General features: G+C 42.0%; 2 protein-coding genes across 4 annotated transcripts; one reads left to right on the top strand and one right to left on the bottom strand.

Moving 5' to 3' along the window:
- The first annotated feature begins 4572 nt into the window (after positions 1 to 4572).
- gtf2b (general transcription factor IIB) lies at positions 4573 to 35635 on the top strand. The gene is made up of 7 exons (XM_063064692.1): positions 4573 to 4654; positions 15444 to 15550; positions 25803 to 25936; positions 30469 to 30615; positions 30748 to 30877; positions 33621 to 33902; positions 34561 to 35635. The coding sequence occupies exons 1-7, from the start codon at positions 4638 to 4640 to the stop codon at positions 34692 to 34694; spliced, it is 951 nt and encodes a 316-aa protein (XP_062920762.1). The 5' UTR covers positions 4573 to 4637; the 3' UTR covers positions 34695 to 35635.
- A 36546-nt stretch (positions 35636 to 72181) lies between these two features.
- LOC134355032 (serine/threonine-protein kinase N2-like) lies at positions 72182 to 232367 on the bottom strand. 3 transcript variants are annotated; one of them, XM_063064695.1, is made up of 23 exons: positions 231897 to 232168; positions 173908 to 173980; positions 161652 to 161949; positions 130762 to 130907; positions 126383 to 126512; positions 121722 to 121870; positions 121416 to 121629; positions 113226 to 113411; positions 112645 to 112754; positions 111571 to 111714; positions 111415 to 111490; positions 111061 to 111229; positions 105698 to 105818; positions 103008 to 103144; positions 100263 to 100338; positions 100078 to 100169; positions 98070 to 98246; positions 96165 to 96227; positions 88564 to 88640; positions 87844 to 87986; positions 87648 to 87755; positions 81657 to 81737; positions 72183 to 77442 (listed from the first exon to the last, which is right to left on the bottom strand). In XM_063064695.1, exons 3-23 carry the CDS (start codon positions 161878 to 161880, stop codon positions 77239 to 77241), a joined length of 2832 nt encoding a protein of 943 aa, XP_062920765.1. In that variant the 5' UTR covers positions 161881 to 161949; positions 173908 to 173980; positions 231897 to 232168; the 3' UTR covers positions 72183 to 77238. The 3 variants fall into 3 exon arrangements, with proteins under 3 accessions (XP_062920764.1, XP_062920765.1, XP_062920763.1); XM_063064694.1 differs by lacking the exon at positions 173908 to 173980 and having other exon boundaries at positions 72182 to 77442; positions 105722 to 105818; positions 231897 to 232367; XM_063064693.1 differs by lacking the exon at positions 173908 to 173980 and having other exon boundaries at positions 231897 to 232367.
- Positions 232368 to 288358: the final 55991 nt, after the last annotated feature.

The raw sequence follows: 288358 nt of genomic DNA on the forward strand, positions 1-288358 counted from the left end.
CAGTTACAACAACATACATCAAAGTTGCTGGTGAACGCAGCAGGCCAAGCAGCATCTATAGGAAGAGGCGCAGTCGACGTTTCAGGCCGAGACCCTTCGTCAGGACTAACTGAAGGAAGAGTGAGTAAGGGATTTGAAAGCCGGAGGGGGAGGAGGAGATGCAAAATGATAGGAGAAGACAGGAGGGGGAGGGATAGAGCCGAGAGCTGGACAAGTGATAGGCAAAAGGGGATACGAGAGGATCATGGGACAGGAGGTCCGGGAAGAAAGACAAGGGGGGGGGGGGTGACCCAGAGGATGGGCAAGAGGTATATTCAGAGGGACAGAGGGAGAAAAAGGAGAGTGAGAGAAAGAATGTGTGTATAAAAATAAGTAACAGATGGGGTACGAGGGGGAGGTGGGGCCTTAGCGGAAGTTAGAGAAGTCGATGTTCATGCCATCAGGTTGGAGGCTACCCAGACGGAATACAAGGTGTTGTTCCTCCAACCTGAGTGTGGCTTCATCTTTACAGTAGAGGAGGCCGTGGATAGACATGTCAGAATGGGAATGGGATGTGGAATTAAAATGTGTGGCCACTGGGAGATCCTGCTTTCTCTGGCGGACAGAGCGTAGATGTTCAGCAAAGCGGTCTCCCAGTCTGCGTCGGGTCTCACCAATATATAAAAGGCCACATCGGGAGCACCGGACGCAGTATATCACCCCAGTCGACTCACAGGTGAAGTGATGCCTCACCTGGAAGGACTGTTTGGGGCCCTGAATGGTGGTAAGGGAGGAAGTGTAAGGGCATGTGTAGCACTTGTTCCGCTTACACGGATAAGTGCCAGGAGGGAGAGCAGTGGGGAGGGATGGGGGGGACGAATGGACAAGGGAGTTGTGTAGGGAGCGATCCCTGCGGAATGCAGAGAGAGGGGTGGAGGGAAAGATGTGCTTAGTGGTGGGATCCCGTTGGAGGTGGCAGAAGTTACGGAGAATAATATGTTGGACCCGGAGGCTGGTGGGGTGGTGGGTGAGGACCAGGGGAACCCTATTCCTTTTATATATTGGTGAGACCCGACGCAGACTGGGAGACCGCTTTGCTGAACGTCTACGCTCTGTCCGCCAGAGAAAGCAGGATCTCCCAGTGGCCACACATTTTAATTCCACATCCCATTCCCATTCTGACATGTCTATCCACGGCCTCCTCTACTGTAAAGATGAAGCCACACTCAGGTTGGAGGAACAACACCTTATATTCCGTCTGGGTAGCCTCCAACCTGATGGCATGAACATCGACTTCTCTAACTTCCGCTAAGGCCCCACCTCCCCCTCGTACCCCATCTGTTACTTATTTTTATGCACACATTCTTTCTCTCACTCTCCTTTTTCTCCCTCTGTCCCTCTGAATATACCTCTTGCCCATCCTCTGGGTCACCCCCCCCCCTTGTCTTTCTTCCCGGACCTCCTGTCCCATGATCCTCTCGTATCCCCTTTTGCCTATCACTTGTCCAGCTCTCGGCTCTATCCCTCCCCCTCCTGTCTTCTCCTATCATTTTGCATCTCCCCCTCCCCCTCCAGCTTTCAAATCCCTTACTCACTCTTCCTTCAGTTAGTCCTGACGAAGGGTCTCGGCCTGAAACGTCGACTGCGCCTCTTCCTATAGATGCTGCTTGGCCTGCTGCGTTCACCAGCAACTTTGATGTATGTTGTTGTAACTGTTTTTGAGTCAGGATTGACGTAAGATGGGAAGGTGTAGAGTCTCTATGGGTTGAGTTGAGAAATGGCAAGGGTAAAAGGACCCTAATGGCAGTTGTATACAGGCCTCCAAACAGCAGCCGGGATGTGGATTACAAATTACAGCAGGAGATAGAAAAGGCATCTCAGAAAGGCAATGTCATGCTAATCGTTGATTTTAACATGAAAGTGGATTGGGAAAACCAGGTCAGTACTGGACCTCGAGAGAGAATTTGTAGAATATCTAAGGGATGGCTTTTTAGAACAGCTTGTTGTGGAGCCCACTAGGGGATCGGTTGTGCTGGATTGGATGTTGTGCAATGATCTGGAGGTAATAAGAGAGCTTAAGGTTAAGAAACCCAAAGGGAACAGTGATCACAATATGATCGAGTTCACATTGAAATTTGAGAGGGAAAAAATAAAATCCAATGTGTAGGTATTTCAGTGGAATAAAAGAAATTACAATGGCACAAGAGGGGAACTGGCTGAAGTTGACTGGAAAGGGACATTTGCAGGAAGGACAGCAGAGCAGCAATGGTTGGAGTTTATGCAAAAATTGAGGGAAGTGCAAGACAGATGTATTCCAAACAAGAAGAAATTTTCAAAGGGAAGAAGGACGCTACCGTGGCTGAGAAGTGAAGTCAGAGCCAAAGTAAAAGCAAAACAGAGGGCATACAAGGAAACCAAAGCTAGTGGGAGAATAGAGGATTGGGGAGCTTTTAAAAACTTGCAGAAGGAAACTAAGAAGGTCATTAGGAAGGAAAAGATGAACTATGTAAGGAACACACATCAAAGTTGCTGGTGAACGCAGCAGGCCAAGCAGCATCTATAGGAAGAGGCGCAGTCGACGTTTCAGGCCGAGAAAGGAAGTTGGCGACTAATGTCAATGAAGATACTAAAAGTTTTTTTAAGTATATAAAGGGTAAAAGAGAGTAGAGGGTAGATATAGGACCAATAGAAAATGACACTGGAGATATTGTAATGGGAGACGCAGAAGAACTGAATGCATATTTTGCATCAGTCTTCACAGTGGAAGACATCTGCAGTACACTGGACATTCAAGAGTGTCAGGGAAGTGGTTTGTGCAGTGAAAATTACAACTGAGAAGGTGCTCAGGAAGCTTAATGATCTGAGGATGGATAAATCTCCTGAACATGATGGAATGCACCCTCGGGTTCTGAAGGAAGTAGACCCTTCTGACGAAGGGTCTCGGCCTGAAACGTCAACTGTGCCTCTTCCTATAGATGCTGCTTGGCCTGCTGCGTTCACCAGCAACTTTGATGTATGTTGCTTGAATTTCCAGCATCTGCAGAATTCCTGTTGTTTGCGTTCAAAAACAGTTACTGTCCCCAAGCAGTAAGGCTGATCAACACCTCAAACCACTAACCCACCTCTCCATACCAAAAATCACTTTATCATTTCCTGTCAGGGTCACCTTCTGTAGGGACACTCGTAGCGTCACTTCTTGGACATGCAATCAATCTATGTGTACAAGTTACCTTACGTATTTATGTTTATTCTGTTATTTGTTATTACCATGTTCTTTATCTTATTGCGCATTCCTAGGTACTGCATTGAATTCGGAGTAACAAGTTTTTCATTCTCTTTCATTCCACTTGTGTAGTGGAAATGTGAAACTCATTGTTGTTGTGGCAGCAGTATCATGCAATACATAAAAATACACACAGTATTTTGCACAGTAATGTATATATAATTAAGTAATTAGTGCATAAAGAAGTCAACAAGGGTGAGGTAGTGTTAAGGGGTTGGCTCATTGTCTGTTTAAAAATCCGTTGGTGAACCTGCTCCTAAAACAATGAATGTGCATCTTCAGGCTCCTGAACAGCACTTCCTCGTTAATAAGAAGTGAGCATGACCTGGGTGATGGGAATCCTTAATTTACTTATCGAGACACAGTGCAGAATCGGCCCATCCGGCCCTTCGAGCCGCACTGCCCAGCAATATCCCGATTTAACACTTCCCTAATCACAGGACAACTAACAACTACCAGTGGGAGAAAACCAGAGCACCCGGAGGAAACCTCCGCAGTCACAGGCAGAGCGTACGAACTCCTTACAGGCAGCACAGGGCATTGAACCTTCGTCAACTGTATGGTAAAGTGTTGTGCTAACCATGTTGTTCTACCTTTCTGAGACATCCTCCTTTTAAGTTTCTCCAGCAGTTTGCCACTCAGACCCCAGCAGCTTCCAAAATGAAGCTAAAAATATGGGAATTATAATGCGTCAACAAGGAAGGCGGAATTCTTTCCCTTAAAGACATCAGAAAACTAAATGGGTAGTTTTAAGTTATTATTGCTACTTTTTGTTTTCCAAAATGTAATTTATTAAATTTCTAGCCACTATGATGGGACTAGATTTTAAGTTTCTGGATCAATGGTCACGCTGTGAACCGTTAGTACAGGAATTAGAACACTCCACTACCATACTACTTAATACCATGCTTGAATAATCAAACTACTAAATTCACTTCCTGTTAAGCCTTCTGTGGTCGTCCACATATATAAAGCTGACAAAATAAAGCTTCAGTTTATATAATCTTCTAAAATAGCAAACGATGCGGCCAATAACAAATAAAAACAGCAATTTAGTCATAATAGCAGAAAACGCCGGGGATACTCAACAACGAATGCTTCTTGATGAAGATATTACTGCATTTCAAGGAATGAGCTGCATGAAATACACCTGACATGCAAAAATAAAGGGAAGGTGAACACTTGAGCTCAAAACGCCCAGTCACACAGACCTGTCAAGTGTATTATGAAACAACAGTGCTCCCAGCCCAGGCGCCCTCACGCACCCGCGAGGTTTGATCCGTCCGCCCTGCCGTACGCCATGGCGTAGCACGTGACCGCAGTTTTATAAGGGGAGGCCGCGGCCGATGCGTGTCACTCCCTTCGCCTGGACAGGATGGCGTCTTGTAGTCGGTGAGTCCCGGTGACGGCGGGTTTCTCGTGTCCTAACGCCACCGCCACCCTGCCCACCCGCCCCTCCGCCCCTCGTCTAGAGTTGCCTGATGTCGAGAGATCTACACGCCCGGAGGTGATGTCGGGGGTTGGGGGGGGGTGACTCGGAACCCGGGAGCGGGGTACCAGGGCTCGTTCGCGGGAAGCGGTGCCGCTGGGCCAGGGGGAGGGGGAGGGATGGCGGGCGCCAGGGGCCCGTGACCCGTTTCTCGGGGGGTTCACGCACCGAGAACGTTTGGAGACCCCGGCGGCCCCTGGCACGGGAGGTGGGGAGGTTGGAGTAAGGGAACGATTGTGTGTGTGTGTTGGGGGAGAGTGTGAGAAGCGGGTATGGAAGGGTAGGGGAGAGGGTTGATACCTGTTACAGTCTGCACCGATTTTTGTCTCCCGCTGTCATCCGCTCCTGTTTAATTGTGGGGAGGAGAAGGGTTTACGATATGGAGGGAGAAAGGGAGGTAGGATATGGAGGGAGAGGGATGGGGTGGGTGGTCTGCCAAATTTCAACGTCTACAGTTAATATAATCGTCGCCTTTATGAGTGGCTCCTTGGCACAATTTGCCCAATCGATTCCTCTACCTTTGCACCACTCTTATTTGCTTAGTGAGCTTTTCATCTGTAGTCATACAGCACAAACAGACCCTTCCTCTCACAGTGTCCATACTTAACACTTGTAGCCCCGCTACACTGATTCTATTTGTACCAATCACCCCTCCCCCCCCCGAATAGTATCACAAACACGAGAAAATCTGCAGATGCTGGAAATCCAAAACAAGACATACAGCATCTATGCAAAAGAGTTAAACAGTGGCCGTTTCAGGCCGAGACCCTTCACTAGGACTGGAAAGGAAGGGGGAAGTAGTCAGACTAAGAAGGTGGGGGGGGGGGAGAAGAAGGACAAGGTGGCAGGTGATAGGTGAAACCAAGAGAGGGGGGAGGGGTAAAATAAATAGATGGAAAGTCAATTGGTGAAAGAGGGAAAGGACTGGAGAAGGGGGCATCTAATAGTCATAGTCATACCTTATTGATCCCGGGGGAAATTGGTTTTCGTTACAGTTGCACCATAAATAATTAACTAGTAATAAAACCATAAATAGTTAAATAGTAATATGTGAATTATGCCAGGAAATAAGTCCAGGACCAGCCTATCGGCTCAGGGTGTCTGACCCTCCAAGGGAGGAGTTGTAAAGTTTTATGGCCACAGGCAGGAATGACTTCCTATGACGCTCTGTGTTGCATCTCGGTGGAATGAGTCTCTGGCTGAATGTACTCCTGTGCCCAACCAGTACATTATGTAGTGGATGGGAGACATTGTCCAAGATGGCATGCAACTTGGACAGCATCCTCTTTTCAGACACCACCGTCAGAGAGTCCAGTTCCATCCCCACAACATCACTGGCTTTACGAATGAGTTTGTTGATTCTGTTGGTGTCTGCTACCCTCAGCCTGCTGCCCCAGCACACAACAGCAAATATGATCGCACTGGCCACCACAGACTCATAGAGCATCGTCCGGCAGATGTTAAAGGACGCCAGTCTCCTCAGGAAATAGAGATGGCTCTGACCCTTCTTGTAGACAGCCTCAGTGTTCTTTGACCAGTCCAGTTTATTGTCAATTCGTATCCCCAGGTATTTGTAATCCTCCACCATGTCAACACTGACCCCCTGGATGGAAACAGGGGTCACCAGTACCTTAGCTCTCCTCAGGTCTACCACCAGCTCCTTAGTCTTTTTCACATTAAGCTGCAGATAATTCTGCTCACACCATAGGAGATGTCTGAAGACCATGGAAGAAAGGGAAGAGGGAGGTGATAGGAAAGGAGAGGTGCGAAAGGGAAACTGGAATGATGGAGGGGGGAGGGGCAGTTGCTGGAAGTTAAGAAATCGATGTTCCAATTGATGTTGAAAGCCACCCAGATGAAATATAAGGTGTTGCTTCTCCAACCTAAATGTGGCCTTATCATGGGAGTAGAGGCAATGGACTGACATGTCGGAATGGGAAATAGAATTGAAATGGGTGACTACCATTAAACCCGCCTCCCCTCCACTGTGCCTTGCTTATTAACTGTTATAAATATTTTAACACAAGTATATTTGTATCTTGAGTCGTTGGAAGGGCTGCAGTCACAACAAACAGGGCAGGTGGGGTGAGTGTGAATTGGACCTGTGTGTGTGTGTGGTAGTGCCTGATCATTATATTGTGAAGTCATAAGCTGATGTCACTTTTAAAGTGTCTTTCACGGATAGCTTGACACAAATGGGAGACCAAATTCAAATGGGTCAAATTAATGTCTGCTACCTTTGACATTGGATTTGTTCTACTGTCATGTGGTTTGATTAGTCTAGATGTAATCAATATTAGTTCACCGGGGAAGTTGAAGGCCCAATATCTAAGTCCGAGGCTGAAGACATCCTTTCCTGGGGTTGGAGGATTGTAAATGAGCTTGGATGGGTGGAAGGAAAGAACAGGGCTTGTTCTGCTGTTGCTGATTCTGTTCTGTTCTGTGTTTTTCTGCTGAACATTGTGGGCATACTATGTTGGCGCCAATTGTACGCAACCCCCTGCATACCTTCAGGTATGTTGGTTGTTAACACAAAGAATGCATTTCACTCTGTGCCCATGTACATGTGATCATTAAATTTGAATCTTGAATTGCAAACTGCATAACATCTACTGTAATCCAGAAGGAATGACAAGGCTGAAATAACTAAAAAAAAAGGCAATTATAAACTTAAATACTATGGATCCTAGGAAGCTGAAATAAAAACCATATTTTGATAATCGGCATATTGCAAGAGGCTGTTCAGTAATGTACTTCTCTGGTACTGAAGTAGCAGCACATCGTGTACTTACTACCAGTGATGACAACGGATGTGTCTGAGATGTATTGGGCAGAGTCCACTATTCTGGAGCTTTTTGTGTTCCTGTGTATTTAAATTGCTGTACCAGACCATGATTCAGTCAGTTGTGGGTTGGGCTTGGAAAGATACTTCAAACATGAAGACAGAACCATCCACTGTCTCTGGCCTGTTGCAGAATTACCTCATTATCATTTTATGAAGTTATCTGTGATGGATGTAACCATCACAGGGAGATCAACTTGGAACAATGATGTAAGTGCCCTGTTACAAATGCTGAGCTGTTCAGTAATAGGTGGATTATCTCCTGTCCCCTGAAAAACAATTTCTGGTGATCGAATACTTCATTCCTGGCTTATTGTATGGAGTCACCTGCATAGTATGTCTACGTACAGGAGATATCACAACCTATACATCTGTTGATTTGATAGAGGCAAAATAGGGCAAGAAAGTTTCCACGTACAGTGTATTCTGGTTAATTGGGACCAGGACATTTTGCCCAATTAAGCGGTTGCCCCCATTAGCCAAAGTCTCACAGTGATAAGAGTGGGCTCCCTCACCTCTGACCCTCAACACAGGTGCCTCTCAGATCATTATTCTCTCTATACCCATGACTGTGTCGCCACCCACAGCTCCAATCTGCTAATTAAATTTGCTGATGACACCACTCTGTCCTAATCGCAAATAATAAGGAGGCAGCCTACAGAGAAGTCACCACCCTGACACAATGGTGTCAAGAAAACATCCTCTCCCTCAATGTCACAAAAACAAAGGAGCTGGTTGTGGACTACAGGAGGAATGGAGACCGTCTAACCCCACTGACATCAATGGATCTGGGGTGGAGAGGGTGAACGGCTTTAAATTCCTCAGCATACACATCACCAAGGATCTCAGGTGTCTGTACATACAGGCTCAGACAGTTGAAGAAGTTTGGTATGGGCCCCTGAATCCCAAGAACTTTCTACAGGGGCACTATTGAGACCATCCTGACTGGCTACAACACTGCCTGGTATGGGAACTTTACTTCCCTCAATGGCAGGATTCTGCAGAGATTAATATGGATAGCCCAGCGCATCTGTAGATGCTATTCAGGACTTTTACAAAGACGGGTGTGTAAAAAGGGCCCAAAGGATCATTGGGGACCTGAGTCACCCCAACCACAAACTGTTCCAGCTGTTACCATCAGGGAAACAGTACCACAGCATAAAAGCCAGGACCAACAGGCTCTGGGACAGCTTCTTCCACCAGGTCATCAGACTGATTAATTCATGCTGATGCAATTGTATGTTTATATTATATTGACTGTCCTGTAATACATATTATTTATTACAGATTACTATAAATTGCACATTTAGACGGAGACATAATGTGAAGTTATTTACTCCATGTATATGAAGAATGTAAGAAAGTCAATTCAAATAGTTAAGGTATGAAAAGGACTAGCTGTCCTTTAACTGTGTAATAAGTTATGAAGTACAGAACAAATTAGAATATTATCAATACCAATACAATACACTATCAGTACTATTAGTTCCTAATAGTTATTAATAGAAGACTTTATCCAATGTGTGCTGGTGTGTTCTTTTGATTGACTACAAATGGACAAAATCAACGCAGACACCTAGTGCAGATGATGGACTGCCTTTACCACTGCATTCTCCAAATCTACATTTTCATTGCAACGTTTAAGATGATGGTCGAGACCTTCAAATTTTTTGTAGTTCCTAACTTGGTAAAGTAATGAAATTATTTCATTTTTACTCCCGGCCATTTCTGGCATCTCCAAGCCTGAGTGCTTGAAACTGCAGTGAGCAAAACATTTCAGAATTGTCTCACTGCTTGTTTGTTACCAACTATCAGCGACTAAAATCACTGCTTTTAGAACACAAACACGTGCACTGACGCTGTTTAAAAACTGTTTGCTCTAAGTGTAGTGTAAATGGCCATACAAGTGTGTGCAACTGAATCTAGTTAGAAACTGTTCAGCAACAGACTCCTGTCCGATTAAATGGCATAGAGTCCCGAATAAGTCACTGCCCTGATAAACCGATGGCCCAGTTAACCAGAGTTCGCTACATTATGGGCTATGAATAAAAGGCACAGGATGTTTACAAATCAATAGTGTTTGCACAATAAAGTCATAGCCAAGGTCAGTACCTGAGCGCCCAAACCAAAACTTAATGCCATTTTTGGGATATCATTACAACGAAGAAAAGTTCACTACTGTTTTCTCATCAATGCATGACGGACAATGATTGTGTCCCTGACAACACTGGGATAAGTCATGGGAGCATGAAACATTGGAATTGCTTGTACACTGATGTATTATTGTTATTCTCCTTGTTGGCTCATTGAGCCCAACAAATCAAGAATACCTCAGTGATTTCTAATGTATGCTGAGTTGATCTCACATGCCAATTCTCCCCAACTTTTCTCTGAAGGATATTAATATGATTCTCAGTTGTAGAAAAAAAATCATTGTACATAATGTTCGTAAGCTTGAATTGAATTGAAAACTTCTATATTTATTCTTCATTGCACAGTAAGTTACATTAACACCTGGTTGTCAGTGCCCTGGGATCCATTTGAACAGAGCTGATCTATTTTGGTTTTGACCTTTGCTCAAAAGCTTCAAAAACCTTCTTTTTGCTTTGATGAGGACAGCATTTGCACATTTTGTAAATATACAGTTTTTTTTTAATGTAAACGATTAATGGTTTGGATTTTGTCAATCGCTGTGAAGCATTTAAGTGCATATTTCAGGAGTTCTGTCAGGGTCTATTTGTTAAATTCACATTGAAGTCTAGCAAAGTAGAACTTAAGTCACTGAAAGAGTTGGAGATGATGTACCAGGAGGAAGAACCATGTGTAGCAGAAAGTGTAAAACCAATTCCATACACGTCATTATGATGTGCAAGAGAGTGATTTAAGAGCTTTGACAGAGTTCGTGCTGAACCCATCGTAGGACAGCAAACACAGGCTCTTGACCCACAATGTAGCTCGTACTGGCCTTGACCTTATCGTCGGCCTGCAGTGCCACTAACTCTAAAACCTTATGCTGCGTTCTGTTATTGCTTTCCCTAATACTACAATGCACTTTTGTAATGAATGATCTGTCTGGACGGCAGACTAAGCAGGTTTTACACTGCACTTCAATACATGTGTCAATAATAAACCAAATTACTAATTTTAGAAGGAAATCGTTGGTAGAATGCAAATCAGAAGTTATTGGGACCTAATTGCTTCATTCTCTAGTTTGATTGCACTTAATATGTATCCAATTGTGGTTGTTGAAATATTAAAAATAGTTAAGATCTATTAGTAGTTAATGAGATTATTAACACGCAGCAGAATATTAAATCATAACAGAAAGGAACAGGGGAAATCTATTCAGGCCTTGTGTCTGGTGCAGCATTCGGGAAAATCATGGTCGTGCTTTTGCTCTCCTGCACTAACATATTCCTTGATTCTTTCTGAAACTATATCAGTCCCTGTTTTGAATACTCTAAACCTCTGAGTGGTGAACTACTCTTATAGTGAATTCCAAACATTGGCTGCCCTCTTGGTGAAGAGGTTATTGTCCTAAATGGCTGACTCTTCAATAATGTCAAACCCCTAAAGAGTTCTGTATGTTTCAATGAGATCACCACATTTTAGTGTTATTCCAGTGACGAAAGTGCTATTCAGGAAAGTATTGGGTTTTTCTGTTGAGGCTTGTGGTGTCTAAGAAATGCAAGATAGTTGTAGAATACTGAACTCTGCAGTGAGAGTCTAAAAAGAGAAATGGGCAAGTAAAACACAAGCAACACACATAAAAGTTGCATAAAAGAAGGGTCTTGGCCCGAAACGTCGACTGTACCTCTTTCCAGAGATGCTGCCTGGCCTGCTGCGTTCACCAGCAACTTTTATGTGTGTTGCTTGAAAGTCCAGCTTATACAGATTTCCTCGTATTTGCGGAAATAAAACACAAGCTATGTCTTGGATTGTTATCTGTAATTTAGTCAACCAGTGATTAGTAGTGGTTAACGTAGAGACTGGAGTGAATACCCTAGGATCTATTGAAAGATGACATTTCGATCTGTCAATGATCTGCATAAAAATGATTTTTAAAGAAAATGGATAGGTAACAAGTCGTTATCTGTCTGTTCATTGATGTGTCTTATAATTTGAGCTTGTACTTCAAGATAGTGTGGGTGCCATAAGTGTATGAGTACTTCGGCCCAGGTAAACAAAACGTCTGATATACTTCATCATTATTGATCACAACTGATTATCGCCACAGTCAGACAGTGACTTCAAACAAGGGGGTTTTTAATTTTGTTTTGTAAGTCTATTCAATGTGTGATATGAGTTGTGGGACCGTGGGAGGAAACAGGAGCACCCAGAGAAAACCCACATGGTCACGGGAGCTACAAAGCATTGTGCTAGCCGCTAAGCTACTGTGATGCCCTGTTCTTGTTATCTGGCTTGTGCGGACTATTATTTCTGTGAAATGTTTGTGTCTGTTGTGTGATTTTATGCTGAAAAGCTTTTCAGGAAATATTTCATTGTTACTTTCACCAGAGGGTGATCTATCTGGTTGAAAGTGGCATTTTGAGGAGGATTTGATACAGGGAGCTAGGATAGTTTTGGGGGTTGGTTTATATCTTTTACAAATGTAATGTATAATGCTTATCAGGCTACAAATATCATTAGCTGTATTTCTGGGAATTGTCTGAATAGATAAATAGACTGACCTTTTCAACTCCGTTCCAAAGTCACAGCTGTGCTTGGACAGCTTTAGTCAGTTATGCAACAGAAAACAGTCTTCACCTAGAAAGTCTCAAAGTGGTTAACTAAATGAATTCTTGATATTAATCCCACCATAGATATGCTACATGTTTCAGATTTAGATTCCTTTATTTATCACGTACGTCAAAAGATACAGTGAAATGTGTTTGCATTAACAGCCAGCACAATGTAAGGATGTGCCAGGGGCTGCTGCAGATGTCACCATGTCTTCTATCGACAACTTGTATTACGGTTTACCATTTTGCTCTTCAGTTGATAAGGGCACAAGCTGCTGTAGTGAAGGAACGTGAATTTAGAAAGGACTTAGGAGTTATCAATGTTCACGATTTTCTCACAAAATATGTCTGATTTAAACAATCTGTTCCTACATTCATTGGCCTAATCTCAAATAATAACGAGGCAGCCTACAGAGAAGAAGTCATCACCCTGCCACAGTGGTGTCAAGAAAACAACCTCTCCCTCAATGTCACAAAAACAAAGGAGCTGGTTGTGGACTACAGGAGGAAAGAAGACAGGCTAGCCCCTATTGACATCAATGCATCTGGGGTTGAGAGGGGGAACAGCTTTAAGTTCCTCAGAATGAACTTCACCGAAGATCTCACATGGTCTGCACATACCAGCTGTGTGATGAAAAAGGCACAATAGCGCCTCTTTCACCTCAAGCGGTTGAAGAAGTTTGGCATGAGACCACAAATCCTAAGGGTTTTCTACAGGGGCACAATTAAGAGCATCCTGACTGGCTGCATTACTGCCTACTGTGGGAACTGTATTTCCCTCAATCGCAGGACTCTGCAGAGTGTGCAGGTAGCCCAGCGTATCTGTAAATGTGAACTTCCCACTATTCAGGGCATTTATAGAGACGAGTGCGTAAAAAGGGCCCAAAGGATTATTGGAGACGTGAGTCACCCCAACCACAAACTTTTCCAGCTGCTACCATCTGGGAAATGATGGTAAAAGCCAGGACCAGCAGCTTCTTCCACCAGGACATCAGACTGATTAATTCATGCTGATACAATTATATTTCTATGTTATATTTTTTAGATTATGAGAACACTCAGTCCTCTTTTATTGTCATTTAGAAATGCATACATGCATTAAGAAATGATACAATGTTTCTCCAGAGTGGTATCACAGAAAACAGGACAAATCAAAGACTAACACTGACAGAACCACATAATTGTAACATATAGTTACAGCAGTGCAAAGCAATACTATAATTTGATGAAGAACAAACCGTGGGCATGGTAAAAAAGAGACTCAAAGTCCCCGAGTCGATCGACTCCCAAGTCCCTGATAGTAGGCGGCAAAAGGGAGAAACTCCCTGCCATAAACCTCCAGGCACCGTCAACTTGCCGATGCCTTGGAAGTAGCCGACCACAGCCGACACTGAGTCCGTCCGTCCGAAAATTTCGTGCTTCCGACCAGCCCCTCCGATACAGCCTCCCGAGCACCTTCGACCTAGCCTCGGCTGCTGAAACAAGCAAAGCCAAGGATTTGGGGCCTTCTGCTCCGGAGATTCCAGTTACCACACAATAGCAGTGGCAGCAAAGCAGGCATTTCAGAAGTTTTCCAGATGTTCCTCCGTACTCTCACGACCGTCTCCATCAAATCAGAATTGTGCACGGTCCCCTACTTGACAGATTACAGATATCATTCACCGGAGAGGCCGCATGCGCTGCATCGCACCGCCATCTTCTCCTCCTTGACTATCCTGTTGTACATGCTATTTATTACAAATTACTATAAATTGCATATTTAGCCAGAGACATAACATAGAGATTTTTACTCTTCATGTATGTGAAGGATGTAATTTTCATGTATGTGAAGGATGTCATTAATCTTCATGTATGTGAAGGATGTCATTAATAGTCGGTTCAGTTCAGTTCAATGCATATATAATATAGTTTGAAATGTGGGATACCATTTGCTAGAAGATCAGCGTGGTCAACCATACATGAAGCCAAAAGAGATGGAGTATCTTAAATGGATTTTTTTGTATCTGTGTTTACTAGGGAGAGGGACACAGTCTATAGAAGTGATAGCTTCTGTCTAACCGATCTTACAGCTTTTCAAGGAGGTTACCAGGAAAGTTGATGAAAGAATGACAGTGGATGTTGTCTACATGGACTTTGAATAGGTTAGGACTTTGTTCTCTGGAGCATAGGAGACTGGGGGTGGGTGTGCGGTTTGATGGAGATATACAAAATTGAGTGGTATAGATCAGGTAAATGCAAGCAAGCTTTTTTTTACTGAAGTTGGATGAGACCAGGATGTGAAGTAATGGTTTAAGGGGAACATTAAGGGAAACTTCTCCACTTAGAGGGTGGTGCGAGTGTGAAACAAGCTGTCAGTGGAATTGGATGCGGGCTTGATTTCAACATTTAAGAGAAGTTTGAATAAGTACATGGATGGTAGGTGAATGGAGAGCTGTGGTACATTTGCAGGTCAATGGGCCCGAGAGCCTGTTTCTCGTCTGTAGTACTGAATGAATAAGTAATTTGTAACATGGGGTTATATGAACCTTTTTGCTTTTCACTGAGTTACACTTTTAAGATAAATGTTAGTTGTGAAAGTTTGTAGTTGGACCTGAGGGTCTCACTTCATGCTAAGGGATGAAATTTTCAGTGAGAAATATTTTTGGAATTTACCAGGGAAGTTCAGATTTTTTAAAATGTATTTGCTATTCTTGAATCTAAGTGATAGCTGAGTGACCTCTTGGATCTTGATTGCTTTGTAATTCTAGCATTGCTTGCTTTTAGAGTTGCGAAAGTCAAATATTCCAAGGGACAAGGCAAGCATTTCCCCAGATTGCTGTAATCTTTTATCATAGTACTTGAATTTACTCCCATGTCCTTTTCAACTGCTGACATGTCACATGTTGGCTCATCAATGACAAAGCAAATCGCATCCTTTTGTCAAAGGCACAGTCTCTGGCAGTTATTCTCAGTGTTTGGATTGGCTTTAATGAAATTCTGCAGACTGAGAGTTCGGACTGTGTAACTGAGATAAATGATTCTAAATCTATGGGTTTGTACTCATTTTGTTTTTTTACTAACATTTACAACAATATTGTAGTTACAGTATTTTTGTTTGTTGCCTTTTAGTGGAGATCCATTACCCAGAGTGCAGTGTCCAAACCATCCAGATGCCATACTGGTGGAAGATTACCGGGCCGGTGATATGATCTGTCCAGAATGTGGACTGGTTGTAGGTAAAAGAAGTATTTATGTTACATACTGTCATCTGTAAAATATGAAGTCAGTGTATAAATTTGCTATTATAGTTTTCCTTCTCTTATTAATTACATATATATGAGATGGTGTAAAGGAAAAGAAAACTTAAATGACTTCCTTTAGTTTTGGAATTGAAAACTGAAAGTAACTTTGTTCCGTGGCATGCAGAGCTTGGTTGCTCATTATTGGTCAGTTATGCACAATCGAAGACCAGTGTTTATGTCCAACAAAACACCACCAGCATCTTATGTCCAACATCTTATCTGTTAACCTGTGTTTGCCAGTTCCTGGCCTGAACTTTTTGTGGCTTTGGAATTATCTAGACTGCCTTTTGTGTCCAAAAATGTACTTTTGCTTAACAAATGTTACGTGTCTGTGGCATCACTTAAAGCCAATAATGATAAAATAATGTAATTTGCATTTCAATTCAATTCAAAAAACTTTATTGTCATTCTAACCGTACATCAGCTCTGCAGGGCAGAATGAGACAGCGTTTCCCAGGAGCAGTGCAATCATAACATAACAAACACAACACTAAATAATAAGCATAACAATAAATAGTAAAACACAACAGCCACATGTCAGTTAAAATCAAGTTATAAGTGTCCAGTGCAAGTTAAAAGTGTCCAAAGCAGAGTCAGCTAGAGCAGCTATTTAGCAGTCTGACTGCCTGTGGGAGGAAGCTGTTCAGTAGCCTTGTGGTTTTAGTTTTGATGCTCCTGTAACGTTTGCCTGATAGCAGAAGAACAAACAGTTCATGGAGAGGGTGTGAGGGGTCTTTAATGATGTACCGTGTCTTCTGGAGGCATCGACTCTGAAAGAGGTCTTGGACAGAAGGTAGGGAGACCCCAATAACCTTCTCTGCTCCCCTAACCACCCTCTGCAAGGCTTGTTTGTCGACAGCACTGCAGCTGGAGTACCAGGTTGTGATGCAAAAGGTCAGCACACTCTCAACCACGCCTCTGTAGAATGTAGTTAAGATGTTAGTGGGGAGTGATGCTTGTTTAAGCTTCCTCAGAAAGTGCAATCTCTGCTGGGCCCGTTTCACAATCCCAGTGGTGTTCCTGGACCAGGTGAGATTGTCCGAGATCTGCACCCCAAGAAACCTGATGTTTTCCACTCTCTTCACTGTGGAGCCGCTGTTGCTGAGGGGTGTGTGCTCAGGCTAAGACCGTCTGAAATCGACAATCATCTCCTTGGTTTTGGTGACATTAAGCACCAAGTTGTTATCACTGCACCAGCTCTCTACGTGTTTGACCTCCTCCCTGTACATAGTTTCATCATTTTTGCTGATGAGCCCCACCACTGTGGTATCATCTGCAAATTTAATGATCAGGTTCTCCTTGAATCTGGCTGCACAGTCATGTGTTAGCAGTGTAAACAGCAATGGGCTAAGCACACAGCCTTGTGGGGATCCAGTGCTCAGCGTTTCTTCAGAGAAAAGGGCAGGCTGATTTTAAATTGGTGGTGATTTTTTTTGTTGGTCTCGGTTTTATACTATTTAATAGGGGAGTAGATCCAAGTACAGCAGTTCATATGAAATTAAACCAATGTTATCTATTTGCTCCATTCTTTCAAATGGTTCTGTTGATTATCAGAGCATGTATACAGTATACAACCTGAAATTCTTGTCTTTTATGCACTTTGATTGTTCGTTGTGTGCTTGTTAGTTTGTTATCCAACTAAGGACATGTCTGCTTTGGTGTTGGCTCTCAAATCCTGTATAACTGCCTCTAGGCTCCTAAGGATCTTTCCTTCTTTGCTTCTTAGTACATTTCTCATGCCTGGCACGTTTTTCCAAAATCTCCCAGCCAGGTGTCATAAGACTTTTAGCGCATATTCTCATGCACACCACCACCTAGCTGTATTGATACTGTCACACCACAGATAACAGAACTGACCTCCATCACGACAGGAAGGTTTAAAGATATTGTATATCTCCTTTGAGAAATTCTAACGTCCTCATAAATACTTGGGAATCCCTGGCCTGTTGCCTTTCATCTTGAAAGAAGAACCGTTTTGGAAGACAAGGAAAAATAAGTCTCTATGATAGGAGCAAGTGAAGGCTATTCACACAGAACACATCAAACTAATGTTCAGAAAGTTAAACATTTAAAGTAAATTTATTATCAAAGTATGAATGTATCTAACACTATATACTACCTTGAGAACGCAAACAACAGGAATTCTGCAGATGCTGGAAATTCAAGCAACACACATAAAAGTTGCTGGTGAACGCAGCAGGCCAGGCAGCATCTCTAGGAAGAGGTGCAGTCGACGTTTCAGGCCGAGACCCTTCGTCAGGACCTCTTCCTAGAGATGCTGCCTGGCCTGCTGCGTTCACCAGCAACTTTTATGTGTGATACTACCTTGAGGTTCGTTTTCTTACGGGCATTCACAGGAAAATAAACACAATAGGATTAATGAAAGACTAAAATAATAAAGACATAAACAACCAATATGCAAAAGAAGACAAGTCATGGAAATAATAAAAAGGTAATAAATAATACTGACTTAAGTCTTTGAAAGTGAGTTCATAACAGGGGTTCCCAACCTGGGGTCCAGGGCATAACAAAGGTTGGGAACCCCTGGTCTATAGGTTGTGGAGTCAGTTCGGCATTGGAGTGAGTGAAGTTATCCACCCTCAACGCTGAGCAGTTTTCCTACCCTGTCAATCATCCACCACACCACCAGGGTGGTGCTTGCAGAAAGTGCATAATAGAACACTTCAGGCACCTGAAAACCCTGGCACTCGTAGTGGAAACAGATCATCTTTGACTCCAAAGGACTACCTTATAGCAACCTGTCTAATGTCCAGTATTGAGAAGAACAGGAAATTTTCTCCCAACTAATTGTTAGGAAGGTTGACTCCATTTCTTTGATTCCTGTCATAAACTCTGCTCGCTAGCCTCTGACCCCTTTCAGTCTGAAGATTGCCAAAAAAAGGAATGGGGTTAGTAGCTGATGAATTTGAAGATGATGATGTAAGTCCTTCCAATGTTTAATTATGGTACTGCTTGTTGGATGAACAACAGCTTATTTCGTTAAAGATGCTACAGAAGTTGTCCATCATTACGTCTTATTCTGCAGGTTCACATGCCACCATGTACATTGGCAATGCTTAGCAAAATCTGTCATTCAAAATCTACTGATGATGTTTAGTGCAAGCAACTTTTATATAGCTTATCAAGAATTAAACTCTGCTTATGTGAAAGACTGGTTTTTAAATACTAGTTATGAAAGTGGTATACAGTGGCATGCAAAAGTTTGGGGACCCCGGTCAAAATTTCTGTTACTGTGAATAGTTAAATGAGTAGAAGATGAACTGATCTCCAAAAGTCATAAAGTTAAAGATGAAACATTCTTTTCAACATTTTAAGCAAGATTAGTGTATTATTTTTGTTTTGTACAATTTTAGAGTGGGGGAGAAAAGGAAAGGAGCACCATGCAAAAGCTTGGGCACCCCAAGAGATTTGAGCTCTCAGATAACTTTTACCAAGGTGTCAGACCTTAATTAGCTTGTTAGGGCTATGGCTTGTTCACAATCATCGTTAGGAAAGGCCAGGTGATGCAAATTTCAAAGCTTTACAAATACCCTGACTCCTCAAACCTTGTCCCAATGATCAGTGGCCATGGGCTCCTCTAAGCAGCTGCCTAGCACTCTGAAAATTAAAATGAATGATGCCCACAAAGCAGGATGAGACTATAAGAAGATAGCAAAGCGTTTTCAGGTAGCCATTTCCTCAGTTCGTAATGTAATTAAGAAATGGCAGTTAACAGGAACGGTGGAGGAAAAGTTGAGGTCTGGAAGACTAAGAAAACTTTCCGAGAGAACTGCTCATAGGATTGCTAAAAAGGCAAATCAAAACCACCCTGTTTGACTGCAAAAGACTTTCAGGAAAATTTAGCACACTCTGGAGTGGTGGTGCACTGCTCTACTGTGCAGCGACACCAGCACAAATATGACCTTCATGGAAGAGTCATCAGAAGAAAACCTTTCCTGCATCCTCACCACAAAATTCAGCGTCAGAAGTTTACAAAGGAACATCTAAACAAGCCCGATGTATTTTGGAAACAAGTCCTGTGGACTGATGAAGTTAAAATAGAACTTTTTGGCCTCAATGAGCAAAGACATGTTTGGAGGAAAAAAAAGGTGCAGAATTTCTTGAAAATAACACCTCTCCAACTGTTAAGCACGGGGGTGGATCGATGATGCTTTGGGCTTGTGTTGCAGCCAGTGGCACGGGGAACATTTCACTGATAGAGGGAAGAATGAATTCAATTAAATACCAGCAAATTCTGGAAGCAAACATCACACCGTCTGTAAAAAAGCTGAAAATGAAAAGCGGAGGGCTTCTACAACAGGATAATGATCCTAAACACACCTCAAAATCCACAGTGGACTACCTCGAGGCGCAAGCTGAAGGTTTTGCCATGGCCTTCACAGTCCCCCGACCTAAACATCATCGAAAATCTGTGGATAGTCATACTTTACTGATCCCGGGGGAAATTGGTTTTCGTTACAGTTGCACCATAGATAATTAAGTAGTAATAAAACCATAAATAGTTAAATAGTAATATGTAAATTATGTCAGGAAATAAGTCCAGGACCAGCCTATTGGCTCAGGGTGTCTGACCCTCCAAGGGAGGAGTTGTAAAGTTTGATGGCCACTGGCAGGAATGACTTCCTATGACGCTCTGTGTTGCATAGACCTCAAAAGAGCAATGCATGCAAGACGGCCCAAGAATCTGTCAGAACTAGAAGCCTTTGCAAGGAAGAATGGACGAAAATCCCCCAAGCAAGAATTGAAAGACTCAGCTGGCTACAGAAAGCGTTTACAAGCTGTGATACTTGCCAAAGGGGGTGTTACTAAGTGCTGACCATGCCGGGTGCTCAAACTTTTGCTTCGGGCCCTTTTCCTTTTTTGTTATTTTGAAACTGTAAAAGTCGGAAATAAAAAAAAGTAATCTTGCTTAAAATATTAAAGAACTGTGTCATCTTTAACTTCATGCCTTTTGGAAATCAGGTAATCTTTTACTCATTTAGCTATTCACAGTAACAGAAATTTTGACCGGGGTGCCCAAACTTTTGCATGCCACTGTATAGTTGTTTTTCTGCACATCTTGCATGCTATTTTATCTGTGATCTGAAGCAAAGAAAACATCAGTTCTGTCAAAGGAAATGTTAGCTTGAAATAATTACTGCAGAAAACATGAGCATTACATATATTACTGTATTTACTTCTAAATAGAGCTTAGCAGGGGATAATCAAAGCACTTGATTAATTGTTTAGTGTAGCGTTGCACGCTCTCTCATTTCCTGAAGGGTCTTATTAGGATGCTACACAAGCACTTGATTAAAGAGGATTTACTGACTTAAATTTGTGGTTTATACTGGGTCATTAGAAGTCATATGCTTATTAGTCTCCCTTTCAAATTGTAATCAGTCTCTTTACAAAATGTATTGCATATTTGTGGTAAATGTAGGGAAAAACATAGTTGATAAAACCTCATAGATCTGCATTAATTTGTCTTGTCCATGTTTTATCACAGCTAACAATGAGGAGAGAATGAAGTTGCCATTGTTGGAAATTCTGAAGAATTGTTTGTGTTGTGTTTAGTTTATAGAAATTAATTTCTATTTTGGATTCATCAGTGGTTGCAGGCGTAATTTGCTGTTTGAGTCTTTGTGCCAACTGAGGTTTAAGCACATTTGTTTTTCTCAATTGTTGTCGCTTTTACAATGCTGAGCCATAGCCATCATTTTGAATTTATACAACTAATTAATGAAAAGATTTTTAATCAATGTAATAAAAATATTAAAATATTGTTCTTAAGTTGCATTCTCCGAACCCCTTTTTGAAGGTTCTAAAAAGAGAGGAATTCCCAAGATGGTTACACAAATTCTGTTCTCTATGTAATTTAGTATCTAAGGGCTTAATAGTTTCATACATTTACATTCTGCATGTGGTGAATGTGTTCATGCAAAAGCAATTTGCATGCTAGTTTAATTATCTCTAAATGTCTAGAATCATGGAAGCTTACAGCACAGAAAGTTCCCTCAGCCCGCCAAGTCTACATCGGCCATCAATTTACCATTTACACAATTCCTCTACTGTTCTCATTATATTCTCCCCACGTTTCCATAAATCCACCTAAGATTCTACCTTTTACCTACATAATAGGAGAAATTTTACAGTGGCCATTTAATTTATCAACCAACATGTCTTTGGGATGTGGAAGGAAGCCAGAATACCTCGAGAGAGGGTTCAATTCAATACAATCAGAATGTGCCTATTCCACACATCAGGATCGAAACCTCATTGACTGATCACTGTTTATCCAGCAAATGTCTGGTCTGTATTGTTGTGGCAAGTTGTTGGATCAGTTTTGATCTAATTCATTTCTCCCCATTGTCATAAGGTTGTGGTAAAGAAAGGGACTTTGTTTGTCCTTTGCCATAAATCTTAACAAAAATCTGTTTGGTTTGTCGGATTTACAGAAGCATTAATAATTTAGCCAATTGATATTTTGGAACAGGTCTGGTATTGTACATAACATTGCTAATGTATATCAGGCGCATTGGTCTAATGAGCCTGCAATGATATTCAAGGGTAATGTAGACCAGTTCAGGTACTTTGCCCTCACAGTGTCCTTTACTTGGTTTCCCATTAATGGATGTGGCGAAATAGCAGTTTCTGATTGAATCATACTGAGCGTCTCTTTAAACGAGATGGTTCCGAGCAATGTGACTGTGTTACTAATGTTAGCCAGCTATTTTTTTTATTGAAAATTAATGGGTGAAAGATGCAGGCTGCAGAATAGATGTGAGAAAACTGCTTTTAGCTCGGGATTTAGACCTGGAATTTACTGTCAGAAAACCTGTTGGAGACAATCAAGAACGCAAACAACAGGAATTCTGCAGATGCTGGAAATTCAAGCACCACACATCAAAGTTGCTGGTGAACGCAGCAGGCCAGGCAGCATCTCTAGGAAGAGGTACAGTCGATGTTTCAGGCCGAGACCCTTCGTCAGGACTCACGAAGGGTCTCGGCCTGAAACGTCAACTGTACCTCTTCCTAGAGATGCTGCCTGGCCTGCTGTGTTCACCAGCAACTTTGATGTGTGGAGACAATCAAGAAGTGGCTTTAAAAGCAAAGGGGATAGGCACATGAAAAAATAATTTGCAAGGCCATGAAGGAATGGAATTCGTGAGATTGCTCTTCTAAGAGCTAGCATCAGGTTAATGTGCCAAATGTCATGTGCCATTATTGATTCTGTGAAATTAAGCACTCTCATTTAGTAAGGTAAATGGGAGATGGCCAAAGTCAACTGCTGGTGTCAGCGTGCGGTCAAATTTTAAAGTGCCTTTGGTTATTGATGCACTTGGTGAGTTGACTTAACCATTCACTTTGAATTAACTCTAACATGGAATGTTGAATAAAATCAAAAGCGGTAAGTGTTATACAGTGCACCTCTTTTAAATATAATATTTGACATGTAAGCCTGAACAATTGTTTTTCCTTTGATAAATGTTCAAGTCAAGGCTGAATTTATAAAGGATACTATCTGTTAATGTTAGCACAAGTTCATCCTCTGTCCAGTGTGCTGTGGCATAGTGGAAGTAAAGGTTTATGACTTGAATACAGGGTCCAAATTGTAATCTTCGGGACCTGACTTAACTACAGTTGAAATGTTTTAATTTTGACTAATGTGGAATTTCATGTGTAATTGATTGGTACAATACACAAACAGTAAATGTGGCGATGTGCATTTGCTTTTGGTCATCTTGGAGGGTTCAGTGGACAAGGGAAGCCATTCCTTGTCCTTTCAACAAAGTTGCTGGTGAACGCAGCAGGCCAGGCAGCATCTGTAGGAAGAGGTGCAGTCGACGTTTCAGGCCGAGACCCTTCGTCAAGGAAGAGTGAGTAAGGGATTTGAAAGTTGGAGGGGGAGGGGGAGATCCAAAATGATAGGAGAAGACAGGAGGGGGAGGGATAGAGCCAAGAGCTGGACAGGTGATTGGCAACAGGGGATACGAGAGGATCATGGGACAGGAGGTCCGGGAAGAAAGACAGGGTGGGGGGGACACCCAGAGGATGGGCAAGGGGTATATTCAGAGAGACAGAGGGAGAAAAAGGAGAGTGAGAGAAAGAATGTGTGCATAAAAATAAGTAACAGATGGGGTACGAGGGGGAGGTGGGTCCTTAGCGGAAGTTAGAGAAGTCGATGTTCATGCCATCAGGTTGGAGGCTACCCAGACGGAATATAAGGTGTTGTTCCTCCAACCTGAGTGTGGCTTCATCTTTACAGTGGAGGAGGCCGTGGATAGACATGTCAGAATGGGAATGGGATGTGGAATTAAAATGTGTGGCCACTGGGAGATCCTGCTTTCTCTGGCGGACAGAGCGTAGATTTTCAGCAAAGCGGTCTCCTAGTCTGCGTCGGGTCTCGCCAATATATAAAAGGCCACATCAGGAGCACCGGATGCAGTATATCACCCCAGTCGACTCACAGGTGAAGTGTTGCCTCACCTGGAAGGACTGTTTGGGGCCCTGAATGGTGGTAAGGGAGGAAGTGTAAGGGCATGTGTAGATATACTGCGTCTGGTGCTCCCGATGTGGCCTTTTATATATTGGCGAGACCCGACGCAGACTGGGAGACCGCTTTGCTGAACATCTACGCTCTGTCCGCCAGAGAAAGCAGGATCTCCCAGTGGCCACACATTTTAATTCCACATCCCATTCCCATTCTGATATGTCTATCCACGGCCTCCTCTACTGTAAAGATGAAGCCACACTCAGGTTGGAGGAACAACACCTTATATTCCGTCTGGGTAGCCTCCAACCTGATGGCATGAACATCGACTTCTCTAACTTCCACTAAGGCCCCACCTCCCCCTCGTACCCCATCTGTTACTTATTTTTATGCACACATTCTTTCTCTCACTCTCCTTTTTCTCCCTCTGTCCCTCTGAATATACCTCTTGCCCATCCTCTGGGTCCCCCCCGCCTTGTCTTTCTTCCCGGACCTCCTGTCCCATGATCCTCTCGTATCCCCTTTTGCCTATCACCTGTCCAGCTCTTGGCTCCATCCCTCCCCCTCCTGTCTTCTCCTATCATTTTGGATCTCCCCCTCCCCCTCCAACTTTCAAATCCCTTACTCACTCTTCCTTCAGTTAGTCCTGACGAAGGGTCTCGGCCTGAAACGTCGACTGCACCTCTTCCTACAGATGCTGCCTGGCCTGCTGCGTTCACCAGCAACTTTGATGTGTGTTGCTTGAATTTCCAGCATCTGCAGAATTCCTGTTGTTTCCTTGTCCTTTCATAATCAGGTGATGAATGAGCAAATACAGAATGCAGCTTGCTATAATCAAAGGAAAACAGCCTCGTTTGGGGGGGGAGGGGGGCGGGGAGGCAGCAGTCCAAATCACAGATTAGATTATGAGAACACTCAGTCCTCTTTTTTTGTCATTTAGAAATGCATACATGCATTAAGAAATGATACAATGTTTCTCCAGAGTGATATCACAGAAAACAGGACAAACCAAAGACTAACACTGACAGAACCTCATAATTATAACGTATAGTTACAGCAGTGCAAAGCAGTACCATAATTTGATAAAGAACAAACCATGGGCACAGTAAAAAAAGACTCAAAAGTCCCCGAGTCCCCGATAGCAGCGGCAAAAGGAGAAACTCCCTGCCATAAACCTCCAGGCACCGTCAACTTGCCGATGCCTTGGAAGCAGCCAACCACACCGGACACCGAGTCCATCCATCCAAAAACTTCGAGCCTTTGACCAGCCCTCCGATACAGCCTCCCGAGCGCCATCCTCTGCCGAGCGCCTTCGACCTTGCTTCGGCTGCTGAAACAAGCAAAGCCGAGGATTTCGGGGCCTTCTGCTCTGGAGATTCCGGTTACCACACAGTAGCAGCGGCAGCGAAGCGGGCATTTCAGAAGTTTTCCAGATGTTCTTCTGTACTCTCACGTCCGTCTCCATCAAATCAGAATTGTGCACGGTCCCGTACTTGACAGATAACAGATATTCATCACCAGAGAGGCCGCATGCGCCGCCATCTTCTCCTCCTCCACATTGACATGTGCACAAAGATGGGAACAGTGTAGTAGTTGGACAGAATTTATATTCCTGTGAAGCTTGATAAAACTTTTCGATGGTTGGTTTAATATGATTTTCATGCTGATGTCCATCCTCATTTCTTTCAACAGGTGATAGGGTTATAGACGTTGGCTCAGAATGGCGAACATTTAGTAATGACAAAGCAACAAAAGACCCATCTCGAGTTGGTGATGCCCAGAATCCACTGCTAAATGGTGGGGATTTGTCAACGATGATTGGGAAGGTAGGAATGTGACTAGCAGTAAATTGACTTGATAAAATGTAACTTAACATAACAAATTTTCTGCAGTGTTAAACAAGAAGGTAATGGTTCCAAAGAAATGCAGAACTCCTCACTGTCTCCATCTTTGAAACATATAGAAACATAGAAAATAGGTGCAGGAGTAGGCCATTCGGCCCTTTGAGCCTGCTTCACCATTCAGTATGATCATGGCTGATCATCCAACTCAGAACCCTGTACCAGCCTTCCCTCCATACCCTTTGGACACACATCAATCTGTGATTTGGACTACTGCCCGCAGTTGTTTTTTTTAACTGAACCTGAATTTTGACGGTGGACACAGTTGATAAATTTTCTCACTCTCAACCTCCCTCTTCACAATGTGGAAATGGAGTATGATTATTATTGCTGCCAAGACCTCTGGCATAGACTGCATGTGGAGGAATTTTTTTCATTATCACAACTTAGCCTGTCGAAGAGTAAACACCTATGTAAATCACTTGTGATTGATCACCTTGATTCTTGTTTAACGCGGGAGCTGTGGGGCAGAAAGGAATGTTTGCTGGTTGTTGCTTTGACCTATAAATGTTAGGTTCCTCTATTTCTGGATAATTGTAAACTTGTTTTGGAGCAGCACATTGCCATTATCTGTAAGGTAGCTACTTTCTTAAGATTCCTAAGACACTGAATTGTTGGTCTTACCAGAATGAAGTTGGAAGTCAGTAAAATAGCTGGCTTCCAGTCATCCAGCTTGGCAATATCAATTCTCTCTTCAGCACTGCTCCTATCCACTCCTTTAATCCTGTCTCTGATCCTCAAATATCACTATCTTCCCCCCCCCGCCCCCGCAAAGCTTCTGATCCTTCTGCATGCATTGACTTTGCATGGTCCTCAGTCTCGCCCTTGCAGCAGCCCAGCTGCGTCTTTGATCCTCTTGCAAACTTATTTATCATTCCTCCACTTCCCATTCTGTCCAACTCCCTTTGCTGCCCTGATCACACTGAGTTCTTGTATGCCTATCACCCTACAGTCGTCATCACTGACACTGTCCCTCCCAGGCATCTTGCTTGAGCTGGTGAACAAGCACAATCAGTCATGTCTGATTTGGAGTCCTCACTTCCTCAGGAGGCTAAGGAAATTTTGCATGTCCCTGGTGACTTGCAGTTTTTATCGATGCACCATGTCTGGATGCATAAAACTCGGTATGGCAACTGCTCTGCAGGGAGTTGTGGGCACGGCTGAGCACATCATAGAAACCAGCCTCCCCTCCATGGACTTTGTGTGTACTTCAGCAACTTCAGTAGAGCAGCCAGCACAATCAAAGACTCCTGCCCACCTAGACATATTCTCTTCTCCCCTGTTTCATCAGGCAGGCAGAAGATATGAGAAAAGGCCTGAAAGCATGTACAACCAGACTTAAGGACAGCTGCTATCTTACTATTAGAAGACTATTGCATAAGTTGGACTCTTGCATTTTATTATTTAACTGCACTGCACTTTCTCTGTAGCTTTATTCTGTATTGCATTTGTTTTACCTTGTTCTACCTCAATACACTGTGTATGAACAGCATGTTGACTGTGTATGAACACAAAGTTGACTGGAAAGAGACACTGGCAGGAAAGACAGCAGAGCAGCAGTGGCTGGAGTTTATGCAAGAAATGAGGAAGGTGCAAGACAGGTATATTCCAAAAAAGAAGAAATTTTCGAGTGGAAAAAGGATGCAACCGTGGTTGACAAGAGAAGTCAAAGCCAAAGTTAAAGCTAAGGAGAGGGCATACAAGGAAGCAAAAATTAGTGGGAAGACAGAGGATTGGGAAGTCTTTAAAACCTTACAAAAGGAAACCAAGAAGGTCATTAAGAGAGAAAAGATTAACTATGAAAGGAAACTAGCAAATAATATCGAAGAGGATACTAAAAGCTTTTTCAAGTATATAAAGAGTAAAAGACCGGTGAGAGTAGATAAAGGACCGATAGAAAATGATACTGGAGAAATTGTAATGGGAGATGAGGAGATGGCAGAGGAACTGAACAAGTATTTTGCATTAGTCTTCACTGAGAAAGACGGCAGGATACCGGACACTCAAGGGTGGCAGGGAAGAGAAGTGTGCGCAGTCACAATTACGACAGAGTAAGTACTCAGGAAGCTGAATAGGCTCAAGGTCGATAAATCTCCTGGACCAGATGGAATGCACCCTTGTGTTCTGAAGGAAGTAGCTGTGGAGATTGCGGAGGCATTGCGATGATCTTTCAAAAGTCGATAGATTCTGGCATGGTTCCGGAGGACTGGAAGATTGCAAATGTCACTCCGCTATTTAAGAAGGGGGCAAGGAAGCAAAAAGGAAATTATAGACCTGTTAGCTTGACGTCGGTGGTTGGGAAGTTGTTGGAGTCGATTGTCAAGGATGAGGTTAGAGTACCTGGAGGCATATGACAAGATAGGCAGAACTCAGCATGGATTCCTTAAAGGAAAATCCTGCCTGACAAACCTATTACAATTTTTTGAGGAAATTACCAGTAGGCTAGACAAGGGAGATGCAGTGGATGTTGTATATTTGGATTTTCAGAAGGCCTTTGACAAGGTGCCACACATGAGGCTGCTTAACGGGATAAGAGCCCATGGGATTATGGGAAAGTTACATACGTGGATAGAGCATTGGCTGATTGGCAGGAAACAGAGAGTGGGAATAAAGGGATCCTATTCTGGTTGGCTGCCGGTTACCAGTGGTGTTCCACAGGGGTCCGTGTTGGGGCCGCTTCTTTTTACATTGTACATCAACGATTTGGATTATGGAATAGAGGGCTTTGTGGCTAAGTTTGCTGACGATACGAAGATAGGTGGAGGGGCCGGTAGTGCTGAGGAAACGGAGAGTCTGCAGAGAGACTTGGATAGATTGGAAAAATGGGCAGAGAAGTGGCAAATGAAGTACAATGTTGGAAAGTGTATGGTTATGCACTTTGGCAGAAAAAATAAAGGGGCAGACTATTATTTAAATGGGGAAAGAATTCAAAGTTCTGAGACGCAACAGGACTTGGGAGTCCTCATACAGGATTCCCTTAAAGTTAACCTCCAGGTTGAGTCGGTAGTGAAGAAGGCAAATGCAATGTTGGCATTCATTTCTAGAGGAATAGAGTATAGGAGGAGGGATGTGATGTTGAGGCTCTATAAGGCGCTGGTGAGACCTCACTTGGAGTACTGTGGGCAGTTTTGGTCTCCTTATTTAAGAAAGGATGTGCTGACGTTGGAGAGGGTACAGAGAAGATTCACTAGAATGATTCCGGGAATGAGCGGGTTAACATATGAGGAACGTTTGTCCGCTCTTGGACTGTATTCCTTGGAGTTTAGAAGAATGAGGGGAGACCTCATAGAAACATTTCGAATGTTAAAAGGCATGGACAGAGTGGATGTGGGAGTCTAGTACGAGAGGGCATGACTTCAGGATTGAAGGGTGCCCTTTCAGCACAGAAATGCGAAAACATTTTTTTAGTTAGAGGGTGGTGAATCTATGGAACTTGTTGCCATGGGCAGCAGTGGAGGCCAAGTCATTGGGTGTCTTTAAGGCAGAAATTGATAGGTATCTGAGTAGCCAGGGCGTCAAAGGTTATGGTGAGAAGGTGGGGCAGTGGGACTAAATAAGATAAAATGGATCAGCTCATGATAAAATGGCGGAGCAGACTCGATGGGCCGAATGGCCTACTTCTGCTCCTTTGTCTTATGGTCATGTAACACAAGCTTTTTACTCGATCTTGGTCTATGTCACAATAATAACCAATTTCGAATCCAGTTTTATGCATGTATCCCATCGGTAAGCTGCCTTGAGCAGTTTAGCCAGCACTTCCACCAAGTTTTAAGTGCCCTGAGTTGTCAGTTATTATCTAATTAAAGTTGCAAAGCCTTTGAAGGAGCTTACAGGTTAGTTCCTTTTTGCCCTAAACCGAGCTTTGAAGTCTAAGCTAAATTCAAGTAGGTCAGGTTCATGTGCAGATTTTGATGTTTTAATGATTGCCCCACTCTTCAAAGTAGCTCAAGTCTTATGCAATACTTTTTCCCAACTGACATGTGATTATTACCTCAAGTGCCCTCCCTTTTGCTGGTGGCCTCTGACAGCCGATGCAGTTTTACTTCCTTTGGGGAAATAATACTGTGCTTATTGAATGTGTATGTTCAGGACATTATTTTGATTTTCAAGTGCATAGACAAATCTGTCCTTATAGTTGACTGTGTAACTATAAAATAACCATATCAAAGGATGAAACTGTAATCCTCCCTATAAGTTGTGTAGTTGTTCTGGTTTGCTTTCTGCGTTTCCTCTGAATGTTGGTAAGAAAGCCTTTTATGAGCTTGGAAGGGATGTGAAAACTGACCTTCATTGATCTTGGACCAGTGTTTCACAGTTAATTACAAATAGGCCACAGCATCCTTTCGAATGGGTTTATTGTGAGATTTGTAGCAGAGTACTCCAGTCTATGCATTTTTTGTATATTTATAGCTAGTTTTTCTTTTTGGGAATATTACTTGCTTTGCATTCCTCTGCAGGGTACTGGATCAGCAAGTTTTGATGAGTTTGGAAATGCAAAATACCACAATCGTCGGACAATGAGTAGCTCTGATCGAGCAATGATGAATGCATTTAAGGAAATCAGCAATATGTCTGATAGGATAAATCTGCCCAGAAATATAGTTGTAAGTTTGTGGAGCTTTTTTTTTTAATCACTGCATCATTTCATTAATTTAATGAACACTTCAAATTTTAGTATTCTCGAAAATCAAAGAACTCAAACATAATTAAATGGTTTCTTCCTTTTCCCCTGTCAGGATCGAACTAATAATTTATTTAAACAAGTCTATGAACAGAAGAGTCTAAAGGGAAGGAGTAATGATGCCATTGCCTCTGCCTGTTTGTATATTGCCTGTAGACAAGAAGGTGTGCCACGAACGTTCAAAGGTAAGTCGGATCTGGAATTCAAAATCATATTATTTTTCAATAATTCTTTGTATTCCAAGTAGCTTTCAATGGGAATTCTTGGTTTTGGTAAAAATAATCATTGATTCTGACAGTTTTTAATTAGCAGTCTTCGCAACCTTGATTCATGGACACATAAGCTGAACGCTAAAGAAGTGAACACAACGGCCATCAACATTAAAAATAGAGTTATTTCCGAACATAGCACAAAGACACTTCAAATTCATAAGGAAACCTTTTGGTTGTTGAAACTGTAACTGAAGAAGTTAATGATTGGTGGGAACTGAGCTTTACAGCAGATGATCAGTAAATTAAGCTCAGTTCATTGAATTGATGCTTTTCAGTATTCTCCTTCCATCGTAAGGTCAGATATGGAAATGCTCACTGCTAGTCATAACTTAATAGAAGAAGACTTGGTAACACCCCAGTGGTCAATAATAAATGACAGGCATTCACATCAGTTAATCATTATAAACCGGAGAAGACCTAATCATATTCTCCCTCTATCATTTATAATCCCAATGCTTCACCACGTGGCCGTCATAAGACCAGAAACGGGGTTTCTCTATTGATCTGAGAGCAGCGTGGTGCTGGGTCATCACCTGATTCCATTAGAGCCTCTCCACCACTTACAAGCTCTGGTAGACACCACTCTTCTGCAATAATAAGGATGTAATTCTTGACTGAGATGCTCAGTGCCGTCCAGGACGGAAATCTGCGGGACCTGTCCCGTCACAAGAGTGGCTTATCACCCTTTGCCACCATATTGTGGCAGCATAAAGCCAATCTGCGGAACATAGTACAGCCATTGTTATTTGTTGTTGTTTCGGTCCTTTCTGATATTACCAAGAACTTCGAGACCAGCAGCGTTGTAGAATCCAGTCATGTTTTAAGTGTACATCTGAGTTCTGGGCAATCCTGGACTGACTTGTATCATATTTGTCGAAACACAACTGCATTATCTAAGCTAGCTGAGGGTAACAAAGACTGTCCCCGTAGGCTTAATGTCGACAACAACTAATCATGGGACATTCCAAAGACTTCAGAAATGCAGTCACTGTTACATTGTAGGCAGAAGCTAATTTGCGCAAAATTAAGTCCCATAAACAGTGAGCTCTATGACCCTATTGTATTTTTGCTGGGTAACTTGTTGGCCAGGGTATTGGAACAACTTCCCTGCTTTTTATAATAGTTCTGTCTGAAATTTTACATAGATCTGATGTTCAAATCCATTGAAACTCAAACTTGGTGTTGAGGCAAGACCAAAAACTGATGTGACATGGGTTGGCCCAAATTGCAGCATTCGATTTCCCCCTTTTTCACTCAAGGCATTTCTTATGGCTTTGTTTAGAATGAGATATGGCCTGTCAAGGCTCTTGCGTCTCTGCAGACCAGTGGTTTCCGTTACAGAGCACTTTCTCAAACTGGAGTGTTCTGCTTTGAGAACAACTGCTTGCCTCTCCTTGAGGCGAATTTGGAGTTTTGTTCGTCAGTCATGTAAGGCTGAGCAAAAAGGAATAATGCAGCAGGATTTTTTTTTTTGTTTGTTTTGATTTAAGACCTAACTTTTCCATTTTCTACACCTGGCCAAAGCTCGGATGGTCATCTGAGTTAACACTTTTCTTTCACCTCTAGGACCTGGATTTATATCCAGAGAGATGGGATAGGAGTCTGTTCTCTGTAAGGGTCCTTAAAGTGAAATCATTTTGAGCCATCTCAATCCAGTACACAGTAGGTATGTGTCTACTGAACAAAATGTTCCTTCATTTAGCACTAGCAGATTTCCTATGGTGTTAAAAGTGGCAATTGATTAGCTGGTATTTTGGTAGCGCTAATGAACTTCACACATAATTGATCTATTCTTGCTGGATGTTAATATTAAATGGGTAGAGTGTCCTTTCATAAACTCAAAACAGTTGCTTACCTCAATGAAACTAGAACAAGGATGAGCACTTTGATTTTTTTTCTGTTATTTGTAAGATGTTTAGATTGATATAACAATATAGTTAAATGTGGTCATTCTCTCATTTCATATGAACATAATAGATATGAATGGATCTTTGTATTTAACTGATTGTATATGCCAGTGACTCTTATGCGTGGCATGCAGTGTTATAATTTGAGCGGCGGATGGGATTTTCTGTGGAGGGCTTTAAACCATTGGTGCAAATAATGAGGGGGGAGGGGGAAGAATAAGAGCAAGTCTGAATTGTTCGTCTGGCTCCGACAGCCTAACAGTTCGGCGAGCAGGGATTTCAGTTCTGCAGGCTGATCCCAATGGAAAATTCAATGGTGCAGCCTGAGCAGTTGCTGGCAGCCGAACAGGCAATTTTTTGTTCATAGTTAATTTAAAATAATTTTACTGAACTGAAGAGTTATGACCATGTTGGTCATCTTAATGCACAATGTATGGCACAAATGCATTGAAATACTGCCATCCAGTTGGTTTTATATTAACACATACTGATGTCTTAAGTTCAGCAGGAGCTGTGTAAAACTGTCTACACCCCTGTTTGGCTTTCTGCCAGTACAAGATTGATTGGATGGGTACCGTTATGGGTGCAGTACTTTCCAAGTGTGTTTGGAAATTTTTGCTGGCCACTTGCAGTTTTAATATAAACTTCCATTTCTTCTGAGAATCATTTAATGCCCTCATTCGTCACGGACTTCTGTTCATGCCATTGGCACTTGATTTTGTCTAATACTCTGCCACTTTTACCGTTAGAAATTTGCGCAGTGTCCAGAATTCCGAAGAAAGAAATAGGCCGCTGCTTCAAGCTAATTCTGAAAGCTCTGGAAACCAGTGTGGATCTAATCACGACAGGAGACTTTATGTCCCGGTTCTGTTCAAACTTGGGGTTGCCTAAACAGGTACAAATGGCTGCAACGCATATCGCAAGGAAAGCCGTGGAACTGGATTTGGTCCCTGGCAGGAGTCCAATTTCGGTGGCTGCAGCAGCAATTTATATGGCATCACAAGCTTCCGCAGACAAAAGGACACAGAAAGGTAAGCAAGCTTCTAATCTGTTGTTCAAGAATAATGGTATTTTGTACTTGATTTATGTACCCAACTGCATAAATATTTGTGAAAATAAAGGATCCACAGGGAAGGAAATATGTATTCATCTAAAACTGATTTCTGCCCATGATCACCCTGCTTCACTACCTACCCCCCACTGATTCCCTCTCCAGCACTCTGACATCTCCTTTTCCTCCCACGGGGAACCCCATCCCTCCTTGTATCTGTCTCCCATGCTTTTTTTTTTAAACCATCTCCTCACCTCCCAAGCTCATAAAGTACCAATATTTGAAGTTCTTACATGGCTTGTGATAAATGTGAGGATTGTGTTTCTCTTCGCGTGTCCCTCACCAGTTGTCGGTGTCTCAGAGTGATGTGTTGGTCATTCTGAAACAGCAAGAAGTACTTCCTTGCAGTGTGTAATGGATCTGATGAGTTCTGTACCTAAGGGCAGTGAAGATCTAGTATATTCTCGATATGGTATTTATACAGAATGATTAGTTCCTCCATGTACAAGTAAGTATATTAGAAGAAAAAATTCAGTTGGGCCTGAAGCTGACAGTGATTCATGGGTATTATATCAGCAGGGAATGAAGACTGGCTGTATCCTGAATCTAATTGATGTTTATTTTTTATTCCCCTGCAGAAATTGGAGACATTGCTGGTGTGGCTGATGTCACAATTAGGCAGTCGTACAGACTCATCTATCCACGAGCAGCTGACCTTTTCCCTGCTGAATTTAAATTTGATACTCCGGTCGACAAGCTGCCCCAATTATAATCCGGACTGGTCTGCACAGAATGTACACAGTTATTGTTTTAAAATATGAAAAAATTTTTTCCCCTTAAACATTTGAAACAAGATAATATTATCACTGGTTTTTGAAACCTACTACAGTGAACAACTTGAGAACCAATAAGGCAGCAGAGGAGTATGCCCTCTCGAGATACAGCACATACATTCCGAGGCTGAATTTCAAGACTGTTTGTACTTGCCAGATAATTTGTATATTTGCAAGTTAGGAATTTATACTTAGATAGATCGTTACTTTGTATATAATATGCAAATTTGGGATATTGTTTTGTGAAAGGCTGCTGACAGATTAGCTCATTCACAGAATTTTTTTTGGTAGAACTCCTAACTTGTAACTTGACAGACCTATATTCAGGTTAATTAAATGCTTGTCTTTTCCTTTTATTAATCTACACGATTTCTTGAACTTCATATTTGGTATTTATTGTTAAGAAATGGTTACTAAGCTTTAAAATTGCACTTACCATCAGCTTAGTTTCAGGTTTTCAGGAAAGCTTGTAGGTTGTTTAGGTAATGTATTGAACTACATTTTTTTTGTTTTTGGTGATTTTATCTGTGCAAGGAAAATTGCACTGAAGTGTGCAGTATTTGTGTCCCTGAAGCTCTAAATTGCTTATTTTAGAAGGGGAGATTTGTTGTGTACTGGTTTCACTGAAAAAATGTGTGTTTGTACAGAAAGTAATCAATTAGCTAACATTGAGGGGTCATTTTCTAAAGCAGCAGCTCCATTTTGCATCAGTGTTATATGAGTTACACAACATATGTCGCTCAAAGTTCCTTTTAGTAGCATGTGGGAAATGCTTTAATGATCGTTAAAGTAAGCTAATAATATCTAGATGGCTTTTGTGATTGTACAGATAAATGAATAAAAACAACAAATCTAACTTTGTTTCATAAAACTATGTTAGCCAAAGCTATTTGTTTTCTTTCAACTTTTATTCCCCTGTGAAACTTGTGTTTATAAGTTTAAGAAACTCGGGATGGATTCACTTCATCCCGTGCCTACCTGTTTCAGTTTTGCCAAGACAGAACACTCTTAATCAAGTCTTATGTTTCCACGGCAAGTGTGTGTCATTCAAAGGGGAAAGATATGATGGAGCCAGGGAGTCATACTTCTGGAAGCAACAATTTAAGATCACAGATCTTTCAGTTCTGTATCGTCCACTGTCCATTTCTCTTCAAAGGTGCAGTCTGGAAAATTCCAATCACCTAAAGGAGGAACTTAAAATCTCCAGGCTTATTCCTTTATTTAGCAAGGGCAGGAGGCTGTTCAGTGGTGGGGAAACTCCAAAAGGATAAAACTTGTGGAGTGGCAGGGACTGTCACCGTGGCTTTACCTGGGAAACCTGCTTCAATGGTTTGATTTTTTTTTTAGGAGATGATTGGAACATTGATGGAGGCAGAGCAGAAGGTTGACCCTCATGGGATCCAAAACAAGCTGGAGCCTCCGCTTCATCCACCAAAAGCAGAACATCCCAGTGGCCAAACATTCTGATTGCATTCCCTGTACCCAATCTGATATATTGGTCCATTGCCTCCTCTTGCGCTGGAATGGGGCTGCCCTTGGGGTGGAAACCTTGTGTTCCTTCTTTGAGCGACACCTTATGGCACGTTTGTCTTCATAGGTCTGGGCAGAGAATATAAAAGTTGGAAAGTTATGTTGTAATTTTACAAATTATTGGTCAGACTTATTTATTGCAAATGTCACTCCACTCTTTAAGAAGGGAGGAAGACAAAAGAGAGGAAATTATAGGCCAGTTAGCCTAACCTCAGTGGTCGGGGAAAACGTTAAGAGTTCATTACTAAGGATGAGGTTTCGGGGTATTTGGAGTTTAATGATAAAATAAGTCAAAGTCAGCATGGTTTCTATAAAGGGAAATCTTGCTTGACAAATCTCTTAAACAACAGGAATTCTGCAGATGCTGGAAATTCAAGCAACACACATCAAAGTTGCTGGTGAACGCAGCAGGCCAGGCAGCATCTATAGGAAGAGGCGCAGTCGACGTTTCAGTCCTGACGAAGGGTCTCGGCCTGAAACGTCGACTGCGCCTCTTCCTATAGATGCTGCCTGGCCTGCTGCGTTCACCAGCAACTTTGATGTGTGTTGCTTGACAAATCTCTTAGAATTTTTCAAGGAAGTAACATGCAGGGTGGACAAAGGAAAGACAGTGGGTGTCATTTACTTAGATTTTCAGAAGGCATCTGATAGTGCCTTACATAACACTGCTTAACAAGATAAAATCCTATGGTGTTACAGGAAAGATACTGGCATGGATAGAGGAAAAGTTGACAGGCAAGAGACAGTGAGTGGGAATAAAGGGGACCTGTTCTGGCTAGCTGCTGGTGACTAGTGTTCCTCAGGGGTCTGTATTGGGACAGCTACTTTTCACATTGTTTGTCAATGATTTAGATAGTGGAATTGATGGCTTTGTGGATGATACAAAGATAGTTGGAGGGGTAGGTAGTGCTGAGGAAGCAATGTGATTTCGGCAGGGCTGAGACAAATTGGAAGAATGGGCAAAAAAGAGGCATTGTTGGGAAATGTATGATAATACATTTTGGTAAAAGGAACAATAGTGCAGTCCTTGTGCAAGACTCCCAGAAGGTTAATTCACAGGTTGAGTCTGTGGTAAAGAAGGCAAATGCAATGTTGGCATTTATGTCAAGGGAAATAGAATATAAAAACAAGGAGATAATGCTGAAGCTTTGTAAGACACTAGTCAGGATGCACTTGGAGTATTGTCAAGTTTTTGGCCCCTTAGAAAGGATTTCATTGAGAGTCCAGAGGAGGTTCACAAGGATGATTCCAGGAATGAATGGGTTAACATATGAGGAGCATTTGGCAGCTTTGGGCCTGTACTCACTGGAATTTAAAAGAATGCGTGGGGACCTCATTGAAACTTACTGAATGTTGAAAGACTAGATAAGGTAGATGGGGAGAGGATGGTGGGGATATCCAGAACTAGAGGGCACTGCCTCAAAACTGAGGGGTGACCTTTTAGAACAGAAGTAAGGAGGAATTTTTTTTAGCCAAACTAGTCCATCTGTGGAATGCTCTGCCACAGACTGCAGTGGAGGCCAAGTCCGTGGGTGTATTTAAAGTGGAAATTGATAGCTTCCTAATTGGGGCATCAAGGTGAGAGGGCAGGTGTGTGGAGTTGAGTGGGATCTGGGATCAGCCATGATGAAATGGTGGAGCAGACTCGATGAGCTGAATGGCTTAATTCTGCTCCCATGTCTTATGGACTTCATTTGGAGTATTATGTGCAGTTCAGGTCACCACAGTAGGTTTTTATATAAATATAGGTATATACGTAACACTCACAAAATGCTGGAGGAACTCAGGAGGCCAGGCAGCTTCTATGAAAAAAGCATAAACAGTCGATGTTTAGGGCTGATGAAGTGTCTTGGCCCCAAAAGTCAACTGTTGACTCTTTTTAAAAATGCAAATACAAGGAAATCTGCAGATGCTGGAAATCCAAGCAACACACACCAAAAATGCTGGTGAATGCAGCAGGCCAGGCAGCATCTATAGGAAGAGGTACGGTGGACGTTTCGGGCCGAGACCCTTGGCCTGCGTTCACCAGCATTTTTGGTGTGTGTTGTTGACTTTTTTTCATAGATGCTGCCTGGTCTACTGAGTTCCTCCAGCATTTTGTGGGTTTTGCTTGGATTTCCAGCACCTGCAGATTTTGTTCTTGTTTGTAATATTTGTAACATGGTCTGTTTTCAGCACTTCCAGTTTGGACCCACCAAGGATCTCGGATACCTGCATTCACTTGATGCTTCTCCCATGCCTTCCATGGAGCAAAAGAACATTAGGGGTGACTTGATATAAGTATATAAAATTATGGGGCATGGATAGAATGTGGTTTCAATTCACCTCATTCCTCTTTCTGGACTCCTATGTTCTAGTCTGTCATTAACAACGGCAGTAGTTTCTGGTTCGGGAATTTGCTGCCCAAAAATCTATCCACGCACTTTTATTAGGATCAACGATTTCTTGTCTGTGAAGCATTTCTGTACTTAATTGAAGCAATTTTGTGAATTCGAGATTGATTGTCTGATCTGTGTGCTGATCCTAGCTGTGTACTTCAGTAGGGTGGCAGAGAGTGCATATATATTACAGTTAGTGTGGACAAAAAGAAGGAACCCAAGCCTATGCCTAAAGCTGACGTAAGACCTCTTGGTGTGTAGCCCATTCTATGTAATTACTGTTGAGGGAGAAGAAGTGGTCACACAGGTACTCCAGCCTTTGACTTGCCTCCATTGATATACTGTGGGACTTCCAGGCCTATCTGTTGGAGGACGTACTGGAATGATAATGGGATGGCTGTTAATTGAAAGGTGCATTGGCTAATCGCTTGCATCTTCCAACAGTGGCTGTGTTCTTAAATGGAGCTTAGTAACTTACTGCAATAACATATCACCTCCAAAAACAAGAACATTGTAGGAATCAATGTGTGCAAGGCTATGTGAAACAAAGCTGAGAACTCAGTACAAAGGCTGCTTAAAATAGGCAGCAACAGGATTTACCGGATGAAGAAGCAGTTGAACAGAGAGGATGCAGAGTTAAAGCAGAAATTGCATTCGATAAGAGATTTGACAACCAGGTAAGGCAAAAGTAATGACCCAAGCAAGTTCTGGAACACATACAAAATGCTGGAGGCATTCACTTGCCAGAATAGACAACATCTATGAAAATGAATAAACAGTTGACGTTTCTGGCTGTGGCCCCTCATTGGAACTGGAAAGGACTAAGGTGTAAGATAGGTGAAAAGAGAAGGGCTAAAAGGGGGGCCAGAGTGGGAAATGGATGAAGAGTGGAGAAAATCACCAGAAATTAGAGAAATCAATGTTCATGCCTTCAGGTTGGAGGCTACCCTGATGAAATGAAGTGTTGCTCCTCCAACCTGAGAGTGGCCTCGGTAGAAGAGGCCATTGACCAACTTGCCCTGCTGACCCTCCCTCCCTTTATCCCATGTTCCATTCTCCTATCAGATTCCTTCTTCAGGCCTTCTACCTTTTCCACCTATCATTTTCCAACTTCTTACTTCCTCCTCCACCTACCTGGCTTCTTCTGACACATAGCTTGTACTCCTTCCCCTCTACCCCCCACCACCTTATTCTGGCTTCTTCCCCCTCCCTTTCCAGTCCTGATGTAGGGTCTCGGCCCAAAACTTCAATGGTGTTCATGTCCATAGATGCTGCCTGATGTTTTGAATTCCTCCAGCATTTTGTATGTGTTACTCTGGATTTCCAACATCTACAGAATCTCTTGTGTTAAAGTTCTTGAATAACTGTCTTTGACTTTTGGTTAATGTGTTTTTGTCATATCCAATGCCCAGATCTTATGCCATCTATGAAATTTAAAAATATACCTTGTTCTTTTAAGAAAGTATTCTAAAGGTTTCCTGAATGCATTAAGGGTCCCAAAAGCCAGTTCACTATGGTTCTAACCAGAAGCCTTTAATCATTGTGGAAGCTGGTGAAGAGCCAATTGTAGCAACTTGAGCCTTTGACCTGTCTTGTACTATTCACTGTTACCCTGCTATAGAGTCATAGTCAAAAGACCATAAGACATAGGAGCAAAAGTATTCCATTCATCCCATCAAGTCTGCTCCACCATTCCATCATGGCTGATTTATTATCCCTCTCAACCCCATTGAAGTTCAATGGTCAATTGACTACATGTATACAACCAGATGAAACAATGTTCCCCTGGACCATGGGGTATCCACAAAACGTATATCAGATCCAGCGCGTTAACCAAAATATAACTAGAATATAATTCAAAGTGCATTTAGTGTGCAGCACAGGTAAACAGTAAACTGTTCACTCATTGTGATGTGTCCTCAGTGATGGTGGAATATGTATTAGTCTCCCAGCTTGAGGGAAGAAACTGTTACTCAGTCTGACAGTCCTAGTCCAAATGCTGCTGAACTGCTTTTCTGATGGTAGCTGGTCAAAAAGACTGAGATGATGAGTGGAAGGGATTCTCAACAATGTTTCTGTCCTACCTTCTCCCCATAAACTTTGACCCCATAATTAAACAAGCTATCAACCTCCGCTTTAAATATACCCAATTACTTAGCCTCCCTAGCCAATGAATTCCACAGATTTCTCACACTCTGGCTAAAGAAATTCCTCTCTGATCTGTTCAAAATGGATGTTCCATTCTGTAGCTCTGCCTACAGGTCCTTGACTCACCACTATAGAAAATGTCCTCTGTCTAGGCCTTTCAATATTCAATTGGATTCAGTGATATCCTTCGTTCTTCTAAACTGTTGTGAATTCAGGCCCTGAGCCAGCATATATTAACCCTTTCATTCCTGGATTAATTCTTGCTGACCACCTCTGGACTGTCTCCAATGACAACACATCTTTTCTTTGATAAGGTGTCCGAAACTGTGCAGTTTCCAAGTGCAGTCTGACCAATGCCTTATAAAGCCTCAATATTACATCCTTGCTTTTATATTCTAGTCCTCTCATAATGAAATTGCTTTCCTTGCCACTGACTCAAACTGCAAGTTAATCTTTTGAGAATCCTGCACAAGAACTTTCAAGTCCCTTTGCACCTTTGATTTTTGTATTTTCTCCCTGTTTAGAATATAGTCTGCCTTTATTCCTTCTACCAAAGTATATGAATATACATTTCCCTACACTATGTTGTACCTGCCACTTTGCCCATTCTAAATTCTTCTGGAGATTTCCTGCTTCCTCAAAATTACCGGTGCAACCAACTGTCTCTGAATTGACCACAAACTCGGCCACAAAGCCATCAATTCCAGCATTCAAATCATTGACGTATAATGTGAAAAGAAGCAGTCCCAACGATGACCCCTGTGGAATATTACTAGTCACCAGCAGCCAACCAGAAAAAGCCCCCTTTATTTCCCCTCTTTGCCTTCTGCCAGTCAGCCAGTCTAATTTCAATGTACATATCTTGCCTATAATTTCATGGGCTCTTATTGTTAAGCAGCCTCATGGGTGGCACCTTGTCAAAGGCCTTCTGAAAATTCAAATAAACAACATCCTCTGACTCTTCTTAACCTATCCTGCCCATTATTTCCTCAAAGAATTCAAGCAAATTTGTCAGGTAAGATTTCCCCTCACAGAAACCATATTGACTTTGACCTATTATGTGCCCCCAACCTGAACTTAATGGATTCCAACATCTTCCCAACCACTGAAGTCAGGCTAACTAGCCTATAATTTCCTCTATTCTACCTCCCTCCCTTCTTAAAGAGTGGAGTGATATTTGGAATTTTCCAGTCCTCTAGAACCATTCCAAAATCTACTGATTCCTTAAGGATTTTATTATTGGGGGTTGTAGTGGGGATAAGCTCCCGCTACCTATTACATGCTCCCAATGGTGTGTGTCCCAGATAACCTCTGACAACCAAGTCCTGCTTCTCGTCTTCATGTTTGGCTTAGCTACTAAACCCAAAGGAACTGTTCCTACCAACAGAAGGGGCAAAGATGTGCAGGTGGGGCTTGTCAGCCGTGGTTGACAGCTCACCTGGGAGAAGGAAAACTGTTCTCAAACCTCTGCTGCCTTGCGGCTGTACCCATTGATGATGGGAAAAGCTTTGAGGGTAAACCCCAAGGAAAAATCCAGAGCTGGAGGCCCGAAGGCAGTTCTACATTGACTTCAGTGCTGACTGGCAACTCTCGTGACGCCCCTGATGCCAAACAGTATTGATCTCTGACATTCCTTTAGATTGATCAGCTGCATGGAGAGGGGGAGCCCGCTTACATGGGCAACAATTTGATCTCCATATTTTGCCCTGGCTTGCATATCATGTAGACAGCTGGGATGCAAAATCCATGGTCGGCCTCGACCAACTGAGGGCCTCATTACTAATGCTTCCACAATCTCTTCAGCGACCTCTTTTGGAACTATGGGGTGTACTCCATCTGCTTCAGGTGACTTATCTACCTTTAGTCCTCTAGGCTTCTCAAGCGCCTTCTTCTTGGTAATAGTAATTACACTAACTTCTACCTCCGACACTCTTGAAGTTCTGACATATTGCTGGTATCTTCCACAGTGAAGACTGATATAAAATATTTATTAAGGCTGTCTGCCATTGCTACTTCTCCAGTACCATTTTCCAAAGGTCTGATAGCCACTCTCGCCTCTCTTTTACTCTATACGTCTGATAACTTTTGTAATTTTCTTTTATATTTTTGGTGAGCTTACCTTCATATTTAATCTCTTTCCTTATGGCTTTTTTAGTTGCTTTCGGTTGATTTTTTAAAAATCCCCAATTCTCGACTTTCCCCCTAATTTTTAATCTATTATATTCAAGATTCAAGTACAATTATTATAAATTAAACACCCTTGAGATTTGCTTGTTCACAGGTAGCCACAAAGCAAGAAACCCAAAAGAACCCAATTGAATAAGAATAAAATAAAAAGAAAAGACCAACATTCGACGTGCAAGGGGAAAAACACAAATCATGCAAACAATTGAACTGAACAACAGCAATCCAAACCAAAATGGAGTCCTCGGATCCAAACCCTGGAGCAGCGCAAAGCCTTGCTTATCAGTTCATCATCATAGTGGCCACGGAGTTGCACCTCCGATCTCAGCTGGTATTTATACCCTCTCTTTTGCTTTTAAGCTTTCTTTGACTTCCCTTGTCAGCCTCAGTTGAGTCAACCTCCCTTTAGAAAGCTACTCCGACTTTGGGGTACATCTATCCTGTGCCTTTCGAATTGCCCCCAGAAACTCCAGCCGTTGCTGTTACGCCATCATCCCTGCTAGAGTTCCCTTCCAATCAACTTTGGCCGGGTACTGTCTCATGCCTCAATTTCTCTTTCCTCCACTGTAATATTGATACATCTGACTTTTCTCCCTCAAGCTACAATTCTATCATATGATTACTGTCTCTTAACTGTTCTTTTACTTTATGCTCCCTAATTATGCTTTATTACACAACATCCAATCCACAATAGCCTTTTTCCCTAATGGGCTTAACCACAAGCTGCTCTAAAAAGCCATCTCATATGCATTCTACAAATTCCATCTTGGGATGCAGCACCAACATGATTTTCCCAATCTACCTGTATATTGAAATTCCCCATGACTTTCCCAATCTACCTGCATATTGAAATTCCCCATCATTGCCCTTTTTACATACATTTTCTCTCTCCTGTTATAACTTGTAGCCCACATCCTGGTTACTGTTCAGACGCTGTATATGACTCCAGTCAGGGCCTTTTTACCCTTGCAGTTTCTTAACTCTATCCACAAGGATTCTACATCTTCTGATCGTATGTGTCATATTTCTGAGGATTTCATTTCATTTTATACCAACAGCCACCTCACACCCTTTGCCTACCTACCTGTCCTTTCAGTACAATTTGTATCTTTGGATGTTAAGCTCCCCCTTTTTTTTTCCAGCCACAATTCAGTTATGCCCACAACATCATACCTTGTCAATCTCTAACTGAGCTACAAAATCATCTACCTTATTCCGTATGTTGCGTGCATTCAAATGTAACATCTTCAATCCTGTTTTCATTACCCTTTTCGATTTTCCCCTCATGTTATACACTAACTACAATTTTGCCCTATCATTTTCCTGTCCTTCCTCACAGTCTCACTACACACTGCATCTACTTGTATGCCAATTGTCCCATCCTCAGCCCTATCACTTTAGTATACACCAGGGGTTCCCAACCCTTTTTTATCTCATGGACTGAAGGGTCTGTGGACCCCTCCCCAACAGGTCTAGCACACCTGTCTGCAAAAACATTGGTGCCCCTCGAGATCAGGTGTAACTCAAGCAACACACATCAAAGTTGCTAGTGAACGCAGCAGGCCAGGCAGCATCTCTAGGAAGAAGTACAGTTGACGTTTTGAGCCGAGACCCTTCGTCAGGACTAACCGAAAGAAGAGATAGTAAGAGATTTGAAAGTGGGAGGGGGAGGGGGAGATCCAAAGTGATAGGAGAAGACAGGAGGGGGAGGGATGGAGCCAAGAGCTGGACAGTTGATTGGCAAAAGGGATATGAGAGGATCATGGGACAGGAGGCCAAGGGAGAAAGAAAGGGGGAGGGGGGAAGCCCAGAGGATGGACGAGGAGTATAGTGAGAGGGACAGAGGGAGAAAAAGAGAGAGAAAAAAAAAATATATATAATAATAAATAAGTAACAGATGGGGTACGAGGGGGAGGTAGGGCATTAGCGGAAGTTAGAGAAGTCAATGTTCAAGCCATCAGGTTGGAGGCTACCCAGACGGAATATAAGGTGTTGTTCCTCCAACCTGAGTGTGGCTTCATCTTGACAGTAGAGGAGGCCGTGGATAGACATGTCAGAATGGGAATGGGATGTGGAATTAAAATGTGTGGCCACTGGGAGATCCTGCTTTCTCTGGTGGACAGAGCATAGGTGTTCAGCAAAACGGTCTCCCAGCCGTCGTCGGGTCTCACCAATATATAGAAGGCCGCATCGCGAGCACCGGATGCATATATCACCCCTCTCCCTCTGTCCCTCTCACTATACTCCTTGCCCATCCTCTGGGCTTCCCCCGTCCGCTTTCTTTCTCCCTGGGCCTCCTCTCATATCCCTTTTGCCAATCACCTGTCCAGCTCTTAGCTTCATCCCTCTCCCTCCTGTCTTCTCCTATCATTTTGGATCTCCCCCTCCCCCTCCCACTTTCAAATCTCTTACTAGCTCTTCTTTCAGTTAGTCCTGACGAAGGGTCTCGGCCCGAAATGTCGACTGTACCTCTCCCTAGAGATGCTGCCTGGCCTGCTGCGTTCACCAGCAACTTTTATGTGTGTTGCTTGAAATTCCAGCATCTGCAGATTTCTTTGTGTTTGCGTTTTTAAATTCAGGTGTAACTTGTCCTTTTTGTACATGTCATACCTTCCCCAGAAGAGATCCAGAAATTTGAAACCCTTCCCCCCTGCACCAGTTCCTCAGCCGCATATTCATAGAGTCAGAAAAGTACAGCACAGAAACAGGCACTTTGGCCCATCTAGTCCATGCCAAATCATTTAAACTGCGTAGTCCTATTGACCTGCACCCGGACCATAGCCCTTCGTACCCCTCCCATCCATGCTAACTTCTCTTAAACATTGCAAATGAGTTTGCATGCACCACTTACTCTGGAAGTTAATTCCACATGCTCAGCCCTTTGAGTGAAGAGGGCTGTTCCCCCCCCCCACCCCCCAATGTTCCTCCTAACATTTCACCTTTCACCCTTAACCCATGACCTCTAGTTGTAGTCCTACCCAACCTCATGCAAAAAACCTGCTTGTGTTTACCCTGTCTCTATCTCTCATAGTTTTGTATAACCTCTATCAAATCTCCCCTCAGTCTTCTGTGTTCTGAGAATAGTCTTAAACTCTCAGTCTTTCCTTATAACTCGGGTCCTCCAGTCCTGGCAACATCCTTGTAAACTTACTCTACTCTTTCAACCTTATTTTCATCTTTCCTGTAGGTCGCTGACTAAGACTGCACACAGTACTCCAAATTAGGCCTCACCAACATCTTGTACAACTTCAACACAACATCCCACTCCTGTAATCAATACTTTGATTTATGAAGGCCAATGTGCCAAAAGCTTTCTTTACAACCCAAAAGTGAAGTCACTTTGAATGAATTATGGAGCTGTATTCCCAGATTCCTTTGGTCAGTCGCACTCCTCAGTGTGGTACCATTCATTGTGTAAGACCTAGCCTGGTTGGTCCTATCGAAGTGTTGATCCTTGCACTGGTCTGCATTAACTTCCATCTGGCATTTGTCATCTTCCAAAAATTCCCATTCTTACCCTCACTGGTGTGTGGCACAGGCAGCAATCTGGAGATTACTACCCTTGAGGTCCTACTTTTCAGTTTTCTACCTAAATCCCTATATTCTCTCTTCAAGACATCATCCCTTTTCCTACCTATATCATTGTCCATGATTTCTGGCTGTTCACCTTCCTGCTTTAAAATGCTGTGGACCTGATCTGAGACATCCCCTTCACCGGCACCAGGGAGACAACATACCATTCAAGTGTCTCTTTCACAGCCACAGAATCCCCTACCAGTACTGCACTCCACATCGCCCCCACCACCCCACCACCACCCCGCTTCCCTTCTGAACCTCAGAGCCCAAGACCGTCATGTTGCCAGGAGGAATTTAAGGTGGGGGGTTATATGGGAGGCAGGGTTTGAGGGTCGGCACAACATTGTGGGCCGAAGGGCCTATAATGTGCTGTACTATTCTATGTATGTCACTGCAACCTCCTGCTGGTAAGTTGTCCCTTCCAATGGTATCATAAGTGGTATTCTTATTGTTGAGGGGAATGGCTATGGGGGGTATTCTGCAATGACTGCCTGTTCCCTTTCCCTTTCCTGACAATCACCTGCCTCCTGCAGTTTAGGTGTAACTACCTCCCTATAGCTCTTACCTATCACACATTCTCCTGTATGAGTTGAAGGTCATCCAGCTGCGGTCCACAACTCTCTACAGCCTCGTCTCGATCCTGCACATTCGAGCCACCTGGTAGCAGAACTGAAGCGCTATTGTAAAGTGTGTGTGACCTTTTTCAAATGTTAGCTCTGGGTCCACTTTTTATTGCATGCATTAAATAGCTGCAATTTAAAGTATAAGGGTTAGAGTTATACTGTACACAAAATGCTGCAAGAACTCAGCAGCTCAGGCAGCAACTGTGGGAAAGGATTAGCGAGTAGACGTTTTGCATCCTGATGAAAGGATCTCAGCCAGAAACTTTGACTCCCATGGATGTGGGCTATTCTGACCTGCTGAGTTCTTCCAGTGTGTGACGCTCTAGATTTAGGGGATAGAGTTAAATACACTCTCACTCCACCAAATTTAGTACTAAGAACAATAAGTGCTGGAAATACTCAGCATATCAGTCTGCATCAGTGGGAAGAGAAATCATGTTAACATTTCAGGTCCAAGACATTTTATTTCAATCTTGACACGCATCACTTTTCCCTCTCAACAGGGACTTTTCCCATTTACATCCATGACTGCTGCTGCTTTGACAGCTTCCAATTTCCTGATAGCAACCAGTTCATTAATGGAAATACATACCCTCTGCACTTCCATCCCACATCAGGATTGGGGGATTGCCCTTCATTCCAGACTACTCATTCATCTGGCTGAACAACTTCTTCAACTCCACTAGCTTTCTCCAGATTAGTGTGGCGACAGGAATACTCTTGGGCCCAGGCTGTACTCATCAAGAAAAGTCCTTGTCCAAGTTCCACTCAGGTTCTGTCCATCAACTCTTTCCTTTTCATTAGTAGTTGTACTGGAGCTGCTCCCTGCATTTGTGCATAACTCAAAATTCATTAGTTTTGTGGCCAGTTTCCACTCTCCATTTACCTACACATGGTCCATCGCTGACTCTTCCCTTTCTAGATCAGCAGATAGATTAACACTAGGCTCCCACAGCTACTTTCACTATACTTCCTTCCACCATGCCCCCTGAAAGCACTCTGTTCCAGTTATCTCTATCATATCTGCATAACAACAAACCTTTATATAGCTCAGAGATATCTTATCAATTTTATCTGTGACATCCCTTCTACCATTGTTGGCAGAGTTCACCTCATCTATTTCTGCACCAATCTCTCTCCTCCCTTTCCTGCATACATCAAGGACAGAGTTCCCAATCCCCACTTTCTCCATGACCAGTCTTCACGTTCAATAGATTATCTTTGACAATTCTTTCCACTTGCAATGAAATATCACCAGATCCATCTTCTCCTCTACCCTCTTTTTCAGAGAGTGTTCCCTTTCTGACTCTCTGGTCCACTCTTCCACTTTCAGCAATCTTTCCATGGCATTCCCGTGCAATCACGGGAGATGCACACCTCTTTTACCTGATCATCTAGGAACCCAGATAGGTCTTCCAGGTGAAGCAGTATCTTCTAACTCCCTGTACTGCGTTCTGTGTTTACAGCGTTGGCATTTCAATAGTAAAGAAACCAAATCAAACTGGGTACCTAATGAGGGTTGTTAGACAGGGAGCACACCACTTTAATTCTCCATCCCATGTCCACTCTGACCTATCTTGTTATATTCTGTAACTCCAGAAATCATCGAAAGAAAAACATGGGAGCCAGGAGGTGAGCGTATACCTTCATTTTTAGTGAAGCGGGCACTTATGATGTGGCATAATAATGTACTCCATTCACATACTTCTTACAAATAACCAGGAATGAAAAATGTAAGAATAAATGGCCTACTGTAATGAATAACTGGCCTAAGAGTTTGGCTCACCTTTGGAGGCCTAGGATCTCGGGGCTCTGGAGACGGTGTCACAGCAGGAGATCCATGTGTCCTCGGGGGAGTCGGAAGATCTCCAGCTTGTATGCCCAGAGACCCGAGATCTTTGGGCACAGAGCTCGAAAAAGTGACGTAATGGACTTTTAACATCGTAAACCAGTGAGTTGTTTGTTATGTCTCCCCTCTCACTGTGAAACGGAGACATCTCTTTCCTCCTTATTAGCAAGAGAGAGAACCTGTGGTATGTCGAATGCCGGGTGAACAATGTAGTCTTTGGTGTACTGCAAGTCTGTGTCTTTGCTCACACTTGAATGCTCGGTGGTGGGTGCTGCTGCTTTTTTTTGCCAGGGTGGGGATTGTTGCTTGCTGCCGCTTAAGCGCGGGAGGGAGGGGAACTGGGGAGTACTTTGGGGTTCTAACATTTAACTGTCGTTCATTCTTTGGGGCACTCCTCTGTTTTTGTGGATGGCTGCGAAGAAAAAGCATTTCAGGATGTATATTATATACATTTCTCTGACATTAAATGTAGCTTTGAAACCTTTGAAACAAAGAATGCTTAAACAATATATTTACGATATTACTCAAATATTAGTGAAATGTTAAATACACAGCACTGCTTCATGCTTAGCTATAAACTCCCACTCTATATAAAATATCAGTCTTTAATCATCAAAACACAGCATATTATATAATACAGCTACTATATAGACATCCACAGCATAGTAAATATTAAATTGACCCATTCAGGCTTCAAGATTTAATCGCTACGGAGGATTTCTTGCTCTCATCAAAAAGACGGGATCCATCCTTGGCTACAACCTGGACTCTTCTGAGTTAGTGGTGGAGAGGAGGTTACGAAACAAACTGTTACCATTATGGACAATCTGGGTCATCCTCTCCACGACCTACTGAATAAGCAGCAGAGCACCTTTTCGAACAGACCCGTTCAGCTCTGCTGTCACAAGGATCGTTACAGAAAATCTTTATTACCAAATGCAACAGGCATGTACAGCAGTTCACCTCTGTGCGACAGGAAAACACACATCATAGTATGATAGCCTCTGCTCTATTATTTCGTACATTATTACCGCACATTGGCAATTTATTATTGTGTATATTATTATTCTGTACTTTATTTTAGTTAAGTCTGCACACTGCTGTGTGTTTTTAAATATTTCTGCTGTAATGAAAGAATTCCCCATTCGGGAGCAATTATTATTATTATATCTTTCAGAGTTACATTTAATCTCAGAGAAATGTATACAATATACATCCTGAAATGCTTTTTCTTCGCAATCATCCATGAAAACAGAGGAGTGCCCCAAAGAATGAACGACAGTTAAATGTTAGAACCCCAAGTACCGTCCAGCTCCCCTCCCTCCCGTGCATGAGCGGCAGCAAGCACCAATCCCCCTCCCCCACCGGCAAAAAAAAAACATCGGCAACCACCACTGAGCACTCAAATGTGAGCAAAGCAACAGCAAGGACCCAAACTTGCAGTTACCCCAAAGTCTACTTGTTCACCCAGTAATTCAACATACCACAGGCTCTCTCTCTCCCTCCCTAATAAGGGAGAAAGAGGTGTCTACGTTTCACATCCTGACAAGGTGTGCCTATGAAACAATTTCAAGTTCTGGGGCCTCCTCTGTGGTGTTTAAGAGTTGACACTGGGACCTCATGAAGTGGTTCTGACAGCTCCAGACACCTTTCTTCTCTAACAATTGAGTCTGCTCTCTTCAACGTGTTGGCTCCAAATGACATCAAGTGTAATCTCCACTGTGTAGAAGAATAATTCAGTTCTGTCTTTAATATTTCCAAGTACCCACATTTGATCACCTTTGTAGTCCCTCGCCAGGACTACTAGTCCAGGAGTGAAATGTCAAACCTCCGAGTTGAAGGAGTCCTCAATTTGTCTCACTGTTTGTCCTGCACACAGCTTCTGAGATTAAGTTTGAGCACAAGGATGATCTGGGAGCAGGAATTGTTGTTTGAGGAGAGTGCTGCATTGCAATATGCAAGTAGCAAATTGGTGAGCTTCTGATTCAGTGTTAGTGAGAAGTTGAAGTGTAATATATCGGAATTTGGATGCATCAGGCTAAATTTGCCGATGATACAAAGATTGGTGGAGCAGTGGGTAGTGTTGAGGAAACAGAGAACCTGCAGAGAGACTTAGATAGTTTAGGGGAATGGGCAAAAAAAATGGAAAATGAAATACAATGTTGAAAAGTGTATGGTCATGCACTTTGGTGGAAGAACTAAATGGGCAGACTATTATTTAGATGAGGAGAAAATTCAAAATGCAGAGATGCAAAGGGACTTGGGAGTCCTTGTGCAGGATGCCCTAAAGGTTAACCTCCAGGTTGAGTCAGTGGTGAAGAAGGCAAATGCAATGTTGACATTCATTTCTAGAGGTATTGAATATAAGAGCAGGGATGTGATGTTGAGGCTCTATAAGGCACTTGTGAGACCACACTGGAGTATTGTGTGCAGTTTTGGGCTCCTTATTTTAGAAAGGATAAACTGACATTTTGGAATGGAAGTAAGTGCTGAGAAAACCAAGCTCATGGCAAATACCAATGGTGCCAACACAACAGACATCTCAGTCCATGGTCAGAAACTTGAGCAGTTCAAATACCTGGGGGCAATCAACAGTGATGAAGGATCAAGACCGGAAGTCCTGGCAAGGACCGCACAATGACTGCACTATCCAAACTCAAGACAATATGGAGAGACAGCAACATCACCATGAAGTACAAGATCAGACTCCTGCGTGCGTTGGTATTCTCCATCTTCCTGTACGCATGTGAGACATGGACCCTCACAGCAGAGCTACAGAGGAAGATACAGGCATTGGAAATGAGATGTTATCGCAACATCTTGGGCATCTCATACTTGGTCCACATCACAAATGAGCAGGTCCACAAGACCATCCAGCACCACATTGGCCCCCATGAAGACCTTCTCACAACGGTGAAGAAAAGAAAGCTGAGATGGTACGGCCATGTAACAAGATCCAGTGGCCTTGCAAAGACTGTTCTACAAGGAACGTGGAGGGGAAAAGAAGGAGCGGTAGACAGAGGAAAAGATGGATGGACAACATTAAAGAATGGACAGGGAAAACATTTGCGGTGACCCAGGCTCTGGCACATAACCACGACAGATGGAACAGACTGGTGCAAAGCTTGTCATGACGGTGCCCCGATGACTCCACCAGAAGTTAAGGGTGCAAGGAAGGAAGGAAGGTACTGACGTTGGAGAGGTTTCAGAGAAGATTCACAGGAATGATTGCAGAAATGAAAGGGTTACCATATGAGAAAAGTCTGGCAGCTCTTGGGCTGTATTCCCTGGAGTTCAGGAGAATGAGGAGGGATCTCATAAAAAACATTCCGAATGTTAAAAGGCCTGAACAGATTAGATATATGGCAAAGTTATTTCCCATGGTAGGGGGTTCTAGGGCAAGAGGGCACGAATTCAGGATTGAAGGACGTCCATTTAGAACAGAAGTGTGGAGAAATTATTTTAGTCAGAGGTTGGTAAATCTGTGGAATTTGTTGCCACAAGTGGCTGCGGAGCCCAAATCGTTGGGTCATTTAAGGCAGAGATAGATAGGTTCTTGATTAGCCAGGGCATCGAAGGACATAGGGAGAAGGCAGGGGAGTGGGGATGACTGGAAGAATTGGATCAGCCCATGACTGAATGGTGAAACAGACTTGATGGTCCAAATGGCCTACTTCAGCTCCTATATCTTATGATCTAATTACAGTGGAGTAAAGGGAATTACAGAGGTGTGAGAGAGAGTTATTCACAATTGCTTGGAAAAGAATACTGGAAAGGACAATGGCAAAGCAGCAATGGCTGGAATTTCTAGAAGCAATTCAGAAGGCAAAGAATGTATACATCCCAAAGAGGAAGAAGTATTCTAAAGGAAAGATGATACAACTGTGACCAATTAGTGAAGTCAAAGCCAACATATATGCCCTCCCTTTGGCACTTAAAATTAGTGGGATGTTAGAGAATTGGAAAGCTTTAAAAAAACCAGCGGAAGACAACTTAAAAAGTAATTAAGGTAAAGATGGCATATTAAAGTAAGCGGCCTGTAATATTAAAAGAGGATACCAAATGTTTCATCAGATCGATAAAGTGTAAAAGAGAGGCAAGAATGGATATTGGACCACTGGAGAAGGATGCTGGAGAGGCAGTAATGGGGGACAATAAAATGACAGACGAACTGAATAAGTTTTTTGCATCAGTCTTCATAGTGGAAGACATTATCAGTATGCTGGAAGTTCCAGGTGTCAGGGGACAAGAAGTGTGTGAAGTTACGATTATTAGAGGGAAGATTCTTGGGAAACTGAAAGTTCTGAAGATAGATAAGTCACCTGGACTAGATGGTGTCTACCCCTGAGTTCTGAAAAAGGTGGCTGAAAAAATTGTGGAGGCCTTAGTAATGATTTTTCAAGCATGGCTTATTCTGGTACGGTTCTGGAAGACTAGAAATTTGCAAATGTCACTCCACTCTTCAAGAAGGGAGAGAGGCAGAAGAAAGGAAACTATAGTCTGACCTCAGTGATTGGGAAGATGTTGGAGTTAATTATTAAGGGTGAGGTCTCAGGATACTTGGAGGCACACGATAAAATAGGCCATAGTCAGCATGGTTCCCTCAAGGTAAAATCCTGCCTGATAAATCTGTTGGAAATCTTTGAAGAAATAACAAGCAGGATAGACAAAGGAGAAGCGGTTGCTGTTGTGTATTTGGATTTTCAGAAGGCCTTGGACAAGGTGCCACATGTGAGGCTGCTTAACAAGCTATGAGCCCATTGTATTACAGGGAAGATTCTAGCATGGATAAAGCAGTGGCTGATTAGCAGGAGGTAAAGAGTGGGAATAAAGGGAGCCTTTTCTGACTGGCTGCCAGTGACTAGTGATGTTCCACAGGGGTCTGTGACGGGACCAATTCTTTTTACGTCATATATCAATGATTTGGATGATGGAATTGATAGCTTTGTTGTAAAGTTTGCAGATGATATGAAGATAGGTAGAGGGGCAGGTAGTTTTAAGGATGCAGAGAGGCTGAAGAAGGCCTTAGAGAGGTTAGGAGAATGGGCAAAGAAATGACAGATGGAATACAATGTCAGTAAGTGTATGGTCAAGCACTTTGGTAGAAGAAATGAAAAGGTTGACTGTTTTCTAAATGGAGAGAAAATACAAAAAAAAACTGAGGCACAGATGGACGCGGGAGTCCTTGTGTAGGCTTCCCTAAAGGTTAATTTGCAGGTTGAGTCTGTGGTGAGGAAGGCAAATGCCATGTTAGCATTCATTTCATGAGGACAAAAATATAAGAGCAAAGATATAAGGTTGAAATTTTATAAAGCACTGATGAGGCCTCACTTGGGGTAATGTGAGCAGGTTTGGCTCCTTATCTTAGAAAGGATGTGTTGAAACTGGAGAGAGTTCAAAGAAGGTTCACAAAAATGATTCCAGGATTGAATGGCTTCTTATATGTAGAGTGATTGATAGCTCTGGATCTGTATTCACCAGAGTTCAGCAGAATGAGGGGTGACCTCATTAAACCTATCGAATAGTGAAAGGCCTTGATAGAGTGGATGTGGAGAAGATGTTTCACATGGTGGAAGAGTTTAAGACCAGAAGACACAGCCTCAAAATAGAGGGGCATCCTTTTAGATCATTTAGCCAGAAAGTGGTTAATCTGTGGAAATCTTTGCCTCAGGCAGCTGTGGAGGCCAAGTCTTTATGTATATTTAAGGCAGAGGTTGGTAGATTTTTGACTGGTCAGGGCATGAATGGATGTGGGGCGAAGGCAAGGGTCTGAGAGGCAAATTGGATCAGCCATGATAAAATAGTGGAACAGACTCGATGGGTCAAATGGCCTAATTCTGCTCATATATCTTATGATCTTATTCCCAGGGATGGAGAGGCACTGCTCTTAGCATCTTCTGAAAGTGCTGGCATCCTGATAAATGCATAGAAAGCCGCTCAATCCACTAGTCTATCCCAGACCTCTAGATACAGCATCAAGTAATGTTTTTATTTTGATCATACCTGGATGACCGGCATGTAGCTCCTTCAATACTTTAGCTGCCAGCTTGGATGAGCTCCATAGCCTTTGCATCAGGTTCGCTTACTGCTGCAGAGAAAAATTATGCATAGATTAACAGAGTCATTGAGTCTAATTTGAGGTGTAAAACATTTCAACCATTGAATTGAATTGACCTTATTTCTTACATCCTTCACATACATGAGTAAAAATCTTTACATTACATCTCATAGAACATAGAATAGTACAGCACAGTACAGGCCCTTCGGCCCACAATGTTGTGCCAACCCTCAAACCCTGCCTCCCATATAAGCCCCCACCTTGAATTCCTCCATATACCTGTCTAGTAGTCTCTTAAACTTCACTGGTGTATCTGCCTCCACCACAGACTCAGGCAGTGCATTCCACACACCAACCACTCTCTGAGTAAAAAAACCTTCCTCTAATATCCCCCTTGAACTTCCCACCCCTTACCTTAAAGCCATGTCCTCTTGTATTGAGCAGTGGTGCCCTGGGGAAGAGGCGCTGGCTATCCACTCTATCTATTCCTCTTATTATCTTGTACACCTCTATCATGTCCCCTCTCATCTTCCTTCTCTCCAAAGAGTAAAGCCCTAGCTCCCTTAATCTCTGATCGTAATGCATACTCTATAAACCGGGCAGCATCCTGGTAAATCTCCTCTGTACCCTTTCCAATGCTTCCACATCCTTCCTATAGTGAGGCAACCAGAACTGGACACTGTACTCCAGGTGTGGCCTAACCAGAGTTTTATAGAGCTGCATCATTACATCACCACTCTTAAACTCTATCCCTCAACTTATGAAAGCTAACACCCCATAAGCTTTCTTAACTACCCTACCCACCTGTGAGGCAACTTTCCAGGATCTGTGGACATGTACCCCCAGAACCCTCTGCTCCTCCACACTACCAAGTATCCTGCCATTTACTTTGTTCTAGCCTTACAGTCTCATAATTTGCCCTTCCCCAATTAAAAATTTTCCTATCCTCTCTGATTCTATCCTTTTCCATGATAATGCTAAAGGCCAGGTAGCAGTGGTCGCTATCCCCCAGATGCTCAACCACTGAGAGATCTGTGACCTGACCCGGTTCATTACCTAGTACTAGATCTAGTATGGCATTCCCCCTGGTCGGCCTGTCCACATACTGTGACCGGAATCCGTCCTGGACACACTAAACAAACTCTGCCCCATCTGAACCCTTGGAACTAATCAGGTGCCAATCAATATTAGGGAAGTTAAAGTCACCCATGATAACAACCCTGTTATTTTTGCACCTTTCCGAAATCTGCCTCCCAATCTGCTCCTCTGTATCTCTGCTGCTACCAGGGGGCCTACAGAATACCCCCAGTAGAGTAACTGCTCCCTTCCTGTTCCTGACTTCCACCCATACTGACTCAAAAGAGAAGCCTGCTACATTACCCATCTGTCTAAATGTGCAATTTATACAAATTTGTAATAAATAGTATGTACAATAGGACAGTCAGTATAGCATAGAAATGCAATTGTATCAGCATGAATTAATCAGTCTGAAGGCCTGGTGGAAGAAGCTGTCCCGGAGCCCGTTGGTCCTGGCTTTTATGCTGTGGTAACGTTTCCTGGATTGTAGCAGCTGGAACAGTTTGTGGTTGGGGTGACTCGTGTCCCCAATGATCCTTTGGGCTCTTTTTACACACCTGTCTCTGTAAATGCCCTGAATCACGGGAAGTTCACAACTACAGATGTGCTGGGCTGTCCGCACCACTCTCTGCAGAGTCCTATAATTGAGGGAAGTACAGTTCTCCTAGCAGACAGTGATTCAGCCTGTCAGGATACTCTCAATTGTGCCGCTGCTCCATAGGATTTGGGTCTCATGCCAAACTTCTTCAACCGTCTGAGGTGAAAGAGGCGCTGTTGTGCCTTTTTCGCCACACAGCTGGTATGTACAGGCCACATGAGATCCTCGGTGATGTGGATGCCGAGGAACTTAAAAGCTGTTCACCCTCTCAACCCCAGATCCATTTATGTCAGTAGGGGTTAGCCCATCTCCATTCCTCTTGTAGTGCACAACCAGCTCCTTTGTTTTTGCAACATTGTGGGAGAGGTTGGTTTCTTGACACCACTGTGTCAGGGTGATGAATTCCTCTCTATAGGCTGCCTCATTATTATCTGAGATAAGGCCAATCAATGTAGCATCATCAGCAAATTTAATTCGCAGATTGGAGCTGTGCTGTTGACACAGTCATGGGTATACAGAGAGTAAAGGAGGGGGTTTAGGACACAGCCCTGGGGGCACCTGTTTTGAGGGGCAGAGGTGAGGGAGCCCACTCTTACCACCTGCCGGCGGTCTGAGAGGAAGTCCAGAATCCAGCTACACGAGACAGGGTGAAAACCGAGGTCTCTGAACTTCTTGTTGAGCCTGGAGGGAATTATGCTGTTGAATGCTGAGCTGTTGTCCAAGAACAGCATTCTCACATAAGCATCCTTCTTCCCCAGATGTGTAAGGATGGTGTGTAGAGCAGTGGCTATTGTGTCGTCTGTCAATCGGTTGTGTCGGTAGGTGAATTGTAGGGGGTCCAGTGTGAGTGGTAGCAAGCTGCAGATGTAGTCCTTGACCAGAATCTTAAAGCATTTGCTTATTATTGAGGTGAGTGCAACAGGACGCCAGTCATTCAGACATTTTACCTTGGTCTTTTCAGATACAGGAACAAAGGTGGATGTTTTGAAGCCGGAGGGCACTCTACACTGGGAGAGGGAGAGATTGAAAATATCTGGAAACACATCTGCCGGTTGTGCCATGCATATTCTGAGTACTTGCCCTGGGATGCCCTCCTATCCCGCAGCCTTGCAACTGTCCACTCGTAGGAAACTCCTCAGTGCTTCAGCCTCAGAGATGACCAAGGTACAGGTTGCTTCGTCAGCTCTCTACGGGTGCTCAGTGTTGGTGGAAACATAGAAACATAGAAAACCTACAGCACAATACAGGCCCTTTGGCCCACAGAGTTGTGCCGAACATGGCCCTACCTCAGAAATTACCAGGCTTACCTGTAGCACTCTATTTTACTAAGCTCCATGTACCTATCCAAAAGTCTCTTAAAAGACCATATTGTATCCGCCTCCACCACCTTTGCCGGCAGCCCACTCCACGCACTCACCGCTCTCTGAGTGAAAAACTTACCCCTGACATCTCCACTGTACTTACTCCCCAGCACCTTTAACCTGTGTCCTTTTGTGGCAACCATTTCAGCCCTGGAAAAAGGCCTCTGACTATCCACATGATCTATGCCTCTCATTATCTTATACACCTCTATCGGGTCACCTCTCATCTTCCGTTTCTCCAAGGAGAAAAGGCCAAGTTTACTGAAGCTATTCTCATAAGACATTCTCCACAATCCAGGTAATATCCTTGTAAATCTCCTCTGCACCCTTTCTATGGTTTCCACATCCTTCCTGTAGTGAGGCGACCAGAACTGAGCACAGTACTCCAAGTGGGGTTCAACCAGGGTCCTATATAGCTGCAACATTACCTCTCGGCTCCTAAATTAAATTCCATGATTGATGAAGGCCAATCCACCGTATGCCTTCTTAACCACAGAGTCAACCTGCGCAGCTGCTTTGAGTGTCCTATGGACTCAGACCCCAAGATTCCTCCGATCTTCCACACTGCCAAGAGTCTCACCATTAATACTATATTCTGCCATCATATTTGACCTACCAAAATGAACCAATTCACACTTATCTGGGTTGAACTCCATCTGCCACTTCTCAGCCCAGTTTTGTATCCTATCAATGTCTACAATCTCTGACAGCCCTCCACACTATCCACAACAGCCCCAACCATTGTGTCATCAGCAAGCTTACTAACCCATCCCTCCACTTCCTCATCCAGGTCATTTATAAAAATCACGCAGAGTAAGGGTTCCAGAACAGATCCCTGAGGCACACCACTGGTCACTGACCTCCATGCAGAATATGACCCGTCTATAACCACTCTTTGCCTTCTGTGGACAAGTCAGTTCCGGATCCACAAAGCAATGTCCCCTCGGATCCCAAGCCTCCTTACTTTCTCAATAAACCTTGCATAGGGTACCTTATCAAATGCCTTGCTGAACTACATATACACTACATCTACCGCTCTTCCTTCATCAATGTGTTCAGTCACATCCTCAAAAATTTCAATCAGGCTCATAAGGCACGACCTGCCCTTGACAAAGCCGTACTGACTATTCCTAATCATATTATACCTCTCCAAATGTTCATAAATACTGCCTCTCAGGATCTTCTCCATCAACTTACCAACCACTGAAGTAAGACTCACTGGTCTATAATTTCCTGGGTTATCTCTACTCCCTTTCTTGAATAAGGGAACAACATCCGCAACCCACCAATCCTCTGGAAACTATCCTGTCCCCATCGATGATGCAAAGATCGCCAGAGGCTCAGCAATCTCCTCCCTCGCCTCCCACAGTAGCCTGGGGTACATCTCACCCGGTGACTTATCCAACTTGATGCTTTCCAAAAGCTCCAGCAAATCTTCCTCCTTAATATCTACATGCTCAAGCTTTTCAGTCCACTGCAAGTCATCACTACAATCACCAAGATCCTTTTCCATAGTGAATACTATAATACTATAAAATGAATAAAGTATTTATTAAGTGCCTCTGCTATTTCCTCTGGTTTCATAGACACTTTCCCACTATCACACTTGATAGGTCCTATTCTTTCACATCTTATCCTCTTGCTCTTCACATACTTGTAGAGTGCCTTGGGGTTTTCCTTAATCCTGCCCACCAAGGCCTTCTCATGGCCCCTTCTGGCTCTCTTAATTTCCTTCTTAAGCTCCTTCCTGTTAGCCCTATAATCTTCTAGATCTCTAACATCACCTAGCTCTCTGAACCTTTTGTAAGCTTTTCTTTTCTTCCTGACTAGATTTACTACAGCCTTTGTACACCACGGTTCCTGTACCCTACCATAACTTCCCTGTCTCATTGGAACATATCTATGAAGAACTCCACCCAAATATCCCCCGAACATTTGCCACATTTCTTCAGTACCTTTCCCTGAGAATATCTGTTCCCAATTTAAGCTTCCAAGTTCCTGCCTGATAGCCTCATAATTCCCCTTACTCCAATTAACGCTTTTCTAACTTTTCTGTTTCTATCTCTCTCCAATACTATTGTAAAGGAGATAGAATAATGATCACTATCTCCAAAATGCTCTCCCACTGAGAGATCTGACACCTGACCAGGTTCATTTCCCAATACCAAATCAAATACAGTCTCTCCTCTTGTAGGCTTATTGTGTCAAGAAACTTTTCTGAACACAGCTAACAAACTCCACGCAATCTAAACCCCTCGCTCTAGGGAGATGCCAATCAATATTTGGGAAATAAATATCTCCCACCACGACAACTCTGTTATTATTACACCTTTCCAGGATCTGTTTCCCTATCTGCTCCTCGATATCCCTGTTACTATTGGGCGGCCTATACAAAACACCCAGTAGAGTTACTGACCTTTTCCTGTTCCTAACCTCCACCCACAAAGTCTCCATAGACAATCCCTCCATGATGTCCACCTTTTCTGCAGCCGTGACACTATCTCTGATCAACAGTGCCACGCCTCCACTTCTCTTGCCTCCCTCCCTGTCCTTTCTGAAACATCTAAAACCCAGCACTTGAAGTAACCAATCCTGTCCCTGAACCATCCAAGCCTCTGTAATGGCCACCACATCATAGCTCCGAGTACTGATCCACGCTCTAAACTCATCCGCTTTTTTCACAATACTCCTTGCGTTAAAATAGACAAATCCGAAACCGTTGGTCTGAGCGCATCCCTTCTCTATCACCTGCCTATCCTCCCTCACACACTGTCTCTAAGCTTTCTGTATTTCTGAGCCAACAGCCTCTTCCCTAGTCTCTTCAGTTCAGTTCCCACCCCCCCCCCAACAATTCAAGTTTAAACTCTCCGCAGTAGCCTTAGCAAACCTCCCCGCTAGGATATTGGTCCCCCTGGGATTCAAGTGCAACCCGTCCTTTTTGTGCAGGTCACACCTGCCCCAAAAGAGGTCCCAATGATCCAGAAATCTGAATCCTTGCCTCCTGCTCCAATCCCTCAGCCACGCATTTACCCTCCACTTCATTTTATTCCTATACTCACTGTCACGTAGCACAGGCAATAATCCCGAGATGACTACCTCTGCGGTCCTGCTTCTCAACTTCCTTCCCAACTCCCTGTAGTCTTTTTTCCGGACCGCTTCCCTTTTCTTACCTACGTCAGTACCAATATGTACCACGACCTCTGGCTGTTCTTCCTCCCAGTGCGGATATCGTGGACGTGATCTGAAACATCCCGGACCCTGGGAGGCAAACTACCATCCGAGTTTCTTGAGTCCCTGTTGGCTACTGGCAACGTACGCTCTGTGTCGCGCAGTGAGTGGGGCTCGTACGGAACTGCTGATCCAGGGTTTCTGGTTTGGATTTTTGGGGGACAACATCCCTGATGCATTGAATGAGAGAGAGAGTTTACCCTCGTTACTGATGATCAACCAGAGGCGGCCATTTTCAAATTCACTGAACGTAGAACAGGAACAGGCCATTCAGCCCATAATGTTGTGTCAAGCCAGCTAGAAAGCCAATCAAAAACTCCCAGACACTAATCCCTCCAACCTACACCATATCCAGTGTCCTTACGTCTGTGTGCCTGTCCAAATGTCTCTTAAAAGCCTGTAATGTATTTGCCTCTACCACCATACCAGGAAGCTAATTTCAGCCATCCACAGCTTTGATTAAAAAAACTTACTCATCGTATCCCCCTTGAACCTGCCACCTTCTCACCATCAATGCTTACCCTCTGGCATTAGAGTTCGGTGGGTAATACCGTTCCGCCTGACCGGAAGTGCACCGAGAGCAGTAAGCGGCGTGAAGGAGTGGGGTACTTATTGATCTGGCTAACAACGGATGGTGCAATCCGGGGTATATTACAACTGAGGAACGTGTTTGCAGACTGGATATTGAACTTTTTACTGTTGGACTTCAGCCACATTCCACCGTGATACAACACTTGGCGGCACGGGAGGTCATTCCTGCCTGTGGCCATCGAACGTGCAGCTCCTCCCGTGGAGGGTCAGACACCCTCAGCCTGGTCCTGGACTTATTTTCCATCTGGCATAGTTTTGCATTTTGTTGTTTGATTGTTGGGGTTTTTTGTATTGCTATATTTACGCTCTATTCTTGGTTGGTGCGGCTGTAACGAAACCAAATTTCCCTCGGGATTAATGAAGTGTATCTATCTATCTATCTATCTAGACATTTCATCCCTGGGAAATGGATACTGTCTGTCTGCTCAGTCTATGCCTCTCATAATCTTATAAACCTCCATCAGATCTTCCCTCAGCCTACGCCACTTCAGAGAAAACGATCCAAATTCATCCAGCCTTTCATGATAGCATATGCCCTCCAATCCAGGCAGCATCCTAGTTAAACTGTTCTGCACCCTCTCCAAAGCCTCAACATCCTTCCTATAGTGGGGTGACTAGAACTGTATGCAATACTTCAGGGGGGCCTAACCAGACTTTTATAAAGTTGCAACATAACCTCTTGACTTTTGAACTCAATGCCTTGATTAATAAAAGCAAGTATTCCTTAGCCTTATTAACTACTTTATTGACCTTTGTAGCTACTTTCAAGGAATGATGAACTTGGATCCCAAGATCTTCCTGCACTTTAGGATTTTTTCCTTAACCGTGTGCTATCTCCTTGCATTTTCCCTACCCAGGTGCAGCACCTCACATTTATCTGGGTTAAACTCCTGCTGTGTCTGCAACAGATCTATATCGTGCTTTATTTTTTTTAAACCAGTCTTCTACACCATCCAAAACTCCACCAACCTTGGTATCATCCACAAATTTATTAACCTACCAATCTACATTTTCATCCGGGTCATTTATATACATCACAACAGCAAAGGTCCCAGCACAGATCCTTGCAAAGCTCCACAGGTTACAGACCTTTGGCTCAAGTAAGTCACTTCAACCAATACCCTCCGTCTTCTGTGTTCAAACCATTCCTGAATCCAAACAGCCAATTTGCCACGGGCCCCATTGCATTTTAATCTGGATTAGCCTCCCATGAGGAAATTTGTCAAACATCTTTCTAAAATCCATGTAGACAACACCCTCATCAGTCTCTCTCATCACTTTGTCAAAAAGTTCATAAGGTATGACCTGTCATGCACAAAGCCATGCTGGCTCCCCCTAATTAGACCATTGCCTGCAAATGATCATGTATCCTATCCCTAAGAATTTTCTCCAGCAATTTCCCTACGACTGACCTGAGACTCACCAGTCTATAGTTCCCAGGGTTTTCCATTGTTCTCTTCTTAAGTAGAGGAAATTCAACAGTGACTAGTGGGGTACCGCAAGGCTCAGTGCTGGGACCCCAGTTGTTTACAATATATATTAATGACTTGGATGAGGGAATTAAATGCAGCATCTCCAAGTTTGCGGATGACACGAAGCTGGGTGGCAGTGTTAGCTGTGAGGAGGATGCTAAGAGGATGCAGAGTGACTTGGATAGGTTGGGTGAGTGGGCAAATTCATGGCAGATGCAATTTAATGTGGATAAATTTGAAGTTATCCACTTTGGTGGCAAAAATAGGAAAACAGATTATTATCTGAATGGTGGCCGATTAGGAAAAGGGGAGGTGCAACGAGACCTGGGTGTCATTATACACCAGTCATTGAAAGTGGGCATGCAGGTACAGCAGGCGGTGAAAAAGGCGAATGGTATGCTGGCATTTATAGCGAGAGGATTCGAGTACAGGAGCAGGGAGGTACTACTGCAGTTGTACAAGGCCTTGGTGAGACCACACCTGGAGTATTGTGTGCAGTTTTGGTCCCCTAATCTGAGGAAAGACATCCTTGCCATAGAGGGAGTACAAAGAAGGTTCACCAGATTGATTCCTGGGATGGCAGGACTTTCATATGAAGGAAGACTGGATGAACTGGGCTTGTACTCATTGGAATTTAGAAGATTGAGGGGGGATCTGATTGAAACATATAAAATCCTAAAGGGATTGGACAGGCTATATGCAGGAAGATTGTTCCCAATGTTGGGGAAGTCCAGAACGAGGGGTCACAGTTTGAGGATAAAGGGGAAGCCTTTTAGGACCGAGATTAGGAAAAACTTCTTCACACAGAGAGTGGTGAATCTGTGGAATTCTCTGCCACAGGAAACAGTTGAGGCCGGTTCATTGGCTATATTTAAGAGGGAGTTAGATATGGCCCTTGTGGCTACAGGGATCAGGGGGTATGGAGGGAAGGCTGGTGCAGGGTTCTGAGTTGGATGATCAGCCATGATCATAATAAATGGCAGTGCAGGCTCAAAGGGCCAAATGGCCTACTCCTGCACCTATTTTCTATGTTTCTATGTAACTCTCAATCCCCACATAAGGCAATGCCCATTAAGGGCAAGTTCATCCTGCGCTGGTCAAAAAAAACCTGGAATTTCTGCTGCACATTCCAGCCATTTTGTGTTGCCATGCAGACCTGAGACAGTGTGAGGTCTTTTCTCTCTGGATCATCTCTGCCGTAATAGGGAAACTTTTGATTTGCATTAGGGAGATTACACCAAGATGAGTGTCCATTTTGTCAATTTCAGGCACTTCATTTTCCAAAGGTAAATGGGACAATCTGTCATGATTTCCGTGATTATTCCACTTGAATATGATTTTGTAATTGTGTCTTCCAAGAAACAGCCATCTCTGCATACCTCTGCTGTTAATGGAACACTCTTCTGTAGATTGAAAATGGACAGCGATGGTTGATGATAAGTAATAGGCTGAACTCTCTCCCACACAACTACGGTTTGAAATGTTTTACAGCCCAAAACAGACTCAAGGACTCTGTCAATCTGTGCATATTTTTTCTCTGCAGTGGTAAGGGAGCATGATGCAAAGGCTGTGGAGTATTCACTTTCACCACTCTTATCAGGTGACATGACTGCAGCTCCACCATAAGGCGAGGCATCATGGCAAGCCTCATTATTTCAGTGGTGTCACGAACCCCGTGACGGGTTGAAAAGGATACAAAAAATAATAGTCCAGGAGGTAGATATCAGTCTTACGGTGTCAGGTAAGTTTAAGCAGTTCAGTTCACTTTGTGTTGCGTCGAATTGATGGACAGAGAGAGAGAGTGTTTGAGTTGACGTTCAAGTTGGCAGCTTCAGTTGTTCTTGCTTCCGAAGTCTTCAGAGTCACTTCGTGTGACCCCCACACAGACAAAGATGGACAGAGCCCCTCCTAGGGAACAATCTACTAACCCACGGGTTCACCACCAGCAGACCCCATAGGCAAGCTCTTACCCGTACTGGTAATTACGGGTCGAAATTAATCGATCCGTCGCCTCCACCCTCGTGGTGGTCTTAAACTCCACCAGTGGTTTCTCGGGTAGCTTCCCCAGTTCTCTCATGTAGTGTCTCCTCTGCCATTATCAGAGCGAAGGATCAACTTTTTATAATCCATCCAAAATTCCAGCATCCGTTAGCTCAACTGCTCTGAGCTGTTACCATGGTGACTTCCCAGCTTGTGTCTCAGCTCACGCTGTATTTTCTCTCTCTCTTTTAATTGCCTCCTTGTTCATTAGACTGCTGAACTTTCTAGCAGTTTCTCACCTGCTCAACAGTAGTTCCATTCAATATCAGAGAAATGCAAGCAATAGACACCCTGAAATTTTTGTTTTTCACATAGACACAAAAACAGAAGAGTACCCCAAAGAATGAGTGACAGTAAAAACGTTAGAACCCCAAAGATGCCCACTCCCCTCTCCCCCACACAAGCAGCTGCAAAGCAACAAACCTCCCCCTTCGAATCTTACTTAAGCACAAAGAAAGCATCAACACCCTCCACCCACCAAGCAAGTAATAGCAAAGCCCCCAAGAAAGACCATGATCTGCAGTTCACCTGACAATTCAACATGCCACAGGCTCTCACTCCCTAATAAAAGGAAAAAGAGATGTCCCCCCCTTTCACAGTGAGAGGGGAGACATAACTAAACAACTCACTGATTTGTGATGATAAATTCTGTTGTGTCGTCTCCCCCCCCACCGACTTCTCTGACTCGAGAATTGGCAACAACCTCCTCTCCCACCAATGAGACAGAGACTCGTGTTGGCATCACCGGTGGAGAGCCAGCTCATCCACACGGCCGTGATGCCTTGGAAGCCAAAAGACAGCTCATCTTCTAGGCCGTGTCCTTGGGATTTCGATAAGTGGCTGCTCGTGAGCCCCCCGGAGTGGTTTGCACCACTGCAAGGTACTGAAGTCTGAGTGTAACTCCAGGTCAGAGTCTCCAACAGAGCCCTATCCACCCTGAAAAGGGAAACATCAAAGGAGACATTAAGCTGTGTCTGCAAATGAGCTTAAAGCAGTTGCTGTTAAGCTCCATCGTAGCTCCGCCTCTGACTGGATGATGTGGATCATCACGTGTGGGTACAGGGCCTGACACAATTTCCTTTGCCTTTTGGAAAGCCACCTTGCACTGCTTTGTCGATTGTTATTTCTTCTCTATCTGTAATGGGGTGGGGCACAATAGCCAGGTTAGGCAGGAACCTGTTACAGTAATTGATAAATCCTAAAAAGGACGGCAACTGTGCAACCTTTGGCCTCGGGGCTTGTTGTATTTCACTGTTACGTATGTCATTGCCACAGGATTCACCTTTTCTCCAGTACAGGTTCTAAGTTGGATATCTGCAGGCTTCAGTTCAGTCTCTTTGAAATACCATTGAAACTCATTTTGTGAAATGACTGAAACAGCCAAGCTAGTGTCCAATTCCACATCAATTAAATTGTCATTTACTTCTGGTGTAAGCCACATTGCTTGTCTCTTGGTAGTTTTCATAATGCAAGTCTCAAGACTACACAATCCTGTGCTACTCCCACCATTATCAGATTTTTCATCAGCAGCATGAGGATTCACGCTCTTTTTGAAACTGCAACTTGACTTTTTATCTTCCCTGTACAGTCCATTTATTTTTGTCTGCTCTTTGTATGCATCCTACTTTGTTGCATTTTCTGCAAGTTGTGCCTTTAAATCTGCATTGGCCAGATATTTGTGACCCCTGCCACAACAGTAACACAATTTGTTCAGCCAGGCCGGTTTCTGTTTAGATATTGCAATTTTGTTCATGGTCACTTTCATTCCTGACTGCAACGCAATTGTATTTTAGCTGCAGTTTCCATTGGTTCAGTGATTTCAACCGCTCTCTTAACTGTCAGTTGTGCTTCATTTTTGAATGCTTTCTTGTAAGTTCCACAAACTAAACAATCTCTCAGTTTATCATTAAGCCTGGTCCTGAAATGGCAATGCTCAATTTCTAAAATTCTGCAATGTAAGCTGAAATGGATTTCCCTGATTTTTGAGTCTGCTTATGAAACCTAAAATCAACAATAGTTTTGCTTTTAAATATTTCTGCATTACTTTCACAATATCAGCAAAGCTGGAGCAGTCAAACTTCTAAGCAAACGGCTTTCCTACCTCTTGCACTCAGTAACATTGGCCACTTCATTTGCTTCAAAATACTGCTCAATTTGTTCAGTATACATTAGCCAGTTATCTGTTATGCAATCAAATAGATCTCTTTCTGACATATCCAACTATTTCTCATTTATTTATTATCATACAGTACTCATTGTTTATGAACCCGTAAATTTTGTCTGTTTTCTGCCTTTTTTTAAACCTCTCTTTGCCCTTCAGAAGGGAAAAAACATACAGCGCTGTTTTTTAAAAAAACTCAAACATCTTGTTGTGCTTTATTAGATAGGTAGTCATCTCGGGTTCATTTTAAAACTTACTAGTTGTTTTGTATTGTAACTCCAGAAACTAATCAAAAGAAAAACACTGGAGTGCAAGGTGTGTGTCTATTTCGTTTTACATTAGTGAGGCGTGCAGTTAAGACATGGTGGCGTAATGATGTATGACATTCATATATTATTTACATATAATTTGTAATGAATTATGTATGGCTTTGGGGTTCTAACATTTAACTGTCATTCATTCTTTGGGGCACTCCTCTGTTTTTGTGGATGTTTGTGAAGAAAAAGAATTTCAGGATGTATATGGTATACATTTCTCTGACATTAAATGTACCTATTGAAACAAAGAGTGCCTAATCAAACAATATATTTACAATATTTGAAATATTACACACTACATAACTGTCAACAATCTCCCACACTGTTCCAGTTGGGCCAGCTGGGTACATTGCTGCTTACAGCACTTGATATTGAAGTCAACAATTTCAGGTAATTTCTCTTTCTGTGTTTGCATCAGCACTGGCCTATTATTCATCTATACTACTATGGTCTCTCTGATCCACTCACTAGCTGTTTCCTACAGCTGTGAACTGCAGTTCACATATTATACATGTTCTTTTGGGTGTATTTTCTCTCCACCTCCACCCAGCTACTAGATTAACAATGACCTCACCCTATCAGATGTGTATTTGTCCCATACTCGCCTCTCCCATCCTCTCTGCAATTTAAGAACAAAATCTTTTCTAACATTAATCATTTCTCTTTCCACATTTTCCACTTTTATTTCAGGTTTCCAGCATCTACATTTTTAAGGTTTTAAAATATCTTTCCCCAGTTATACACCATCAGATACCGAATTAGTGGCAATTTAGTTGTACAGCAGTTGATCTCAAGCCTGTGAATGAAGCTCTTCCGACTTTCTCCAGTTCTAACCTAAGCAATGAAGGGAAGATCTTTATCACAGAACATCAAACAGCTGCTGAAAGAAAGACAGCAAATACTGGAAATACTGATCTGCTTAGCATTTTTTTTTGGGAATGAGACGGTTAACCTTCCAAAGCCTAGACCCTCCATTAGAACTAATGAGATTCTTGTCTCACTGGAGAGACTCGAGCTGCAGATAGAGCAAAAGTACAAACTTTTGAAGAGGAACTCTGACAGTAGGTTGAAATGAATGTCAGTGAAAGGTCTCAGCCCAAAATATCGGCTCACAATTTCACTCCTGGCCCACTAAGTTCCTCCTGCAGTTTGTTTTTCCGTTTGTCACAGTGACTGACTAAACCGAGATCTACCTGCAGATGGGGCTGTTGAACTCTCCCATCTCCACAGTTTCCAGAGAATTAAATGTTTTTGAAAAATGTTTTGTTGCTCTCTAATTTTTCTTCACCTCCTCAGCTGATTTGCTTGTTTGTTTTGCATTGCAAGATGCTTTCCCCTTCACTGACATCTCCATGCACTCTCTGAACCCGTTGTTATTCAGATCTACCCAACAAACTGCTCGGTGAATGTTCCCTTTGCTTGTTTCCCAGAACTACTTCCCACCTATATCTCAGCCACAACTGATGCCTGTCATGCACTGCATTCCAGTTCTGCAGGCTGAATTCGCACAGGGTATTTACTTGATCAGGCCTCAGTTCTAATCAGCAACAGTCCTCACATTCATTACACTTCACACAGAGCCATCACCTCCTCCACACCCTGAACATACCATATTTAGTTTTTCAACAAAAACTAGAGATACAAAATTACTCAAAACTTGCGTTTTGTGTTATAATCCATTTTCTTAAACTTGGTTTTGAATTTATCACATTTAATGGCCGAAAAGTAATTAACTCTAACCCTTAAACACAAGATTCTGGAGACACTGGAAATCCAGAGCAACGGGCAAAGTGCTGGAGGAACTTACTCAGGTAGCATCCATGGAAAGGACTAAACAGCCTATGCTTTGGGCTCTGATGAAGGGGCTCGGGATGAAACATCGACTCTATTCTTTTCTATAGTTACTGCCTGACCTGCTAAGTTCCCCACCATTTTGTGTGCAACACTAACCTTATTCTTTAAATTGCAATTATTTGATGCATGTTTTTATTCCATGCAATAACATATGGATCCAATATTTGCTGTCGCACTGTTTCAACGTGCAGCATTGAAAGAAGCCGCAGAGGGTTGCAGACTCAAGACTATTTCATCACAGGCACAACCCTTCCCACCATCGAGGCCATCTTCAAGAGTTAATGCTTCGAGAGGATGGTGTCCTTCATTAAGGACCCTCACAATCCAGGCAAGACATCTTTTCATTACTGCCATTGGGGAGGAGGTACAGGAGCCTGAAGATCCACGCTCAACATTTTAAGAACAGTTTCTTCCCTTCTGCCACTGGATTTCTGAATGGTCCATGAACACTATCTCACTTTTCCCCTTTTGCACTATTTATGGTAACTTACAGTAATTTATGTCTTGCATTGTACTGCTGCCACGATACAAATTTCACAAACCTGGTTCTTATCACAGGAAACTGAATATACAAAAATATGGCTTACCACTACACATAACAGGGTGTAAACTGGTAAATTTAACTCTTTCCTTAGACACAAGAGAGCTGCTGCTGCTAACAGATGCTTTCCAAATGCTCCCTCCCCCCCCCCAATTATTGAACTATTTTCTCTTCAGTCTTGTTTAACAGGGTTTTCTTAATATTTATTGAATATTAGACTAGCTCATAGAAAGATAGAAAACCTACGGCACAATACAGGCCCTTCAGCCCACAAAGCTGTGCTGAACACGTCCTTACCTTAGAACGACCTAGGCTTACCCATAGCCCTATATTTTTCAAAGCTTATGTATTCATCCAATCTCTTAAAAAACGCTATCGTTTCTGCCTCCGGCAGCCCATTCCACGCACTCACCACTCTCTGCATAAAAAACTTGCCGACATCTCCTCTGTACCTATTGAATACCTGGCTCGTTGTTGTTACTCTCTTCATTGCTAAATTGTAGTTGGTATTGCAGCAATAGTTATGAAAGTATAATACTATCATAAAATAAGAAATACTAACAGAAGAGTGGGTCCAATATTTAAGTATGGCTATGCACTTTGGTAGAAGGAATAAAGATGTACACTATTTTCTAATGGGGTAAATTCAAAATTCAGAAGTGCAAAGGACCTAGCAGCCCTATTGCAGAATTCCCTGAAGGTCAACTTGCAGATTGAGTCAGTAGTAAGGAAGCTAAATGCTAGGTTAGCATTCATTTCATATAAAAGCAAGGCTATAATGCTGAGGCTTTATAAGGTATTGGTCAAACCACACTTGGGAGTATCGTAAGCAGTTTAGGGCCCCTTATCTGAAGAATGTGCTGGCATTGAAAAATCCAGAGGAGGCTCATGAGAATGATTCTGGGAACAAAAGGGTTAACAGATAAGGAGCGTTTGATGTCTCTGGGCCCGAACTCCCTGGAATTTAGAAGAACAAAGGGGGATGCCATTGAAATCTAACAAATGCGTAGCAGACATGGAGGAGTCTAGGACCAGAGGGCACATCCTCAGAATAGAGGGATAGCCATCTAGAAATGAAATAAAGATGAATTTATTTAGCCAGAAGGTGGTGACTCTGTAGAATTCATTGCCACAGAAGTCTGTGCAGGTCAAATCATTGGGTATATTTAAAGTGGAGGTTAATAGGTTCTTGTTTAGTAAGGGCATCAAAGGAGAAGACAGGAAAACAAGGTTGAAAGGGATAATAAATCAGCCAAGGTTTGGTTATCTTTGATCAGAAACTTAAAATTAAACATAGATCAAAGATCTTGTGGCAAGTGACTTACAATGCACAAACTCAGGTGTCAGAATACTGTTGACAAACCTGACCAAGTGAAGCTTAAAGCATATTGAAGAAGCTCAGTGTCATCCTAGACAATGGAGCCTTTATGCCCAGAACATTCACTGTTCAAATTACTGACAAACTATTGCTGCAATACCAACCACACTACCACTGCAAGAACTCTCCTTAGCATCTTTCATAGTATCTCCAGCAATCATTAGAGTTCACAAATTCCCCTCACAGTCACACACTTCATCCTGTTGAAGGTCTTCAGGATAGGGTCCTGTTTGAAGAAAGCTTTGCTGGATCAGGAAGGATATCATATACTGGACGTGGATGGTTAAGGTCAGGAAGTTGTGGGCAAACGGAACAGAATTAGGCTGCTTAGCTCATCAAGTCTGCTCTGCCATTCAATCACGGGCTGGCTGATCCTTTTTTTCCCCCCTTCAGCCCCACTCCCCAGCCTTCTACCCATAACCTTTGATGCTATGGCCATCAAGAATTTTACCAATTTCCGCCTTAAATACACCCAACAACCTGGCTTCCACAGCTGCTTGTGGTAATAAATCCCGAGCCACCACCCTCCGGCTAAATAAATTTCTCCACATTTCTGTTTTAAATGGACTCCCCTCTATCTTGAGGCTGTGCCCTCTTGTCCTAGAATTGCCCATCATGGCAAACTTCCTTTCCACATCTACTCTGTCCAGGCCTTAGAACATTCTTGAGATCCCCCCTCATCCTTCTAAATTCCAGTGAGTACAGACCCAGAGCCATCAAACGTTCCTCATGAAAACCCTTTCCTACCCAGAATCATCCTTGTGAATCTCCTCTGAATTCTCCCAACGCCAGCACATCTTTTCTTAGAAAAGGAGCCGAAAACTGATCACAATACTCGAGGTAAGGCCTCACCAGTGCCTTATCAAGCCTCAGCATCACTTTTGAAGAGGCGGTCACACCCAGGATACAGGTTTTGGACAGTAGATGGGTGACCACCAGGAGTATTAAGAGGATTACGGAGTTATTGCCACAGGGGAACCCAGCAATAACTCCTTAATCCCCTTACCACCTCTTCAAAAATCTCATCTATAATATATTCAGTTTCTCCAATAATCCCGAGTACATCCAACTCCAGCTCCAACTCCTTGCCCTGGTCAGTCAGGCGCCGAAGTTGGGTGCACTTCCTGCAGATATAGTCATCAAGGAAACTGTCAGGTATCCTGAATTCCCAGATCTGACAGTAGGAGCATTCCATCCTGACTACTCTGCCCATGCATGTCAAAAGATTAAGCCAAAGCCTTCACACTATCACTGGCACACTCAAATAATGGCTGCTCCGCTCGAACCTACCCGTCTTTTATTTGCACCTGAGGTTAGGCTGACACTTCCACTCCTGCACAGCCCATAAAAACCGGCCTTGCCCGAATCACTCCTTTTATCCTCCTCTCTCAACTTCCATATTCCCGAATTCTTCATTCACATATTGTATTAGTGAAATAGAAACTATTGTGCACAGAAGCAAAATACTCAATGTAGAGGGACATATGTATATTTTGAAAGTATGGGAAATAACATTTCAAATCATTTAAAGGTAACTGATTCCACTTTGCAAGAATGGCTTAAAAGATTCTTTCATAAACTAAATTCTAAATTAAAGCAGGTCAGGCAGCATCCGTGGCAGGCAAAACAAGATGTTCAAACTGATAACCTTTTATCAGATATTTCCAGTACTGTTTATTTCTAGTTTCTGTTTGCATTGTTTTGATTTTGGATGTTATTCAACTCACTCATGTATAGTTGAATGAGTTCTACTAGACTGATCACATTCAAAATTCCTGTCAGGATTCACGATCAGACCTCATGCCAATCCACCAGGCCCAATTCAAGTTTACGCAGAGAATTTGTTCACATTGTCCTTCACATGTAGTTCTAAATGAATTGTGAGGATCCAGGATAAAGTAAAAGTAACAGATATGTTGCACCGAGCTTCCACTGCACAATCCAACACCTCTCAACTATCAGTCTTTTCAGAGGTAGATGGGCTGCAGTCATGAATGAATAGTTCTGGAGGAAGGAAAATGGCTGGATGTGAAGATTTTCCAATGGATTGGAAGATTATTAGGCAGAAGTCTATGATAGAGTAATGAACACGTAAGGACAAGGCAACATCTTCAAGGGAGGTGGACAGTTGGTTTGACCATGACTGTCAAAAAAAAATAATAAAAGTGGGTAGGAGGAATCTTAGATGGAATGATGTGGGAAGGTAAACCTGATGACAGGGAACAGAAGTGAAGTAAGAAGGGACAAGCAAGGCTTTATAGTTTATCATGATAGGTTAGCATTGCATGAAATACAATTGCAATGCTAACCTGTGCACATTCACAGCTTCACAGTGAGGCAATAGTGGAAAGAGCCACAAATGTTTTAAGACCAGAAGATTATAGCCAAATTATAGCCAGCAGAATTAAGCCATTAGGCCCATTGAGTGTGCCTTCTATATTCCTCCAATTCTATTCTCATATTCACAAGTCAAGCATTTCAAAAATTATGAAGGATGTTCACCAAGTTGACAGGGGGGACTTCTTGTACGAGTTCAAAACTACTGGCCATTAACACAGCAGAAAATATCAATAAAGTCAGTGATGGAGAAACATAACCTGATTGCAAGTAAAATGTGGAATCCGCTATTACATGCTGGGAAGCATGTAAGTGGGAGAAATAGAAAATATGCATATCAAGTCAAAAGAAATAGAGATTTGAGAGATGCATAGATATATATGCAGGTGTAAATGAATTGTTTCTGTGCTGAAGTGCTTCCTCAAAATTATTTCCCACAAAGTAACCTATGGAAAATTGAGGACTGGAGACACATGGAACACCTCTACCTTAATTCAATGCAGTTAATCCAGTTAGAAGCCTGTATAGATGTTACAATGAGAAAACAATTCAGAAACTATTTTTAAGGTAAATGAATGTACTGTGTTGCTTGGATTAGGCTCTGTATCAAACATTCTTCCAGCAGCTGTGCAAAAAGATTGGAATGAGCGAAAGCAAGAGCTCTATATTTGTAATGTGAAGTTGCAATGACAGAATATCCATTGCCAAAAGCAAATTTAGAAATGAATTTTACTATTCCCAGAGTATCATACACAAAATGCTGGAAAAACTTTTGGGTTTTGGCACATTGGCCTTCATAAATCTAAGTACTGTGAGTTCGGGAGTTGGGATGTAATGTTGAAGTTGTATAAGACATTGGTGAGGCCTAATGTGAAGTATTGTGTCTAGTTCTGATCACCTAACTACAGGAAAGATGTCAGTAAGATTGAAAGAGTGCAGAGAAAATTTGGATAGGTACATGGATGGGAGGGGAATGGAGGTCTCTGGTCCCAATGCAGGTCAATGAGATTAGACAGATTAATAGTTTGGCATGAAGTAGATGAGCTGAAGGGACTGCTTTTGTGCTGTAGTGTTCTACAACCTTATGAAATCAGCAGGCCAGGCATCATCTACTGAGAGAAATAATGAGCTGATGTTTCGGGCCAAGATCCTTCATCAGGACTTTGTGTTTGGGTGCTATTCTCATTTATCACATCAGAGTCAGGCAGGAAATATGGAATAATTTTTAAAAACTCAGCTCAAGTAAAAAATTAATTACATTGCAGGTATACATAAAAGAGGACAAGGAAACAATTATGCCCTACTTAAAATGTTTAATTTTGTGCATTTATATGTAATGACTGCAAAACCCTTTTCAGTGTTTCTTAACTAAAGACTTTGTTGGGCACATGGCAATGTTAATGCATAGTAGTGTACCATTCCAAAACACATTTCATCATTTTATTACAAAGTGCTTAAACAGCCACTTTATAATGAATATATCATGTAAAATATTCTCAATAATTTGAAATCAGACTAAAACATTTGTTTAAAAAATGACAGAGATTAAATTTGTGCTTTTGAGCTCATCTCTGTACTTTCCCCCTGCCTTCTACATCATTAATGATTTAATTTTCTCTTTTTTAAAAAAGTTTCTTCTCTCTATACACTTTGGAAACAGACCTTCTCTAGCTGTTTACTTTTAAAAAAACTATTTAAAACTTTCATTAATTAATCTTGCTTATTTACATGTACTGTTCTTTCTAAAAATGTACATTTGCTGTTCCAAATATTGCAGTGTTTATTGCTAATGTCACTTTCTTGTAACAAAAAGGACAGGATAAAGAATGGAAAAACAGTAGCTTATGTTTAAACTGTGTCTGTAAATTGTGCAGTTTTTGATATAGATTCTGCTGTTTGCAGGAAAGCCTTTCCTTAAACTGAAAATAACCAAATTGCTATCAATGGCATGTAGAGCTCTGTTGAGTCTTTGCATTATCTATGCTTTATAATGGTCCATCACTTAGAAGTCATACTGACCAGCTATTATTCAGAACATGGTTTTACATGTCCACTATGTACTAAATGTGAACACTATAAAAATCTGTGTGAACATAAAACTAGCATACAATATCAGACATACACGGACAGCATGTATACATTTCCATAAGAACTTAGAAGCTGAGAGTACTGTTGTCATGTACAGCAGATAACAAGAAATGATCCACTGGCTAAATGTTACACAAACTATAAAAAAAATTTGCATTCTTTGATCGTGGTAAATCATAAGTAATAATCTGGGTTATTGGAAAGGTAAGTGTGAAAGGAAGCATGATCTCATCGATGGCCAGTTCTTCACACCTAAGGAGTAAGACTTACAAACATTAAAAATAAAACAAACTTTCTCTTCATGAAACTAATAGGCCGGTGCCCACCAAGTTACATACAGACCTAGGAGCATGGGGGTGGTGCTGCTGTTTGGCAAGTGGCTTTGGTAGGCTTTCAGTACCTGCAAAAAATTCCCTCTGGAAGCACTTAGTGCTCTCTCTCAAGGTTAAGGCATATTGCAATTCTACATAATAAATACAATTAAAATTTACAATATTAAGGTAAGGCATCAAATTCGCTTTTCTGTAATCTGGGACCCAAGTACTGTGCCAGGTAATCAGTTTGTTTAAAATGCACACGGTTTGGTCAAACACAGTAATTTTTGTTTTATCAGCAGTCAAGACAGAAGCTGCCTTAGGCCAGGTGAGATCATTCTGTAGTGTCATCAGCTGATAGCACCTCAAACTGCAGTGGTAACAGGGCAGAGAAAGTAGTTTTCAACCCAGCCCAAGGAATGATTTTTTTTAACAACACCCTCTCCTATTTAAGGCAACTACCATTTATAAAGTGAACAGATCATAGTAAGAAGAGAGTTTCTGCAGTACAGTTACAAAGAACAGTGCAAGTCTACAATGGAATTTTCTGGCACTGGCCACACTGAGCACAAACTGATGTTCAGGAAAGGAGAACTTCCCTGGTGGTTGAAGAAGCAAGAGATCCAAAGTTGCTGCTCGCTGTTCTTTTAGAGAGCTTCAGTTGCATGAAACTGGAGGACTACAGATAGCACACACTGCCGTCTCAAACAGGGCTTTTCTCTGAGCTACTGTCAGCTATGAATTCACAGTTTTTACTCCTTGAAAGTTTGCCTTCTGCAGTTAACACCAATCTGCTATGTAGTCAAAGTCCTTGAACATTCCCTGCTCCTCCTCAACCAGAATCCTTGGTTCCCGGGGTGGTGTAAGAACTGGGGCCTCTGAGGTAAATTCTTCATCGAAGTTGCTGACGTCTTCCCGGTCTTGGATTATGGGCTGGAATGGAGGTTTTACTTTCTTTGCTAACAAAGCATTCCAATCAACAGCCTGCAAGAAGAAATATTAATGGGAATGTTCAATAAAAATATCCACTACAGCGTTTTTGGTAAAGATACAACATGGAAAAATGGTTACTCTGTTCAAGTGAATTATAAAATGTATGCAACTCCATCGGGCAGATGCGGCTCGTACTGGCTTGCGTATCACATTGATAACTGGGACACAGCATCCATGATCGAGCCCAATCAATGGATGGCCCCAATGCAACTCCCCAACCCTGAGCAACACACACACACACAACAATGGAGGAACTCAACAGGTCAGGCAGCACCTATAGAAATGAATAAACAGTTGACATTTTGGGCCAAGATACTTCATCAGGACTGGATAGGAAGGTGGAAGAATCCATAAGAAGGTGGGGGAAGGGGGCAGGTGGAGGGAAAGTACAAGCTGAAAGGTGATAGGTGAAGCCAGGTGGGGGAGGGGGATTACGAAAGAAGCTGGGAACTGGAAAAGGTAAAGGGCAGGAGAAGAAGGAATCTGATAGGAGAGGAGAATAAACCATGGAAGAAAGAGGAGGAGGAGGGGCAGCAGGGGGAGGTGATAGGCATGAAGCAAAGTGTTAAGAGGGAGGCAAGAGTGGGGAATTGAAGGTGAGGGAAGGGAAGGAGGAGAAATTACAGGAAGTTGGAGAAATCGCCATTCTTGCCATCAGGTTGTAAGCTACCCAGATGGAATATGAGGTGCTGCCACTTGAACCTGAGTATGGCCTCATTGTGACAGTAGAGGTCATAGACCAACATGTCAGAAAGGGAATATGGCTTGAAATTAAAATGGTTAGCCAAGGGGAAATCCTGCTTGCTACAGGTGGAGTGGAAGTGCTCAACAAAGCGGTCCCCCAATCTCCGTCGGGTCTCAGCAGTGTAGAAAAGTCCGCACTGAGAGCAACAAATAGAGTCGTCAACCCCAACAGATTCGTAGGTAACGTGTTGCCTCACCAGGAATGACTCCTTGGGGCCCCTGAACCAAGGTGAGGGAGAAGGTGAATGGGTACCTTCCACTTGTATTGATAAGTGCCAGGAGGGAGATTAGTGGGGTGGGATGAATAGATAAAGAAATGACACAAGGGAATATTCTGTGGAAAAATGGAGGGGGAGGAGATAAAGATTTGTATGATAGTAGGGTCCTGTTGAAGATTGCAGAAGTTGGGAGAATGATGCTCTGGATGCGGGAACTCTTGAGGTCATCCTCATAGGTGAGGATAAGAGGAACTCTATCCCTGCTAAGGCGGCGGGAAAATGGGGGTGATGGCAAATGTTCAGGAAATGGAAGAGATGTAGGTGAGGGCAGCATCAATGGTGGAAGAAGGGAAACCCCATTCTTTGGAGGAGGACGACGACATCTCTGATGCCCTGGCAAAGAAAGCCTCATCCTGGGAACAGATCTGGTGGAGATGAAGGAACTAAGAAAAGTGAAAGGCACTTTTACAGGAGGCAGAGTGGCCAGAGGTATTGTTAAAATAACTGTGGCAGTTGGTAGGTTTGTAGAAGACATAGGCAGACAGTTTTTCTCCCGAAATGAAGACAGAGATTGGGAAAGAGGACAGAGGTGTCAGAAAAGGACCAAGTGAATTTAAGGGCAGGGTGAAATTGGAGGGAAAGTTGATGAAATTGATGGGGGCATCTATTGTATCTGGTGCTCCCGATGCGGCTTCCTCTACATTGATGAGATCTGACATAGACTGGATGACTGCTTTGTTGAATGCCTTCACTCCATTTGCAAAAAACAGGATTTCCCAAAGGCCAACCATTTTAATTCCAATGCCCATTCCAACATGGTGGTTCATGGCCTCCTCTACTGCCACGATGAGGCCACTCTCAGGCTAGAGGAGCAAAACCTCAAATTCCATCTGGGTAGACTCCAACCTGATGGCATGAACATTGATTTCTCCAACTTCCAGTTATTTCTTCCTCTCCCCCTTTCCTCTTCTTCAATTCCCCACTCTGGACCTTTCTGACATATTGTTCTTACCACCCTATCACCTCCCCTGGTGTCCCTCCTCCTTCCCTTTCTCCCATGGTCCACACCCCTCTCCTATCAGATTCCATCTTTTCCAGCCCTTTACCTTTTCCACCTATTACTGCCAGCTTCTTTCTTTATCCATCCCCCACTCACCCGGCAAGCCTGTGTTCCCCTCTCCCACCCCCAACCCACCATGTTCTTATTCTGGCTCCTTTCCCTTTTCCATTCCAATCCTGAAGAAGGGTCTTGGCCTGAAATGCAAGTTTATTCATTTCCATAGATGTTGCCTGACCTGATGAGTTCCTCCAGCACTTTAGTTGTGTTGCTCTGGACTTTCAGAATCTCTTGTAACTCCCATACTCTTTTGTCTTGTTCAATGCCCCTAAACTGATTATAACTTTCAAAAGCTCCGTTCAGTATTCGTGCTTCACAACTTGATCCTAATAAGTACAGTCATAAAACTGCCACAGAGACCTTCAGGTGGCAAAACGTCTGTATTTCTATGCAGTAGTCAACACCTACAAGATAATCATGCCATCAACTCACCACAGAATTGCTAGCATTTTCCAGCAAGTTTTAGATCTTTGAGGCAGATTTCTACATAGAAAGGCTGTTAAGAGGCTAAAGTGATTAGACAGAAGATCTAACCAGCAGTATCAAGCTGCCATTGAACCCATGTCCATTCCTAGATCTTGTATATTTAAGACTACAATCTCCCATTACTTTAAATGTTTGGGTCCTTTGTATGATATCCAATATTCATAGGTAGAGCAACCTTCCTGGGTTCTAACTTACATTTCCTAGCCACAGCAGAAATGCAGCCTGGAAGTGAATACTGGAAGTACTTGTACACTCAGTGGCCACTTTATTAGGTACACCTGCTCGTTAATGCAAATATCTTATCAGCCAATTGTGTGACAGCAATTCAATGTGTAAAAGGATGCAGACATGGTAAAGATATTCAGTTGATGTTTAGACCAAATACCAGAATGGGGAAGAAATGTGATCTAAGTGAATTTGACTGTGGAATGATTGTTGGTGCCAGACAGGGTGGTTTGAGTATCTCAGAAACTACTGATCTCCTGGGATTTTCATGCAGAACAGTCTCTAGAGATTACATGGTGCAACGAAAAAACACAAATAAACATCCAGTGAACAGGAGTTCTGTGGGCAAAAGCACCCTGTTAATGAGAGGTTAGAGGAGAATGGCCAGACTGGTTCAAGCTAACAGAAAGGTGACAGCAGCTCAAATAACCCCATATTACAACAGTGGTGTGCAGAAGAGCATCTCTGAATGCACAACACGTCAAACCTTGAAGTGAATTGGCCAGAATAGCAGAAGATCACACTGGGTTACACTCCTGTACCTAATAAAGTGGCCACTGGGTGTACACAAAACACCTTAAACTGCTCTAATGGTACTTGGAGAAAATGTATAGGAATACTTGCATAACTGAGAAATTACAAAATCTTCCAGAGCATTTTTCATAATAGCAAAACTGGCATTAAACTTCGTATAACGTCAAGCAAATATCCTACACACGAGAACTATGGGAAGGAAGGACGGCATCTAATTCAGGATTCACAATACAACAGAAGTATCACCTCAAATTTGCAGTAACAATAAAAGTCTAACTTCAATGTAGCTTTTTCATACTGATTAAAAGCCTGGGAACATAATCTGTTCTTTTGTCACTTCACCTAAATAGACTTTGGAAATGTTATTCAACTGTTTACCAAGTCTGTTGAAGCAGACAGTGGTGTGTTAACGTAACTTGTATTCTGATACAATTAAATCGTTTGTTCCCACAACCTTTGTTTTATATTCTGAGTGTTTGGCCAGTTATAATCTAACCTAGAGTTTTGTCCTCTGATTCATCATAATAAACAATCACATAGTCCATACTTTTAGAATCACTTAGAGCCACATGAAACCACTGTACCCAGCCACTACCTCTGTTCCACTTTTAAATTGTATTTTGAGATACAGCACGGTAACAGGCCCTTATGGCCCAACAAGCCCGCCCTGCTCATGTGACCAACTAACCCACAAGTCTTCAGAATGCAGGAGGAAACCTACCAAAAGGAAATCCATGGAGAATGAAAAACACTTACCAGCAGTGTGAATTGAACCCTGATCGGTGGCACTGTAACAGTATCATGCTCATGGCTACACTACTTGTATATGCCACTTTCAAAGGTTACAGAATTTGAAAAACAACAAAAAAAAAAGCCCTTACTCTGAAGAATGTTTGTTTCTTTACATCTTCTGCGTCTCTTTCGCTTGCTCCCAGGCGTCTCTCTGGATTCCTTCTAAGAAGCTAAAAATGACAATAATGGTAATTAGTGTTTAAATAACCTATTTGCAGAGAGAGATCAATGGTGCAAATAAATTACTGTTCAACCTAATCATAAACAAACGATAACAAACTGGTTTTTGAAAATGGACCTTTATCTGGATGGAATTATTGATCTCGAAATGAGATCAATACTATAAACACAATACTAATTTCAATACCCCTAAGGTACCACAGCCACAATAAATTTGCATTATTGCCCAGCAGCACTCAGATCCACTGTGATGAAGTGCTGTGATGAGAGGTTGATCATGGCTAGAATGAACTTTTTCCTGAGCAAGGACCTAGACCTACAATTTGCCTACCACCACAACAGATCTGTAGTGGATGCAATCTCACTGACTGTCCACTGAGCTTTGGACCACCCGGACAACAGAAATACCTATGTCAGGCTCCTATTTATCATTACAGCTGAGCATTCAACACCATCATCCCCTCAGTTCTAATCAATAAGCTTCATAACCTGGACCTCTGTACCTTGCTATGGAAATGGAGGCAGCATCCATCATTAGGAACTCTCACCACCCAGGAAAGGCCCTGTTCTCATTTCTATCATCAGGGAGAAGGTATAGGAACAGGAAGACACATGCTCAACATTTTAGGAACAGCTTCTTCCCCTTAGCCATCAGATTTCTGAACGGATAATGAACCCAAGAACAATACCTCACTATTCCTCTTTTGCATGAGCTATTTCTTCATATTGTAACTTATCTTAATTTGTTATGTCTGTACAGTTACCAGAAAACAAATTTCCAAACTAATGTCAATGACAATATACCAGATTCTGATTCAGATTCATTTACAGTTGAAGTCAGAAGTTTACATACACCTTAGCCAAATACATTTAAACTCAGTTTTTCACAATTCCTGACATTTAATCCTAGAAAACATTCCCTGTCTTACGTCAGTTAGGATCACTACTTTATTTTAAGAATGTGAAATGTCAGAATAATAGTAGAGAGAATGATTTATTTCGGCTTTTATTTTTTTCATCACTTTCCCAGTGGGGTAGAAGTTTACATACACTTTTTTGGTATTTGGTAGCATTGCCTTTAAATTGTTTAACTTGGGTGAAATGTTTTGGGTAGCCTTCCACAAGCTTCTTACAGTAAGTTGCTGAAATTTTGTTCCATTCCTCCAGACAGAACTGGTGTAACTGAGTCAGGTTTGTAGGCCTCCTTGCTCGCACACGCTTTTTCAGTTCTGCCCAGAAATTTTCTATTGGATTGAGGTCAGAAAATGATGTCGTCTGGTTCATCCTTGGGAGCAATTTCCAAACGCCTGAAGGTACCACGTTCATCTGTACAAACAACAGTACGCAAGCATAAACACCATGGGACCACGCAGCCATCATACCGCTCAGGAAGGAGACACATTCTGTCTCCTAGAGATGAACGTACTTTGGCGCGAAAAGTGCAAATCAATCCCAGAACAACAGCAAAGGACCTTGTGAAGATGCTGGAGGAAACAGGTAGACAAGTATCTATATCCAGAGAAAAGCAAGTGCTATATCGACATAACCTGAAAGGTTGCTCAGCAAGGAAGAAGCCACTGCTCCAAAACTGCTAGAAAAAAGCCAGACTACAGTTTGCAAGTGCACATGGGGACAAAGATCTTACTTTTTGGAGAAATGTCCTCTGGTCTGATGAAACAAAAATTGAACTGTTTGGCCATAATGACCATCATTATGTTTGGAGGAAAAAGGGTGAGGCTTGCAAGCTGAAGAACACCATCCCAACCGTGAAGCATGGGGGTGGCAGCATGTTGTCAGGGGGCTTTGCTGCAGGAGGACTCATGCACTTCACAAAATAGATGGCATCATGAGGAAGGAAAATTATGTGGATATATTGAAGCAACATCTCAAGACATCAGCCACGAAGTTAAAGCTAGGTCGCAAATGGGTCTTCCAAATGGACAATGACCCCAAGCATACCTCCAAAGTTATGGCAAAATTGCTTAAGGATAACAAAGTCAAGGTATTGGAGTGGCCATCACAAAGCCCTGACCTCAATCCAATAGAAAATTTGTGGACAGAACTGAAAAAGCATGTGCGAGCAAGGAGGCCTACAAACCTGACTCAATTACACCAGTGTAACTTACTGTGAGAAGCTTGTGGAAGGCTACCCAAAACGTTTGACCCAAGTTAAACAATTTAAAGGCAATGCTACCAAATACTAAAAAGGTGTATGTAAACTTCTGACGCACTGGGAAAGTGATGAAAGAAATAAAAGCTGAAATAAATCATTCTCTCTACTATTATTCTGACATTTCACATTCTCAAAATAGTGATCCTAACTGACCTAAGACAGGGAACGTTTTCTAGGATTAAATGTCAGGAATTGTGAAAAACTGAGCTTAAATATATTTGGCTAAGGTGTATGTAAACTTCTGATTTCAACTGTATATGAAGCATGCATTATATCTTCTATATGTGAAATGGCTTACAACAGTAAAACATCACACACAACACGTAAATGATCACAATTTACTTATTTCAACAGATCTTTCATGATCATAGTGCTAAACATCAGTCACATCTCATTTCGAAATCAATATTTTATGCCCCAGTTCTCTAGCTCATTCAAGTTAAAGAACTTATTTTTATAATCGTAAGACAATGGGGTGACCCGTTGGGGCACCCTTTGAGAGAAGGGTAGTGCAGTCTGGTGTGACCAGAATGAACATTAAATTTTCCTGAATGCTACTGGTATTGTTTTGCTTTGGAAATTGAAGAAGAAAACCTCAGTTTATTAAAGAAGAATGACGCATAACAAGGCAAATATAGCTCCTCCTCGTTTAACGAAGGACACTTTTGATGGCATCATTTCTGGTTGATCTGCCACCCTTGCGCCTCTCGTTGTCATTCTGGAGATGTGCAGTCCTTTCATCCGCCATCTCTTCAACTCTTCTGTTTATTCTTTGTCTCTGATCTTGGAGACGTGCATTTCGCTGCTCCTTTGTCTCTTCGTCTCTCCTCCTTCTGTGCCTGTTTTTGTCATTCTGGAGACGTGCAGCCCTTTCATCCCCCGTCTCTTCACCTCTTCTGCAGTTTGTTGTTTGTCTCTGATCCTGGAGACATACATTTCTCAGCTCCTTTGTCTCTCCCTCCTTCGACGCCAGTTGTTGTCATTTTGGAGATGTGCATGCCTCTCCTCCTCTGTCTCTTCTTCCCTCATCTTTTTTGTCCTGACTCTTTGATCCTGGAGTCGTGCGGCTCTGGCTTCATCCAGTTCTTCTCTCCCTCTCCTTGCCATTTCCCGATGACGTTTGGGCGTCATCTCTTGACCATAATTTCCCCATTCTCTTTCCACACGGCATAATTAGGCTGACCATATTTTTTTTACTCTAATGCTGGATAGAAGACACATAGCAATAACACCAAAGCCTCCAGGATGCTGATTATTCTTGATGATGTGGTTGGAGTTAAATGGATGTGATATAGTCACCACTGTCCTTTGACTGCAGCAAAGGGTTTGATGGGTGTCTCGAAGTACGTCATTACAATAAGATTTAATTATCTCTTATTGATGGGTCTCAGTTTGATCTGTCCCAATCCTGCACATGCTGATGGTGATTAGCAGAATGTGACCGCTCAAAATAGAGATGCCCTGCCCTTTTGCTCCGGTTGGTGTTGCTACTGTGAGCATCGTGAGTCACTTCTAAGGTTGGCCGTATGCATGTGTCGTGGTGTCGTGTCGCGGTTTCCATCATGGCTGACATCGGCTCTCAGGTGAAAGCAGGGCTGTTGATTTTGGCGAGTGAGCAATTTTATATGAATATATAACCCTGGACTTTGCCTGCATTCTGTAAGTTAGCGCATTTAAATCGATTTAGCCAAAAATAGTGCCGCTGTAGTCCACCGTTTGCGCTAATTGGAGGTCACAAACGAACAGAGCATGAGAGTTTTAGTAGTATATAGATGCAATGAGATGATACATCAACTCATTTTCCAGCAATGTCCACCACTCACAGAGAAAGGATTTTTTGAATCTATGATTTCAGAAGGAACTTGGGGGTCATACATTTACAGAGAAACTAATTTCTGATCTATTGAATTTGGTATGTTAGTACATGGTAAATCTTGATGTTAACACGTCACTAGTATACAAAATAGATTTAACAGTAGATTACGTTACAACTTTAAATTACTGGAGATGGAACTCTTCTTCATGTTATACTTCACAGACATGCTTCCCTGACACTATACATGCTTTAACAAATCAAAATTCTGGAACTTGAGTATGGTCAAATAGTTCTTGATACATAAAAGGAGATTAAATAAGAGAAGGACTCTTCTGGCTGGACCCCTTCTGAAAGTGTGTGATCAATGAACTCAATTAATTTTTGAATACTTGTTTCAAGTTCTAGGTCAAGTTTTTTGTCATTTGACTGTACATATATACAACCAAAAAAAACGTTCCTCCAGACCATGGTGCACCCACAATACATATATCACACACAGCACATAAATAACCACAAGTAAGTTTATAAAATATAATTCAAAGTGCATGTAGTGCACAGCACAGATAAACAGTAAATAGTTCGCTGTGCTAGTAACAAGACGTTGGTGGTGGTAGGGTATCCATTAGTCTCATTATCCATTATTATCTGAATGGTGGCCGATTAGGAAAAGGGGAGGTGCAACGAGACCTGGGTGTCATTATACACCAGTCATTGAAAGTGGGCATGCAGGTACAGCAGGCGGTGAAAAAGGCGAATGGTATGCTGGCATTTATAGCGAGAGGATTCGAGTACAGGAGCAGGGAGGTACTACTGCAGTTGTACAAGGCCTTGGTGAGACCACACCTGGAGTATTGTGTGCAGTTTTGGTCCCCTAATCTGAGGAAAGACATCCTTGCCATAGAGGGAGTACAAAGAAGGTTCACCAGATTGATTCCTGGGATGGCAGGACTTTCATATGAAGAAAGACTGGATGAACTGGGCTTGTACTCGTTGGAATTTAGAAGATTGAGGGGGGATCTGATTGAAACGTATAAAATCCTAAAGGGATTGGACAGGCTACATGCAGGAAGATTGTTCCTGATGTTAGGGAAGTCCAGAACAAGGGGTCACAGTTTGAGGATAAAGGGGAAGCCTTTTAGGACCGAGATTAGGAAAAACTTCTTCACACAGAGAGTGGTGAATCTGTGGAATTCTCTGCCACAGGAAACAGTTGAGGCCGGTTCATTGGCTATATTTAAGAGGGAGTTAGATATGGCCCTTGTGGCTACGGGGATCAGGGGGTATGGAGGGAAGGCTGGTGCAGGGTTCTGAGTTGGATGATCAGCCATGATCATAATAAATGGCGGTGCAGGCACGAAGGGCCGAATGGCCTACTCCTGCACCTATTTTCACTGTTTCTATGTCTCACAGCCTGAGGGAATGTTGTGTTTAAATACAGAAAGTACTACACATAGTAGATATTTATAAGCAGCTTTGCTGTTCTAAACAAATTATTTATTTCTTGGCTATATCATATGATGAGGTAATACAGTGGAAAGAAAAATCAAAGACAATGATAGAATTTGTAAGAATCCACATAGTAAATGAATTGAGAGAAATACAAACAGGAAGGGATATTGGTACAAAACGATGTATATATGATAAATGAAAAACTGAACTTTTATACCTGTTATCTTCAGGCACAGCTACCTTAATTTTAAAATGTATCTGCATAACTTTAGATCCCATCATTTAGTTTGATGACTGAAAATTCAATGAGTTTGAAAATCCAGAAAACAAATATTGTAGACATATAGTTCTGAAAAGCTATGCCAAAAGAAATAGAAGGATTATTGATCCATCTGGATAGTATACCTTCCTATATTTCTCAAAATAGTTATGTATTTTCTTAAAGGAAATACTGAGACATACCCTTCTCATGATGGAGATGGAATCTGTGGATAGGAATCTTGGATATCGCACTTCATCATTCACAATGCTGTCAAAAACTTCTTCTTCGTCATCACCAGGAAAAGGTGACTAACAAGAGCAGAAAATAGAGTGTAATCATTTATTGTTAAATGTATAGTGGATTTAAACAACAGTCAACCCAAGTGCTCTTTCTTACCTCACCAACCAACATCTCATAGATAAGAACACCCAGTCCCCACCAGTCAACCGCTCTTGTGTATGACGTCTCTGTCAGCACTTCTGGAGCGAGAAATTCAGGAGTGCCACAAAATGTACTCGTTCGATCTCCAAAACCCATACCTGAAGTTAATGATGACAAATGAGCCAATCACTTGTAGTTAAACATTTTTTGGAGTGTGCAGTTATACAATTAAAATTATCTTTAATAACAGTACATAATAAATTGAGACATTCAAGAAACATACTTCTGAATTCACAGTTGTGTAGGTGCTGAATAGAATATCGCAGACCATATGGAAATATGTTATGACTACAAAAATAATACCTGAGGGGGAGCTGCCAGCAAAAGTGGTGGATACATGTTGATTGCAATATTTAAGAGAAGTCTGGATAAGTACATAGATGGGAGGGGTGTGGAAGGCTATGGTCCAGGTACAGGTTGATGGAATTTGGCAGAATAACAGTTCAGCACAGATTAAAGGGCACGTTTCTATGCTGTAGATGATTTTAATTATAAAAACGTTACAGCATGAGTTTTAATTTGGGGTTATAATACTTATATAAATTATGATTTGCATAATGAGAACAGGCCAATTGAACAAACTAATAACATAAGGCATTTTGCCACGGATCAATTATTGTGCTAACATGTGGAGAAATTTCAGGAACAGTGAACTTCAAGAATTTAAGTACCTACCCTCCTTACAAAGACCAAAGTCTGCAATCTTGACATAGCCGTCACTGTCCAACAACAGATTATCTAGCTTTAAGTCTCTGGAAGATGACAAGATATGCATTAAATCATTGTCATTATACGTTTGCTGAAGATATGGAAACAAATCCATTGCCATTCAATAGCTTTGGGGTTAAGAGGACAGGAGTAAGAGCAGGGAACAAGTTGTTATTTTCTCCTGTTGTACAGTTCAGATAGCCACATGAATATTGATGGAGATAACTTTAAGCACAAGTTCAGCTTTGAAAAACTCCTTCCACTTGAGCTTTGCCAAATAACGTCAAGTTGAAATAGAGTGCTGTTTATTTGCCACTGAAAGATACACTTTGGTCTACTGTGCACATGCTTGCTCATAAAAAAGGCCATTTGTCCAATGTGCCCATGCTGTAAATTTGATGGAGTTATTCAATTAATATCACTCCCATGCTCTTTTTCCTCAGCCTTGCAGCTTTGCCCTTCAAGTATTCATCTAATTATTACTTACCAGTGAGTCTACTTTCAATAGACAGGCAGTGCGCCACGGAGCACAAATCCCCATTTCTGGCAATCACTTCAAATTTACATCCTCAATTTTTCTACTCTTCCACAACTGAAAACAGATTCCATCAAATCCATTCAGGAGTTCCAACAACTTTATTAAATCTCCTATTAAACTTCTCTGATTAAAGAGATACTCCCATTTTCTCTAGTTTCCACAGAATGGCAGCTACTCATCCCGAGTACCATTCAATTAAATCACTTCAATCACTGGAATCACTTCAAAGCTTTAGCATCCTTCCTAAAGTTCAGAACCAGTTAACATCACATAGAAACCAATTAGTCATAATAACAATTCAATATTACTTTCTTACACTTGTATATTTTAATCCAAGCAGGGTTCCAATATTTTTTTAAGGCAGACTTTTCAATTTGTTCTCTCACTTCAAGAATTTGTTCATATGCTCACCCAGGCCTTTCTGCATATCCATCCTTTTTTATATTGCACCATTTAATTCACATGGTCTTTCCTTATTCTTCACATTGCTCAGTACAAGTTTCATTGGCCACACGTTTTTCTACAAAGTTTGAAATTATGCTCAAGACATAAAAAGGAGCAAAGGGTCACAATACCAATTTAGGGGATCATCGCTTCACTATTTAACTTTGGTTATAAAAAACAATCATTTTATTCTCCTTTCTGCCAATTAACCAATTTGAAAACTGTGTTACTGCCACCCCTATATCCCATGGGTTTTCATTTTGTTAATGACTATATTTCCAAATGCTTTTGAACTTAATCAACATAAAAAGTTCATCTGCACAGCAGTAACCTTCACTAACCTCATCTCTTATAAATTAGTAAAACACGACCCTTAATAAACCACAGCATCTCTTTATTTGCCTATAATTTTGCAACTAGAAAATCATTTTGTCCCAAGTACTGTTTTTGAAGGCTTTCTTATCACTGAGGCTAAAAAAAAGTTGCTAGCCTCCACTTTTTTCCTTTAACCTGGTATTTCAATAGTCTGCAAAGAGATCAACAATCAAGGGATTACTCTCAGACTCCGACCAATACTAATCCTTTTTTCTTAATCTGGAGACAAAATTTACTGTTAACAGATTACATTTGATGACAAATGCTCAGAGGAGGTTTGTAAAGGTCAACTGATAAACATTTATTCAGTTTCTGGGTTAAAATTAGAATATCAGGAGGAACCACCAAGCAGTAATCTCATCAAAGGATTCAAATTATATTATCTGAAAGGCCCAAGATAACATTACCAATTCAATTACTTCCAAATACCTGTTACAGGCTTTCATTTGTTCAAGGAATGTAAAGCTGCTGCAAAGCAATCACATATTTCTGCATCAAATAATCTTAGTAGTGCATCACCCTTCCCCCAAACCAGATTTTGCCCATGCACTGTTTACTTCTCATGTGTGTTAAGCTATGTTTAGTGATCGATATTTGAGCAGTGTTTAGGAAATTGGCCTAGTAGTTAAAACTGCAATTTGCAGAGATTTATCAAGAAAGCAAATTTATTTTGTCAGCAATCAAGTGTGAATATACAACATTTCTGATAGTTGGAGTAAAGTGTATCATTAATTCTGCACTTGTTAATAAGTTAGGGAATGATTCAAAAACAAACCAGGTTATGTAGTTTGGGAATGCTAATGAGGCTATGACATACAACAAGAATTGTAGGGTCTTTGGAAGGAACAGAGGGGCCTTGGAATACAAGTCCTTGGATTAACCATATAACCAAATAACAATTACAGCACAGAAACAGCTATCTCGGCCCTTCTAGTCCGTGCTGAACTCTTACTCTCACCTACTCCCACCGACCTGCACTCAGCCCATAACCCTCCATTCCTTTCCTGTCCATATAGCTGTCCAATTTAACTTTAAACGACAACATCGAACCTGCCTCAACACCTTCCGCTGGAAGCTCGTTCCACACAGCTACGACTCTCTGAGTAAAGAAGTTACCCCTCATGTTACCCCTAATCTTTTGCCCTTTAACTCTCAACTCATGTCCTCTTGTTTGAATCTCCCCGACTCTCAATGGAAAAAGCCTATCCACGTCAACTCTATCTATCCCCCTCATAATTTTAACTATCTTTATCAAGTCCCCCCTCAACCTTTTATGTTCCAGAGGATAAAGACCTTTCTCTGTAACTTAGGTGATGAAACCCAGGTAACATTCTAGTAAACCTTCTCTGTACTCTCTCTATTTTGTTGACATCTTTCCTATAATTCGGTGACCAGAACTGTACACAATACTCCAAATTTGGCCTCACCAATGCCTTGTACAATTTCAACATTACATCCCAACTCCTATACTCAATGCTCTGATTTCTAAAAGCCAGCATACCAAAAGCTTTCTCCCCCACCCTATCCACATGAGATTCCACCTTAAGGGAACTATGCACCATTATTCCTAGATCCCTCTGTTCTACTGCATTCTTCAATGCCCTACCATTTACCATGTATGTCCTATTTTGATTAGTCCTACCAAAATATAGCACCTCACATTTATCAGCATTAAACTCCATCTGCCATCTTTCAGCTCACTCTTCTAACTGGCCAAAATCTCTCTGCAAGCTTTGAAAACCTACTTCATTATCCACAACTCCACCTATCTTAGTATCATCTGCATACTTACTCATCCAATTTACCACCCCATCATCCAGATCATTAATGTATATGACAAACAACATTAGACCCACTACAGATCCCTGAGGCACACCACTAGTCACCAGCCTCCAATCTGACAAACAGTTATCCACCACTACTCTCTGGCGTCTCCCATCCAGCCACTGCTGAATCCATTTTACTACTTCAATACCTAGTGATTGAACCTTCCTAACTAACCTTCCATGTGGAGCCTTGTCAGAGGCCTTACTGAAGTCCATATAGACAACATCCACCACTTTACCCTCGTCAACTTTCCTAGTAACCTCTTCAAAAATTTCAATAAGATTTGTCAAACATGACCTTCCATGCACAAATCCATGTTGACTGTTCCTAATCAGACCCTGTCTATCCAGATTAATTATATATACCATCCCTAAGAATACTTTCCATCAATTTACCCACCACTGACGTCAAACTCACAGGCCGGTAATTGCTAGGTTTACTCTTAGAACCCTTTTTAAACAATGGAACAACATGAGCAATATGCCAATCCTCCGGCACCATCCCCTGCTATTTCCACACTAACTTCCCTCAAGGTCCTAAGGAATATCCTGTCAGGACCCGGAGACTTACCCACTTTTATATTCCTTAAAAGCTCCAGTACTTCCTCTTCTTTAATCAACATAGTTTTCATAACTTCTCTACCTGTTTCCCGTTTACACAATTCAATATCCTTCTCCTTAGTGAATACTGAAGAAAACAAATTGTTCAGAATCTCCCCCATCTCTTTTGGCTCCACACATAGCTGTCCACTCTGATTCTCTAAGGGACCAATTTTATCCCTGACTATGCTTTTGCTATTAATATAACTGTAGAAACCCTTGGGATTTATTGTCACCTTACTTGGCAAAGCAACCTCATAACTTTTAGCTTTTCTAATTTCTTTCTTAAGATTCTTTTTACATTCTTTATATTCCTTGAGCACGTCATTTACTCCATACTACCTATATTTATTGTAGATATCTCTCATTTTTGGAATCAAGTTTCTAATATCCCTTGAAAACCATGGCTCTCTCAAACTTTTAACCTTTCCTTTCAACCTAACAGGAACATAAAGATTCTGTACCCTCAAAATTTCACCTTTAAATGACCTCCATTTCTCTATTACATTCTTCCCATAAAAGAAATTGTCCCAATCCACTCCTTCTAAATCTTTTTGCATCTCCTCAAAGTTAGCCTTTCTCCAATCAAAAATCTCAACCCTGGGTCCAGACCTATCCTTCTCCATAATTATACTGAAACTAATACAATTGTGATCACTGGACCCAAAGTGCTCCCTAACACAAACCTCCATCACCTGACCTATCTCATTCCCTAACAGGAGATCCAACACTGCCCCTTCTCTAGTTGGTACCTCTATGTATTGCTGCAAAAAATTATCCTGCACACATTTTACAAACTCCAAACCATCCAACCCTTTTACAGTATGGGCTTCCCAGTCTATGTGTGGAAAATTAAAATCTCCCACAATCACAACCTTGTGCTTACTACAAATATCTGCTATCTCCTTACAAATTTGCTCCTCGAATTCTCGCTCCCCATTTGGTGGTCTATAATATACCCCTATAAGTGTTACTACGCTTTTCCCATTCCTCAATTCCACCCAAATAGCCTCTCTAGATGAGCCCTCTAATCTACCTTGCCAGAGCACTGCTGTAATATTTTCTCTGACAAGCAATGCAACACCTCCCCCTCTTGTCCCTCCGACTCTATCACACCTGAAACAATAAAATCCAGGAATATTTAGTTGCCAATCACACCCCTCCTGTAACCATGTTTCACTAATAGCTACCACATCATATTTCCAGGTATCAATCCATACTTTAAGCTCATCCACCTTTCTTATAATGCTCCTAGCATTAAAATAAATGCATTTAAGAAATTTTCACCTCTTACTCGCTGTTTATCACTAACGGTGCAAAAAACTTTACTATTTTCTTTTTCTTCCTTCTCCCCTACATCTGTTCTGACACTCTGGTTCCCCTCCCCCCCTGTATCGTTTAAATCCACCGGAGCTTCTCTAGCAAACCTATCTGCAAGAATATTTGTCCTCCTCCAGTTCAGATGTAAACCGGCCCGCCGGAACAGGTCCCACCTTCCCTGGAAAACTGCCCAATTATCTATAAATCTGACGCCCTCCCTCCTGTACCATGTCTTCAGCTACGTGTCGATCTGCACTATCTTACTATTTCTAAACCCACCTGCACGTGGAACTGGAAGCAATCCTGAGATTGCTATCCTGGAGGTCCTGTCCTTTAACTTGGAGTCTAACTCCCTAAACTCACCTTTCAGGACCTCCTCACTCTTCCTACCCATGTCATTGGTCCCTACATGGACTACGACATCTGGCTGGCTGCTCACCCTCCCTCTTGAGAATACTGAGAACTCGATCCGAGATATCGCAGACCTTGGCACCAGGGAGGTAACAAACCATCCGGGATTCTCGATCTCTTCCAGAGAACCTCTCATCTGTCCCCCTATTGAATCTCCTATCACTACTGCTCTCCTCTTTTCCCTCCTTCCCTTCTGAATTGAGGGTCCCATCTCGGTGCCAGAGACGCAACCACTGCAACTTGTCCCAGGATTCTTGAAGATGATAACAAGGTAAGATAACATGGTTAGGAAAGCATATGAGATCCTGGTCTTCATTAGGCAGGGGACTGAATACGAAGTTAAAAAAAGTTCAAAGTACATTTATTATTACAGTACATACTGCTTATGTCACCATATAATACCATGTGATTCATTTTCTTGCAGGCATTCACAGTAAATACAAAGAAACACAATGAAATCAATGAAAAAATGTACAAGACGGACAAATAACCAATGTGTAAAGGAGAACTGTGCAAATAGAAGGGAGGGAGGGAGGGAGGGAATGTCAACTCAGACCATGAGAGGCCTGCGTCGGGCATTTTCATGCCTTACAAGGCGCAGATTGGAAGTCTGTGTGGGGCGCTACTCCTCACACAGACACTAGAGCAATGTGTGGTTAAGTGCCTTGCTCAAGGACACAAACATGCTGCCACAGCTGAGGCTCGAACTAGCGACCTTCAGATCACCAAACGCCTTAACCACTTGGCCACGTGCCCAACACAAATAGAAAAAAAACCCAAAATAATAATAAATAAGCAATACATATGGAGAACATGAGATGCTGAGTTCCTGCAAGTGAGTACATAGGTTGTGGGAACAGCTCAGCTTTAGGGTTTTGAATACAAAATTCAGTAGCAGGAAGTTATGCTCCAACTTTATAAAACCTTGGTCAGACCTCAACTGAAATAGAGCGTGCAATTCTGTCACCATGTTGTGAGAAGGATGTAAAAGTGCTGGAGAATATGCAAAGATTCACCAGGGTGTTTCCTTGGATAAAACAGTTGTGAGGAGAAACTGGAGAACCTGGTCTGTTCTTACGGAGCAGAAGAAGTCAAGAGGGGACATGATTGAGTTATATAAAACTGAGGGTTATAGACAGAGTGCAACAAGCTTCCCTACAACAGAGGAAGACAAAACAGGAACACGCAGATTTAGGGATACAGGGAAAGAAATTCAGGCGGAATACCAGGGAACCACTTTCACCCAGAGTGAGAGGCACCTGGAATGTACTTCCTGAAACTGGGCTGCTGACAGCATTTAAGGAGTGTTTGAAGAGATGAGCACTTAAATTGCTTAGACATAGAAGGGTGTGGACCAAGTGCTGAGAGAAAGAGAGAGAAAGAGTGATTATAGAAGGGTACCCACTGTTCAGCATGGATGAGTGGGGCCAAATTGCCTAGAGTGATATATGACTCCGATATTATTAACAATGAGCTGGGCGGTGCCACTCTTTGGGCTGGAAGGGCCAGTTCCACACTATATCTCTAAATAAAATAAATATATAAAATTGTTGTGCACAGTTGGCCTTTCTAGGGAAAATGTACTTAGAAGTGGGTAAGTAAGGATGGAGAAGGAGAGAAAATGCCACCTTCCCAACTAAGCAGGTCTGAAAAAGATCACCATCCTGGACAGTAATTGCTGTTCTCTCCATAGATACTGCCCGACCCACTGAGTACTTACAGAATTCTCTAATTTCAGATTCTAGCAAATGTGTTTTGTATCTCAGTTGTTTTCCCCATTTATCCTCTACTTGCACCTCCTCCACACAGATCAGCAGATTTGCAAACCTCAGCACCCTCTCCTGACCACAATTACCATTTTCATCATTTAGTTTCCTGGTTTCCAGGCTCTCCTTACCCTTTCAATCCTGCCTCCTCCTCTGAACCTTAAAAGACAATATTTCATCAGTCTGAAATATCCGTTCCATTTGTCTTTAGAGAATCTTTCTTAGATCTATTTCCAGCAATTATATCTTCTTTGTTTTTCAATTAACAATTATGGTCCTGTTACTTACCTGTAAACTATCTTGTGTTCATGTAAATACTGCAAACCAAGGACCACACATGCAGCATAGAACCTATCACAGAAAAGTTGAAAATTACTGTAAGCAAAAGCACACTTTAAATTCAACTGCACGCTCATAAAAAATGCTAATTAGAAATGATTAACGCATACAACACTCGTTCTCCCTTGGAAGTGCTTTGCTTTCAGCTCTTGCAAGCTGTGCCAATACCAGGCAAAACTCTTCACCTGCATATCTACTCAGGTTCTTAGTCTCTCTATGAGGTCTGAATGAGCACTGGAAGGTCAGTCAGTAAAATGACTGCATAAGGACCCATTCTGAATCTTCTGCTCAGCCTGTGATCTTGACTTGAGAGAAGAGGAAGAATTTTGTGAGCTGTAGTCTGATTGTACACTCAAGATGAGATTTACTGACCTGTCCCAGACTAATTCTGGAATTCTGTGAAAGAGGAGTATCCTGCCATTCATAGGAAAGCAATGAACATTTTGTTCCAGTTTTCAACTTCTTACATGTGTGAGCAAGCTTTTTCTTGTTTAACAAGCATTAAGAGCAAGGATAGAAATCGTCTTTCAGTTGAAGGTGAAATCTGTGTGTGCTTATCTCAAATTCCACCCAGAATTGAGTATTTTTGCAACAAAAAACAAGCACAGGTTTCATGTGCTGGGCCTGTATTTGAGCCTGATCACGTCAGTTAATAGGAAAACATTTTTACCAAAGTCTTGTATAAAATTGTGTCTCAGGCTAAGTTTTATTTATACACCTTCCCTGGTTTTTAGTAACTTTACTATTCGACATTGTCAACAAATTTTCATGCTGTTAATAGCATTAATTACAATCGATTTACAACCTTTATTTAAATTAAATCTACTGAGCTTACCTTTAGAAAAATTAAATCCCATCTTGGCTTAAGCCAATGCTTGCCTTATGAGCTTTTAAAATATATGAAAGGGAAAGAAAGACTAATTTCAAGAAAGGTAATCTAAGCTTAACGACCTATTTTTTTCCAAGAAAGGCTGGCTAAGTTTCATTCTCTACTCAAAAGGCAATTATTTTTGGATTATTATATCTACACCTTACTGATCACGCTAACGTACTGTGAGCTGTAGATATAATAATTTTATGCAGGGGTTCCCCAAGACCTGAAAATTATTTCAAGGGTTCCTCCAGGGTAAAAAGTTTGAGAAAGGCAGATCTAATATTTACTAAGCAACTTAGTGACCAGTCTATTGTCACTGATTAATGGAATGTTGGTTAGAAAAATCTCCTGTCACCCCTTAACGAACTTAGTGAGGAGGGGCTTGCCTTCTAAATGGCACAGTAAGTCGTTCTGTGGTTATTTTTCCTTTCACCATTCTGAACTAATCAGCACTAAGGTAAACACCAATTGACGTTAGTAAATGATTGCAAAGTCTTTCCCAGAGTAGAAATGTCATGTGATAGAAGGACATAGCTGTAAGGCTGGAGGAGAAAAGTTGAAAGGACTAAGTTTTCTTTTACACTAAGAATGGTAGGAACCTGGAACATACTGCCAGGAGTGGTGGTAGAAGCTGACAGGATAGGGATATTTAGAGGCATTTAGATATGCACATGAAAATGTAGGGAGTGAAGGGATATAGACCAATTAACCAATTTCCCCCCGGATCAATAAAGTATGACTATGACTATGATATAGATGTGTAGAGAGATATGCTCAGTTTAATTTGCCATCATGGTCAGCCCAGATATGATAGGTTGTAGGGCCTGTTTCTTTGCTATTCTATTTTTATAAAATAAAACTGTGAATTAATCTTGCAAGAAAGATTTACGTTAAATACTTAAAGGTGGAATGGACACTGAAATGTTCTGCAAAGCCAGTCTTACATAAACCATGCACCAGAAGTCAGCATTAATACTTACACGGCCCTGGGTTCGGAGAACACGTCAGCATGGATGTGCATCATCAAATCTCCACCTGGCGCATACTCCATTACAAAACATACATGATCTTTGGTCTGAAAACACGCAAAGAGATTGACCAAAAACGGATGCCGGACGCTATTCACAGTCTCAAATATTCTTTTCTCACACATAAGGCTACAAGTGAAAAAAGAAAAAAAAACTTAAGTTTTGCACTGAGGGAATGAACAGAATTCAGACAAAAAATATTCATTTGCTATTGCAAAAATTTCAAAATGTTATTAGTTTCAAGTATACATTTATTGTATAACTAAAGGTGTTTTTCATCAGTACTTTAAATAATGTTGCCATAATGGAGCTAGTGCTCAAACTCAAGCCTAACATCTATGAGTGGATCTATAACCTATAGGCACATGTTTGCTTCACTTTAAGTAGAATTATGCAAAAGCGATACTGGTTTAAAAATGTAACCACAGAAAACAGTATAAAAACAAATGTCCATATTCAGCACAGAAGATAGCACTGGATGATAATCAAAGAAAAGATAACTTGTTCTAAAAAGAAATACAAGTTCAGATTTAATTGTCATTCAACCATATATGAATACAGCCAAATGAAACAATGCCATGAGCAAGCTCCAGGGCCAAGATGCAAACACAGTACCAACAGTCATACACAGCAGAAGGCACCTATAGCACATATAAAAAAGCAAACACGTAAGATAGCAGTAAAATATAGCCACACACAAAAAATATAGTCCAAGTTCCTGAGTCCATGAACGTTGCAGCAGTCTGCAGTCGAACACAATACGGCTTGTCTGCTGTGAACACCAGAGCCAGCACTGACTCCAGTTTGGACACAGTGCCATGCCACCGCCAGTGGTGTGCACCAACTCCAACGTCTCTCTTCTGAGCAGCTGTAAGCAGGCGATACCGTGGCTTGAGGCTTAGTCCTTGCCTCGGCTCAGGTCATGCAGCTCTCCTGCAGTCCGCCTGCCAATAAACCAGTGAATCGTACTTGCATCATTCCACGTTAACCATGCAAAAACAGGGTCTTGTAATCACAAGAAAAGTGACTAAGTCGATCACTTGCTGTTCGACTGCACACCGCCTTTCAGTGCCAACTCCTCTGACTCCTCCCTGATGCAGGCACACCACACGATCCATACCAAGTCCAGATCCTTCAGTTTCTCCACCAATGAGTAAATTGTTGATGGCGTAGGCCTGTAGTACTTTAAATTCTTAATGTCCAGCAGGGTGTTGCTATCGTTAAAAATGTTTTTTTAAAAAAAAAGACATTAACACCTTTTGTTGACTCTGTAGAAGCTGCTGTGTCTGAACACACTGCCATCTTACTGGAATACATTTACTCCAGGTTCACCACGGCAACATGAAAGACTTTTCCTTCAGATGTTAGAAATAAAGGCATTCACTAATAATAGAGAATAGTGAATCAAAATCAGATATAACACTGGTTTAAATGACATGAAATTTGATGCTTTGCAGAAGTATAGTGCAAAGACAAAAGAATTACAATAAACTACATAACTAAATAGTGCATAACAAAAAGAATAACTAAGTAGTGTCCATAGGTTTGTAGATCATTCAGAATGGTGGGGGAGGGAGAAGCAGTTTCTAAATCGATGGGTGCAGGTCTTTAGCCAGAGGTTGGCAAATATCTGGAATTCATTACCACAGATGGCTGTGGACGCCAGGTATATTTAAAGTGGAGGTCGATAGGTTCTTGATTAGTAAGGACATCAAAGGTTAGAGGAAGAAGGCAGGAGAATGGGATTGACAGGGATAATCAGTCATGGTGGAATGGTGATAAAACACTTCATGGGCAAAATGGCCCAATTCTGCCCCTATGTCTTATGGCCTTCGGGCTCCTGTGCCGCCTCCTTGAAGGTGGCAACAGCAATGGACTCTGGAAGACTTCACTGAACATTATTACCCCCTTTCATCAAACAAACTGATACTTTGCATAAATAAGGTCACTACAGGCTTACCTGTCGACCTCATCACGAGCTACAATATCTCCTTTCTTCAAGGCCTTTATTGCAAACATTTCACCAGTGACTTTATATTCCGAAAGGAGAACCTGTGTTACAAACAAATTGCAGCTTGAGCATTTATTCTTTCACACCAAACTACATAAAACATATACTGGCATTTCCTGTCATTTTTGTATTACCTTTCCAAAGTGTCCCCTGCCAAGCACAGCAACACACCTGAAGTCCAGAAGACTAAACTGGAATCTTTGCGGTATTCTGAAGAAGTAAGAAATGAAAAACTGTGATATATCAAACCTTAAAACTGCTAACACACACAAAATACTGGAGAAACTCTACAAGTCAGGCAGCATCTATGGATGCTGCCTGGCTTGTAGAGGTCAAGACCCTTCATCAGCATCTGGATAATTTCTTGTATTTGTAATTCTGCTTTTAGATTAGAATTCATAAGTTCAAGAAAGGTCATTTAACTATTTCTTCAACCTGCAGATATAGATCAGATTGGAAAGTGCAATAGGATGTAAATCAGATAGAAAGTTGGGCAGAGCATTGGCAGATGGATTTTAATTCAGGCAGCTGTGAGGTCAGGTGGCGGGGTGGAGATACAGTGGTGCTAGAAAGTTTGCAAACCCTGTAGAAGTTTCTCTATTTCTGCATAAGTATGTCCTAAATGTGATCAGATCTTCACTTAAGTCCTAAAACTAGATAAAGTGAACCCAACTAAATAAATAACACAAAAAAATTATACTTGTCCATTTATTTTTTGAGAAAAATGATCCAATATTACATGTATTTGTTGGAAAAAGTATGTGAACCTCTGGGGTAATGCTTTCTATAAAAGCTGTTTGGAGTCTGGTGTTCCAATCAATGAGGTGAGATTGGAAGTGTGGGTTGTAGAGGTGCCCTGCACCATAGAAAGTCAGGTTACTGACAGAGCTTGCTCTTCTCAAGATCTGTTGATGTGCATCATGTCTCGATCAAAACAACTTCCAGAGGATGTTAGAAGAATTGTAGAGATGCTTGAAGCTGCAAAAGGCTACATAAGCATTTCTAAAGACCTGAGTGTTCACTAGTCCACAGTAAGAGAAACTGTCTACAAATGGAGGAACTCAGTACAGTTGCTACTCTCCCAGGGAGTGGGCATCCTGCAAAGATCACACCAAAAGCACAATGTGCAATGCTGAAGGAAGTGAAAAAGAACCAAAGGGTAAAAGCAAAAGATCTGCAGAAATCTCTAGACCTTGCTAGAGTCTCTGTTCATGTGTCCCCTATAAGAAAAACACTGAACAAGGAAGGTGTTTGTGGAAGGACACCACGGAGGAAACCACTGCTCTCCAAAAAATTCATTGCTGCACATCTCAAGTTTGAATATCTGGATGTTTTACAACGCTTCTGTGACAATGTTCTGTGGATAGGTGGGATAAAAGTTGAACTTATTGGCAGAAATGCACATTGTTGTGTTTGGAGGAAAAGGGGCACTGCACCAGCACAAAATCTCATCCCAAATTGTGAATAGTAGCATAGTAGAAGGAGCATTATGGTTTGGGGCTGCTTTGCGGCCTCAGGGCCTGGACAGCTTGCAATTATTGAGAAAACGATGAATTCAAAATTGTATCAAGACATTTCACAGCAGCCTGTCACCTGCAGTTTAACAGAAGTTAGATTATGCAACAAGACGATGATCCAAAAGACAAGAGTAAATCACCAAGAGAATGGCTCAAAAAGAAGAAAATCTGTGTTTTGGAATGGCGAAGTCCAAGTCCTGACCTAAATCCTATTGAAATGTTGCAGAAGGATCTGAAGCAAGCAGTTCAAGCAAGGAAGCCCACAAGCATCCCAGAGTTGAAGTCGTTCTGTAAGGAGGAATGGCCTAAAATTCCTCCAAGGCGATGGGCAGGACTGATCAACAGTAACCGAAAACGTTTGGTTGAAGTTATTGCTGTACAAGGGGGTCACACCAGTTACTGAAAGCAAAGGTTCACGTACATTTTCCAACAAATACGTGTAATATTGGATCATCTTTCACAATAAATAAATAAATGAACAAATATAATGCTTTTTGTGTTATTTATTTAATTGGGTTCTCTATCTAGTTTTAGGACTTACGTGAAGATCTGATTACACTTAAGGTCATATTTATGCAGAAAGAGAGAAAACTCTACAGGGTTCACAAACTTTCTAGCACCACTGTACGTCTCTACCAAAGGAGGTGTAAGGCGTTCCTTCCCTCCGCTACCCTGCGGGTTGCACTTGGGCAAGGTGTGGCACCTGCTTAGCCCCCCAATCAGGTTCATGTGGTGGATGAGCAGCTGGTGTATATCACAAGTGCTAGAAATGCGACTGCTAACACTAGGCAGACAATCTCTGAAGAGTATTGGTAATGACTAAGGTCACTTGTCTGGCAGGCACACAGCGTAGGAGAAGGCAATGGTAAATCACTTCTGTAGAAAAGGATTGCCAAGACAATCATCATCGTGCCAATGGCTCAAAAGGAAGAAGATTTGTGTTTTAGATTGGCCAAGTCAAAGTCCTGATTGCCTCCATAATACAACATGGCACATAATAATGGTAACAAAATGTGAGGTAATGCATTTTGGGAAGTCAAACAGATAGGATATGCAAACATTCGGAGGTTAAGAAATGTGGATGAATGTTTGGCGTTTAAGTCTATGGTTTACTGAAAGTGGTAATAGAGGTGGATAGGTTGATGAAGATTGGCATACGGCCAGATACACTTACTATGTTTAACAGGCATTTAGACAAACACTTCAGCAGGCAAACCTAACATGGGTAAAGGAAATTAGTATACAAGGGCAACAAGGTTGGCACGGACATTTTGGGACAAAGGGCATATTTCTGAGCAGTACAACTCCATGACTATAACAAAGAGCTGTTGCGAATAAAGCACTTGAAAGTAAACACAGTACCGTTTATCTTCTGGCTGTGGGAGTGTTCGAAATTCTAGTTCTTGACGGGGTCGTTCAGGCACAGATATTCTATTGTTCTCAACATTAGAAACAATGTTGTTTCTATCATTCAGAAAATCAAAAGTTGAGAGTGCTTCCTGCAAAAGACAAAGAAAATCAACATTATTTCAAAATTTAAAAAACATTACATAAAGGATTGTACAACATGGGAATAGAAAGTGTATCAAAATGTCTCCTAATGTATCTTAATTTGTGAGTCGAATTGCAACACTGGTGTCATTAGAATTGCCAACCTCAAAAAGAAAAGTCTGTACTTGCCTTTTTAAAATAGGTAAGCTTCCCCTTTGAATTGTCAGGTAATTGAGGATATGGAAGAGAAAAATCAGTAAGATTGCTAGAACTATGAAATCAATGGTTAGGGCCCAGTGAATCATTGTAGGTAATTCTGTGCACTGTATTTAAAGGTTGTAGACACAATAGGAGAGAGATTTACTGGGATGGATGATTTTCAATTATATAGAGAAGTTGGAAAGGTTTAAGGCAGAGCACGGGCTGTGCCCAGCAGACAGAACATGTCTTATAAGGAATGGTTGAGCAAACAAGGGCTTTTTTCTTCGGAGCGAAGGAGGACGAGAGGTGACTTGATACAGATAGAGGAAACAGCCACTGCCTTTTTCCCCAGGATGGCAATAGTTAAAACAAGAGGTCATACTTTCAAGATGATGGAGGAAAGTTTAGGATGGATGGCAGAGGCAAGTTTTTTTCCTCCCCCCACACAGACAGTGGTAGGTGTTGAGGGTGATGGTAGAGGCAGATACATTGGGGATATTAAAGACTTTTAGATAGGCGCATCGATGAAAAAAGCATTGAGGGCTATGTGGGAGGGAACAGTTATAAGTTAAAAGATCGGCGCAATATTGTGGTCAAGGGTCCCGTACTGTGCCGTTATGTTCTCAGCTGGATCAGGAATACCCTGCTGTAGAAGGTGATGCAAAACTGATTCTGTAAATAATGCAAAAAGGGAGCTGGACATATTCTTGTGGAGATCGAAGACAAAGGGATACAAACAAAAGAATGTGGGACTAAGTACGACTAGTCCTTTGATGAGCGAGCACAGCCACACAGTAGAAATGCCTTCATTTGTGATGCTCCTTTCCTTTTCCTTGAGGCTCACAGATCTTCCACGGTGACTACATTTCAATTTAAATAAAAGCACATCGCTCATTCAGCCTCTCTTCCTTCCATCCTCAACCTGACTTGAGGCAATGGAGTTGAATTTGAATTGACTATATTTCTTCCATCCTTCACAATCATGAGTAAAAATCTTTATGTTACATCTCTGTCTGAATGTACAACGTGCAATTTATAGTAATTTGTAATAAATAGTATGTACAACAGTTAATATGGTATAGAAATACAATTGTATCAGCATGAATTAATCAGTCTGATGTTCTGATGGAAGAAGCTGTCCAGGAGCCTGTTGGTCCTGGCTTTTATGCTGCGGTACCATTTCCCAGATGGAAGCAGCTGGAACAGCTTGTGGTTGGGATGACTCAGGTCTCCAATGACCCTTCGGGCCCTTTTTATGCATCTGTCTCTGTAAGTGTCCTGAATAGGAGGAAGTTCACATCTACAAATGTGCTGGGTTGTCCGTACCACTCTCTGCAGAGTCCTGTGATTGAGAGAAGTACAGTTCTCATACCAGGCAGTGATGCAGCCAGTCAGAATGCTCTCAATTGTGCCCCTGTAGAAAGTCCTTAGGATTTGGGTACTCAAACCAAACTTCTTCAACCGTCTGAAGTGAAAGAGGCGCTTTTTTCACCACACGGCCGATACATACAGACCACGTGAGATCCTTGGTGATGTGTACGCTGAGGAACTTCAACCTTCTCAACACCAGATCCATTGATGTCAATAGGGGTTAGCCTGCCTCCATTCCTTCTGTAATCCACAACCAGCTCCTTTGTTTTTGCAACATTGAGGGACAAGTTGTTTTCTTGACACTACTGTGTCATTCGTTTCTGATAAATCAATCTGGATAGACCATCTCAGAGGAAAGTGAAAGGCCTTCATTATCCTCTACTCTTCATCATATCATGTTCTAGAGTAAATCTGGAAGCAGACCTTCAGACCTTTACAAGACAATGCAAATTGTTGTTCCAATAACAATGAACACTGATTTGTAATCTATCTCATTCCTTCAAAACAGGGATTGCCTTTGTTCTATTACTTTTGGTGAATGATGCTAATTAAGTCCTTACAATGCAGAAGATTCAAAAGGCAATAAGACAAAGGAGGATACCAAGGAAAACGTGGAGGGAAAGTCGTTGGGTGCATTTAAAGCAGAGCTTGATAAGTGCTTGAAAGGGCATCAAAAGTTACGGGGAGAAGGCAGGGGAATGGAATTTAGAGGGCAAATAAATCAGCTATGATGGAATGTCAAAGTAGCCTCCGTTGGCCCAAAGGCCCAATTCTGATCCTGTGTCTTACGATCTAGTAATTGTTCAGCAGGCAGAATAATAGCTCAGCATGGCCAGATGGGTCAAAGGCCTGTTTCTGAGCTGCAATGTTCTATAACTCTATAATCGAACAAAATATAATCAATTCCTATAGTTGTAAAAAGCAGCTTAGAAGATAAGGTAACTGATGAAATCAAGCCTTTCCCTTTAAACAGTTTTTCGGGATCCTACCTGAATCCCATCTGGGATCCTTACTTCAGTTGTGGTTCCTCCGTTTTCTCCAAGGGATGAAGCTCGTGGTGGCGTGAGTGGAGGTTCAGATTCAAAATCTAGTTTTCCTACTGGCAGATCTCTGAAAAGTAATGCAGTACACAAATTCAGTCACATGCCACAACCTTCAGACACACAGCAAAATGCAAATTAAAGCACCAATGTTATAAATAAGTGACAAACAAAAAGGAACGGCAGTTGCTAGGAATCTAAAACAAAGAAAAAATACTGGAAACACTCTGCAGGTCAGACATCAACTATAGAAAAGAGTAAATGATTCACGTCAAAGACCATTTCTCAGAATAAAAGATAAACTTGTTTGATATAATCCAATTTCTAAATTAACTTTGAATGCTAAAAACAAAACCATTTAACCGTCTGCATTCGGACATCGCTAACGTGCCACAACTAGCAAATAGGCTGTATGATTCAAATGTGACCACTCCAACACCTACCAACAAAACAAATTCCCCCCCTCCCACCCCATCAAAGTCCAAAATATTAAAAGTTCCCAGCTCTTTAAACATTTCAAGTACAAAGGCAGCATTCTGATTCGGCACGCAAACACGAGGAAATCTGCAGATGCTGGAATTTCAAGCAACACACAAAAATTGCTGGGGAACGCAGCAGACCAGGTAGCATCTATAGGAAGGGGTACAGTTGATGTTTCGGGCCGAGATCCTTCGTCAGGACTAACTGAAAGAAGAGATAGTAAGAGATTTGAAAGTGGGAGGGGGAGGGAGAGATCCGAAATGATAGGAGAAGACAGGAGGGACAGGAGGGATGGAGCTAAGAGCTGGAAAGTTGATTGGCAAAAGGGATATGAGAGGATCATGGCACGGGAGGCCTAGGGAGAAAGAAAGGAGGAAGGGAGAAGTCCAGAGGATCTCAGGGAGTATAGTGAGAAGGACAGAGGGAGAAAAAGGAGAGAAAAATTTTTTTAAAAAAATTATATATATATATATATAAAATAAATGAATAACCGATGCAGTAGTTATTTATATATATATATATATATATATATATATATAATTTTTATTTTTCAATTTTTTTTTCTCTCTCCTTTTTCTCCCTCTGTCCCTCTCACTATACTCCGAGATCCTCTGGGCTTCTCCCTTCCCCCTTTCTTTCTCCTTAGGCCTCCCGTCCCATGATCCTGTCATATCCCTTTTGCCAATCAACTTTCCAGCTCTTAGTTCCATCCCTCCTGTCTTCTCCTATCATTTCGGATCTCCCCCTCCCCCTCCCACTTTCAAATCTCTTACTAGCTCTTCTTTTAGTTAGTCCTGACGAAGGGTCTCGGGCTGAAACGTCGACTGTACCTCTTCCTAGAGATGCTGCCTGGCCTGCTGTGTTTATGTGTGTTGCTTCTGATTAGGCATTTTCCATTTCAAGGAAGCCAAAGGCAGAAGGGAGCTGTTGAAACAACTAACGTAAAGAGTACTCGTAAGGTAGCAAAGCATAGTTAATGTAGAAAATTATCCTAAGAAGTTAAAAATGCTGAATAACAAAGGCATTCTCTTTAAGACTAAATAATAATTAACTGAGGTGTTTATGATACCAAAGCCATTGATCAGAGAGGTACCAAAATATCATTAGATGGGCAGAGCTTAAAGGGATATGGGCTGAATAGAGGAAATTGGGACCAGCTGACTGGGCACCATGGTCTCGTAGGGCCAAATGATCTATATCTGTGTTGTACTGCTTTATGATTCTGTGACAGCAAGCAACTATTCTACTTTCAGGTAGACCAGTGGAGATCAGGCCTAACAAAATTCAAATTAAGCCGATGGGTTCCCATGTAAGGAAATATGTCTTCAAAGGACAGTGAAACTCCAGAACAGATGCCTTCAAAAGCTGCTGCATGTAGGTTATAACTTAGAACAGTATGGCGCAGTTAAGTAAGTTACATGTACATCGAAACATTGAGACGTACAGAGAAATAAGTTGTCTTGCGTCAGCAATCAACACAGTTGAGGATTGTGCTGGCGCAGCCTGCAGATGTTGCCGTGATTCCAGAACCAACATAGCATGTCCGCAACTTACCTAACCATGTGTCTTTGGATTGCGGGAGGAAACTGTAACACCTAGAGGAAACCCACGCGGTCATGGGAAGAATATAAACTCTTTATAGGCAGTGGTGGGAACTGAACCTTAATCAGTAATTACTGATGCTGTAAAGGGAATATACTAACCACTACTCTACCCTACCACCCAGTATGGGTCCCTCAACCCACAGCTGTGTGCTGACCTACAGAGCCCTACTCCACGATCAGCTTAATCCTTCCCCTCATAACCGTAACCTTCTATTTTGACTACATCCACATGTCCATCAAGGAGCCTCTTACGTATCCCTATTGATAAATGAATATTTTAAAAACTGAGGGCTTGAACTGCACTCTCTAGTTCTTATGTTCACTCCTTTGTAAACAGAATAGTCTCTCAGAGGGTAATGCAAGTTTGAAATTCTCATCCCCTGAGGATAACTGGTGGTTACGTTATTAGATATATTTAAGGAATTGAGGGTCACAGGCAACAGGCATGCGTAGGACAGCACAGATCAGCCATGATCACATTGAATGGAGCAACAGGCTCAAGGGTCCTAGTAAACTACTCCTACGAACTTGCAGCGGTTAAGAGGGGCTCACAAGCCAGAATGAATTTTGCCTTGCACTAGAATACACACACACACACACACCCCGCAAAGATATCTGTTAGGCCTAACAGTACTACAAATCAATTTTTTTGCTAGTGATTTGCAAGATTTTCTTAATACATCAAATGGTCACTAGAACACATTAGGTTTACTGATAGTATTCAAGGGAGAAAAGCTGCCAACTTTATTTGGTAAGGCCCCTGTGCAACTCCAGACCCACAAAAAATACGGTTGATTCTTAGAAACCTTCTGATATGATGCAAGTAATTCACTTGTATCGCAACCACACATTAAAGTAGAAAGATTAAACCCAAACGAACCATGCAGCATCACCCTAGCCACCAGAGCAGCGATGGCAAAAATATTTCCAACCCTGTCATACATGCAAGATTTCCTTCACAAACATTAGAAGAGCTGTTTCACAGACTCATTAAAGCAAGAGTAGGACTATCTTTCTCATAAAATTATACTTGGCAGAATAATATTCCAGTCCAATGTCTGGGTATATTCTGTCCAACAGCACAACCTCACCAGGGGTGGCATCATAAATGTACACAGGCATCAGCTGTAAGAGTCTTCAGCACTGACTCCAGATCCCATAAAGTCTCATGGCATCAGATCCAACAAGGCAAGACCTCCTCCAGATTATATCAGAATCAAGATTTAAATTACATGAAATTTGTTGTTTACGGAAAGTCATAAAAATGACTATAAGTTATATGTAATAATTTGGTGAGGGTCCAGAGGAGGTTCACAAGAATTATTCTGGGAATGAAAGGGTTAACACATGAGGAGTGTTTGATGGTTCTGGGTCTGTACTTATTGGAGCTTAGAAGAAAGAGGGAGGGATCTCATTGAAACCTATCAAATATTGAAAGGCCTAGATAGAGTGGATGTGAAGAGGATATTTCCTATAGTGAGTGTGTTGCTTTGGATTTCCAGCATCTGCAGATTTTCTCATGTTTGTGATTTACTGCTCCACTACAAAGTCTCTTCCAGAGATGCCTCCACTGAAGAAGTTTAATTCTTCCCTTCGACAGGAGTTCAGTGAAACCCTCTCTCACTGCTCCCCGTGATACTTCTTCCTCCCCTCCCCCAGCTTCTTGTTCTGATTCCAGTCCCGATGAAGCGTCTTGGCCCAAAATATTGACTGTTTACTCTCTTCTTTAGCTGCTGCCTGACCTGCTGAGTTACTTCAGCATTTTGTGTGTGTTGCTTTGGATTTTCAGCATCTGCAGAATTTTGTGTGTTTGTGATTTCCTATAGTGGGTGAATCTAAAAATAAAGGAATGTTCCTTCAGAGCAGAGATGAGGAGAAATTTCTTTAGCCAAAGTGGTAAATCTGTAGATTTCAGTAAGATCCCCCTCATTCTTCTAACTCCAGCATGTAGCCATCCAATGGTCCTCATATGTTAACCCTTTCATTCCCAGAATCATTCCCGTGAACCTCCTCTGGGCCTTCTCCAAATCATTGCCACAAACTGCTGTGGAGACCAAGTCACTAGGTATATTTAAAGCAGTGTTCTTGATTAGTAAGAACATTAAAGGTTACAGAAAGAGGGGAGAATAAATCAGCCATGATGGAATGGTGCAGACTCAGTGGGCCATATGACCTAATTCTGTTCCTATATTTTATGGTCTTACAAACTCTGGTCTCGCCAGTAAAGCATGGATCTCAAAATATGAATACTTAAAAAGAAACATTAAGCACACCAATTAGACCTCAGACCTTACCCACAATTGACATTAGACTAACTGGCCTTTATTTTGGAATCTTTCATTTCCTTAGGATGTACAATTTGCTTCAGAGCGCATGACATATTTTAGAAATGCAGTCACTGTTTAATTGGTGATGACATGGCAACCAATTCATACAATCTGAGGGCCCAGGTAATATTATGAGAAAAATGATCTAACTATCTATTTTAATATTGGTGGAGAGAATTGATGTTGGCCAAGGAATATCACCATTTCATTTTCAAATACTGCAACACGAACTTCACACTGATGAGAGAGCAAGTGTTGCTGAAGTCGTTGGAGTGGACTTCAACCCACAACCTCTGACTCAGAGGCAAGCACTCAGCCAAAGTTGATTCACTAAATTCCTTGCAGCCCACAAAGTGAATCATGATTTGAAGACAATATGCTCAGTTATAGTCCCACTGGATGTAAATTATTGGAAACTACATGTAACTCATGTAGTACACAGGCTGTTCTTTCTTCAATTGGATAGGATTTAAAAAAAAATAGAGCTTGGTTGCAAGCGAGAGTCAGAAATAGCTTTTGGCAAGAATCTTCAGTCAAAATGAAGTTTACTTTCTCCCAAACTGACACAGGTGGCTCATAGCTAAAACATCAAAGCATAAAGGAAAATAACCAATGTACAGGCTCTGGCACCCATTACTTTCAGTAGATCAGCTCAGGGGTATTTTCTTCTGACAGGACTACAATTGCTCAAATACAGGAAGACTGATATCAGGTCGGTAAATCTACTTCTTCCCATGCTAAACAAAAGCAAATTAACACTTTCCTCACCCCAGTTTTTAAATCAAAGACAAATTACTTTGATCAAACATTCAGTGTGGACTTTGTAGAAAGATGGTGCTCTGAAAGTAGTTTTCTGAATTCACTTGTTTTCCAATTTTTTCAAATAATCAAGACAACGTACCCAGTAGAATCTGTATTTTCTCTATGAGGAACAGCTGGCACAGCTGCAGGGATAGAAGCTGGAGGGCTAAATGTGCCAGAGTTATTTACTGTAGGAACAGCTCTCCTCACCAGTCGTCCCCATGTGGCAATATTAATATTCATTTGAGGAGCTCGAAGGAATGTTTTGCCTATAGTGATGAGAAAATAAGAGCATGAATATTCTAGTTATTAAACAAATTGCAAAGATTTTGCAAGTCTTTTCCTAATGTGCTCAGTCCTTCTAGACAGTGAACTTCTGCATCATAAATTAATTAAATTAAATAAAATAAATTAATTAAAATAAATTAGTGTCTATTTGAGTTTAAATAATTACCTTGTTGTTTTGGAAAGATCTTCTTTTGTCTTTGCAATTTTGGTCGCCTTTCAATAACTGGATTATAGAAAGTTACCTAGAAAATACAGCCAACTTTATTAGACTTGGAGCTAGTACAAGAGGCAAACAGAATTATGATTTTAGCTAAATTCATACCTCTGCAAATAGAGTGCCCTGTGGTTCCAGATACAGGCACATTCCATGCCGTTGATTATCTAGGAAGTCTTCTAAGCGTAGAAATTTCACAGCACAAAGGGAGCGCCAGTCACGCCAATAAACGGACATCTCCAGTTCACGTGACTAAATAAAAGATTAAAACTGATTACCTGAGAAACTGGAACTTCTCATAATTCAGCAACTTGAAACAAATGTCAAGATCATCCAAAAGGATGGTTTTAAACTGGATCATCAAAAAAAAACACCAGGATATAGTTTCAAACAGGTTTACAATTTGACCTCAGTTCCATCATTTATATAAAGTGATGTCAATACCACAGAGTGAAGATGGCAATAGTCCAGTGACAAGTGTATGTACCATTCTAACATGGGATGCCAAGATTCTAGATGGCACCACAAATAGTCTGTGAGATGAGCTTTAAAAAAAAACTGAAATCTCTCAATAGGAGAATTTGACAAAAAAGATTAAATTTAATTGCTTATACATTCACTGTTATAAATGATTCTAAATTAATTTTGAAATCGGCCTTGAGAGAATCTCATGTTGAATAGTTGCACAATAACAGATTCTCACGTTAAAAATTTCAACAGAAACACATGCTTCCATATTTGCCTTTCTGAGCATCAAAATTCCTGTTTACTAATCCTGGTTTTATACTTGGCAAGTTAAAGAGTTTGTGCCATTTATATTTTGAGTACAAATTTTCTGAGTAAGAAATACTTTGAACAAAAAATACACTGAATATTCTAACAATGACAAAATCTACACAGTTTGATGATGGTTGGGAATCAAGAGAGCATAAGATAGTTAGATTCAATCTCTAAAACTGAACAATATCCAGTTCATAGCTGGTCGTATGCAAAATTCCACAACTGATTTAGGCTTACAAACGAGACTTGTATCTAAATTCCTAATGGCGGTATTTGTTTATTTACAATTTAGGCACACATTAAAAAAAAGGCAAGAAATAAATCTCAGCTTAGAGTTTGTCCTTACTAATAAAGCAATGCCCTACTTCTTGCAAGAATGGTGGCACAGTTTCTTTTGCTCACCCGATCTAGTTCTAACGTAAACTTCTGATCCCATGACTGATTGGAAACTGGCTTCCAACTGGTCTGTCCAACCACTGTATTATCCAGCTTCAGTACAGCTCCTATTTCATCTGTGAGGACAACAGTAAATACTTCATTAGGCATTGCAAGAGGATTTGGACATTTGAGAAACTAACTATGTAAGATTTAATCACTATAAATTTTGAATTTATTCCAAAAAACATCAAAATCTACTGCTATGTGCAGCTTAAGACATCATGGTTAAACTTTAATATTTATTAAAGTTGTACATTCATTTTAAAACTGCATTATCCATGTAGATCATCTAGACACTGCCAAAATTTTAATTTAACTATCAAATTATTAAAACGAGATTTCAGCAAACACATGGTATGTGTCACTTGTTGGTTGAGACAAACCAAAATTCTAATTTATGTTACGGTTACACAGCTGAAGGATGCAGAAATATATTAACCAACATGCTAATCTTTGCTTCAAATAAATTTGATCCCCTTCTAGTACAAAGCAACTTACTGCAACTACCTCTGCAGTTGTTCCCTAAAATTAAAAGATTACTTAACTGGACAGATCTTCTGTTTTGACAGGATAGCGGCTATTCCCACTTCGGCTTTTACTTGTCCTGCTTATAAAGGAGGATCTAGTTTCATTTGGGCTCCAGCCAGGTAAGGGAACAAACGTGTTTTTTGAACGACCAGGAACAGTCTCCAGCAGGTCTTGACATCCCATAAGCCTAACTTCCAGGCTACCTGTTGATAGTGAATCAGTTACATCTCACACCACATAAAAGCAAATTAACATTCATGTTTCACCACTGATAAATTATTGGAGAAGGTTATTAGGATCTGGATTTACTTGCATTTGGAAAAGCATGGCTTATTGGAGAAAGTCAGAATGGCTTTGTGTGGGTGTTTAACCTGGAACTAAGTAAAGCATTTGATAAGGTCCTTTTACAATAAGCTTGTTCAGAAGAACAAGGCACAAAAAGACACAAAATTTGCTTGGTCATAGAAAACAGAGGGGAGTGGTGGAGGGCTGTTTCTCGAACTGGAGGTTTATGACTAGTTGCTGACACCTCTGTTGTTGGAGTTACATATACGATCTGGATGAAAATACAGGTAGACTGATTAGTAAGCTTGCAAATAATACAAACATTGGTGCTGTGGATTGTGAGGAAGATTGCAAATGACAGAAAAGGATAGAGATCAGGTAGAACTTTGGGCAGAGAAGCAGCAAACAGGAAATTAACTTGGACAAGTGCTGCAGGTCAAATGCAAGAGGAAAGTATCCAGTAAATGGTAGTTGCCTTCGGAGAATTGACTTGAGAGACAGAGACAGAGAGAGCGAGAGAGAGGGAGAGAGAGACAGATGCAAATTCACAGGTCACTGAAAGTGGCAACATAGACAGGTTAATAAAGAAGATGTATGTCATGCTTGATCATTGTCTGGGGCACTTGCATAACAGTAGGAAAGTCATGCCGCAGCTTTAATCAGGACACATTTGAAATACTGTAGATAGTTCTAGCCTCCACACTATAGAAGAGATGGGGAAGCTTTGGAAAGGGCGGAAAAAGAAGTTTACTGGAATGTTGCTTGGAACAGCTGTAAGGAGAGGTTGGACAAAATTTGGATTGTTTTTGTTGGCGTTGTCAGAGGCTGACGGGCAATCTGATAATAATTTATAAAATTACGAGAAACAGTTAAGGCAGTTTTTATTTCCAAGGGTAGAAACCTTCGTCTGGTCAGGGAGAGTAAGGAGGAGATAGATTGGAGCAATAGGCAGGTAGTCACACTGGGGCCTTGGGAGACAGGTAAGTGGGTAACAGTCAGGAGAGGGAAGGGCAGAAGTCAGATGCTAGAGAGTACCCCTGTGGCTGTCCCCCTTAACAATAAGTACTCCAGCTTTACTGTTGTTGGGGGGGGGGTCAGCCTACCTGGGGGAAGCAATAGTGGCTGCGCCTCTGGCACAGACTCTGGCCCTGTGGCTCACAAGGGTAGGGAAAGGAAGAGGATGGCAGCAGTGATAGGGGACTCTATAGTTAGGGGGTCAGACAGGTGATTCTGTGGACACAGGAAAGAAACACGGGTGGTAGTTTGCCTCCCAGGTGCCAGGGTCCGGGATGTTTCTGATTGCATCCACGATATCCTGAAGTGGGAAGGAGAACAGCCAGAGGTCATGTTACATATTGGTACCAATGACATAGGGAGGAAAAGGGAGGAGGTCCTGAAAACAGACTACAGGGAGTTAGGATGGAAGTTGAGAAGCAGGACCACAAAGGTAGTAATCTCGGGATTATTACCTGTGCCAGATGACAGTGAGTATAGGAATAAAATGAGGCGGAGGATAAATGCTTGGCTGAGGGATTGAAGCCAGGGAGCAGGGATTCAGATTTCTGGATCATTGGGACCTCTTTTGGGGCAGGTGTGATCTGTACAAAAAGGATGGGTTGCAGTTGAATCCCAGGGGAACCAATATCCTGGCTGGGAGGTTTGCTAAGGCTATTGGGGAGAGTTTAAACGAGAATTACTGGGGAGTGGGAACCGAAATGAAGAGACAGAGGAAGAGGCGGTTGGTTCACAATTAGAGAAAGCTTGGAGACAGTGTGAGAGGGAGTTTAGGCAGCTGATAGAGAAGGGACGAGCTCAAACTGATGGTTTGAGATGTGTCTATTTTAATGCAAGAGTATTATGAACAAAGCAGATGAGCTTAGAGCGTAGATCAGTACTTAGAGCTATGATGTGGTCATTACAGTGACTTGGATGGCTCAGGGGCAGAAATGGTTACTTCGAGTGCCAGGCTTTAGATGTTTCAGAAAGGACAGGGAGAGAGACAAAAGAAGTGGTGGGGCTTGGCACTGTTGATCAGAGATAGTGTCACGGCTGCAGAAAAGAAGGAAGTCATGGAGGCATTGTCTACGGAATCTCTGTGGGTGGAAGATAGGAACAGGAAGGGGTCAATAACTCTACTGGGTGTTTTTTTTTTATATAGAATACCCAATAGTAACAGGGATATCGAGGAGCAGATAGGGAGGCAGATCCTGGAAAAGTGTGATAATAACAGGGTTGTCGTGGTGGGATATTTTAATTTTCCAACTATCAACTTGGCAACTCCCGAGAGTGAGGGGTTCAGATGGGGTGGAATTTTTTAGGTGTGTTCAGGAAGGTTTCTTGACACAATATGTAGATAAGCCTACAAGAGGACAGGCTATACTTGATCTGGTATAGGGAAATGAACCTGGTCAGGTGTCAGAACATTTTGGAGATAGAGACCACAACTCTCTCTCCTTTACCATAACATTGGAGAGGGATAGGAATAGACAAGTTAGGAAAGCGTTTAATTGGAGTAAGGGGAAATATGAGGCTATCAGGCAGGAATTTAGAAGCTTAAACTGGGAACAGATGTTCTCAAGGAAATGCACAGAAGAATTGTGGCAAATGTTCAGGGGATATATGCGTGGAGTTCTGCATAGGTACATTCCAATGAGACAGGGAAAGGATGGCAGGATACATGAACCGTGGTGTACAAAGGTTGTTGTAAATCTAGTCATGAAGAAAAGAAGAGCTCACGAAAGGGTAAAAAAACTAGGTAATGATAGAGGTCGAGAAGATTATAAAACTAGCAGGATGGAGCTTTAAGAATGAAATTAGGACAGCCAGAAGGGGCCATGAGAAGGCCTTGGCAGACAGGATTAAGGAAAACCCCAACGCATTCTACAAATATGTGAAGAGCAAGAGGATAATACGTGAGAGAATCAATTGTGACAGTGGATGTGTATGGAACCGGAGGAGATAGCAGGGGTACTTAATGAATACTTTTGCTTCAGTTTTCACTATTGAAAAGGATTTGGCGATTGTAGGGATGACTTACAGCAGACTAAAAAGCTTGAGCATGTAGATATTAAGGAAGAGGATGTGCTGGAGCTTTTGGAAAACATCAAGTTGGATAAGACACCGGGACCGGATGAGATGTACCCCAGGCTACTGTGGGAGGTGAGGGAGGAGATTGCTGAACCCCTGGCAATGATCTTTGCATCATCAATGGGGACAGGAGAGGTTCCGGAGGATTGGAGGGTTGCAGATGTTGTTCCCTTATTCAAGAAAGGGAGTAGAGATAGCCCAGGAAATTATAGACCAGTGATTCTTACTTCAGTGGTTGGTAAATTGATGGAGAAGATCCTGAGAGGCAGGATTTATGAACATTTGGAGAGGTATAATATGATTAGGAATAGCCAGCATGGTTTTGTCAAGGGCAGGGCGTGCCTTACGAGCCTGATTGAATTTTTTGAGGATGTGACTAAACACATTGAAGGTATAGTAGATGTAGTGTATATGGATTTCAGCAAGGCATCTGATAAGGTACCCTATGCGAGGCGCATTGAGAAAGTAAGGAGGCATGGGATCCAAGGGGACATTGCTTTGTGGATCCGGAACTGACTTGTCCACAGAAGGCAAAGACTGGTTATAGACGGGTCATATTCTGCATGGAGGTCAGTGACCAGTGGTGTGCCTCAGGGATCCGTTCTGGGACCCTTACTCCGCGTGATTTTTATAAATGACCTGGATGAGGAACTGGAGGGATGGGTTAGTAAATTTGCTGATGACTCAAAGATTGGGGTTGTTGTGGATAGAGTTGAGGGCTGTCAGAGGTTACAGCGGGACACTGATAGGATGCAAAAGTGGGCTGAGAAGTGGCAGATGGAGTTCAACCCAGTTAAGTGTGAGGTGGTTCATTTTGGTAGGTCAAATATGATGGAAGAATATAGTATTAATGGTAAGATTCTTGGCAGTGTGAAGGATCAGAGGGATCCTGGGGACTGAGTCCATAGAACACTCAAAGCTGCTATGCAGGTTGACTCTGTGGTTAAGAAGGCATACAGTGCATTGGCCTTCATTAACTGTGGAATTGAAATTAGGAGCCCAGAGGTAATGTTGCAGCTATATAGGACCCTGGTCAGACCCCACTTGGAGTACTGTGCTCAGTTCTGGTCACCTCACTACAGGAAGGATGTGGAAACCACAGAAAGGGTGCAGACGAGATTTACAAGGGCGTTACCTGGATTGGGGAAGCATGCCTTATGAGAATAGGTTGAGTGAACTTGGCCTTTTCTCCTTGGAGTGACAAAGAATGAGAGGAGACCTGATAGAGGTGTACAAGATGATGAGAGGCATTGATTGTGTGGATAGTCAGAGGCTTTTTCCCAGGGCTGTAATGGCAAGCACGAGAACACACAGTTTTAAGGTGCTTGGAAGTACTGAGGATGTCAGGAATAAGTTATTTTTATGCAGACAGTGGTGAGTGCATGGAATGGGCTGCCGGGCACGGTGGTGAAGGTGGATACGAAAGGGTCTTTTAAGAGACACTGGATAGAGCTTAGAAAAGTAGGAGGGCTATGGGTAACCCTACGTAATTTCTAAGGCAAGGACATATTCGGCACAGCTTTGTGGGCCGAAGGGCCTGTATTGTGCTGTAGGTTTTCTATGTTTCTAACCGGCATGTACTAGAGGGCAAAGATTTAAGGTGAGAGGTGAGCTTAACGGAGATGTACCATGAGAATGTTAGGTATCTGGAAAGTCCTGCTAGGGAAGGTGACAGAAACATATACAACCGTGACACTTTGGAGACATTTAGACTGACACACAGGGAATAGGGTGCATTTTGGTTGGTGAAATGCAGGAGGAAAGTATACAGTACTGACTGTAGACTGACTGACAGGGAATAGAGAGACACTGCATGGATCACATTAGTTCAGATTTACATCCTCAGTATAGATATGGTGAGCCAAAAATCCTGCTCCTGTGCTCTGCTATTATGCTCTATGTCAGTATCAAGCTGTGAGAAGACTCCTGGAGACAATGTTCCTTTACCTAGTATTATGAACAATGCTGTTTGTAAGGAACGGCAGGGTTTACTAAGAAAATTCTAAATTTGTTGAGAAATACTAATGATTACAGAGCAAATGACAGAGAATGCTGGGAAAAGAAATGGAACTAAGAGAACAAAATGCAATGTGGGAGATTACCTTGTATGCTGAGACAGAAACTTGGAAGTGTGGCCACTGGCAGAACAAATTCATGGAGAAATTAAAAAGATATTTGATTTTCTTTGACAAAGTATATGAATGTAAATTACTTGACAGAAGTTGGTGGAATTAGAGGTAATTATTATGGTGGATTCTACAGTGGAAAGTGATTATTACAGTCTTTACTATTTCCCCTTTCATTAATGAAGTGGATATAGGTATTGGCACAACAGTCTGCATTTCCACACGCTGAAAATATGTCCCAGAATTAGTACCATGAGTCAGAATTATACAAAGTAAACCTTATTGCAAAGTTTCTACATTTCACAACTGGCACTTCATATAGGTGATGAACAAGTACTGACTACAAGTGCTGTAATAGTAAAATCTTTCCAGTTCTTATATTTCTTCACAACATATTTATAAGAGAGACAGCATGGAACAGGCCCTTCTGGCCCAACAAGCTACGCCAAGTGATCCACCTATTTAACCCTAGTCTAATCACAGGACAATTTCCAATGACTAATTAACCTACCTGGACTGTGGAAGGAAAGCACAGCACCCGGAGAAAACCCATGCAGTCACGGGGAGAACGTACAAACTCCTTACAAGCAGCAGTGGGAAATGAATGCAGAACTCCAATGCCCTAAGCTCTAATAGCATTGCACTAACGGCTGCGTTACCATAGTCCCTCCTGTTTTTGGAGCACTCACATGAATCCCATTCCCCCACAACCTATTCAGTCACATACACCCATTAACATTCCCGATCCTCCCACCAGCCATCTAAACCAGGTGCAAAATTCAATAACCAATGAACTAAACCACCTATTTATTTTTGGGCTGTGGGATGAATCCAGAGCACCCATGGGAAACTAATGCTGTGACAAGGAAAATGTACCAAATGTACAAACAGCAGTGGAGGTTAGAACTGAAAAAAGGTCTCTCAAGCAGTGAAACAATGTATTGCCCACACTTCTCCAAATTCACTGGAAGCAAATTCTCCCAGATCAATCTCCCAGGCCTATTTACACCCACGAAGTTGGGGAGGCCATATCATTCCCATGACGCACATTTGTGAATCAGACACTGAAGCTCTGTCTCAGTAAGACAATAACATCTCTACAAATTCCTGGGAATCTTTTGTTCATGAGGAGGAGAATTCAGGATGCTTTTTAGGATGGAGGACATGTGGAAAAGGAGATAACTCAAATCCCGAGCTGAGTGTCACCCTTACAAATGTACTGTAACAGTCAAGTGATTTTGCCAAGACAAAGATATTGCCTTTATTGTATGGAATTCCCTTTAAAATGAAGCAGTAACTAAAGAAAAAAGGTTCCTATTGCAAAGATAACTTAAAACACAGCACATTTGTTCTCTTACTAAAGAATTTGGATAGGTCATCTTTTAGGACCCCAGAGGTGGATAATCTGCGGCAGTGAAGATTCAGCAACTACGCGAGGAGGATAATTCACTTACAACATCCTAATTATTCAGATTTGTTTCTTTTTTAAAGCTGGATTTTTATTTATGTGAATCACCAATTCACAGACAATTAAGACAATGAAAAGTTCAGACTTGGATCTGTCAACTTGGACATGTGGATCTGACAGCTTTTTTGGTGCCCGTTCATCTCTCACATTCTGGGTAATGATCTTTCAGTCAATGCTTAGTATAGAGGGTCAACAAGGAATAGGAGAAATGGTGAGTAGTTAGACAAGATGCATGGAATGGATAAATGCAAGTTTGTGAGGATGGAGATGGGGAGGTTAATGAGAGCCTGAAAGATTAGACCATAAGAGAGGAGAGCTGAATTAGGCTAATCGGCCCATTGAGTCTGCTCTGCCATTCCATTTTGTCAAAACTTGATCCTCATGGTAGAATAACAGTGCTCAGAACACTAACAGACTATGCGACAAGAGAACGATGAAGATGACTGGAAGGTGGTGCCTAAAAAACTTCTATTATATTGTGGCGGGGGGGGGGGGAGGCAAGGTAGTAGAATTTATTCTGATGTTTTGGAAGCAAAAATTCCAACAGTGACACAATAGCCTGTGAACTTTGAACAAAAGGAACAATACTCAAGTTAGAGAGAATATTTGTGAGAAGTGGTGAGGATGTTACATGATGGCAGTTGTTGGTAAAGAACAGAGCAAGGTGGTGTAACCATAATGAAAACTGAAGAGCAAGTTAGAAACTAACTTTGTAAAGTTTTTTTTAATTGAATACTTGAGCTGTTGGTTCAATGAGAAATTTTTTACTTCACTGATTTCGTTTACTGCAGCCCTTGATAACAATAAAAGTCAAAGTTACAGATGACAACAATAACTTGCATCTGTGTGCAAACTTCAGGGGTCTACCATTCTGCGTTGCTTCGGATTTTCAAATACAAAGCTGTACAGTACTTGTGAGGAAACACATGTAGTTACTCTGTTGAATTTGAATGGATTACAAAATAAAAAAGCTTGGTTCTTCTACGAACATTCTTGTTGGGCGTATACTCCATTGTTTAAAAGCCTTGCAAAACACTGGAACTTTAGTTTTGCCAAACTTAGAGATCCAATATGCCTCACACTACCATGCTGCCTTTGCAAGCTGGATCAAGATAAATTGATCTTATCAATCTCATAACTGCAAAACGGAACAGGTGATTACAATCTGATTGTATTGATCCACTGCAAAAATAAGCATTCCCTCAAAATCAATTTGACAAGAAAATATTTCAAATGCATACCTGTTAATGCAGCAGGTTTAGATAATGTGCTGTACTGATTCTGTGGGTAAATCACACTGTGACGTGGACTGAGAGCAGGCGATGAAACCATTGATAATTCGTCTTTGATTATACTACTCTTTGGATGGTTTTTCGGTAGTTCACTCAGTCTTTGTTCCAATGAGTATTTTAAAAGATCCAGCTTCTGGCTTGATTCATTAAATCTTGCTTGTGCCTTGCCAAGAAGGGAGAAAAAATTACTTGTATTAAATGTATTGGAAACACCCAAAAATGAAGATACAATTAGTTTTTTTTCTTTTAAATTACCTCTGAAAGTGCTTTCTTGTCAGGAACCTTTCCAGAGCCAAGCAGTCGCATAACATTTTTTGCTCCTTCCGCTACTGCGTATTCTATTCTGAAGTGATGTCTAAGCTCTTCAACTCTAAGCTCCAGGGGGCTTATTCCAGGCTTTGATGCTTGAATAAAAACACAATTGCAACAATAGTTTCAAAAGCAAACAAATTATGAAAATGGTAATATTTTGTACACAAGCCCCTCTCCTCCAAACAGTAGAGTTACTTGCCACGTAATGAATTAATGTTTCCAAATATAAACAGATTATTGCTTTGGAACATCTAAACTGGAATAGCTCTTGATGGCTGCTCTCTGGTAGCAAACCTCAAATACATTTCTACACTGTCACTAGGTATTTCTCAATACATCTTGAATTTTGTTTGCATCCTTCTTGTTTTCAATATTTAACAAGTACAGTATGCTTATCTCAGAATACACAAATGAGCTTACTTTTGCAAGCATTGTTTTAAAGTATATCAGTCTCTTGACCATCCGTTTAAGTAATAATCTGCAAGTCAAAATCAAATTGTTGTACGTTGAACTTTAGAAGCAAGTGGAGTAGATCATGTCTTTTGCGCGTCGTGGGCAGCAGCAATATGAATGTTGATTCAGTTCTGGCTAAGATTCAGTTCTAGATAACAGACACCCACAGAACTCAGGGGAAAGGGATGGAAAGATGACAATAAATGCATTTAAATAGCATGTTGCAACTATTCAAGTTAATAAGATACTTACAAATAATGCATTCTGATTTGAGTAATCAGATAATCATATCTCAGGAAGGATGTATTGTCGTTTGAGAGTCCAGAGGATGTTCATGAGGATGAAGGGGTTAACATATGAGGAGCAGTTGGCAGCTCTGGGCCTGTATTCACTGGAACTTGGAAGAATGCATGGGGATCTCATTGAAACCTACCTAGTGTTGAAAGGACTAGATAGGGTGGATGTGGAGAGGATGCTTCCTATGGTGGGGGTATCCAAAACTACAGGGAACAGCCTCAAAATTGAGGAGCGAACTTTTAGAATAGAGGTAAGGAGGAATTTGTTTTAGTAAGAATAGCGAACCTGTGGAATGCTCTGCAACAAACTATGGCGGAGGCCTAGTCCGTGGGCATATTTAAGACAGAATTTTATAATAACTTGATCAGTCAGGGCATCAAAGGCCAGAGGGAGGTATATTGGGTTGAGTGGGATCCAGGATCAACCATGATGGAATGGCAGAGAAGACTTGATGGGCTGAATGGCCTAATTCTGCTCCTATTTCATATGGTCTTATGAATATAATACCACGTGCTTGAAAACTCATTTTTATGTTCACTATGCTGAATGTCACCTCGACCTTTCTGTATAGAGTCACCAACTGTTTCATTTGCTGAAGAGTTGCAAAAGGAATTGAACAGAATGCAATCATCAACAAACAACCTCACTTCTTTGTTTCATATACTCATCACATTCAGTTCAACAACCAAATAAGTACTCTTACTGCTGGACAGGATATCTCCACACACACTCTAAGGATGACCTGCTGGGAGAATACCTTAGACAGCAGGCAGGGGACATAGAAATGGAAGTGGGTGAAGCAGAGCCAGAGGACCAGAGGCCATAGCAGGACAAGCTATTACATCGGATGTACAATCACCAGATATCAGAGATGGCTGACACAAGGAATTCCTACCAATGGTTAGAAATGGCAGGGCTGAGGGACAGCACAGAGGCACTGCTGATGGCCGCACAAGAACAGGCAGTGAGCACAAGAACAATAGAAGCCGGGGTCTATCACACCAGACAAGACCCAAGATGCAGACTATGCAAGGAATCCGTTGAAGCCATCCAGCACATAGTAGCATGGTGCGAGATGCAGACAAGGACAGCATACACTGAATGGCACAACGAAGTTGCAGGAACTGTGTACAGGAACATCTGCGCTGAGTAAAGATTGGACACTCCCATGTACAAATGGGAAACAGCTGCGAAGGTAATGGAGAATAACAGAGCTAAGATCCTGTGCGACACCTCCAAATACAGACTGATAAGCAGGTATGGCCAACCAACCAGACATAGTAATACTGGAAAGGAACAGAAGAAAGCAATAGTAATTGATGTGGCAATCCCAAATGACAGTAATATCAGGAAGAAAGAATTTGAGAAGCTGGAGAAATACCAGAGCTTGATAGAGCAGATAGAAAAGTTGTGGAAGCTTTAAGCCAGAGTAATCCCAGTGGCAATAGGAACACTTGGAGCGGTGACACCTGGACTGGGAGGGTGGCTCCAACAAATCCCAGGAACAACATATGAGATCTCGGTCCAGAAGAGCGCACTGCTCCGAACAGCAAGGATACACACACTATATATATAGTATCATTTATGTATTGCACTGTACTGCTGCCTAACAACAAATTTCATGACATATGTATTTAACCTGATTCTGACTACAGGAGGAAGAAACTGGGGCTTCATGAATATTCTTAAAATAGACAATAGACAATAGACAATAGGTGTAGGAGTAGGCCATTCGGCCCTTCAAGCCAGCACCACCATTCAGTGTGATCATGGCTGATCATCCACAATCAGTATCCAGTTCCTGTCTTATTCCCATAACCTTTGATTCCGCTATCTTTAAGAGCTCTATCCATCTCTTTCTTGAAAGCACCCAGAGACTTGGCCTCCACAGCCTTCTGGGGCAGAGCATTCCATATATCCACCACTCTCTGGGTGAAAAAGTTTTTCCTCAACTCGGTTCTAAATGGCCTACCTTTTATTCTTAAACTGTGGCTTCTGGTTCTGGACTCACCCATCAGCGGGAACATGCTTCCTGCCTCCAGCGTGTCCAATCCCCTAATAATCTTATATGTTTCAATCAGATCCCCTCTCAGCCTTCTAAATTCCAGAGTATACAAGCACAGTCGCTGCAATCTTTCGACATATGACAGTCCCGCCATCCCGGGAATTAACCTTGTGAACCTACGCTGCACTCCCTCAATAGCAAGAATGTCCTTCCGCAAATTTGGAGATGAAAACTGCACACAGTACTCCAGGTGAGGTCTCACCAGGGCCCTGTACAGCTGCAGAAGGACCTCTTTGCTCTTATACTCAATTCCCCTTGTTATGAAAGCCAGTATGCCATTAGCTTTCTTCACTGCCTGCTGTACTTGCATGCTTGCTTTCAAGCTAAATGCAGCTAAATAGATTCCTGATCAGCAAGTGGTTAAAGATTACTGTAGGCAGGCTCCAATGCAGAATTGAAGTTACGGTCAGATTAACGATGATCATAATAAATAGCAGAACAGACTTAAGGGACCTAATTGCTTATTGCTACTTCTGATTTGTACACACTATATTCAACTGCAGTTCCAGTTATATGTTAGATGAGCTAATGGTTAATATCAAGTTTCAAAACTGAAACAGGTGGAGTTAAGATAGCGCTAAACGGCAACTCCTTTGCTTGCGTCTTCGGAAACAGCTCTATTTCCATGTTTAATATCTTTATTTTTCCCTTTCAGGGTTCTTTTGAAGATCCTGACTTAGAGTTACACACTGACTTCGGTTCTCTGCGGGAGTGGGAGATGTTCTCGGGGTTTCAGGACCGGCCAACGTTTGGCATGCCAAGGGTTAGGCCTAAGAGGCAGCCTAGTGTTTGGAAGATCTCGGGGGTCAGTGTCACGGCAGAAGACTTGGGTGTTGTCAGGGAGGCCGGAAAACCTTTCGCCGTAGGCCCGAAGACCTGAGATCTTTGCGCTCTTCAGGCACAGAGAAAAAGCGACAAAACGAACTTTAACATCGTAAACCAGCAGGTTGTCGTTATGTCTCCCGCTCGCTGTGAAAATGGGGGACACCTCCCTCTCCTTTATTAGGGAGAGAGAGAAGCTGTGGGTTGCCAAATGCCAGATGAATTGCAATAGTCTTTGGGGTAACTGCAAAGTCTGTGTCTTTGCTATCGTTTAGCTCACACTTGTGCTTGGTAGCAGGTGCGTGTTTTGTTTTGCTGGTGGGGGGAGGGGGGATTGTTGCTCGCCGCCACTTACGCACGGGAGGGAGGAACTGGGGGGGGGGATCTTTGGGGTTCTCACGTTTAACTGTGTTTTCGTGGATGTTTTGTGAAGAAAAAGCATTTCAGGATGTATATTGTACACATTTCTGTGACATTAAATTGAACCTTTGAAAAGTGTGTGTTGCCACAATTGTCTTTATGGGAGATTTTTATTCTACTAATGCAAATCAATAAGGTCAGACAAATTAACAGACAGAAGGTAAGAGGCCAACTGGGGGATGGGACGCAGAAGTTGCTTGATGACAGTTTATGACTGGCTTAAAGGACCAGCTAATTTTTGAGCTCTTTATTCTGTACCAACCATTTTTATCCTCGTAGGAAACCAAGATGATCAAATTCATTTTATGATTCCACATGCATCAATCTTTAACACTCATTGCCTTATAATACCTACCTGAAATCATCCAAACTAACAAGAGATACTCTAACAATCCCAGATTACATAAATTAATTTTGGAAGCAGGAATAACAAGGCAGAACAGGGGTTAATCTTCACACTGCAATTTACAAGATAATAGTTTGTGCAGTAATGTCAGTGTATACACATATTTAGGTCATAAACCCAATCAAACAAGAAGTCTCTTACCTATTCCATCTGTGTTTTCAAATACAGCTTCACTCGTCTGTGTAGACTTAAGAATTTGCATCCTTATAACTTCTATTTTGGTTTTACTATCTTGAAGCATTTGTTGAGCTGCCGCTAACAACTTTCTATCCTGGGAATTAAAAGTAGAGTTCAACAAAGTATAAAAAAAATAAAGTTAGAGCACTTGCAAAGTCTGACCCAACAAAAAATAAACAAAAGACTACATAAATTGGTAATACAAAGAGCTTTATATCTGTATTATTCTAATACCCATTGAACACTAGCGTATTTAGATTTCTATCTTCAAAAGATTACCATGTAGCTTCCATAGTGTAACAATAGAACTGAAGTGTTACAGGTCAAAGGGATGAAAATTATTCATACTTTGAGCAAGTTGCCTACATTTCATTGACAATCTTGAAAGTAATTCATTGCAATTCTGGATATTCAATAAGCTGCCAGAGGAATTTCTGAACTTTGCTGTTGCACTCCATTCTTTTGTGTGGCATCCCAACGTGACTTGTCAACTTGCTCAACAATGGGAGGTGGTAAAATTAAGAAATTTCTATATTCTCTTTGCTCTTTCTTTGTCCCACCCAGTCAAATCTTTTCACTACAGTCCACTAAGAAGACCCTTACAAAACCAAGGAGTCAACTTATAACAGATAACACTGAGATGCACAGCAAACTAGCACTGCTAAATAAAGTGTGATTGGAAATTATTGTATTATTAACAATGGAAAGGCAGCAAAGACTGCAGCAGAAAGGGTAACTTGAAGTTAAGCAATCTTGCTGCACTTGTCTAGCTTTTTCTTATTAGTCTATTCCTATTATCTAACCCAAAAGCTTCAAGGCAGCAAAAAGTCGTTAATGACACCAAAACAATAAAAAAAACTGCCACAATCTTTCCATTCCACGTTGTCAACACAAACCAATAACATTCTAAAGTGACATTACTGGCTGTGTAATTTATCTCTGAGGTCAATCCAGTAGCAAATGCTTTCAATATATACTTATCTTCTGATACTATGTGAGAAGCTTTTAGCTGAAAAATCCAGTTTCCAATGGGAATCCAAATCATAAGCTCTCAACTTTACTTTGAAGCTTCTTTGCAATCAGGTAGTGACAAGACTTAATGACTTCTCTTATTGAATTTACTAGTATTTTTGAAAACAAACGGAGGTCTAGTTTGGAGACTAGTTTGTTCAGCAGAACTCTAAACATTCAATGACAAAGAAACTGGTACTGCCTTTTAGTAGAGAGAAAAAAAACAATCAGGCGACAATGTGCAATATTTCAACACCCATTTAAGTGGAACAACTGCAGTTTAGAGATTGCCCTGTCCTGGCGCCAAACTGAATACACAGTAGTATAGAATATGAACCAGTGCCATAGATGGTTTAGATGAGTGTCAGGATCAATCATAGATCTGTGTTGAGCACAGCCAAGATACAATTAGGAACAATTCAATATAGATCAATTAAAAAGAGGGGAAAATATATCTCATACAAAAACTTCATCCCCAATGCATGCTTTGCAATCCCCAATGGAAACCATGACCCAGGTTTTTGCAAAATTTAGGCTATAAAGTTTTCCACAACTAGTTAACCGGAAGGCAGGAGATTGGGGTTAATAAATCAGCTATAATGGAATGGCAGAGCAGACTTGAAGGGCCAAATGGCCTAACTGTGCTCCGACATCTTATGAATTCACAAGCAGGTTCAAACATAGGAAGGGATTTGGGTAAGGTTCCGGAGCCAGTCAACCCCAGCAGAGTCCTGAGCAAGTTAAAAATCAATGGTAAAAAGACAAAAATGACTACCCGTTCTGGAATCAGGAACAGGAAACAGAACATTGGAAGAACTTGCCAAGTCAGTCAGTTTCTGGAGACAGAAACAATGCAAGCTGATGTATCAGGCTGAGACCTAGCATCAAAACTGCAATGAATAGCAGTCTGAGGTGGTGCAAGACTGACAAGTGATAGGTAGAACCATATGGGGAGGAGATGATGGGTAAACAGAATCAGATGGGGGGGCATTGGTAGTAGAGGTGAAAGACAAAGTTGAACAAAGAGAAAAGAAAATCAGGTGGACAGGTGAGTGTGTGCGGGAGAGCAACGCGTGGCTAATCTAAAACTGGGAGATTTGATGTTCATACCACTGGATTGTCAGTTACCCAAGTGGAATACAAGAAGACCCTCTTTCTTCTGGAAATATGGCTGCACACTCTCCAATTCTATTTCTGGGCTGTACTTTTCTAACTCTAATCGGAGTTCTCACACACATTTGCTCTTTCAACCCCCCACCCCCACCCCAGATGCACAGCAATAAAGCTCCCTTGGTCCTCATCTTCCACCATCTGCACCAGCCTCTGCAACCAACACAACATCTTCGTCATTTGCAACATGATCCTAACTACCAATCACAGCTTCATTGCTTCTCCCTACTCCACCTTCTCTACTTTCGAGATGGACTATTCTTTTCACGACTCCCTGATTGCCCATCCCTTCCTACTCACCCATCCCCCTATTCCTTGGCATTTCCCCCTGTAAGCACTAGAGGGAAATGCCAAGGAATCCCTTAACCTCCTCCCTCATCATCTCTTCCAACCTGGTCTACTGTATTCAGTACTCCTTGTGTGATCTCTTCTACATTGGTCAAACCAAGCATATTAGCATAAGAAGCCGCTTTGAAGAGTACTTGCACTCGGTTCACAATACCCACCACGAGCTTCCTGTTGCATGGCACTTTAACTCTCCTTTCCAATCCCACACTCCAGAATGACCAACACAAACTGATTGAACCACGTCTCATATTCCATTTGGGTTACTAACAACCCTATATAAATAACATTGGATTTTACAATTTCAGGTAAACCACACTCCCACTGTTTTCCTTCCTCAGACACTCACCTATCTACCTAGTTTTCTTCTACCTTTGTTCAGCTTTCCCATCTCCAGTCTGGTCCCAGCCATAACCAATCAGCCTCTGTCCCAACCATTCATATTCCACATACTGCAACACCCAAAGCATGTCTTCATCTACTTATCATTTCTTCCCTTTAGTTCTATCCATCACTAATCAGCCTCTATCCAGTCAAACTTCTAGCAAGTTTTCCTCTTCACTCTCACTCCTGATGGAAGGTTTCCCATCCAAACATCAACTTTCCCATTTTGCCTCCACAGATGCTGTGGAGCCCATGGAGTTCTTCCACTATTCTGCTTTTTTTTTGTTAAAAATCATTGGTTTTGACAGAGTTAGCCAAGATGGGAAGTGGGAAGAAGTGTAAGTACTATAAAATGCAAAATAACAGTATTATTGATGCATTCCCAAGTCTACTGAAAAATATCTGAAGAGATATTATTTGAGGGAACAAAGATCCTCAAAACACCTGGTGCTTTTAACTTTCGGCAAACACAAAGATGCTGCAACTTGACAGGATCATGTTGCTCGCTTTAAAATATCAAACAATATTTACTACATTAAAAAGCTTGTGCTTGCACAAATGACTAACCTTCATAGACAAGCAGCTGATAAATTTAAGATCAATAAAAGAAGGAATTTTAGAATTAAAAAGATAAATAACATGTAACTGTGCTTTCGGCATATAGATTTAACCTTGCTTAAGAGTTTATATTATTTAATAATTTCATGTAACTGTCAAGTGAGGGATGCCAGTAAAACCAGCACACAATTCCTTATTTAAGCAGATCATCGCCAAATGGTAAGGGGCAGAGCATTCATGGTCTTGGTCCTAATTTCAGAATAATACTCTTTATCACTCCAGTGTTTCCCCCACCTTATATCTTGTAGCAATCATTTCAGTCACCAAGTTAGGTTTCTATTTTTTTAAAAAAGAGGACTTGTGTCTACCAGGGGACCTGACTGCAAATAGTCACACTCATTTCAATATGATCCTTACTATCACATAGCTAGAGAAGATATTAATCCCCTTAGACTGGCTTTAGAGGTGTAATCACTGTGGTTTCTATCTTAGATGCTTTTTTTATGGCACCCTGACTCATACAAGCACCCAATATTGAAGTCTTCTTCAGCTGACTTGCAGAGCTTTTAGAAGCTGAAAAGAGATAAGTATACCTTAGGGAAACTGCATAAATTTACTTTGGGATTGTAACTGCATGTCCCAAGTGTGGCAGCTGAGAAAGGCCATGTACACAATTATTGCCCACCTTACATACAAAAAAAGTTAGTCATTGCAGCATACAGGACAAGCTTAACATCTAAACAAGAAAACACTGAGTTTGTAATTGCGTACAACTATTCCGTTGAAGAGTTAGAAGAATAATACAACCTAGAAAAGTTGAAAGCAAATTTAAGCACTGCATAATCTTGTGGGTGCATTTCAGCACAGTGACCCACCTTTGACGATCCATTCGAGTACATCTGGATCATATTTTCAGCTCCCAACTTCACCTTCAGCTCAATATCCAATTGTTTCTTCAAGGCAGCAATTCGACTGTTATTTGTATTCTCAGGGTTAGGAGTATCTGGGGTTCGTGGACAATCTGAAATCATAATGGAATTGTGTATGGAACTCCATAAATGCCTTGTGTTATACATCAAAATATTTATTGTTTCAATTTTTTTTACAAATTCTTTATTTTGCAAGAATTTTTAACACTCCCCTGGTTTGAAATGCAGGTGAACGTTACCAGATTTTTTTTCCCTAAAGAAGTGAACAAGACAATGACACTTAGAGTCCCTTACAGAAGGACAACTGCTCATAATTGTACTGTGGAGAGCATTCTGACAGACTGCATCACTGTCTGGTATGGAGGGGCTACTTCACAGGACCGAAAGAAACTGCAGAAGGTTGTAAATCTAGTCTGCTCCACCCTGGGCACTAGCCGACAAAGTAGCCAGGACATCTTTAGGGAGCGGTGTCTCAGAAAGGCAGCGTCCATTGTTAAGGACCTCCAGCACCCAGAGCATGCCCTTTTCTCACTGTTACCATCAAGTAGGAGATACAGAAGCCTGAAGGCACACAGACAGCAATTCAGGAATAGCTTCTTCCCCTCTGCCATCTGATTCCTAAATGGACATTGAAGCTACCTCACTTTTTTTTTTACTGTACAGTATTTCTGTTTTTGTACATTTTAAAAAAATCTATTCAATATATGTAACTGATTTACTTGTTTATTTATTATGTTTTATTTTATTTATTATAATTTTCTCTCTGCTAGATTATGTATTGCATTGAACTGCTGCTGCTAAGTTAACAAATTTCACGTCACATGCCAGTGATAATAAACCTGATTCTGATTCCAAGTGTCCCACAAAATTTCCACCCAACATCTTGTAGAGTTCAAACCTGCTGATCAAGTCCAATGCAGACCATCTAATCAGACTGAAAGTTGGGCAGAATTGGCAGATGCTATTTACTCCCAACAAGCATGAGGTGTGAAAAGACAAGTAATAAAGGGGAAGGTCACATACAGTAAGTTGTAGGACATTAAGAAATATTGATGGTCAAAAGGATCTGTGGGTTCTCGTCTAGTCTCCTGAAAGTGGCAATACAGGTACACAGACTGATAGATGCATATGCCGTGCTTGTCTTCACAGGTCATAGGTGGGCCACAGGGCCTGTTCCTGTTGTATAAGTGGAGAGGCGAATCATCACAATATTGCCTGATTTGAAGGACCATAATTATTGGGAGAGACTGGATAGACTGGGCTTGTTTTTCCCGGAGCAAAGAAGGCTAACATGACAGAAGTATATGAAATTACAAGAGGCACAGATAGGGTAGATAGCATATTCATTCTACGGTCAAAAACAAAAGGGTATAAGTTTTAGTTGAAAGCAAAGAGTTTTAAAGGGGATGTGAGCAAGAAGTTCTTTACACAGAAAATAGTTAATAATAGAACTCACAGCCAGGGTCAGAGTCATACAGCACTAAAACAGGCCCTTTGGCTCAAATGGTCCATACCCACTAAGGTGCCTCATTCAAATTAATCTTATGAGCCAGAGTTTGGCCTATAACCTTCTAAATCTTTCAAATCCATGTACATGCCCAATTGTCTTTTAAAAGTTGTTATTGTATCTGCCTCAACCCGTCTCTATCAGCTGATTCCACATACATACAACCCTTTGTATAAAACTAAAGTTGCCTCTCACAAGTTCCACTTTAACCTTACATCTATGCCCTCTAGTTCCTGATACTACAACTCTGAGAAATATAGACTGAGTGTTTTCACCCTACCCATGTCCCTTGTGGTATTATACACCTCTGCAAGATCACATCTCACTCTCTTATGCTCTAACAGATAAGTTCTTCCACTTCCTCCTACAAATGAGTCTCTCAAGTCCTGAAGACCTGGCAAAACCCTTGTAAATCTTTCCTGCACTTTTTGCAGTTTAACACCATCTTTTCTATAGTAGGGCAACCAAATCTCAACATAGTACTCCAAGTGCACCCTCACCAGCTGCCTGTACAATTGCACTACAACTTCCCAACTTTTATACTCAATGTGACACACACAAAATGCTGGAGGAACTCAGCAAGCCAGGCAGCATCTAGGAAAAGAGTACAGTTGATGTTTTGGACTGAAACCCTTGAGCAGGGCTGCAGAAAAAAAGCTGAGGAGTAGATTTAAAAGGTGGGGGAGGGAAGAAAGAAACACAAGGTGATAGGTGAAACCTGAAGGGGGAGGGGATGAAGTAAAGAGGAGGAAGTAAATTGGTAAAAGAAACAGAAGACTATGGATGAAAGAAAAGTGGGGAGGAGTACCAGAGGGAGGTGATGGGTGAGCAAGTTGATAAGGTGAGAGAGGGAAAGGGGGTTGGGAAATGGTGAAGGGCTGGGGGGGAATTACCCGAAGTTCAAGAAATCGATACTCATGCCATCAGGTTGGAGGCTACCCAAACAGAATATAAGGTGTAAAAACACCATCCCCTTCTCTCAATACCTCTGCCTCATCTGTTCTCATGATGAGACTTTTCATTCTAGAATGAAGGAAATATCTTCACCGGGACTTCCCTTCCTCCACCATCAACGCTGCCCTCAACTGCAGCTCTTCCATTTTACGCACATCTGCCACTCCACCAGGGATAGGGTTCCTCTTGTCCTCACCTATCACCCCACCATCCTCCGTGTCCAGCACAGAATTCTCTGAAGCTTCCACAATCTCCAACGGGATCCCAACACCAAGCACATCTTTCCCTCCCACCACTCCCCTGCTTTCTGCAGGGATCGCTCCCTATGCAACTCCCTTGTCCACTTGTCCCTCCCCACTGATCTCCCTCCTGGCACTTAACCTTGCAAGTGGAACAAATGCTACACCTACTCCAACACACCCTCCCAGCGTCAAACTCTGAGGCACACCACTAGTCATGAGGCTTCAATGCAAGAAACAACCTTCTATCATCACACTTTGCTTTCCGTTATCAAGCTAATTGCATGTACAAGATATTCTGCAGATGCTGGAATTCTTAAGTAACATACACAAAAGGCTGGAGGAACTCAGCAGGTCAGGCAGCATCTACAGAGGGAAATGAACAGTTGACATCTTGGGCTCAGATCCTTCATCAGAACCCAATTGTATATTCAATTAGCTAGATCTCCTTGGATTCCATGTAATCTAACTATCAGCCTACCATGTAGAATCTTATGAAAGTGAATATAAACTGGTCTGCACTCATCAACATTTTGATCTTCTCATCAAAATCGATTGACATTATATTTACAGATGTCCCCCGCTTTTCGAACGTTCGCTTACGAAACCTCACTGTTACGAAAGACCTACATTAGTTACCTGTTTTCACTAACAGGTGTTTTCACTGTTATGAAAAAAGGCAGCGCGTGGAAAAAGCAGCATGCGAAGAAAAGAAAGCAGCACGTGACACGTGCCTGTGAGCAGCTGTTAGCAAGATGAGTTCTAAGGTATCAGAAAGCCTAAAAGAGCTCGTAAGGGTGTTACACTTAGCGTAAAATTAGACATAATTAAGTGTTTCGATTGTGGTGAATGAAGAAAGGACGATGGGAGTTTGGCTTGTGGAAGGTGACGAAGCTGATGTTGAAGAGGTTTTGGCATCCCATGACCAAGAACTGATAGATGAAGAGCTGATGCAATTGGAAGAGGAAAGGATAACAATCAAAACCGAATGCAGTAGCAAACGAACCGAAAGTGAAGTCATCCAGGAACTGACCGTGAAGCAACTGCGTGAGATTTTCGCTGCAATGATAAAGTACGACTTTAATTTTGAAAGGGTACATCAGTTTAGGGCATATTTGCAGGATGGTTTGAGTGCTTATAAAGAACTGTATGATAGAAAAATGCACGAGATTAGCGGTCAAGCAAGCCTTCCACATCAACCACAGCAGACGACAAACCTCGACCTTCGACATTGAGGCAGGCAGACATAGTAGAAGATGACCTGCCTGCCCTGATCGATGATGAGATGATACCCCAGTGTCCCACCACCCCAACCCCCGGGCTGCAGACAGATACCAATCCACGAAGAATGCAGCGGTAGCCGGGACGCACCCAACACATCTTTAAGAAAAAAGCCAAAACAAACAAACTAATTAATTAGGTGCAGGGTGGCACCTAATTAATTAGCTTGTTTGTTTAAGCTTTTTTCTTAAAGATGTGCTGGGTGCGTCCCGACCACCGCTTGTACCCCTGCATGCTTCGCGGATCAGTATCGGTTCGCTGCCCGGAGGGTGGGGGTCACTGCACCACTCCAACCTCCAACAACTCAGCCTTAACACACCATCATCAGTGTGCTCGATGTCTTCCCAATTCTGGTAAGTGATACTACACTGTATATACATTATTTCTACTTTATATCGGCTGTGTATTTTTACGTGTTATTTGGTATGATTTGGCAGTTTCACAGCTTAAAGGTTACTGGAGAGCACTTGCGCCGTGTTTCTGCCGAGAGTGCTTGCGTGAGATTTTCACTGCGGAGAACAGTGCGACAATGATTCTGGAAAAGTATTTCTACTTTATATAGGCTGTGTATTCATCATATCATTCCTGCTTTTACTATACGTTACTGTTATTTTAGGTTTTATGTGTTATTTGGCATGATTTGGTAGGTTATTTTTGGGTCTGCAAATGCTCACAAATTTTTCCCATATAAATTAATGGCAATTGCTTCTTCGCTTTACGACATTCCGGCTTACGAACCGTTTCATAGGAATGCTCTAACCTTCGGATGGCGGGGGAAACCTGTACTGGCCTATAGTTCTCAGATTTTTCTTTACCGCCCTTCAGTTAGCTGGCACCGCAACCATGACTAGTGATGCAAACACCTCTCTATCACTTCTGCAGTTTCTTCTCCAGCCTCCTACAGTGTTCTTGGATGAACCTTCTCAGGCCCTAGCGAATTGGCAATCTTCACAGTTTTAAAGACATCCAGAACCTCCTCCAATGCAGACTTTCCCCAGGATCACCCCCTTTAATTTTCCTAGTTGAAGTCTTTGTCTTTTGCCATTGTAAAAAGAGGAAATTATTCATTTAGGAATACACACAAAATGCTGGAGGAACTCAGCGAGCCAGGCAGTATCTATGGAAGAGTGTACAGTCTACATTTCGGGCCAAGACCATTCATCAGGACTGGAGAAAATAGAGATGAGGAGTCAGATGAAGAAGGTGGGGGGAAGGAGGAAGAAACACACTGGAGGTAGGGAGAGTGGTGAAGTAAAGGCTGGGAAGTTGATAGGTGAAAGAGATATAGGGCTGGAGAAGGGAGAATCTGATAGGAGAGGACAGAAGACCATGGAAGAAAGGGAAGGGGGAGGAGCACCAGAGGAAGGTGATGGGCAGGTAAGGAGATAAGGTGAAGGAGGGAAATGGGAAAGGGGAATAGTGAGGGGGTGGGCAGCATTACTGGGAATCCGAGAAATCGATGTTCATGCCATCAGGTTGGAGGCTACCCAGATGGAGTATAAGGTGTTGCTCCGCCACCTGAGTGTGGCCTCATCACGGCAGTAGAGGCGGCTATGGACTGACATGTCGGAATGGGAATGGGAAGGAGAAGTGGAATTAAAATGGGTAGCCACTGGGAGATCCCACTTTTTCAAGCGGACAGAGTGTAGGTGCTTGGTGAAGCGGTCTCCCAATCTACGATGGGTCTCACCAACACAAAGGAGGCCACAACAGGAGCACTGGATACCCAACAGATTCACAGGTGAAGTGTCACCTCACCTGGAAGGACTGTTGGGGGCCTTGAATGGTCATGAGGAAGGAGGTGTAGGGCAGGTGTAGCACTTGTTCCGCTTGCAAAGATAAGTGCCAGGAGGGATATCATTGCGGAGGGATGAATGGACAAGGGAATCGCAGAAAGTGGCGGGGGGAGGGAACGATGTGCTTGAAGGATTCTGCTGGAGGTGGCGAATTATGTACTGGACGTGGAGGAACCCTATCCTTGGTGGGGTGGTGAGAGAATGGGGTGAAGGCAGTGTTGATGGTGGAGGAAGGAAAGCCCCTTTCTTTGCAGGAAGACAACATTTCCTTCGTTCTCACCCTGAGAGTAGATGCGGCAGAGACGGAAGAATTGAGAAAAGGTGATGATATTTTTAAAAGTAACAGGGTAGGAAGAGGTATAGTCCAGGTAGCTGTGAGAGTTAGTGGGTTTACAATAAACATCAGCTGATGAAGTGTCTCCAGAAATAGAGACAGAGAGATCAAGAAAGGGGAGGTAGGTGTCGGAAATAGACCAGGTACATTTGAGGATAGGGTGGTAGCTGGAGGCAAAGTTGATGAAGTTGGCAAGCTCCCCATGGGTGCAGGAAGCAGCATCAAAACAGTCATCAATGTTGCTTCGGAAAAGTTGGGGAGTGATACCAGCGTAGGCCTGGAATATATTCTGTATCATGTAGCTGACAAAAAGGGCAAACATAGCTGGGACCCATGCAAGTGCCCACCTCCTCACCTTTTGTTTGAAGGAAGTGGGAGGTGCCGAAGAAGAAATTATTGAGAATGAGGACGTTTCGCCAGATGGAGAGTGATGGTAGAAAGGAACTAGTGTCCAGAAAGAAACAGAAAGCTTTGAGGCCTTCCTGGTGGGGGAATGGAGGTATATAAGAGCTAAACATCCATAGTGAATATATGAAATATGATCAGGGCCAGGGGACTTGAAATTATTGAAGAGATCAAGAGCATGTGAAGTGTCGATAGATGTAAATAGGAAGGGACTGAACCAGGGAGAGTGGGGACTGAGTCAAGTTATACATATACAAGTTCAATGGGGCAGGAACAAGACAAAACAATAAGTCTACCTGGACAGGCAGGTTTGTGGATCTTGGGTAGGAGGTAGAAACGGCAGGTGTGGGGCGAGGGAATTATGAGGTTGGTGGCAATGAATGGGAGATCCCTGGAGTTAATAAGGTCAGTGATTTTGTGGAAGACAATGGCCTAGCGCTCCTTAGTGAGGTCCTATTTGAGGGTAAGTAAGAGGAAGTGTCTGACAGTTGTCACCTGGCCCCAGCAAGGTAGAGGTCAGTCTGCCAGACTACTACAGCACCTCCCTTATCTGAGGGTTTGATAGTGAGGTTAGAAATAGTGCAGAGAGTTTGTAAGGAGCGAGGCTGGAATTGGAGAGAGGAGTGGTGAAGTCGAGACGGTTGATGTCCTGTCGGCAACTAGTAATGAAAAGATCCAGAGCAGGCAGAAGACCAGATTGGAGTGTCCAGAAAGAAGAGGAAGGTTGAAGGTGGGAGAAGGGGGTCATCGGTGCAGGCCAGAGAATCCTGGCCAAAGAAGAGGGCACGGAGACGGAGGCGGCGGAAAAAGTGCTCAGCATCATGGCGGGCACGGAATTGAAGTGTGATGCCTTACTGAGGACAGGACGCTCTGCCTCAGAGGGGAAGGAAGGGCAGAGAGGTTGCTGAAGACCCAGCACAGATGAGAGCTGGGATCAGATGGGGGGGAAGGAAGTTGATAGTGTCAGAGGAGAGGGGATGGTTGGGATGTCCAGAGAAGGTAGGCTGAGAAGAAGATGGGAGTCTCTGAGGACCCAAGAGCTGGCAGTGGGGCCAGAGAGACATTGGATTGCAGAGTGGTGATGAGAGAAGGGGAGAGACTAGGGTTCCAGTGGCAGCATGTAAAGTCCCAGCCTGGAGGTTTGCTGGTCAAGGTTGGAGTCTTCAGTTGGTGGTTGCACAATTGGCACTTTGAACATGTTCAAGGTTGTTGGAACCCGCATTTATGGCAGTGGAGTCTAGCTTCAGAAGCTGCTCAGGATAGTTAGAACCGTTGAGGTCAGCAGCAGGGATCGCGGTGTGGAGATGTCCTTGCCTACTGGCGCTGGAGATGGCAGGTTCTGTAGTCTGTAGATGGGCGATCTTCCAATCCTTGCAGGACATGAGAAAGTCAAAGAACCAGCGACTGAAAGCATGAATCTAGAGGATAAAGTAGCGGACAGATACATTGCAGTCAGCGGAGAGAGTATCCTGGAGTTGTGGAAGTAACTGGGATAGGGACCTCAGGTACCCTCTTATGGCGGAATGTGTGCTTGGAAAAAGCAGTCAAATGAATGTGAGTATCAGGGGTCCTCAGAGGGTTCAAATCAAAAGGCTTGAAAATGGATCTGGAAGCTACTTAGTACAAGCTGGCAGCAAAGACGTGTTCCCAGGAGAGATAAATGGCTGTGGTAGCGGGTCTAGGTAAGCAAATGGTCATTTTTATCTCCTTACCTGCCCATCAACCCCCTCCGATGCTCCTCCCCCTTTTCTTTCTTCCATGGACTTCTGTCCTCTTCTATCAGATTCCCTCTTCTCCAGCCCTGTATCTCTTTCACCTATGAACTTCCCAGCTCTTACCTTCAATACTCCTCCCCCTTCCCGGTTTCACCTATCACCCAGTGTTTCTTCCTCCCCTCCCCCACCTTTTAACTTTAAATCACTTTAAAAATCAAAAATATGAAGGGTTCTGATCTGAAACATAGACTGTACTCTTTTCTGTAGATGCTGCTTGGGCTGCCAAGTTCCTCCAGCATTTTGTGGGTGTTGCTTGTATTTCCAGCACCTGCAGATTTTCTCTCGCTTGTATTCATTAAGGCAGGGGTCCCCAACCTTCTTTGCACAGCAGACTGCGATGACAATATTCTTGTGGACCGGCCGACGGGGGTGGGTGTTCAAGTAGGGTTGCCAACTTCCTCACTCCCAAATAAGGGACAAAAGTAGCAGTCAAATATGGGACACTTGTGTTTACCCCGAGGAAGACTACCATGACCATGAAGCCTTGCGCGGGCACCTGTGTGTGCATGTGTGTACGTGCCGATTTTTTTCTACAAATTGGTTTTGGCTTAATCTTCCCAATTCTGTTAAGTGAAACTACACTCACTGTCTGTCTGTCTGTCTAGGTACCATATCCGATGCGGACTTTGGTGACCATGGTTTTCCATATAGATCTATCCTTTGTTTTTTTGGATGACTTCCATTTCCTCGATGTGTAGCCACCTGGCTATGCTTTTGATGTACATAAGCCAAGGTCTTCCTCTAGGTTTACTCCCCTCAATCTTTCCAGAGAGTATGAGTTCTTCTAGTTCACCTTTCCGCATGATGTGTCCTGGGAATCTGAGTTGTCTTTCTCTTATTGTTGGTGTGAGTGATCGAACTGCTTGGGCTCTTCTGAGAACTGTTCGTACATTATTTCTACTTTATATAGGCTGTGTATTTATCATATCATTCCTACTTTTACTATATGTTAGTGTTATTTTTTGGGTCTGGGAACGCTCAAAAATTTTTCCCATATAAATTAATGGTAATTGCTTCTTCGCTTTACGCCATTTCGGCTTACAAATGGTTTCATAGGAATGCTCTACCTTAGCGGGGGAAATATGGGACAAGGGCAGTCCCGTATGGAACGAACAAATTTAGCCCAATATACAGGATGTCCCGGCTAATACAGGACAGTTGGCAACCCTATGTTCAAGTTCAACGGTGCGTGACAGGGAATGAGGACAGCTGACTCATGTCATTTCATATCGCCAAATCGTATTGTTTCCTCGCGGCCCGGTAGCATATGCTTTGATACTGGTCCGCGGCCCGGTGGTTGGGGACCACTGCATTAAGGACCTTGCCCAACACAAACATGTCCCTTTGGTCTTTGAGGGCCTTATTCTCCCCTTGTTACTTTTCTCCTTAATATATATTGGAGACAGTGGAGGAGGTGGTAGATCGGCTATAATCACTAAGTTTAAGAGACATTTAGACAGCCACTTGGATCTGTTTTTTTTATACATTAGACATACAATGCGGAACTGGCCCTTTTGGCCCACTGAGCCGCACCGCCCAGTAACCCTTATCCTAATCACAGGACAATTTACAATGACCAATTAACCTACTAACCGGTATGTCTTTGGACTGCAGGAGGAAACTGGAGCACTTAGAGGAGACCCACCCGTACATAGGAAGAATGTAAACTTTCCTAGAGAATGCCAGAATCAAACTCTGATGCCTGAAGCTCTAATGGTGTTATGCTAACTGCTACACTACTGGCGTCTACCATCTGCGTGAGATGTTGGGGCTATCGGGACTTTGAGACTTTTTTTTACCGTGCCCATGGTCTGCTCTTTATCAAATTATGGTATTGCTTTGCACTGTTGTAACTATATGTTATAATTATGTGGTTTTTGTCAGTTTTAGTCTTGGACTGTCCTGTGCTTCTGTGATATCATACTGGAGGAACATTGTATTATTTCTTAATGCATGCATTTCTAAATGACAATAAACGAGGACTGAGTGTCCTCATAATCTAAGGTACAGAAAGATATGAACCAAATACAGCAAAACAGGATTAATATACAGTACTGTGCAATAGTCTTAGGCACCCTAGATATATACACACACACACATATACACATACATATATACCTATATATACACACACATATTTTATATATATATATATATATACACACACACACTTACATATACATTAGCGCCCAAGACTATTGCACAGTACTGCATTTGTCAACATGCAGCGGAAAGCAAGTTTGTATATCTGGCCGGAGCAAATGAATTTGGGAATGGCGAGGGTAGAGTGCTGCAGGAGGGGTGTGGGACAAGCGAGAGAGAATGGCCAGGGCTGGGGGGCGGGGTGTGGGTGCAGACACACCCAGCCCTGAGAAACTAGGCAAGATCATTTGATTCCAAACAATTGGTTTATTAATCATTACAGAATGTCTCTCTGGTGCTTCCCACTCCCACCCGCTCCCTTCTCCTTTTCCTAACACAATTCCCCTCTGCCTGCCTCTTTCACACTCTCAGTCCACAATAGAGACCCATATTTGAAGCAGGTTCATCATCACTCACATATGTCATGAAAATTATATTTTTTGCGGCAGCACTACAGTGCAATACATAAAATTACTACAATACTCTGCAAAAGTCTTAGGTACAAGTATATAGCAAGTGTGCCTAAGACTTTTGCAGAGTAGGTCAGCACAGATCGAAGGCCAAATAGTCCACTTCTATTCTCTTGGGACTCACAGAATCCAAGTCCCTCTATTTAGATCAAAGTTCTTAGGGAGAACTTAAATGGTATAAGATTTTATATGCAAATAATTACTCATCAATATTGTCCTAACATTATTGAAGCCAGAGAAAGCAATTCAGGTGAAGGTTATGGAGAAACCGTAACTGTTCTCATGCTTACTCTGCCTCAAGCAGGATATCTGATCTACATCAGAACAGAAAGAATAAAATAAAACCAGCACACAAAGAAACCAAAAACAAAAATGATTCCTCTTCTGCCAACCTCTCTTTTTTTTCTCCTAATTCACAAATAGGCTCTCTTCCTTGGAAATTTGTTTTTTTTTAAGAAGGAAGTAGCAAATGATTCAGAAATTAAATCCTGCTACATGAGTGGGTCAGATAAAACTCGAAGTACTACAACAACACTCATGACATTGCAGTGCATTTTTTTTGAAGTATCTTAACGGTCAACAGCAATCACATGATGCCCTTTCACTTTACTTCTAACATTGTGCTACACTATCACTTAGTTTGAAATGAATTACATCATTCTGTGACTAACACTTCGAGGCAATGCAGATTAAGGCAGGCCAGGAAGTTGCAAGGTTCAAGATAATTAGGCTTGTGCAATCATAACTTCTCTAATGACTTGTTTCTGATTTTAAACAATACTGACATGAGCCGATGATCTGTGGACACAATCGCTCATTGGTTCCTGATAGCTACTTTAATATTAACAAGTAAAATTTTTCTTGATCTAGTCAAAAACAAAAATTATCTTCAAAATATATAATCCTTACAAGCTGGGAATTCAGTGTTCAGTATTTTCTTATTACAGAAAATATAACCTAGGGCATAATTAACATAAACTGTCAGTAGCTATTTTATTAGGTACACTTGGACATTTGCTTATTAATGCAAACATCTAATCAGCCAATCATGTGGCAGCAACCCCATGCACAAAAGCATCCAAACATGGTTAAGAGGTTCACTTGTTGTTCAGACCAAACATCAGACTGAGGAAGAAATGTGATCTGTGACTTTGACGATGGAATAATAGTTGGGTGTAATTTCTGATACTGCAACCCAAGGTAAAAATAACTGAAACACTTTTTTTTTTAAAACCTTTGCATTCTAAACTTCCACATTCTTGGAGCATTTGATTTCTTAAATGTTCATATTTTTGTGTTCCCTCACAACTCATCACTCAACATTAAGAAAATTTTGTTGTCTACCTGAATCCAAATAGATGGCCATCCAGTCCTCAACTTCCATCTGCTACAGTTTTTCATCCTCACTTGTTCTATCAAAATCCTATAGGTCCTGATGAAGGATCTTGGCCCAAAACGTTGACTGTTTATGCTCCTCTGTAGATTCTGCCTGACTTCCTGAACTCATCCAGCATTTTGTGTATGTTGCTTAATATTTCCAGCATCTGCAGAACCTAATGTATTCCTAAAGGAAATGCATGCTATCATCTACACAACTTAACCTGCCTTCCAACTTGCTGCCTTTTCATTCCTTGATCCAAGTTATTAACCTTCAAAATGAAAATCCAGAGCCATACCTTAGACCCTGAGTACCCCACTTGACACATCCTACCTATGTGAATATTGCTTGTTCCCTTTTGTTCTCCCTTTCTCTCAACCATTTACTGATCTGGAAGTTGTACTGAAGTTGCAGAAAATGTTGCTGAGGCCTTATTTGGGGTACTCTTTGTAGTTGCAGTCGTCTGTCTACAGAAAAGACCTATATAAAATTGAAAGAGTTACAAGGACAAAATTTACAAGGATGTTGCCAGGATTACACTCACTGGAATTCAGAAGATGAAGGGTGACCTAATTGAAACCTTTTCTTTTTAAATCTTTTTATTGAGTAAGTATACAAAAAAGGTAAGCCATATAAACATTAATACAATGTTAAAGTACAATAAAATTCCAAAAGATAACAATACCAAAAAGAAAATACTACAAACAATGTAATTTAAGCATAAGAAACCAAGATAACATAATAGTATACTAGATTTTATATATATCAATGGAAAAAAAAAGAAAAAAGAAAAAAAAACCCCCCAAAAAAAAACCCACCGTGCAACTACCTAAAAGCAAAGCAAAGCAATGGGCTAACTTGAAACCAAACAGAGTTAAACTTAAAATCACGTCCTCAATCCCGACCTCCATTAAAACAGTGAAAAAAAAACAAGAAGGGTAAATATTACATTAAATGAAAATATCGAATAAAAGGTCCCCAAATCTGTTCAAATTTAAATGAAGAATCATAAAGGTTACTTCTAATTTTCTCCAGATTCAAACATAAAATCGTCTGAGAAAACCAAAAAAAGGTAGTTGGAGCATTAAGCTCTTTCCAATGTTGTAAAATACATCTTTTCGCCATTAAAGTAAGAAATGCAATCATTCTACGGGCTGAAGGGGAAAGATTACTAGAAATTTTAGGTAGTCCAAAGATAGCAGTAATAGGGTGAGGAGAGATATCTATATTTAATACCTTAGAAATAATATTGAAAATATCTCTCCAAAAAGTTTCCAAAGTAGGGCAAGACCAAAACATATGAGTTAAAGAGGCTATCTGCCCCGAACATCTATCACAGAAAGGATTAATATGCGAGTAAAAACGCGCTAACTTATCTTTGGACATATGTGCTCTATGAACCACTTTAAATTGAATTAGGGAATGTTTAGCACAAATAGAGGAAGTATTAACTAATTGTAAAATCTGCCCCCAATCATCCACAGAAATGGTAAGCCCCAATTCCTGTTCCCAATCTACCCTAATCTTATCAAATGGAGCTTTCCTAAGTTTCATAATAATATTATAAATCATAGCCGATGCACCTTTCTGACATGGATTAAGGTTAATTATCGAATCTAAAATATATATAGGAGGAAGCATTGGAAAGGAAGAAAGTATAGTACTTAGGAAATTTCTAACTTGTAAATATCTAAAAAAATGTATTCTTGATAAGTTATATTTATTAGATAATTGTTCAAAAGACATAAGGGAACCATCTAAGACCTAATTGAAACCTATCAAATGCTGAAAGGCCTTAACAGAGTGGATTAGGAGGATGTTTCCTATGGTGGGAGAGTTTGGGACCAGAAAACACAGCCTCAGAATAGTGGGGTATCTTTTTAGAACAGAGATGAGGAGACATTTCTTTTGCCATACAGTGATGAATCTGTAGAATTTGTTGCCACAGGTGGCTGTGGAGGCCAAGTCTTTTAAGTATATTTAAGGCTGAGGTTGATAGATTTGAAATTGGTCAGGGCACAAAGGGATATGGGGAGAAGACAGGAGACTGGGGCCGAGAGAAAAAGCGATCAGCCATGATGAAATAGCGGAGGAGACTCGATAGGCCAAATGGACTAATTTTGTTCCTATATCTTATGGTTTTATGGACCCGAGTTATAGGAAAAGGTTGAAGTGATTAGAACTTTATTCCCTAGAATGTAGAAGATTTGATATAAGTATACAAAATGAGGCAGATAGATAAAGTAAATACAAGCAGTCTTTTTCCAGTAAGATTGGTTGAAACTAGAGCTAGAGGTCATGGGTTAAGGGCAAAAGGTGAAATGTTTAAGAGGAACATGAGGGGGAACTTCTTCATTCAGAATGTGGTGAGAATGTGGAACGAGATGCCAACAGAAGTGGTGGGTGCAGTTTCAATTTCAGCACAAGAGAAATTTGGATAGGTACGTGGATGGGAGGGGTATGGAGGGCTTTGGTTTGGTTGAGAGTCGATGGAATTATGTAGATTATGTGGGCTGGAGGTCCTGTTTCTGTGCTGTGGCACTATAACTCATCTTAATTGCATTCTATCTTTTAAATGCCTGCATTTGTTTTATTTTTAGTTTCCTAAAAGTTTTCCACGGCAGGGTGGGGGGGGGGGGTGGATGTGAAATTTCAATCCTTAACATACTTGTGTTCCCTGGCTCTTATCATTAGATTCAGTAGAAATAATTAAATCTATGTAAACAGTCTACCCTATTAAGGTGAACTTGATCAATTCATCTCAATTGTCCGGTTTATGGCAACGGTGAAGCATAGCGATGATTTGCTGGCACCAAACAAAACTATAACTACTTTAATAATCACACTTGTTCTCAGAAATGAACACTGCAAAAGCCTGTAACTTAACTATCAGAGTTAACCTTTTGAACTGCCTGTATGACCTGGCATTTTTGTGGTGTGAACTGAAATCTCAAGGGTGCAGGATGGTTGCAGTGGGGCATGTGCGTGCCAAATCGAGGAGGCAGGCTGGGCCCAAAAGCGGGAATGAGACAATGTTTGGCCATTGCTGGAGCAAACTTGAAAGCAATTCAAAGCTGCAGAACCGAGGTGTGGCAGAGTCGAGGCAGTGAGGACCTGGGCCTGAGAGAGAGGAATGATCTGCTGTTTGGCCAATTTAAGTGCCTGGACAGATTGGAAATGTTGGGCTCAGGCTAAAATGAACCAGCAGTGCATAGGCCCGAGAGCATGTCAAAGTGGTAGGGCCAGGGTCCAAGAGTGTGAAATGGCCTGTTATTTGGCCAGTTTAAATGCTGTGCCAGACTGAAATGGTCAGGGTGTTGGGGCTGGCGTTCAGCTCACTGGTCCACGAGGTTTACTCATCTCTGTGCTGAGCTGAAGCTGCAGGTCAGTTAACGGGCTCCTGAATCGGCTGCAGTGATGACTGGCTTCATGGAATGGACTCACTTTCCTGAACTTCAGTTCTGAATGTTATTTGCATAAATTTATTGTTTGCACATTGGATGTTTGACAGTCTTAATGGCCTCTATTGGGTTTCTTTGCTTTGTGGTTGCCTGTAAGGAGTCAAATCTCAAGGTTGTATACAGCCTAATGAACCTCTACAGATAACTAAAGATTTTAAAATCAGGGAATTTATTTTGATGTATATTCTTTTTCTAGTTCTGCATGTGAATAGCTCAAACCTGAGGTCAAAAGCAATGTCTTGTTCAAGGACGAAGTGCTGCCACATGCAGCTGTGAAGGCCAGATCATTGGGTGTATTTAAGGCAGAGATTGATAGGTTTTTGACGGCATCAAAGGTTATGGGGAGAAGGCCAGGAAATGGGGTTGAGGAGGAGAAAAAAAAAGGATCAGCCATGATTAAATGGTGTGACGAGAATACACATAGATGTTAGCTGTCCTGTGAGATCAGCAGTTGGTCTGCCACCTGTCCTCAGGGGAAGGAGAGATAAGGAACAATGAAGCAGCATCTGGAGATGTGTAATGAAGGGACGGGAGAGAGAGCTGTCTAGAGTGGCTCCCCCTTTGAACCCTGAACTGTTTGAAGTGATGGACAGGCGATACCCCAGCAGGGGTATAAAAAGGGACAGGTTCGCTAAGGCAGGACACACACACGACACCCGAGGTAACGAGACCCTGGAAGCGGCGTGCCTCTCACGAGTCGGTGGGAAGTACCGGACCTTAAACGCACAGGGTGGAAAGGTACGATCAGCGGGAACCCGGTGTGTGTCCACCCTCGCTTGGGTGCCGGGTTCACTGCAGAGGATCGACCGCATCTGGAGGAGGGGTCACAATCGGTGACCTCAGGTGACATCACAAAGGACCCGCCCGGAAGCTGCTTGTGAGCAATATCGCCGGTCTGTGAGTGGAAGCCGTTCTGAATGATCAGTCGTTCCCGTTCTCTCTCTATCCCTCCCCCCGTGTTGTCCATCGCCAGGGCAACGATTACTGCGAACTGAACTATTAGATCGAACTGGACTTTTGTGTCACTTTGAAATTGGTCATTTACCCCTAGACAATGATAGAGCTTGATTGATGCTGTTAATCTTAATTCTGTGCACATGTGTGTTTATCATTGCTGAACTGTTGCATTTATTATCCTTTCGATTACTGTGTTGCTTGTTTCTTTAATAAAACTTTCTTAGTTCTAGTAATCCAGACTCCAACTGAGTGATCCATTTCTGCTGGTTTGGCAACCCAGTTACGGGGTACGTAACAATGGCGAAGCAGACTCAATGGGCCAAATGGCCTAGTACTGCTCCTATGTCTTATTATGGTCTTATGATCAAGTAAATTGCCCTGCTGTGCACCTTAAATACACCCTCTATACATTACATTTTGCATGGCACCACATTTAAGTTAATAATTTTCCCCATCATGATCACCTTTCAGCACACACCGATCAGCTACTAGTGGTTGTGGAAACTTTTATGGATCTACAGAACACCAGCTGCAAGTACAGCAGATCTAAATACACAACGAACCACTTCCTGCCTGTGATCATTTAGCCAATTCTCAATCCACAAGAGGGTTTGTTGTGGCTTATCTAAAGATTTATAAAAGTACAAGACTATGCTTACTAGGTTACTCATGTCCACTAAATGAATAATTTGAGAAAGTTTCAATCAAATTTCAAGATACAAACTATTTTCCAGTAATTACATTGGGGTTTCTTGATACAGCCTTCTCTTAATAAAATAATACACCAGTGCTTTTTAAATACAAACAAAGTTAATGGCCTATATATTATTGTTTTTAAAAAAAGGAATCAAAGTAAATTTATCAGAATTTCATTAGTTCAGCATTCTACCATAATCAACCCCAGCAAGCGATTATAAAATGGGCAGTTCATGTGCCTGCTCTTTAATTCTTGGAGGGTAAACCTGATTGGCTGATCTCTCATTCTTCTTAAGAATATCTCCTTGTATTTTAAAGGCTAGCTGTTTTGCTATTAACAGCATCATTTAAAACATTCAGTTGCTTATCTTCAAGAGTCCAAATAAAAATAAGTATTTCAGGTTCTAGAAATCTGACCCGATCACAAAACTCATCCAATATACCTTGGTCTATTGCTGATCCACTTGCCATAGATGGTGACCACCGTCAAAACATAAACGGTATTGTTAACATTTATCTTTCTCACCCTTCCACTATGCCAGGTACCATGGATTGCACACCAGTGCCTTTATATACAGTACCTATTCACCTCCCATGGAAGTTTTCATGTTTTGTTGTTTTACAACATTGAATCACAGTGGATTTAATTTGGCTTTTTTGACAAAGACTCTTTCTTGTCAAAGTGAAAACAAATTTCTACAAATTGGTCTAAATTTATGACAATTATTAAACACAAAATAACTGATGACATAATTATACACCCCCTTCAAGTCAGTATTTAGCAGATGCACCTTTGGCAGCAATTACAGCCTTGAGTCTCTAACAGCCTAGGTCTCTATCCGCTTTGCACATCTGGACACTGCAATTTTCCCCATTCTTCTTTACAAAACTGCTCAAGCTCTGTCAGATTGCTTTGGGATCATGAGTAAACAGCAATTTTCAAGTCCAGCCACAAATTTTCAGTTGGATTGAGGTTTGGACTCTGACTTGGCCACTCCACGACATTAACTTTGCTGTTTTTAAGCCATTCCTGGGTAGCTTTGGCTTTATGCTTAGGTTATTGTCTTGCTGGAAAACACAATTCTCCCAATCACAATTCTCTTGCAGATTGCATCAGGTTTTCCTCCAGGATTTCCCTGTATTTTGCTGCATTCATTTTACCCTTTACCTTCAGAAGCCTTCCAGGATTTGCTATAGTGAAGCATCCCAACAGCATGATGCAGCCACCACTGTGCTTCATGGTAGGGATGGTGTGTTTTTGATGATGTGTAGTGTTTGGCTTAGGTCAAACATAGCGTTTAGTCTGATGGCCAAAAAGCTCAATTTTGGTTTCATCAGACCATAGAACCTTCTTCCAGCTGACTTCAGAGTTTCCCACATGCCTCCTGGCAAACTCTAGCTGAGATTTCATGTTTTTTTTGAACAGTGGCTTTCTCTTTGCCACTCTGCCGTAAAGCTGCAACTGGTGTAAGCACCTAGGCAACAGCTTGCAACTCCCCCAGAGTTGTCATAGGTCTCTTGGTGGTCTCCTTCACTGGCCACTCAGTTTTTGAGGACAGCATGCTCTAGGCAGATGTACAGCTGTACCATGTTCTTTCCATTTCTTGATGATTGACTTAACCGTACTCCAAGGGATATTCAGTGACTTGGGCAAGTTTTCTTGTAGACCTTCCAGATACAGGTTATTTTTACTATAAACAATCAAAACACCTTGACTGCACGCAGGTGATCTCTATTTAACTAATTACCAATTGGCTGCACTGATGATCTGGTGTGCCATATTGAAGGAGGTGAATATTATGCAATTAAGTATTTTGAGCTTTACATTTGTAATTAATTTAGATCATTTTGTAGAGATCTGTTTTCACTTTGACACAAAAGAGTCGATTTCGGTTGTTCAGTGTCAAAAGAAGCCAAATTAAATCCACTGTGATTCAATGATGTAAAAAAAATAAAGCATGGAAACTTCAAGGGGGTGAATACTTTTTATAGGTGCTGTAAGTTGACAAACTGATACCCAATCAATAAAACCACCCTCCTTAGCTAACGTTCCAAGCTGGACCAAACAGTATGTAACCACTGCATTCATTTTGATTCTCACCTATGCGGTCAAATCTACATCCCCTCTATTCCAAGTCTGCAATTAATGCAATATCGATACTTGCAAACAATGCTCAAACTACTTACTAAAATCACTTTATACGTTTATTATATCCAGGCATGGCTATTCCAATGTTCACCTGATTAAAAAAAAAATCTGATTAAGTCCTGATGAAGAGTCTCGGTACGATACATCAACTGTTTATTCTTTTCAATAGATGCTGGCTGGCCTGCTGAGTTCCTCCAGCATTCTGTGAGTTGCATGGATTTCCTGCTTCTGCAGATTTTCTCAACATTGTGATTGTACTACTGCACCACTGTGGAGTATCTTCCAGAGATGCCTTCCCTGAAGCAGCTCAAGTCATCCCTTTGACAGGAGTTCAGTAAAACCATCTCTCACTGCTCACCCCTCTGTGATCTCTGCCGCCCTCCGAAGTCCTGACGAAGGGTCTCAGCCAGAAACCCGACTGTTTACACTTTTTCATAGATGCTGCCTGACCTGCTGAGTTCCTCCAGCATATTGTGTGTGTTGCTTGGATATCCAGCATCTGCAAATTTTCTCATCCTTGTAAAACAAAATCTCTCATTTTCCAAGTGCTGCATATTTGGATGAGGTCATCCAAATCTCTGCTGCTATGTCCTAGTTTGCACCAAGTCTGTTTTTACCTATCAATACTGACCATGTATTTAAAAAGCGCATGCTGGCATTCAAATACCACCATTGCCCCACCTGCTTGATTGCTTGTACTTTTCCTCCCACTGCTGTCTTCACCTTGCCATACCAAAGTCCCCCACCCCAGACATTAAAGTTCTACCTTCCTATTTCTACTCTCCCATCCAACATTGCTTTCTATTCTTAAACATCACTTCGGAGATTCACCTCCTATTTTTGCTTACATCTATGTAAAACAATAGAGGTAAAACTCTGCATTAAAAGGTCCTATTTACTGCAAATGGCTGCTTTTGCAACACATTCACTTTTGCTGATGCTAAACCTTTGCCAATTAGTTTGCATGCTGGCAAGTGCTACACTCAGGATTTCACATTTCCAGACTGCGCACGGCTATGAGTCAGTCTGCTCATAGATTCATTGAAATCCTCACTGTTTGGTCAGCATGAAGTTTAAGTGAACTGGAGGCTCTGGGGAATCCCATAATAGAGACAAATTTATGCAGCTGTGTTTACAGTTCTATTTATTGTTACTTCAGTTGAGAATGGAAACTTCTGTCATCAATTGAATGGGATTTTCTATTGCTTTAAATAGATTTTTCACTTGATATACAGACTACATTAGCTGCTGTCATTGACTTTAACTACTTTAAATGGCTCCATCTTGGGCTCAACATGCAGGTTGTGTCATTCGACTCCCAGTTATTTTGAAAGAGAAGGGGAAAAATTACAAAGACAAAAGACACAAAAAAAACTTTCTAACTAAAATGTAACTGCCATTAGAAGCTGTTAATTAAGAACACAGAACCGCCCTGCAAGCCTTTCAGCCCACAATGTTGAGAGCATGATGACAAATCAAACTATTTTATTTTTCACTCTAGGTATGGCGCAGAGCAGGTCCTTCCAGCCCATTGAGCCGTGCCACCCAGCAATCCCTCAACTTAATCCTCGCTTAATCGCGGGACAATTTGCAACGGACAATTAACCTACTAACCAGTATGTCTTTGGACTGTGGGAGGAAACCCACATGGTCACGGAGAGAACGCACAGTGGGGATCCGTATCTCTCTATTCCCTGCAAATTCATGTCCTTATCTAAAAGCCAGCTGAATGGCATTATCTTACCTGCCTCCACCACCACCGACACAAGTTCCTGACGGTACAAGCCACATTGTAAAAACACTTGCCCTTTAAACTTTCCCCTATCACCTAAAACTATTCCCACTGGTATTTAGCATTTCTGCAATGGTTTTGGCTGTCTTCTTTATCTAAACCTTTTAATTTTATATACTTCTGTCAGATCTTCCCACAGCATCTGATGCTTCGGAGAAAACAATGCAGTTTGCCCAACCTTGCATTGTAGTTAATACCCCGTAGTCCAGGCAGCGTCTTGGTAAAACTTTTCTGCACCATGTCCAAAGTCCCCACTTCCTCCAAGTGTGGCCTGACCAAAATTTTGTACAACAGTATCATGATTTCCAGTTCCTTATGGTCAGGGGTGGTAGTGAAGATAAGCTCCCACTATCTATTAAATTTTCCCAATAGCATGCATCTCAAATAGCCTCTGACAACTAAGTCAGCTCCTAGCTTTGACGTGTGGCTTAATTAGCTACTAAGCCTGGCTGAATTATTTCTACAGAAGGAGCAAAAGGAGGTTACTGGCAACTGAAAACTAGTTTCCCTGGGCAGATAGGGCTCATCAGCTGTGACTGAAAGCTCACCTAGAAGGAAAAGTGATCTCAAACCTCCGCTGCCTTATGGCTATACCCATTTATGGGGAAGGCTTCAGGAGTAAAGCCCACAGAAAAATATGGAGCAGGAGTCCTATATAGAGTTCAACGCTGACTGGCAACTCTTGTGATGCTGCTGGTGCCAAGCTGTATCGATCTCTGCCATTCCTCTTATTTATCAGTTACACGGAGGGAGGGAACCTGCTACACAGGCAACAGCTTACTCTTCATATCATACTGCCCTGGCTGGCGTATCACATAGTTGACAACTGGAATGCAACATCCATGGTCGTCCCAACCAATGGAGGACCTCAAGATCATGATTTCCTAACTCTTAAAATCTATCCCCTTAGTGATGAAGGCAAGCATGCTACACTTCTCTACCATTCTATGTATGTGCATTACCACTTTCAGGAAGGTATGGATTTGGACCACTTGCACATCAATGCTACGAAGGGCCATTCCATTAACTGTATACTTGCCCCCATGCATTTAATGTCCCAATTCGCAAAATTTTACACTTGCTCAGATTAATCTCCCTCAGTCATTTATCAACCCAGAACTGTAACTGCTGTATCCTTCGACTTTCTTCACTGTATTCAGAGCAACCAATTTTTCTACTGTCTGCAAACTTGCTTACTAACCCACCTATATTTTCGTCTAACTCATATATATATTACAAACAGAAACTCAGCATGTTTCTGAATAACTGTAATCAACCCAAATTTAAAGGAGAATGTGATATTAACTAAATACAAAAAAGAGTAAATGTATGCATTAAGAGCAATATATTAGAAAACTGGACCCAAGTTAAATCTGAAGATTTTCTGGTTGGGTTGAAGTGGTATTTATAGCTGATGTTTGAATTTTCCAAGTTAAGAAAATATACATCAGCACTGTTTAGAAACAAACTGCTTTGATGGGAAAGTAATTTTATATAAAAGTTGTTATTACCTGGTGGGAAGAACATTTCTTTTTATATTTCTTCTTGTTTGTTCTTTAAAATTGAAAAAGGAAAAAACACTATCTGCCAAACAGCCATATTTTATATATGTAAACAAAAGCTTCCAAAACAAACTTCAGTTTATGACCAACTGGTCTGCACAAATATTAGCTACTTTTTTCTTTGACTCATCAAGAGATCAATGAAAATGCCGCCTGATATAAATTTTGTACCAAACACTAGGAAGGTTCAGGGTAAACATTCAGAAATTACTTCTGTGAAAACCTACAATCTAAAGGATGAGTGAGGATTTCGTGTTCTATTTTGTATGCAATTTCATGCTGTCAAAAGTGGATCAACTGATTCCACAAACTATGCACTAACATTCAAGGCAAACAACAGGAATTCTGCAGATGCTGGAAATTCAAGCAACATACATCAAAGTTGCTGGTGAACGCAGCAGGCCAGGCAGCATCTATAGGAAGAGGCGCAGTCGACGTTTCAGGCCGAGACGCTTCGTCAGGACTAACTGAAGGAAGAGTGAGTAAGGGATTTGAAAGCTGGAGGGGGAGGGGGAGATGCAAAATGATAGGAGAAGACAGGAGGGGGAGGGATGGAGCCGAGAGCTGGACAGGTGATAGGCAGAAGGGGATACGAGAGGATCATGGGACAGGAGGTCCGGGAAGAAAGACGGGGGGGGGGGTGACCCAGAGGATGGGCAAGAGGTATATTCAGAGGGACAGAGGGAGAAAAAGGAGAGTGAGAGAAAGAATGTGTGCATTAAAAAGAGTAACAGATGGGGTACGAGGGGGAGGTGGGGCCTAGCGGAAGTTAGAGAAGTCAATGTTCATGCCATCAGGTTGGAGGCTACCCATACGGAATATAAGGTGTTGTTCCTCCAACCTGAGTGTGGCTTCATCTTTACAGTAGAGGAGGCCGTGGATAGACATGTCAGAATGGGAATGGGATGTGGAATTAAAATGTGTGGCCACTGGGAGATCCTGCTTTCTCTGGCGGACAGAGCGTAGATGTTCAGCAAAGCGGTCTCCCAGTCTGCGTCGGGTCTCACCAATATATAAAAGGCCACATCGGGAGCACCGGACGCAGTATATCACCCCAGTCGACTCACAGGTGAAGTGATGCCTCACCTGGAAGGACTGTTTGGGGCCCTGAATGGTGGTAAGGGAGGAAGTGTAAGGGCATGTGTAGCACTTGTTCCGCTTACACGGATAAGTGCCAGGAGGGAGATCAGTGGGGAGGTATGGGGGGGACAAATGGACAAGGGAGTTGTGTAGGGAGCGATCCCTGCGGAATGCAGAGAGAGGGGGGAGGGAAAGATATGCTTAGTGGTGGGATCCCGTTGGAGGTGGCGGAAGTTACGGAGAATAATATGTTGGACCCGGAGGCTGGTGGGGTGGTAGGTGAGGACCAGGGGAACCCTATTCCTAGTGGGGTGGTGGGAGGATGGAGTGAGAGCAGATGTACGTGAAATGGGGGAGATGCGTTTAAGAGCAGAGTTGATAGTGGAGGAAGGGAAGCCCCTTTCTTTAAAAAATGAAGACATCTCCCTCGTCCTAGAATGAAAAGCCTCATCCTGAGAGCAGATACGGCGGAGACGGAGGAATTGCGAGAAGGGGATGGCGTTTTTGCAAGAGACAGGGTGAGAAGAGGAATAGTCCAGATAGTTGTGAGAGTCAGTAGGCTTATAGTAGACATCAGTGGATAAGCTGTCTCCAGAGACAGAGACAGAAAGATCTAGAAAGGGGAGGGAGGTGTCAGAAATGGACCAGGTAAACTTGAGGGCAGGGTGAAAGTTGGAGGCAAAGTTAATAAAGTCAACGAGTTCTGCATGCGTGCAGGAAGCAGCGCCAATGCAGTCGTCGATGTAGCGAAGGAAAAGTGGGGGACAGATACCAGAATAGGCACGGAACATAGATTGTTCCACAAACCCAACAAAAAGGCAGGCATAGCTAGGACCCATACGGGTGCCCATAGCTACACCTTTAGTTTGGAGGAAATGGGAGGAGCAAAAGGAGAAATTATTAAAAGTAAGGACTAATTCTGCTAGACGGAGCAGAGTGGTGGTAGAGGGGAACTGATTAGGTCTGGAATCCAAAAAGAAGCGTAGAGCTTTGAGACCTTCCTGATGGGGGATGGAAGTATATAGGGACTGGACATCCAAGGTGAAAATAAAGCGGTGGGGGCCAGGGAACTTAAAATCATCGAAAAGTTTAAGAGCGTGAGAAGTGTCACGAACATAGGTCGGAAGGGATTGAACAAGGGGTGATAAAACAGTGTCGAGGTATGCAGAAACGAGTTCGGTGGGGCAGGAGCAAGCTGAGACAATAGGTCGGCCAGGACAGGCAGGTTTGTGGATCTTGGGTAGGAGGTAGAAACGGGAAGTGCGGGGTGTGGGAACTATAAGGTTGGTAGCAGTGGATGGGAGATCCCCTGAGCGGATAAAGTCGTTGATAGTGTGGGAGACAATGGCCTGGTGCTCCTTAGTGGGGTCACGATCGAGGGGTAAATAAGAGGAGGTATCCGCGAGTTGTCGCTGTGCCTCGGCAAGGTAGAGGTCAGTACGCCAGACTACAACAGCACCCCCCTTATCAGCGGGTTTAATAATAATGTTAGGATAAGTGCAGAGGGAGTGGAGAGCAGAGCGTTCTGAAGGAGTGAGGTTGGAATGGGGACAAGGAGCGGTGAAGTCGAGACGGTTGATGTCCCGTCGGCAGTTGGCAATAAAGAGATCCAGAGCAGGCAGAAGACCAGAGCGGGGTGTCCATGAAGAAGAGGAGGGATGAAGATGGGAGAAGGGGTCATCGGTGGGGGTGGAAGAGTCCTTGCCGAAGAAGTAGGCTCGGAGACGGAGACGGCGGAAGAAAAGTTCCGCATCGTGGCGAACACGGAACTCGCTGAGGTGTGGGCGAAGGGGGACAAACGTGAGGCCCTTACTGAGAACAGAGCGTTCTGCCTCCGACAGTTGAAGGTCGGAGGGGATGGTAAAGACCCGGCACGGATGAGAGCTGGGATCAGAGGGGGGAGGGGGGAGGCTGGGGGTGTCAATGGAGAGGGGAGGGTTGGGGTGAGAGGAAGATGGAGCCTCTGAGGGCCCAGGAGCTGACGGTGGGATCTGAGGAAGACGGGGCTGCGGAGTGGTGGTGGGGGAAGGGGAGACGGGAGTCACCACAACAGCACATAAAGACCCGGCCTGGAGTTCAAGGCTGGAGTCGCAGTTGGTGGTTGCGCAATCGCTTTGAATGTCTCCATGGTCGTTGCTGGAGTCCGGGTTTTGAATATGTCCTGAGGTGTTGGAGCCGCCGAGACCAACGGCAGAGGCCGCAACCGAAAGTTCATGCCTGCTAGCGTCGGGGCCGGCAGGCTCTGGAGTCCGTAGATGTAAGATCTTGCGATCTTTGCCTAACATGACAAAGTCAAAGAAACGGCGATTGCAGGCGTGGATCCGACGGAGGATGAAATAGCGGGTAGGACCATTACAGACGGCGAAGAAAGTGTCCCGAAGGTGTGGAAGGGTCTGGGATAGGGACACCAAGTACCTCCTCATGGCGGAGAGCGTCGCCTTCAGAGCTTGACGGGAGAAGCGGCGAGAGGCAGAGTCAATGAAATGTGAGTATCTGGGATTCTCAGAAGGTCCAAATTGAGAGGCTTGGAAACGAATCCTAAAGCCAACTGGAGTAAGTTGGCGACGGAGGCACGTTCCAAGAAAGGATACATGGCAGTGATAGCGAGTTTGAGTCAAAGTCTGGTCGAAAAGTTGAAGAGCCGAAGAAATCACAGATGGGGAGCAGTGAGAGATGGTTTCACTGAACTCCCGTCGAAGAGAGGATCTAAACTTCTTCGGTGTAGGCATCACCGGAAGAGGCTTCGCAGTAGTGAATTTAAATGCAAACAACAGGAATTCTGCAGATGCTGGAAATTCAAGCAACATACATCAAAGTTGCTGGTGAACGCAGCAGGCCAGGCAGCATCTATAGGAAGAGGCGCAGTCGACGTTTCAGGCCGAGACGCTTCGTCAGGACTAACTGAAGGAAGAGTGAGTAAGGGATTTGAAAGCTGGAGGGGGAGGGGGAGATGCAAAATGATAGGAGAAGACAGGAGGGGGAGGGATGGAGCCGAGAGCTGGACAGGTGATAGGCAGAAGGGGATACGAGAGGATCATGGGACAGGAGGTCCGGGAAGAAAGACGGGGGGGGGGGGTGACCCAGAGGATGGGCAAGAGGTATATTCAGAGGGACAGAGGGAGAAAAAGGAGAGTGAGAGAAAGATCCCTTACCATCCCTTACCACCATTCAGGGCCCCAAACAGTCCTTCCAGGTGAGGCATCACTTCACCTGTGAGTCGACTGGGGTGATATACTGCGTCCGGTGCTCCCGATGTGGCCTTTTATACATTGGTGAGACCCGACGCAGACTGGGAGACCGCTTTGCTGAACATCTACGCTCTGTCCGCCAGAGAAAGCAGGATCTCCCAGTGGCCACACATTTTAATTCCACATCCCATTCCCATTCTGACATGTCTATCCACGGCGGCCTCTACTGTAAAGATGAAGCCACACTCAGGTTGGAGGAACAACACCTTATATTCCGTATGGGTAGCCTCCAACCTGATGGCATGAACATTGACTTCTCTAACTTCCGCTAGGCCCCACCTCCCACTCGTACCCCATCTGTTACTCTTTTTAATGCACACATTCTTTCTCTCACTCTCCTTTTTCTCCCTCTGTCCCTCTGAATATACCTCTTGCCCATCCTCTGGGTCAACCCCCCCCCCCCGTCTTTCTTCCCGGACCTCCTGTCCCATGATCCTCTCATATCCCCTTCTGCCTATCACCTGTCCAGCTCTCGGCTCCATCCCTCCCCCTCCTGTCTTCTCCTATCATTTTGCATCTCCCCCTCCCCCTCCAGCTTTCAAATCCCTTACTCACTCTTCCTTCAGTTAGTCCTGACGAAGGGTCTCGGCCTGAAACGTCGACTGCGCCTCTTCCTATAGATGCTGCCTGGCCTGCTGCGTTCACCAGCAACTTTGATGTATGTTACTAACATTCAAGGACCTGTTCTCAGTATTATTCATTTCCTTTAATTATTGATTATACTTTGCACAGCTCTGTCTTCTTTTGCATATTCATTGTTCCTCAGCATGTGTGCAGATTTTCATTCACTCCATTGTATTTCTTTGTTCTACTGTGAATGCCTGCAAGAAAATGAATCTCAGGCAGGGTTGTGTATGGTGACATATATGTACTTTGATAATAAATTTACGTTGAACTTTGAAATTTACTCTCATTGTTTTCAAAGTGCAGTTTGAACAGCCTCAAATATTTTCCAGCTAGTTTCTCAATCTTTTAAAAAATGCCTCTCAACAAAGCATTAATAATATTGCTTTTGTTCCAATAATTACACAAAACGTCAAAAAATAATTTTCAATTGAAAGCCTGTGACCAATATTTTTCACAGGGATTGGCACTGTTATTCACATGTACAATTTGAATATGAATGTAGGAGATACAATCATTAAGTTTACAGATGATATGGAAATTGAATGTTTAAAGAGACCTTCCAGCCGCATGCCCAGCAACCCTCTGACTTTAATCCTAGCCTAATCACGGGACAATTTACAATGACCACTTTAACTTACCAACCAGTCATGGGAGGAAACTGGAGCACCCAGAGGAAACCCACATGGTCACGGGGGAGAACGTACAAACACCTTACAAACAGTTGCAGGAAATGAACCCGGGTTGCTAGTACTGTAAAGCGTTGTGCGAACCATTATGCTATTGTGCCATCCGATAAAAACAGAGATAGTGAGGATCTGTTCTCCTACTGGAGCTGTCTATAACCAGAGGTTACAAGTTTAAGGTAAAGGTTAGGAGATTTAGAGGCAACATGAGGAAGATTGTTTTCTACCAAGAAATTGACTGAAATCTGAAATGCAATGTCTGAGAGTACAACATAGGCACATACTCGCATAACATTTAATGAATATTTAGAGAAGTACTTGAAATGCCAGAGAAAAGAACTTTGGTAAGGATAGGCACATGCTGGATGGCACGGACGCAGTGGGACATAGGGTCTACTTCCACATTCCCATCCATCACTAAGACCCATCCAAGAGAAGATAAACTTACAGAAGTGGTCAATGAGGAAGGAAGAAAAGCACAACGTTTCTCAACCATTATAAAAACTGTGTAATGAATTTTAAAAGATATAAGAGGCAATAAATTTAAAGAGAAACAAGAAACTGTAAACTAAAGACACTACATTTATAATCAATGCAGATTTATAATCAGTTTTACTTTAATGATAAAATCTAAAATGTTATTGACATCTATGCCGTGCCAGATTGCATGCTCCAATGATTACCAGAGGTTCTGCTGGCTGCCACTGTAGATTCAACCATGTTAGATTGGTCTGGCAAATGGCCAGACAAAACAGACACCCTGCCGCTTCAGGGTGGGATTTATACTTCAGACTAACAACTCAGTACAGACCAACAAGAAATATGGAAATATTGGCAGAAAAATCAACTATTTTTGAGTGTTATGGTCTCTTCCAAAGGGGTAGAAGTGGAAGAGCTTTGTCATTGTACTTGCTCTGTATGCCAGAGGCCTAATCAGTCATGAAGAAAGAAAATTCTCCCTCATGGGTTGCAGGCTAGAAATAATACAATGGCGCAATGCAATAAATGAAACATATAATTTTGTCTCTTTAAATAAAATATCAGAGTGGAGGAAGAAGAAAAATGAGCAACAGGTCTGTCTTCTTTTATACCTCCTGGCAACCTGTCAAAGTGCAAAATTAGCCAAACCCTACGAGTATCATTCTGACCTGTTCTATCAAACAGGAAATGAAATGTAATGAACACAATGTAATGTCATCACAGAATTTTAAACCTTACTTGTCTATCAGATATGTAATATCCACTTGAGTCATTAATCTATACTAGAAATTACTATCCAAAAAGCATCAGCATGTATTTGGTTATAGGCCATAAGACCCTGATACATAGGAGCAGAATTAGGCCATTCGGCCCATCGAGCCTGCTCTGCTGTTTATTATCCCTCTCAACCTCTTCTCCTGCCTTCTCCCCATAACCTTTGATGTCCTTACCAATCAAGAACTTCTCAACTGCTGCTTTAAATATACCTAAAGACCTGGTCTTAACAGCCAGCCTTAGCAATGAATTCTACAGATTCACCATGCTATGGTCAAAAGATTTCCTCATCTCTGTTTAAGAGAGATGTCCTTGCATTCTGATGCTGTGCCCTCAGGTTCTAGACTCCCCCACTACAGGAAACATCCTCTCCATGTCCACTCTAAATAGACCTTTCAATATCCAATAGGTTTCAATGAGATCTCCCCCACACCCTTCTAAACTCCAGTGAGTTAAGGCCAGAGGCCTTAAACAATACTCATACGTTAACCCTTTTATTCCCGGGATCATTCTCCTGAACCTCCTCTGGATCTGCTCCAATTTTGAACAGACACTTTTGGTAGAACACAAAGCTCGTGACCTGAAACATTGATTCTTTATTCCTCTCCACAGAAGCTGCTTGACCTACTGAGTTCCTCCAGCATTTTGTGTGTGTTACTAAAACACAACTGTACATTTAAGATTGGACACCAATCTGTGGGGTTGCTAGCTACTGCTGAAGAGATAAAAAGGGCTGATCTATTTTGCGGTCAGCAGCAGACTCGGCTTCTACGTAGGTCTTGCCAACTCACTGTTTAACTGCCATGTGATAAGAAATCACCCAGCTGGAATGTAAATAGGATAAGGATAGGTGGTGAAAGGCTGGCAGAGTAGCTCATTTCTTAAACAGCACATGCAAAGTAAAAACACTGTTTCTTGCTGCAGTTGTACAGAGGCTAGTTCACAATTTCATGTTTTATGCAAAATACATCAGGCTTGTATTCTGAGCCCACCATTATGAAATAAAAAGATAATGTCAGAAACTACAAGCACAATGCAATGTTTACCTGCCAGATCAGGATCTTTCACAACAATATGTGCATTCAACTCTTGCAGCTCTTGGTGAAGCTCATCTAGTTTTTTATTTGACTTTTTTAACATATTTTCCACATATGCAAGATTTTTCTTATCGGTTGTGACTTTCTTGAGGTTCTCTGCTCCTTCCTTAATTTTAAGTTCCTTTCGTATTTCTCGTTTAATTGAATCCTTGATTTCATCCAGTCTCTGTTGCACCATGGTGTCCGACAAATCCAAGTTCTGGCACAGGCCCAGGCACTCTGATACTGGATGACTTCGGCCGTCACCCTGCAAAAGAAGAATAATCATTGCATAGTAAGAAATTTTTCCTCCCAGCAAACCAACTTGTGTACAGAAATTAGAGCCTGTTTTCCAGACAAGCTTTCCATTATACCTAACCAGATAAACCACTTGGCAATGCACTAAAACCACAACTGCACACAATATATTCAGCCCTCCAACAAAAGGGTCAGAACTTCAAACAAAATATAGTTAGAGGGGTAAACATTTATTGAAAGATAACAGAAGAAATGTTACAAGTGATCACACGCCAGTGTAAAAAGTTCAAATAAGCTGTTTCTTAATCCAAGAGAGTCCTTTGAAAGAACATAACTGGTCAAAATAAAAGAGTTTTTAATTAACCTACCATAAGGAAACCATCAAATACTCTATGTATAACTACAAAGAATCTATATATCAGCATGGCTAAACTAAATCTTGCTCAAGCTAAAGATAGATGAGTAACTTGTGCAGCTGCTGGATTTGATGAAAAAAACAAGTGCTGAAAGTACTAAAAAATATACCTGGTATCATCTGTGGCAAAACACATTTCACATCTGACAATGAATCATAGAAAGAAACGTTATCTTTATTTGTCACATGTACATCAAAACATACAGTGAAAAGTCATGTTTCACTGTATGTCATGACATTTTCTTTTCATGTCCTTTGTATCAAATCAGCGAGAATTGTGCTGGGACAATCCGCAGTTTCACCATGCTTTAAGGACCAAAATGTGCCCACAATTTACTAACTCTAACCATTATCTTGGGAACCTGGGAGGAAAATGGAGTTGGCTTTCAATACTTCAAACTAATCATTTGTAAGACAAAACACAGAGTAATAGCAGACCATTCCACTCTGAAAGATGAGCGCCAATACTTATCCATTTCATGCCCATAATTTAAATAATCTGAGCAAACTCCAAAAACCCTAACCCCAAATGATTAAGGAGAATAGATTTAAAAGATTCAAGACAATTGCACTTCTTGTACACAACTCAGAAAAATAAAAACTAAATCCATCATCTAGACACATATATTCAATACTACAAGAGATGGAAACTCCAGAGCATACACTTTATATAACACTAAAATCTAGCTCTATTTTCTCATCTTCTCTACTTCAGTGGACTTGAAAGACTATTTGCCTGATATCTATTTCTGGAGGAGACACAATTTCCTACAGCTAAATAGTAATGAAACTCCAGTCCACAATCCAATCTCCCTGCTAGGCAATTGTCTGAAACCAAATGACATGTGGAAAGCATGGCATCTCACCCTCAACTTCAGCTGAGTTTTCAAATTTACATTCTTTCCAGAAATTCTTTCAACAGATGTGCTGCTAAAACTTTCTCCACATCTGACACCTTAACTCTCAACTGTTCCAATGCTCTCTCCACCTCCCAGTCATCTCTCTCCCGAAGTCTTAGATTATTTGCAATTCTTCTGCACATTTCCTAGTTTATACTAAACACTAGTCGTCACTCATAACTTCTGATCCACTTTGATCTGCAGAAGCTTCGAAGTTCAGATGCTGAACTTGATCTCCAAATAACTGATCCTTTTCAGTCCTCCAAGAACAGTATGTTCCTCCAGCTTTGACTTGAGCAACTCCCATTTTCTTTTCCATACAACTGGTGGGGCCATCTTCAGTTGCACTGGCCCTGTGCATTAGGATTCCCTCAGCAGCTTTCTCAGTTCATCTATCACCCTGAACAAATTTTTTAAAATAAGGTCAAATTATCTATACATTTACACCTGGTTAAGTTTTCATGAAACATCCCAACAGATATCTGTACACCCCTTCTAAGCTGCTTACTATAGCAACCTGGAAATATACCACCATTCCTTCTTACTCCCGGGACATAGTTTCTGTAAGTCCTTTAACAATAGCTCTCTGGGAGTACTTTTATCAGAAGTATTGTAATGGTTCAAGTTGACACACCATTTCAAGGGCAATACCAGATAACAAAAAAAATGCGTGTGTATTAATTAATTAAATGAATGCATGAATTAATACTGTTTTCCAAAGTTTCCCTTTGACTTGTCACCAATTTAATAACACAAGACATGCAGATCTATATTTCTACAGTGTCTTTCATAAATTTTTCAGTATGTCTTTAAGTAAATTACAACCACTTAATTAATTTCTCTATGTAATGACTTCTCCTTTGGGGCAGCACATTAGTGCAACAAAATTACAGCGCCAGCGACCGGAGTTCAGTTCAGTCCATAAGGAATTTGTACGTTCTCCTTGTGACTACGCGGGCTTCCTCCAGGCCCTCCAGTTTTCTCCCACATAAGGGTTAGTAGATTAGTTGGCTACTTGGGTGTAATTGAGCAGTGTGGGCTTGTTCAGCCAGAATGGCCTGCTACTGTGCTGCATCTCTAAATAAACAAAATTTCACATCTGTCATACAGGAAAATGGCAGCCGAATTGCAGAGAGTCAGTTCTGACAAAAGTAGAGAAATAGCCACCAGACTGGTTGGGTAGTTCTGACCATATCATTTGAATGAACTGTGAATAAGTACCCAGCTCTGCTTCAAAGTATGCAACTTCATTTGTATAAGTGGAGTGGAACTTCATCTCATCCAAAATATAATGCACCATTAGAGGAATATTGAAGGAATCCTGCTGAGTGTTAGCCTAGATTTCTAATATTTAAGCTGAACACAGACCCTTCATGATACAGCACTGGAATGTCATCAGCTGAATCAAACTTGATACATACTATCAAACTGTTCAACATTTCAAAGTTCAAAGTCAAAAGTAAATTTATTATCAAAGTACGTATATATCACTATATACAAGCCTGAGCAACACACATCAAAGTTGCTGGTGAACGCAGCAGGCCAAGCAGCATCTGTAGGAAGAGGTGCAGTCGACGTTTCAGGCCGAGACCCTTCGTCAGGACTCAGATGTTGCTTGGCCTGCTGCGTTCACCAGCAACTTTGATGTGTGTTGCTTGAATTTCCAGCATCTGCAGAATTCCTGTTGTTTGCGTTTAAATACAAGCCTGAGATTCATTTTCTTGTCAATAAATCCATCATAAAATAATAACCATAATAGAATCAATGAAAGACCACACAAAACTTGCAGGTTCAACCAGTATGCAAAAGACAACAAACTATGCAAATACAAAAAGAAAGAAATTATAATAAATAAGTAATAAATATCAAGAACATGAGATGAAAGTGAGTCCATGGGTTGCACGAGCATTTCAATGATGGGGAAAAAAGGTGGAGGTTTGTGTTTCATGATAATCTCTTGATGGCGCTTCGAGACAGCAGTTTTGTTGAAATAGTGTTCCCTGACCTTGAAACCTAACGGTCAAATGCTGTCTATTTCATCTCCACAATCTCCATCAGCAAGGGTGCACCTCAAGGTTGTGTGCTTAGCTTCCTGCTCTACTCGCTTTACACTTACGACTGAGCTAAGCACAGCTTCAACGCCACATTCAAGTTTGCTGATGACACCACTGTTGTGGGCCAAATCAAAGGTGATGACGAATCTGCATATAGGAGGGTGATTGAAAATCTGTCTGAGTGGTGCCACAGCAACAACCTCTTACTCAATGTCAGCAAGAACAAGGAGCTGATTATTGACTTCAGGAGGAGAAAACCTGAGGTTCGTGAGCACTGAAGCATCAGAGGTGGAGAAGGTCAGCAACTTTAAATTCCTTGGTGTCATCATTTCAGAGGAGCAGTCCTGGGCCTAGCACATTATGAAGAAAGTACTGGAGTGCCACTGCTTTCTGCCTCGCTTCTAGCTATGGAGATGAACTTTTGACTGCTTAAAGGTGCCACACCTTAACTGGTGCTTCACAATGGACAGCAAAGAAACAGAATTTGTATGTTAAAAAGATCTTATCAGAATAAAAATGGAGTTTACAAAGCAAGTTGTCAGGTATCAGCTTCTAACAAAGAGTTTAAATATATATATATTTATATGGCATCTCTTGTAACTACTGATGTCACAACTAAAGGAATATTTCTGAAGCGTAAACAGCTGAAAGCATAGAAATGTAGCAGCTAAATTGTACCAGATGGTCTCTCAAATAGTAATGAAGTAAATGACCAGATGTATTTTAATGACGTTGTTTGCAGGATAAAGATCTAGAGAAAAGTGAATTGGGCCAGTATATGATGAGTTTGGCCAAGAAAAAGATTCAGAGCTAAGAAGACATTGTGAAGAAGGCTGGGAGAGTATTCATACAGACTTATAGACAATTTTAAATTTGAAGTGCTAGAACATAGAACAGTACAACTCAGGAACATAGACAAAAAGACACGTGGGCAAGCTGTAATGTAGGTTTACTGCCTCCAAGTACTTTGATACTTACAAAAAACAGAAGCAGAAATTCAGCTGATGTAATGAACAAGCAGATAATTGTCACACTGGGTGCAAGGTGCCAAACACACACTAACTGGTGAAAAGCAGTGTAATTAGCAGGGGATAGAGATATGATGACTTAATTTACCCAACTACATATTTTTGGTTCTGAACTTGACTGCCGGGAAGAGCCTCTGGACAAACAAATCATTACATTGCCAAGATAACTGCTTAAATATGTATTGATACACACTAAATTCTAATGGTGCTTTCTTGACCATTGTTCAGTTGAGTCCTCCCCACATGAGTTACTGTATTAAGAGGCAGCTTCTTCCAATTATCTCTCAGCTTTAAGTGTTGGTGTATTTATTCTTCCTCATTTCATAATGGTAGGTCAAGGTGAAGTGGCATTTGTTACTATTACTCATCTTACAGTATAATAATCCTTATTATGGCACACTCTGCAACATACACAGCAAGTTATGATCAATTCTGTTCTGCATTCACTTTGTTTAGATTATACAGCAGTTTTAGATTCTTAATCTGCTTGCATAGCTGGCTCAAACTTGCAACCTATTTGCAAATCTGCCTACAGAAATTTTGATATTAGAGAACTGTTTTGTTGGAGAAGGGACAGGCATGTTGATGACTCAGAGCACAATGCTAAAAGGGACAACTTGTATGGCATGAGCAAGATGAAAGGCTGTCATGTAAATAACCTAATAAAAAGTCATCAAATGATTCTTCATTATGCAAAATTTGTGCATTGATACCAGAAGACAACTTGTACTTGTGGGTATGCTTGACTCACTAAAGTGATGTGCATAGTTTACTGTAGCAATAACTCACCCAACAGCTGAAGGCTCTTCCTCAACAATGCACAACACAGAAGTTTGACAGAATATTCTCCAATCGGCTGGGTGAAGGGAGCCCCAGCATTTATAGAGCAGCCTACAATCACCCAGAACATAGTTAAATAGAATAGTACAGCACTTTACAGGCAGGGAAGTGGAAAGCGGCCAGTGAGTGAGTGGGCCAGTGAAGGAGTGGAGCTTTGAGGCTTTGACTCAAGAGATTCTGGCAGTTTTGGCAGTTGGTCAGTGCAATCAAGTCAATCAAGACTTGAATAAATCAGCAGAAAGCAACTGATATTGATTGGCACCTGATTAGTTCCAAGTGTTTAGATGGGGCAGAGTTTGTTAAAAGTGTCCAGGACGGATTCCTGTCACAGTATGTGGACAGGCCGACTGGGGGAATACCATACTAGATCTAGTACTAGGTAATGAACCGGGTCAGGTCACAGATCTCTCCGTGGGTAAGCATCTGGGGGACAGTGACCACTGCTCCCTGGCCTTTAGCGTTATCATGGAAAAGGACAGAATCAGAGAGGACAGGAAAATTTTTAATTGGGGAAGGGCAAATTATGAGGCTATAAGGCTAGAACTTGCGGGTATGAATTGGGATGATGTTCTTGCAGGGAAATGTACCATGGACATGTGGTCGATGTTTAGCGATCTCTTGCAGGATGTTAGGGATAAATTTGTCCCAGTGAGGAAGATAAAGAATGGTAGGGTGAAGGAACCATGGGTGACAAGTGAGGTGGAAAATCTAGTCAGGTGGAAGAAGGCAGCATACACGAGGTTTAGGAAGCAAGCATCAGATGGGTCTATTGAGGATTATGGGGAAGCAAGAAAGGAGCTTTAAGAAGGGGTTGAGAAGAGCAAGAAGGGGGCATGAGAAGGCCTTGGCGAGTAGGGTAAAGGAAAACCCCAAGGCATTCTTCAATTATGTGAAGAACAAAAGGATGACAGGAGTGAAGGTAGGACTGATTAGAGATAAAGGTGGGAAGATGTGCCTGGAAGCTATGGAAGTGAGTGAGGTCCTCAATGAATACTTCTCTTCGGTATTCACCAATGAGAGGAAACTTGATGGTGAGGACAATATGGGTGAGATTGATGTTCTGGAGCATGTTGATATTAAGGGAAAGGAGGTGTTGGAGTTGTTAAAATACATTAGGATGGATAAGTCCCTGGGGCCTGACAGAATATTCCCCAGGCTGTTCCATGAGGCGAGGGAAGAGATTGCTGAGCCTCTGGCTAGTATCTTTATGTCCTCGTGGTCCACGGGAATGGTATCGGAGGATTGGAGGGAGGCGAATATTGTCCCCTTGTTCAAAAATGGTAGTAGGGATAGTCCGGGTAATTATAGACCAGTCAGCCTTATGTCTGTGGTGGGAAAGCTGTTGGAAAAGATTCTTAGAGATAGGATCTATGGGCATTTAGAGAATCATGATCTGATCAGGGACAGTCAGCATGGCTTTGTGAAGGGCAGATCGTGTCTAACAAGCCTGATAGAGTTCTTTGAGGAGGTGGCCAGGCATATAGATGAGGGTAGTGCATTAGATGTGATCTATATGGATTTTAGTAAGGCATTTGACAAGGTTCCACATGGTAGGCTTATTCAGAAAGTCAGAAGGCATGGGATCCAGGGAAGTTTGGCCAGATGAATTCAGAATTGGCTTGCCTGCAGAAAGCAGAGGGTCATGGTGGAGGGAGTACATTCAGATTGGAGGGTTGTGAATAGAGGTGTCCCACAAGGATCTGTTCTGAAACCTCTGCTTTTTGTGATTTTTATTAACGACCTGGATGTGGGGGTAGAAGGGTGGGTTGGCAAGTTTGCAGACGACACAAAGGTTGGTGGTGTTGTAGATAGTGTAGAGGATTGTCGAAGATTGCAGAGAGACATTGATAGGATGTAGAAGTGGGCTGAGAAGTGGCAGATGGAGTTCAACCCGGAGAAGTGCGAGGTGGTACACTTCGGAAGGACAAACTCCAAGGCAGAGTACAAAAGTAAATGGCAGGATACTTGGTAGTGTGGAGGAGCAGAGGGTTCTGGGGGTACATGTCCACAGATCCCTGAAAGTTGCCTCACAAGTAGCTAGGGTAGTTAAGAAAGCTTATGGGGTGTTAGTTTTCATAAGTCGAGGTATAGCGTTTAAGAGTGGAGATGTAATGATGCAGCTCTATAAAACTCTGGTTAGGCCACACTTGGAGTACTGTGTCCAGTTCTGGTCACCTCACTATAGGAAGGATGTGGAAGCATTGAAGAGGGTACAGAGGAGATTTACCAGGATGCTGCCTGGTTTAGAGAGTATGCATTATGATCAGAGATTAAGGGAGCTGGGGCTTTATTCTTTGGAGAGGAGGAGAATGAGAGGAGACATGATAGAGGTGTACAAGATAATAAGAGGAATAGATAGAGTGGATAGCCAGCACCTCTTCCCCAGGGCACTACTGCTCGATACAAGAGGACATGGCTTTAAGGTAAGGGGTGGGAAGTTCAAGGGGGATATTAGAGGAAAGTTTTTTACTCAGAGAGTGGTTGGAGCGTGGAATGCACTGCCTGAGTCAGTGGTGGAGGCAGATACACTCGTGAAGTTTAAGGTACTACTAGACAGGTATATGGAGGAATTTAAGGTGGGGGATTATATGGGAGGCAGGGTTTGAGGGTTGGCACAACTTTGTGGGAAGTGGCAAAGTTGCTTACTTTGTCACCCCATTCACTACCCCAAATATCCATTCTTCTCACCTTTGGCTCGCTGTGCAAAGTCTAAAAAACATGCTACACCAGTTTGTCTTTGCTGATTGACAGTATGTTCAAAACCTGAATCTTCTACCATCAAGGAAGACAAGGGTAGCAGCCATGTAGTAACACCAACATCTGCATACTTCTCCCCAAGCCGTACACCATCATGAGCTAGAAACACATTATTCCTTCATTGTCAGTGAGTCAAAATCCTGAACATACTGACCAACAACCAGGGAGGGAGTATCTTTATCAGGAACATTTACAGCAGTTCAGATTTCAAATTTAATTATTTATCCCATGCACATCAAAACATGTCATTTGCTTTAATGAACAAGACAACCCAATAGAATGGAAAGCATTGCTGTCCACTCTGCCGCCAACATGGTATGCCCACAATGTCAACAGAACAAGACACGCAAAAAGAAACCCAGCAACAGCAAAACAAGCCCCTTTCCCACCTTTCCACTCACCCACTCCAGGCCCCCCAATTTCCAGTCCTTCCCCAAAAACTATGACATAGAAACATAGAAAATAGGTGAAGTAGGCCATTCGGCCCTTCAAGCCTGCGCCGCCATTTATTATGATCATGGCTGATCATCCAACTCAGAACCCTGCACCAGCCTTCCCTCCATACCCCCTGACCCCCATAGCCACAAGGGCCATATCTAACTCCCTCTTAAATATAGCCAATGAACTGGCCTCAACTGTTTCCTGTGGCAGAGAATTCCACAGATTCACCACTCTCTGTGTGAAGAAGTTTTTCCTCATCTCGGTCCTAAAAGGCTTCCCCTTTATCCTCAAACTGTGACCCCTCGTTCTGGACTTCCCCAACATCGGGAACAATCTTCCTGCATCTAGCCTGTCCAATCACTTTAGGATTTTATACGTTTCAATCAGATCCCCCCTCAATCTTCTAAATTCCAACGAGTACAAGCCCAGTTCATCCAGTCTTTCTTCATATGAAAGTCCTGCCATCCCAGGAATCAATCTGGTGAACCTTCTCTGTACTCCCTCTATGGCAAGGATGTCTTTCCTCAGATTAGGGGAACAAAACTGCACACAATACTCCAGGTGTGGTCTCACCAAGGCCTTGTACAATTGCAGTAGTACCTCCCTGCTCCTGTACTCGAATCCTCTCGCTATAAATGCCAGCATACCATTCGCCTTTTTCACCGCCTGCTGTACCTGCATGCCCACTTTCAATGACTGGTGTATAATGACACCCAGGTCTCGTTGCACCTCCCCTTTTCCTAATCAGCCACCATTCAGATAATAATCTGTTTTCCTATTTTTGCCACCAAAGTGGATAACTTCACATTTATCCACATTAAATTGCATCTGCCATGAATTTGCCCACTCACCCAACCTATCCAAGTTACTCTGCATCCTCTTAGCATCCTCCTCACAGCTAACACTGCCACCCAGCTTCGTGTCATCCGCAAACTTGGAGATGCTGCATTTAATTCCCTCATCCAAGTCATTAATATATATTGTAAACAACTGGGGTCCCAGCACTGAGCCTTGCGGTACCCCACTAGTCACCGCCTGCCATTCTGAAAAGGTCCCGTTTATTCCCACCCTTTGCTTCCTGTCTGCTAACCAATTCTCCATCCACATCAATACCTTACCCCCAATACCCTGTGCTTTAAGTTTGCACACTCATCTCCTGTGTGGGACCTTGTCAAAAGCCTTTTGAAAATCCAAATATACCACGTCCACTGGTTCTCCCCTATTCACTCTACTAGTTACATTCTCAAAAATTTCTATGAGATTCGTCAGACATGATTTTCCTTTCACAAATCCAAGCTGACTTTGTCCGATGATTTCACCGCTTTCCAAACATGCTGTTATCACATCTTTGATAACTGACTCCAGCAGTTTCCCCACCACCGACGTTAGGCTAACCGGTCTATAATTCCCCGGTTTCTCTCTCCCTCCTTTTTTACAAAGTGGGGTTACATTAGCCACCCTCCAATCCTCAGGAACTAGTCCAGAACCTAACGAGTTTTGAAAAATTATCACTAATGCATCCACTATTTCTTGGGCTACTTCCTTAAGCACTCTTAGGCTTCTAAGACATTAGGCTTCTAACCTTCAGACAAGCTAATCCAGGGATTTCGACCTTCAGGCCTTGACCTCCAAACTTAGCAACTTCTCTCTTCGATCTTTGGGCATTGACATACGGACTCAATGACATCTGAACTTGCCGACTTCTGGGTATGAACCCCAGGACTCACGATTATGGGACTTTAACCTCCAAGTCTTGAGCTCACATATACAGACCTCTGCCCCCAGGATTCACCAACCAGGGGTTCCTCAGCTGACTTGCCTCCTGCCCACACAGTCCTCCAACCCCAAGTCTTGCCAAAAGTGGTCCATCTTCAAAATATTCTTGGGAATAATTAGCGACAACCAAAAAATGCTGACCTTGCCACTAACACCCATATATAATAAAATGAACAAAAAAAATCTTCCACTGGAATTAGTAGATGACGAATTAGCTCATAACAATTTCATGCAACTCTATGTTTAGCTCTCTGATGTCAAAGGATGGAAAAAACAATTTTATTGTTAGCTGCTTTGCCAAAATTAAATTAATATAGTTGATTAGTTATATTTTTCCTGTTTTTGAAAGCAGTGATGCTGACTGCTCACCAACTCTGCTTACCAGTATACAAAGATGAAGTGACCTGAAAAACCTGTATGTCACACGGACATCTTTACCAATGGAGTAAATCTGTAAGGTGCATAAATGCACTTTAAAAAACATAGAGGGAACATCCAATAATAAAATTCTGCTGATAAAAGTTCAAAGCAAACTTATTATCAAAGAATATACAGTGGCATGCAAACGTTTAGGCACCCCGGTCAAAATTTCTGTTACTGTGAATAGTTAAGTGAGTAGAAGATGAACTGATCTCCAAAAGTCATAAAGCTAAAGATGAAACATTCTTTTCAACATTTTAAGCAAGATTAGTGTATTATTTTTGTTTTGTACAATTTTAGAGTGAAAAAAAGGAAAGGAGTACCCTAACAATCAGCAGCCATGGGCTCCTCTAAGCAGCTGCCTAGCACTCTGAAAATTAAAATAAATGATGCCCACAAAGCAGGAGAAGGCTATAATTAGATAGTAAAGCATTTTCAGTTAGCCGTTTCCTCCGTTCGTTATGCAATTAAGAAATGGTAGTTAACAGGAACAGTGGAAGGCAAGTTGAGGTCTGGAAGACCAAGTAAACTTTCCGAGAGAACTGCTCATAGGATTGCTAGAAAGGCAAATCAAACCCCCGTTTGACTGCAAAAGACCTTCAGGAAGATTTAGCAGACTCTGGAGTGGTGGTGCACTGTTCTACTGTGTAGCAACACCTGCACAAATATGACCTTCATGGAAGAGTCATCAGAAGAAAACCTTTTCTGCGCCCTCACCACAAAATTCAGCGTCAGAAGCTTCCAAAGGAACATCTAAACAAGCCTGATGCATTTTGGAAACAAGTCCTGTGGACTGATGAAGTTAAAATAGAACTTTTTGGCCACAAATGAGCAAAGGTATGTTTAGAGAAAAAAGGGTGCAGAATTTCTTGAAAATAACACCTCTCCAACTGTTAAGCACGGGGGTGGATCGATGATGCTTTGGGCTTGTGTTGCAGCCAGTGGCACAGGGAACGTTTCACTGATAGGGGGAAGAATGAATTTAATTAAATACCAGCAAATTCTGGAAACAAACATCACACCATCTGTAAAAAAGCTGAAGATGAAAAGAGGATGGCTTCTACAACAGGATAATGATCCTAAACACACCTCAAAATCCACAATGAACTACCTCAAGAGGTGCAAGCTGAAGGTTTTGCCATGGCCCTCACAGTCCCCTGACCTAAACATCATCAGAAATCTGTGGATAGACCTCAAAAGAGCAGTGCATACAAGACGGCCCAAGAATCTCACAAAACTAGAAGCCTTCTGCAAGGAAGAATGGGCGAAAATCCCCCAAATGAGAACCAAAAGACTCTCAGCTGGCTACAGAAAATGTTTATAAGCTGTGATACTTGCCAAAGGAGGTGCTGACCATGCCGGGTGCCCAAACTTTTGCTTTGGGCCCTTTTCCTTTTTTGTTATTTTGAAACTGTAAAAGATGGAAATAAAAAAGTTTTCTTGCTTAAAATATTAAAGAAATGTGTCATGTTTAACTTTATGTCTGTTGGAAATCAGGTCATCTTTTACTCGCTTAGCTATTCACAGTAACAGAAATTTTGACCGAGGTGCCCAAACTTTTGCATGCCACTGTACATGTCACCATGTAGAATCCAGAGATTCATTTTCTTGCGGTAATACTCAATAATTCCAATAGAATCAATGAAAGACCACAGCAATAGGGCAGACAACCAGTATGCAAAAGACATCAAACTGCAAATATAAAAACAAAGAAATACAAGAAAGAAAGAAAGAAATACCTTCTTCCCCATGGCAGCAGCAAGAAGAGAGCATGTCCTGGGTGGTGGGTCCTGCTGTCCCCAGTATCAACCATGACTTACCTAGTAGCACACACTCCTGGGCTATAGTCTGGAACGTAGACACTCTCCAAGGTCTGGAGCACAAATATTCTAAACTGATATTCCAGTGCAGTATTAAATACATGTCAAACTATGACAGGGATGGCAGCATTCTGAATATTTGTAAGATAGAAGCTACATTGATCTTTGAAGATGGACATGTTCCTTCTTCCCCAATCCAAATCAACTATTAAAGTAGAGATGAAGTGGCAGCATGTCGAACAAAAGCAAAGAGATATCCTGGTTAATATTTTGCTATCAATCATCACTGAAAAATATATCAACTTGGTCTCTTCTAAAACTTTGCTTATACAGTACTGTGCAAATGTTTTAAGACACACTAGATTTTTTTAAAATATAAATTTAGTTTTAGAAGTTTACTTTTTGTCTTCTGTACTTGTGTGTTAATCATGACTGACGAATCTCATAGAATTTTTTGAGGATGTAACTAGTAGAGTGGATAGGGGAGAACCAGTGGATGTGGTATATTTGGATTTTCAAAAGGCTTTTGACAAGGTCCCACACAGGAGATGAGTGTGCAAACTTAAAGCACACGGTATTGGGGGTAAGGTATTGGTGTGGGTGGAGAATTGGTTAGCAGACAGGAAGCAAAGAGTGGGAATAAACGGGACCTTTTCAGAATGGCAGGCGGTGACTAGTGGGGTACCGCAAGGCTCAGTGCTGGGACCCCAGTTGTGCACAATATATATTAATGACTTGGATGAGGGAATTAAATGCAGCATCTCCAAGTTTGCGGATGACACGAAGCTGGGGGCAGTGTTAGCTGTGAGGAGGATGCTAAGAGGATGCAGGATGACTTGGATAGGTTGGGTGAGTGGGCAAATTCATGGCAGATGCAATTTAATGTGGATAAATGTGAAGTTATCCACTTTGGTGGCAAAAATAGGAAAACAGATTATTGTCTGAATGGTGGCCGATTAGGAAAAGGGGAGGTGCAACGAGACCTGGGTATCATTTGTTACGAGAATACACATAAAATTAAGATGTTTGCTGGCCTGGGCTAGCATCAGTGGCATCAGCAGTTGGTCTGCCACCTGCCCTCAGGGGAAGGAGAGATAAGGAACAATGGAGCAGCGTCTGGAGATGTGTAATGAAGGGATGTGGGAGAGAGAGCTGTCTGGAGCGGCTCCCCCCTTTGAACCCTGAACTGTTTGAAGTGATGGACAGGCGATACCCCAGCAGGGGGATAAAAAGGGACAGGTTCGCTAAGACAGGGACACACGCCACCCGAGGTAACGAGACCCTGGAAGCGGTGCGCCTCTCACGAGTGGGTGAGAAGTGCCAGACAACGACAAGGGTGGAAAGGTACGATCAGCGGGAACCCGGTGTGTGTCCGCCCTTGCCTGGGTGCCGGGTTCACTGCAGAGGATCGACCGCATCTGGAGGAGGGGTCACAGTCGGTGACCTCAGGTGACATCACCAAGGACCCGCCCAAAAGCTGTTTGTGAGCCATCTCGCTGGTCTGTGAGCCATCTCGCTGGTCTGTGAGCCATCTCGCTGGTCTGTGAGTGAAGCAGTGTTCTGAATGATCAGTTGTTCCTATTCTATCTCTCTCTCCCCCCACGTTGCCCATCGCCATGGCAACGATTACTGCGAACTACTAACTGGACTGAACTTTGAGTCATTTTGAAATTGGTCATTTTACCCCTAGACAACGATAGAGCTTGACTGATGCTGTTATCTTACTTCTGTGCACATGTGTGTTTATCATCACTGAACTGTTGCATTTATTATCCTTTCGATTACTGTGTTGCTTGTTTCTTTAATAAAACTTTCTTAGTTCTAGTACTCCAGACTCCAACTGAGTGATCCATTTCTGCTGGTTTGGCAACCCAGTTACGGGGTACGTAACACATTATACACCAGTCATTGAAAGTGGGCATGCAGGTACAGCAGGCAGTGAAAAAGGCGAATGGTATGCTGGCATTTAGAGTGAGAGGATTCGAGTACAGGAGCAGGGAGGTACTACTGCAGTTGTACAAGGCCTTGGTGAGACCACACCTGGAGTATTGTGTGCAGTTTTGGGCCCCTAATCTGAGGAAAGACATCCTTGCCATAGAGGGAGTACAAAGAAGGTTCACCAGATTGATTCCTGGGATGGCAGGACTTTCATATGAAGAAAGACTGAATGAACTGGGCTTGTACTCGTTGGAATTTAGAAGATTGAGGGGGGATCTGATTGAAACGTATAAAATCCTAAAGGGATTGGACAGGCTAGATGCAGGAAGATTGTTCCCAATGTTGGGGAAGTCCAGAACAAGGGGCCACAGTCTGAGGATAGAGGGGAAGCCTTTTAGGACCGAGATGAGGAAAAACTTCTTCACACAGAGAGTGGTGAATCTGTGCCACAGGAAACAGTTGAGGCCAGTTCATTGGCTATATTTAAGAGGGAGTTAGATATGGCCCTTGTGGCTACGGGGGTCAGGGGGTATGGAGGGAAGGCTGGGGTGGGGTTTTGAGTTGGATGATCAGCCATGATCATAATAAATGGCGGTGCAGGCTTGAAGGGCCGAATGGCCTACTCCTGCACCTATTTTCTATGTTTCTATGTTAGTAGATGAGAGAAAATTTTAGATTTTCAAGCATTCATTTTCCAAAAGAATGTTAGAGAAAATTTTGTATTTTGTTAAAGAAAGTAACATATTTAATAACATATGACTTTTCAAATAAAAACTTATTACTTTGTCAGTATATAGCCCAGTGCGTGATCAAACGACGACAACAAACAGGTGCTAATGATCAATGACATGAGTTGAATGAACTAAACTGATTAACTAAAACATAAACAGGTACAGAAGGAATCAAACTGTACAAAAGGCAACCAAACTAAAAAGGTGAGAGTGTTGCAGATGTGCCAGTTAGACCTCCAAATCATCAATTCTTACACCATGGCAAGAGTGAGCATGGCAACAAGACACAAGGTAGTCATCTCACATAGCAAGGTCTCTCCCAAGCAGAAATTTGGCAGCAGACAGCAGTTTAAGAAGTGCTGTCCAAGCTCTTCTGAAGAAGCACAAAGGAACAGGCATGGTTGAGGAACAGAAATGCAGTGGACGGCCATGGAAACTGAGGGTAGAAGACAACAGATACTTCCCTGCAGAACTCTGGGCATCTTCTGCTGCCTGAGAACTCAGTTCAAGCCACACTTCCCACTTGAAGTGAAGCAGTTCATGGAACTAAATGCTGCCTGCCATAACCAGGGGATGAGCTACATACTGTCATTTGCTCTTGAGATTGTAGGAAAAGAACCTTTAGTAAACTAATTTTTTTTTAAATGAGACATAATGCAGAATAGGTCCTTCTGGTCATACCAGCTGCGCCGCCCAGCAACCTCCAATTTAACCCTAGCCTAATCACAGGGCTATTTACAATGACCAATTAACCCACCAACTGGAATTTTGGACTGTGGGAGGAAAGCTGCAGCACCTGGAAGAAACCCATGCAGTCACAAGGAGAGTGTAAAAACTCCTTGCACACAGCAGTGGGAATTGAATCTGGGTCACCAGTACTGTAAAGCATTGCGCTAACCATTACACAAACATGCCACCCCAGATGTGGAAATGGAGTTATTTTGTTTTGCAATAATCAAGTGATTATTTTAAAAGTTTTAACTGTTTCATTGTTTAGCAAGTCAGTGCACATAAACAATACGACTAGCCTTCTATATCAGTGTAAAACAAACAGGTGCGTGTTTCTTCAGAAACTCACAGATGCCCAGAATAGGGAAATCCCAGCCTCTCAGTTGGATCAGGAATATGACTGTATTCAATTCTTGGAACTTTCCTGGGAAGGAATGGTTAACAAGTACTGCTGCTTCCAAAAGCTAAAAACTGCAGATACTAGATAATTCAAATGAAAGAGGTACTGAAAATATTCAGAAGCATTTGGCTTTAACATTTCTATGTTCTAATGAATGGTTTATTGACCCAAAATGTCAGCTGTTTCTCTCCTTGTGGATGTTACTTGGCCTGTTGAACATTTTAATTTTTCTTGTGTTTAATTTTCTGCTTCTAGATCATTATGCAAGAATCCTTGCCAGAAATGTCCACATGGACATCACAGAATTGGTATTGGAATGGTTGTTATGAGTGACATCTATTGGGGACCGGAACGCTACCACCGGGGAACCACACCCTAGGAAAGTAGGGGTCATCAGAAAAATATACAAACCTTGAAGGTGACACCCATCATTACCTGATTATTATATAGTAAACTAATCATGCTTCATGCTATTTCAAATACAATTTCAGTTCCTTGATGGAACTACTGCCTTATAATCACCCTTATTGCAACTTTCATTTTAAAACAAAACCCTTGGAAAACATGGGGACATCAAGAATAATACTTAGAAACAGGAAAAACACAAACGTCACACTCACGCCTTGGAAACCAGTTTAATAAACTCCTACTGCAACAGACATTCAACAACAACAAACCAAAGTTCTTATCTGCAAGACTAAATTCACCATAAGGAGATAAAGTAAAGGACAACACCCAAGTTTTAACCACTACAATCAAACTAAAGGCAATTAGAAAGGTGAACAAAAAGTTGTAGAAACTACCTGTGAAGGAAGAAATTGCTTTCACAGGTAAGTTGCTCCATTTCTAGTGAGACAACGCAGGAACAGATCCTTTGGCTCAGAGACTATGCTGACCATCAAGCACCTAATTGCACTAATTCAATTTTATTTTCTCCACATTCCCATCATTTCTCCCCCAGATTCTATCACTACCCCTACCTATTCACTAAACTTTAAGTACCTGGAGGAAAACAACAGTCACAAGGAAATGGTGCAAAATCTACTCAAAGTCAGGATTGGACCAGATCACCGAAGCTGGGAAGAAACAACTCTGTTAGCTGCCAAATTACTAGATTAGGAAGGAATTGTTTAACTAGGATGGGTTTTACCAATTTCCAAATGGAAAGGACAATAATGATAAAAGGTGGGATGACTCCCTATATTAATAAAAGTAGTAGAAATTGGAAAAAGTTGATCAATACTTCAGAAATAATTAATGGTACTTGAAACAGAAAAAAATTAAAAGTTTTGAAAAACATACAGTGGAATTCCAATAGCCAACGCTCAGAGGACTTACAAAAGGTTCTACCAGCAAATTTTCTGGACAACTGGACAATATTACTATAAATACCCCATCAATGTTTTAATTATTTTTCCAGTGAACCCAGAAAGTTTAAAGGAAGTACAGAAAATAGAAACATGAGGAATTCTGCAGATGCTGGAAATTCAAGCAACACAACTCAGCTGAGACCCGAAACATCGACTGTACCTCTTCCGAGAGATGCTGCCTGGCCTGTTGCGTTCACCAGCAACTTTGAGTTGTGTTGCACAGAAAATAGAATCTGAGGCTCAAAGGAGAATGGGAAATAGGACTCTAGAAAGCTTGATACAGATCCACTGGTATTTTTCAACAAGTGGATATTGAATTACTAGATGAATAGAATTAAAAGCAAAGGTTGAGTTAACTGTGGCCTAAAATCATATATGTGGTACTGTAAACGTAACTTTGCTGGATCAAATAATGACAGCACAAAAAGATCGTTACTTATCTTTTCACCCGTTTATTTCTTCGAGCTCAGCGAGTGAACTTGGACCCGACATCAGGGAGAGAATCTTTCTCATCTCCCCGGCGGTTCTACAAGTTCACCGCCTGATGTCAGAATTGTCAGAAGTTATAAGGCCACCGAGACAAAAGAACAATCAATTTGATAAGTATTCCAGCCAAGTCAGTGGACTATTGATACGAAAGTACAATCAATTTGCTAAACACTCCAGCCACCTTGATTAAAGAAAGGAATCTCCTACCTGGTTTGCTGGAGCCACAACTTAATGACAAACATAAGAACATCCGTCAAATGTATGCTTTAATTAAGAAAGGAATGTTCTGTCTAATTTCCATCAGGTACTGCTTTTTGTCAAAATCAAAAAGTACGAAAAGCCCAGAGACACCTTATGTGGATCTGGGCGAACTTTAACCCTCATCTTGCTCCAAAGAAAGCAGCTGTGAGACATTATCCAAACACACTGGAGTCACAGACATAGTCATTCATTGTTTACAGGGATCTGAGAATCGCCCATTCCCTTTAACTTTATCAGTACAAGGAAGCGAGTGAATGAACTGCAAGTGAAAATTCAATTTGTGGATGTGGATTCATAACCACTATTGAGAAAGGGTTGCAAGACCCACTGGAATCTGAACATCAGTTGTAAAGATCAGAAGTTATAGGATCCATGGTAGAACAAGAAACTGAAAATCATTTCTATGATACAAACAGAGGCAACCAGGGAACAAAGACTACATGGGAAAAATTAAAAGGATTTAGAATAAAGGCAGAAATGCTGGAAGAACTCAGCCAGTTAGACAGCATCTAGCATCTGTAGAAAGAAACCAGTCTATGTTTAGGTCAGCGACCATTTCTTAGAAGTCAAGTCAATTTTAAAAGTTTGTGGAACAGCTCACATTCCTAATCCACCCCTACTCCTCTGGTAATGCAGCTTGCAACCTCAATGCACTAATATAGGGATTAGACAAGCATATCCAATGCATTCCATTTAACTGGGCCATTGGTTAATCAGGGAAGTTGCTTATTTGGGACAACCCTTAAAAAACAAACACTAATTGAGAAAATAGCTGGGATTTCCTTCGCTTATTTTTGACACTATACTGCTTAACTGGGACAGGAGACTGTTGCCACTCAGTTTTTAAACTAGCATCAGTCAACGTGCACTTGTGTAGCTGTTAGACACTATACTGTGCTAAAAGAGAACAGTTTTGCTCACTGTAGTTTCAAGCATTCTGGGTTGGAGATGCCAGAAACGGCAGGGAGTGAAAATGAAACAATTTTACTACTTCAACAAGCTGAGAGCTAAGAATAACTTGAAGACACTGACAATCATCTTGAATGATACCTTTGGTCTTCACTAGACACTCAGCTCTCATCTATGGCTCCAAGTAGTTGCTTGCATGCTACAGCAACCACACCTCGATGCACCACTTCAACAGGTAATTTAAACCAAGTGAGGATAGCCAGTCAGTTTCATACCCCGGTGAGATAAGGATATGCCTGACCTGGCATACAAAGTCATCTCTGGCAGACTGGGCAAATGTAATCTACGATGAGATCCATTGTAGGAAGGTGGTTCTACAAAGCTATGTGGAAAGCGAAGGGTATGATGGGGCACAGAAGTAGTCATGGTAACTATTCCAACCAGGACTCCAGTTGTGACATCTGCTCATACAACCGGACCCGGACTTCCGAGGTTGAGACAGTGGAATTGCTCCAGCGCAGTGGTTCTTCCTCTTTAAAGCTCTCCCGCATGGGTTTTCTGTCATGGGGGATGTATAGGACAACCATCAGTAATACTGGTAGTGTTCTAATTCATTCTGTATTTAATTTAAATGCATAATTTGTTACTCAGTTAAATGGAATTTTGTCTTTTTCTGAATTGACATACAGTGCAGAATAGTCCCTTCCACCCCTTTGAGTCGCGCTGAACAGCAATCCCCCAATTTAGTCCAGCTTAATCACGGAACAAAGTACAATAACCAATTAACCTACCAACTGGTACATCTTTGGAACGTTGGAGGAAACTGGAGCACCCAGAGGAAACATGTGCAGTAATAAGGAGAACATACAAACTTCTTACAGGCAGCAGTGGGATACCTTTATACCTTTTTAACTATTTCCATGAAACCGGCTAACAGGGAAGCCACTTACATAGACCAAAATGTACCAAAATGTACCAGTGAGTCCCAATTAATCGGAATGCACTGCAGTAAGAATATAATTGTCTGAATGAGTATATTCCACATAGATTGGAATCAATATAACTTTCTGTTATATTGTCTTAGAATGCATAAGAGGACAGGCCACGTTATATTTATTAATGCACAATGAGCCAGATTTAGCACTTAAACATTGTACAACAGAGACAGTATTACACAATGGACATCAAGATTGAATGAAAGAGAGAAATTCAAAACAGTTATTAAAATTCTGGCGGCACAGGTGCATGCAGATGCTGGAATCTAGAGCAAAATAAAAATATATGAACATTGTATGTTCCAGTTTTAGATAACTCACTTTGTTTTCCATTCTCACCCATCTGGCCTGGGTCTCTCTCCCTATGTTCACCTTTTCCATCTCCCCCTCCCCACCGCCATTACCCAGACTCATCACTCTCCCTACTCAGTTCCATCTGCCCATCACCCACATAGCATCTACCTGTGTTTCTTCACACTTGATTTACCTCAGGGAACCCCTCACCCACTTTGCTCCTGCCTTTCATTCCTCCCTTATCTGGTTCTACTTATTATTTACCAGGCTATGTCTACGCTTCCCCCTCCCACCTGACTGCATTTTTTCTTCTCATCCATTACTTGCCTTTCTCTCAGCACTACACCCTCCCAAATGATGCTGCATCATGCTCCTCATTTGATTCCACCTACAAGCTCCTGGCGCACCCCCCTCCTCAACTTCTACATACTGGCCATCCTCTCTCTACACACTCAGTCCTGATGCAGGGTCTCAACCCAAAGGGGTGACAATTTGCCTTAAAATTCTCAACTTGGGCATGACCCGTAAAACAGACTGAAACTGAGACTGTCCATAGACAACTAGGCAAATCATTGGGCAAGTGTTGAAAAATGTGAAATAAAAAGGTTTGAGCTTTAATTATTGTGAAATCTAATAGTCTGAAATAGTCCAGCACTACTGAAGTTCCAGGTTATCAGAGTTTTACTACACTTAACTAGCAAACTGCAACAATCAGAAACTTCTAATTTATCTCCCAGTCTGCACTAAATCTACTCTCAACTGTAACAGCAGGTGGAATTTTACAATCAAGATCAGTGGTGCAAGCTTCCAGGAGGGAGGAGCGAGATTGCATTAGAACGCCACTCAGTAAGTGTACACTAACTCTGGCCATTAGTCATTGCTTTGGAAAGTGTAATGTCTCTGAATATTGATTGAAGGAACAATTAATGATACATGTAAAGTAATGCCAAGGCAAAGTACAAATATCCAAACAAGTGAATAACTCCCAAGAAAGAGTCAGAATATTAATAGGTGGGAGAGGAAAGACAATAAACCCTAGATTTACCATTTAAATGTTACATAGAACTGTATTAATTACATTAAATTAATATCGACCAACTTATTCCCAGTTTGAAAATCCTCCAAAAGAATTAGTTCAAATACAAAAATCACAGAATTATATTTAAATATCATTTTCAGCTTTAACAAAATTATTTGCAATATAACCTCACATTCTTTTCAACAACATTTATTTAAAACAAACACATTAAAAGTAAACAGTTGCTGGATCACATCCAAACAACTCCAATGTTACATGCTTCTGCAACACAGAATCTTTTAAAAAGATTACTGTGAATTTTCAATAGCGAGCATTTTAGCAAACAGAGGCATGTGCTGCAAATTCAAAACAGTCAGCTTAGATGACTACCACCTCCAACCTGAACAAGATTTTTTTTTAAACAGAACAGTTATCTGAATTTATGCATTAATACAGTGACTAAATTTAAACATTAGCAATTGGAGTATCAAACAAAGTCAGGAAACATCTTAAAGAAACCATTCAAGAAAAGTAGCAGACCTCTTATCTTTCTCGATCCTTTTCCTGCATTCAGTTACATCAAGGCTGATGTACAGCATAATCCCATTTAACAGCCTTGATTGCATTTCCTTCAACATGCCTGCCCAACAAAATCTTATTAATCTCAATTTTGAAATCCTGACCTCAAGATATCTATGCACAAATGATCCAGAGTGTCAGGATTATACAGCACAGCTCCATCACAGGCACCAGCCTCTCCAGCATCGAATGAATCTTCAAAAGATGATGCCTCAAAAAGGTATCATCCATCATTAAGGATCCCCAACACGCAAGACATGCGCTCTTCTCATTACTACACCTAAGAAGAGGTACAAGAGCCTGGAGACACACTCAACATTTTATCAATAGTTCCTGCCTCGCTGCCATCAAACTTCTGAATGGAGAAAGAACAAACCCATGAATACTATCTCACTATTTTTGCACTACACATGTACACATATTTATCACTGACATATGTCATGAAATTACTATAAATGAGAGTAAGGTAATATACGTATGTGTACATATATATGTACACATAAACACATTTACATATACACAATTATTAAATATCTTAGTGTCATTTTTAGTAATTTCATGACACGTCAGCGATATTAAACCTGATTCTGAACCATTCAGCATTCCATATCCACTCTGACCTTTTTTCCCCTATCAACACTGCTACCCATTTGTCCACTTAGGACCATTTACTTTATATAACTGCAAGTATGTAATTCTGGCAAAAGTTTATTTGAAATAGTATGTCTGTTTCATTATCCCACATACACTCTTTAGATTGCTATGTCTAGCATTTTACTGCACAACTGCTTGGCTTACTCACACAGGTTCAATAAGCCCCGTAAAGGACCTAGCACCTTTTCCAAAACTTGCTTTGCAGCAAATCGCAAGAGCAAGTATAAAAAAACAACATGCATCGTATGCTTGCCAGCTGCAGGTAATTCCATCTTAATTTTTTTTTGAGGCAGGTACAAATACATTTGAGTAAGTGCATGAGTTTAAGTGGACATGATACACATACTGGAAAATGGGACAAGCTTTGGTTCACCATGACTGGCAAAGTTGAATTGAGCCAAAAGGCCTCTTTTCATGCTGTATCACTATGATTATGACCAACTCAGTTAGCAGAATTAATACACTACAAGAAGCTTCACTTTCAAATTAGAAATTTTAACTGTTTGTTTTCATTAACCAGGGCAAGTTTTAAGATGCCGAACTTTTGAAGACTAACATTTTCAGTTTTAATTGAAAAATCTAAGTTTACCAGGTTTTGGACAGAGGTGGGGTCGCAGTCCTAGAAAATATACATATCATAATTTTCTGTAATTTGAAGCCATATCAAAAGTGTATGAATCAAGAATTGTTCTTTAAACATTTTTTTTCTAATTATTTGTTCAAGGAAATTTATTATCAAAGTACATATATATCACCATATGTCCCTGAGATTCAATTTCCTGCAGACATACTCAGTAAGTCTAAGAACCATAGTATCAATGAAAGACCACAACTTCCGCGAGATTGATTTAATTCCATCTCAATGCTGTTGGAAGTAATGTGAGTTTCTGTTACCTAAAGGTTATAATAGTGGTGTGGGGGGAAGAGCCTGTAATTTCAAAACCCATAATAAACAATAAACACAAGTCCTCATTTCAAAGTTCAGAAAGTTCAATAAAAATCCAAGGACAATGGCTATTCACGTGTGCCAACAATACAGAAATGGATATAATCATAAAATGACCACACAGAACACTGAGGCTGTCTACAAAAAGGGTCAGAGCCGTCTCTATTGCCTGAGGAGACTGAGGTCCTTTAACATCTGCCAGGTGATGCTGAGGATGTTCTACGAGTCTGTGGTGGCCAGTGCTATCATGTTTGCTGTTGTGTGCTGGGGCAGCAGGCTGAGGGTAGCAGACACCAACAGAATCAACAAACTCATTCATAAGGCCAGTGATGTTGTGGGGATGGAACTGGACTCTCTCATGGTGGTGTCTGAAAAGAGGATGCTGTCTAAGTTGCATACCATCTTGGTCAATGTCTCCCATCCACTACATAATGTACTGGGTGGGCACAGGAGTACGTTCAGCCAGAGACTCATTCCTCTGAGATGCAGCACAGAGCATCATAGGAAGTCATTCCTGCCTGTGGCCATTGAACTTTACAACTCCTCCCTTGGAGGGTCAGACACCCTGAGCCAATAGGCTGGTCCTGGACTTATTTCATAATTTACTGGCATAATTTACATATTACTATTTAACTATTTATTACTATTTTTCTATTACTATTCTATTACTATTTATTATTTCCATGGCTATTACTATTTACTAACAGTAGTATTACTATTACTATTTCTATTACTATTTATTATTTATGGTGTAATGTAACGAAAACCAATTTCCCCCAGGATCAATAAAGTATGACTACGTCTATGACTATTGACAGTCTACTTCTTTCAAGTCTACCCATAACAGCACTACTATGGGGAAATTCAACTAGACTCACGCCTCTGTCCTTCTCCACAGCCTTGCAAATTCTTTCTCATCAGATACTAATCCAAATCCCTCCTGATCAGTGCAAATGAATCTACCACCATAAGCAGTGCATTGTAGACCCGAACTACTTCACTGTAAGTCATAGTCATACTTTACTGATCCCGGGGGAAATTGGTTTTCGTTACAGTTGCACCATAAATACTAAATAGCAATAGAACCACAAATAGTTAAATAATAATATGTAAATATGCCAGTAAATTATGAAATAAATCCAGGACCAGCCTATTGACTCAGGGTGTCTGACCCTCCGAGGGAGGAGTTGTAAAGTTTGATGGCCACAGGCAGGAATGACTTCCTATGACGCTCTGTGTTGCATCTCGGTGGAATGAGTCTCTGGCTGAATGTACTCCTGTGCCCACCCAGTACATTATGCAGTGGATGGGAGACATTGACCAAGATGGCATGCAACTTGGACAGCATCCTCTTTTCAGACACCACCGTGAGAGAGTCCAGTTCCATCCCCACAACATCACTGGCCTTACGAATGAGTTTGTTGACTCTGTTGGTGTCTGCTACCCTCAGCCTGCTAAGTAAAACTAATAAGATTATTCAGCAGTTAACAGGAACACTGATGCTTTGAATGCACCATTAATTTAATAAACATTACACAATATTAATTAGAGATAGCCATCCTGGCTTTGTCAAGGACAGACCTTGATTGACCAGACTGAGTATTTTTGAGGAAGTAACAAAGTGGGCAGTAGATGTGGTTTACAAGAACTTCAGTAAAGCCTTCAACCAGATCTCGTGTGGGAGACTGGCCCAGTGGGTTAGCGCCATATGATCTGGGACAAATTGGCAAAATGGATTCATTATTAGCATGACACTATGAAACAGACATTATGGCAGAGGGCTGTTTTTGTGATTGGATGGTTATCACTAGTGATGTTCCACAGGGATTGGTGCTGGGACCCTTACTGTTTGCAACGTACAAGAATAATTTAGATGTGGAAGTAGGTGACATGGCTACCATATAGATTACATCAAGATTGATGGTGGTGTTGCAGTGTGGAGGGTAATCTTAGGCTACGTGGTGATATTGATGTGTTGTTAAACAGGACAAGAAACAGCAGATGGAGTTTAATCATAATAAATGCAAGGTGATGGATTTTTGAGAGTACTAATGAGGCTAAGAAATCCAGGTTGAGTACCCAATACCCGAAATTTTAAAGTCTGAAAACCTCCGAATCAGAATTTTTGAGTGCTGACATGAAGTCACAAATGGAAAACTCAACAAGGCACTGGGAAGGTTCCCAGACAATACACAGGTCTCTGGACACCACAGATAGTTCTGAGGACTGACCTCACATACGTAATGAACTGAAGTGAATGAAAAATAGAAAAACACTGCATAAAGCGAAAAATGAAGATCTCAACCTTGCAGTAAAAGAGTAGATCCGTCAGCGTTGGAGTGAACATATGCTGCTTAATGGTATGCTGATCATGAAACAAACAAAGATCTATCACAACGGAAGGAAAATTAAAAGCTAATTGAGAATAGTTGCAGAAATTTAAGAAAAGGCAAGGCATTAAATTTTTAAAGATTAGTGGTGATAAAGCATCTGCTGATCAAGAAGCAGTAGCGTGAGTTTGCCAAGATTATAGCTAATGAAAATCTAACATCTGAATGCCTACATACAATGTGATGAACAAGCTGAAAACAAAGACTGCTTACTGGTAGCACATAAATTCTGAGTCATGTTACGTACCCCATAACTGGGTTGCCACACCAGCAGAAATGGACCACTTAGTTGGAGTCTGGTTTAACAGAAGCTAATAAAGTTTTATTAAAGAAGTAAGTAACACAGTACTCTAATCATAAGGATATAAATGCAACAGGTTAGCAATGATAAAACACACATGTACACAGAACTAGAGTAACAGGAATCAACCAAGCTCCATCGCAGTCTAGGGGTAAAATGATCAGTCTCAAGTGACGCAGAGTTCAGTTCGGCTTAGGACAGTTCGCAGTAATCGCTGTTGTGCCGTTGGAGAGAGAGAGAGAGAGAGAGAGAATGCAAATTTTGATTCAAACAGACCTTTGATGTTCTTCGCAGTTAGCTTTCGGGCGAACCCTTTTATGTCTTCTGTGGTCACCGACTGTGACCCCTCCGTTCTGGATACGACCATTCTTCCGCGGTGAACCCGGCACCCAGGCAAGGGCGGACACACACACCAGGTTCCTACCTATCGTCCCTTTTCACCCTGTCAGTCTATGGTCGGTTCCCTTGGACCAGACCTCCAACTTCTACCAACTTGTGGGGGCACACCGCTCTTCCAAGGTCTCGTTATCTCATGATCTCGTGGTGTGTCGTGCCTTGGCGAACTTGTTCTTTTTATCCTCCTGCTGGGGTATATCGCCTGTCCATCAAACTTCAAACAGTTCAGATTCAAAGCAACCGGTCTGTCAATACTCTGAAATGTGTTTCTTTCTCATTAATCTCTCTCTTCTCTCTTATTAGCATTTTGAATGTTTCTCCATTGTCTCCCTTATCTCTCTCATCAGCACCAATCTTCTGATAACTTGGTTTGTCGTCACAGTCATAAATGATGGCAATCCCAAATCTATCTCACCATATATTCCAAAATCCAAAAAATTGAAATCCAAAACATTTATTAGCCCCAGCATTTTGGATAAGGGGTACTCAACCTTTATACCATGAATTGCAAGGCCCTACCCAAGTGGTGTTGAGGAACAAAGGACATTGGTGTGAGAATCCAAAGATCCTTGAAAGTGGCACCACAGGAAGACAATGAAGTTAAAGCAGCTGATAGGTTGCTGGCGTTTGTTAGTTATTGGGTACACCAGAGATTCACCAGGATGTTGCCTGGATGCAGTGTTTTAGTTATGAGGAGAGACTGTCTGTTTTCCTGGAGCAGAGGTGGTTAAGAGGATACACGACTGAGGATTATAAATTTATGAAGATTATAGAGAGGACAAACTACAGGAAACATTTTCTGTTCAAGATAAATAAAACTAGAGGACGTAGATTTAACTTCCGAGTAAGAGATTCAGAGGTGATCAGTAGATGTTTTGCATCTAGACAGTGATGAATACCCGGAATACATGACCCAAGGCAGCAGTGAAAGTAGAATCGCTAGAACCATTTAAGTGTCTAGTTGAACACTTGAATCACCTAGGCTCTGAAAGCTATGAATCCGATACTAGAAGATGAAATTAATACAGATGGGCACCTAATGGTCAGTGTCGGGATAATGAGCCAAATTGCTTGTTACCATGCTGTATGATTCTATATCTAATAACATGCTAGTGTGTTTAATGTATCTCAAATATTTTGCGTTTGAAGTCAATTATTGGCATCCATATAGTAGTAGCTCAAGTAGAGCTTATACACTCCTGTGTTTTACAATATCAAAAAGTCTCTAATTTCCGTGTAGTAAGTATATAAAAAGGGCAATCTTTGTAACTAGCTGTCAGCATGAATTTTCCTTTTTTTGATCCACAAAATTGCTGTGACAATTTAATCCTGAATGCATATTACAAATTACTCTCCATTTTGACACTTCTTTATTTCTCTCCATAGATGCTGCCTGACCTGCTGAATTCCTCCAGCATTTTGTGTGTCACTCTGGATTTCCAGAATCTGCAGAACCTCGTGTTTACAAATTACCATTTCTTCTTCAAACATTTAGAAAAATTTAATATCCATTTGCTTGAATTTTGAAGAGCATATCTTAAATTTTACACCCTGGGCACTGTCCTGGGCAAATTCAGTTCCTTCTTCAGTGGTGCTCCATCATAACATCTGAGGTGGGAAGCATAACCTGCTGATTGTCCAATGTTCAGTTCCATTCACAAGTCCAACAAAATGAAGCCCTACACCCCATGCCTACATGTAGCAAAACCTAAAGCAACATCGTGCTTATGCCAATTGGTGACAAAGAGCACATATGCAATATGTGATAAGCAAAGATCATATTTATTAGGGGAGAGGTCTAAGCACCTGCTCAACATATCCAAGTCTTCCCATATTCTTACGGTCACTGCTGACTGTAACAAAAATCCAGTTAGGTTAGACACAAATGCCATGGTCACAAGGTCTGGTCATATGCTAGAGATCCTACAGTAACTGGTTTATCTCCCAACATCCAAAGCCTATCTAACAAAAGCTGCAAGGTGTAAATATGATCAAGTGCAACAAATCTCAATGCACACAGAGACTGAGCAATCCACTGCTGGCACCAGAAAATGTATTAACAACTACCAAGGCTACTTTTGGAAATATCTTCAAAACCTGTAATATTTACCAACAAGTACAAAGATGGCAGGTGCACTGGAATATAAAATACCCTCCAAGTTAAAAAACTATCCTGATTTAGAAATATCTCCATTCTCTCATTAACACTAGATCCAAATCCTGGAATTCCTTACCAATACCACCTTCAATGCACTTTCACTTCAGAAGCTGCAGGCAAGTCACCAATAGCTTTTGAGGATGTCAATTAATAATAAAAAAAATGACAGTTAAGATTACCACAAGGCCTCATTTCATTCCAGAAAATCAGCTTTCAATTATAACTCCATTGTACTTCAAATAATTTAAGTCCAGGGGTTCCCAATCTTTTCTTTACCATGGACCAATACCATTAAGCAAGGGGTCTATGGACCCCAGGTTGGGAACTCCTGCTCTAGAGTTCTATCACTGACAAACTTCTTTGAACAACAGTTCATCAGAAAACATGACGCACTGTTTTTGAATCCCACAGTGCCAATGGATGAAAAAAAAGTTAACTTTGGGTAATTTTAGTTGATGTAGGGGAGGGAAAAACCAGTCCCAATTCCAAAGGAGGAAAACCCATATCCGAGGTGGATAACAGAAGACATTAACCTATCTGCTTCACAATGTCCTTTGGGGGAAGAGACTGCCATCTTTGCCTTGTCTAACTTACGTGATTCCATGTTTGGCTTTTGGTGCTTTTGAAATAAACAGATGAAAACATAACCAAGAATCAAGCAACACTCTGTAAATTTACTTTCAATCAATTAGGAAGTGAAGTGTACAATGAAGTATTGTCCTGCAAAAATTATTAGGATGGCAGTTTTAAGGAATCTGCCTTGCTTATCCAAACATCAGGGACATCACTTCCCATCGTACTGCCTGGTACACCACCAGTGTTTAGGGAAGAAATGAAGGTCCTCCACCTCTGGAGGTGGTCATGGCTTCCTTCATCACGTCAGTAACTTCCTCTTGGTTTTCACTACTGTCAGTTATGCAAGTCCCGGGTAGGAATTATAAACTTGCTGAATATGCCCACAGGAAAATGAATCACAGGTTTGTATGTAGTGACATTTATGTATTATGATAATAAAATTTACTTAGAATGTTGAACTTTGAAGAATACCGCTGCACTCAGATGTAGAAGGAGTCTTCACTGCTGTTTCCGTAACAATTGTTTTACTAGTCAGGGTTGTTAGCCCTGAGCCAAATCTGGAGGAATGATGGACCACTCTTAGTCTGTCCTCTACCATTTGATGTGATTGGCATGGGTGACTCCACCAGGAGCCATAGCATGAAGCCTCGACTCCAGCCAACATGGCTCTCTGGGTCATTGGGGCACGCAAGCCTCCAAACTCAACAACAAGGCTGTGGTCCTATTGAAGGATCATTTTGATTTTCACAATTTTATGCATTAACATCACTAATTCATTCTCTTAATTTTTAGACAACTTGCACACAAAGACAAAATATAACACTTATCAATAGAAAATGCTGGAACATTCAATAGCATAAAAATGCATCTGGTCTGTGTTCATTGGTCCAACCAGATTGTATCCTGCAGTCTGCTTCTATTCTGTTCAATATTTATTATGCCATCTATCCATAAACCTGGAAAATGTGTCCCTTAGATCCAAGTCCAGGTCATTCCTATAAAAGAAAAGCATTGGTCCCAATGCTTTCTTCATGACTCATCTACTTATGTGCAGAACAATAAGTGAAATTTAAAATACAATGCAATGCATGGTGCAGAAACATTTTGAAGCAAAAAAATCCAAAATAAAGGTAGTACAGTGAATTCCAGTTAATTGAGCTATTGGTTAATCAGGGCAGCCCCTTATTTGGGACAGCTCTTGAAGAACAAAAACAGATCAATAGCCAGAAGTCCCTTCATTTAATTGGGCCACCTTGCCACTTAATTGGGACAGGAGACTGCTGCCAAACAGCTTCCAACCAGCGTCAGTCAACTGCACATTGTGTGGCCATTAGATACTATACAGTGCTTAAAGCGAACGGCTCTTAAATGTCACTTCTGTGTGTTGCTTGTGTTCAAAAAGCAATGGATTTTGTCACTGATAGTTGGCAAATAAAAATCAATAAAACAATTCAGAAATGTTTTTGCTCACTGCGGTTTTAAGCATTCAAGCTTAGACATAACAGAAATGGCCGGGAGTGAAAATGACACAATTTCACTGCTTCAACAAGTCAAGAATTACAAAGAATTTGAAGGTATTGACAATCACCTTACTATACTGTGAAAAAGATTTGGAATATGCAGCTGTTGAAAGCATTGTATGAACAGTCCTTTATAGGCACTAGTTGCCTGCGCTGATTTTGTTCATTTACACCCAATCAAAAGAACATGGCAGAATACACTCGATTAATCCATCGATAACTGCTAGGAACTAATACACAGTTTTATGATACTATACTAGTATTGGTAGTGTTCTAATTTGTTTCGCATTTAAATATATTACTTGCTACTCATTAAAACTCCAGTTCTTTTTTATATACCTTTTTAACTATTTCTATGAAATTTCAGCTAATTGGGGCAGCCATTTAAATGCATCAAAATGTACTGGTCCTGATGTGTCCCAATTAACTGGAATCCACTGTATTAACAGAATTTATAAATAAATCTAATCCAGGTTAAAAGTGAGCATGGCCTTACTTTCAAATTATCTGCCAGATATTACTGTAAATGCTTAACTTGCTTTTCATTCTGTTTAATAGATTTGGTTGAATTTATGATTTAATGTATCAACTACAGTGAAACCTAAAGTTAAACTCACCAACCCACTTTTGTTCTCACATTTTGAGACGACTATAAAATCAATATCGAATTCACATTTGTGTATTTATTGACCTAAAGTACAGTTCACGCTTCCTCGGAGGAAAAAAATTTTGAATTGTGTTAAATAGTATAGGGCATCAAGAGCGTATGGGATGACAGAGTTCTAGGTACATTTGACTTTGTAAATTCCAATGGAAAGGCCAGAAATCTGTCTGTAAAGTGACAATTTCAATAGCCTAAAAGGTAGGGGGACAGGTATAAAGGCAGCAAGACATGTAATAACATTGATTTTATGATAACAGTTTAAGTAGTGCATTAAATGTGGTATTGCAAATGATTTCTAATATTCAATGAGGACACAGACATTTGAATGCATACTGAGTGAGAAGAGAAATCCATCCAGAAATGAAAACTTTATAGTTGAGAGCCAAAGGAGGATCTCCTTGACCTTCCACATGAAGGTCAAGGAAGTCCATCTTCATGTGTACTTGATTTCCATCAAAGTCACAGAACCAAAGATGGAGCAGAGGTCATCAGGCACAGAACAAGCAAAGGTTCGAATCTGGGTTCCATCTGCTCTGAATTACATACCAACTAAACTTGCCAAAACATTTTGGGAGGTTTCAGATATCAAGAGAACAACTGAAAAGCTGAAAAAGAGTTGCAAAAAAAAAAGATAATTACTAGTACAGACCACACTGTACACTTAGCATAAACTACATTATCAATGCATCTTAAGATATTATGTTGTAGCCGAATTTTCAATGCAAAGCCGATTATCATTCAATCTCATTTCCAGATTTCATAATCATATTTAAATGGGACCACCTTGCATGTTAATATAATGAACTATTTTAAACATAGTTCCACTTAACAGTATAAACGCAACTGACAACAAAATTCATTACCAAAATAGTGCTGTCAGAAATTTACAGAAAACATTTGGAATAATTCTTTATGCATTGCTAGACTGCCGTTTGTTTATTTGATGATTCTCATGCAATTACCATTTCACAATGAGGAGCAACTTCTCATATCTCAACAACCACACAAAGACAGATTTAAGAACAAAATCCCGAATCTGTTTGCTGAAGTCCTCCACGAATTGGAACTGAAGATCCAAAAAAATCAATGTAACCTTTAGATCGAACAAATCGAAGCAGTTTCTCCTTGTCTTGAAACATGATAGTGATTAATCAGAAACTAACCGCATATCCAGGATTATGAACTGCTCAGGCTTAGAGACAGATGTCTGTTTAGCAAGATGAAATTCTTTAGCAGTTAAACCAGTGATTAGATACAGTGCAGTATCACTAGAAAGTGTCAATATTGGGAAAGGTGCACTCAATTTGTTAATAAATTAACCACCCCTATTCCACATAGCAAGTCTATATCATTGCTGTTAACTAAGAAAATAGGGAAGAGAAATTATGTTATAAATAAATATGTCAGCTCCAGGTTAACATTTCCAAAGGTTGATCAATGACCTCACTGTGTCCGACAGAGTGATCAGCAGCACTGGGGCTCCACAGGGGACTGACTCGTCTCCCTTTCTCTTCACCATTCAACTAGTGCACAGAGTCTTGTCATCTTCAGAAGTTTTCGGATGACTCTGCCATAGTTGGATGCATCAGCAAGGGAGATGAGGCTGAGTACAGGGCTACGGTAGGAACCTTTGTCACATGGTGTGAGCAGAATTATCTGCAGCTTAATGTGAAAAAGATTAAGGAGCTGGTGGTAGACCTGAGGAGAGCTAAGGCACCGGTGACCCCTGTTTCCATCAAGGGGGTTAGTGTGGACATGATGGAGGATTACAAATACCTGGGGATACGAATTGACAATAAACTGGACTGGTCAAAGAACACTGAGGCTGTCTACAAGAAGGGTCAGAGCCGTCTCCATTCCCTGAGGAGACTGAGGTCCTTTAACATCTGCCGGATGATGCTGAGGATGTTCTACGAGTCTGTGGTGACCAGTTCGATCATGTTTGCTGTTGTGTGCTGGGGCAGCAGACACCAACAGAATCAACAAACTCATTCGTAAGGCCAGTGATGTTGTGGGGATGGAACTGGACTCTCTGAAGGTGGTGTCTGAAAAGAGGATGCTGTCCAAGTTGCATGCCATCTTGGACAATGTCTCCCATCCACTACATAATGTACTGGTTGGGCACAGGAGTACATTCAGCCAGAGACTCATTCCACCGAGATGCAACACAGAGCTTCATAGGAAGTCATTCCTGCCTGTGGCCACCAAACTTTACAACTCCTCCCTTGGAGGGTCAGACACCCTGAGCCAATAGGCTGGTCCTGGACTTATTTCCTGGCATAATTTACATATTACTATTTAATTATTTATGGTTTTATTACTATTTAATTATTTATGGTGCAACTGTAATGAAAATCAATTTTCCCCGGGATCAATAAAGTATGACTAGGACTATGTATGCCTGATATTTTTTTTAAAATTTTTATTTGGAGAAACAGCACGAAACAGGGCCTTCCAGCACAACAAGCCACACTGTCCAGCAACCCACCTATTTTATTCTAGCCTCCTCATAGGACAACTTACAATGACCAAATAACCTACTAATCAATGCAACTTTAGACTGTGGAAGGAAACTGAAGAAACTGGAAGAAACCCACGTTGCCACAGGGAGAACGTTCAAACTCCACACAGGAGGTGCCAGAATTGAACTCCGAACTCCAAAATACACCGAGCTGTAATAGCGCTACGCTGATCATGGCACCCCATTTTCTATCACTGTTGTCAAGAACTCTCAACAATGTTTGTTCCATTACCTTCTCTAATACCTTTACCCATCCTCTTCCAATGCATAACTGAATAGGGTCTCTATCACCTCACCTTCCACCGTACAAGTACTCACTTTGAATGAATTATCCTCCATTTTCAACTACTTTCTCTGTGATGCTGCTTGGCTACTGAACATTTACAGCAATTTTTTCCTTTTTTAACCCAAGCTTTTTCTATTTTTTTTTGAAGTGTTTGAAATCACAATGCAAGTTGAGAAGTTGTACAGAAGAACATCAAAAGAGTATAAATAACTCATTCCATCCCCTCCACTGTTCAAAATCAGACTGATCTAGCTCAGTACCATTTTTGTGCTCTATCCCTACAGATATTGATTCATCTAACATCTTGAAAGGAATCAATCTCTACTTTCAACACAATCAATGACTGAACCTCTGCCGTCTTCCATGGTGGCAAAATTCGGATGAATTACTGTTCTGTTTGTTAAATTCCTCCTCATTTTATTTCTATCTCACCTAGTCATCAATATTACAGACCCTAGTTCTAAACTTATTGGCTGGGAGAAACATCTTCCCTGCATTTACGTTGTCAACCTCTCAAAGAATTTTGTGACATGTGAAAAAGCTCACCTTTCATTCTTTTAAACTCAAGAGAGTCAAGGTCAAATTAATTTGATCTTTCCTCATACAGCAGGGGTCCCCAACTTATTTTGCACCGTGGACCGGTTTAATATTGACAATATTCTTGCGGATCGGCTGACCGGGGGCGGGGAGAGGTGTTCAAGTAGGGTTAAACTCACCTCAACATGTCTTTTACAGTTAGGGTTGCTAACTTCCTCACTCCCAAATAAGGGGCAAAAGTAGCAGTCAAATCCTGACGAAGGGTCGGCCTAAAACGTTGACTGTACCTCTTCCTATAGATGCTGCCTGGTCTGCTGCGTTCACCAGCATTTTGTGTGTGTGTTGACGCGACACTTATGTTTACACCGAGAAAGACTACCATGACCATGAAGCCTTGCGCAGGCACCTGTGCGCGCCTGTGTGACGTGCACGTACGTGCCCTTTTTTTTCTCCACAAATCGGTTTTGGCTTAATCTTCCCAACTACGCTGTACATACATTATTTCTACTTTATATAGGCTGTGTATTTATCATATCATTCCTGCTTTTACTATATGTTAGTGTTATTTTAAGTTTTATGTGTTATTTGGTATGATTTGATAGGTTTTTTGGGATCTGGGAACGCTCAAAAATTGTTCCCATATAAATTAATGGTAATTGTTTCTTCGCTTTACACCATTTCAGCACGAAAGGTTTCATAGGAACACTCTACCTTAGCGGGGGAAAATACGGGACAAGGGCAGTTCCGTATGGGACAAACCAATTTAGCTCAATATACAGGACGTCCTGGCAAATATGGGACAGTTGGCAACCCTATGTTCAAGTTCAACAGTGCGTGTCAGGGAATGAGGAAAGATGCAGCTGACTCATATGGTTTCCTCGCGGCCCGGTGGTTGGGGACCGCTGTCATACAGCATATCGTTCATTCCTCATTGACCTTTGCTGTATTTCCTCTCAAGCATATTTTTCTTAATCAATCTTTAGGATTTAGGATGACTTATTTCAACTTCAGATTTGTAGGTTCTGAGATTGTTAATAACGTTAAAGTGGGAGGCGCCAACACTTTGACAGATGGAGAAGACATTGATAAATTCCTCAGGCAGTACAGTAGATTGAGGTAAACCACTGCTTATTCCACTTCCCATTTGCACAGAGAATCCAAGATTCAAAATTCAAAAAACTTTATTGTCATTCTAACCATACATCAGCTCTGCAGGGCAGAATGAGACAGCATTTCTCAGGGGCAGTGCAATCATAACGTAACAAACGCAACACTAAATAATAAACATAACAATCAATCCTAGGAGTCAGTGGAGATATCGCAAGCACAAGAGATTCTGCAGATGCTGGAAATCTTAAGTTACACACACCAAATGCAGGAGATACACAGCAGGACAGGCAGCATCTATGGAGAGGAATAAACATTTTACATTTTGGGTCGAGATCCTCCATCAGGACTGAGTGGAGATTTTGCACTTTTTCACAGGGGCTTGTGCGGATCCTTGAATGTTTCATTACCACATAAACCCCTCCCTATGTATCTGTTTCAGAAGTCTTGTATCCAGTATGTGAACAACATTGCCAGCCCAACATCATCAATCTTCAGGCTCACTGTCTTCTCTAACCACACTTTCACAAGTGCAATTGTGATGTCACTGTTTCAGGTATAAAGCATAACTGATATGCAGTATTTCACATTACAGGTTTCCCCCGCCATCCGAAGGTAGAGCGTTCCTATGAAACGGTTCGTAAGCTGGAATGTCGTAAAGTGAAGAAGCAATTACCATTTATTTATATGGGGAAAAATTTGTGAGTTTTCGCAGACCCGAAAATAACCTACCAAATCATGCTAAATAACACATAAAACCTAAAATAACAGTAACATGTAGTAAAAGCAGGAATGATATGATAAATACACAGACTATATAAAGTAAAAATACTTCTCTACAACCATTGTCTGCACTGTTCTCTGTAGCGAAAATCTCATGCAAGCGCTTTCGGCAGAAACATGGCGCAAGCGCTCTCCAGTACCCTTTAAGCTATTAAGCTGCCAAATCATACTAAATAACGCATAAAAATACACAGTCTATATAAAGTAGAAATAATGTATGTACAGTGTAGTATCACTTACCGGAATCGAGAAGTCAGCGTCGAGCACACTGATGAAGGTGTGTTAGGCTGAGTCATTGGAGGTTGGGGTGGTGCATTGGTCACCACCCTCCGGGCAGCAAACCGATACCGATCCGCGAAAAATGCAGCGGTCCAGCAGTGGCCGGGATGCACCCAGCACATCTTTCAGAAAAAGGCCGAAATAAACAAGCTAATTAATTAGGTGCCGCCCAGCATGTAAATGTCGGCCCAGATCAGAGGCGATTGCCGATTGCGTCGCCTCTGATCTGGGCCGACACCTAATTAATTAGCTTGTTTATTTCGGCTTTTTTCTTAAAGATGTGCTGGGTGCGTCCCGGCTACCGCTGCATTCTCCACGAATCGGTATCTGTCCGCTGCCCGGGGGTTGGGGTGGTGGGATACATCTCATCATCGATCAGGGCAGGCAGATCATCTTCTTCTTCTATGTCTGCCTGCCTTGATATTGAAGGTCGAGGCTGATGTGGAAGGCTTGAAAAAAGACAGTATGCTTGACTGCTAGCCTCGCGCATTTTTCTATCATACAGTTCTTTGTAAACACTCAAACCATCTTGCCAATATGCCCTAAACCAACGTACCCTTTCAAAATTAAAGTCATACTTTATCATTGCAGCGAAAATCTCACGCAGTTGCTTCACGTTCAGTTCCTGGACGACTTCACTTTCGGTCCGTTCCCTACTGCATTCGGTTTTGACTATTATCCTTTCCTCTACCAATTGCATCAGCTCTTCATCTATCAGTTCTTGGTCATGGGATGCCAAAACCTCTTCAACATCATCTTTGTCAACTTCCACAAGCCAAACTCACTTTGTCCTTGCTTCATTCACCACAATTGATACCCTTAATTATGTCCAGTGTAACACCTTTATGAGCTCTTTTAGGCTTTTCCGATACCTTAGAACTCATCTTGCTAATGGCTGCTCACAGGCACATGTTTAAGCAATACCAGCTAGAATGCCGTTCCAAATCCGGGGGAGAGTGGTTGGTCAGGGCGCGCACTGCTTTTTTCTTGCGCGCTGCCTTTTATCGCGCACTGCCTTTTTTTTGTAACAGTGAGAACACCTTCTGTTAGTGAAAACAGGTAAGTAATGTAGGTCTTTCATAACAGTGAGGTTTGGTAAACCAAGCGTTCGAAAAGCCGGGGACACCTGTAATAGATATGCTAGTTTTAATTTCAAAATATATTGCATTTGATTTACAAAGAGAAACAAGTAGATGAAATATCTGGGTTGACTAAAGGCAAACAGATTCTGATGTAGGCAACACAAACGAGACCTCAGCCCAAAACTTCAACTGTTTACTCTTTCCATAGATGCTGCCTGACCTGCTTGAGTTCCTTCAGCATTTTGTGTGTGTCGTTCTAATGCGGGCAAAGATGGAGTCTTGAGAATTAGTGCCTATGAAACTGAAACTTGGGGAGAGTTGTTTAGTGTGCATCAACAATGTAATTAGGTGGAGTTTTTGATCTTATGATAGCAGTTACAATAGCAGCTACACCCCAGTTATTCCAGTCACCAGGAAGAGGCAACACTTCCAGCAGATTGTAACAGACATTTGCAAAAGTGCTCGTGATAATGGCAGTATGGAAGAGGAAGTGATAACAATCGGTGAAGGGTGACCAATCCATTGGGACACAGTGAGTGGAACGTGGGTGCACAGTGGGTAAAACGTTTAAACTGTTTGCGTCCACATGCACAAATACCCGAATACCAGTGAGACAGTTTTCTGATGGATGAGGGCAGTGGAATACAGAGCCATAAGAATTATCATTTAGTGAGCCGGATGCTGAGCAACCCAATTGTGGTTTATCAGAATTTTCTGCATTTGTTTAATTCATCTGCTACTTCCTTGATCCACATTATAAATTATCTGGAAGGTGTCCCTTACTAGCTTTTTCTTGTTTATGTATCTACTGTAGTTATGTCTTCTTTAATTCTTCTCATCTGTTTGCTCCTATATTCTGTTTCAATTTCGTTGGTTATCCTAAACAAAATTCTAAAATATTCCCAATCCTCAGGTTTTTTCCTGGCAACATTTTTGTCAGGTACAATACCAACTTTCCTTCCCCTTATAATCCAATCTCTTTGCACCCTAAAAGGATGCATAGTTATTGCAAATCATGCTTCATTTCTCCAAATGCGTGCCACTACCCGTCCACTGACACACTACAATCTAGTTTCCAAATTTACCACTGCCAACCTACCTCCAATTCCTTCCTTGAGTCCAAACCATTATAATTTTTAAATTAAATGTAAAATGCAATCATATTGTAATCCTTTTTAAAATCTCTTTACAATAGGTCTCTTAATTAATTCTCACTCGTTACACAACACTAGATCTGAAAGAGACTGATGACTAACAGGTTCCTCAATGTACTGTTTTAGAAATTCACCTTATATACAGGTACCTTCATCTTCAACATCTTTTGATCGTCTCATCAGCTTTGCCCAGTCTAAAGTTTCCCATGATTACTATATCTACTATTACATTCCTCTTTAATTTCCTTTTTTATAATACAGTATATATCTATTATTCCAAAACTTATAGTAAACTCCCACCAAATGTTTGAGACACAGACTGCAGATCCAGGAATCTGGAGAAAAAGAAACTGGGAAAAAACTCAAAGCAGCATTTGAGGAAAAGGAAATGTTGACATTTTGTACCTTCAAACTGAAACATTAACTAGGTCTCTTTTTCAGCTGCGCTTAACCTGCCGAGTATTTCCAGCACTTAATCTGATTTTCGCCTCTGACCTCTATTGATCTGAATTCAACACCACAATTTGCAAGCCAAGAACGTTTTTTACTACTATTCAAATGATATCCTTTCTTTTTCAAATGATACTCCCATTTGGATAAGCAGGGCAGCACTGTGAGGATCCTGTTTTTTTGATTTCTCAAGTGCCTTCAATATCATACAGCCCTCATTGCTGGAAGAAAAGCCCCATTCAATGCACACTGGTGTTTCCATTGTATCACAGATAATGGACTACCTGATTGGCAGACCACAATATGTGTGGCTTCGAAGTTGTGTGTCAGACATGGCTATAAGCAGCACTGGGACCTCACAGCAGACTTTATTGGCTCCCTTCCTGTTTACCCTGTATACCTTGGACTTTAGATACACTGAGTCATGTCACCTGCAGAAATTCTCTGATGACTCAGCAGTAGTTGAGTGTATAAAGGGAGGTCGGGAGGATGAACACAGGGCTCTGGTGGAGGACTTTGTCAAATAGTGCAAGCTGAATCATTTGCAGCTCAACATTAGTAAGACAAAGGAGATGGTGATAGACTTTAGGAAGACTAAGCCTACATTGCTCCCTACTACTATTGATGGTGAGGACATAGCTGTGGTGAGGACCTATAAGTACCTGGGAATACACCTGGATGATATACTTGCATGGAGCACCAACACAGAGGCTGTGTACAAGAAGGGCCAGAGTGGCCTCTACTTCCTGAGGAGACTGAGGTTCTTTGGAGTATGCTCCACCAGTCAGTTGTCAGCAGTACAATCTTCTATGCAGTGGTGTGTTGGGGCAATAACATCAACATAGGTGATGCCAACAGGTTCAATAAACTAATTAGAAAAGCTGGCTCTGTTATAGAAGTCAAGCTGGACACAGTGGGGGTTGTGATAGAATGAAGGACCCTATGGAAACTCCTGGCAATTCTGGACAATTCTGCTTGCCACCTTGACTGAACAGAGGAGCACTTTCAGTAATAGACTAAGACAACTGAGCTGCTCCAAAGAGCGCCATATGGGGTCATTCTTACCCTCGGCCATCAGGCTCTATAATGAGTCAACCTATGGTCGGGGAAGTGATGACCCCCCCCCCCCCACATTAGACTGTCTGTGGTAATGTATTTTTTATTCTTTCTACTTGTAATGTTACTGTGACACTGTAATTTCCTTTGGGATCAATTAAGTATCTACCTACAGTGCCCATCTTTCCTAATTCACAAGTTAGCTGAAATATTTAGTTTCCAACTTCGGCCATGTTTCACTCCAGGCAATTATTTCCATTTATACATGAATCACGAGTAGCAGTTAGTAACTAGCCCTTCAAATCTGTTCTGCTATTTAGAATCAGAATCACTTTATTGCCAGTATGTGAAACATACTAGAATTGATTGTGGTTTGGTGCCAAGCATGAAACACAGGACAATACCATAACAGATAACGCAACAGCAACCAACAACTTACAAGACAATAGTGTAAACAGTCATGAGCTATCAACAATTATCAACTAACATGCCCCAACTTCAATAATCAAACTTAAATAAATGTGAAAATATGAACAGACTAAACAACACTGGACCACAAACATTTTGCTTCCTGAATACCTTTGGGTATATCTTATGGATTTTGGGATGCTGACCATGAAAATCACCTTGAAATTTTACTATCACACTTTTTTTTGAAATCGCCTAAATTTGTTATTTCAATTCATAATTCAAGTCAGAATAATAGATGCCAAGATTAAGGAAGGCATTTTTGTTGGTCCACAAATCAAACAGGTCATCAATGACAGGCAATTCAAAGAACTTCTAGTGAGACCACAGAAAATAGCATGGAAGGTATCAAGGATGTTGTTGAAAATTGCCTTGCAACTACAGAGCATCAAACTACGCACAACTGGACAACATGCTTCAAGCATACAAAACCATGAGGGGCAACATATCACTAACGATTCATTTTCTGCATTCTCATTTAGACTTCTTCCCCGCAAATCTTGGTGCTGTCAATGATGATCATTGTGGTAATGGAGAAATGGTATTAAGGCAACTGGAGTCCATTAATGCCGGCTGATTATTGTTGTGTTTAAATAAGAAGCTTCGGACACTGAGCACAAATGAAAATCACCAACGAAGCATTTTTAGTTTAGATGAACTATTACAAAGTGTCAGCACCATTATTCAATAAAAGTTGTTTTTTTTTGTTTCTCCGAATTCCTATGTGATACAAGTAGTCTGAAATAATATTTATGTTCAGTTTCCATCATATAAAAAAATTCTGAGGAAGCAACACTTATGAAAAAAAAATTGTTGCCCAGTGTAATTATCAACAGAACAAGGAGAGCAGGAAAGACCATTTAACAATGTTGTACAGGGACAGTCAGGGTATACACTTGAGTGAGTTTTGTTGAGAAGCTGGAATTACAGGAAAGAAACTTTGGAGATAATCTGTAGTCCTAGTGGTGATGGATCAATGTCAATTGATGGCTATTTGGTGAAAAGGTGACTGCTAGGGTGGCTGCAGTTAGCAGTAATTTTCTCAGCCAATGTTCTCTGCTGAGAGGACCACTCGTTGCAAATGGAACTTGGGAGAAGTAGGTGGTGGTGGGAGACCAAACGGTGAAAGAAGTGGTCACAACACTCAATGATGGCCGAGTAAAAATTAATCAGAATACACTCTGCGAGTTTCCCATGCTGGTGTAGGAAGAACAATCTTTGCCTGGCTTTCCTAGAGATGAGCGTAACGTGCTTATTCAATATATTGGTAATGGTTGTTCCCTAGGAATATGAATTTCTCAACCACAGGCACAGCCTGACCACTGATTTCTCGGGGGGGGGGGCAGGTAGGAAGTCAGAGATAATTTTATAAGATCCTGTCTGATCTGACTACAACCTCAACTGTGCATTCCGCATTCCCAACTACCTACAGCAATATTCCACTCCCCTACTCATCACAAAATCTATCTACTTACCTCTGCCTTAAGAATATCTGAGTACTCTACACTTACTGCCCTTTGAGGAAGTTTCAAAGATTCACATCTCTGAACGAGAACAAGGCTTCCTTATCTCTGGTTTTGGTGAGCTACCTCTTATTTTCAAACGGTAACACTTAGTTCCAGAATCATACACAAGAGGAAGCATCCTTTCTATGTCCACTTGTCAAGGCCCAACAGAATCTTTTATTTCGGTCTTGCTGCCTCCCATTTTTCTATATTCCAGTAGATAAAAGCACAGCCCACCCAGCCTTTCCTCACAAGACAAACTGTCCATTCCTATCTGATAAACCTCTGAACTGGTCCTTACACATTTTATTTCTTTCCTCAATTTAAACCAATACAAGATACAGTATTCTCAATGTGGTTTGAACAGTGACCATATAACTGGAGGATAGTTTCATTCTGCAAACAACTCCCTGGCAATAACAATAACATTCTGTTAAGCTTTCCCAATTTATCAGCACACTAGCCTTTTGTAAGCCATGTACTAGGACACCCAGATCACTCTGCTTCCTAGAGTTCTGTGATCGCTGATAATTTAGATAAAATATTTATTTCCCTATTATAAAGGACAAACCCACATAAATTCCATCCGCCAGATCTTTTACACATCATCTTATCTTCATTCTTTTGCAGCCTCTTTATGTCCACTTCATAACATCCCGCCTATCTTTGTCATCAATAAATTTAGCAACCACACCTTTGGTTCCTTTCCTCCCCCAAGTTATCTATAAAAATTATAAATTAATGCCTCAGGGCCAATCCATACTGCACATCATAGGCTACATCTTGGCAAGCAGTGAAAAACCCATTTTATGTCTACTCTTTCTGCTAGATGGTCTATCAACTATTCACATTATGTTATTTCCTACCTTACAAGTTTTTTTAAAATCTTCCATAATATTGAATTGACTTTATTTCTACATCCTTCACATACACGAGTAAAAATCTTTACATTACGTCTCCATTTAAATGTGCAATGTGCAATCATGATAATTTATAATAAGTAGTACAATGTAATATAGAAATACACTTAGATCAGTGCGAGTTAATTAGTCTGATGGCCTGGTGGAAGAAGCTGTCCCGGAGCCTGTTGGTCCTGGCTTTTATGCTGTGGTACCATTCCCGGATGGGAGCAGCTAGAATAGATTGTGGTTGGGATGACTCGGGTCCCCAATGATCCTATGGGTCCTTTTTACACATCTGTCTTTGTAAATGTCCTGAATCATGGGAAGTTCACAACTACAGATATGCTGGGCTGTTTGCACCACTCTCTGCAGAGTCCTGCAATTACGGGAGTGATACAGCCAGTCAGGATGCTCTCAATAGTGCCCCTGTAGAAAGTTCTTAGGATTTGGGGGTCCATTCCAAACTTCTCAACCATCTAAGGTGAGAGAGGCGCTGTTGTGCCTTTTTCACCACACAGCTGGTCTGTACAGACCACGTGAGGTCTTCAGTGATGTGGATGCCGAGGAACTTAAAACTGTTTACCCTCTCAACTCCAGATCCATTTATGTCAATAGGGGTTAGCCCACCTCCATTCCTCCTGTAATCCACAACCAGCGCCTTTGTTTTTGCGACATTGAGGGAGAGGTTGTTTTCTTGACACCACTGTGTCAGAGAGATGACATCCTTCCTGTAGGCCACCTCATTATTGTTTGAGATTGGGCTTATCAATGTAGTGTCGTTGGCAAATTTAATTAGCAGATTAGAGCTGTGGGTGGCAACACAGTCATGGGTATACAGGGAGTAAAGGAGGGGACAGTACACAGCCCTGAGGGGCTCTTGTTTTGAGAGTCAGAGGGGTGGAGGTGAGGGAGCCCACCCTTACCACCTGCCGGCGATCTGACAGTAAGTCTAGGATCCTGCTGCACAAGGCAGGGTGAAGGCTGAGGTCTCTGAGTTTCTTGTTGAGCCTGGATGGAACTATGGTGTCGAATGCTGAACTGTAGTCCAAGAACTGCATTCTTACATAAGCATCCTTCTTCTCCAGGTGTGTAAGGACGGTATGTAGAGCAGTGGCTATTGTGTCGTCTGTCAATCGCTTGTGTCGGTAGGCGCCAATATAGCATCATATCAAGCATCTCAATGGTTCTCCCTTCTGATGAAGTGTTTCGGCCTGAAACTTCAACTGTTTATTTCTCTCCACCGATGCTGCCCGACTTGCTGAGTTTTACCAGCACTGTATGTATTCCTTGATATATCCAGCTACTGCAGAACCTCATGTTCCTGGCTCCTCTTTATCGAGAGCATGTCTCTTCTTCAAAGATCTCCAAATATATTGGTCAAGTACTATTTTCTTTTCATGAAACGATGTTGATTCTGCGTATGCTACAATCATTTGTGTCATTTTGAGTGTTCATGCAACTAATAAGAAAGTCTAGGATTTTACATCATCTTTCACACTCCTTTCAGCATATTCAGAGGTGATTACTGCCAACAAAATATTTCTGAGAGGAGGCTATTATAGCAATATAGAAAATACGACAGTTAGTATGCACAATGCAAGTTCACAAAAATGGTATCATAATAATGACAAGATGTAATAAATTGACTGAAGGATAAATATTGCCAAAGACTCTGAAGTTCAATTCCTACACTCCCTTGTGTCACGGGACCTTTTAGGTTCACTTGAGGAAGCAAATGGATTTTTGGCTTTCATATCTCATCCAAAAAACATTCGAGCCTGCAACTAACACTCAGTACAATGCTGGAAAATCACCCTGGATTCTGTGTGCAATTCTCATAACCAAAACTTGAACCCAAAATATTTTGACTTGAAAGCAACCAAAAACTAAGGAAGCTCCCTCCTCCGGCAACTATTTCACTCGGCACTTTTCCTAAATTTTAAGCCAACTTGTAGAATTGATTCTGGTTCAGATTTAGATTTATTTATCGTATGTACATCAAAATGTAGAGCACCAGTTAAATTAACAGCCAACACACCTAAGGATATGCTGGGGGCAGTCCAAAAGTATCACATTTCAGCAGCAAGCTAGCATGCCCACAATGACTACCACAACATAACAAGCCCCTTTCACTCACACACACAGTCCTCTTCTGATCTCCAACAGACATCAGGGCTCTGACCTCTAGAGAGGCTGAACCCAGGGACTTTGACCTTTGGGCTTCTACCTCTAGATTCACCGCTCTTTGGACACGACCTTCATCACTGTCCTTCCAATTTCACCGACCTCTGAGTATCAACCCCAAGATTCATTAATAACAGGATTGACCCTCAGGCCTCAATTCTTGGACTTGTCGGTCGAGGTTTTACCTCAACGTCTGTACGTATACAGACCTCCAACCCCAGTGACCAGTGGATTCACGGGCTCTCATAGTCATAGTCATAGTCATACTTTATTGATCCCGGGGGAAATTGGTCTTCGTTACAGTTGCATCATAAATAATAAATAGTAATAGAAATAGTAATAGTAATACTACTATTAGTGAATAGTAATAGTCATGGAAATAATAAATAGTAATAGAAAAATAGTAATAAATAGTTAATTAGTATTATGTAAATTATGCCAGTAAATTATGAAATAAGTCCAGGACCAGCCTATTGGTTCAGGGTGTCTGACCCTCCAAGGGAGGAGTTGTAAAGTTTGATGGCCACAGGCAAGAATGACTTCCTATGACGCTCTGTGCTGCATCTTGGAGGAATGAGTCTCTGGCTGAATGTACTCCTGTGCCCACCCAGTACATTATGTAGTGGTTGGGAGACATTGACCAAGATGGCATGCAACTTAGACAGCATCCTCTTTTCAGACACCACCGTGAGAGTGTCCAGTTCCATCCCCACAACATCACTGGCCTTACGAATGAGTTTGTTGATTCTGTTGGTGTCTGCTACCCTCAACCTGCTGCCCCAGCACACAACAGCAAACATGATAGCACTGGCCACCATAGACTCGTAGAACATCCTCAGCATCGTCCGGCAGATGATGAAGGACCTCAGTCTCCTCAGGAAATAGAGACAGCTCTGACCCTTCTTGTAGACAGCCTCAGTGTTATTAGACCAGTTCAGTTTATTGTCAATTCGTATCCCAAGATATTTGTAATTCTCCACCATGTCCACACTGACCCCCTGGATGGAAACAGGGGTCACCAGTACCTTAGCTCTCCTCAGGTCTACCACCAGCTCGTGACTCCCTCCCATATGGACCTCCAATCGGGACTCATCAATTTGGGGATTGCTGGTCTCCTCAGTGCCTGCCAACCTTAACTCTAGAATTGCTGCTTTCAACTGCGGAGCACTCTGACTACCAGCTCCTGCTCGACCTCTAACTCTTCCTCATCCCTGTTCCTAAATCCTAGCCTGACCCCAACTCCCTGCGCAGTTTCTAAATCAATCCACACAAATCTAAGAAAACAGCTAAATCTGAGCCAATTTATCTACAGATTCTGTCCGATCCAACTCACTATTTAATTTGAACATCTTCTCCGGTAGTTCCTTGATACACAAAATAACCTACTTCTACTTTGGTTTTATGGGTTCTGAGATGCAAATGAGGTCAATATAGGAATTATATATTTGTTCACAGAGGGGGCGGCAGAGATTAACCAGGAGGGCAGTTAGGTAATTTGTGAAGTTGTTCACTCATCACTTTCCCAGTAACTCTGTATATACAGTATATTTCAGTATTTTATAACATGTCAATGGATGCAAAATACCCAAGTGAAATGCTGAAGTCCTAATAGGACAGCTGGCTTATATACAATAAACCAAATGAATCTTGGATCATTTCCCTAACTTTCTAAATGATTCGTATTTTGGTAGTACAGCAGGCAGAGGGAAGCAGAAATCCAAATTACTTTCTTAGTTCCATTCTCACAATGCACCACGCATAAATTGCTAAGGACAAGGCTAGCTCAACTAAACTGTTACAAAACTGAATATCGAGTGATGATACACATGTAGAACTTCATCCCACAAAAATAATTCAAGCTCATTTGACAATCTGAGATAGAAAAATTTACCTCATTCACCCCAACACTGAACGGAGTCCACAACCTACGGACTGACTTCCATGGACTCTACAACTTATTACTTATTGTTATCCCTTTCTGTATTTGCACAATTTGTTGTCTTTTGCACATTGGCTGTTTGTCTGTCTGCCTCTGCATATAGTTTTCTCATTGATTCTATTGTGTTTCTTTGTACTTACTGTGAATATCCAGAAGAAAATGAATGTCACTGTACTATATGATGACATATATAAATTTACTTTGAACTTTGAATGAAGCAAAGGCAGATGCATGGAGTTAAGAAACCATAACCCCATTGAACGTCAAAAACTAAAAAGGCTAAATGCACTCCTGGTCATAAATTGCACTCTGGCTCTTCACATCGATGGCGCTGAATACTGCTCTCTTGTTCCAAACCTGTGAAAATTTTATGATTCTATACGGTGATAAGTGCCTCTCTTTACTATGAACCCAGAACCCAGGTGGCAGCCTCCCAGATCAAAGCAAGTCTGAACAGGCATGGTGAGTAAAGGCACAACTATTTCAGCGGCAGTAGTGGGGCTTTCACTACTGCTCAATCCTGCTCAACAAGTAGCAACTAACAAAAACCTGTCAGGTTGTCAGCAAGATACGCATTTTAACACCCAACCTCCTGCAAGCACCCACTTGCACAATTTTAAAAGAGACTTAAACAAATATATAATCATTATATATACACATACACACAAGAATGCTCAGTGAATTAACACAAATATTCAAATGAAAACATTAGGATATTGGTGATAATGGCAGTAATGTGTTAATATTCCTTACTCATTTAGTGACCTTTTGACACCCATCTGATGTAGCATATATTACATTTGTGAAAGATATTCAAGATTTTTCTTTTGATTCCTAACTTTAGTTGGACTATAAGATTCTGGATAAAGTTAGGACAAAATCAAACTGAAATGAAATTTGCTTTACGAACCCCCCCACACCACCCAAAACTGCACTGAGGCCCGCAATTAAGTACAAGGCGGGGTGGGGGGGGGGAGAGGGAGCATGGCAACATGCACACAAATGTTTTTTTTTCTTTAACATCTGGGTTGAATTAAATATTGATTAGATAATGCAGTCCATGTGTTAAAGCACTTATTTTAAAAGCTTGCATTATGCCTATATGGACTGAATGGGGGGAAAAGCCAATGCATAAGCTCCCTATGTTCACATGCAAAAAATGGGGCTCACCCAAATACTGGAGATCCATGACAATATAGGTTTGTACCTCTCTATTTGTTGAATAGGTAGCCCATTTCAGTAATGTACAAATAAGGAACTAAAATATAAATAACTGCCCAGAAAAGTACTACTAAAATTAACGTGCCAGCAAAACATTAGAAGTGAAACAAGTTTCATAGTAGACAGTGTATGAAAAAATTCCACTGAAAAGAGGGATGCAGTATTTCTGCTAGCACTAGCCAAAGATGCCTCTGCCCCAACACTAACCTAAGAAACAAAGCTAAATCCATAGACCACCAAATTTAGCAAAAGACCTTGGATGCCAAAGAAAAAATCTAATATTATGTGTCTTTATCTCCCATATGAGATCCTGCAATGACAATCTACAAAATCATATTGAAAAAAAAACTAGAATCAGTATTCCCTTCAATATAAGTATCTTCAAAATTCACAACTAATCATCCTCTCATGAAAGGGATAACCAACTTTGGGGGCCCATTCAACTTTATATGCAAACAAATGGTTGGGAGTTGTTTGGTATTGTTTACCTCTCTGTCAAAAATGCCAAGGTACATGATCCACTGAAAGATCAAATAACATTAAGGAACAACTCAGAAAATAACTCAAATTACACCGCTTTTTCACACCATTAAGTACAGACATGGATGAAATGTTAAACAGTAATGGGCTACTCAAGGACACATTTTTAAAAAATGTTGATGTTATGAAGGTATCAGGTTAGATCCCAAATCTCTGCCTATTCTGAAATTTGCTCCACATTAACTGAAGTTAACTTGAAATATGGCAGATTTAGTAATTAAGTTGCTCAAATAACATAAATTACACCAAAATTTCCAATGAAGTTTTAGATGCAGATTGCAGTTAGAACATAGAAATTTACAGCACATTACAGGCAGTTCGGCCTACAATATTGTGCCGACCACATAACCTACTCTAGAAACTGCCTAGAATTACCTTACCGCATAGCTCTCTAATTTTCTAAGCTACATGTACCTAAGAGACTCTTAAAGGACACTACAGTATCCGCCTCCATCGCCATCATTGGCAGTGCATTCTATGTACCCACCACTCCCTGTGCAAAAAATTCACCCCTGACATCTCCTCTATACCTATTTCCAAACGCCTTAAAACTATGCCCCCTCGTGTTAGCCATTTTAGCCCTGGGAAAAAGCCTCTGGCTACCCACACGATCAATGCCTCTCATCATCTTATACACCTCTATCAGGTCAACTCTCAACCTCTGTCGCTCCAAGGAGAAAAGGCTGAGTTCACTCAACCTATTCTCATAAGGCATACTCTCCAATCCAGGCAACACCCTTGTAAATCTCCTCTGCACCCTTTCTATAGTTTCCACATATTTCCTGTAGTGAGGTGACCAGAACTGAACACAGTACTCCAAGTGGGGTCTGAGCAAGGTCTTATATAGCTGTAACATTACCTCACGGCTCTTGAACTCACTCAAGAGTTGCTGAATGCCAACACACCATACGCCTTCTTAACAACACTGTCAACCTGTGCAGCAGCTTTAAATGTCCTATGGACACGGACCCCAATAACATTAGATTCCACCTTCAAATTTGACCTACCAAAATGAACCACTTCACACTTATTTGGGTTGAATTCCAGTTACCTCTGCTACATTCAACAACTGAAGACCCACTTCTATCCACTGCCATTCCAACCCTAGAACATAAGCTCTGTCTGGGTTTCAACTGCACTTTGTTTTCTTGAGTCACTACAAAGGACTGAGTTGTTTGGAAGAAAAATTACAAGTGCACGACATATTGCTAACAGCAGCTCATGCTCTTTTTAGGCAGACCTTCAAGATTATGCATTATTTACTTCGACTCTAGTTGTAAAAAAAAAGCCAAAGTAGAACACTTAAACCCTACCAGATAATGGTAGGAAGTGTCTGAAGGATATGGAGAGCCATAGTCCAGGTGCAAGTCGATGGAACTAGGCAGAGTAACAGTTCGGCATGAACTAAATGGGTCCAAGGGCTTGTTTCTGTGCTACAGTGCTCTACAATTCCATGATAGATGGGCAGTTTCTGAGGTACTACTTCTTCTGCCATTTATGCAGGCTTTCTGCTGCACCCAAGGCATGGAGTTCAAAGTTCTCAATGTCATCCTGAATGAGCCTTCTCCATTTTAAGCTGTTGTGAGCCTAGAAGTCACAGTTACCAGTAGTACTATGCAGCAACTTTAAAAGATGGTACTAAGAACCCCTTAGACTAAGGGTTCCCAATCTTTTTTATACCATGGTCCACTACCATTAATTGAGGGGTCCGTGGAACTCAGGATGGGAACTCTTTCCTTAGACTCACTTCCTCTGCCTCCTTTCCAGCTTAGGGCCAGTATCGTAAGTCTGGAATTGGGCACGCAAATGACATGGAGCTGGCAATGTAATTTATGGCTGAATGCTGGGAATGTTACATTGGGAGAGGATGATGATGTTGGTTCACTTATCTTGGTTCTACTAGGCTCAAACACCCAAGACATTGTCCTATTAAAAGGAAGAACAGAGGCACAGGAAAGACAGGCAATCTTCATGCACTGGATCACCAGTGATCTCCTCAACCATGACACTAGTCTCTACAGGAGTTCCCTGGACCCCATCAGCCATTTTCATCCAGCCTTGCCAGCACTCCCGAAATCAAATCAAAACAGTCATATGATAATTTTAAAATCTTAGGAAGCAGTCTGCTAAATTTTTTAAAACCTGGCAGTGAGAAACATCAGTCACAATATACAAGCCCATGGCACAAACAACGGAAAGAAGAGTTTATGTAAGGAAGTCCCAGGGATGTCATAATCATGAGCATCTTGAAGAATATCTCCTTTAGTTCAAATGTGGTAACTACAGATGCATCTTCTTGGTCTGCTAAATGTCAAGCTTCCCCGAATGCCTCTTACCAGCTGCTCCCCAATTCATACTGTGGATTCCATCCATTTAGAAGCACAGCTGAAATGATACTCATTGTACGCCAACTCCAAGTGTAGATACAGTACCACTTTATACCGCATTTTTCAAACTTATTAGCCTTTGTCAACAGTAAAGTTGTTGCAACAGCTGCATTCTTAATGACTGATGGTAGACCATCCCATTCTGACATAAACAGGCCACAATATCACAGGAAGTCAGAACAAGCAACGTTTGCAGGATTAACTATATAAATCTGTAAATACAGACCTGATGAAGGGTCTCAGCCTGAAACATCAACTGTTTATTCCTCTCCATAAGTGCTACTTGACTTGCTGAGTTTCTCCAGGATTTTCTGTAGGTTACGCAAGATCTCCAGCACGAACAGAATCTCATGTTTTTGATATATTCATGCTTCTGAGTTTGGAATCTGGCTTGATTATTTCTCTTCACTCTATATTGGCAACTGTGCTCGTTCCATAAAATCCCTCTGATTTCACTAGTCAAAATGACTTTTAAGACCATCCTTAAAACCTCAAACACAAGGAAATCTGCAGATGCTGGAACTGAATGCAGCAGGTCAGGCAGCACCTCTAGGAAGAGGTACAGTTGATGTTTCGGGCTGAGACCCTTCATCAACCTGCTTACTTGATCGAGCTTTCAATCACTTCTTTTTGATCAAATTCATAATGTTGGAATTTTACAGGACATATAGATGTGTGCAAGTGTTATCTTGGAAATAAATAGTTTTATTCGGATTTCTTCATTTGTTTGTTTGTATGCTAATTAAATCAGGTGATTATGCTTCTTGCCCATCAATGACTTACCAAGTATTGAGTTTAACTTGTGTGAATGTCAGCTGTTTATTTTATTTTTAGAGATACAGCAGAAAACAGGCCCTTTTGGACCAATGAGCCACACTACCCAGGAACCTATCTATTTAAGACCAGCCTAATCACAGGATAATTTATAATGACCAATTAACCTACAAACCCATAAATCTTTGGACTGTGGGAGGAAACCGGAGCACCCAGAAGAAACCCATGCTGTTCATGGGGAGAATGTACAAACTCTTTACAGATGAGCTGGTCGTGGAAGTCAGATAGTGAGGCATGTTTGAATGGTGGATAGAATGTCAGTTAAGCTTTGTCCAAGATGGCATCAAATTTATTAAGTGTTTTGTTCGTGGAAGTCTAATTCTCTCAGCAGGGTAGTCAGCAGCCTCTGATCTGCTCTCAGTATTTGTGGGATGCAAATGTTACCTGCTGCTTGTAAAGCAAATCTTGAACATTGCTCAAATCTTGCTGTGTGCAGGCAAGAATTGCTTTAATTTTCAAAGGAATTGAACATTGTGCAATAATTTCTACATTTTTCCTTTTGATGGAAGGAATATATTGAGTCACAAAAGATTGACTATCTGAGATTAAGTATTGAAAAGTTCCTGCAGTGATACTCTGGGATTGAGAGGACCATATTTCTTTGTGCAAGGTACGACCACAACTGCCAGTGAGGTAATCCCTGATTTCAGTTTTATCAGAACTCATCGATATCACACTTAACTCAAATGCTGCCCCAGAGTCAAGGCCAGTCATTCACTAATCTATGTTTGTACCACACTATGAAGATGTCTAGAGCCAAGAGACCCTAGAGGAATCCAAATGGAGCACAGTTGCACAGGTTATAGTAGAGCAAATGTTATGTGTTATAATTCACGGTCAACAGCTTTGGTCTTAACACAGAATGATAGGAGCACTGAATCGTCAGAGCACAGGAGGTTATTTGGCCCAGCACGTACAAGGAGACTCAACCAGAGTGACTCGTTAGCTCCAGTCCCAAGCGTATTCTCATTACACTTGTAAATTTCTCTTCATTTATCTAATTCCCTCCTTATATCTACAATGGGCATTCTTAGCATCTGCAGACAGCAAGTTCCAGATTCCAACCATATACTACACAGCAGAACTTTAGTGAAAATGCGTAGGTAGATGGGAGAAGAAATTTAATCTGAGAAAGGTAGTATATTTGGATAAGGATAAGAACAGCAATGGAAATTAGAAAGGACATAGTCCTAAAAGGAGCACAAACACAAAAGATCTTTAAGTATTTGTGCAAAGCTTATTGAAAGTGGGAGGGTCAGTTGATGAAGTGGTTGAAAAAAAGGCATACGGTAGCCTGGCCTTGATCTACACCTATTTCAAGTATATTCAAAAAAAATCATGATGTACTTTAAGGCATTAGTTTGATAACTAATTCATCTAAGCAGTTCTGGGCAGCACATTAGGAAAAATGTAAAGGTTTAGGGAGACTGCAAGGAATTTATGGCAATGATTCCAGGGACGAACAACTTTAGTTACATGGACAAATTGAAAAACTAATGATGTTCTCATCTGAACAGACCAGGTTCCACTGAAGTAACTGTGTACTTGACACTGCTAGAAAATTTGTTCTGAGTAAAGGGTCAAGAACTGGAATGAAGGCAACTTGCAAAAGTGACACAAGGAGAATTATTTTTGTATAAATGCAGACTGTGATTCCATGAAAATTCTGGTTCATAATGTCAAGTTAATCAAGGAAAGTTAAGTCAAAAAGGGTACCACTGCAATTGTCAGCATTGTGTATAAGATGATTGATGATCAGGTGAAAGGGGTCAAGTATATGGATGAGGCAGTACTCATAGACAGCTCCTACAAGACTCAAAAAGCAAAAGAGCTGGATAGGATAACAAATGTTTCCTGGAAATGTTTCAATGTTAAGGTAATCATCTTAATGGGGATAAGCCATGGTTTTGCTAAAGAAGGAAACTGTATCACTATCAGAAAAAAATGTCTTTGCTCATGTTTGTGACTAGCTCATCAACGCAGAAAGCACCAAATAAAAGCACGAAAATATTTTTTTCCAGAAGGCCTTCAAACGTGCCAAGAGGTAGTCTTTATAGTCACCACCAAGTTCTTAAAATAAGAGCAACTATACACTGGCAGTAAAGAGGTGGCTGGAGGTCAAATATCTCAGCTACAGGACATCTCTGCAGGAGTTCCTCAGGAGAGTATACTATCTTCATTTACTACTTTAATGACCTTCCTTCAATTGTATGATCAGAAGTAGGAATGCTCGCACAACATTGAGTACCAACTTTTTCGCACCTCCTCAGATAATTTTGGAGATGTTGATCACAATTCTATCTCCTTTACCATAGCATTGGAAAGGGATAGAAAAAGACAAGTTAGGAAAGCATTTAATTGGAGTAAGGGGAAATATCAGGCTATCAGGCAGGAACTTAGAAGCATAAACTGGAAACAGATGTTCTCAGGGAAACATACGGAAGAAATGTGACAAATGTTCAGGGGATATTTGCGTGGGGTTCTGCATAGGTACGTTCCAATGAGACAGGGAAAGGATGATACAGGAACTGTAGTGTACAAAGGCAAGAGGTAAATCCAGTCAAGAAGAAAAGAAGAGTTTACGAAAGGTTCAAAAACTAGGTAATGATAGAGATCCAGAAGATTATAAGGCTAGCAGGAAGGAGCTTAAGAATGAAATTAGGAGAGCCAGAAAGGGCCATGAGAAGGCCTTGGCAGACAGGATTAAGGAAAACCCTAAGGCATTCTACAAGTATGTGATGAGCAAGAGGATAGGAAAAGAGAGAATAGGACCAATCAAGTGTGACAGTGGAAAAGTGTGTACGGAACCAGAGGAGATAGCAGAGGTACTTAATGAATACTTTGCTTCAGTATTCACTAAGGAAAAGGATCTTGGTGATTGTAGGGATGACTTATAGTGGACTGAAAAGCTTGGGCATGTAGCTATTACAGAAGAGGATCTGCTGGAGCTTTTGGAAAGCATCAAGTTGGATAAGTCACGGGGACCGGACGAGATGTACCCCAGGCTAGTGTGGGAGCAGAGGGAGGACATGCTGAGCCTCGGGCGATGATCTTTGCATCATCAATGGGGACGGGAGAGGTTCCGGAGGATTGGAGGGTTGCGAATGTTGTTCTCTTATTCAAGAAAGGGAGTAGAGCTAGCCCAGGGAATTATAGACCAGTGAGTCTTACTTCAGTGGTTGGTAAATTGATAGAGAAGATCCTGAGAGGTAGGATTTATGAACTTTTGGAGAGGAATAATATAATTAGGAGTAGTCAGCATGGCTTTGTCAAAGGCAGATCATGCCTTACGAGCCTAATTGAATTTTCTGAGGATGCGACTAAACACATTGATGAAGGAAGAGCAGTAGATGTAGCGTATATGGATTTCAGCAAGGCATTTGATAAGGTACCCCATGCAAGGCTTATTGAAAAAGTAAGGAGGCATGGGATCCAAGGGGACATTGCTTTGTGGATCCAGAAATGGCTTGCCCACAGAAGGCAAAGAGTGGTTGTAGACGGGTCATATTCTGCATGGAGGTCGGTGACCAGTGGTATGTCTCAGGGATCTGTTCTGGGACCCCTACTCTTCTGATTTTTATAAATGACCTGGATGAGGAAGTAGAGGGATGGGTTAGTAAATTTGCTGATGTCTCAAAAGTTGGGGGTGTTGTGGATAGTGTGGAGGGCTGTCAGAGTTTACAGTGGGACATTGATAGGATGCAAAACCAGGCTGAGAAGAGGTAGATGGAGTTCAACCCAAATAAGTGTGAGGTGGTTCATTCTGGTGGGTCAAATATGATGGCAGAATATACTATTAATGGTAAGACTCTTGGTAGTGTGGGGGATCAGAGGGATCTTGGGGTCGGAGCCCATAGGACATTCAAAGCAGCTGCACAGGTTGACTCTGTGGTTAAGGCGACATACGGTGCATTGGCCTTCATCAATCGTGTGATTTGAGTTTTAAGAGCCGAGAGGTAATGTTGCAGCTCTTGGACCCTGGTCAGACCCCACCTGGAGTACTGTGCTCAATTCTGGTTGCCTCACTACAGGAAGGATGTGGAAACCATAGAAAGGGTACAGAGGATATTTACAAGGATGTTGCCTGGATTGGGGAGCATGCCTTATGAAAATTGGAGTGAACTCGGCCTTTTCTCCTTGGAGCGACAGAGGATGACAGGTGACCTGATAGAGGTGTACAAGATGATGTGAGGCATTGATTGTGTGGATAGTCGGAGGCTTTTTCCCAGTGCTGAAATGGCTAGCATGAGAGGGCACAGTTTTAAGCTGCTTGGAAGTAGCTGTCAGAGGAGATGTCAAGAGTAAGTTGTTGTTGTTGTTTTTAAAAGCAAACAGAGAAAATCTGCAGATGCTGGAAATTCAAGCAACACACACAAAATGCTGGTGGAACGCAGCAGGCCAGGCAGCATCTATAGGAAGAAGTACAGTCAACATTTCGGGTCAAGATCCTTTGTCAGGACTAAGAGAAAAAAGAGATAGTAAGAGATGTGAAAGTTGGAGGGGGAGGGATGAAGCCAAGAGCTGGGAAGTAGATTGGCAAAAGGCCTTCTGTCCCATGATATTCTCCCATGGAGGGATATGGTCCGTGTGCAAGTCAGTGGGACTAGGCAGAAAATGGTTCGGCACAGCCAAGAAGGGCCAAAAGGCCTGTTTCTGTGCTGTAGTTTTTCAATGGCTTCTTTCTATGGTTTCTCCAGCTTGTATCCCTTTTGCCAATTTACTTCCCAACTCTTGGCTTCACCCCTCCCCTTCCTGTCCTCTCCTATCCTTTCTGGTCTTCCCCTCTCCCTCCCACTTTCAAATCTCTTACCATCTCTTTTTTTCCGTTAGACCTGACAAAGAGTCTCGACCAGAAATGTCAACTGTACTTCTTCCTAGAGATGCTGCCTGCCCTGCTGCGTTCCACCAGCATTGTGTGTGTTGCTTGTTGTTTTTTTTATGCTGAGTGGTGAGTGCGTGGAATGGGCTGCTGGTGACGGTGGTGGAGGCGGATACGATAGGGTCTTTTAAGAAACTCCTGGATAGGTACGTATAGCTTAGAAAAAGAGAGGGCTATGTGTAACCCTTGGTAATTTCTAAGGTGAGGACATGTTTCGCAGAGCTTTGTGGGCCAAAGGGCCTGTATTGTGCTGTAGGTTTTCTATGTTTCTATAATGAAGCAGTCCACATCCAAATGCAGCAAGACACGGACAACATTCAGGCCTGGGCAGATAGGTGACAAAAAGCATTTGCACCACTTGTGACACCATCCAATAAGAGAAAATCCAATTATCAGTCTCTGAAATTCAATGGTATCACCATCATGGGATTCCCCCACTCTATACCCTGGAGGTTAGCACTGAACAGAAACTGACCTGGAGCACCCATATACACAATGCAGCTACTAGAGTTTAGCAATCCTGCTTGAAGTAACTGTCCAAAGTTTATCCACCATCAACAAGGCTCATCAGGAATGTGATAGGATACTCTCCTCTTGCTCGGAGTGTGAATTTAACAGCATTCGTGAAGTCTAAACACCATACAGGATCTAGCAGCTTGTTTCAATGACACCCACCCACAACCATTCACTCACTCTACCACTGATACACAGTAACTGAAGTTTCCAAACCCACAACTCCATCAACTGAAAGGCAAAGGGGAGCAAAAAGATGGGAACACCACTTCTATTACCATCCAAGCCACACATCATCCTAATTGGAAATATTGCCATTCCTTCAACCATTGCTGGGTCAAATCCTGGAATTTCCTTCCTGACAGCATTATGGATATACCCACATCTCAAAAACTGTTGAGGTTCATGATGACAACAAACAGCCAATTGCTCAAGGGCAAATAGGGATGGGCAATTAAATACTGGCTCAGCCGCGAAGTCCACATCCCTGAATGAATAAAAAAAACTTGTATTGCACCAGAGTTGCTGGTTTCTCAAGTACAACTTGAGAAACTGTCATATGACTGGCAGCTAGCCAAACACAGATAAAAGAGATTAGCTTTATTTGTTACATGTACATTGAAACATAGTGCAATGTGTCATTAACGTCAAATCAAATCAGTGAGGATTGTGCTGGGCAGCCCACAAGTGTCACGGTTCCAGTGCCAATATACCATACCCCAACTGTAGGAATGTGGGATTGAACCAGAGCACCTGCAGGAAACCCCCACCATCATGGGAGAATGTACAAACGTTTTACAGATGCAGTGGGGATTGAACCCCAACTGATTTTACAGCTGTACTGTAAAACACTGTACTAACCACTACACTACTGTACCACTCTAAAACTGGGACTAAATCTGTCAGTTTTATCTCTGCCCCACACCATCCTAAATGAAACAATTGTAGCATCATTTTATCTGCCTTGAAGTGTAAGTTCAAACCTCATATGTTTCAACATCAATGGCTCCAAAACTGGCTGTAGTTGCTAAAAGTCAAAAAAGTATTTGAACGCAAGCAGCATTACCCAAGGTATCAAGCATCTCAAAAACACCAAGTACAAAAGCAAGATCTAACAGATAAAAAAGATAAACTTTTTTAGTCAGCTGACTGAAACATCAGCGTCTTATACATCAGTGTCTATGGATCTAGGCAGAACACTTCTGATGCAGTGATTTTCACCATGACGTATAGATTTTTGCAATCCCTCAATATGGAATCAATGGATAAGATTATCAATGCAAAACAATCCAAGTCAGATTCCTTCAAGATTCAAGATTGTTTAATGTAATTTCCAGTACACAAGTGTAAAGGAGAACAAAGTAATTGTTACGCCGGCTTCAATGCAGCACACAAAAATCCTCACAAAGTATAGAACACGTTAATAATAAAAAATACACAATATAAAAACACAAGATACTTTTTATAGGCACTGTATATAAGCTATTCACCCCCCCAGAAGTTTTCATGTGTTATTGTTTTACAAGATTGAATCACAGTGGATTTAAATTGGCTTTCATGACAATGATCAACAGAAAAAGTCTCTTTTGTATCAAAGTGAAAACAGATCTCTACAGGGCGATTTTAATTAATACAAATATAAAACACAAAATAATTGATGCATAAGCATTCACACCCCCCCCCCTTAATATGTCACACCAAATCATCACTGGTGCAGCCAATAGGTTTTAGAAGCAACATAATTAGTTAAATGTGTGCAGTCAAGGTGTTTCAATTGATTGTAGTAAAAATACACCTGTATCTGGAAGGTCCAACTGCCGGTGAATCAGTATCCTGGTAAAAACTAAACAATGAAGACAAAAGAATACTCTAAGCAACTTCACAAAAAGGTTATTGAAAAGTACAAGTCAGGAAGTGCATACAAGAAAATTCCCTTGGAGTACAGTTAAGTCAATCATCAAGAAATGGAAAGAATATGGCACAGCTGTAAATCTGCCTAGAGCAGGCTGTCCTCAAAAACTGAGTGACCGTGCAAGAAGGGGACTAGTGAGGGAGGCCACCAAGAGACTGTGACAACTCTGGAGGAGTTACAAGCTTTAGTGGCTGAGATGGGAGAGACTGCACATACAACTACTGCCCAGATACTTCCTTTATGGGAGAGTGGCAAAGAGTTGAAAAAAAGTTACATGAAATTTCAGCTAAACTTTTCCAGAATGCATGTGGAAGACTCTGAAGTCAGCTAGGAGAAGGTTCTATGATCTGAGGAAACCAAAATTGAGCTTTTTTGCCAGACTAAACACTATGTTTGGCCTAAGCCAAACACTACACATCATCAAAAACACACCATTCCTACCATAAAGCATGGTGCTGGCTGCATCATGCTGTGGGGATGCTTCACTGCAGCAGGCCCTGGAAGATTTGTGAAGGTAGAGGGTAAAATGGGTGCAGCAAAATACAGGGAAATCCTGATGCAACCTGCAAGAGAACTGCAACTTGGGAGAAGATTTGTTTTCCAGCAAGACAATGACCCCATGCATTAAGCCAAAGCTACACAGGAATGGCTTAAAAACAAAGTTAATGTTGTGGAGTGGCCGTGTCAGAATCCAGAACTCAATCCAATTGAGAATTTCTGGCTGAACCTGACAAGGGCTGCTCACTCACAATTCTCATGCAATCTGACACAGCTTGAGCAGTTTTGTAAAGAACAGGGAAAAATTAGTGTCCAGATGTGCAAAGCTGGTAAAGACCCAGCCACACAGACACAAGGCATATAATTGCTGCAAAGGTGCATCTACTAAATACTGACTTGAAGGAGGTGAATACTTATGCGAGCAATTATTTTATGTTTTATATTTGTAATTAATTTAGATCACTTTGTAGAGATCTGTTTTCACTTTGACATAAAAGAGTTTATCAGTTGACCAGTGTCAAAAAAAAACAAATTAAACAGTGTCAAAAACAAATTAACAGTGTCAAAACTGTGATTTATTGTTCTAAAATAATAAAACATGAAAACTTCATAGGGGGAGGGTGAATACTTTTTATAGGCACTGTATTGATTGTCCTTAAAGTGATGCTAAGCACAGGAGAGTCCGTACATAAGGTGACCAACAAGAAATTATAAAGTAGTGGTGGTTGGGGGAGTGGAGGGCTGGGTTAGGAGGTAGAGCTGTTGATCAGCCTTACTGTTTGAGGAAAGAAACTGTTTTTGAGTCTGGTGATCTTGGCATGGCTGCTACATAGCCTCCTCCCTGATGGAAATGGAACAAACAGTCCATGAGCAGGGTGAGTGGAATTCTTCATGATGTCACTGGCCCTCTTCTGGCACCTTTCTGTATACATGTCCTTTATGGTGGGTAAGCTGGTGCTGGTGATGCAGTTTTGCCTACCCACTGTAGGGCTTTCCTGTCCACCACAGTGCAGTTTCCATACCAATCAATGATGCAACTCGTTAGGATACTGTACATCTATAGAATGACGCAAATATAGATATGTGTATCTTGAGCTATTTTAAGGATCAAATGCATCACCACTTCACAGCTTAACTGCAAAAGGAAAATCAGTTACCAAAAATATTATTTTCAATAAGTAACATCCTGCTCACATCTCCAGTAGTTATATTTTCAGACTTTGAAGGATTCGCAAGTGTCAGTGGACATAGTTCATTTGTTAGGATTTTGACAATTACAGGTATACAAGCACTCACACAGTAGCTGGTTGACTTTAACCTCTCAAAATGCTTCTAAATGAAACAATAACTTTCAAGAGAATTCATTCAGTGAATGAGTTACAATTTAATGTGCTACCTAACTGTTTATATACTAAACAAAATTCAGAACAAAACATTAAATCTTATCTTCACACGCTGGCCATCTCACCTGCTGGGTGTTACAAGCATTTGGATCATTCTTTTTCATTCAAAACTTGTGACTGAAGTTCATTACTATACAATGCTGCTCATCTTTTCCTATTAACGTAATGACATAACACAACGAATTTTTTTTCAAAAACTATGTAAATAATCACACATTATCTATGTGATTACGGCAGAGGAAAGAAATAAAAACAGAAAAGGCTTGGAAGACTCAGCTGGTCTGGCAGTATCCGCAGAAAGAGAGAGGTAACATTTCAGGTCAAAGACTTTATACTATCTGACCTATTCAGTTTTTTTAGATACATGGGAAAAACACAAAACAAAATGCAATCAACAACTCTCAATAAAAATTAATTTGAGATGTGTTATAAAGCTTTAATAAGAGGTAAAAATAACAAACATGAGAAATTCTGCAGATACTGGAAATCCAAAGTAACACACAAAATGCTAGAGGAACTCAAGTCAGGCAGCATCTTCTTCAGTCAACCTGAAAAAGGGTCTTGGCCCAAAATATTGACTGTTTATTCATTTCCATAGATGCTGCCTGAACTGCTGACTTCCTCCAGTATTTTATGCATATTGCTATAGAAAAATAATACCAGAAACCACTAAGAGCACAGCCGTGCTGAATAATAATAGTCACACCATCAAGATTCAATCACTACTTAATTCAGGGGCAATGAATGAAAGGACAATTTAACATTTAAACTACCTCCTATGCAAAAGAATGCACATCTAGTTACAGAACTTGACAATTCATTACAATGTACAAACTCAGTTAATTTCCATCCGGGAATCCATTATGTGTGTTTAAATGTCTGTCAGGATTAGCACAAGGTAAAGCCTCACATTATACATGACGTCACAAGTGTCAGACATAGCCAATTTGTTCTGTCATTCAACTCACAGCCATAATGTTAAGTGAAAATGAATTTATGCAGAAATGATATTGACAATTCCTGAAGGAGAGAGGTATATTCATTATCTCTGCTAAGAAGGTTCCTCAGTATTTCAGCAGGTACAGTCATCAAATTGCTGTTTATAGAGCTATGTTGTCTATAATGACAGAAAACAATATATTTCCTGCTCCTTGTTTCGATATTCAATGTGAAAATATTCAAATGCTCTAAACATTCACATACAAATTAAAGTCACCCATGATCTTCCATTTATTATATCCTGGTAGAAGCCTGAACAAAGCTCCAACACCACCTAAATGTTGTGTGCTGTTAATTCTCTGCATCCTCTATATCTTTCACTATTTTCTCCATGAAGCTCATTTCACAGCTTTTACTTCACTCTAATGATTTCATCATGGCTCTGACCATCTCAGCTCCAATCTGCTGTCTTGTATTTACTACAAAACAATTATTCAGCATTTCTCTTCATAGTTCAGACATACTCACAAAGGCATCCATTAGTTCCTTTAAAATCCTACATGTAAAATGAACTGTTACAGCTATGGCATTGCACAAACTCTTCTTCCAAATTAACATTTCAGTGAAGAATTTCTTCATGTCATTTTTCGCCACTTCCTATTTCTCTTTAAACAAAACTTTCCTTTCTACCGTCACCCGACATTGTGTCAACCAAACTTTTCTTCTGGGTACTTTCTCAACACTCCATTCAGTGTTACAAAGCAACAATCAGTATGCCTGATGCTCCATAGAATTCCTTAGTTTGTCTTTGCATCCACCAATTTTACCGTAACATATCTTGCCAAAATGTTGAATGAACACAGCATTCAATCCATTCAATAAACCAAACTAACATCTCAAGGATTGTCCACATCACAAATCTACAGAGGATGGATGTCTGTGGACAATAACAGTGCCCCTCAGGAATGTGAGCAAATATTAATTCCAAATATCATTTTCTAAATCCTTCCATCTTTTTCACCCTTGAAATCTTTCCCCCTTTTCTTCAGTAGGTATAACCCAAAGAATAACTCTGGGTTATACCTACTTTAGTTAACAGGTGCCTTCTATGCTTCTTAGAATCTCACTGTCACCTCAGGGCTGAGAGATTTGTCTGCAGGTCTATTTAGCATTCCACTAAGACTCTCTGTTTCATAACTGGTGATGCCTTTCAGGCATCCGACCTCTTGACAGAGGTGTGCCTTTTCTCAAGCAGGTGTGTGTATTGCACCATAGTTCTGTATATCTTCTGTATCACATGACTGACCTTGGCAGTTCATTTTGAAACAGGAACTGTTGTTATTACTAGTTAATGTTCTCCCCCTTTTTGGAAAACGGTGACTATTTAAAATTGCATTGTTTACAGAAAAAAAAACTTTTATGGATTTTCATTAGAAGTAAAATACATTTACCTGAACTTGGTTCTTAAAGCCCAATAGAAATCCACTATATCAAGATTGCAATCCAAATTAATCTTGAATTCCTTTTGGAGCCCTTTATTTCACATGTGCAACTAGTATTGGTGCAAGATCCCAATTATCCTCTGGGATAATTATACGCAAATATATTCTAACGGTTCTTCTAATACTTATGACAGTGAGTGACTAAGGTTTGCAAGTCAGGAAGCTTAGATCATCCAGGAAATTCAATAATAAGCATAGGCTCTGATACAAAAGCATTTGTGAGGGAAATACAAATGATCATTCCTTGGTAAGTATCTGGTGACCCATTAAAAACCTATATATGAATATGGAACAAGGAGAGAATCAGGCTAGACTATCACTGCCCCACAGTTAAATATACAAAGGATAACCACAGGTAATACAATTGATGACAACACTGGGTTGCATTCACCTCAGAACAGTGCAATATTTCAAAGCCTTAATGATGCAATGGGGGGCAGGGGAGGAAGGGAATGTTTCTGGAAAAAGGCAACTGAAAAAATCATTTTTGGGCATGGACTTCAAAAGAAAATAGACTGCAGCACAAAAGATGTACGAACATAAGAGCAGTGTGTGCTTATACAAACCCTTAAGGTTCCTTGGCCTTTCAAAGAGACAATTGCCAATCTAATCTTGGCTTCAACTCCATTTTCTTATTTCATCCTTGATATCTCTGAAGCCTTTAAGTCTGGTAAATTCTGGTGGGGTGCCAGAAGATTGGAAAACAACCAATTTCATGACCTGCCTACCTTCTTCCTTTTATTCCATGGCCCATTCGCCACTCTTACCAGATGTCTTCTTCTATGGCCCTTTACCTCCTCCAAATATCACTTCCCAGTTTCTCATATCATTCCCCACTCTCACCTGCCCACCTTCCTCCTCATCGGTCCCACCTATCACCTGCCAGCTTTTACTACTCCCCTTCCACCTCCTTATTCTGGCTTCTGCCCACTTCCTTTCCAGTCCTGATATAGGGTCTCAACCTGAAATGTCGATTGCTTCATTCCACCTCCCCCCTGCCAGATGCTGCCTGACTTACTGAATTCCTCCAGCATCATGTGCATCTTCCTCAAGATTTCCAGCATCAATAGAATCTTCTGTCTCTGATTTGCCATACATTAAACATTAAAGCTGTGATCACTGGTTCTGGACTATCACATTAGGAACATCCTTCCAGTCTCCAGTTTGTCGAGTCCTGTTACAATATTTTAGGCTTCTATGAGAACCTCTCTCATTCTCCTCATATATAGTCTTGCCACCTCAGGAATTGGTCAATTAAGCCTTCCTTGCACTATTTCCATGGCAAGAACAGTTGCAGTAAGACATTTTTTCTCCTTAACTCAATTCCTTTTACAATGAAGGCTGGCTCACCATTGCCTTCCTATTTGTACCTGAGCACTTGCTCTCAGTGACCTATCAATAAGGACATTCATGTTGCATTGCGTCTTCTCTCTTCTCAACCTATCAGAATTCAGATAATGCCTTCCTGTTTTTTTGGAACCGAATTGAATAATTGCATGTTAAAACATAATTCATGTTAAACTACATCTGTTATGCATTTCCACTCATCCAACTTGCTAAATCACATCACATTAGGGCTGCTTTGCATGCTCCTCAATGTTCATATTCCCCTTCCAACATCCCCACTGTTTGCAAAAGTGTTGTTATATTGTCAGAAATACACCCCATTAATGCTTTATGTTTTTTATACTAATTATTTTTGTGATTATAGAAAAAATTGCCATTGACTGCCAAGATCCAACAAGTACCCTTCAAAAACAAACTTTGCTGAATCAGAAAAATAGCACTTAAAATAAAATTCTCTTCAATAATTAAAAATTAAAGACAGTAGAAACAACCCAGGAGCTGTCTGCACACTATTCATGGATCGAACCACAATATTCCTTCCATTGTTTCTCGAAAGGTACATACAGATAGGTATCTCCTGTCAGCACACTCGGGGAGGCATGGTAAAGTCAAAATGAGATGTGGAACTAGACATCTAGGTGTGTCAGTAACAATGAATTCTTTGAATTGAATTGACTTTATTACTTACATCCTTCATATAATGAGGAGTAAAAATCTTTACGTTATGTCTCCGTCTAAATGTGTAATGTGCAATTTATAGTAATTTATAATAAATAATATAATAAAGTATGACTATGACTATGTACAACAGAATGGTCAATACAACATAGAAATACAGTTGTGTCAGCATGAATTAAGCAGTCTGATGGCCTGGTGGAAAAAGCTGTCCCGGAGCCTATTAGTCCTGCCTTTATGCTGCAGTACCATTTCTTGGATGGTAACAGCTGGAACAGTTTGTGGTTGGGGTGACTCAGCTCCTCAATGATCCTTCGGGCCCTTTTTGCACACCTGTCTTTGTAAGTGTCCTGAATAGTGGGAAGTTCACATCTACAGATGTGCTTGGTCTATCTGCACCACTCTCTGCAGAGTCCTGCGATTGAGGGAGGTACAGTTCCCATGCCAGGCAGTGATGCAGCCAGTCAGGATACTCTCAATTGTGCCCCTGTAGAAAGTTCTTGGGATTTGGGGGCCCATACCAAACTTCTTTGACCGTCTATGGTGAAAGGCGCTGTTGTGCTTTTTTCACTACATAGCCGGTATGTAGACCACGTGAAATCCTCACTGATATTTATGCCGAGGAACTTAAAGCTGTTCACCCTCTCAATCCCAGATCCATTGATGTCAATAGGGGCTAGCCTGTCTCCACTCCTCCTGTAGTCCACAACCAGCACCTTTGTTTTTGCAACATTGAGGGACATGTTGTTTTCTCTGCAGGGCCAAGGTACCTGAAAACTGTTCCTCCTGATAAATATCTCAAAACTTGCAAGAACTTCTTGTCTCCCAAATAAAAAGCCACTGGGTGGTCCAGTGCATTGGATAATGCATTGCAATATAGGGAAATCTATAAAAAACATAATTTTTTTGCTGCTGCCACATGCCAAGAAGATTTTCCCTCCTCCTCCACCCCACCCACCTAAAAATATACGGCATTAGATCTAGATTGTAAAAGCACCAACTGACTGGAAAAGTGTAACACTCAGTGTGTTATAATCATGTACGTTCATTGAAAGACCAGAATATGCAAAACCATATTTTGGCTGAACTTGCTACAGGAGTAGGTTCCAGTAACATTAGATCATGCAAAAGATTGAATGGAAACATTTCAGTCCTTTCTAAAATGTAGTTTCCTGATGCTTTCCCAGATAGGATTTCATAACTTATCAATCTGTAATGATTAGAGTAGAAAAGTACAGCACAGAAACAGGCTCTTCAGCCCATCTAGTTAGTACCAAAATTCTTACATGTGGAACATTTCATTTCAGTATTTGCTCAAATGTTTTACTTTGAAATACATTTAATTCACTATCCCATTCTACCTCTCCTTCTAGATGATGAAAAGTTAAGAGCACATGGTACTGAACACACAATTAATAAAGTATCAACCTCCTAATTCAAGAAGCCACCACCGAACAAAAGATATTATATTCATTAAAACAAAACTTCCGCCTACCAAATCGCTTGGGGCGTTAAGAGCACTAATTAACAACTCACAAGCAGCATAAAACACTATTCCTGCCAAATCCGAAAACAATAGATCTTGTATTGCGTATAAGAATATTCCCTCACCAAAGTAGCTGACTTAACCCAAAACAGCCATCTTTTGGGTAAGCAAAAGGTAAGACTGCTGTTAAAAACCAAACAGTCGGCAACCTCTCTCTCTACGCCTCCATTAAAGGATATTAAAGAAATGAGAGACTTGCTGGTGGGCAGCAAGCCAAGAATCCAACAACAATTAAACAGTTTTCCTTCATCCACCACTCCTCCAGTGGCCGATATTAAAGTAAATTCTTACGGCCTGGAGACCAGGCTCCTCTGGCCTGACTGAATTTCCAACTTTTACGCAACAAAACCTCAAAACTAAAATGAACAAATTGCAAAAACAAACCACATAAACACATGCACAAATAAAGGAAAATAACATTAAAACACCCAAAGGCAACAACCATGAACTTCATCTATGTAGTTCCATTCTCCTCAGTAGCTCCAGATCATTCCAATTTAGATTACAGGGAGAGGTGAGAACATTGGAGGAAGAAAGGGTATATGGAAGTGGGACATCGTCAAACATTTCCCACTTGAAATATTTATCATACTAATATTAAAGGCAAGGAGAGAACTCCTGTTAAGATTGCTATTGCTTCAAAGTTTTTAAAACTTGCAGCCAATCCCTAAGCAGGCATAATATTAAAATACAGTTACATAAATAATTGCTTTGTCAAAAAATAACAGCGAGGACATTTTGCCTGTGTCAACACGATCACCCTGAAAGCTGCCCTATAATCCAGTCTCACATTTCCTCAACCCTCATTTACCACGTCCTCTCCAATATTCCAAGATATTCCTCACTCTTCCTCTCTCTCAATGTCATCATCACTCACCCTTCTTTCCTCCCTCTCATGCAACACATCATGTCTACGCAATCTTTCTCCTATTCTCCATCAAGCACACTCCTCTCACATGCTTTCATCTCTGCACCTCCACCACACTTTCTCCTACTCTTGACATTTCAGCATTCACATTTAACAAACACACAAATCATCATAACCACTCACTAGTGGACTGCAAACACTGAAGAGTTCCATTAATATCTCCCTGCACAGTGCACAACCCCCTCCCCCTTACCATTTTGTTCAACTTTGGCTTCCCCACATGCTCCCCTCAACTCTTCCCCAACCACCTCTACTCTCCCAACTTCCCCCACTCACACTGGACCCATCCCACTCAGCACCCTCCCACCTTTGCCCCGCCAAATCCCTAAAACACAACATTTCAAGAAGAGCTTTTCCCCCTCCACCATCAGATTTCTGAATGGGCAATCAACCCATGAACACTACATCAGCAATTTTCCTTTTTTTTTTGCGCTACTTAATTATTTTTTTATATACACATAGTAAATTATAGTTTTTTTTAATCATCCATTGTACTGTACTGATGCCAAATATATGCCAGTGATATTAAACCTGATTGTGATTCTCACCTATTTACTCACCCCACTCTCACATTTCTACTCTACCACCGCCCAGCCCCCATTTCCCCAATTGGTCTCTCCCGTATGTCTCCCCAACCCACACACAACCCCTTCCTCTCCCCCACCACTCTCCCTTCTCAACCCCACTCCTCCGTACACCACTCTCCCCACCACTCCACCTACCCCCAACTCCTCCACTTCCCCCACCACTCTCCCCACCTCACCCACCACTCTCCTCCCGCTCCTCTCCCCACCCCTCTCCTCTCCCTTTACCTGCACTGGGTCCGCCGCCATCTTGCCGGCTCTCCCTCTCTCTCTGCCGACCGTCCCTCCGCCGATGGCGATGCCGACTCTGCGCTGCCACTAAAAGCCGGGACGCGCCGTGCTTTTTCCCCCCCTTTTTCCCGTCTGTCTGCAGCAGGCCGGGTGAGTCGCGGTTTAAGTTCCTGAGCTCGCCGAAAGGCCAGGCCGCTCAGCAGCGCATCCCGGCCGGCGACCCCTCCCCTCCCCTCCGGCGGGGCTCGAGCGACGGCCGCAAGCGATCGGGGCCCGGGTGGGTGTCAGCTCGCCATCCGCCCCCTCGCTCGGCGTCCGTTCCGCACGCTTCAGCCACTTCTTCCCGGCCCCTTCGCAAGTTCCGCCGAGGCTGGCTTACCCCACTTTCCTCGCCCTTCCCCCCCTCCTCTTCGACAGCAGCCCGGACACGAACCGAGCGTTCAAACTGTGAACCTCCGCCCTCTGAGGAGTGTCCGCCCGCTCTCCTCCCCAGTCCCAGCTCTCCAGCGTCATGTGACCCGGCGCTCCGGCTCCAGCCGCCGCCGTGTCAGAGGCAGTTCCGTGTGTCCGAAACTTTCTCGGTCCGTTTGTGCAAGAGGGGCTAGTGTTTGAGTGTGCATGCACGTTTGTGTCTCTGTAAGTGTGTGTGAGTGAAGTGCAGTGGGTATATTTATGCGAGTGCATGTTTGTGCAAGGGCATGTTTACGTGAGTAAATGTGTGTACATTTTTGTGCAAATGAAGTTTAAGGACATGTTTATGTGTGTAAGTATATGTGCATGCTTATGTGTATACGTGTAAGTGAAGTGTGTGAGCATGTTTGCGTATATGAAGTGTAAGGACATGTTTATGTGTGTAAATGTGTATGCATATATGTCTATCCCTGTAAGTGAAGTGTGCTAGTATTGTTTAAGTGAGTGTAACTGAAGGGTACTTCATTTTGATGTGTGTAAAATGTGTGTATGTTTGTGTAAATGAAGTTTATGGGCATATTTGTGTGCAAGTTTGTAAGTTTATGCATGTTTATAAAAGTTTGTGCATCTGTATGTAAATGTATTCATCTACGAATCTAAGTGCAATATGTTTTTCCGTAAGTGTGTGTTCATGTGTCTGTTTTATGCATGTTTAAACCTCGTGAGAGTATCAGTACGTTAGCAGGTTTGTATTTGTACCTCTGTGTAATAGTATGCATGTGTGTTATGGCTTTGTATGTAAGTATATGGAGCAGAATTGATGGGCCAGCTGGCCTAACTCTCCTCCTATGTTTTATGATCTAAGTTTGCACATACATGCAAATACATGGTTCGGTGTAAGAATATGTGAGTCTGTTTGTGTGGAAGTATACATTTGTACTTCTACCTTGCATAAGAGTGCAGATATGTTTTTGCCTATAACTGTGTGTAAGAATGCATATGCATGTATCTCTTTGGCTCTGTGTCTAAAGACTGCTTCTGTGCATTTGTCCATGGCTCTGTAAATCGCTATGCAAAAAATAATGTCCTACTGTTTAACCCCAACTTTTCTTTCTCCTTGTCAATGTCCCCACCCATATTAAATGTTTGCGCAGAAGTTAAATTAAACTCCATCCATTCTAAAGAAACTCCATTAACAAACACTCCTTCTTTCATTTAAACCACTGTATGCTGTGTAATCTTCCTAGACATTGGCTCCCAAAACGTCCTCCATGTCAAAGGAAATGTTTTTATTCCCACCGTTATTATAAGCATACAATAAAACCTAATTTTATAAATTGTGCCCTCCCATCTTCCAAGATATTTGTTTCTTTTGTTTTTCCCTGTTCCAATAACCTTAACCCCTCCTCCCTAATATGAAAACCAAAAACAAGATTCTGTACACTGAAGCCAAATAATCTTGCCTTTCCTCTTAATGAGGGAGGGGTGTTGTTAGTGTGGCAAGTTAATGTCTGCAGTATAAATTGGATCATCTTAAAGCATGACAGTTCATAAGTGCTTTGTATGGAACATGTCCATTAAGTATGCAATTTCTCACCACAATTATTTTCATCCCACTCCCACTCTGTCCTCTCCATCTCTGTCCCCCACACAGTTCTAATGAAGGTCAACATAAGCATGAGTAATAACACCTCATCTTCCAACTTGGCATTTTACAAGACTCTGAGCTCAACGCTGAATTCAACAGTCTGAGATAATCAGCCATTCCAAGCATATCTCATACGAGCAGCAATTTTGTTTTCTTTCTCTCTTTGTCAGGTATTTAAAATTTCATTCAACTTCTCCTCTTTACTTCCTCCGAATATACCTCGACAGGCACCACAATTTTGGGGTGGCACGGTGGCATAGAAGAAGACGAAGAAAGCCCTTAACTCCAAGTGGAATCATCGGGACGCCATCGTGATGGCGTTTTTTTTTAAGCAGGCTTTCTTATTTTTACGAGGCCGAGTTGCTAGCTCAACGCTCAACCCAGCACGGATGGAAAGCGTGCAAGGGAGCCGGCTGGATTCAAACTCAGGAGCCTTTGCTCCGAAGTCCGGCGCTGGTGCCAATACACTACCTGCCGGCTAATAGTAGCGTAGTGGTTAGCATAAAGTTTTACATTACAGGCGAGCTGAGTTCACTTTTTGCTACCGTCTGTTACGCATTTGTACGTTCTCCCCGCGACCACATGAGTTTCTGCTGGGTGCTTCAGTTTCCTCCCACAGTCCAAAGACGTACGATTGGTAGGTTAATTGGTCATTGTCACTTGTCCCGTGATTAGTCTAGGACTAATTCAGGGGACTGCTGGGTGGCATAGCTCGAAAGGCTGGTAGGACCTATTCCGTGCAGTATCTCAATCAATAAATAACTAAATTTGGAACATCTGCAAATATATCAAACAAATGTGTAACAAAGAAGGCATGGCAGCACCTCTACTTTCTTAGAAGTTGCGTAGATTCAGCATGACATCTACAACCTTGACAAACTTCGGTAGGTGCACAGTGGAGAACATCCTGACTGGTTGCATCATGTCCTGGTACGGAAACACCAATACCCAAAAGTGGAAAAGCCCACAAAAAGTAGTGCTACATCCCTCATAGAAAAAGTCCTACTCACCAGAGAGCACATCCACAAAGAAGCACTGACACAAGAAAGCAGCATTCTTCATCAAAGTCCCGTACAATCCAGGCCATGTTGTCTTCTCACTGCTGCCATTGGAAGGAGGTACCACATCAGCAGGTTCAGGAACAGTTATTAGCTTCAACCCACATGGATAACTCCACTCACCTCAACACGGAACTGATTCCACAACCTATGGACTCACTTTCAAGGACTCTACAACTCTTGTTCTCAGTAGTGTTTACTTACTTATTTAAGATGTTTATTATTATCATTATTATTATTAACATCAGTTTTTGTTTGTTTTTTGTATTTGCACAGCTTGTCCTCTTTTGCACATTAGTTGTAGGTCAATCTTTGTATCGTTTATTTGTTGATTCTGGTGCTTTTCTTTGTTCTACTGTGAATACCTTCAAGAAAATGAATCTCAGGGTAGTGTATGGCGACATGTATGTACTTTGAAAATGAACTTACTTTGAATGTACCTTTATCTTTGCATTCAGCACTAACATGTTTTCTCGCATGTCTCTACTTTCCCGCCCCCCCCCCCATTGCAGACGTTGTATAAGATTATAAAGGGCTTAGATAGGGTAAATGCAAATGCAAACAGGCTTTGTTCACTAAGGTTGAGTGAAACTAAAACCGGAGGTCATGGGTTCAGGATGAAAGGGACAATATATAAGGGAACACAAGGGGGAGCTTCTTCACTCAGAGGGTTGTGTGAGTGTAGAATGAGCTGCCAGCAATATTGGATATGGGTTCACTTCAACATTTAAGAAAAATTTTGTACTCCAGTACTCTATGACTTAAAAAATACTGAAGGCTGTGGGCCTGTAGGGAATTTTTGTTTGGAGGTGGGGTGAGCAGATGTCATTAACATGGAAGACAGAACATTACAGCACAGTGCTTTGGCCTTTTGGCCCGTGATGTTGTGCCTGTTATGTTTTATAACTCCAAAACATTAAAACAAGGAAGCCAGGAATGCAAGTCTAACTTCAGGCAATCATGTATCAAGTGGTGGCATGATGACATATGCCATTTACATACTTCTACATATAACCCACAATGCATTATGTAAACAACAAAGAATGTTTAATCAAACAATATATTTACAATATTACTGAAATATTTAACACACAATGCTGCCAACCTTTAACCAACTCTAAGATCAATCAGAACATTCCCTGCTACATAACCCTCCATTATTCTATCATCCACATGCCTATCTAAGTGTATCTGTCTCCACCACTATCCCTGGCGGGGAAAAAGCCCAAGCTCACTCAGCCTATCCTTGTATGGCATTTGTTGCAGATTAAGTATGATCATTGAATTATTACAGATTTAAGCACAGTTTTTGATTTAGGCAAACAATTTGTGTTTAGATAAATATAACTAATCTTGGCTGGTAGCTTTAGGGGGTAATTGTTGAATTAAAACAAAAACTTTCAAACTGCTCAAAATCTGAAGTAAAAGCAGATCACGTTGAAGATAACATCTGTAATTTCATTAATACAATATCTAAGACCTGTTAGAATGTCAGTGGCAGTTCAAGGAAAACTGCAAGAAGAGTAAAAAGGATTATTTTTGTGTCCAGCTAGGTTATTCCCCATAAACAGTTCTAATCTTAGTTAAAATCAAAAAGCGCGAATACCTTACACATCTGTATATCTACAAACTTGACTGTAGTTTGAAGTTCAAGTTCAATTTTCTTGTCATTCAGCTATGCACATGTATGCAGCTAAATGAAGCATTTATTTATTTTGACCCCTTTGGGGCTACGGTGCAAAACACAGTCCATACGGTCACACACAGCATATATAATTGTGATTCAGCACATACAGTCGCAAAATAATATCAGCACAGGTCCCTGAGTGACATGGCCTAAAGGTTGACAGGATGACGTAAAGTGTGAGGTGTATGTTTATTTAAGACAGTATAATGTTACTGACACTATTATAATAAAACAAGCAGTGGTATAAATATGTGAAACAGCAGTAATTAAAGAGGAAAAGTGACCATTACAGGTTGAGAGTGTGTATGTAGTTGGGGAGTGAGGGTGGGGCATTCTGACAGGGCATTTAACATTTGGGTTGTGATAATATTTTGAATTAGTGCTTGGTCTGGGATTTAACCTTTTTTTCCTCCCCGCAGTTACTTGCAATTATTTAATTGTTTTGCTGTACCAAATTCCTATCAAAGTTAAGGTGACAGTGCACTTGGCTAGAGCAGCCTCTCCGGCTCCAACAAATGGTGCACAGTGTGCCTTAAACATTTTTCTTGCGATCGCAAGACCCTGTTGAACATTGGTAATATAAAATACTGCAAGTCCGGTTCAGCGGTTCATTGGTGAGACTGATGGTGGGGTTGTTGCTCTGATGCCACAGCACCATCTGTTGCAGCCACCCCAGGGAAATGGTGCCAGAAGCAGTGAGGGAGAGAACAGAGATACACAGGTGCATTGGAATCTGTACTGGGTTGGTGGCTGTTCCCTCCTGTCAGTGTTACTGTCTGGTCTTCATTTCCTTGCCTTTGTCTGGGGCTGATTCAGTGTGAGATGAGGAACTGCTGTGTACTTGTTCTTGCAGAAAACTGGCTTCAAGCAACCTTCAGGCCATGGCACTCAGGGACTTGTGCTAATGTTATTTTTGTGATTGTGTTACTCTATGCGCTGTGTATTTTGTACTGTATTTTGTACCTTGGCCCTGGAGGAATGCTGTTTTGTTTACCCGTACACATGTGTATGGTTGTATGACAATTAAACTTGAACTTGAACAAAAGCCAATTAAGACCATTTCTTTATTCTTTTCAATGCAACAATATTCTCAATTGTGTCCACAGAGAAGATTCAACAACTGGTCTTTGTCTGCTTGTACATTGTGGTATGAAAGCACAAACTGAACTTAGGTAAATCGATAGATATTGCAGCAATATTTTAACTTTAATAATATGTTGAATATGCAAAACATCCTAGGGCATTTTACAAAATATTGTCGAAAGAAATGGAATTGGTAGCACAGAATGGAGTTTAAAATTGGACAAAGAGAAGGGTTTTAAGATGGGTTTTTAAAGGAGAAGCAACAACAGATTTAAGGAATAAGTTCTGAAAACCAAGACGTCATAACTGAAGGATTTCCACAAATGATAACAGAAAATAAAGGGCAGATGTTCAGAGTTAACGGCACATAATTGAGGAGTGCAGAAAGGAGGAGGCTGGGAAAGGCTAGACCCAAGTGCGGAGGAAAAACAGATTCCCATGTGAAACCTGCAGCCAGGGTTTATCCATAAGTGTTCAAACAAAACATTGGTGGCTCAGTGCAGTGACACCACGAGACATAATATTCTCAAAGCTAGAACAACTCTATCAGCGCCAAGTCACGTCTGCTCAAACAGAGCAGGTGACCTGGAATCTCCGAGCCCAACAAAATAAACATAACAAGGTTAAACAATTAAACAACAATTAACCAATTAAGGTGCTCTGGAAACCTTGGCGCCAAATGCTCTCTGGCTCCTCACACAGGCCCAGAGAGCTCATTACAGAAAGTTCAACAGAGGTTGCAATGATGAAACGGTAAACGGAAATGTTTGTTTGATGACGAAATTCAATAAAAAATAGATTACAAAAAAAAAGAAATGGTAAAGCCTTCACGAGGTTTGAAGGTGAACTCAAATAGTAAGCTTCACAGATTGGAAAACAGGCAAACAAATATTGGCATAAGGCAGGATATGGGCTGCTTACAAACAGATAACAGCTTGAACAAAGAGAAGGATTGCAATGATTGAATTGGAGCTAATAAAAAGATTTCCCATGGATCAAGCTAAAGATATGCTTTATTGTAAAAACATCAAAAAGTACAGTGAAACGTGTCTTTCATGTCAACAACCAACACAGTCGAAGATGTGTTGGGGGCAACCCGCAAATGTTGCCATGCTTCTGCTGCATGGCCACAAATTACTACAGGTTTCCCCCGCCATCTGAAGGTAGAGCGTTCCTATGAAATGGCTCATAAGCTGGAATGTCGTAAAGCGAAGGTGCAATTACCATTTACTGTAACCCTAATCCATACAACTTTGGAAACCAGAGCACCCAGAGGAAATCCATGCGGTCATGGGGAGAACATGCAAACTCCTTACGGACAGCAGCAGAAATTGAACCCTAATTAGTGATAACTGTTCATGTTAATGCAAAGATGTTTGAGTTAAGCATTGCAGAAGTGAAAACGTACAGATTTAGTCGCGTGTGTAATGTGAAGCCCAGATAACTGAGGTGTTGACAGATATTTTCACCATCTCTCTGGAACAGTCCATTGTCCCCTTGGTTTTCAAGGCAGCAGACATCGTTCCAGTGTCAAAGAAGGTAACAGTAACCTGTCTAAATGACAAGCAACACACATGAAAGTTGCTGGTGAATGCAGCAGGCCAGGCAGCATCTCTAGGAAGAGGTACATTCGACGTTTCGGGCCAAGACCCTTCGTCAGGACTAACTGAAGGAAGAGCTAGCAAGAAATTTGAAACTGGGAGGGGGAGGGGGAGATCCAAAATGATAGGAGAAGACAGGAGGGGGAGGGATGCAGCCAAGAGCTGGACAGGTGATTGGCAAAAGGGATATGAGAGGATCATGGGACAGGAGGCCCAGGGAGAAGGAAAGAGGGGAGGGGGAAAAACCCAGAGGATGGGCAAGGGGTATAGTTAGAGGGAGAAAAAGGAGAGAGAGAGAAAGAATGTGTGTATATAAATAAATGACGGATGGGGTACGAGGGGGAGGTGGGACATTAGCGGAAGTTAGAGAAGTCAATGTTCATGCCATCAGGTTGGAGGCTACCCAGATGGAATATAAGGTGTTGTTCCTCCAACCTGAGTGTGGCTTCATCTTTACAGTAGAGGAGGCCATGGATAGACATATCAGAATGGGAATGGGATGCGGAATTAAAATGCGTGGCCAATGGGATGTGGAATTAAAATGTGTGGCCTAAATGACTATCGTCTAGTGGTATTAACATCAACCATTATGAAATGCTTTGAGTGGCTGGTAATAGAGTGTATTAAAGCCTTTCTTCCAGCTACCTTGGACCTTTTCCAATGTGCTTATTGCTGGAATCGATCCACTGACAATGCCATAGCCTCTGCCCTCCACTATGTCTTACCCCACCTGGAAAATGGGGTCTCATAAGCCAAGCTGCTACTTATAGACTTCAGTTCGGTGTTTAACACCGTCATACCCCAGAAACGAGTGGGGAAACTGTCCTCGCTGGGTCTCTTCGCCTCCCTCTGTAACTGGATCCTGGACTTCTTCACGGAAAGGCTCCAGTCAGTCCTTTTGGGCAACGACATCTCTAGTCCCATTGTGCCAAGCACCGGCACTCCCGGGACAGTGTGCTCAGCCTGCTGCTGACACATGACTGTGTCACAGGATCCAGCTCAAACCGTGTCATCAAGTTTGCAGATGACAGAACAGTGTTTCGCCTCATCGACAACATTGAGTTGGAGTACAGAGAGGAAGTGAAGCAGCTGGTGGATTGGTGTGAGAAGAACATGTACTATGGACATGTGGTCGATGTTTAGAGATCTCTTGCAGGGTGTTAGGGATAAACTTGTCCCGGTGAGGAAGATAAAGAATGGTAGGGTGAAGGAACCATGGGTGACAAGTGAGGTGGAAAATCTAGTCAGGTGGAAGAAGGCAGCATACATGAGGTTTAGGAAGCAAGGATCAGATGGGTCTATTGAGGAATATAGGGAAGCAAGAAAGGAGCTTAAGAAGGGGCTGAGAAGAGCAAGAAGGGGGCATGAGAAGGCCTTGGTGAGTAGGGTAAAGGAAAACCCCAAGGCATTCTTCAATTATGTGAAGAACAAAAGGATGACAGGAGTGAAGGTAGGACCGATTAGAGATAAAGGTGGGAAGATGTGCCTGGAGGCTGTGGAAGTGAGCGAGGTCCTCAATGAATACTTCTCCTCAGTATTCACCAATGAGAGGGAACTTGATGAGGGTGAGGACAATATGAGTGAGGTTGATGTTCTGGAGCATGTTGATATTAAGGGAGAGGAGGTGTTGGAGTTGTTAAAATACATTAGGACGGGTAAGTCCCCAGGGCCTGACGAAATATTCCCCAGGCTGCTCCATGAGGCGAGGGAAGAGATTGCTGAGCCTCTGGCTAGGATATTTATGTCCTCGTTGTCCACGGGAATGGTACCGGAGGATTGGAGGGAGGCGAATGTTGTTCCCTTGTTCAAAAAAGGTAGTAGGGATAGTCTGGGTAATTATAGACCAGTAAGCCTTACATCTGTGGTGGGAAAGCTGTTGGAAAAGATTCTTTTAGATAGGATCTCTGGGCATTTAGAGAATCATGGTCTGATCAGGGACAGTCAGCATGGCTTTGTGAAGGGCAGATCGTGTCTAATAAGCCTGATAGAGTTCTTTGATGAGGTGACCAGGCATATAGATGAGGGTAGTGCAGTGGATGTGATCTATAAGGATTTTAGTAAGGCATTTGACAAGGTTCCACACGGTAGGCTTATTCAGAAAGTCAGAAGGCATGGGATCCAGGGAAGTTTGGCCAGGTGGATTCAGAATTGGCTTGCCTGCAGAAGGCAGAGGGTGGTGGTGGAGGGAGTACATTCAGATTGGAGGATTGTGACTAAGGCTGTCCCACAAGGATCAGTTCTGGGACCTCTACTTTTCGTGATTTTTATTAACGACCTGGATGTGGAGGTAGAGGGGTAGGTTGGCAAGTTTGCAGACGACACAAAGGTTGGTGGTGTTGTAGATAGTGTAGAGGATTGTCAAAGATTGCAGAGAGACATTGATAGGATGCAGGAGTGGGCTGAGAAGTGGCAGGTGGAGTTCAACCCGGAGAAGTGTGAGGTGGTACACTTTGGAAGGACAAACTCCAAGGCTGAGTACAAAGTAAATGGCAGGATACTTGGTAGTGTGGAGGAGCAGAGGGATCTGGGGGTACATGTCCACATATCCCTGAAAGTTGCCTCACAGGTAGATAGGATAGTTAAGAAGGCTTATGGGGTGTTAGCTTTCATAAGTCAAGGGATAGAGTTTAAGAGTCGCTATGTAATGATGCAGCTCTATAAAACTCTGGTTAGGCCACACTTGGGGTACTATGTCCAGTTCTGGTGGCCTCACTATAGGAAGGATGTGGAAGCATTGGAAAGGGTACAGAGGAGATTTACCAGGATGCTGCCTGGTTTAGAGAATATGCATTATGATCAGAGATTAAGGGAGCTAGAGCTTTACTCTTTGGAGAGAAGGAGGATAAGAGGAGACATGATAGAGGTGTACAAGATAATAAGAAGAACAGATAGAGTAGATAGCCAGCGCCTCTTCCCCAGGGCACTACTGCTCAATACAAGAGGACATGGCTTTAACATAAGGGGTGGGAAGTTCAGGGGGGATATTAGAGGAAGGTTTTTTACTCAGAGAGTGGTTGGTGCGTGGAATGCACTGCCTGAGTCAGTGGTGGAGGCAGATACACTTGTGAAGTTTAAGAGACTACTAGACAGGTATATGGAGGAATTTAAGGTGGGGGGTTATATGGGAGGCAGGGTTTGAGGGTCGGCACAACATTGTGGGCCGAAGGGAATGTACTGTGCTGTACTGTACTGTTCTATGTTCTATGTTCACAACCTGAGTCTGAAAGTGGAGATGACTAAGAAAATCATTGTGGACTTCAGGAAGGTGAGGATGAACCACCATCCTCTGCGAATACATGGCTCCTCTGTGGAGAGTGTTAAGTGCACCAAGTTCCCGGGAGTTCACATCACGGGTAGCCTCACTTGGTCCCTCATTATCTCCTCCCCGAATAAGAAGGCACAGCAGTGCCTCCACTTCCTAAGGAAATTGAGGCAAGCAAGGCTCCCCCACAGCCCCTCCCCACCGATCTTAACTGTGTTTTACAGGAACACCACAGAGAGCATCCTGACAAGTTGCATCTCCATCTCGTATGGGAGCAGCAGAGCATCAGACTGGAGGTCACTACAAAAGACAGTGAGAGTGGCTGAGAGGACCATAGGGGTCTCCCTAACATTCACTGGGGATATTTATCAGGAGTGCTGTGTACACAGGGCCCTTAGTGTTATCAAGGGTCCCACCCATCCATCCAGCATCCTCTTTAACTTTCTATGATCAGGCAAGAGACTCCGATGCATAAAGACAACAGTCAGGATGGAAGCAGCTTCTTCCCTCAGACCATTAGGCTGCCGAACTCCCCTCTGCATCGCATTCAAAGTGTCACTGGTTAATTTATTCTGAACTGTACGATATTTAATTAATGCACTTTACTTTGTTTATTTATGCATAATTCGTTTGTAGATTTAATTCTTACTTTCCCAAGTTATTGTGTGTTATGTGTGCATTATACCCTGTTCTGGAGAAATGTCTCATTTGATGGTCTACATGTACAGTATTTAGTTAAATGACAATAAACAACTTGACTTGAAGTCTAAAACTCAACTCTGGGTTTCTTATCCCTCCCTCCTCTCTCTTTTGCTATTCCCCATTCTGGCTCCCCCGTTACCCCTTCCCTTCTTCTCACCTGTCCATCACCTTCCTCCAGTGCCCTGCCTCCTTCCCTTTCTTTCATAATCCACACGCACTGTGGTAGTGTAGTGGCCAGCACAACGCTTTACATTACCAGCAATCTGAGTTCAATTCCTGCTGCTGTCTATACGGAGTTTGTACGTTCTCCCCGGGACCGCGTAGGTTTCCTGTTGTCTGTCTGTAAGGAGTTTGTACGTTCTCCTCGGGACTGCATGGGTTTCCTCTGGTTGATCTAGTTTCCTCCCACAGTGCAAGGTTTACCAGTTGGTAATTTAATTAGTCATTATAAATTGTCCTACAATTAGGCTAGGATTAAATCGGGGGATTGCTTAGTGGTGTGGTTCAAAGGACTGGAAGGGACTGTTCTGTACTGTAATAAATAAATTCCTTATTCTTCATCTCTTTTGCACTATCCTCTCCCACTTTCCCCCTCACCTGGGCTCACCTACCACCTGCCAGCTTGTATTCCGTCCCCTACCTCCCCTCCCCACCCAACAGAATTCTGGCTTATTTCGCTTTTCTTTCTAGTCCTGAAGGGTCTCTCCTCACAATGCTGACTGTTTACTCCTCTTCATAGATGCTGCCTGACCTGCTGAGTTCCTCCACTATTTTGTGTTTGTTGCTCTGTGTTCATCAGAAAGTCAAAGTTCCACTCTATCTTGTCAGCCAAAGAGGGAGGGAGGGAGGGAGGGAAGATAGAATTGCTGTCAAGGAAACTGACCTTGTGGCAGATCTTGAGATTAAAAGCTTCAGTCTTTCAAAGGAGAATTATAGCAGTCCTATAAAGTCAACCTACCTGAGGGGATTTAAGAGAAGCCTCTTGAGGGAATGGGGAATGCACCAGCACATGCAGTATCTGAAATTGCAAAGGTCAATTTAAAGGGATGTATTTGAAGAGAAAAGGAATTAAAAACCTTGCTTTGACGAGGTCAAATGTAAAAGAGCGAGCAGGGCATTAACTCAACACACTTTCTGTGATGTTAATCAAGGAGCCATTCTGGTATAGTGGATGTAATCATTGGTTGTGAACAAGTAGACCAGAGTTTATGTAGAAACGAAGCCTGTGGCACTGAAAATGCTGACGAGCGACAATATGGAACTAAGAAGAGGCCCGGAAGACAAGAATAGATCATTGGAGATGACGGTAATGAAAAGGGAAGCAAGGCCTACAGATCTATTGGATAAATACAAGAGATTCTGCAGATGCTGGAAATCCAGGGCAACAAACACAAAATGGCGGAGGAACTCAGCAGGCCAGGCAGCACCAATGGAGAGGAATAAAGAGTCAATGTTTCAGGTTGAGATGCTTCATCAGCACTGGACAGGAAGGGGAAGGAGCCAGAATAAGAAGGTGTAGGGAAGGGAAGGTGTACAAGCTAGAGGAGAGGGGGGAGGTGAGTGGGTGAGAGAGGGATGCAGTAAGAAACTGGGAGATGACAGGCGGGTGAGCAGAAGGGAAGTGGTAAGGGAGGGAGCTAAAATGGGGAATAGAAAATAAGAGAGGGGGAGGGGTGTGAAACCCAGAGCTGAGTTTCAAATTTCACATTACACATACAACTAAGACTGTACATTTTCATTTCTGAAATGCTTAACTCAAGCATGTTTATGCCAACATCGACAGTGATCACTGATCGGGATTCAATTCCCACTGCTGCTTGTAAGGGGTTTTCACCTTCTCCCTGTGACTGCATGGACTTCCTCTGAATGCTCTGGTTTCCAAAGTCGTGCAGATTAGGGTTAGCAAGTTGGGGGTGTGCTGAGTAGGCAGCAGGTACGGCAACATTTGTGGCTTGTCCCCAGCACGTCCTCGCATTGCGTTGGTTCTTGGCACAAGAGACGCATTGCACTGTATGTTTCCATGTTTCGACAAGTAAAGTTGGTCTTTAGCTTTATCCATGGGAAACCTCGTTATTGGCTCCGATTCAATCACATGAGAAGAGGAGGGCCAACAAGGGAGCCAGAATGGGGAATGGAAAAAGGGAGAAGCGAGAGAGGGGGAGAAATTATTGGAAGGTAGAGAAATCATGTTAAACAGGTAAGATCAGGAATAAACAGTATAAATAACGTGATACCCAAACTCTAAGAAAGGACATAATTTGGGACCTTGATCAGAACAATTGGTCTTTATAAGACCATAAGACATAGGAGCAGAATTAGACCATTTTGCCCATCAAGTCTGCCTCGTTGTTGCATCATGGCTGATCCCGGATTCCACTCAACCCCATACACCTGCCTTCTCACCAAAACCTTTGATGCCCTGACCAATCAGGAAACTATCAATTTTCACTTTAAATATACCCACAGATTTAGCCTCCACAGCTGTCTGTGGCAGAGCATTCCACGGATGCACTAATCTCTTGCCAAAAACAAATTCCTCCTTACCTCTGTTTTAAAGGTATATAATAATTCTGAATAATTTTGAGATTTCCATTGATGATCAGACCTAAAGCAAGCTACCCTGCATTTTGTGTGTGTTGCTTGGATTTCCAACACCTGCAGATTTTCTCTTGTTCATCCTTGTGTGTGCTGGTTGTTAATGCAAACAACACACTTCACTATATGGTTCGATGTACATGTGATAAATAAGTTAATCTGAATCTAAAGATTCACGCTGTCGGAGCAGTGCTGTCAGGATAATCAAGGACACGACCCACCCAGCCAACACACTTTTCCTCCGGGAGAAGGCTCAGGAGCTTGAAGACTCATACGGCCAGATTTGGGAACAGCTTCTTTCCGACTGTGATAAGACTGCTGAACGGATCCTGACCTGGCTCTGGGCCATTCCCTCCAAATATCCGGACCTGCCTATTGGTTTTCTTTGCACTACCTTACTTTCCCTTTTCTATTTTCTATTTATGATTTATAATTTAAATTTTTAATATTTACTATCGATTTGTACTCCAGGGAGCACGAAGAGCAGAATCAAATATCGCTGTGGTGATTGTATGCTCTAGCATCAATTGTTTGGCGACAATAAAGTATAAAGTAAAGTAAAGTAAAGATACATTTCTGGCTGATCTCACACTCTCTGGGTCAAGAAACAAGAAAACACCAGGGTTTATTGTTGATTTGTATCAGAACTTGTTTAATGATGCTCATGAAAGCACTTTAGGCAGTTTTACTGTGTTAGAGATATAATAAGAATGTAATTATTATCTGACGCCTCTGCTAGAGTGTGTCTGAGCATGAGAGTTTGGGGAGGATCAGATTAGTTTGTGCATGATGCCTCCTCTGGTCAAATACTGCAAGAGTATTATAAAAGAATAATATCTAAAAGATAACCAGTTGGGTGAAATATTGGAAATATCCTGACTTCAAACCACAATTACATGCACACAATGCTGGAGGAACTCAGCAAGTCAGGCAGCATCTATGGAGAAGAATGATGATGAGTCTCGGCTCAAAAGTTCATTCCTTTCCATAGACCAGGGGTTCCCAACCCTTTTCGTGCCATGGACCAATACCATTAAGCAAGGGGTCTGCGGAGCCCAGGTTGGGACCCCGTGCTGTGGACGCTCTTTGATCTACTGAATTTTGTGTGCATTACTCTGCATTTCCTGCATCTGCAGAGTTCCTTGAGTTCAAACCACAAATGCATCTCAGTGCTTACTGCTAGGAGAGAAAACAGGAGGGGAAGAATTGTTGGATAAAGGGAAAAAAGGTATAATGTAATTTGTTATTGTGGTATTTATGAGTAACTACATGACATTCCAAAACCACAAGGGCTGACAAACCTTTGATCTGATTTTATTTTCCTCTTCCATGCATCTGCATTTCTGTAGTCATGAGATAGATATGGATATTGAAGGACATTCAAACATGCTGGCTCACCCACTCAGTGAAACCTAATAAATAATGCAGGATTTATTTTCTATTATGGATTCTTTCTAAAGTTAATTTGAAACTAATAAGCATGTACTGCAATTAGAGAACTACAATTTAAAAAAAAATCCTTGAAATTATGTATTGGACTACTGAAAGGGATATTTAAGTACTGAAGACTCCAATAAATTCCTGGAAAGTTGGCAGCAACAATTCATTTTATGAATGCAAACATTTTAAGTGATATTTAACAGATCAAAATCTACACATGATAGAGCCTTTTCTGTAATGGTGTTTAGATGTTTCAAAATCCACAGGGAGTACACAACCTATTTTTAGTAACCAACGAAGCTGTTTTTTATTTGATAATGAATAAAAGTTCTAAACCTCATCTGCGGGCAGGATCAGCTGCAAACTCATACTATTACCACATTACGAAACACGTAAATGCCTAAATCCAAAAATGTCTCCACAAAATCTGGTTTGGCTGCTTAAAGCAAACTTCTCGAATTTAATGTTGTCCCCTGCCTGAGTCTCAGAGAAATACAGCAAATAAACAGGTCCTTCAGTCCAATACACCCATAAGACCATAAGATAAGATAAGATAATATATAGGAGCAGAATTAGGCCATTTGGCCCATCGCATCTGCTCTGCCATTTAGAAACATAGAAACATAGAAAATAGGTGCAGGAGTAGGTCATTCGCCCCTTCGCGCCTGCACCGCCATTTATTATGATCATGGCTGATCATCCAACTCAGAACCCCGCCCCAGCCTTCCCTCCATACCCCCTGATCCCTGTAGCCACAAGGGCCATATCTAACTCCCTCTTAAATATAGCCAATGAACTGGCCTCAACTGTTTCCTGTGGCAGAGAATTCCACAGATTCACCACTCTCTGTGTGAAGAAGTTTTTCCTAATCTCGGTCCTAAAAGGCTTCCCCTTTATCCTCAAACTGTGACCCCTTGTTCTGGACTTCCTCAACATCTGGAACAATCTTCCTGCATCTAGCCTGTCCAATCACTTCAGGATTTTATACGTTTCAATCAGATCCCACCTCAATCTTCTAAATTCCAACGAGTACAAGCCCAGTTCATCCAGTCTTTCTTCATATGAAAGTCCTGCCATCCCAGGAATCAATCTGGTGAACCTTCTTTGTACTCCCTCTATGGCAAGGATGTCTTTCCTCAGATTAGGAGACCAAAACTGCACACAATACTCCAGGTGTGGTCTCACCAAGGCCTTGTACAACTGCAGTAGTACCTCCCTGCTCCTGTACTCGAATCCTCTCGCTATAAATGCCAGCATACCATTCGCCTTTTTCACCGCCTGCTGTACCTGCATGCCCACTTTCAATGACTGGTGTATAATGACACCCAGGTCTCGTTGCACCTCCCCTTTTCCTAATCGGCCACCATTCAGATAATAATCTGTTTTCCTATTTTTGTCACCAAAGTGGATAACTTCACATTTATCCACATTAAATTGCATCTGCCATGAATTTGCCCACTCACCCAACCTATCCAAGTCACTCTGCATCCTCTTAGCATCCTCCTCACAACTAACACTGCCACCCAGCTTCGTGTCATCCGCAAACTTGGAGATGCTGCATTTAATTCCTTCATCCAAGTCATTAATATATATTGTAAACAACTGGGGTCCCAGCACTGAGCCTTGCGGTACCCCACTAGTCACCGCCTGCCATTCTGAAAAGGTCCCGTTTATTTCCACTCTTTGCTTCCTGTCTGCTAACCAATTCTCCATCCACATCAATACCTCACCCCCAATACCGTGTGCTTTAAGTTTGCACACTAATCTCCTGTGTGGGACCTTGTCAAAAGCCTTTTGAAAATCCAAATATACCACATCCACTGGTTCTCCCCTATCCACTCTACTAGTTACATCCTCAAAAAATTCTATGAGATTCGTCAGACATGATTTTCCTTTCACAAATCCATGCTGACTTTGTCCGATGATTTCACCGCTTTCCAAATGTGCTGTTATCACATCTTTGATAACTGACTCCAGCAGTTTCCCCACCACCGACATTAGGTTAACTGGTCTATAATTCCCCGGTTTCTCTCTCCCTCCTTTTTTAAAAAGTGGGGTTACATTAGCCACCCTCCAATCCTCGGGAATTAGTCCAGAATCTAACGAGTTTTGAAAAATTATCACTAATGCATCCACTATTTCTTGGGCTACTTCCTTAAGCACTCTAGGATGCAGACCATCTGGCCCTGGGGATTTATCTGCCTTCAATCTCTTCAATTTACCTAACACCACTTCCCTACTAACATGTATTTTGCTCAGTTCCTCCATCTCACTGGACCCTCTGTCCCCTACTATTTCTGGAAGATTATTTATGTCCTCCTTAGTGAAGACAGAACCAAAGTAATTATTCAATTGGTCTGCCATGTCCTTGCTCCCCATAATCAATTCACCTGTTTCTGTCTGTAGGGGACCTACATTTGTCTTTACCAGTCTTTTCCTTTTTACATATCTATAAAAGCTTTTACAGTCAGTTTTTATGTTCCCTGCCAGTTTTCTCTCATAATCTTTTTTCCCCTTCCTAATTAAGCCCTTTGTCCTCCTCTGCTGAACTCTGAATTTCTCCCCGTCCTCAGGTGAGCCACTTTCTCTGGCTAATTTGTATACTTCTTCTTTGGAATTGATACTATCCCTAATTTCTCTTGTCAGCCATGGGTGCACTACCTTCCTTGATTTATTCTTTTGCCAAACTGGGATGATCAATTGTTGTAGTTCATCCATGCAACCTTTAAATGCTTGCCATTGCATATCCACCGTCAATCCTTTAAGTGTCATTTCCCAGTCTATCTTAGCTAATTCACGTCTCATACCTTCAAAGTTACCCCTCTTTAAGTTCAGAATCTTTGTTTCTGAATGAACTATGTCACTCTCCATCTTAATGAAGAATTCCACCATATTATGGTCACTCTTACCCAAGGGGCCTCTCACGACAAGATTGCTAATTAACCCTTCCTCATTGCTCAAAACCCAGTCCAGAATAGCCTGCTCTCTAGTTGGTTCCTCGACATGTTGGTTCAAAAAACCATCCCGCATACATTCCAAGAAATCCTCTTCCTCAGCACCTTTACCAATTTGGTTCACCCAATCTACATGTAGATTGAAGTCACCCATTATAACTGCTGTTCCTTTATTGCACACCTTTCTAATTTCCTGTTTAATACCATCTCCGACCTCACTACTACTGTTAGGTGGCCTGTACACAACTCCCACCAGCGTCTTCTGCCCCTTAGTGTTACGCAGCTCTACCCATATCGATTCCACATCTTCCCGGCTTATGTCCTTCCTTTCTATTGCGTTAATCTCTTCTTTAACCAGCAACGCCACCCCACCTCCCCTTCCTTCATGTCTATCCCTCCTGAATATTGAATATCCCTGAACGTTGAGCTCCCATCCTTGGTCACCCTAGAGCCACGTCTCTGTGATCCCAACTATATCATAATCATTAATAACAATCTGCACTTTCAATTCATCCACCTTATTATGAATGCTCCTTGCATTGACACACAAAGCCTTCAGGCGCTCTTTTACAACTCTCTTAGCCCTTATACAATTATGTTGAAAAGTGGCCCTTCTTAATGCTTGCCCTGGATTTGTCGGCCTGCCACTTTTACTTTTCTCCTTAGTACTTTTTGCTTCTACCCTCACTTTACACCCCTCTGTCTCTCTGCACTGGTTCCCATCCCCCTGTTGTGAACTAACCTCCTCACGCCTAGCCTCTTTAATTTGATTCCCACCCCCCAACCATTCTAGTTTAAAGTCACCTCAGTAGCCCTAGCTAATCTCCCTGCCAGGATATTGGTCCCCCTAGGATTCAAGTGTAACCCGTCCTTTTTGTACAGGTCACGCCTGCGCCAAAAGAGGTCCCAATGATCCAAAAATTTGAATCCCTGCCCCCTGCTCCAATCCCTCAGCCACGCATTTATCCTCCACCTCATCGCATTCCTACTCTCACTGTCGCGTGGCACAGGCAGTAATCCCGAGATTACTACCTTTGCGGTCCTTTTTCTCAACTCCCTTCCTAGCTCCCTATATTCTCCTTTCAGGACCTCATCCCTTTTCCTACCTATGTCATTGGTACCTATATGTACCACGACCTCTGGCTTCTCACCCTCCCACTTCAGGATATCTTGGACACGATCAGAAATATCCCGGACCCTGGCACCAGGGAGGCAAACTACCATCCGGGTCTCTGGACTGCGTCCACAGAATCGCCTATCTGACCCCCTTACTATCGAGTCCCCTATCACAACTGCCTTCCTCTTCCTTGCCCTACCCTTCTGAGCTACAGGGCCAGCCTCTGTGCCGGAGGCACGGCCACTGTCGCTTCCCCCGGGTAAGCTGTCCCCCCCCAACAGTACTCAAACAGGAGTACCTTTTGTTAAGGGGCACAGCCACCGGGGTACTCTCTATTACCTGACTCTTCCCCTTCCCCCTCCTAACCGTGACCCACTTGTCTGCCTCCCGTGGCCCCGGTGTGACCACCTGCCTGTAACTCCTCTCTATCAACTCCTCACTCTCCCCGACCAGACGAAGGTCATCGAGCTGCAGCTCCAGTTCCGTAACGCAGTCCCTTAGGAGCTGCATCTCGATGCACTTGGCGCAGATGTAGACATCCGGGAGGCTTGGAGACTCCAGGGCCTCCCACATCCGACACCGAGAACAGCAAACTGCCCTCACACTCATACTGCCCCTCTCCTCAAATAACAACAGAAAATGAATGCCAAACCTTCCTCGCCTCGCCCGTTTCCGCCTAAGCCCGTTGAGCCGAAGCCCTTAAGTCTTCACTCTGCTCCCGGCTCACTCCGCCGCCCGCAAACTATGCTGCCCGCTCTATGATGCTCTGTTCCTTTTAAATCTGCCGCGTTGCGCTGCCCGACGTCACACGCCTGTGCAGTCCCGCCTCTCAGAACGCCGTTGGAGAAAAAAAAAATAACGAAAATTTCAAAAATGTCTTTCTCGGCACTCCCACTCAGACTCTCAGACTCCTTCTTCGAATCAAACCTGAAGCAAATGGTTTATCCATTTTTCCCCTCAGCCCCAATCTCCTGCCTTCATGCCCTGACAATTCAAGATCTATCAACCTCTGCCTTAAATATACATAAAGACTTGGTTTCCACAGATCCACCACTCTCTGGCTAAAGAAATTCCTCCTCATTTCCATTCTAAAAGGACACCCCTCTATTGTGAGGCTGTGTCCTCTGGTCTTAGACTCTCCCACCACAGGAAACATACTCTCCTCATCCACTCTATCAAGGCTTTTCACATTTTAATATGTTTCAATGAGGTCGCCCCTCATTCTTCTGAACTCAAGTGAATACAGGTCCAGAGCCACAAATGCTCTTCACATGACAAGCCATTCAATCCTGGAATCATTTTCGTGAACCTCCTTCGAACCCTCTTCAGTTTCAGCACATCCTTGCCAACCAAGATGGTAAATTTGTATATTATTGCCACATGTACTGAGGTACAGTGAAGAACTGCTTTCCCATGCATGCAGATGACAATGCAAAGAAGGTTCCCATTCAAGGATCTTTCTCTGGTTGGCTGCCAGTGTCTAGTGGTGTTCTGCAGGAAAAAAAAATTGCAAGGATGGTTCTGGGATTTGAGGACTTGAGTTATAGGGAAAATTTTGAATAGGTCAGGATTTTATTCCCAGTGTAGAGTGCCCTCCTGCTTCAAATTATCCACCATTGTTCCAGTACCTAAAAAGACCAAGGTAAAATAACATGTCTGAATGACTGGCGTCTTGTCACACTCACCTCAATAATAAGCAAACGCTTTGAGAGGCTGGCAAGGACTATATCTGCAGCATCCTACCACCTACACTGGACCCCCTACAATTTGCCTACCGACACAACCGATCAACAGATGATGCAATAGCCACAGCTCTATACGCCATCCTTACACATCTGGAGAAGAAGGATGCTTCTGAGAGAATGCTGTTTTTGGACTACAGTTCAGCATTTAGTACTATAGTTCCATCCAGGCTTGACAAGAATCTCAGAGACCTCGGCCTTCATGCTCCCTTGTGCACAACAGCACCTCTTTCACCTCTGATGGTTGAGGAAGTTTGGTATGGGCCCCCAAATCCTAAGAACTTTCTACAGGGGCATAATTGAGAGCATCCTGACTGGCTGCATCACTGCCTGGTATGGGAACTGTACCTCCCTTAATCACAGGTCTCTGCAGAGAGTGGTGCGGACAGCCCAGCGCATCTGTAGTTGCGAACTTATCACGATTGAGGACATTTACAAGGACAGTTATGTAAAAAGGGCCCAAAGGTTCATTGGGGACACGAGTCACCCCAGCCATAATCTACTCCAGCTGCTACCATCCGGGAAATGTACCACAGCATAAAAGCCAGGACCAACAGGCTCTGGGACAGCTTCTTCCACTGGGTCATCAGACTGATGAACTCACGCTGATATGAGTGTACTCTGTATTACATTGAATGTTCTATTTATTATAAATTAGTATGATTGCATATTGCACATTTAGATGGAGACGTAACATAAAGGTTTTTACTCTTCATGTATGTGAAGAACGTAATAAATAAAGTCAATTGAATTCAATTCAATTAGGCGAGTTTCAATAGAAGTATACAAAATTATGAGGGGTGTAGATAAGATAAATGCAAGCGGGCCTTTTCCACTGAGGTTTGATGGGACTAGAAATAGAGGTCATAGGTTAAGGGTGAAAGGTGAAATATTTAAGGAGAATATGAGGGGGAGCCTCTGCATTCAGAGGATAGTGAGAGTGTGGAATGAGCTGCCAGCGGAAGTGGTAAATACAGGTATGAATTCAATGTTTAAGAGAAGTTTGGATAGGTACATGGATGGGAAGGATATGGAGGGCTATGGTCCCTGTGCAGGTTGATGGGAATAGACAGAAAAATAATTCAGCATGGACTAGATAAGTAGAAGGGTTTGTGCTTGTGCTGCGGTGTTCCATGACTCTAAGGCTCTTAATTCTTCATTATATTGGTTGCTAAATGTGAAATCTTTCTGTGCTTGCAGTTTCATATTGACATGCTGCATTGTAATAGCCTAACCAATAAATATTTTAAAGCAGAAAATGTAAAATCGTTGCTTTCAATAATGAAAATGGTACACAACCTGATGAGTAGAGCATAAGAAAATCAATCGGGTCAAATTCGTAATTACAAATAAAATTGAGTAATTGCTTTGTTCCTGAACTGTTTGACTTAAACATTTCCCAGGAAGCAATCAGGAGAAATTTATTCTAATTGGACAAGCACGTCAGATTGAAAATGTGTTACACTTCCAACTACATCTGAAAGCATTGCTAGGGGATCTACTGTGGCTTTGCTCAAGTGCAGGGGTTTCCCACTCTGGGGTCAATGAACCCCTTGGTTAATGTAGTTGTCCATGACATAAAAATCGTGGGGAGCCCTTGCTCTAGTGTGATCTGAGAGCAAGGATATATAGTTCTATAGCACTGTTCTCATTAGTAGAATTCATCCAAAGTCTGGAATGATGATTGTTAATTTCTACGATTCTAACATGTTGGAGTAAAGTTTGCTTTTTTTTCGCTGTGAAGATTGGCAAGAGTATTTTTTAACACAAGAGATTCTGCAGATGCTGGAAATCCAGAGCAACAAACTCAAAATGCTGAAGGAACTCAGCAGGTCAGGCACCATCAATGGAAAGGAATGAACAGTCGATGCTTCGAGCTAAAGCACTTCATGAGGATTGGAAGAGAAGAGGGAAGAAGCCAAACTAAGAAGATGGGCAGAAGGAAAAGGGGTACAAGCTGGCAGGTGTTAGCTGAAGCCAGGTGAGGAGAACAGTGGTTGGGTGGGAGAGGTAGGGGATGAACAGAGAAGCTGGGAGGTATTAGCTTGAAGAGGTAAAGCAATGAAGAAGAAGGAATCTGATAGAAGAGAGTGGACCATTGAAGAAAGGAGAGAAGGAAACGGATAAGAAGGGAGCTAGAATGAAGGATGGATCATCTCATATTCTCGATATTTATTCCTTATTCATTTACAATCATTGTTTCTTTTTCTTTTGTATTTGCATATTTTGTTGTCTTTTGCACATTGGTTGTTTGAACACCCTGTTGGGAACAGTCTTTCATTGATTCTAGTATGGTTTTTGGATTTACTGAGTATACCTGAAAGAAATTGAACGTATATGGTTTTGTATGTGTACTTTGAAAATAAATTTGCTTTGAACTCTGAATTTTGAAAAGGAAGAAGGAGGAGGAGACAGAAACCCAGAGCTGGGTTTCAAACTTCACATTACATTTGCAACTAAACTGTATACTTTAATTTCTAAAATGCTTAACTCAGAGACATCTTTACACTTACAGCACCAGCTGTCAGCAATTGGAGTTCAATTTTAAGTGTGTTGTCCCTGGAAAATCACATTTGCTTCTCATATTTTACATTCTGCCTCTCCATGATAAGGGATTCTCCAATTTATTTTGATTTATATGTTTTTCTCGTTGTTGGTGAAATTCTGATGGATAAGGGAGGAAAGCCCATTAAATCCAATCAGACTATAAATGCACAATTATTTCAAGGTATTTTGCTCTTTAATCTTATGCTCATCTGAAGGATCAGATAAAGGTATCTTGGAAATATTTACACATATGTTGGTCATCCTGTGCTCAGATTCATATTCATCAATTTTTCACGTGTACATTGTAATCTGGGTGGCCAGGTGGAGATACATCTCTACAAAGGAGGTGTAAGGCTCTCCTTCCCTCTGCTATCCTGAAGGTCACCCTTGGGTGAGGTGTAACACATGTTTAGCTCCCCCCCTCCCACTCTCCACCCCAATCAGGGTCATGGGAAGCCATGGGAGCAGCTGGTGCATATCACAAGTCCTGGTTATGCAACCACTGACGCCAGGCAGACAATTTCTGAAGAGTATTGATAATGGCTGGGCTCATCCATCTTGTAAAGACAATGCCCAGAAGAAGGCAATGGCAAACCACTTCCGCGGAATTTTTCACGAAAAATTATGGCCATGGAAAGACCACGATCGCCCACATCATGTGTCATAGCACATAATGATAATGATGTTGATGATGACATCAACACATACAGTGAAATGCCTCATTTGCGTTAACAACCAACACAACTTAAAGAAGTGCTGGGGGCAGCCCGCAAGTGTCGCCACATATTTTGGTGCCAAAGTAGTATGCCCCACCATGCTTGGCAGAACAACACAGAACACAACAAGCAACAATACAGCAACTGCAATACAAGCCCCTTTCCTCCATCCCATCCACACAATCAGTCCTCCAACTCCAGAACAGGCCTCCAGGTCAACAGTCCCAAGCTCTCAGGTTTCAGTCATGGGGCTTCAGTTTCCAGACTTCTGAATGAGCTGGATGCCACCAGTTCCAGAACAATTCATTGAAAATCCTTAGATATTTGTATTATCATACCAAGTAGATATTCTCTGGTATGGACCATGAAGAGTTGGCTGGTGGTGTAGTGGCATCAGCACTGGACTTCAAGGCAGATGATCCTGAGTTCAAACCCAGCCGGGTCCCAACCTGGGCAGCACCGGTATCTGCACAGAAGAAAGGCCTGGCAGTCTACTTCCGTATCTTACCACGAAAACTCTATGGACCTTATGGCCCATGAGGTCATGAAGAGTCAGACTTAAATTAACAACTGAACAGCAACAACAATGGACAATGAATGAACAAGACCTCACTAAATTCATGTCATCAAGGCTGGATTCCCTTCCTTGTTCCCATACCAGTGGTCATTGAAAAGAATTGGCACTGATCAGTGAGCGATAAGAGTGACTAACATTTAATACAATATATTTAATTTGTTTAACTATGTTTTGTTGAAATGATATTTGAGTGAATATGATAAGGCTTGGCGAAAATGAAAAACTGGTCTGAATTGATTCTCATTCTGCCCCCGTCCAGTTTTCAGATTCAGAAGTAAAGAAGATACTGCAGCTTTAAAAAAAACTTTTGTTAGGTTGCATCTCAAGTATTGTATTCAGTTCTGATAACCCCATTATGGGAAAGATGTCGAGGCCTTGGAAAGGGTGTGAAAGAGGGTGCTTCCTGGATTAGAGGGCATGTGTTTTGAGAAGTTGGACAAACCTGGGCTGTTTTCCTCTAGAGTGCTGGAGACTGAGGAGAGACCTGATAGGAGTTTCTATCAGGGACAGTGAGAGGCAGGTCCTGCTTCATGAGCCTGACTGAATTCTTTAAGGATACAATTAAACAAATTGATGAAGGTAGAGCAGTGGATGTGGTGTATATGGATTTTAGTAAGGCATTCAACAAGGCTCCCCATGGTAGGCTCATTCAGAAAGTCAGAAGGAATGGGATCTGGGGAAACTTGGCTGTGTGGGTTCAGGATTGGCTTGACCACAGAAAGCAGAAGTTGGTAGTGGATGGAGAGTATTCTGTCTGGAGATCATTGAACAGAGGAAATTCCATAGGGATCTGTTCTGGGGCCCTCTGTTTTTTGGGACTTTTATGAATGACATAGGTAAGGAAGTGGAAAGGTGGGTTGGTAAGTTTGCAAATGACACTAAGGTTGGTAGTCTTGTAGATAGTACAGAAAATTGTTGAGGGTTACAACAGACATTGATAGGATGTAGAGTTGGGCAGAGAAGAGTTAAGGATCTGGAGCTGTGACTCAATGTCCTACAGCTCATTAGTGAGAGTGAACGGGAGATAGAGAGGAGCTACAGGGAGTTAGTCACCTTGAGGCTGCAGGAGTTAGATAAGTGGGTGACGGTCAGGGAAGCGAAGGGAAAAGCTCAGGTAGTAGAGAGCACCCCTGTGGCCTTCCCCTTCAGTAATCATGATCTCATTTTGGAAGCAGTTGGGGGGATAACCTGACAGAGGACGACCATGGTGATCGGATCTCTGGCACTGAGCCTGGTTCTGTGGTGCAGAAGGGAAAGAGGAAGATGAGGAGTGTAGTACTCATAGGGGATTCCACAGTGAGGGGAACAGACAGGAGGTTCTGTCAGCCTGATAGTGATACCCACATGGTGTGTTCCCTCCCAGGTGTGAGGGTACGGGATGTCTCAGATAAGGTGCAGAGTATTCTGAAGGGAGAGGGTGAACAGCCATAAGCTTAGTACACTTGGGTACCAATGACATAGGTAGAAAAAGGGAGGAGGTCCTGCAAAGAGAATTCAGGGAGTTAGATAGGTAGCTGAAAAGCAGGACCTCTGGGGTGGTAATCTCAGGATTGCTGCCTGTGTCCAGTGCTAGCGAGTGCAAGAATAGCGTGATCAGGCATATTAATGTGTGGCTGAGAGACTGGTGTAGGGGGCAGGACTGCAGATTCCTGGATCATTGGATCGTCTCCTAAGGGAGGTATGACCTGTACAAAAAGGACGGGTTACACCTGAACCCAAAGGGGTTGAATATCCTGGCGGGCACATTTAATAGAGCTGTTAGGGAGGGTTTAAACTAATCTGGCAGGGGGTTGGGAACTGGAGTAATAGGGTTGAGGAAGGGAAAAATAATGAATCAAAGATAGTGTACAACAGAGATTATAGAAAGAACAACCAGGAGATGAGGCTTAATCACAGTCAGTGGCATGAGTTACAGGGCAATAGAGGTGTGGTGCAGTTAAAACAGAAAGCAACAAATACGGGACTGAGAGAGTTGTATTTAAATGCATGCAGTATAAGGAATAAAATGGACGACCTTGAAATTCAGCTACCTTGAAATTCAGATTGGCAAGTATGATGTTGTGGCCATCTCTGAAACTTGGTTAAAGGATGGCTGCCATTGGGAGCTGAACGTCCAAGGATATACGGTGTATTGGCAAGATAGGTTAGTAGGCAGAGGGGGTGGTGTGGCTCTGTGTATAAGAAATAATATTAAATCATAAGAAAGAGATGACATAGGATTGGAAGGTGTAGAGTCTCTATGGGTTGAGTTAAGAAATGGCAAGGGTAAAAGGACCCTAATGACAGTTGTATACAGGCCTCCAAACAGTGGCTGGGATGTGGATTACAATTTACAGCAGGAGATAGAAAAGGCATGTCAGAAAGGCAATGTCATGCTAATCGTTGGGGATGTTAACATGAAAGTGGATTGGGAAAACCAGGTTAGTACTGGACCTCAAGACAGAGAATTTGTATAATGTCTAAGGAATAGCTTTTCACAGCAGCTGGTTGTTGAGCCCACTAGGAGATCGGCTGTGCTGGATTGGGTGTTGTGCAGTGATCCAGAGGTGATAAGAGAGCTTAAGGTTAAGGAACCCTTGGGGAAGTCCAGAACGAGGGGTCACAGTTTGAGGATATAGGGGAAGCCTTTTAGGACCGAGATTAGGAAAAACTTCTTCACACAGAGAGTGGTGAATCTGTGGAATTCTCTGCCACAGGAAACTGTTGAGGCCAGTTCATTGGCTATATTTAAGAGGGAGTTAGATATGGCCCTTGTGGCTACGGGGGTCAGGGGGGTATGGAGGGAAGGCTGGGGTGGGGTTCTGAGTTGGATGATCAGCCATGATCATAATAAATGGCGGTGCAGGCTTGAAGGGCTGAATGGCCTACTCCTGCACCTATTTTCTATGTTTCTATGTTTCTATTAACAGTGGTCACAATATGATCGAATTCACATTGAAATTTGAGAATAAAGGAAATTACAATGGCATGAGAGGGGAACTGGCCAAGGTTGACTGGAAAGAGACATTTGCAGGAAGGACAGCAGAGCAGCAATAGCTGGAGTGTCTGCAAACAATGAGGGAAGTGCAAGGCCAATACATTCCAAATAAGAAGGAATTTTCAAAGGGAAGAAGGACACTACCGTGGCTGAGAAGTGAGTCAGAGCCACAGTAAAAGCAAAAGAGAAGGCATACAAGGAAGCCAGAGCTAATGGGAAGATAGAGGATTGGAAAGCTTTTAAAAACTTGCAGAAGGAAACTAAGAATGTCATTAGGAAGGAAAAGATGAACTATGAAAGGAAGCTGGTGACGAATATCAACGAAGATATTGAAAGCTTTTTTAAGTATATAAAAGGTAAAAGACAGTAGAGGGTAGATATACATAGGACCAATACAAAATGACACTGGAGATATTGTAATGGCAGATGGAGAGATGGCAGAGGACCTGAATGCGTATTTTGCATCAGTCTTCACAGTGGAAGATGTCTACAGTATACTGGACATTCAAGAGTGTCAGGGAAGTGGTTTGTGCAGTGAAAATTACGACTGAGAAGGTGCTCAGGAAGCTTAATGGTCTGAAGGTGGATAAATCTCCTAGACCTGTTGGAATGCACGCTTGGGTTCTGAAGGAAGTAACTGGAGAGACTGCGGATAATTTTTCAAGAATCAATAGATTCTGGCATTGTACCGGATGACTGGAAAATTGCAAATGTTATTCCGCTACTTAAGAAGGGTGGGAGGCAGCAGAAAGGAAACTATAGACCTGTTAGCCTGACATCAGTGGTTGGGAGGTTGTTGGAATCGATTGTTAGGGATGAGATAACGGAGTACCTGGAGGCACCTGACAAGATAGGCCAAAGCCAGCATGGTTTCCTGAAAGGAAAATCCTGCCTGACAAACCCATTGCAATTCTTTGAGGAAATTACAAGCAGGGTAGAGAAAGGAGATGCAGCAGATGTGGTGTACTTGGATTTTCAGAAGGCCTTTGACAAGGTGCCGCACATGAGGCTGCTTAGCAAGATAAGAGCCCATGGAATTATAGGGAAGTTACTAGTATGGGAGCATTGGCTGGTCGGCAGAAAACAGAGAGTGGAAATAAAGGGATCCTATTCTGGCTGGCTGGCGATTACCAGTGGAGTTCCACAGGGGTCGGTGTTGGGACTGCTGCTTTTTACGATGTTATGTCAATGATTTGGACTATGGTATTAATGGATTTGTGGCTAACTTTGCCGATGATACAAAGATAGGTGAAGGAGTGGGTAGTGTTGAGGGAACAGAGAGCCTACACAGAGACTTTAGATAGTTTAGGGGAATGGGCAAAGAAGTGGCAAATGAAAAATAATATTGGAAAGTGTATGGTCATGCAGTTGGTGGAAGAAATAAATGAGTAGACTATTATTTAGATGGGGAGAGAATTTAAAATTCATTTCTAGAGGTATAGAATATAAGAGCAGAGATGTGATATTGAGGCTGTCTAAGCCACTCGTGAGACCACACTTGGAAGTGTTGTGTGCAGTTTTGGGCTCCTTATTTTAAAAAGGATATACTGATATTAGAGAGGGTTCAGAAAGATTCACAAGAATGATTGCAGGAATGAAAGGGTTGCCATATGAGGTATATCTGGCAGCTCTTGGGCTGTATTCCCTGGAGTTCAGGAGAATGAGGGGGGATCTCATAGAAACTTTCTGAACGTTAAAAGGCCTGAACAGATTAGATATGGCAAAGTTATTTCCCATGGTAGGGGATTCTAGGACAAGAGGGCATTACTTCAGGATTGAAGGACATCCATTTAGAACAGAGATGCGGGGAAATTACTTTATTTGGAGGGTGTTAACTCTGTGGAATTTGTTGCCACAAGTGGCTGTGGAGGCCAAGTCATTGGGTGTATTTAAGACAGAGATAGATAGGCTCTTGATTAGCCAGGGCATCAGCGGGTATGGGGTGAAGGCAGGGGAGTGGGGATGACTGGAAAAATTGGATCAACCCATGATTGAATGGCAGACCAGACTTACTGGTCCAAATGGCCTACTTCTGCTCCTATATCTATGGTCTCATGGTCTATAGGAGTTCCAAAGTCCTCATCCCTGTCTATGTTAAAAAAAAATGCCCTATTCATGCCCTTTGAACTTATTGGAGACAAGTATAGGGGGATGTCAGAAGTAGGCTTTTTTACACAGAGTGGTGGGTCTGTGAAATGAGCTGCCGGGGTGAAGGTAGAGGCAGATGTATTAGAGACATTTAAGAGGTTTTAGATAAGTACATAGAAGAACAATGGAAAGCTATGTGGGACGGAAAGGTAGAGTGACCTTGGACTAGGTTAAAAGTTCAGAATCTATGGCTGAGACATTGAATGATTAGAAGCTGTGGATGTGCAAGTGACTTGTTATTATGCTATTGATTTGGATCTAATTGCTTCTCTGCATTTAAGTTACTTTGCAGTGGCTTTACGAAAAAGACCAGTTTGATGAAGAGTCTTGGCCCAAAATGTTGACTGTTTATTCATTTCCATAGGTGCTCCCTGACCTCCCGAGTTCACCCAGCATTTTATGTGTGTTGTTCAGTTTCGTTAATTACTTAAGATATCTCAAGGTAATTCATTGAAATATAACCCTCAAGTATATAGAACTGAGATAAATCTTGGAGGATTAAAGGGAGAGAGAAGGTTATGGAAATAATATGTTTATTCATGTTGCTTCTCTCGCAAGTTCAGTCCATTGTAAAGAATGTAATGACCAACAATATGGCACTTTTTATGGTTAGAAATCCCAGTTGTCAATTTATACACAGCAAGGTCTCACAAGATGAATAACATAAAATCTGTTTCTGTGGTAGTAAAGGATACAAATGGCCTGGACATTAAGAAAAAATATTTGCCATGGGATCCTGAACAATCACTTGAACAGTTAAATGGGTTTAGTATCCTGTATGTATTGTATACAGTCAAAGAAAACTGCTAGAGTGACTGTAGCATCTCACAAAAATAATAATTGAGCAGGTAATTAATGAATCTGTTTTCAGGTGAAGTTATAGAAAAATGTGATGTCATGCTCCCTTGCTGTTACCAACGGGAAGGAGGTCCCGTACAATCAGGTTCAGGGAGTTATTACAACCCTTTGCTGCCTGGCCTGCTGAGTTCCCTTGTGTTGCTTGGATTTCCAGCATCTGCAGATTGTCCCCTGTTTGCGTATGTATTTATTTGTTTGTTTGTTTGTTTATTTATTATTTGTTTCTTTTTGTCTTTGCACAACTTGTTAGTATTTGCGTGGAGTTTCATTGATTCTATTGTACTTGGCCAGTCCTCATCGGAGGATGAGAGGCGGAGAGGGTCAGTAACTTTAAATTCCTCATTTCAGAGACCTGCTCTGGATCCAGCAAGTAAGTGCAATTATGAAGAAAACACAGCAGCACCTTTGATTCCTTAGGAGTTTGTGAAGATTCGACATGACATCTATAATTTTGACGAACTTCTATAGATGGGTGGTGGAGAGTATATTGACTGGCTGCATCACAGCCTGGTTTGCAAACACCAACACCTTTGAACGGAAAATTCTACAAAAGGAAGTGGGTACAGCCCAATCCACCATGGGTAAAGCCCCATCCCCCGTCATTGAGTATATCTGCACGGAGCATTGTCGCAGGAAAGCAGCATCCATCGTCAGGTATCCCCACCACCCAGGCCATGCTCTCTTCACACTGCTGCAATCAGGAAGAAGGTACAGGAGCCTTAGGACTCAAACCACCATGTTCTGGAACAATTATTACCCCTCAATCATCAGGCTCCTGCACCAAGTGGATAACTTCACTCAATTTCACTTGCCCCACTACTGAACTATTCCCACAACCAACAGGAATTCTGCAGATGCTGGAAATTCAAGCAACATACATCAAAGTTGCTGGTGAACGCAGCAGGCCAAGCAGCATCTATAGGAAGAGGCGCAGTCGACGTTTCAGGCCGAGACCCTTCGTCAGGACTAACTGAAGGAAGAGTGAGTAAGGGATTTGAAAGTTGGAGGAGGAGGGGGAGATGCGAAATGATAGGAGAAGACAGGAGGGGGAGGGATAGAGACGAGAGCTGGACAGGTGATTGGCAAAAGGGGATACGAGAGGATCATGGGACAGGAGGTCCGGGAAGAAAGACGGGGGGGGGGTGACCCAGAGGATGGGCAAGGGGTATATTCAGAGGGGCAGAGGGAGAAAAAGGAGAGTGAGAGAAAGAATGTGTGCATAAAAATGAGTAACAGATGGGGAACGAGGGGGAGGTGGGGCCTAGCGGAAGTTAGAGAAGTCAATGTTCATGCCATCAGGTTGGAGGCTACCCAGACGGAATATAAGGTGTTGTTCCTCCAACCTGAGTGTGGCTTCATCTTTACAGTAGAGGAGGCCGTGGATAGACATGTCAGAATGGGAATGGGATGTGGAATTAAAATGTGTGGCCACTGGGAGATCCTGCTTTCTCTGGCACAACCTATGGACTCACTTCCAAGGACTTTTCATCTCATGTTCTTGATATTTATTGCTTATTTATTTATTAATTATTGGTTCCTTAAGGCTATCACATTCATGTGCCTATTAAAACATCTCTTAAGAGTGTCTAATGTATCTGCCTCTACCCCAGGCAGCACATTCCATGCACCCAGTATTCTCTGCGTAAAAAACTTGCCTGTCATATCTCCTTTGAAAGTGCTCTTTCACCTTAAATGCATGCCCTCTGTTATCAGACATTTCAACCCTGGGAAAAAGATATTGTCTGTGTGCTCCATCTATGCCCCTCATAATCTTACAAATCTCTATCCAACCTTTCCTCAGCTACCAGTGCTCTAAAGAAAACAACCCAAGATTGTCCAACCTCTTGTTATAATAAATTCACTTTGAACTTTGAACTTTGAAATGTTGGCAGAGAGCCCTTTGGATGAATTTCCTACAACTTCTCAAAGGGACATCTCTGATATAATGTTTATAACAGGTAACCAGGAACTTGGCTTAACATACGTTCTGAAAAATGGTGATGCTGAAGCGAGTCTCTCAATACCAGATTGATTTGTCAGCCAAGATGCTTGTGATTAAGTCGCAGGACATCACTAAAAGCCACATATTTCTGCCCCGGAGATTAGAATGCTGGGATTTCACATAACAATGTGTGTGCTCTATCAAACCAAGCCTAAAGTGATAGATAATACTTCAATAATGCAACATAAAATTTAATCAAATGCTAGGACAAATTGACTTTTGAGGTGTAGCTATTTGTAGGTTAAATCGCTTGGAGATATAGCTGACAAAATTGGAATTAAGGCTGGCGTCACTGTTATATTTCCAAAATGATGAACGTACTTTCTTTAACAACTCACGAATTGAATTTCTCTCCCTAAGCCATCTTTTTAATAGAAAGACAAGCTACTGCCATTTTCCTTAAGCACAAGAGAGGAGGTGCTGGAAATCCAGAGTAACAAAATGCTGGAGGAACTCAGCAGGTCAGGCAACGTAAAGGAATAAACAGTTGATGTTTTGGGCTGAAGCCCTTCATCAGGATTGGAAAGGAAGGGGAAGAAGCCAGAATAACAAGGTAAGGAGAGGGGAAGGAATACAAGATAGAAAGTGCTGATTTTCTTTCAAGAATTCTGATGCAAACATTGTGCTAAGATATTCACTGTCTTCAATGTCCTATGGAAAAAAGTCATTTGAAACTTCCATTGGTTATTATTTTTTGTGTGGTGGGGGGAGGTACATCTTCATCAAAGGAGGTGTAAGGTGCTCCTTCCCTCTGTTTTACAGCAGGACACCCTTGGCAAAGGGCAGTGCCACCTTAGCCCCTCCGTCAGGGTCACATGAAGCCGTGGGAGCAGGTGGTGGATGGTCCTCTGAGTAGCTGGTGCATATCGCAAGTCCTGGTTTGGCGATCACTGACACCAGGCAGACAATCTCTGAAGAGTATTGACAATGGCGTGGGTCACACATCTTGTAAAGGCATGGCTCAGAAGGCGGCAATGTCAAACCACTTCTGCAGAAAATTTTACCAAGAACAATCGTGGTCATGGATAGAGAAAGGAATAAGAACCACAGAGTGAAGGGCGTCTTTCCCACAGGCAACGATGGGATTAAAGACAGATGGAAGACCATGATTGCCCATGTCATATGACATGGCACACAGTGATAATGATGATGATGATGGCTGATTATTTTGCTGGGGTTTGAGTTCCGCTAATTACCGGAACTCTGTTCCAGTGTCCATTCTTAATATCTGAGCTTAGATGGTAGATTCATTTCTTCCCATTGTTGATCCACTTTCCAGTGTAGTTATAAAGAATCACCATTTAGAATTACTGGGCAAAAAAAAATCATGGTCGTGCTTTTATTTGTATTTATGGGAAATTGTGGCCTCATAGCGAGTAGTTAATGTGCCAGCCAACATTTTGCTTTTATTTGGAGATACAGCATGGAAGCAGGCTCTTCTGTCCCAACGAGCCCATACACCCATGTGACCAGTTAACCTACTGACCTGTACATCTTTGGAACAAGACCATAAGACGCAGGAGCAGAATTAGGCCATTTGGCCCATCGTTTCTGCTCGATGGCTGAGTTGGCTGTGGGAGGAAAGTGGAGCACCCAAGAGGAAACCCACGTGGTCACAGGGAGAACGTACAAATTCCTTACAGACAGCGGCAGGAATTGAACCCAGGTCGCTGGTGCTGAAATAACATTATGGTAACTACTATGCTATAATTCTGATCTCACTCAATGCCAACTCAAAATCAATGTCTACATAACAATAACAGGAGAGATGCTGTGGCATGAAAGATCATAATCAGAATAATAGGCTTAATATCACTGGCATGCGTTGTGAAATTTGTTATGTAGCGGCACTACAGGGCAACACACAATAATAAAAACTGTGAATTATGTAAGAAGTATATATATATATATATATATATCATTGTCACTGTCCATTCAGAAATCTGATGGCAGAGGGGAAGAAGCTGTTCCTGATACAGTACTACATTTACTGGTGAGCTACATTGAGTGAAAGGTCAAAAACTTTCAAAGTTCAAAGGAAATTTATTATCAAAGTACGTATATCTCACTACAACCCTGAGATTCATTTTACTAGGACTAGGAAAGCCCTAGACTTTCTAATCTATATGGGTCTATCCCATTTGTATGGTTATTACATTAGTATGACATTGAATATTGAGGGTATGTTCTAACCTAAAGCAAGGCATTTCTGTACTGGTTGATGTTCAATGCACAAGGTATATGATGTAGGTGGTGACTAACGTCAATGTCAAAGAAAAATTTATTACCAAAATACATATACACTCAGTGATCACTTTATTACATACCTACTGTACCTAATAAAGTGGTCACTGAGTGTATGTTCATGGTTTTCTGCTGCTGTGACCCACTTACTTCAAGGTTTGATGTGTTGTACATTCAGGGATGTTCTTCAGCACACCACTGTTGTAATGCATGATGACTTGTGTTACTGTCACCTTCCTGTTTGCTTGAACCAGTCCAGTCATTCTCCTCTGACCTCTCTCATTAACAAGGTGTTTCCGCTCACAGAACAGCCGCTCAATAGATTCCTTTTCTGTTTTTTTTTTGCTCCATTCTCCGTAAACTCTATAGATTGTTGTGTGTGAGAAACCCAGAAGATCAGCAGTTTCTGAAATACACAAATGGCACCAACAATCATTCCATGGTTAAAGTAATTTGATCATATTTCCTCCCCATTCTTATGTTTGGTCTAAACAACTGAGCCTCTTGACCATGTCAGCATGCTTTTTTGCACTGAGTTGCTGCCACATGATTGGCTTATTAGATATTTGCATTAACAAGCAGGTTTACAGGTGTACCTAATGAAGTTGACACTAAGTGTATGTCACCAAATACTACCTTAAGATTAATTTTTTTGCAGGCATTTACAGGAAAAAAAAGAAATACAATAGAATTTCACAAAAACCTGTGCATAAGTAGACAAAGATTTACAAATGACTAATGTGCAAAAGAAGACAAATAGTGCAAAATAAAAAATAATACTGAAAACATGAGTTGTAAAGAGTGCTTAAAAGTGGGTCTGTTTGTTGTAGATTCAGTTCAGGGTTGTGGTGAGTAAAGTTACTATGCTGGTTGAGGAACCTGATGGTTGTATGGTAATAACTCTTGCTACTAAGAATTAAAACTGGGCAAAACATATTTGTGAAGGAATGCATTAAATGTTTTCTCCGGTTAGGTGGGAGGAGCACATTTGATAACCCAGATGGAGCTTGTACTGATAACAAGAGAACAAAAATGCGATAGACAAATATACTATTGATAGAAATGAAATTTGCTCACACATACTTCTAACAGAAGTCCCTCTAACCATGGTGAATTTTTTCTCTCCAAGGTCATTAAGATAAAGTATAGCTACTAATGTCAGCAGAGCGAAAATCATTAAACTTGCAACGTTCCCAGTCTGTAGGTCTTAATATTACAATAAATAGTACAGTAGCAGTTTGAAAATGGCAACTCTAATTAAATGTCCACACACCAAGAGTGACGCTGTAACATGAAAGATGCAATTAACATATCACTGTAATTATTTAAGAAATTTAATTTCTTTGTGACTTCTCTCCCACGGGCAGCAACAACTTTTCCAATTCTACTGTAAGATTCCCATTTTTCATATGTGGGCCTTGCCATTCCAATTTTGACCATCACCATTCTAACACTATTTTCATCCAATGTTCATGCAAAGTTTCCTGATGAGCTCCCCGTCTCTTTTCGTACTTAAGCTGTCGCTTTGTGCAGGTCCATAAACTGGCCACTTGCTTCAGGTCACTACAGATCAGGAGTTCCCAACCTTTTTTTATGCCACGGACCCCTTTGGCAGTCTGGTGACCCCATCTCTGAATAAATATATAAAATACATAGGATTACAAAAGAAACCAATTATATTGAAATGCAGGTATCAAAATATATAGGATAAAACAAAATTGTGATGTAGCAACATATGTAATTCTTAACTACCACATTAAATAACAAGATTTATGGACCCACTGGAATTTTTTCACAGACCCCTGATGACCCAGGTTAAGGACCCGTGCTACAGCGGAGCAAAAATTGGTTCTCTGCAAGTTTTTGATACTATTGAGCCTGATGGAGCTTATTGTAGGGAGATACAACAAATTAGAACTAGATTGTCAATTTCTTTTCAACTTCTCAGCAGATTCTTTTCAGATTTGACAGATAAAACAGGGACATTTGAGAAACTTCAGGATAGGCACATGGCTGAAAGAAAAATGGAGGGCTACATAGGACGGAAGGTTTAGATTGATTTTAGAGTAAGTTATAATGATCATTGGTGAAAGGGCCTGTACTGTGCTGTAGTGTTCTATATTCTATGAATATAAAAGCAAGGATGTAATGTTGAGACTTTATAAGGAGATCCATGAAAGTGATTCTGGTATAGAAAGGCTTATCATATGAGGAGCGTTTGATATGGCTCTGGGCCTGCATTCACTAGAATTCAGAAGAATCTCATTGAAACCTATTGAATGTTGAAAGACCTCTACAGAGTGGATGTGGAGAGGATGTTTCCTATAGTCTAGGGCCAGAGGGCACAGTCTCAGAATAGAAGGACATCCATTTAGAACAGAGATGAGGAGGAATTTCTTTCATCACAGGGTGGTGAAAATGTTGAATGAGGGGGTGAATGCGTTGAAACTACCCAATGTTGAAAGGCCTTGATGCAGTGCATGTGGAAAGGATGTTTCCTATGGTGGGGCAGTCTAAGACCAGAGGACACAGCCTCAGAGTTGAGGGGTGTCCTTTTAGAATGGAGAAGAAGAGGAATTTCTTCTTCTTGGATACAAATAGGGTCTTTGAAGAGACTCCTGGATAGATACATGGAGCTTAGAAAAATAGAGGGCTATGGGTAACATGAGGTAATTTGTAAAGTAAGTACATGTTCGGTAGAATTCGTGGCCACTTGAAGCTTTGGAGGCCAAGTCATTGGGTATATTTAAGGCAGAGGTTGATAGATTCTTGATTAGTCAGGGCATGAAGGGATACGGGGAGAAGGCAGGAGACTGGGTTTGAGAGGGTAATGGATCAGCCATGATGAAATGACGGAGCAGACTTGATGGACGAAATGGCCTAATTCTGCTCCTATATCTTACGGTTTAACGTTCTATGTTCTTAGCAGTGATCTCCAAATAATTTAATCCTGCAACACCCTTTAATGTGGCTTTGAAGACAGCAGTAACACAATCATTTAAGTTGAACAGAATTTCAAGTGGTTGTAAATTGCATAGCAAGGCAAACAATGTTAAATGCTTTCATAATTTCTGTTTAATAATCTCTGCTTAATATTCTAAAACAATTGATCTAGCTCTAGGTGCTGACTCCTGGTTTTATTAGTGTGCGCCTGTATGAGACTGGGGCTCTGCACGTGGTATGTAAAATGCAAAAAGTTGTGCACACCGGTCCTTATGTCCTCGTACCCCTATTTCTACAACTTTATTAGTGTAATTTTCTATTTGTTGCTCCTTCACAGTTTTATCCTCTTAAATGGCCTTTAAGTAACATTTACTGTAAAGGAACAGGAGATTTAAGCCATTATAGATGTGCACAATGCTAGGTCTAACTCCCCCGGGAGTCTTTCAGTTTTGTTGTTTGTGAACAGGTCAGCCAGAGGGGAAAGCACGTATCAATGAGTTGTACATGCAAAGCCACATCCTCAACATTATGCAAACTAAGTGCTGACATTTTTGTTGAAAAGGGGGCCCAGAGAATACATAGGCCAGCAAACTCTACATCTTTTGCAGCATTCAAGGGTGGCAATTGTGGCAGAAATGGCCGTGCCAGGGCTGCTGAGTCACAGCGGGCAACGTTCTACATGGAACTGACAATCAAAGCCGAAACAAAGGTACAACAAGCTGGAAGGCTGACCCCCACTCCACACGCACACTCAGGTGGTTGTGCAAGTGTGGAATGAGCTGCTAACAGAGGTGGTAAATGTGGGTTCAATTGTACCCCTTGGGAAAAGTGTGAGCGGGCACAACAGTGCAGTGGTTAGCATGATTCTATTACAGCGCCAGCGACTCAGGCTCAGTACGTTCTCCTCATGACTGCTGGGCTTCCACCCACCTTCCAAAGATGTGCAGGTTAGTAGTTTAAATGGTCACATGGGTGTAACTGCATGGCGCAGGCTCGCTGGGCCAGAAGGACCTGTTACCGTGCCGTATCTCTGAATAAAAGTAATCATTAAAAATATTTTGGATAGGTACATGGATGGGAGGGGTTTGGAGGGATATGGTCCAGGTACAAGTAGATGGGACCAGGCAGAAGGTTAGGTCAGCATGGACTAGATGGGCTGAAGGGCCTGTTTCTATAGTCTATAACTCAATAACTGTTATGACAAAGTGGGGGTTTGGGAATGAATTTTAAGCAGCATATTTTCAGCAGAACCAAAGTGAAAATTAATTTTTCACTGCTGTGAATCAAAATTCAAAGTTCAAAGGTCAACATAAACTTATTATCAAAGTACTTACAGTATATGTCACCATATGCTACCCTGAGATTCATTTTCTTGTGGACATTCACAGTAGAACAAGGAAGTACAGTAAAATCAATGAAAGACTACACTCAAAGACTGACAAAAAAAATGTGCAAAAAGACAAACAGCAAACAGTGCAAATACAAATTAACAGTAAGTAAATGAGTAATACCGAGACACAGTACAATAATACAAGAATGTTTGTTTATATGAACTAGCTCATTTAAGATATGCATTCTACCTACTCGATGACATGCAAATAGCAACCTATCCAATGTGGTTGAGAGAAATTCAATTCTAAAAGTAATTTGTTTCAGAGCCTCTTTAAAGGACTTGAAGGATGACATTCTGCGCCTGTCAGATGCATAAAGCTGATGAGAAGCTCAATGATAGTGAGTAAGAATTGGACTTTGTTTCAAGGATCTGTTTTATAATGAAAGTTAAAGCAACAAAAGAGACTTTGTCTTTCTGATATTCTGAGGAGAATGTAATGACTTTCAATCTACTGCCTGCACAGAGTATATTGTCCTTCTTCCTATTTAATATTCAATAAACACAGAACTTGTTTATAGTCTGAAAACAGTTGTTGAAAAGGCATGAAGTTGGTTCAGTTAGCCTGTCTACTGGAGGGCCGAGCCACCCAGGCCAACAACGCCCTCTGTATTCCGTCATTGCTTTCTGGATTTAGTGAGTTGTTTCCAGAATGTTAAACATGGTACATTGTTCAAGTACCAGGCAAAATTTGCACATTGGTACCGTATCAGAGCTTAGACTCAACATATTTTACACTAGAGGAAAAATTGTTTAAATTGTTCACTGGTATCAATAAAATGATTAGCTGCAGTTACTGTGGTCATTCAGCAGTTTAGGCAGCATGGAGCAGGGGTTCCCAACCTTGGGTTTGCAGACCTTTTGCTTAATGGTGTTGGTCCACGGCATAAAAGAGGTTGGGAACCTCTGATCTGTGGAGAGGGATAAACAGTCGATGTTTCAGGCCAAAACCCTTCATCAGGAATCGATGAAGGATCTTGGCCAAAACATTAATTGTTTATTCCTCTCCATAGATGCTTCTGACCTGCTGGAGTTCATCCAGCACTTCATGTGTATCGTTCTGGATTTCCAGTATCTGCAGAACTTCTTGTGTTTCTATAGAGTCATATATTTTAATATTAAAGTAACAGGTGAACTGGAAGTCTGGGAGCAGGTTAGTGGACAGAATGCTTAGATTAATGGATGGAATGGATGTTTCTGCAAGTTCTCCATCTCACTCTCACTTTCGCTTCTTTGTCTTTGGTAACCTGTTTGAATGAAGCCAATCTTCAGCTCAAAGAACAGCGTCTCATCTTCTACCTAAGCATGCTGCAGCTGCACAGACACAATTTCAGAGAACCAGCCTTACCTGTTTGTGTCCGAGCTATTGGACTCTGATGTAAGAACATCCATTTGTAACATTAATCTGTTTTTTCTCTTTCTCCACAGTCGCTGCCTGACCTGTTGGGTATTTCCAGTATTCCCTTCTATTTCAGATATCCGGCAACTACTGCACTCTGCAGCTGACAGTTCTAACTCGCTATTTGTTCTTTCTCTCTTCTCTCTCTAACAGTTGATTCTGTTAGCAACACATATAAAAATTGCTGGTGAACGCAGCAGGCCAGGCAGCATCTGTAGGAAGAGGTACAGTTGACGTTTCAGGCCGACGCCCTTCCTTCAGTTAGTCCTGACGAAGGGTCTCGGCCCGAAATGTTGACTGTACCTCTTCCTATAGATGCTGCCTGGCCTGCTGCGTTCACCAGCAATTTTTATGTGTGTTGCTTGAAATTCCAGCATCTGCAGATTTCCTCGTGTTTGTGATTCTATTAATAACTGGTTTTTGGACAATCTTGATCAAACTATGCCAGACATTTCTCAGTTCTCTGCATCCCTCCCCTCCCCACCTTACTTGTACTCTAATTTTTTTCCCAGTTCTTATAGAGGCTATTTGACTGAAAGCGTTGACTCTATTTCTCTCTCCACAGATGCTGTCTGACCTGCTGAGTCTTTCTGCCCTGTAACACACATCAAAGTTGCTGGTGAACGCAGCAGGCCAGGCAGCATCTCTAGGAAGAGGTGCAGTCGACGTTTTAGGCCGAGACCCTTCGTCAGGACTAACTGAAGGAAGAGTGAGTAAGGGATTTGAATTTCCAGCATCTGCAGAATTCCTGTTTTTGAATTCCCAGCATCTGCAGAATTCCTGCTGACTGCACCTCTTCCTACAGATGCTGCCTGGCCTGCTGCGTTCACCAGCAACTTTGATGTGTGTTGCTTGAATTTCCAGCATCTGCAGAATTCCTGTTGTTTGCTTTCTGCCCTGTTCTATCTTTGTTCTGGTCACTTTGAACTTCTGCAAGTCAGCACCTAATCAAAACCTGATCAGAACCTTTATGAAACACCTGGAAATCCAAATATACAACATCCTCAATTCACTGTCCTCAAAGAACTTTCATGTGAATAGAGTCTACAAAGGTTTCAAAGGTACATGTAATGTCAGAGAAATGTATACAATATACATCCTGAAATGCTTTTTCTTCACAACCATCCATGAGAAACAGAGGAGAGCCCCAAAGAATGAATGACAGTTAAATATTAGAACCCCAAAGTCCCCCCAGTTCCCCTCCCTCCTGCGCATAAGCGTCAGCAAGCAACGATCCCTCTCCCCCCACTAGCAAAAAAAAAGCATCAGCATCCCCTACAGAGCACTCAAACGTGCAGCAAAAGCAACAGAAAAGACACAGACTTACAGTACTCCAAAGACTTTGCATTCACCCGGTATTCAACATACCACAGGCTCTCCCTCTCTCTCCCTCATAAGGGAGAAAGAGATGCCTCCGTTTCACAAAGGAAAGGAAGTGTTGCACTGCAGTGATGCAAGAAGTGTAGTCGCCAGTTTTTACAGAGCAAGATTCCAAGAACAAGCCATGTGATGACAGCCAAATGAACTGTTTTGCTGATGATCGCTTCAGGGTAGATATTGCCCAGAGGATCTCCTTTGCTTCTTTATTGAAGTTGTGAATTGAGATCTCCAGATCGACCAGACCAGACCTTGATCCAAAAGGCGGTGCACGGCTGGTCAGTCAGCCTAGATATGAGAGAATGAGGGGAGATTTGATAGAGGTATACAAAATTATGAGGGTTATAGACAGGTTAAATGGAAGCAAGGCTTTTTCCACTGAGTTTAGCTGACACTGGAACTAGAAAGCACAGCTTAAGGGTAAAAGGTGAAATGTTTAAGGTGAACCTGAGGGGGAACTTCTTCACTCAGAGGGTGGTGAGGGTGTAGAATGGCTGCCAGTGGAAATGGTGGATAAGGGTTCGATTTCAGCATTTAAGAGAAATTTGGATAGGTACTTGGATAGGAGGGGTATGGAGGGCTATGATCTGACTAGGCAGAATAATAGTTTAGCATGGACTAGATGGGCCAAAGGGCCTGTTTCTGTCCTCTATGACTATGACTCTATACACATGTTTAAAGTCAGAGTCTGCAGCACCCCAGAAGAAGGGGATCCTCATGCCTCAATGTTTAATTGGCTGTATCTTACTGTTGGCTGCTGTGGAAGGAATGTGGATGGTGCTTTCCCTTCATACCTCCCAGAGTTATTGTCACACAGTACCACTGCACAGAAACAGGCCCTTCGGCCCATCTTGTCTGTGCCAAACTCTTATCCTGCCTAGTCCCATCGACATGCACCTGGATCATAATCCTCCGTACCCCTCCCATCCACATCCCTATCCGAATTTCACATAAGTGTTGAAATCTGCACTGCTCTCTGCAGCTTCTTACTTTCCTGCGCATTCGAACTGCTGAATCTGACCATGATGCAACTAGTCTGGATACTTTCAGCAATACATCTGTAGAGGTTTGTTAGAATTCTGTTGACAGGCGAACAGCACAAACCACCGTCGACGATACAGAGGGCGTTTTGACTTTCTTCTTCTTTCAGTGGTTTTTATTGCTGATCAGCACAGCCTGGTGGTGTATTCACAGATGCTGACTATAGTACTGCTCCCTGCTCTACTGTAAAGGCCAGTTCGATCTTGTCTGCACAATCTATCAGAAGTCAATGTGATGTTAAATAGAAAACCATCATTCAGTGATAACAGAAACCAATGGATTTCCTGTGATAACCACTGTTCTTCTTTGGTGAACCAATTCATTCCGAGCAGACTGCTCGAGCAAATCGAGCTGTCACGCACCTGCGGTTTCTTGCTTGTATTACTTTCCTTTGAAGTGGCAGCTGTGTGGGTTAGCGCTTCCGCCAGAGAACACTGTTTACTAGGAGATGGGGCGCCATCTAGTGGCAAAGACCCTTGCATTTTGATTCACCAACATTGAGAGGCAATCTCAAATGACAATACTGATTTTGTTTTGATTTAATCTGACTAACCTAATCTGTTGCAATGATTAAATGGTCCACAGGGATTTTTCTTCCTGTGTATTGTTTACTACGCTGGAACTGGATAAGGTCTGGGGAGATAAACTGGATAATGCTTGAACTCCCCTCATGAACTCTACATTTCATCAACATCGATTTCTCCAGCTTCCAGTAATTTTTCCTTTCCCCTTCCCTCTACTTAATTTCCGAACTCTGGTCTCTTTCCTCTTCTCTTCACCTACCTATCATCTCCCCTGGCGCCTCTCCTCCTTCCCTTCCTCCCATGATCCACTCTCCTCTCCTATCAGATTCCTTCTAAAGCCCTTTGCATTTTCCACTTGTCACCTCTCTGCTCTTTACTTTATCTTGGCCTCACAGTCCATCTCGTTATGATTTTGCACTTTATCGTTTACTTGCACTGCACTTTCTCTGCAGATTTTACTCTATTCTGCATTGTTATTGTTTTGAAGAAGGGATTAAGCCAAAAACGTTGACTGTTTATTCATTTCCATAGATGCCGCCTGACCTGTTGAGTTCCTCCAGCATTCTGTGTGTGTTGCTTTGTTATTGCTTTACCTTATTCTGCCCCAATGCATGGTGTAATGAATTGATATCTATAAACAGTATGCATGACCATTGTTTGCAAAATGGATACAAGTATTTTAAAATTAATTTCCATGAGTAATAACTCTGTAGCTTGTCATATTGATGAAATGAGTGGAGACGTTGAGTATGAACTATTCACAGAGCTACAAAAAACAGAATTTGGGATATAACTGGATAAGTCAACTGTGTGAGATAACGGGCCATTGCTAATCGCATATGTATGATTTATGAAAAATGGAACACTTTATAAAGAGTTGCTGGTGAACGCAGCAGGCCAGGCAGCATCTCTAGGAAGAGGTGCAGTCGACGTTTCGGGCCGAGACCCTTCGTCAGGACTAACTGAAGGAAGAGTGAGTAAGGGATTTGAAAGTTGGAGGGGGAGGGGGAGATCCAAAATGATAGGAGAAGACAGGAGGGGGAGGGATGGAGCCAAGAGCTGGACAGGTGATAGGCAAAAGGGATACGAGAGGATCATGGGACAGGAGGTCCGGGAAGAAAGACAAGGAGGTGGGGGGGGACCCAGAGGATGGGCAAGGGGTATATTCAGAGGGACAGAGGGAGAAAAAGGAGAGTGAGAGAAAGAATGTGTGTATAAAAATAAGTAACAGATGGGGTTCGAGGGGCAGGGGGGGCATTAGCGGAAGTTAGAGAAGTCGATCTTCATGCCATCAGGTTGGAGGCTACCCAGACGGAATATAAGGTGTTGTTCCTCCAACCTGAGTGTGGCTTCATCTTTACAGTAGAGGAGGCCGTCGATAGACATGTCAGAATGGGAACGGGATGTGGAGTTAAAATGTGTGGCCACTGGGAGATCCTGCTTTCTCTGGCGGACAGAGCGTAGATGTTCAGCAAAGCGGTAGATGAAATCTGGGTAGCCTCCAACCTGATGGCATGAACATCGACTTCTCTAACTTGCGCTAATGCCCCACCTCCCCCTCGTACCCCATCTGTTACTTATTTTTATACACACATTCTTTCTCTCACTCTCCTTTTTCTCCCTCTGTCCCTCTGAATATACCCCTTGCCCATCCTCTGGGTCCCCCCCCCACCTCCTTGTCTTTCTTCCCGGACCTCCTGCCCCATGATCCTCTCGTATCCCTTTTGCCTATCACCTGTCCAGCTCTTGGCTCCATCCCTCCCCCTCCTGTCTACTCCTATCATTTTGGATCTCCCCCTCCCCCTCCAACTTTCAAATCCCTTACTCACTCTTCCTTCAGTTAGTCCTGACGAAGGGTCTCAGCCTGAAACGTCGACTGCATCTCTTCCTAGAGATGCTGCCTGGCCTGCTGCGTTCACCAGCAACTTTTATGTGTGTTGCTTGAATTTCGAGCATCTGCAGAATTCCTGTTGTTTGCACTTTATAAAGAGTTTCTTTTGTAAAAAGTTAAAAACAAATATCAACAGAGAATCAATCTTCGACGGGCTCAAAATGTATATTGAGGATAAAAGTATTTTGATTAGGAACATGATTTATTGTGCGACAGATGGGGCACCATATATGGCAGGTTGCCATGCTGGTTTACTGGCATTTATGAAAAAAAAATTTCAAATCTGTTTGCAATCCATTGTATAATTCATTGCCAACATCTTGCAGCCAAAACCTCAGTCAGCGACTTTTTTCCAGCATGACTCCTGTAATATCTGCTATCAACAAAATTAAAGCTCATCCATTAAATGGCAGCATCCACTTTTATCAGAAAATTGGAAATATATAAGTAAAATTGGTAGGAGAATTTTCTCACAGTTTCCCCACATGGAAAGTATGTCACTCTTTCACAGACAGTGATTTGCAAGAGTACTGCTTACACCTGCAGTCACTGAAGAAGGATTTTCAGAATCGATTCAAGGATTTGAACGATCTGGAAATTTTGGACTGAGTAATCAAATCCATTTTTTTTGCAAGGTGGAAAACAGAAAGAGAGTTTGCAAGAAGAAATGATTGGAATTCAGAATGATGAAGAAGCAAAAATGCTTTTCAAAAATGTGGGCTTATGTGGTATGTGGCTACACTATTATATGAAGTTTCCTGGACTTTGGAGAAGAGCCAAATTGCTCTTCATTTCATTCCCATGCACCAACCTTGTTGAAAGAGGTTTCACAAAAAGATAGAAACCGCTTAGATATTGTGGGGACTTCAGGCTTTTGCTGCCACAACTTGAACCAGATATTTCAATTCTTGCTAAAATCATCAAGCTCAAGGATCACATTGATATTGAAGCTGCTGTACCGTGCACAGGTACTGTGTAAGCCAGGTTTAAAAACAAATAAAAATTTAAAGCAGAATCATTCTTCTCATGTTAGCTAATGGTAGAGTTGTTTTTGCACTGTGGGGGTGCTGGAAAGTATACTGTGCCTAAGAGGGGTATTGGCAAGTATGAAGGTGCTTTAGGTGGGTGTTGACAAGTATAAAAAATCTTTAGGGGGACATTGGGTTAAAAAAGGTTGGAAAAACACTAGGGTAGAGTTACTCAACATACATCAAAGTTGCTGGTGAACGCAGCAGGCCAAGCAGCATCTCTAGGAAGAGGTACAGTCGACGTTTCAGGCTTAGACCCTTCGTTAGTCCTGACAAAGGGTCTCAGCCTGAAACGTCGACTGTACCTCTTCCTAGAGATGCTGCCTGGCCTGCTGCATCCACCAGCAACTTTGATGTGTGTTGCTTGAATTTCCAGCATCTGCAGAATTCCTGTCATTAGGGTAGAGTTAATTGTGTTTGCTGGGGTGGTGTGGCTTAAAGGGTTGGAGTTTGAAATAAGGGAACTTATTGATAGGTTCGAGGCAGTATGTCTATGGATAGGTTCATTAGATAGATATTTTATTGAACCCAAAAGGAAATTACAATGTCACAGTAGCGTTACAAGTGCACAGATATACAAATATACAAATATTAGAAGAGAAGTAAGAAATAATAAAAGATAAGTTATCTCAAGCAGTCTTATAGGAGTGGGTCGTCACCTCCCTGGCTATAGGTTGACCCATTATAGATCCTCATAGTCAAGGGTAGGAATGACCTCACATAGCACTCTTTGGAGCAACACTCCTCATCGGGGGTTCAGAGGAGGAGAGGGTCAGCAACCTTAATTTCTTCGGTGTTATCTTTTCAGAAGATCTATTCTGGTTCCAGCATTTAAGTTCCATTACTAAGAAGACATGGCAGCACCTCTACTTTCTTAGACATTTGTGAAGATTTATATGCCATCTAAAACTTTGACAAACTTCTATAGAAGTGCGGTGGAGGGTATAATGACTAGTTGTATCACGGAAACACTAATGTACGTGAATGGAAAATCCTACACAAAATTGTGGTCGGGGTAAAGCCCTGTCCAGCATTAAGCGCATCTACATTCTGTTACAGGAAAGCAGCATCCATCATCAGAGACCCCCACCATCCATCAGAAACAAATACAGGACTCTCAGAGCTCACACCACCAGGTTCAGGAACAGTTATTACCCTCAACCATCAGGCTCTTGAACTAGTGGGAATAGATTCACTCAACCTCACTCAACCCAACACTCAACTGTTCCACAACCCATGGACTCTCTTTCAAGGACTCTTCATCTCATGTTCTTGATATTTATTGTTTATTTATTTATTATTATTATTTTGCTTGCTTTTTTGTTTCTTTATATTTACTGTGAGAAAATGTATCTCAGGGTTGTATATGGTGACATATAAGTACTTCGATAATAAATTTATTTTGGACTTTGAACTTTGATTTTCCCATCCATGCCCTATCCTTGCAATCATAATTAAAGCTACATTCTGTAGTGCAAAGGATGGTTGTTCCACCCCGGTGTCCTTGTGTGCTGTATCTCTCTCTATAACTCAAGGATCAATTAGTTTGTTTCAGATTGGATGTTGTATCTCATACTTTACTGCTCCGCATGAGTCACAGATCTATATAGAGCACAGAACATTACAGCACAGTACCTGCCTTTTGATCCACAATGTTTTAACCTACTCTACGATCAATCTAACCTCTCTCTTCCACATAGCCCTCCATTTTTTCTTTCATCTATGTGCCTATCTAAGAGTTTCTTAAATGTCAAAGTTCAAGTAAATTTATAATCAAAGTACATATGTGTCATCTTACACAAAATGCTGGAGGAACTCAGCAGGCCAGGCAGCATCTATGGAAGGAAGACTTAAGCTTCTTCACGCATCCCTGGGAGAGACTTTGCAGAGTAGTAATCAAATCACAAACAAGGGAAAATCTGCCGATGCCCGAAATCAGGGCAACACAGGCAAAATGCTGAAGGAACTCAGCAAGCCAGGCAGCATCTGTGGAAACCAACTTTAAGGGTTTCGGCCTGAAATGTCGACTGTACTTTTTTTCCATAGATGCTGCCTGACCTGCTGAGTTCCTCCAGCATTTTGTGTGTGTTGCTCATTTTATTCAGTGCTTTTATCCTCAGTTTTTTTCTTTAAATTTGTAGAATATCTACATACAGCAGGAGGCCATTTGTTCCAATGTATCCGTCCTGGTTGTATAAAGGAGCCTAATTCTACCTTCCAGTGCAGCCGATCATGGCTTCTGAAGTACACACCCAGGAATTATTCAAATATGGTGATGGTTTCTGCCTCAACCCCTCTTCCAACCAGTGATTTCCACATCACCCCTCTCTGAGTGAAAAATATTTCCTTCTTTGTGCCCCTCTCAATATTACTAATTACCCTTACACATCTGGAGAAGAAGGATGCTTATGTGAGAATGCTGTTCTTGGACTACCGTTCAACATTCAACACCATAGTTCCATCCAGGCTCGACAAGAAGCTCAGAGATCTCGGCCTTGACCCTGTTTTCAAAATTCAAAATTCAACAGTGATTCAATTTGCTCTCTCTCCTAACCCCATCTATCCATCTGCAATCCATACTCGAGACCCAAGAGACAGCAAGTGCTGGAATCTGGAGCAGAAAACAAACTGCTGGAGGAACGCAGCAAGTCAGGCAGCATATGTGGAGGGAGTTAGATAGTAGACATTTTGCATCAAGACCCTTTATCTGGACTGACAAAGCCCAAAACGTCAACTGTTCATTTTTCTCCACAGCCACTGAGATCCCCCAGCAGTGTGTTTCCTGTCCAAATTCCTTGTTACCTGAACCCTGTAAACATCTATGAATCTCAGTTTGTTATTGTCCCATTTTCTAACCTGCTTCCCTAGAAATGGAGGTAGATTCTTACTTTTCACACTGTTTTCACTTCCTTACTGTCCATTACATCGTTGGCATTTCAGGCAGCAATGACAGTCCTCCATCTCTGGTGGTGTTCAGGCTTCCTTCATCATATCAGTAGCTTCCTCTTGGTTTTTGCTACTGTCAGTCATGCAAGTCCTTGTTGGTGGAGATTCATAAATACCATCACATTCTTCATTGCTGCTTCCGTAACAATTTTGTATTACAGTACCAGTCAGGGTTGTTAGCCCTGAGTTGAGACCCCAACCCTGGAGGAGCGGTGGACCACTACCGGTCTGACCTCTACCCTTTGACCTGTTTGGCAATGATGATCCTACCAAGAGCCAAAGCATAAAGCCCCAACTCCAGCCAACACGGCTCTCTTGGTCACTGAGGCACACAAGACTCCAAAACGTGACAAGGCTGTGGTCCTCTTAGAGAGATCAGTGTTTATGTAAAGAGCTATTTTAGATTTCATTTCTGATTGGCCAGACTCTAATTTTAAAATGAGTCCTCCTTCTGCTGACCTCCACTCCAGTGGAATTGATCTCTGTGCATTGATCCCAAGTCTGGAGATCTCTGAGAAATCTCTGGGTCACGGAGCAGAATCGATGGGCCAGATAGCCTAATTCTGCTCCAATGTTTTATGGTCTAATGGTAATTACTGCGACTGTTATTTCCACACTTGTTCCAAAGTGTACCGAAGGAAAGAAATCCTCTCTCAGGTTCCTGAACCAGTGTGGATAACTTCACTCACCTCAACACAGAATTGACTCCACAACCTATCAACTCCTCTCAAGGACTCTTCACAACTCAACGTTCCCAGTGTTACTTTTTTACTTATTTTTATTCACACAGTTGTCTCCTTTTGCATATTGATTGTTTATCTCTTTTTGTGTGTGTATAATTTTCATAGTTTTGATTGATCATGTGGATAGTTAAGGCTGAAATGGCTAGCACCAGAGGGCACAGTTTTAAGGTGCTTGGAAGTAGGTACAGAGGAAATGTCGGGGTAAGTTTTTTTACGCAGAGAGCGGTGAGTGTGTGGAATGGGCTGCCGGCGACGGTGGTGGAGGCGAATACGATAGGGTCTTTTACGAGACTCCTGGACAGGTACATGGAGCTCAGAAAATTAGAGGGCTATGGGTAAGCCTAGGTAATTTCTAAGGTAAGGACATGTTTGGCACAGCTTTCTGTGCCGAACGGCCTGTATTGTGCTGTAGGTTTTCTATGTTTCTAAATTCTATTCCATTTCTTTATTTTACTGTAAATGCCTGCAAGAAAATGAATCTCAAGATAGTATAAGGTGATATATGTACTTTGATGATAAATGTACTTGGACTTTGATCATCAGGTTCTGAACATTTATCTCATTATTTTCTCCAAAAGTATTATTTATTTACTGCCCATTACGCCGCAGGTGTTTACGGCAGCAATGAAGCTCCTTTATTTCTGGTGGTGTTCGAGCCTTCCTTCGTCGTCTCAGTAGCTTCCTCTTGGATTTCACTACTGCCGGTCATGCAAGTCAAGGTAGGAGACTCAGGAATACCGGCGCACATAGATGTTTTTGTAACAATTTCATAACAATTTTGTTTCACCAGTCAGAGTTGTTAGCCCTGAGCTGAACCCCCAGACCTGAAGGATATTTATGTCCTTTAACTCAACTAATTCTTCTGGATGTACATTCATTTTCACCGAAAACTGATGCCAAGGTCTATATTCAGCAAGAGTCACAGTGCCTTATTATCCTCAGAAACTATTCTGTGCTAAATATACCTGTAATATTTTTTTACTGTAGTGCCTGGTGTCCGTGAAGCTGCAAAGGTAAGGGAGGGGATGGGGAATAAAGTTATTATACACTTTGGCATTTCTTGATCTCAGTGCAGCTGTCTAATTTCTGCCTGATAACTCAATGTTCCTTCAGGATAAATGGGAAGATTTTTTTCACCCGTAACGATATTTCACTTGTATTACCGTTCCTCCTATTGGACAATGTTGAGGCAGTTGCACAGGGAACTACAATTACCTCTATAAATAGCAAGGTTACACTCGCTAACGACAAGAATTAGAGTTTAATCTAATGGATTTTGAAAGATAGCCGGATTTAGGGTTGGATAAGAGTTTCAGCGAGCTTACTGTATATACACCAGAAGAGGTCTTAGTTCTCTGCTCTCAAAATACTTCACAGCTCTAACCATCTTAGAGGCCAGCAATAAAAGCATATGGCTAGCCGCATTAACTACACTTATGCACAGAGAAATGGCTTTACAGAGTGATAAAAAGTGCCAAAACCGATTTTCTTGAAGGAGGATGGTCCACCCGTTCTGTTCTCTATTTCAGCGAGGACTGAGAGTGTCACAGTAACACAGCAGTCAGCATAATCACTTTACACTGTCAGCGATTACCGATCCAGGTTTGATTCCCGGAATTATCTCTGAGGTGTTTGTGCATCCTCCCCATAACCGTTCTAGTTTCCCCCCACATTCCAATGACGTACAGGTTAGGATTAGGGAGTTGTGGGCATACGATGTCAGCACCTGAAGCACGGTGACTCTTCTGGGCCATTCCCAGATCAATCCTCGCTCATTTGATTTGATGCAAATGACATATTTCACTGTATGTTTCAATGTTTTGATGTACCCGTGACAAGTGAAGCTAATCTTAAATCCCCTTACATTTGTCAATCTGGATTAAGAATTTAAGATGTCACAGTAGGCGAATGAATGGAATCAGATTCCCACAGTCAAATGTCTAATTCACGCAGTCACTCAGTTTTGTTCCTCACTCACTGTTATTCTCACCCGCTTTTCTTCATTTGTACTTCACTTACACAAAAATGATTTGGGGATTGAAAGGCTTGTCATATGTGCTTGAGAGGTCTAGGCCTCTACTCACTGGAACTCAGAAGAGTGAGGGGGTGACCGCATTGAAACTACTGAATGTTGAAATGCCTCAGTGGAGTGGATGTGGAGTGGATGTTCCCTAAGGTGGGGCAGTCTAAGACCAGAGACCAGATGGAGTTTAATACGGACAAGTGTGAGGTATTGCACGTTGGAAGGACAAACCAAGGTAGAACATACAGGGTTAATGGTAAGGCACTGAGGAGTGCAGTAGAACAGAAGGATCTGGGAATACAGATACAAAATTCCCTAAAAGTGGCGTCACAGGTAGATAGGGTCATAAAGAGAGCTTTTGGAACATTGGCCTTTATTAATCAAAGTATTGAGTATAAGAGCTGGAATGTTATAATGAGGTTATTGGTGAGGCCGAATCTGGAGTATTGTGTTCAGTTTTGGTCACCAAATTACAAGAAGGATATAAATAAGGTTGAAAGAGTGCAGAGAAGGTTTACAAGGATGTTGCCAGGACTTGAGAAACTCAGTTACAGAGAAAGGTTGAATAGGTTAGGACTTTATTCCCTGGAGCGTAGAAGAATGAGGGGAGATTTGATAGAGGTATATAAAATTATGATGGGTATAGATAGAGTGAATGCAAGCAGGCTTTTTCCACTGAGGCAAGGGGAGAAAAAAAACCAGAGGACATGGGTTAAGGGTGAGGGGGGAAAAGTTTAAAGGGAACATTAGGGGGGCTTCTTCACACAGACAGTGGTGGGAGTATGGAATGAGCTGCCAGATGAGGTGGTAAATGCAGGTTCTTTTTTAACATTTAAGAATAAATTGGACAGATACATGGATGGGAGGTGTATGGAGGGATATGGTCCGTGTGCAGGTCAGTGGGACTAGGCAGAAAATGGTTCGGCACAGCCAAGAAGGGCCAAAAGGCCTGTTTCTGTGTTGTAGTTTCTATGGTTCTATGGTTCTATGGACACAGCCTCAGAATTGGAGAAGAAGAGGAATTTCTGTAGCCAGATGGTGGTGAATCTGTGGAATTCATTGCCACAGTCGGCTGTGGAGGCCAAGTCACTGGGTATATTTAAGGCAGAGGTTGATAGATTCTTGATTAGTCAGGGTATGAAGTGATACAGGGAGAAGGCAAGAGACTGGAGCCGAGAGGGAAATGGATCAACCATGATGAAATGGCGTAGCAGACTCGATGGGCCAAATGGCCTAATTCTACTCCTGTATTTTATGGTTTTCTGTTCCCTTGACTCACTCATTCACTTCCACTCGACCTCACTCACCTAGTCACCTCCTTTTCTCTTATTTCCCACTCATTCTAACTCCACACCTTGCTCCTTTACTCAGTCATCCACTCAATCTCGCACACTCTTTCACAAACCTTCACTCCCATTTCTCAGTTATTTTGACCATTCACACACTGATTCACATTCCTGCCACTATCAACCTTTACTCTCACTCACGATCTCACTCTTCCTCCCTCATACTTTTACTCGTTCACATGTGCCTCACTAACTTACTTATTCACTCTCTCGCTCCACTCATAAACTCACCAATTTACTCTCACTGCTCATTCACTCAATCTCTTTATCTTCTCTCTCACTGGATCTGCCATTTTTTTGCTTTTCTGCAGCGATAAAAACTGTCGCTTAGCAACACACACAAAATGCTGCAGGAACTCAGCGTGTCAGGCAGCATCTATGGAGAGGAGTAAGGAGCCGACATTTTGGGCCGAGACCCTTCACAGGACTCGACCTGAAGCGTTGACTGTTTACTCCCCCCTCCCATAGATGCTGACTGACTTGCTGAGTTCCTCCAGTATTTTGTGTATATTGCTCAGATTTCCAGTATCAGTGGAATCCTGTGTCTATAGTTTCATTGTGGCCAAGTGGTTAAGGCATTGGACTAGCGACCTGATGGTCATGAGTTCGAGCCCCAGCTGAGGCAATGTATTTTGTGTCCTTGAGCAAGGCACTTAATCACACGTTGTTCTGCGATGACACTGGTGCCAAGCTGTATGGTTCCTAATGCCCTTCCCTTGGACAACATTGGTGTCGTGGAGAGGGGAGACTTGCAGCATGGGCAACTGCTGGTCTTCCATACAACCTTGCCCAGGCCTGCGCCCTGGAGAGTGAAGACTTTCCAGGTGCAGATCCATGGTCTTGCAAGACTAACGGAGCCTTAAGTTTCATTGTGTCAATTCTTTAAACTTCTAGTCAGCTCTGTGGTAGAGAATCTGCTCCCAAAGGGAAGTGGTGCTTTCTGCGAGTGCAGAAAGAAAACCTACACTATAGGAAGTGGAAGACTCTGATGTTCCACGGTCTTCAGTTGAAGGACTGTGCTATAAGACCCTTGAATATGGAAAACAATAGATCAGTAATTAGCATTTACCTCACTCCTCCGTTAGCAGTTGTGCCTTCAACTGTCCGGGACCAGTGCTCTGCAAACTCTTCCCTAAGCCATCTCTCCTTTTTTACGATACTCATGAAAATCTATGACCAAGCTTGTAATTTGTCTCAACATGTGGCTCACTGACCAATTCTGTTTGATAGATTGTTTCACGATGGGGCTTGGGGTGCTCTACCGTGATATCATCATAATCCTTATGCACTGTGTCGTATGACATTGGTGAGCATGGTCTTGAGCCATGACTCTTCTTAGTACATTCTTCTACGGAAGTGGCTTGCCATTGCCTTCTTCTGGGCAGTGTCTTTACAAGTCTGAGAGGCATAGTTAGGGTAGACAGACATAATCAGTTTCCCAGGGTAGAAATGTGTAATACTGGAGTATGTACATTTAAAGTGAGGGGGGGAGAAAGTTTAAAGGAGATGTGTGGGACAAGTTATTTTACTCAGGGAAAGGTTGGTGTATGGAATGGACTACCAGGGATGGCGGTGGAAGCAAATTCAAAAGTGAAGCTTAAAAAGCTTTTAGATCAGGGGTTCCAAACATTTCTTTTTCCATGGAGCCTTATCATTAACTGAGAGGTCTGTGGACCCCAGGTTGGGAACACCTGCTTTAGATAGACAAAGAAGGTGAAGGAAATAGCCGGATATGGATCATGTACAGGCAGAAAGACCCCTTTCTGCGTTGCACAGTACTACACTCTGAAGATGCCAGATGTTGTGCAGAGCCATTTTTACACCGACTGGATGGAGACGTGTGCTGGGTGAGGGCTGGAACATGGAAGTGAGTTGGACAGTCTGAATCACAATCAGGGGCACATGTTATAAAATTTGTTTTTTTGTGACAGCATACAGAGCAATACATAATTTAAAAAATATATACAGATAAGTAGTGCAAAAGGAGAGCAAAAAGTAGTGAGGAAGTGTAATGCAGTGGTCCCCAACCACCGGGCCGCAAGGAAACGATATGATTTGGCGATATGAGTCAGCTGCACCTTTCCTCATTCCCTGTCACGCCCACTGTTGAGCTTCAACGCACGCGAGGTCATTACCCGCGCGTCATCCATGTCAGCGCGGGAGGAAGATCAACTCCTCAAGGTTGCAAATGATGGTGGGCTGAAAAGTACGTTTGACATAACATCTCTGCTGACATTCTGGATCAAAGTCAAGGCTAAATATCCTGAGATAGCCACGAAAGTACTGAAAACGTTGCTTCCATTTTCAACATATCTCTGCAATGAATGCAACGAAAACTAAATCGCGGAATAGACTGGACATAAGGAACCCCCTTCGAGTATCGCTGTCTCCCATCACCCCTTGATAGGACCGTCTTGTTGCAGGAAAACAATCCCAGGG

This window comes from Mobula hypostoma, chromosome 12 (assembly GCF_963921235.1).
Source record: "Mobula hypostoma chromosome 12, sMobHyp1.1, whole genome shotgun sequence".
Lineage (NCBI taxonomy): Eukaryota > Metazoa > Chordata > Chondrichthyes > Myliobatiformes > Myliobatidae > Mobula > Mobula hypostoma.

Coding starts and splice junctions, on each gene's coding strand:
- gtf2b (XM_063064692.1), top strand. Junction 15,551..25,802: donor AGAATGTGGACTGGTTGTAG/GTAAAAGAAGTA, acceptor TTCTTTCAACAG/GTGATAGGGTTATAGACGTT. Junction 33,903..34,560: donor AGACAAAAGGACACAGAAAG/GTAAGCAAGCTT, acceptor ATTCCCCTGCAG/AAATTGGAGACATTGCTGGT.
- LOC134355032 (XM_063064693.1), bottom strand. CDS start 231,917: ATGGCGGCGGACCCAGTGCAG. Junction 113,412..121,415: donor TAAACCTGCTGCATTAACAG/GTATGCATTTGA, acceptor CACTATCAACAG/GTAGCCTGGAAGTTAGGCTT. Junction 87,756..87,843: donor ATGAGATGTTGGTTGGTGAG/GTAAGAAAGAGC, acceptor TGCTCTTGTTAG/TCACCTTTTCCTGGTGATGA.